Genomic DNA, 288,358 nt, shown 5'->3' on the forward strand with positions numbered 1-288,358 from the left:
AGGAAGTTTCTCACTGTCTCTTTCGCTCTTTTCCTAACACTGTTCTGCCACTCTCAACTGTGTTACACTGCCACTGTGACCGTCTCTTTCTGTCACACTGCCACTGTTTCCTTCGCACCAGTGTGCGATTTGCAGGGGGGGGGGGTGGGGGGGAGAGATTTCCCCCTCGCTGCATCAGACCATCCCCTCCTCTGGTTTTAGTTTATGCATCCCAATCTGCGATGTTTATTTCCCACGCACTGGAGTAAAACTTTACATATAATTTAAATTTGTGGAGCCGAACACTGAAAGTTTTTAATACAGTCTTACTATTAATATGTTTGCTTATTAATTTTGAAAAAGTGTTATCTAGTACTTATTGTTGTTGTCTTCAGCCAAGAGACTGATTTGATGCAGCTCTCCATGCATTTAGTAGTTAAGCCTTTTAAAACGTTTAGAACTAAATCATCATTATCATGTTGTCATTGTTGCTTTCGTCTAAGGTGCGTCATCCGTTTACTTGCGAGGGAAGTAGTGTGTCAGTCATACCGCAGCAGTCGTACCGCAGAGTTGGGTGAGCTGGGGGCTGAAATTCCCACCCCGGGCTCTGACACAGGGTGGTGACCGGCCTGGTACCTGTGCGAACCTTTACTGTTAGGCCACCTTTTGGCAACGGTATGGCGCGAACTAACGCTCCTGGAACAAAAGCACAAAGTAGTACGAAGTGAGCAACGGCACTGGCCAGACGGGATCGGACAGTCTGACCTCTCTAGCCGTGACCCACGTGGGTGGAGCTTAACACAGGCTCCCCAGCATCGCGTGCTCCAAGTTAATTGGTGCCGTTCGTTCGTTGCCTGGCGTCCGCCAAACACACGACGATCCTCACACGTTCCCGCTTCAGTAGCTTCATTAGTGAGTTGAGTGCGTCCGGGCCTGTAAGAACTACGGAATTTCAGGATGTCATTCAAACAAAGCAAAATTTCTGATTTTCTTAAGAGCAGTGCATTACCTGATACGTGTACAAACTCTGACAGTCAGGATACTAACAGTGGTGCTAAAAGAGTTAAAATAGACCGTGAATGTAAAAAAGAAAACGGTAAAGATGGTGCTAATACAGGGGAAGAGACTGAATCTCCGGTGACTAAAAACTGTGACACGTCTCAAGGTAGGAATGGGAGTAACAGTACTCTTGAGATTATAGTAGGAAACTCTGCTGCCTTATCATGTTTTCAAAACTGGCAAAAGACTAAGCCGTGGCTGCCCGTAAATGACAAAACTTACTAATATGCACAGTGTGTTCACAAGTTCGTGAACTTAAGGTGGAAAGCAGTGAACGTGTGCGTATCGATAACGCGTTTTTAGCTGGTGTTTGTGCTAATAACGCCAAAAAACTAAATGATTACATCGGGGATCATGCAAAGTGCAAATCACACATGAAGTGCGTAGAAATCATGAGTATAAAAGAAAAGAAAAGTTTAGAAAAATGCGTCATTGAAGTGCAAAATTGTGGGGAAAGCGGCATCAAGAAAAAGTAATCGCAACTGCTTCGTTGTTCAGATCTTCATATGTGATAGCTAAACAGAAATTGTCATTCAAATCGTATCCTGCAGTAATCGAACTACAAAAGCTTAATGGTTTATCAGTCGGTAATATGCTTCATTCAGACCATGCATGCCGAAATATCATTATGTTTGTAGGAGAAGAAATGAAAAAGAATCTTGCTCACTTCCTTGTAGAATCGGGTACAAACTTAAGTATCATGATGGACGAAAGTACAACGGTTTCCAATAAAACTTGTTTAATAATATATATACGTTTGTGCTTTGAGGGAGTTGCTTGCGATTATTTTTTTGACATTGTTGAATTAGAAAGTGGGACAGGAGAATGCATTTTCAGCACACTGTTAGCAGCTCTTGAAAAGTATGCCATTACAAATGATGAACTAAAAAACCACCTTGTAGGTATCGCAACAGATGGTGGCTCAACAATGCTTGCACCCTACAAAGGCGTAGCCGCTCTACTGCGTAGTCATTTACATAAGGATTTAACTCTCGTTGGCTCAGATGGATAGAGCGTCTGCTATGTAAGCAGGAGATCCTGGGTTCGAGTCCCGGTCGGAGCACACATTTTAATGTCTTTTTCCAAAGTTGTTTCACAGAGGAAGGTTGCACTGTAGTTCCTTCTCTAGATTGTCGCACAGATGACAAAATGGTAGATATCGAAATAGACGACAGAGGGATAGAGAAACAATTAAAATCGCTCAAAAGGGGAAAGGCCTCTGGACCTGATGGGATACCAGTTCAATTTTACACAGAGTACGCGGAGGAACTTGCCCCCCTTCTTGCAGCGGTGTACCGTAGGTCTCTAGAAAAGTGTAGCGTTCCAAAGGATTGGAAAAGGGCACAGGTCATCCCCGTTTTCAAGAAGGGACGTCGAGCAGATGTGCAGAACTATAGACCTATATCTCTAACCTCGATCAGTTGTAGAATTTTGGAACACGTATTGTGTTCGAGTATAATGACTTTTCTGGAGACAAGAAATCTACTCTGTAGGAATCAGCATGGGTTTCGAAAAAGACGGTCATGTGAAACCCAGCTCGCGCTATTCGTCCACGAGACTCAGAGGGCCATAGACACGGGTTCACAGGTAGATGCCGTGTTTCTTGACTTCCGCAAGGCGTTCGATACAGTTCCCCACAGTCGTTTAATGAACAAAGTAAGAGCATATGGACTATCAGACCAATTGTGTGATTGGATTGAGGAGTTCCTAGATAACAGGACGCAGCATGTCATTCTCAATGGAGAGAAGTCTTCCGAAGTAAGAGTGATTTCAGGTGTGCCGCAGGGGAGTGTCATAGGACCGTTGCTATTCACAATATACATAAATGGCCTTGTGGATGACACCGGAAGTTCACTGAGGCTTTTTGCGGATGATGCTATGGTGTATCGAGAGGTTGTAACAATGGAAAATTGTACTGAAATGCAGGAGGATCTGCAGCGAATTGACGCATGGTGCAGGGAATGGCAATTGAATCTCAATGTAGACAAGTGTAATGTGCTGCGAATACACAGAAAGATAGATCCTTTATCATTTAGCTACAAAATAGAAGGTCAGCAACTGGAAGCAGTTAATACCATAAATTATCTGGGAGTACGCATTAGGAGTGATTTAAAATGGAATGATCATATAATGTTGATCGTCGGTAAAGCAGATGCCAGACTGAGATTCATTGGAAGAATCCTAAGGAAATGCAATCCGAAAACAAAGGAAGTAGGTTACAGCACGCTTGTTCGCCCACTGCTTGAATACTGCTCAGCAGTGTGGGATCCGTACCAGATAGGGTTGATAGAAGATATAGAGAAGATCCAACGGAGAGCAGCGCGCTTCGTTACAGGATCATTTAGTAATCGCGAAAGCGTTACGGAGATGATAGATAAACTCCAGTGGAAGACTCTGCAGGAGAGACGCTCAGTAGCTCGGTACGGGCTTTTGTCAAAGTTTCGAGAACATACCTTCACCGAAGAGTCAAGCATTATATTGCTCCCTCCTACGTATATCTCGCGAAGAGACCATGAGGATAAAATCAGAGAGATTAGAGCCCACACAGAGGCATACCGACAATCCTTCTTTCCACGAACAATACGAGACTGGAATAGAAGGGAGAACCGATAGAGGTACTGAAGGTACCCCCCGCCACACACCGTCAGGTGGCTTGCGGAGTATGGATGTAGATGTAGATGTAGATGAACCACAAAATGAAATTAGCTGTCCACGATGTTATGAATGATGTAGCAGATGTATGCCATATACAGGTTTTTTTATATTCCTTATATTCTGTGTTTTCTCCCAAAAATCAGAGACTACTACAAAGTGTTTCAAAAGAGTTATCCTCGCAGCTATTAAAACTAGGCCGTATTTTTCGCGTACGTTGGGTTGCTTCCTCATTTAATGCTGTTCGAGCTTTTCTTGAAAGTCACAGTTCTTTTGTCCATCTTTTTGAAAAACTGAGACATGATGGTTCCTGATCAACTCAGGAGAGATCTAAATTTGAAGGTTTACTAAAACATCTCACAAAGTGGCTTTTCTGATAGTGCATACGCGTGAATAGTGAGTTTCGGCATTAACATTAATTTATAAATAACTGTTTAACCATGGGTAACCCCACGGTCCAAGCTAGTAACATATGTAATTATACTAACCCCCTGAGACATCCCCCCCCCCCCCCCCCCCCCCCCCCCACTGGTAAAAGCACAAATCGCACACTGCTTCGCACTGAAATATACCACAGCCAAAGTCTACTACTTTCCAGTAATTATTACTTTTTAAGGGTTCTGAGGAAGATAGAATGAGGCAGTATCTACCGCACTTTTCTGTCAGAGTCTTTTAAACACGGGCATATTCGCCTTTCTGTGCTCGTAGGAACATTTTTCAGCTGTTTCTCTTCTCCTCCCTGCTACAGCAGAGCATGTCACTAATATGAAAAAAAACTTTATGGGTCAGTAAAATTTTGATAGTTTATTGATGTGAAGTTTAAACAACCCAAAAGTAATTTTACAGCTCAGACTGTATTTTACGTGCACATAAATTTTCCATGTGCTTCAGTTCTACAATATTTTTCGCTGGGTCCCTGTTACAGCAGGTAACGTCACTCATATGGGAAAAACTCTATGTACCTGTAAAATTTTGATAGTTTACTCATATGAAACGGAAATAACCCAAAACTAAGTTTATGCCTCACACCGAACTTAACGTGCATAAATATTTGGCATGTGCTTCAGGACTACAACTGTGGTTTCCAGAACTCTTCTGATGATAACGTAGATACTTTACAGTATATTTCTCCTGCTACGTCACTTTATAAACTACGCTTTGCCTCACATTGGATTTTACTTGCGTATTTTACGTGCGCAAACAGCGTAACTTTGAACCCCTGTATCTGAGAAACTGATAAACATACCAAGAAAATTTTCAAGGTGCTTCGAGATTGGGACCTTAGGAACATATTCTAAAAGTTGTTATGTATAACCTTCATGGAATCGGCGGCTCGGTTTTGATACCAGAAAATCATGTTTTGGCGTGTTTCTCGATAAAGGAAAAAATATTTTTGAAAATGGGAAGATGGAACTTCCAGATAAAAGCGTAGAACATACCGTTAAAATTTGAGCAATTTGCTGCGATTAGTATTTAGATGTCCGTTTCTAATGGGGAGAAAATGGTGAAGAATGCTTTTCTCAGGTAATCTCAGGAACCACCCATGAACTAAATGGCGCCTCCATAAGGCCCTTAAGGCGCACCATAGCTCACATCTGATGCAAACAGCATCAACCGATTTGATCTATTTGCCTAAGCTGCAGAAAGCCTGTTGTAGTGTACAATAGTTACAATAAGAAGATCCTTTTGTTGGGTATACAAATAGTCCATAGCCCAAGGGCAACTTTTCTATCAACAACAGAACCCGAAATATTGAACCCTGGAAAAATTTCGTTCTTATGTGCGGCGTATTGGAACATATTGGTTGCGCATGATGTCGGATGCTTACCAATTTGCGGTCTGCAATAAAACAGAAACGGTGCTTATTATTGCCTGGAGGTTTTGTGTTCCAACATGATACATCAGTGCCCCATATGGCCCTTTGAACAGTCACGTCACCACAGGCCTGATATTTAAGTGCCTTCCACATCCACCACATGTAGCAGACATTTTCTCGAGCGATATTTATATGTTTCTACCGTTCAGTTGGGCAATGCTTTGTAAATGTTCCATTCTGATACGGGGAATCTCCACGCGACGCACGAGTAGTTGCCAAGACAAACAAACGAATAATTTTCTTTGGCATTCAATCACTTTTATTGATACAGATTTACATCGTGCGTGCACAGTAAATACCATTTTTAAAATTATTTATGTGTCTCATACGAAGCCCTTGCATTACGCTAGGTATCGTCCTTCTTCACGAAAAGAAATTTAAAAGACAGTAGTTCGTAAGTTGGATTTATGAAATTCATAATCTCCAATGGTTCTTCATCTAATAATTGTATTACACAAGAGATTGAACTGAGACGTCTTCAGAAAGCCCATTCAACGTGACCACTCACACAGATAAATCGTGGATTTATATGGTTCCACCATGACGGGCTCCCAGATCATTTTCCACCCCCTTATCGGGGAACACGTTGATGAAAGGTTTCGGGATTGATAGACGGATTGTGATAGTCTTGCTAGGTGGTTCACTCGATTACCAGCTATGACGTCGATGAAAAGCTTTTTCTCAGAACATCTAACGATCCTAGTTTGTTGTTTTTCTTGCTGTGGCCTGCGGTCCAAAGACAGGTTTGATGCAGTTCTCCATGTTACTCTATCCTGTGCAAGCTTCTTCATCTCCGAGTATCTAATCCAGCCTACATACTTCTGAATCTGCTTACTCTATTAATGCCTTGGTTTCCCTCTACGATTTTTACCCCTCACGCTTCTCTCCAGTAATAAATTAGTGATCCATTGATGTCTCAAAATATGCCCTACCAGACGATCCCTTATTGTAGTCAGGTTGTGCCACAAATTTCTATTCTTCCCAACTCTATAAAGTACCTCCTCATTAGTTACATGATCTACCCATCTAATCTTCGGCATTCCTCTGTAACACCACATTTCAAAAGCTTATATTCTCTTCCTGTCTAAACTGTTTATCGTCCATATTTCATTTCCATACATGGCTACACTGCAGACAAATACTTTCAGGAACGACTTTCTGACACTTAAATATGTGCTCAATGTTAACAAATTTCTCTTCTTCGGCAATGATTTTCTTGCCATTGCCAGTCTACTTTTTATATCCTCTCTACTTCGACTATCATCAGTTATATTGCCGCCCAAATAGCAAAATTCATCTAATACTTTAAGTGTCTCGTTTTGTAACCAAGTTCCCTCAGCATCAACTGATTTAATTCGACTACATTCCTTTATTCTCGTTTTGTTTTTGTTGATGTTCATCTTATACTTTCCTTTCAAGACACTGTCCATCCCAGTCAGCCATTGCTGTCTCTTACAGAATTACATTATCATCAGCAAAACTCTAAGTTTTTATTTCTTCACCCTGGGCTTTAATTCCTATTCCAAATTTTTCTTTTGTTTTCCTTAGCGCTAGCTCAATATGCAGATTGAATAACATCAGAGATAGTCTACAATCCTGTCTCAGTCCTTTCTCAACCACTGCTTCCCTTTCATGTCTCTCGACTATTATAACTGACATCTGTTTTCCGTGCAAACTGTTAATAGCCTTTCACTCCCTGTATTTTTCCCCAGCCATCTTTAGAAGTAGAAAGAGAGTAGTCCAGTCAACGTTGTCAAAAGCTGTCTCTAAGTCTACATATGCGATAAACGTAGGTTTGTGTTTTCATAACCTGTCTTCTGTGAGAAGTCGTAGGATCAGTATTGTCTCGCATGTTCCTGTATTTCTCTGGAATCCAAACTGATCTTCCCCGAAGTCGGCTTCTACCAGTTGTTGTATTCTTCTGTAAAGAATTCGTGTTAGCATTTTGCAATTGTGACTTATTAAACTAATAGTTCGGTAATTTTCACACCTATGAGCAACTGCTTTCTTTGGAATTGGAATTACTACATTCTTCTTGAAATATGAGGGCATTTCGCCTGTCTCATACATCTTGCACACCAGATGGAGAAGTTTTGTCATGGCTGGCTTTCCAAGACCATCATTAGTTCTGATGGAATATTGCCTCTTCCCGGTGCCTTGTTTTGACTTAGGGCTTTCAGTGTTCTGTCAAATTCTTCACCCAGTATCATACCTCCTACCTCATCTTCATCTACGTCTTCTTCTCTTTCCATAAAATGCTCTCAAGTACATCTCCATTGTATAGACCCTCTATCAAATCCCTTTCTGCTTTCCCTTCTTTGCTTAGGACTGGTTTTCCATTTGAGCTCTTGATATTCATACAGGTGGTTCCCATTTCTTCGAAGGTCTCTTTAAATTTCCTGTAAGCGTCATCTATCTTCCCCTAGTGATATATGCTTCTATATCCTTACATTTGTCCTCTAGCCATTCCTGCTTAGCCATTTTGCGCTTCCTGTCGATCTAATTTTCTAGACATTTGTATTCCCTTTCGCCCACATTTACTCCATTTTTATATTATCTCCTTTCATCAATTAAATTCAATATCTCTTGTATTACTCAGGGATTTTTACTAGCACTTGTCTTTTTACATACTTGATCCTCTGTTTCATCTCTCGAAACTGCCCACTCTTTTTCTACTGTATTCCTTTTCCCTGTTCTTGTCAGTCATTCAGTAATGCTCATTCTGAAACTCTCTACAGCCTTTTCAGTTGATCCAGGTCCCATCTCCTTCAATTACTACCTTTTTGCAGTTTCTTCAGTCTTAATCTAAAGTTCATAACCAGTAAATTGTGGTCAGAGGCCACATATGCCCCTGGAAACGTCTTACAACGTAAAATTTGGTTCCTAAATCTTTGTCTAACCATTATATACCTTACAGTGTCTGCAGGTCTCTACGACGTATACAACCTTATTTCATCATCGTTAAGTGTTAGCTATGATTAGATTATGCTCAGTGCGAAATTCTACCGGGCAGCTTTGTCTTTCATTTCTTTCCCCCAGTTCATATTCACCTACTATTTTTTCTTCATTTCTTTTTCCTGCTATTGAATTCCAGTCCCCCATGAATATTAAATTTTCATCTCCCTTAATTATGTGCATAATTTCTTTTATCCCATCATACATCAGGATGTGATCATTATTTAACCATACAGTAGAGCTGTATGCCTTTGGGAAAAATTACGGCTGTAGTTTCCCGTTGCTTTCAGCCGTTCACAGTATCAGCACAGCAAAGCCGTTTTGGTTGATGTTACGAGGCCAGATTTCTGGCCTTCTGGAGAATGTTGCCCCTGCAACTACTGAACAGACTGCTGCCCCTCTTCAGGAACCACAAGTTCGTCTGGCCTCCCAACAGGTACCCACCCCTCTGTTCTGGTTGCACCTTCGGTATGACTCTCTGTATCGCTGAGGCACGCAACCACCACCAACGGCAAGGTCCTTGGTTCATTGGGGAGGGGGGAGGAGGGGAGGGGTTATGAACTAGTAAATACTTACGAGAACCTATTCCATTAGACATATCTAATGAAGTCGTGCAGTTCGAAACAAGAATGGGACTGTCATTGTTGCTAACGTTTTACCTTCGTAGAAATTTACAGGGTCATGTTGATAATTATTCTTAATCATGTTGCTTGAGAGTTAGAAGGTGTGAGAAAACCAATCGAGTGTCATTTCTGTCATTTTTTATAGTCGCTTCATTGTATGTCTATATACCTTAACTTGCATAATCTAAATGCTATAGCCATGCACAAATCAACATTTTACTCGAGTATTCACCATAACGTACAGCTGGTGAAAAATTCACGAGGCCCGATGCCTTATAGTTATGCTGAACTGCAATGCTTTACTGTCTGTAAGGCAACATACCATTGTAGGGCACAACGTACACAAGTCAAACGTGCGCATAGCGCTCCTTAGAGAAAATAAAAAAATGAGATTCCAACAGGACCGATGTTAGCAGTTAACATAGGACAGGTTTAACAAAAATGTAAGTTTTCTTCAGTCATAAAACGTGGAAGGCAAATAGTCATCCACAAGCAACCGAGCCAGTAGAATAAACGTTCTTCGTGATGCGTGCTGCTTCGTGCGACACGATGCGGAGCTCATAAACAGATATACTAACTGACCAGTAGTTTTACTTTTTCCATAGCGTTTGAAACTCTTCACGACCGACAAAAGTTTTGTGGACTGGCAAGACAGCCAATGCACTAGGACGGGAGGCTGAAGGGCACGCGTTTAAGCTCACGCAGGATGGCGTGAGGTCTGGAACAGGACAAGGTCTTTATAGTAGCAAAAATAGTACGTAGCTTCTGGAATACTTGACTTTAATCCATAATTGGTGAACATCGGTCTGACGGTACATGCATCATAAGATAAATAGCAATTGATAATGGCGCCTTGCTAGGTCGTAGCAAATGACGTAGCTGAAGGCTATGCTAACTATCGTCTCGGCAAATGAGAGCGTAATTTGTCAGTGAACCATCGCTAGCAAAGTCGGCTGTACAACTGGGGCGAGTGCTAGGAAGTCTCTCTAGACCTGCCGTGTGGCGGCGCTCGGTCTGCAATCACTGACAGTGGCGGCACGCGGGTCCGACGTATACTAACGGACCGCGGCCGATTTAAAGGCTACCACCTAGCAAGTGTGGTGTCTGGCGGTGACACCACAATAAGCTTGTCTACATAGCGGTCATCGTAGTTTCAGTGAATGGAGACAGCAATATGACTTAAGATATTGCAGTTCAGACATATTACTTGATATTCCTGGTATTTTGGACTAAAACATTCTATACATCACATGGAATTCCGTGAATTAGATGACGGCCAGCAAGCTATCGACAGCAGCTAATACTTCAAGTTTCTGTCACCTTGACCACACCAAAGTGACTTGAGATACTGCATTTCAGACACATCACCATACATTCCTGATGCATTGGAATAAAACATTCTATGAATGGAATTCTGCGAATTAGGCAACTGACAGCAAACTGTCGGCAGTAGCTAGTATTTCATGTTCCTGTCGCATGGCGGCACCAGAGTGAAGAGATGGATGATCGATGTGTCGCTAAGGTGCAGATAATGATAACTTCAGACAACGAGACAAAAACCGTAAGCAATATTTTGATAGCATTTTGTCTCCTATACTGGAATATTATGTAACAGAGAATAAAGCTTTTCAGTCTAACATACAGAAATGCGAGAGTCCTTGGGAATTATGTTCAAAAATGGCTCTGAGCACTATGGGACTTAACTTCTGAGGTCATCAGTCCCCTAGAACTGATAACTACTTAAACCTAACTAACCTAAGGAGATCACACACATCCATGCCCGAGGCAGGATTCGAACCTGCGACCGTAGCGGTCGTGCGGACCCAGACTGTAGCGCCTAGAACCGCTCTGCCACCCTAACCGGCGGAAATTCTGTCATCGACTGTGCCTGTCATAAACAAGTGGGCGAGTCAGCGTACATCTCTGTTCTAAATAACTGGAAGATACTCGACAGAGAAATATACCAAATATAAAGTTTTTAAGGAAGAATTGTGTCCCATATTCTTTAGGGAAACAGTAGTGACCAAAACTGGAAAGAAGATTTATTAACGTATGTCCCAATTTAATTTGACCAGGAATCTAACGGATTAAGGTCAGGTGGATGGGGAGGCACTGGTACTCTTCTCGAGCAACCAGCCGCTCATTAATCGTTCGTATTAAGTAGCGTCGTATAAAAAATGGGGTAGTGTCCAATGGTGAATAAATCACATTCGTTGTCAACTGCAAGGGTAACATTCTCCAATAGGTCGATTGATTAGTCTAGCAGAAATTGGTGATAAACAGCACCTGTTAATTTGTCAAGTAAAGTGTACATGCGAGCCTGTCAGCCACAATTCCTACCTACATATTCCTACTAAAGTGAACTTGATGCACTTGCTTTCATTATCTACCCGTCATATCACTTGCCCCCCCCTCCCCCCGCCCCATATCCAGTGAGCAAACTGTGCATGTTCTATAGCGATGCATAGTTCTTGTTCAGAATGATTACACATCTACAAATCTCTGGACCAACTTGCTGAACATTTTTTGTTTTTCAAATGAAATGCGGCATTGAGTATGTTCGGCGTACATGGCACTTGCGTGTCGATTGACGCCGTTTTGCAAACCATAGCAGACTAGCATGTCCACCATTCCCCCCTCCACCCCCCCCCCCACACCCTCCCACCGACACTCAACCCCCCCCCCCCCCCCCCGCACAATCTCAAACCGAAACGTATGAGATGTCTGATGTAGGAGACAGTTATCTCTCACAACAGCGTCCCGGTTAGAGAACTAAGTGCATGGACGATTACTACAAAAAGGAAATGAGCAATGAACGTCATCAGAAAGAAACGCTAAACCACTGAGCACTGATCGTTCTTGGTACAATGCAATGGCCCATATCTCGACAAATACTTGTTTTCGGGCTTCGATTTGGAGACTTTTTTCTAGTTTCGACCAGCATCACTCCTGCAAGAATGATGGACAACTTTTTTTATACACCATGAACAATCCTTAGATGATTACTGCGAAGACTGCTTACATATCGAATGCACTGATATGAAATGAGTTGGAACAGCTGGCTGCAAGTGCCGTGTCACAAGATTCTTCAGCGCATGACAATTAGATTCTTATCAGAGTATGTGGAAATGGTCCTCAAGAGAGCAGCAAGTTTCATCACGGGAGTGTGACGAGAGGTTCATCTAGTTTCAATAGTGGACGCTACTAGAGAAGTATTGTGCTTCAAAAATGTTCAAATGTGTGTGAAATGTTATGGGACTTAACTGCTAATGTCATCAGTCCCTGAGCTTACACACTACTTAACCTAAATTGTCCTAAGGACAAACACACACAGCCATGCCCGGGGGAGGACTCGAACCTCCGCCGGGATCAGCCACACAGTCGATGACTGCAGCGCCTCAGACCGCTCGGCTAATCCCGCGCGGCCATTGTACTTCACAGAGAGGTTTACTGTTAAAATTCAAGACGATTAGAGCAGAATATTACTTTCTCCTACGTCACCACTATCGCCACCGTCAATAGCCCTGTTCAACGACTACGTTGGATTGATATCCGTAGCAAACCAACACCCTGTAAGATGTACATGATTCGTATACCAAGGTACCACTCAGTAAGAAAATACTGTATTCGTGCCAGTGTAGTAGTTCAATAATTGTTTTTGGTTGGTTGATCAGTAGTTACGGGGTGTTTATGGGGATGGGAGGGGATTCATTGGAATTTTCACACACCCTTACATTGTGACCCAATAATATTGTTGCTGATAACGTTTAATTAATAGAGAAGGATGACAAGGTAGCACGTTTGCAAACGCGTCAATCTCGTATTAACAAATGACGGCCTGACAATACATAAAATAAATTGACTTGCGATCAAATCTGACTACATTCTGTTAAAAGTCCCAATCAGTCCTAATAACCACCAAGCAGATTCCTCTAATTCAATCGCTAATACTCCACAACTACATGTACATCCACATGGATACTCTGCAAATCACGTTTAAGTGCCTGGCAGAGGGTTCATAGAGCCACCTTCACAGTTCTCTATTATTGCAATCTCGTATAGTGCGCGGAAAGAACGAACACCTATATCTTTCCGTACGAGTTCTAATTTCCCTTATTTTATCATGGTGATCGTTTATCCCTATGTATGTCGGTGTCAACAAAATATTTTCGCATTCGGAGGAGAAAGTTGGTGATTGGAATTTCATTAGAAGATTCCGCCGCAACGAAAAGTGCTTTTGTTTTAATGATGTCCACCCCAAACCCTGTTTCATTTCAGTGACACTCTCTCCCCTATTTCGCGATAATACAAAACGTGCTGCCCTTCTTTGAACTTTTCGATGTACTCCGTCAATCCTATCTGGTAAGGATCCCACACAGCGCAGCAGTATTCTAAAAGAGGGCGGACAGACGTCGTGTAGGCTGTCTCCTTAGTATATCTGTTACATTTTCTAAGTGTCCCGCCAATAAAACGCAGTCTTTGGTTAGCCTTCCTCACAACATTTTCTGTGTGTTCCTTCCAATTTAAGTTGTTCGTAATTGTGATTTCTAGGTTTTATTTCAATTTACGGACTTTAGGTTTGTCTGATTTGTCGTGTAACCGAAGTTTAACGGATTCCTTTTAGCACTCAGGTTATTCACCTCACACTTTTCGTTACTTAGAGTCAATGCCAATTTTCGCACCATACAGATATCTTTTCTAAATCGTTTTGCAATTTGTTTTGATCTTCTGATGACTTTATTAATCGATAAACGACAGTGTCATCTGCAAACAACCTAAGATGGCTGCTCAGATTGTCTCCCAAATCGTTTATATAGATAAGTAACAGCAAAGGGCCTATAACACAACACTTTCCGTCAGTTACTACGATCTGTGACCTTTCTGACAGGAAGTGACAAATCCAATCTCATAACTGAGACGATATTCCATAATAACGCAATTTCACTACAACCTGCTTGTGTGGTATAGTGTCAAAGGCCTTCCGGAAATTCAGAAATACGGAATTAATCTGAACTCCCATGTCAATAGCACTCAACACTTCATGCGAGTAAAGAGCTAGTTGTGTTTCACAAGAACGATATTTTCTAAATCCATGTTGACTGTGTGTCAATAGACCGTTTTCTTCGAGGTAATTCGTAATGTTCGAACAGAATACATGTTCCAAAATCCTACTGCCTATTGACGTTAATGGTATGGGCCTGTAATTTAGTGGATTACTCCTACTACCTTTCTTGAATATTGGTGTGACCTGCGCAATTTTCCAGTCTTTGGGTACGGACCTTTCGTAGAGCGCGGCGTTGCATATGATTGTTAAGTATGGAGCTATTGCATCGGCATACTCTGAAAGGAACACAATTGGTGTACAGTTTGGACCAGAACACTTGCTTTTATTGAGTTAAGTTGCTTCTCTACTCCGAGGATGTCTGCTCCTACGTTACTCATGTTGGCAGTTGTTCTTGATTCGAATTCTGGAATATTTACTTCGTTTTCTTCAGCGAAGACATTTCGGAAGGCTGTGTTTAGTAACTCTGCTTTGGCGCGCTGTCTTCGATAGTATCTCCATTGCTATCGCGCAGAGAGGGCATTGATTGTGTCTTGCCGCAAGCATACTTCACATACGACCAGAATCTCTTTGGATTTTCTGCCAGGTTTCGAGATAAAGTTTCTTTGTGAAAACTATTATAAGCACCTCTCACTGAAGTCCGCGCTAAATTTCGAGCTTCTGTAAAAGATCGCTAATCTTGGGGATTTTGCGTCTGTTTAAATTTGGCATGTTTGTTTCATTGTTTCTGCAACAGTGCTCTGACTCGTTTTTTGTACCAAGAAGGATCAGTTCCGTCGTTTGTTAATTTACGTAGGTTGGTTCTTAAATAGTGGCAACACTGCTGTTGAGACACAGTGTAATGGAATCTACTATTGTCACTGATAGCAAACGTTGTTGACGTACCTACCTTACCTCCGAGCAAATGGACTCGCCCATCCCACGTCACCGGCGTGCGCGCAATCGAGGGAAACAGAGGCACTCGTGAGCGAGCGGTCTAACGTAACGGTGTCACTATGTTTTCGAAACAGGAACAACGGAGCTGTATCAAGATTGAATGTGCCAGAGGTCGTACAGCACAACAGTGTCATCAAGGTCTTCAAGAGGCGTGCGGGGAATCGGCATTGCCGTTCAGAACAGTGGCACGTTGGGTAAAAGCTTTCAACGAAGGTCGGCACACTATGACAGACATGCATCGGGCAGGTCGTCCTAGCGACTCTGAAGAAGAAGTGGATGCTGTTGCCGCGTTAGTGGACAGTGATCGACGCCATACGATTCGTGAGCTCGCCCACGAAACCGGATTAGCGCATACGACTGTGCTTCGCATCCTGAAGGAACGCCTGGGCGTGCGAAAAATTGCATCACGATGGGTTCCGCATGAATTGGCGGAAAAGCAGAAATGGATGCGTTACGATGCTGCTCAGACGCACTTGGAGCGCTATGAGCGCGAAGGAGAGGCTTTCTTACGACGTATCGTAACACTTGATGAGACATGGGCCACATTGTACGAGCCAAAACTGAAACGCCAAACCAACGAATGGCGTCATTATGGGTCGCCGCGCAATTCGAAAGTATTACTGTTCGTTTTTGGAGCATCACCAGCGATCAGCTTTGCGAAAGAAGCGGCGACACTTCCTGCGCAAGCTACCCATCATTTTGCACGACAATGCGCGGACGCATACAGCGCAAGCTGTGGCTGCTCTGTTCGGTCGATTGGACTGGGAAGTACTGTACCATCCACCATACTCCCCGGACTTAAGTCCTTGTGACTTTGATTTGATTCCGAGGATGAAGGAACCATTACGTGGCATTCGCTTCACAACTGTTCCAGAGATTCGACAGGCAGTAGACCGCTCCATTCGCACCATCAACAGAACAGGCTCTGCTAACGGTATACTACGCCTTCCACATCGCTGGCAACGGGTTCTACACAACGCTGGTGACAACTTTGAAGGACGGTAACAGGTGCAAACATATAACTCTCTTGTATCGGTTGTGAATAAATAGTTGCCACTATTTAAGTTCCAACCCTCGTCTTTGGTGTACATCTCTCAATTTTTGCCGATACTATTTCATTGGATTCAAGCCACATCTGGTCTACACTTATATTGTTGATTTGGAATGAGTGGAGATTGTCTCTTAGGAAGACGTCAAGTGAATTTTTGTCTGCTTTTTTGAGCAAGTATATTTTTCGTTTATTTTTGGAGGGTTTGGGAGTTACAATATTCAATCTCGCTACGACAACCCTGTGTCCACTAATCCCTGTATCCGGTTTGATGCTCGTTATTAACTCAGCGTTATTTGTTGCTAAGACATCAAGTGTGTTTTCAAAAAAATGGTTGAAATGGCTCTGAGCACTATGGGACTTAACATCTGAGGTCATCAGTCCCCTAGAACTTAGAAGTACTTAAACCTAACTAACCTAAGGACATCACACACATCCATTCCCGAGGCAGGATTCGAACCTGCGACCGTAGCGGTCGCACGGTTCCAGACTGAAGCGCCTAGAACCGCTCGGCCACACCGGCCGGCAGTGTGTTTTCACAACCGTTTATTATTCGTATGGGCTCATGAACTAACTGCTCGAAATAATTTTCAGAGAATGCGTTTATCACAATTTCGGATGATGTTTTACGCGTACCTCCGGAATTAAACATGTATTTTCGCCAACGTGTCGGGGGTAAATTAAAGTCACCACCAACTAAAATCGTATGCGTCGGGTACGTCTTTGAAATCAAACAAGTTTTCTTAGAACCTTTCAGCAGTTGTAGCATCTGAATTGGGAGGTCGCTAAAAGGATCCAATTGTTATTTTATTCCGGTTGCCAACAATGACCTCTGCCCATACTAACGCGCAGCAACTATACCGGCCGCTATGGCCGAGCGTCTCTAGACGCTTAGTCCGGAACCGCGCTGCTGCTACGGTCGCAGGTTCGAATCGTGCCTCGGGCATGGATGTGTGTGATGTCCTTAAGTTAGTTAGGTTTAAGAAGTAGGGGACTGATGACCTCAGATGTTAAGTCCCTTAGTGCTTAGAGCCATTTGAACCATTTCACTTTGCAGCAACTATCTACTTCAATTTCGCGAGAAGGTACACTACTTCTAACAACAACAAACACGCCACCGCCAACTGTGTTTAGCCTATCTTTCGGAATATCATTAGATTCTTCGCAAAAATTTTGGCTGAGCTTATCTCCGGTTTTGATCAGCTTTCAGTGCCTATAACGATTTGACCATCACTGCTTTCTATTAGCACTTGGAGCTCTGGTACTTTCCTAGCACGGTAACGACAATTTACTCACAAACATAATCAAACTTTCCCCCAAGGTCAGTTTCCAATCGCGGAGGCAAGTAAATCCGACGTTCCAATGTGTGAATCTCATGGCAAGTCTATCACCAAAAAAGTCCGGAAGAACACCCTAAGACAAACGAGCCATCACGAAGGAATTATACGAATGGGACGGAAATAGTTGAGTGTAATGTACATATACAGAAAAAGAAAGATTACAATGTCGGGAAAACTGGATGATTTATTCAAGAGAAAGAGCATCACAAATGGAGTAAGTCGATAACACGTTAAGCCTGTAATCTCACTGACTGGGGTAGAATTGTCTCGAGTGATGATTCGCGCTTTCAACTGAGCCACGATGACCAGCTACGACGTCTCTGGAGACGCCCCAGACAGCAGTGACATGACAATCTGTCATCCGCGGCGCCCTTACAGCGCAGCGGTATGCTGACGATATTCTACGCCTCGATTTGTTGCCCTTCATGGCGTGCCATCCTGGGCTAATATTTTATCAAGATAATGCCCGCTCGCACACGGCGAGAGTATCTACCGCTTGTGTTCGTGCTTGCCAAACCCTACGTCGGTCAGAAAGGTAGCCGGGTCCATCCCCAATTGAGAACGTTTGGAGGGCCCTCAGACCATGTCGGGATTTTGACTGTTCAGCCCGCCAATTGGACAGAATTTGCACGATGTCCCGCATGAGGACATCCAATAACTCTGTCAAAGAATCCCGAGAAGAATAACTGGTTACATACGGGCCAGAGGTGGACCAACGCGTTACCGAATTGCTCAATTTGTGAAGCTCTTTCTCTTAAATAAATAATCCAATTTTTTTGGAAGTGTAATCATTTGGGCCGGCCGGAGTGGCCGAGCGGTTCTAGGCGCTTTAGTCGGGTACCGCGCGACCGCTACGGTCGCAGGTTCGAATCCTGCCTCGGGCATGGATGTGCGTGATGTCCTTAGGTTAGTTAGGTTTAAGTAGTTATCAGTTCTAGGGGACTGATGACCTCAGAAGTTAAGTCCCATAGTGCTCAGAGCCATTTGAACCATTTTCCCCCTATTTAACACGTTATAACACGGAAACTAATTACCGTATGAGTTCTTCTGTACATGCAGACTACGTCTACCGATATCCATCCCATTCGTATAATTCCTTCGTGGTGCGTTGTTTTATTTTTGGTAGAGAGTAGCTTTAAGTTGTCAGTATAATGCCGAAACAACCCCTCACAAAATATTGCGATATTGTGGATTCTTTCGCTCAAAAATCGCTGTCACTCACATGAGTGGCCGAAAAGACCAGACACAAAAAATTGTGCTAAAGGACCTCGTACAAAACACAGATCATGAAAGACCAAGAGCGCGACTGTACCGGTCCTTAACTAGCCTCGGTTGTACACAATCGATTCATAACATGGAGTGTTTTTACTTTAAAATCAAACATGTCCAATTATTTAAAGTTTAAATAGTTGAACTTAAAGCATATGAAAAGAAACACCAGTTGCCTCAGTAATTCTGCAACGTCAACAAATTAACCTATATTCAGTATTCCTGTTGCTACTATCCAAAAACGTGCTTGCTAGCCCTATCCATAGCGTATTAAACAATAAAAACAAGCTGAAAAATTAATGTACAGTTTTATGTGGTATATTTGTGTTATGCGTCTTAATCCGCTCTTTTTTAATGGCACATTCAAACCCTATATTTGCCACTCCAGGTTTGAATTACCTACGATTCTGTTATCCACTATTTTAAATAATCGGTAGTCCGCCCCGTAGCTGCCCAGTCAGCGCGGCACATTGCTCATCGAAGGGGCTCGGTTTCGATTCTCGGGCGGGTCGAGGATTTTTTCCGCTCGGGGACTGCTTGTTGTGTTACCCTTATGTTCGTATCGTCATAACTGTTTTTCCACTGTTGAGATGGATGTATGGGCACGTACCTAAAGCCAATAAACAAAAAAAAGTAGGTGAAATTACTATCAAATACATCTTACACCGGAGAAGGACGATAATACTCTAGGTTTGCACAGTGCGGCCATTATAGCACGTATAAATCTGTTTGTTTATGAATTCCAGTTTAATGATATATCAACTGATGTCAAAATCCGTCCTCTCATAGGAACTGTCATGCTTACAAGAGTTAGACTTGTTGATGTGAATCATCTGACGCTATTAGTTTTTGGTAGCTATATTAGTCAAGTTCAAATTGAACCACGCTGAAATTAACACTGCAGCTCTTCACTGTGAGGAAGTGATTACCTGGAAAGCCTCAGCAAGTCATAACTTCGAGATATTCTTACCTCTTTAAATGTAGTAACGAACTTTCTTGTGCTCTGTATCACAGTTTCGTCATGTTACATGTCCTGCCTACTTCCATTTCAATTTAAATGCTGTCTAACTTACGTGTACTATTCCAGTTTGTCCCATGATTCCTTTGTGTGTTCTTCTGGCTCTCCTACTTATTTCCAACATTAATCTATTCGATTTTCGCATTGTAATCCCATGTACCGACGTCGTAAATCAAAGCAGATAACACATATCGACAGAGTAGTTTCTTTTTGAGAAACAGCAGAATCTTGTTTTCGAAAACGCTATTTACTTTACTATGTACACACCAGGCTTTTTACTGGTTCGTTCTGTTCTTTTGTTGTCCATCTAGCGATTGTCCTAAACTGAGGAACTCGTCAACTGGGTATACGACTTCATTTTTAATTTTCTTTTGCATATATTGCTTACAAATTATGTCAATCTATTTATAATTTATGTTTAGGTCTACATTCAGAATTTCTCTATTAAGATGTTTCATTCATTGGTGAAATTTATCTGCCCTTGAATGAAACTGTAAATTGATGTTTATCATGTGCATAAGAATAAAGAAGAGTCACCTTTTGAAAATGAATTTTTATTGTTGTTTTCACGAAATACATTCCACCTAATATAATTAGCTAGTTACATTAACTTAATGTTTATATTACTTACCGTACGTGAAAATGAAGTTACTAGTGCAGTAAAGTACATCTGCAACCATGTAAGGCGATGTTCTTTTCAAAGATCACTCTTGAGAAAATTTAGAGAACCACCATTTGAAGCTGACTGCAGAATCATCCTGCTGCTGCCAGCGTTTCGCGTAAGGACCACAAAGATAAGAAACGAGAAATTAGGGCTCATATGGAGGAACATAGAGACGTGTTCGTCTCTCGCTCCATCTGCTACTGGAACAGGAAAGGAAACGGCTGGTAGTCGTACAGGATATCCTTCGCCATGCACCGTACGGTGGCTTGTAGAGTATGTATGTACATGTAGATTATCGTTTTGGAAGTATTCGTATGTACTTGGAATTGTACTCTGTTCCTATTTATTCCGACGTCTCCCACTAGCGCTTTAGCCCTACTTGACAGTATGAGGGGCTGTCTTAAACGAACACCCGCCGCATCGGGACCAGGGAATGGTTCAATTCAAAAGCAATCACCACATGCGTTAAGATATTTATCCCACTGGGAAACAAGACGATCAATTCCTGTTTCGTGGAACCAGATCGGTCGCTGATGGATTCACAACCACACCCATTCCTGTACCTCCTCTTGCAGCTGAAAATCGACGTCCATGTACAACTTTCTTCAGGTGGCCGAAGACGTCGACATCACTCGGTGAAAGATCCGGGCTGTGTGGAGGATGTTGCAGTGTTTCCTAAACTAATTACTGATGTGAAGCCTTCGTCCCACTGGCAGTGGGGGTGGGGGGGGGGACGTTATCGTATAGCAGAATGATTCTGTCAGACAGCCCGAGGGCAAACGGAAGAGCCAACAGTGGAAACATCCCACGTCTCACTCGCCAAAACAAATCCAAAGCTGTTTACACAAATTCCTCTAAGCTCATGGTTCAAATGGCTCTGAGCACTATGGGACTTAACATCTTAGGTCATAAGTCCCCTAGAACTTAGAACTACTTAATCCTAACTGACCTAAGGACATCACACACGCCCATGCCCGAGGCAGGATTCGAATCTGCGACCGTAGCAGTCCCGCGGTTCCGGACTGCAGCGCCAGAACCGCACGGCCACCGCGGCCGGCTCTAAGCTCATGGTGAATTACTTCTTTGACTGCAAGGACCCTCAGTAGTAGGGCAAAGTTCGTGTCACCCCACTCTGCATTGTTGCCAAGTTTATTCAAGATGTTGGATCCTAGATGGTGGTTATAGATATGGCTATGTCGTAATGACGTCATGGCGGGAAGTTCAAATTTTGGAGGGAAAATATGTCAATTGGGCTACCTCCACTAACCCAACCCCCTCCCTTCCCCTCCCTACCCCATTCCCCTTCCCCAGAAAATTGCAGGAAGTTCAAATTTTGGCAGGAAAAAGGTCACTTGGGCTACCTCCACTAACCTAAGTCATCTGGCTGCCACCTCTTCCTAGGAATTGGTTGGGAAGGACTCAGCCTGTGTCCAGTTGCTGGAGACAATGGACGTACAGCTTTATTTTGCATGCAATGTTTATTTAAACAATTTGAGGCAGTAGCTCCATCCAGTGTTTTCAACACGAGGTCTGGAGTCCAACTGACCTAGTACACAGTACTGCTGCCAGAGGATGCTATCATCCCATGGCGGTCTGGGGTAATATGGTGGGAAAAGGACTCAGCCTGTGCTGGGCTGCTGGAGAAAGGAAGGAGTGTACTTTATATATTTTGGAACAGTTTATTTAGAGACGGATTTCACATAGTTTATTTATTACACTGATACAAAACACTGACCCTGGCGTGCTTGGGGTCACACTACATAGCCTACAGACCTGGAAACTACTCATAAATTATTGAAATAATGTTGTACACTGACGAACAGACACGCAAAAATCTCATAAGTTACCGAAATAATGCATTGCACACCCTACACACCTGCAAACTACTCGTACATCACCGAATTAATGCCTTATACTAATGTGCAGACACGCAAACAATTTGTAAATTGTCAAAACAATGCATGTAAAAGGCTCTGCAAACAAGCTTGCTAATCGTCAACTGTCGAAATTATGCTTTTCACAGCCTGCACACCTGTTCACAAAATAATGCAACAGACATGAAAGTACTCGTAAAACGTGTGAAGATAATGCACTCTGCAAACAAGCTTGCTAATCGTCAACTGTCGAAATTATGCTTTTCACAGCCTGCACACCTGTTCACAAAATAATGCAACAGACATGAAAGTACTCGTAAAACGTCTGAAGATAATGCATGTGCAACGCTATGCAAACACGCTCACATCGCTTAAACAGCCGTAAATAATACAGTGTACAAACACCCATTGCACGTAAAAAACGCTTTCGAGTTATCGTCAACTGCAATGTATCAACGAACTCTTGCCTACAAAGGTCCCAAGACACGCATGCTGGACAGTGCGCTCGCTCCGGTCCCACACACGAGGTGCCTCTGAACCGCGCACATGTGTTTACCATTGCTGGCGTGATGCCTCTCTACCTGCAGACCAGGTAAGTCCTAATTGCCGAGCGACTGACTATCGTAGACACAGATAAAAGGTTGTGAATGGTATGCTGACGTCACAGGTCTATGTAAATAACAGCTAAGTCTCCCCTCGAACCCGCTATAGTAATATATTGCAATGCTTTCCAGAATAGCACAGGGTGCATTCCCCCAGCGATCCTAACAGGACATGAGAGATGCATCTAGCTGCATATTATTTACTCAGCCACCCATGCATACCTGCCAGTCCAGTGCAAGCCTAATTGCCAAACCCAAGATGTTTGCGTAGTGGCTCACCCGTGCTGGTGCAGCTAAAAGGTTGTCAATGTTATACTGACATCACATGTCTATGGAAATAAGAGCCAAGTCTACCTCTCGGAAATAGTAAAGTGCTCCAGAAATAGTTAACCGTCGCTTTTGTAGCAGCTTTCATAATGCCACAGCTTGTCAAAATTCAAATTCAAGTCCTAACTGTACCTGTTTACGAAAATAGCCCAGAATAACACCGAATCCATTCCTCCTGATGGTTCTGATGTGACACCCCGTCCATGACGTGTTACCCTTAATGGAAATCATGAAGTCCTGCTTTCAACAAACATCTCCGAAACGCAAACGTTCTCGCCACTATGTAGAGGCTCCTATGCCCCAGCACAAAGGATGTCTTGCGAATGAAATTAGCATTCTGATCGGCTCTTACCGAATTTACCCGCCAAATTACTGATGCTGCCGGTGTGGAAGCACTGTCCGCCTTTTTCTTTCTGCAGACAAGACTTTCAGTGGCAAAAATATTCTGTTTAGATCGCCATATTGCACTGACAGTTAACTCCTGCAAAAGTGGCATGCAGATCGTCAAATACGGAAAGACTCTTGCTCAATTACACTGCTCTGCCAACTGAGTATGGAAGCTTAGATATTTCAGCGTGAAACTGATCTCCACGTACCATATAAATGTAGTAATCACACAATTCGTATCCTGCGCCTTACAAAATCACCCCTTTTACATCATGCATATAGCTATCGACCGCCAGACACTCGTACATATACCGCGAAGACAGATAGCATAAGCGCATGCTCCATATATACTCCTCCCGTGAGGTCGGGCTGTCGTCCACCGCAGCTGACGGTCACAGAACCATATGCCTCTAAACTTACATGCAACTGCGTTAAAGGATAACAGAGAGTGGATGTGGTGATCGACTGAGATGGAGCTGTAAAGAGGTATGATTTAATGGCAGATTGATGGTGCATTCTAGATAGGGAGATGTTGCTGCAGGTCATTTGACTATTTTTTCCTTTGTTATTTCAGGATGTACCACTCGCGTCACATAGCCTGCGTTCGACTCTAATACAACCACGTGTTCTGTGTGTTGTGACTCAGAGCACTGTCTACTTGAGATCGATAAGAGCAAATCTCTCGGTTATCAGAACACTTCCATCTCATGTGTAATGAAACATGACCATCCTGTTTTGATACATTCCTCTAAACGAACAAAGATTTATGCAATGTTCTTCATTTCCCTGTCACATCTTGTGTATAAAATGGAGACTTCAGTTTCATACCTATAATGATTCTAAGTTAGCGATAGGTGTTTGTGAGGCACTGCATTTCCCGTGTATACATCTGCTTGACTGATGTGCTGTTTACAGAGTTAGTAGCGGCATGATGTGTAATTTCACAAGTCAATGGCGCTGCTATACGTTTATCTGTTGCCTTGTAAGAGATATTCACCGTTACTAACGATCATTTTATATAGGACTATGTGGGCATAGCGTAGTTGATTTATGTAAAATGTTTCGAACTCCATCCGTCTGGAGCTCCATCATGCGTAAAAACCACCCATTTCTTGTTCTTCTTAATCGTCTACTATTACGACACTTTCAAATCTGTTACTATACACCGATAAGGGGTGCTAACCCCCTTGACATGGGCGCATCTGGAGAAATATTGTGCACTTGGATGGGGTAGGACTCGGCAAGGTCCATTCATTCACGAGCTGCAGAATGTAGCGGTCTACTTCTGGCGAGCTGCAGATTAAATCAGTAACGGTGCTGCAGGGCGGATTGGTTAAAGACAGTGTGAGGGGGTGTTTCAGCCTCTAATTTTATCCTAGTACTGCAAGAATGCTCTGTGACTCCTATCTGCATAGAGATAGATCGTAAATTATTCACTATGCTCAAGGTGCTAGAAATATATAGAGCACTGTCTGGTATACTTTGATGATGTATATGTTTGAGAATCAACAATGAATGGACGTACTGCAGGGTCGTCTATCTACATTCGCAAAGATACGTGCAAAGTAGAGAATGGCTGGTTTAGGGATGATACTGAAACTGGTAAACATGCTGTCGCATCATTGGTCAGTGTTGGAATTACTGTAAAATTGCTAAAATTGTCGCACTATCAACTCTGATTCTTATTATTACAGTACATCGACAGCGTCTTTTCCATCCCATCCATCTACTGGTAGGCTGTTGGTTACCAAATAACGATTGACTGACATCGTTTGAGAAGGAGAAAGAGTTTTGGTGGAGGGGCAACACCTTCTGTGGATGACTAGCACCGAAACAGTGATCGCGTACATTACTGCAATATAAGGAATCAGTCAAAATGGAATGCAAATCCATCAGCTATTCTGTCACTGTGACAGATGAGTTTGAATTTAGAGGTCGTCAGTCACCTTCGGACTGCAGTTTGGAAACGCACCACGAAGCCAAACCCTTCCAGTTTCCTTATGTTGTATCTGCCTTTTATTTAAAATCATCCAGTGTGTGTGGTATGTTACGGTAGCAGCAGTAACAACATGATTTACAATGTGTGGTGTCTAGTTTTCTGTGAAAGGCAATGTATCAGAACGTGTTAATGTCAGGTTCGAACCTGACACAGACCTCGAAATCGTGGCAGAAAAACAAAATGTATGGCAGTGTACAAAAGCGTGTTAGAGTAGAAAAAAAAAACAATATTGCAAACAACGACACAGGGTCAGTCATAGGGAATGTCTCTTGCGATTTGCCGTATAGTCTGTGGGATACGGTCATCCTCTTACAGTACAGGGGATGATACTTTAAACAGGTCTGGGCAGTGGATCAATACCTGTATATTTAGAAGGACTGCCACGTATGTTCGATGCTGTCACGCATACGGTATTTGTTTTCGACATATGGTAGGAGAGAGATGCGGTAAAAATCTTATCGAGTTCTCTATTGGAACTTTCATAGTTCATAATTTTGTCTGTTTGATGGTACAGAGTAATGATGATAGAATGCTGGGGTCTCAGACGTGAAAGGGCCCTGTGGGGCGAAATTGCACTACCTGTATGTAGTTTGGAGAAGCATCACATTGCAGTAGCAAAATCCTCGTTCTAGTTCCACTTCCTGTACTGTCTTTTTATTGCCTCATGTTGCAGGAGCAGGCTTCGTTTGGTGCTGACCTTACACATCATGCATAATTGGCGGAGCTACGACAACATATTCCCATTGCCATCGAATGGTCAAAACACAGTCCTGCCGCACTAACTCAGCTTAGCCTGTTTCTACACGGGTTGCAGAAGGTGGTAGATATAGCTTTCTCCGGCTTCAACTCAGTTCCAACTTTGGAACGATCACATGCGCAAAGCTGCACGGATGGTAGCGCAGAGTCTGAGGGGCAGTTGCAAGATGGAAAGATGCATAGGAGCTACCTAAAACAATGTTGGAACTTTACTGTAGATGATAGGTTCGAGAAAGATTACTCGTTTCGAGATATGAGAGCGCCAGAAATTTGATTCACTAGTAGCTGTAATCATGAAAGGACTTCTCCAAACGAGCCAACTGAGGTATATGGTTGAATGGAAAGACTTGATTCAAAATCCCAGACAGCATTCTATTCGATAGTGTAACACTAGAGATGTGAAAAGCCTGTGTACATTTCTTACAACCTCAATCAGCACACCATCTACTGGTTGTGATCCTTCTCAGTCAACCTTCGCCTGTAACTCAGTGGATACATCGCAGAACCTCTGACATGGCATCAAGACCGAATGCGTTACAATTACTGGAGAAATATCTAGGGGCAGCATGAGGAAGTTGCACGTACTGGTTTCATACCACGTTTCTTAGCTGAATCACTTTCTAAATTCGGTGATTTTATCAGGAGGTTGCATCGTCAGCGACGTGTAATTGCACTGTTGGTCTGATAATATGCACTTCTCCGATCACCATCTATATTCAGTGTCGCAGTATTTATCTGTAAAAACAACTTCATTCTGAGGTAATACCATACCTCGATTTATAAAGCCGGTATAGCTTTTAACATGGATACCTGTGTACATCTGTAGAACCAAGACCAATTGTGACAGTAACATACAGTAGTTGTTGCGATCGTGTTTTTTAACATCTGGTGGTGTGTAAGCGGATTACGCCCAAGACACAGTGGTGCCACTCGCAAGACAAACTTTTGAAACATGCCCACCCATCTCTGATTTTCGATCAGTACTATTTTGTATCGCCACCAATCAGTCAGTGGCAGAGTATTATATATTATACACTCCTGGAAATTGAAATAAGAACACCGTGAATTCATTGTCCCAGGAAGAGGAAACTTTATTGACACATTCCTGGGGTCAGATACATCACATGATCACACTGACAGAACCACAGGCACATAGACACAGGCAACAGAGCATGCACAATGTCGGCACTAGTACAGTGTATATCCACCTTTCGCAGCAATGCAGGCTGCTATTCTCCCATGGAGACGATCGTAGAGATGCTGGATGTAGTCCTGTGGAACGGCTTGCCATGCCATTTCCACCTGGCGCCTCAGTTGGACCAGCGTTCGTGCTGGACGTGCAGACCGCGTGAGACGAGGCTTCATCCAGTCCCAAACATGCTCAATGGGGGACAGATCCGGAGATCTTGCTGGCCAGGGTAGTTGACTTACACCTTCTAGAGCACGTTGGGTGGCACGGGATACATGCGGACGTGCATTGTCCTGTTGGAACAGCAAGTTCCCATGCCGGTCTAGGAATGGTAGAACGATGGGTTCGATGACGGTTTGGATGTACCGTGCACTATTCAGTGTCCCCTCGACGATCACCAGTGGTGTACGGCCAGTGTAGGAGATCGCTCCCCACATCGTGATGCCGGGTGTTGGCCCTGTGTGCCTCGGTCGTATGCAGTCCTGATTGTGGCGCTCACCTGCACGGCGCCAAACACGCATACGACCATCATTGGCACCAAGGCAGAAGCGACTCTCATCGCTGAAGACGACACGTCTCCATTCGTCCCTCCATTCAAGCCTGTCGCGACACCACTGGAGGCGGGCTGCACGATGTTGGGGCGTGAGCGGAAGACGGCCTAACGGTGTGCGGGACCGTAGCCCAGCTTCATGGAGACGGTTGATAATGGTCCTCGCCGATACCCCAGGAGCAACAGTGTCCCTAATTTGCTGGGAAGTGGCGGTGCGGTCCCCTACGGCACTGCGTAGGATCCTACGGTCTTGGCGTGCATCCGTGCGTCGCTGCGATCCGGTCCCAGGTCGACGGGCACGTGCACCTTCCGCCGACCACTGGCGACAACATCGATGTACTGTGGAGACCTCACGCCCCACGTGTTGAGCAATTCGGCGGTACGTCCACCCGGCCTCCCGCATGCCCACTATACGCCCTCGCTCAAAGTCCGTCAACTGCACATACGGTTCACGTCCACGCTGTCGCGGCATGCTACCAGTGTTAAAGACTGCGATGGAGCTCCGTATGCCACGGCAAACTGGCTGACACTGACGGCGGCGGTGCACAAATGCTGCGCAGCTAGCGCCATTCGACGGCCAACACCGCGGTTCCTGGTGTGTCCGCTGTGCCGTGCGTGTGATCATTGCTTGTACAGCCCTCTCGCAGTGTCCGGAGCAAGTATGGTGGGTCTGACACACCGGTGTCAATGTGTTCTTTTTTCCATTTCCAGGAGTGTAGTAGGGGATGTGTGATAGATTCGCCTTGAGCATCAGGATTATCCAGTATGTGTGTGTGTTCGGACATGGGGAGAGAAGATGATTATGTCCAGTCGTAAGGAAGGAATGGATGTGACGTGGACTTCTGTGATAGCAAAGGGAAAAGAATGTGAAGTCATAAGGATGTTACAGATATTTCTATTTCTAGGTCCACAGCCATCAGCAGGGTGTATTTCCGACACTTCGCTCATTGTAGAATGTCGTCCAGTTGAGACCGCAATCGTAATATGTAATTGTTAGTAAAGTGATAAAATATATGTGTTGCTGTTTTCCTAGGATGATTCTGTCTGTGAGTGTGTGGCGCACAGCGCCAGTGGCCTGTGGCGGGGATAGATTCACGTTTCCAGCTAACGGTAGGAGCTGTCCGAATATAGAGGCCTGTTGGGAAGCAGGAATGTAGTTGACTTAACTGTGTCGTCCTCTAGACGGCCGAATAGCGAACTAACACTTAGTATATGTTGGACAGTCTTCGTCATCGAGTGGAAATTTGAGAAGATTCAATATTGACGTGTATTTGCGCTGGACAATTATACCCTCCCATGTAAATTGTCCGGTTGACTGCTTCTGCGTATCTTTTTTTTGGTTGAGAGAACATCTATTGTGGTGTGCCCATCTAGCAGGTGAAATACGGGTGGAACTCACGTTTGCTGGTTCGTAGACATGAGGAACACCTTAGTTGACTTTGTAAGTTAAAAGGATGATTTGGGATCTGTTGTACCACCGACATCGGTATTCGCGAAATATCAGCTTTCTCCACTTTTTTTGAGGTTTCATGTAAAGGTCTTCGCACACGAGATCAGTTTCTAGTTACTCAGTGGTTTACAACAAGCTCCATGTCGCTGAAGTTTCGAGTTTCTAGAGAAATAATTTACTGGCTATATCTTCAGAAGTATACTGGGCAAGCGATACTGCTAAACAAGCGATACTGCTATGTACTTGATATTGAGAAGTAAGGCGAAAATGGTATGATATTCTTGCAAGCCATGTGAAGTTACATATGTTCTTGTAATCCTAGAGACCAGAGATGGGTGCAGAAAGCAAGCAAGCAAGCAGGTCGTTGCCAGAAATAGTAATGCCTTTGTGCCGGGGGGTAACGAATCCGACTTTGTACAACAGTTCAGAGATTGACTTCGGTCCGCTGAGGCCGTTCTGCTCACGCGCTGGGAGCGGATGACATGTGAACGTCGTCTGCCGTGGATCACCGCCAGACTTCGCGGAAAATATCTAGTGGTGTGAGGAGTATATACGGTGCATGTGCTTATGCTGTCTGTCTTTGCGGTATATGTACGAGTGTCTGGCGGTCGATACCTATATGCATGATGGAAAAAGGGCGATTTTGTAAGGCGCAGGATACGAATTACGTGTTTACTACATCGATATGGTACGCAGAGATCGGTTTCACGCTGAAATATCGAAGCTTCCGTACTCAGTGGCAGAGCAGTGTAATTGACCAAAAGTCTTTCCGTTTTTGAAGATCTGTAAGCCATTTTTGCAGAGATTAACTGTCAGTGCAATATGGCGATCTGTACAAAATAGTTTTTCCACTGAATGTCTTGTCTGCAGAAGGAAAAAGGCGGACAGTGCTTCAACACCAGCAGCATCAGTAATTTGAAGGCTAAATTCAGTAATAGGCGTTCAGAATGCTCCATCCATTCGGAAGACATCCTTTGTTCTGGTACATAGGAGCTTCTACTAAGCGGTGTGAACGTTTACGTTTCAGAGATGTTTGTTGAAAGCAGAACTTAACGATTTCCAGGAAGGGTAACAAATGATGGATGGGATGCCACGTTTGGACCATCAGGAGGAATGCATTCAGTGTTATTCTGGACTATTTTTGTAAACAGGTTCAGTTAGGACAATAATTTCCATTCAGACAATCTGAGACACCATGAAAGCTCCTACAAAAGCGACGGTCAACTATTTCTGCAGCACTTTACTATTTCTGAGAAGGGACAGATAAGTAATGACTTGGCTCTTAGTTACATAGAGACGTGACGTCAGTATAACACTGAGAACCTTTTACCTGCACCTGCGTGGGTGAGCCTTTACGCAAACGGTAAACATGTGCACGCGGCCCAGATCCGTCTCTCGTATGGGACTGGCGTGAGTGCACTATCCAGTGTGCATGCCTTGGCACCATCGTAGGGAAGAGTTCACTGATATGTTGCTTTTGACGATAGCTCGAAAGCGTTTTTTACGTGCAATGAGCGTTTGTGCACTGCATTATTTGCGGCTGTTTAAGCGTTGTGAGCGTGTTTGCATGCATTATCTTTTGACAATTCATGAGTTGTTTTCGGGTCTGTTGCATTATTTTGTGAACAGGTGTACAGTCCGTACAGCGCATAATTTCGACAGTTGACGATTAGCAAGCATGTTTCCAGAGCTTTTTACATGCATTATTTTGACAATTTATGATTTGTTTCCGTCTTTGGAGATCTGCCTGCTGCACACCTTTGATCTTCATGTTTCTATTTAGTTGTCTCCACTGTCTCACTACTTTGACCAAACCCACGTTAAATAAAATTGGTGACAGTCCATCCTTTGCCTGACTCCCGTTTTTATTTTGAAACTGTCTGACAGCGTACTGAGATGCCTGATCCTGGCAGTGGTGTCGCTTAACGTTTCCTTTATTATTGCACGTGTTGTAGCATCCAGTCCTCTATCTCCTAACTCATCAAGCAGAGTACTTCTGTCAACTGAATCGTAGGCCTTTTGGAAGTCCACAAATGTCTCCATTATCTTTTTTCCGTTCCTGTGTCTATGTTCTATTATCCTTTTTATTCCAAATATCTGTTCTGTAGAGTTCCTCCCTTTCTAAAAGCCACATTGGTACTCTCCTATTGTTGGCTCCAGTTGTTCTTCAACTCTGTTCAGCAAGATTCTCGACAAAACTTTGTATCCTATGTTTAAGAGGGAGATGCCCCTGTAGTTATCCAGTACTGTCTTGTCCCCTTTCTTGTGTAGTGGTGTTATAATGGCTTCTTTCAAGTCTGCAGGTAATTTCTTATTTCTCCAGATATCCATTATTATATTGTACATACTTCTTTCTATTTCAGGTACACCCCATCTGATCTCTTCAGCACAGATAACATCATTTCCTGATGCCTCGTTGTTTTTGAGGTTTTTAATTGCCTATGCTACTTCTGCCCTAGTGGGTGCACTGTCTAGACTGTCCTGACTTTCGTCCCTAGACCGTGTGTCCACTTTACTGTCGCCGCTTCGGCATTCAGCAGAGCCCTAAAATACTTAGCCATTTCCTCACACATCTCTTTCTCGCCAATTTTTATTGTACTATCTTGTCCCATTACGAAGAGTTATTTTGCCTCGAAGCCATTAATTCTGCTCATCATTTCTCTGAAAAAGACTCGGGATTTGTATTTCTTGAAGACTGTGTTTGCTTCTTCAAGTTTCTCATTATAACTTCTTCTCTTGACATTTTTGATAGTTTTGCTAGCAATTTTTCTCGCATTCTGGAAGTTCCACAAATCTTCTTGCTTTTTACAGGATTGACATTTCATCCATGCTTTCGTCCTGGTCTCGACTGCATTCTCACATTCATCCGTCCACCACTCATGCTTCCTTTTCTTGTTGTCTTCTTCCATCTCTCTCTTACAATCATTCTGAATTACCATTTTCTTTGCGTGCTCTGCTCTGTGTCTTTTCAGAAGATCTAGGTCGATTTTGTGAGTGTTTATGGTCCTACGTTTGCTTGCTCTGTTGGGTATCCATCTGCATTTTAAAAATGGTTCAAATGGCTCTAAGCACTATGGGACTTAACATCTGAGGTCATTAGTCCCCTAGAACTTAGAACTACTTAAACCTAACTAACTAAGGACATCTCACACATCCATGTCCGAGGCAGGACCAGTGACCGTAGCAGTCGCGCGGTTCCGGACTGAAGCGCCTAGAAACTCTCGGCCACCGCGGCCGGCGTCTGCATTTTATTTCGACAAGGTAGTGGTCTGATTCCATCATGCTATTTTTCCTAACTTTCGTGTTCATAATCTCTCTGTGATTCTTGTGACAGATTGCAACATGATCGAGCTTTTTTTCCCCAATCCTGTTTCCAGGGCTGACCCACGTTGTTTTCTGGCATGCCTTAGCGTTGTAATGGGTGGTCATTATTCTCATATTGTGTCTCCTACACAGGACCACTAATCTGACACCATTCTTGTTTGTTCTCTTGTGGGCTGGATAATCTCCCACAGGGCCTCTAAACTTCCTTTCCGTGCCTATTTGCACGTTAAAATCTCCTAGCAAAATAGTGTCATCCCTTTTGTCCACATCTGCCACTAGCTTATTCAAAGTGGACCAAATATGTTCAGCTCCTGCTTTGTCTTTTTTGTTCTTATTATTTGTTGGTGCATGTGAATTTACTATTGTATAGGTTCTGTTTCCTATTTTCATTGTGAGATATGACAGCCTCTCGTTTACGCCCTTCCACGCAGTGATACTACTCAGGTATCTATGATCTACTACAAAGGCTGTGCCAAACATAAAAGGTTGCTTTGGCCCCCCAACACCGGGTTTCCCTCTCAGAATCACATATCCCTCTTATTCCATTGTGCTTTCGTCCCTGAATCTTGTTTCCTGTAGTGTCAGTATGCCAATCCCATGTCCTCTCATACTGTCAAGAACTTTCTTTAGCTTGTCCATCTTCATCATTGTCTGTATGTTTATGGTTCCAATTTTAAAAGTCTGTTTCGGTCTCATTTTGTGTCCGCTGTTTAGACTGGATTTTGAGGTACTGGTAGGTTCGCAGTTTTGTTTCGCACATGATGCAGTCTCCCCAGAATCCGATAGCCTGCTTGCGTTGACCTCGGTCAACTAGGGATTAGCCTGCGTGTTACTGATAGTGTTCAGCAGTTTCAGTTTTTCCATCGTAATCTCAGTTTGTTGCTCCATCTGAGAACATACTCAACGCAGATTACTGTCCTTGAACTTTTCTTCTTAAAAAAACTTGGTCAGACAGTGCGCTTTTGTAACAGTCTAAGCACAACATTTTGGTAATTACGTACGCCTTATTTAAAATTCTTAACTCTTTTAAATATTCTTCATACAGTAACTTTACTTGTACATTGGCAGTAAACCCACCTGTATCAGGCACGCATAAATATTACATCTACAGCTTTCTAAGCACATGTACGGAAATGACTACAAATTCTATTTCCAAAACACTCACTTATTCAATAGCAGAAATACTGAGCTTTAGGAAATTTCGGTACAGTAATCTTAGCATTTGCCAGTACTGCTCAGAGACGAAGTCCAGTCAGTGAACACTACTGTCTTCTTTTCGGCGTAGACACTGCCGTGGCGGTGTCGTTCATTGTCAATGAGCGGCGGATCTCATGTCAGACTTTCGATTAGCTTGAAGGACAGGTGAACTGCGATGGATTGGAGTTCTAACTGTGACTGTGACTGGAGCTCTGTATGGCTCCCGCTGAAACTGTGCAAGAACTATGACGGTTAAACCGCGGAGCGTGAATTATGTCGTGGTGTGTAGTGAAACAAAACTCCACGCTATTTGTTCCACGTAATACTTTACGTGAAACATATGATGGTCATTTAATAATTGAAGAGGCAAAGTGATACAGAAAAAGTGAGACTTTTACTACTCCTCAACGTCATCTCCACCAATATGAATATACTTATCCCAGCGACGAGCTAAGTTTCATTTTATACCTCACGCAAGGAAGTCTTTGTCTTGCTTTTTGAGCCAGTTTCCCACAAATTCTTTGACTTGCTCGTTTTGCTAAAATTTCTCCACGTAATGCCTCCTTGAGCGGACCAAGCAAATGAAATCTCGAAGGAGCCAAACGTGGCCACCGTCCCTTTCATAGCATTCTTTGAAGTCTGTACATACTTTGAGTATTATTTTCTTGTGTTGTTGTGTTAACTATTTCGCTACCCACCTTGCACTTGTTTTTCGGTAGATTAGCTTGTTGCAGATAACGTTATGAACTGTGCCAACACTTATTGGAGCTTTTTTTAAATAAATGTTCAGCTGTAACTCATCGGTCTTCACGAATACTGTCGTCAATGCGGGAGTCAAGCGAAGGATTTTACACTTCAAACGCCAGGCAGGACAGGTTAGAAACTGGGGTGCGACCGTTTTGAACTATTATACCCACTTGCAAAAATACCCGTGGTTCATACAACTCTCACTATTATGTCCGACATAACTGACTCACGGAACCTAAACTGGAAAAATAATTAGCGACAAAACTGTTGGATACACATAGTTCTGAGCCTTTAACTAAACATTAACAACAACACAAAAAATTCTTCTTGAAGTACCGTAAAAAATAATCAGTTAACATTGTAGAATTTAAATAGCACTTCAGAAAATTTACTGTGAGAAGAAGAGCTATTCTTGAACACTGTAGTAATCAACACAGTCTTACAAAACGACAACAATTGGATACAAATAATAAATTCCCTTGCTGGACGATATTACTGGTAGAACAAGAGATGAAGTTCTGACAAGCCACTATGGAGCACAAATATCGTGAACACTAAGTCTGTGCCGAGCACGAGTAATGAAAAAGTTAATGTTACTAGCTTCAATCACTCAAACGATGAAAAAGCCCAGATGCGACGAACGGTAGACCCTGGTCCCTGGGACCGCGACAACTTGATTGAAGAGTGGTTGTGGATGGCAGACTGGACGGCGACAGCGGCGGTGGCTCTGCTGAAGTTAATTGGTAGCTAGCTGCCGATGTCATTGCCTTCTGTTGCCCCAGCGTGAGCTTAAATCCCCGACGTGTGGAATACAATATCTTTCTGATTGGTTGCTTGGCTAGGTTGCAGAAGCAGAACATAGTCTCGATCGGCGCATGCTGATGCTAGCTGCACGTGACGATTGAGATTTTGGCTTTGCCGTCAGTGTCGCCCTCTGATGGTCTAGACTCTGACTTCTTGGCTTCGCTGCGGTTCTAGTGGAGCCATTGCCTTTTGGGTTGTGCGACTAGCAGACATTTGGCCATTGGCAGTCCGCGGTAGGCGTGCCACAGCATCCCTACCTCCCTTAGGGCAGAGGCGTGGAGGTGAAGGCAGGTGGTTGCAGCCTCGCTGATTTCAGAGCCTTCCGATCTCTGGAGGGAGGGGAGGAAGGCCCAGGTGACAGATCGACTTCCATTTATTGGGATGTCCCACGGGGATGGCCGTTGAACTGCCAATGGTTATATGGAGTCCACCCAGGCTGGTACCTGGTCACTGTCATTGCATATACCAGGATTTCTGTAATAAGCAGTTGTGTCAGATTTTCTGCCAGTTGTGATGTTCCCCATCATGGGCAAAGTTGGTTAAGGTGGCACCTGTGCCTGTGCACGAGATTTCTACCGTGGTGTGGATGTTGTAAGAGTAACTTGATAAAAAGAGGGCCCAGCGTTGAAGCATTGAGCGATCTTGGTGGGAAGGGCTGTGGAAGGGCACAGGAAAAGGACAGACTTGTGGTGTCTGAGGACTGTGTACTGCTAGCCATAGATGTAGTCGTGGAATTTCTTTACGCTGAATGCGATGGCAAAGGCCTCCTTCTAGATCTCGCTGTAATTTTTCTGCCCATGGTTCATCGTTTTGGAAACAAAAGCTGTAGGGTGTTCAGTCCATTCATAATATATGAGAGCATTGCCCCCACCCCATAATCAGATGCATCAGCTGCGAGGACCAATGACTTTGCTGAGACATATGCTGTTACGCAGATTTGAGAAAAACCTGCTTCAAACTGTGGAAGGCTCAATCACATTGGTCTATCCATTTCCATGGTATTTTATTACGTAAGAACTGATATACACTACTGGCCATTAAAATTGCTACACAACGAAGATGACGTCCTACAGACGCGAAATTTAGCCGACAGGAAGAAGATGCTGTGATATGAAAATGATTAGCTTTTCAGAGCATTCACACAAGGTTGGCGCCGGTGGCGACACCTACAACGTGCTGACATGAGGAAAGTTTCCAACCGATTTCTCAAATGGCTCTGAGCACTATGGCACTTAACGTCTGAGGTCATCAGTCCCCCAGAACTTAGAACTACTTAAACCTAACGAACCTAAGGACATCACACACATCCATGCCCGCGACAGGATACGAACCTACGACCGGAGCGACCGCGCGGTTCCAGACTGTAGTGCCTAGAACCGCTCCGCCATCCCGGCCGGCCAACCGATTTCTCATACAGAAACGGCAGTTGACCGGCTTTGCCTAGTGAAACGTTGTTGTGATGCCTTTGTAAGGAGGAGAAATGCAAATGCGTACCATCACGTTTCCGACTTTGATAAAGGTCGGATTGTAGCCTATCGCGATTGCGGTTTATCGTATTGCGACATTGCTGCTCGCGTTGGTCGAGATCCAATGACTGTTAGCAGAATATGGAATCGGTGGGTTCGGGAGGGTAATACGGAACGCCGTGCTGGATCCCAACGGCCTCGTATCACTAGTAGTCCAGATGACAGGCATCTTATCCGCATGGCTGTTAACGAATCGTGCATCCACGTCTAGATCCCTGAGTCAAGTGATGGGGACGTTTGCAAGACAACAACCATCTGAACGAACAGTTCGACGACGTTTGCTGCAGCATGGACTGTCAGCTCGAAGACCATGGCTGCGGTTACCCTTGACGCTGCATCACAGACAGGAGCGCCTGCGGTGGTGTACTCAGCGACGAACCTGGGTGCACGAGTGGCAAAACGTCATTTCTTCGGATGAATCCAGGTTCTGTTTACAGCATCATGATAGTCGCATCCGTGTTTGGCGACATCGTGGTGAACTCACACTGGAAGCGTGTATTCGTCATCCCCATACTGGCATATCACCCGGCATGATGGTATGGGGTGCCATTGGTTACACGTCTCGGTAACCTCTTGTTCGCATTGACGGCACTTTGAACAGTGCACGCTACATTTCACATGTGTTACGGCCCGTGGCTCTACCCTTCATTCGATCCCTGCGAAACCCTATATTTCAGCAGGATAATGCACGACCGCATGTTGCAGGTCCTGTACGGGCCTTTCTGGATAAAGAAAATGTTCGACTGATGCCCTGGCCAGCACATTCTCCAGATCTCTCACCAGCTGAAAACGTCTGCTCAATGGTGGCCGAGCAGCTGGCTCGTCACAATACGCCAGTCACTACTCTTGATGAACTGTGGTATCGTGTTGAAGCTGCACGGGCAGCTGTACCTGTACACGCCATCCAAGCTCTGTTTGACTCAATGCCCAGGCGTATGAAGGCCGTTATTACGGCCACAGGTGGTTGTTCTGGGTACTGATTTCTCAGATCTATGCACCCAAATTGGGTGAAAATGTAATCACACGTCGGTTCTAGTATAATATATTTGTCCAATGAATACCCGTTTATCATCTGCATTTCTTCTTGGTGTAGCAATTGTAGTGGCCAGTAGTGTAACAGTTCGATAATGGCTGCCGCTGGGAGGTGACGTGGTGATAGTAATTGATAACTGGTAAACATGCCTTAAACGACGATTCCTTGAGCTTAAGGGGATGGTGTCGCAATGTTTCGCCGGGAGTGTGCACTAAAAACCATGTCTGCAACTACCGTGGAAGCATAAGATTGACGACACTGTCCATTAGTGCACGTGAACTGATAGTCTCTTGACGGTCTCTATAACTGTGCGATCGACTCGTGATATGACACAGAGGCTATCTTTTGACAACTAAAAACCTTATGTCTTACTGCCACGATGTGTAACTGCAGATGTAAATAGTCTGAGAGGCTAGTCTTGATGGTATCATAGGGGAGGGCTTGGGGCTTTACTTCAGTCTTTCACTAATAGGAACACTGAAGGGCTCGGGTGAGCCAAGAGGCAAGCACGGAGCTGCGTGTCTCCTGTCACCTCATAGATGCAGAATTGTTGTTCCAGTTGTACGATGTAGCAGTCCTATGGTGCCGCCTTCTGCTCGAAGGGCAGGAAGGGCGAGGGTGGTTGGCGCATATTCTGCACCAATGAGTGTATCTGTGTGAGTTGGCCTGACTCCAGTGGCGTGGACTGGGATGTAGTCTCCAGTCTCGCCACGAGCCTCTAATTGGTCTGCTGCATCTGCTAGAGTAGTATGCATGCAGGGTGCATGATGTCCACTGTCTGTGGTGGATCTGCCATGGAGAATGAAAACCATCAGGCCACTTTCTGAAACAGCACACATAAAACACAGTTTTTAACTCGTCGCCATTATTATGCCCGTCATAACTGATACTCGGAACCTAAATTGGATAAATATTTATTGACACAGTTATGATGAAAGCACATATTTCTGGATCTTTAGCCAAATATTAAAAACAGCACAAAAAAGTGTTTCTTCGAGTGTGTTCCAAAACTAATCACTTAACACCATAAAAATTAAATACTTCTTCAGAAAATTTACTGTGTCAAGAATAGCTGTTCTTGAACACTAATAAACAACACAGTCTTGCAAAACGTCAATAATTGGAAAACAAATAATTAAGTACCTTGCTGGTCAATAAAACAAAAGTTAAAGTTCGGACAAGCCGTTATGCAACACAGTCATTATAAGCTCTAAGTCAGTGCCGAGCATGAGTTAGTCATGGGAATGTTGTTGTGATAAATCCCATGGACTCCCCAACCGAGTTTTTTGACCTCAGAAAGAAACCACCTCGCAGGTTTTTCCCAGCATATGATTATAATTTGTTGAGACTGAAGTCATACAAGCATAAAACTTGGTATGATATCACACAGTGTATGTGTCGTTCCGTGAAGGTACTACGAAAGGCAATGGGGTTGCTATTGCAATGCGCCACAGAAGCCAGGATGGACATGAAGTCAGCGTATACGACAAAGGGGCATCGCTCCTGGTGGTAAGCGTTCTCAAACTTTCTGTCCTGCGTAGGTATTTCCACACGTACTTGTTCCTGACTTGAGCAGGCAGTGAGATGCCTTTCAAGATATTCTATCTTGGTAAAAGAGTTGAGGTATCAAAAGCAAAAAATGTCTTGTACCACAAATATTTGACAGTTGGCCAGAAAGTAGGCGGGACGTGCTTTTGATCCACACATAGTGTTGCTTGTTGCCCTCAGAGAATAGCAACAAATATACATGGTTTGGGCACTGGGGGCTAATTTTGAAAAGTAGAGGCGTCAAACTACTTAATGCTTTACTTAGATATGCCCATATTCATCTTCTTCTTCTGGCTCGTTATCATCAACATTCAGGGTATATACGTGAATTGAGTAATCAGTGATCAGCCTCTCAAAATTTGTTAGGTCTTGGGGTTTTATGGGGAATGAGATGCCTTTGAAATTGTAATACCTGCAGACATCACATGTTTCATATTTACTTATACACTCGGCATTTTTCCGTTAATTTTTATTGCTAGCCGGAAGTACCATGCAAAGCAATGTTGATCCCTCTCATCTGGGTTCTGAATATTAATACATGTCTGTTTAGCTCCCATATCTGTCGGTAGGGGAATGTAAATGCCCCCCCCCCCCCCTATTAAGTGGATCAAAAACATGAGAGAATACATCAAGGTGGACTGCAAGGCACAGTGCCTTCCTGACGCCCCGTGGTATCAATCCAGTTCTCCCCCAAATTTGGACAAAGTTCTTTTCCTCACCAGCATCACTGTCCTCTTTTGGGGGAGGTGGGGGGGGGGGGGGTTGGATGAGCTCACAGTATAGAGTTGTGTTGCAGTCAATGATGGGATGGCACGGGTGACTGACAATTTCGGTGACCATCCGTTCCAAAATGCCTAGGCAACCACGGAGAAATGTTGTGGGATCTCAATAGCCTGTATTCGTGTTGCCGATGTGGGCTAGTGCGATCCTGTCCCCAAAACTGCCAACAACCACAAGCAGTCCACTGTGGCTACAGGACGTACTTGTTGATTCGTTACAAAGCAGCCAGGGGTGTTGCTGCTGCTAGGCCCAGAATAATGCTGAAGCGAAGTCCGTTGCTGTGAAGATCTATGACGATTGCTGGCAGGTCCACGGTGCGCTGTGACAGAACATGAGCTGATGTCATCAGCCCATACCACACATTGATGACGACGGACCTGTCTGTGATGGTGTTGGCAGGTACAGCGAATACGTTGTAGATGAACTGTGCTGAGGCGACAAACGCACCAGTATCAAGTTAGATCATGGAGTAGTTGCTGCAGGCGCAACCCTGAGTCAACACACGTCCACTACCGGCAGGAGAAGAAGAAGAACAACAACAACAACAAGAAATTAGTCATCATATTGCAGCTATAAGGAACACACACACAAACATGGAAAAAAATCATTTAAACGCATAACTGTTGGAGTCAAACTGGAGGAGCTTATTAGCCCCTGATGAACCACCATAAAAACAATTTCCAATACCGCGTTTCATCTTTGCTGAGTCTATCGGCGCTGTTGATGTTGTTGCAAGCAAGTCTCAGACTGGAATGACTTTTCGCACCCAAACGACTCGTACTTGTGGCTTAAAACCACATTCATTTGCTTATTTCAAGCAAAATGGGCCGAGTATTTTTATCCCTAGTCACGTGGTTTGAGGCACAGCTGGGCATAGTCAACGCTATCTTGCACCACTTCCCCCAGTGTTCTGTAATGTAGGGTTATTTTTCACTGCAGCTGTACACACTGCTCCATCACATGGGCTATGCATCTGGTGATTAGGAAGAAGAATATTTTTTCCAACGCGTTGAGACTTGCTACAATTTGTGGCGCTCTGATTATTGTGCAGCTTGGGTCCACCAACATTAAGTCTGTGGATCTACTAGCAATATGCTCGGACTATTGAGCAATGTGGATCCACTGACATTAAGTCGAAGGTATCGTCCGATGATGGCTCCACTAGTATAAAGCCCAGGATACTGTTCATGGTGGTTCTACCTCCGTCACATCTGTGACAGAGTCCAAAGACATATCAACATGTGTTAACTCTGGGTAGCATCTGAATGTGGATCCATGCTGTAGTAGGTTCTAGATACTGTCTGTAGCTGAGCCACCCATTTATGATATGTGGCAGCGTCTGAAGGTGGAGCCACCACAGTAGACTTGGGGGGAGGACTGAAAGAAGTGCGGTACCTTGTGGGAAACCAACACTCAAAATATCGTAGATGTGTGTTTGTTTATAACAAAATAAAGTCAAAAAATCAACACTCTACGTTACAGCCTTCCATGTATGTGCCTGTGTTTTAGCGTTGGCTTTGGTAGTCGTGTTACGTGGGTAGACACTATAGTTTCTATATTCTGGCTGGGTTGGGACCCTGTATCACAGCTGGATGGTAAAAATGGCAACCAACAACATAGAATATGGAAAAATGTGGGAAACATCGGAAAACATGGCAAAATACGGAAAAACTGCAAAAATGTGGAAAAACTGTAGTCGAAATTTATGACATAAGCACTCAATGAAAGTTTCTGAGGATCTCTTGGATACTTTTCGAGAAAGCAACAAGTCTGTATCAAGGAAGAGATTGTTACAATCACAGAACCATCTACTCCCAGAATGACAGAGATCTGCACTAAAGGTTGAGTGAGCTCGCTGACCCCTTGAGAAAAAATGAATGTGCAGTTTGTCATTTATGTAGAACTCGGGAGAGACAAGATGTCACACATACGCTTAAAAATAAAGAAGCATTATACAGATGGAGTAATCTGAATATGCAATAGAGAATGGCTATATGTCCTTACTGTAACGAATAAATTAAGAGAGGAATTGACACCATATATGCATTAATAGTGGAAAGATTTTGCGTTCAAGAGAGATATGGTGACAAGACGAAACTGTCACACTTCCACTAGTTCTCAGTGCGTGAGGAAACGTTAATGCTATTTATTTGAATTATGAAAGGTATGGTATTCTCCCCAAATAATTGTGAGCTGCAAGCCATATGTATTTGAAATCGTAATATACTTGGATGCAATGTAAAGTGGTATGATTCCATAAACGCGATACACATGAATCACATATTGAGACTACAACAGAATAAATAATAAGAACTTCGATGATGCTTGATAAAAGGGCTCTGTGTACAACACAGGCAGCATACATTTTATGTACACTGTTCAGCCAGAACATTATGACCACCAACCTACTACATCTACATCTACATCTGCGTGATCACTCTGCTATTCACAATAAAGTACCTGGCAGCGGGTTTAATGAACCACCTTCAAGTTGTCTCTGTACCGTTCCACTCTCGAACGGTTCGCGGGAAAAACGACCACTTAAATTTTTCTGTGCGAGCCCTCATTTCTCTTATTTTATCGTGATGATCATTTCTCCCTATGTACGTGGGTGCCAACAGAACGTTTTTGCAATCATAGGAGAAAATTGGTGAATGAAATTTCATGAGAAAATCTCGTCGCAACGAAAAACGCCTTTGTTTCAAAGATTGCCACTCCAATTCACGTATCGCGTCTGTGGCACTATCTCCCCTATTTCGCGATAGTACAGAACGAGCCGCCCTTCTTTCAACTTTTTCGATGTCACCCGTCAGTCCCACCTGATGCGGATCCCACACCGGACAGCAATACTCCAGAATAGGGCGGACAAGCTTGGTGTAAGCAGTCCCTTAAACCCGTCCGGGCGATAGCAGCATCACCTTCCGAGCAATGACTACTAATGACTGCTAGTCAGACACATGCACAATACGTGAAGTATCGGTGAGCATTCTGCCCGTGTGTAGAATGGGGAAGGCGTGTGATCTATTTGAGTTTGACTGAGGGCAGATTGAGATGGGTTGGAGCCTCAGCACAAACATTTCGGAAACTGCACGACTTGCCTAGCGTTCGAGGAGTGCTGTGGTGAATTTCTTCCACAAACACACAGTGCACCGAACACTCTTAACCATGGGACTCTGCAGCGAAGACCCATGCATGTGCCAATGTTAACACCATGACATCAGCAACTATGCCTGAAATGGACACATGACTATCGGCACTGGTCGTTGACTCAGTGCCACAGCGTTGCATGATCTTATGAGTCCCGTTACCTTCATTATGCCGATGGGAGGGCGGGCGCGAATCCTTCATCTTCCAGGGGAACAGCTCCTTGACACCTGTACTGTGCGACGGAAACAAGTCGGTGGCGGCTCCATTATGCTCTGAGGAACATTCACAGCGGTCCAGTGGAGCTCGTCCAACGCACTATGACGGCCAAGGAGTATCGTACACTGGTTACAGACCACGGACATCGCTTCATGACGATCATGTTTCCCAACAGCAGTGACATTTTTCATCAAGATAATATGCCACGTCACAATGCCAGGAGTGTGTGGAGTGGTTTGAGGAACAGAGTGGTGAGCTCCAGATGATGTGTTGGGCCCCCAACTCGCCAGATCTGAACCCGATTGAACAGATCTGGTGTGGGATGCTGCCCTCTCGTGTCTTATAAGGGGCCTAAAAGATGCTGTTTTCTCAGATAGCTATACAACAATTTAAGCAGCTCACAGTAATGGTTTTTATTACAATAAAGTACACTGACAATACTTAACTTTGATTTACAATGGTGTCGCAAGCGATGGGCGACATGCAAATAATCAATGCCTTTATTATATACACACATCAAAAAAAAGTTTTGCGTCACCCCGGTTCCTGCCGGCCAGGGTGGCCGAGCGGTTCTAGGCGCTACAGTCTGGAACCGCGCGACCGCTGCGGTCACAGGTTCGAATCCTGCCTCGGGTATGGACGTGTGTGATGTCCTTAGGTTAGTTAGGTTTAAGTAGTTCTAAGTTCTAGGGGACTGATGACCTCAGAAGTTAAGTCCCATAGTGCTCAGAGCCATTTGAACCATTTGAACCCCGGTTCCTAGAACGCCTGAAGACAGACGTTGACTGTGGATTTTGTATCACAGACACAGTCTCTTTGACTGTTCAGAGGTGTCGCTAAACTCGCCCAAAGATGTAAACAAACATGCATGAGCAGCGCCTATTAGACGGAGGGGGTCCGATAGCCGAGGAGGTACACGGCTCGAGTTGTCTGTAGTTCAACCACGCCTAGACAGTCTATACCGCGGTTCGATCGCGTCCGCATTGTTTCTTTGTGCCAGGAAGGGCTCTCAACAAGGGAAGTGCCCAGGCGTCTCGAAGTGAACCAAAGCGATGTTGTTCAGACATGAAGGAGATACAGAGATACAGGAACTGTCGGTGTCATGCCTCTCTAAGGCCGCCCAAGGGCTACTACTGCAGTGGACGACCGCTACCTACGGATTATGGCTCGGAGGAACCCTGACACCAACACCAACATGCTGAATAATGCTCTTGTTATGACTCAAACTGTGCGTAATAGGCTGCATGATGCGCAACTTCACGTCTGACGTCCATGGCGAGGTTCATCTTTGCAACCACGTCTCCATGCAGCACGTTACAGATGGGCCCACCAACATGACAAATGTACCGCTCAGGATTGGCATCACGTTTTCTTCACCGATGAGTGTCGGATATGCCTTCAACCAGAGAATCGTCGGAGACGTGTTTGGAGGCAACCCAGTCAGACTGAAAGCCTTTGACACACTGTCCAGCGAGTGCAGCAAGGTGGAGGTTCCCTGCTGTTTTGGGGTGGCATTATGTGGTGCCGACGTACGCCGCTGATGGTAATGAAAGGCGCCCTAACGACTGTACGATACGTAAATGCCATCCTTCGACTGATAGTGCAACCATATCGGCACCATACTGGCGAGGCATTAGTCCTCGTGGACGACAGTTCGCGCCGACTTCCTTCAGGATAACGACATCGCACGACTAGAGTGGCCACCATGTTGTCCAGACGTGAACCCTGTCGGACATGCCTGGGATACATTGAAAAGGGCTGTTTATGGATGACGTGATCCACCAACCACTCTGAGGAATCTACGCCGAATCGCCATTGAGAAGTGGGACAATCTGGACCAACAGTTCCCTGATGAACTTGTGGATAGTATGCCACGACATATACAGGCATGCGTCAACGCAAGAGGTCGTCCTACCGGGTATTAGAGGTACCTGTGTGCAGCAATCTGGACCACCACCTTTGAAGGTCTCGCTGTATGGTGGTACAACATGCAATGTGTGGTTTTCATGTGCAACGGCCGGCCGGTGTGGCCGAGTGGTTCTAGGCGCTACAGTCTGGAACCGCGCGACCGCATCGGTCACAGGTTCGAATCCTGCCTCGGGCATGGATGTGTGTGATGTCCTTAGGTTAGTTAGGTTTAAGTAGTTCTAAGTTATAGGGAACTGATGACCTCAGATGTTAAGTCCTATAGTGCTCAGAGCCATTTTGAACCAAAAAGGTCGTGCAAAGTCTATGGGCACACGTTTGAATGGCGATTGCGACTTAGGCCAAGCAGAGAATTTTTGTGGCGGAGCGGACAGATTTTCCACACATCCGTGACACTGTGACGTCATCTGTTCTATTTGGGTGTCCATACCCTGCTAAGTACAGTGTCGACGGGCTAATTGTTTCGTACGAACAATCCCCCAGCGTCCTTGGTGAAGTAACTGCAACACATCTTTTTGCAAAGCTTTAGGGATCTACACGCGCGACTGTCCACTGTCATTTTGAACAAGAATTACACCTTTCTGTACAGTGAAGATGCGCCGACGTGCAAAGTATCGGCACACGACGGAGTTCTTTTGCTATTCAATCAGCGAGGTCGAGATGTACGAATGTATGTTAGCAAAATGTTTGTCAGGATCAAAGTGAACTAAGCATCGATCACTGAGCAATGCACGTTTAAGTTTTTGGAAAGCTAGTTGGCACTAATCTATTCAAGAAAAGGGGAGATTCTTGCGGCGCAAGCGATGCAATGGAGCTGCGATTTGTGCAGCATTCGGTATGAGCCGAATATAATAGCTCATTTTCGCTGAGACTGACTGCAATTCTGTGACATTGCGAGGAACTGGCAAATCGCGTATGGCTAATAAATGCGACTGGAGACGATGCACACCTTGACTGTTTACTACATGACCAAGATAGTGAAACTCAGGTTTAAAGAAAATCACACTTCCCCAGTCTACACTTTAGTCCTGCAGCAGACATCACACGAAACAATGCATGTAAATTTTCAATATTTTCTTGAGATCAGCTTCGACAGTATCGCCAAATAGTTTGAACAGTTCGGCACTTGTGCAGTCAGCTGTTCCAAATACCGTTGGAAAATGGCGTGTGCGGAAGCGCTGCCAAAAGGCAAACGCAAATATTTGAACAAGCCCAAATGAGTAGTCACTACACACGCTTTTTGAGATTTTTCATCGAGCGGTATTTGAAGATACGCATTGCGCAGATCAATTTTTGAAAAGTAACGTCCCGCGCCTAGTTTGTCCATGAGATCCACTGGGCGTGGCAATGTGTAAGTATCAATTACAGTTTGTGGGTTGACTGTAGACTTAAAGTAAACACAGAGGCGAATGCGACCTGAAGGTTTCGGGAGCCGAACCAGCAGAATTGCCCATTGATTAGCTTGTATGGGCGCAACAACTCTGCTATCTTGCAATTCTTTAAGTTCAGCAGCGACTTTGTCCGGTAATGCAACGGGAACAGTTCTGGCCTGTGAACAGTTCTGGTCCGGCAAAATTTCGGCTGAACAATGTCTTTCAGCGTAATATGTGCAACAAAATGGTTAGCTTTGCCTAAACCTTCAGAAAAGAGTTCGGGGAATTATTTTAGCAAGCAAAGCTACACTGTCTTTTGCATGGAATGCAGACACTGACAGCACATATTCCTGAATGTGGTAGCCAAACAAATCAAAAGAATCAAGACCAAATATGTTCTCACACTCACGTGATTGTAGCACTGTAAAAGTCACTGTTCGCAAATGGTAAGCAAAGTACATGTTCCGAGAACGAGAATGTCTTGTCCATTATAAGCCGCCAGACAGGCGTGGGGAGCCTAACAGTTAATATGTGTGACAATTTACCAATGTGACAGAGTCGCCCGTGTCCAACTGAAATTTCACACGTTTTCCACAAAGAAGTAAATGAAGAAAAAGTTTGTTCGACTGGCGTATCACTGAAGAAACTGCTCGCGTGCCAGTTTTGCGAATGCCTGATGAAGGCTTGGAATATACTGCAGTAACGTCATGGGCCTTGGGACTAGATTTTTGTCAGTGGGCCGAATTCGTATGTTGTTCTATTCCAAACATACGGATTGTACATGTCCTTTCCTACCACAAACGTATTACTAGCTTGTCGGGAGGGGAAGTCTTGGCGTTTGTGCCGTGAGTAACACCGAGCCATTCTAGGCGCTCAGTCCGGAACCGCGCGACTGCTACGGTCGCAGGTTCGAATCCTGCCTCGGGCATGAACGTGTGTGATGTCCTTAGGTTAGTTAGGTTTAAGTAGTTCTAAGTTCTAGGGGACTGATGACCACAGATGTTAAGTCCCATAGTGCTCAGAGCCATTTGAACCATTTGAACACCGAGGCAAGACTTAATTCTGTTCGCCTGTGTAGCCGCCTGTTTAGCGAACTCTGCGTACGCGGCGTGGAACGGTGTTTACTCGGCATGGATAGCGCAAGCCGTCGCTGAATGGGCCGATCACAAACAAGGGACTCTACCCAACAAATAGCTGGCTGCTCAAATTTAACGGCCGACAGGGGATCTGAATTGTACTGATCAAGTACTTGCACTACCGGCTGAAATTCTGGATCGGACTGTTTCAAAATCAAATGATAATTAAATCAAGACCCCAAGCTGCCGACATGCGTTGATGTACATCAACGGGGACTGTTGAAAATGTGTGCCCCGGCCGGGACTCGAACCCGTGATCTCTTGCTTACATGGTAGACGCTCTATCCATCTGATCCATCGAGGGCACAGAGGACAGTGCGACTGCAAGGATTTATCCCCTCAGCCGGCACGGTAGCTCAGCGTGATCGTCAGAGGATTAGCTACCCTGTGTAACAAAAAATCTGAGTGAACGGATCAACGAAGAACCTGAACGGGTGCCATCGGACATCCGCCCCGAACAAATTCCACGAACAATATAGAACAAAATGGGATAAACAAAACAAAACAAATAGATGGATAGAGCGTCTGGCATGTAAGCAGGATATCCTGGGTTCGACTCCCAGTCGGGGTACACATTTTCAACTGTCCTCGTTGATGTGTATCAACGCCTGTCGACAGCTTAGGGTCTTTATTTAATTATCATTTCATCCTAGAGAGCTGCATGGTCACCGATGGTCATGTCCGAAAGAACAGATACCATCTTCATACATGTTTCAAAATCTGTTCTCTGAGTTTTACATCAGGTACATTGTACACGATCACATCACGCGACATGACATCTGAATATAAAGCACCGCAAGCACATTTGAATTTCCATTTCCTTGTCATACCCTGCAAATCTGTTACCCAGTCGCTATAAGTTTTTTCTGACCCTTTTTTTTGCAATTAAAGAATTGATACGTAGCTGCTACCACATTCACTTGTTGGTCATAATAGTTAGTTAGCGACTCGACAACTTGTTCATATGTGAGTTCAGTCGGAGAGGCGTTAGGAAAAGTTTGTTGATTAGACGGAACACTGCACTTCCTACCATGGGTAAGAAATGGCTTTTCACAGTACCTGGTACATTGTGAACAAGTATGTGGGCCTCAAATTGGGTCAACCACTCGAGTCATTCCTCTTCTTGGTCACGAAACTGTCGAAAAGGTGGCATAGCAGCTGTAGGACGTGGTGCTTTTTCCGTCGGGCGCGCAGCATTGGCTAGTAGCTGCTGCACCGTGTTGAGCAGGATGGAGATTTGCTGCAACTGGAACTGAAACATCTGCATTAGCTGTGTGGCATCTAACGTTTGCGACTGTGGCGCCTGAGTAGGGGGAGGATAGGCGGGGCGGGCATGTTGGAAGAGACAATTGCAACAGACAAGGCAAGCAAGCAAAACAAGAACAAAAGCAAATAAAATTTGTGCAACGCACACCTGAAAACACTGATTAGTAAAAAGAGACTGTTAAAACAAGTAAACGCCCCTGCAAAGTAAAGACAAGAGAGAATTAAGGCGCCAGCAAAATACAAAAAATTCCGTGGCTGCCAGGCACTGAGTGCGTCGTGTAACATGTCGCCAGTGTGGGGTCCTGCCCTCGTGTGTCTTACAGGGTGCCTAAAGGATGCTGCTTTCTCAGATAGCTATACATCGATTGAAGCAACTCACATTAATGGTTTTTATAACAATAAAGTAGACTGACAACACTTAACTTGGTTTTACAACGGTGTCGCAAGTGATGGGCGACATGCAAATAATCAGTGTCCTTCACAATACACAATGTCGATGCAAGTTTGTCACACAATTCATATGGATCACTAATAACGACTATCGTAGTGCTCTCTTCTAGTCCTCTCTGCCAGTGTCTATATTCTATTGTTCGCTGAGGCTGGCAGGAGCGGCGCTTATACACTACTGGCCATTTAAATTGCTACACCAAGAAGAAATGCAGATGATAAACGAGTATTCATTGGACAAAATATATTATACTAGAACTGACATGTGATTACATTTTCACGCAGCCGGCCAGAGTAGCCGAGCGGTTCTAGGCGCTACAGTCTGCAACCGAGCGACCGCTACGGTCGCAGGTTCGAATCCTTCCCCGGGCATGGATGTCTGTGATGTCCCTAGGTTAGTTAGGTTTTAGTAGTTCTAAATTCTAGGGGACTGATGACCTGACAAGTTAAGTCTCATAGTGCTCAGAGCCGTTTGAACCATTTTCACCCAATTTGGGCGCATAGATCCTGAGAAATCAGTACCCAGAACAATCAACTCTGGCAGTAATAACGGCATTGATACGCCTAGGCATGGAGTAAAACAGACTTGGATGGAGTGTACAGGTACAGCTGCCCATACAGCTTCAATATGATACCACAGTTCATCAAGAGTAGTGACTGGCGTATTGTGACGAGCTAGTTGCTCGGCCACCATTGACCAGACGTTTTCAATTGGTGAGAGATCTGGAGAATGTGCTGACCAGGGCAGCAGTCGAACATTTCCTGTATCCAGAAAGGCCCGTACAGGACCTGCAACATGCGGACATGCATTATCCTGCTGAAATGTAGGGTTTCACAGGGATCGAATGAAGGGTAAGGCCATGGGTCGTAACACAAGTGAAATGTAGCGTGCACTGTTCAAAGTGCCGTCAGTGCGAACAAGAGGTGAACGAGACGTGTAACCAATGGGACCCCATACCATCACGCCGGGTGATACGCCCGTGCGGCGATGACGAATACACGCTTCCAATGTGCGTTCACCGCGATGTCGCCAAACACGGATGCGACAATCATGATGCTGTAAACAGAATCTAGATTCATCCGAAAAAATGACGTTTTGCCATTCGTGCACCCAGGTTCGTCGTTGAGTACAGCATCGCAGGCGCTCCTGTCTGTGATGCAGCGTCAAGGGCAACCGCAGCCATGGTCTCCGAGCTGATAGTCCGTGCTGCTGCAAACGTCGTCGAACTGTTCGTGCAGATGGTTGTTGTCTTGCAAACGTCCCCATCTGTTGACACAGGGATCGAGACGTGGCTGCACGATCCGTTACAGATAAGTGGATAAGATGCCTGTCATCTGGACTGCTAGTGATAGGAGGCCGTTGGGATCCAGCACGGCATTCCGTATTACCCTCCCGAACCCACCGATTCCAGATTCTGCTAACAGTCATTGGATCTTGACCAACGCGAGCAGCAATGTCGCGATACGATAAACCGCAATCGCGATAGGTTACATTCCGACCTTTATCAAAGTCGGAAACGTGATGGTACGCATTTCTCCTCCTTACGCGAGGCATCACAACAACGTTTCACCAGACAACGCAGGTGAACTGCTGATTGTGTATGAGAAATCGGTTGGAAACTTTCCTCATGTCAGCACGTTGTAGGTTTCGCCACCGGCGCGAACCTTGTGTGAATGCTCTGAAAAGCTAATCATGTGCATATCACAGCATCTTCTTCCTGTCGGTTTAATTTCGCGTCTGTAGCACGTCATCTACATGGTGTGGCAATTTTAATGGCCAGTAGTGTATTTTCTTCGGCTACAGGCCGCTCCTGTCGTGGTGTGGTCCCAGTCAGCGAACTATCGGCTGACGTCATCTCACAGCCTTCTCTGCTCTTGCGTTCTTCATCTTCATGCCAGCGCTTTCGTTACGCCGGCACATCTGGGATGTGCTTGTACGTGGCGTCAGAGATCATAGCCCCCCTCTCCGGAATTTACGGGAATTAGGTGGCTTGTGTGTGCAGATGTGGTACCAACTCCCTCCAGCGACCTACCAGTGCCTCATTACTTCCACGCCAAGACTCGTCGCTGCTGTTATCCTTGCCAGATGTAGTCATTCTGGCTATTAGGTAGGTGGCCATATTGTCAGTGTACCGGGTGATCACAAAGTCAGTATAAATTTGAAAACGTAATAAATCACGGATTAATGTAGATAGAGAGGTACAAATTGAGACCCATGTTTGGAATGACATGAGGTTTTATTAGAACCAAAAAACACAAAAGTTCAAAAAATGTGCAACAGATGGCGCTTCATCTGATCAGAATAGCAATAAGCAGCGTAACAAAGTAAGACAAAGCAAAGATGATGTTCTTTACAGGAAATGCTCAATATGTCCACTACCATTCCTCAACAATAGCTGTAGTCAAGGAATAATGTTGTGAACAGCACTGTAAAGCATGCCCGGAGTTATGGTGAGGCATTGGCGTCGGATGTTGTCTTTCAGCATCCCTAGAGATATCGGTCGATCACGATACACTTGCGACTTCAGGTAACCCCAAAGCCAATAATCGCACGGACTGAGGTCTGGGGACCTGGGAGGCCAAGCATGACGAAAGTGGCGGCTGAGCTCACGATCATCACCAAATGACGCGCGCAAGAGATCTTCCCCATTCTGGTAATACAGCTTCACGGAATGCGCCTTTTCAGGTAACGTCAACATGCTGCGACTGCTGGCGCATCTGATTCTCTTTCTTTTTTTTTCTCTCTTTATTCTGATTTTTATCACCTTACACAAGGCGGGCTGTCAGCAGCTGAGTACCCCGCTCTTCAGCCTTGAGATTTACAATAAGTAATAAATAGAGGGGACGCAGAGAATACAATCAAAATGGCGGGCAAAACAATGTAGACACCAAAAAACAAAAAACACGGAGCCGTTCACGCCTGACGAGAAAACATCACTGACACTGGTTGACACGGCGCACAAAACAGGGATGATGGCGATGGTACACGTGAACAGTGGCGGCGTTTCGGCGAACAAACACTAAACACAAACGAAGGCACACACACGAGACACTAATGGCGATGACCTCCGGCGCGCGAATGTTCACTGTGCGTGTACGAGTCCAGGGACCTGCCAAGAGAGGAGGAGGAGGAAGGGGAGTGGGAGAGCGAGAGAGGGGGAGCAGAGATGCCATGGGCAGGGGAGATAGGGAGAGGGGAAGCCCGGGGGAAGAGGGGTGGAGGGACGGGACGGGGGAAAAGGAAAGAGAAGGGAAGGAAAAGGAAAGAGAGGGGAAGGAAAGAGAAGGGAGGGAGGGTGCCTAAGGGAAAGGACACCGGAAGTGGGGGGGCAGGGTCAAAGTTGATAGGAGGGGTAGATGGAGGGGAGGAGGACATCATCAGGGAGGGGGAGCTGGTGGAAGCCACCTTGGGAGAGGGTAAGGAGGGTTGAGAGATGGAGACCGGGTGGGACGTGGGAATACAGGTGCGGCAGCGGGCGGGGGTGGGAGAGGATCGGGGAGACGAGCGGGTGAGGAGGATCGAGTTTACGGGAGGTGTACAGGATCCGTATCCTTTCAAGGAAATGGAGGAGGTGGGGGAAGGGGATGAGATCGTACAGGATCTGCGTGGGGGAGACGGATGCGATAGGCGAGGCGGAGAGCATGACGTTCAAGGATTTGGAGGGATTTATAAAAGGTAGGGGGGGCAGAGATCCAAGCCGGATGGGCATAACAAAGGATAGGGCGGATGAGGGATTTATAGGTGTGGAGGATGGTGGAGGGGTCCAGACCCCACGTACGGCCAGAGAGGAGCTTGAGAAGACTGAGTCGGGAGCGTGCCTTGGCTTGGATTGTCCGGAGGTGGGGAGTCCAGGAGAGGCGACGGTCGAGGGTGACGCCAAGGTACTTAAGGGTGGGAGTGAGGGCGATAGGACGGCCATAGATGGTGAGATAGAAATCAAGGAGGCGGAAGGAAGGGGTGGTTTTGCCTACAATGAACCATAGAAAGATAGAGAAGGTCGAACGAGGGGTGGTGCACTTCGACACGATGATGATGATTATGGTGATGATGAGATGTTGTAATGAGCGCATGACAGCAGGGTCTTTAGCGCGATTGCTCAGTCGGTTCAAGATCGTTATGGAGATTAAAATAACTGCAGTAGCAGAGGCTACAAGAGAGACGTTGTGCATCACGGAGATGTGGAATATAAAGTTGCGTGTCTTCAAGTGGCCAGACAACACAGAAACTGGACAATAGCTGATTACGGTCGTAAAAGTGTGCTCCGAGGAGTAGCAATTTTTCCCATTTTTAAGTGGTGGCAGGGGTAAAATACAGGGAGCGAAAGGCTATTTACAATTTTTACACAAAGCAGATGGCAGTTATAAGAGTTGAGCGACATGAAAGGATAGCTATGGTTGGGAAGGGAGTGAGACAGGGTTTTAGCCTCTCCCCGATGCTATTAAATCTGTATATTGAGCAAGCAGAAAAGGAAACAAAAGAAAAGTTCGGAGTAGGTATTAAAATCCATGGAGAAGAAATAAAAACTTTTAGGTTCGCCAATGACATTGTAATTCTGTCAGAGACGGCAAAGGACTTGGAGGAGCAGTTGAACGGAATGGACAGTGTTTGATAGGAGGGTATAAGATGGACATCAACAAAAGCAAAACGAGGATAATGAAATGTAGTCGAGTCGGGTGATGCTGAGGGAATTAGATTAGGAAACGAGACACATAAAGTAGCAAAGGAGTTTTGCTATTTGTCGAGCAAAATAACTGATGATGGTCGAAGCAGAGAGGATATAAAATGTAGACTGGCAATGGCAAGGAAAGCGTTTCTGAAGAAGAAAAATGTGTTAACATCGAATATAGATTTAAGTGTCAGGAAGTCGTTTCTGAAAGTATTTGTATGGAGTGTAGCCATGTATGGAAGGGAAACATGGACGATAAATAGTTTGGCCAAGAAGAGATTAGAAGCTTTCGAAATGTGGTGCTACAGAAGAATGCTGAAGATTAGATGGGTAGATCACATAAATAATGAGGAGGTATTGAATAGAATTGGGGAGAAGAGGAGCTTGTGGCACAACTTGACTAGAAGAAGGGATCGGTTGGTAGGACATGTTCTGAGGCATAAAGGGATTACCAATTTAGTACTGGAGGGCAGCGTGGAGGGTAAAAATCGTAGAGGGAGACCGAGAGATGAATACACTAAACAGATTCAGAAGGATGTAGGGTGCAGTAGGTGCTGGGAGATGAAGAAGCTTGCACAGAATAGAGTAGCATGAAGAGCTGCATCAAACCAGTCTCAGGACTGAAGAGCACAACAACAACAACAAGACGACGGGTGTACCGAGTCTCCAATAAGGTGTTTAACGTACTGTATTTGGCGGGTGTAGATCAGATCGGAGATGATTCTATGATATTTTTGGGACTCTATCGTACAATGGCTTGAATCCGCTCATTCAGGTTACTGCGAACATGAACGAGGATGTTTATTTCAACATTCTCGGTTGCCTAGTGTTGTCTTTTCTTCTCCATTTTCGTAATCAGTGTACTGTGGACGGTCTTGGCTCCCATGATAACAAAAGCCGTGTTCACAGAGCAAAACTCGTACATCTATGGTTTGACGGACAGTCAGACCATCTATCGCGCTTCGACTGGCCCACTAAATCACCCGATTTGGCCGCCTCGATAGCTGAGTGGTCAGCGCGACAGAATGACATGCAAAGGGACCCGGGTTCGATTCCCGGCTGGGTCGGAGATTTTCTCTGCTGAGGCACTGGGCGTTGTGTTGTCTTCATTATCATCATCTCAACCTCATCGACGCGCAAGTCCCCGAAGTCGCGTCAAATCAAAAGACTTGCACCAGGCGACCTGTCTACCCGACGGGAGGCCCTAGCCACACGACATTTGATTTAATTTCATCCGAACTTAATCAAATAAAACATTTCTGAGACTAAATGGAGCAGCCGGTGAAACGTATCAATGAATATCTCGCAATTTGGTGGCTCTAAGCGATCTAATTGTCAATGTGTGGCTTAGCTACCTGATCAAAATGCTCCATACACCCCGATAAAATGCAAAAAGAAAACTAGGTTTCGCGAGAGGCCTACCAATATTAAAGGAGGCGGGTAGTATTATGTTGCGAGTGGAGAAGCGGTAACAGCAAAATGGGTCGCTCAGAAGAGCTCAGTGCCTTTGTACGTCGACTAGTCATTGGAAGGCACCTGAGTAACAAATCCATCAGGGAAATTTCAGCCTTTCTATGGTTTTCCAAGTTATGCTGGTGATGTGATTATGAAGAGAAAATGCGAAGGGACGAACACAACTAATCCATGACCAGGCAGGACCCATGTAACGACAGAGAAATGCTACCAGCTAATACAGCGACTGCGCGTATGGAGCTAAAATGAAGGGTTCAGTGGGGGAGCAGCTCCTCATAAGCGACACTTTCCGTAGTCGGTGCTAAGCGACGCTCGCGGTGGATTTCAGAGCGATGTCACTTGACAGTGGGTAATTAGAAGAAAGTGATTCGAAATGGAGGCCCAGAGCTGCAGAGGAAATGTTTGGGTTTGTGTGACTGCCTGGAGAACGTTATTTGCCGTCATGTGTAGAGTCAGAACTAAAGTGGAGAGGGGGTGGTATTATGGTGTGAAATTGTTTTAGGTGTTTAGAACCGTCTCCGCTATTTGTGTTTAGGGAAACGCCAAATGCGGAAGTAAACGAGCTCATTTTACACCACTGTGTACTGCGTACATCAGGGGAACAGTTTGGAGATCATGACTGTATAGCATAGCAGTGCATCCTCTCATAAACCAGCCTCTTTACAACAATGGTTTGTGGACAATAACATTCCTGAAATAGACTGCACTGCCAAGAAACCCGACATGAAACCAATGGAACATCTTTGGGATGAGTTAGAACCTAGACGTTTCTGCAGACCCGAGCGTCCTGTACCACTACCTTGTCTGGTTTCGGCTCTTGAGGACGGATGGGCTGCCGCGTCACTACAGACATTCCGTCACCTCACCGAAAGTATTTCCTGCAGAGTTCAAGTCGTCATTAAGAAGTACGGTGGACACACTCTATATTAATGTCCACTAATAGGTGTCGTGCCGTGCGGGGTAGCCGCGGTCTAAGGCGCCTTCCCGCGGTTCGCGTGGCTCCCCCCGTCGGAGGTTCGAGTCCTCTCTCGGGCATGGGTGCGTGTGTTGTCCCTACCGTAAGATAGTTTAAGTCAGATTAAGTAGTGTGTAAGCCTAGGGACCGGACCGATGACCTTAGCAGTTTGGTCCCATAGGAACTTACCACAAATTTTAAAAACTAATAAGTGTCCGGATATTTTTCACCAGCTAGTGTACCTGAAGAAACTTGTGAATCTCTTTCCTCGCAAAACCGTGGTCATTACCAAGACAATATGCGGTATTACACGTGATTAGCGTGGTGCTTCCTGGGAGTGACTAATTTTTTTGTCCGGAGGCGTTATGTAAGATGGCGTGCTTGGGTGATGTGATGGATAAATATAACTGCGCGTTTGTCTTCAGGCCAAAGATCGTTCTTTGAAGAAGGAGACTGGTTTCATAGACATAATGCCGCGTACCGACCTATAAATTTACCAGCAACGCCGGATGGGCCAATCTAAGAGGAATTCGCATTATAATTGCGGCCAGCAGATGACCATGATGAGCCGAGAGTCTACGTGTGTGCGTCCTGTAGCATAGATGATATTCACTTCATAACAAGGATATACGACACCAGTGCTGTTACCGAGTGAGGTGGCGCATTGGTTAGCACAGTGGACTCGGATTTGGGAGGACGACGGGTCAAACCCGCAGCCGGCCATCCAGATTTAATTTTTCCGTGTTTTCCCGAAATCGCTCCAGGCAAATTCGGGGATGGTTCCTTTCAAAGGGCACAGCCGATTTCCTTCCTTGTCACAGTCCGAGCTTGTGCTCCGTTTCTAATGACCTCGATGTCGACGAAACGTTAATCCAAATCTTCCTACATTTCCTTTTTGCCACTGATGTTCCTGCACGACCCGTCTCCAAACGAATACTACGGGGAGAATGAGATGAAATGATGGAATGCCACCACTGGCCAGGAATCCCCGTACGAGGTTGTTCGATCGTCTAGTGCAAGTCTTTCTGTTTGGCGCAATTTGGGGGACTTGCTCGTCGATGATGATGAGATGAAATAACTAGAACAATAAAAACAGCTCAGTTCTAGAGAGGAAAAAAATCTTCAACCCGGCTGGGAATCGACCCCGGAAACACGAGATCTAGAGGAAGCAACGCTAACCACGAGACCTCTTACTGCAAGCACAAAGAGAATTGCATCGTATGGATATTCCGGCCAGAACTGCGCTCTTAAAGCTTTGCTCTTTTGTGTCCTATAAATGGCACCCATACAGTTGGCGATTAGACACAAAAATTGGAGCCGGAAACGTTTCACCTGGTCGGGCGAATGACATTCAGTCTTGTATGGTACACGAATGATGCGCGACGGTATATCTACTATACAGCATTCCATGCGTACTGTACATGTGGGGTAGTAAGAACCAGATGGTGGCTCTTAGATGTCGGTATTTGCATCCTTTTGGTATGGCGACTAACGATAGATTAGCTTTATAAAGTAGCTCTACAACAAGGCTTCTCTGGCTGCTATTGCAACGGAGGCGTGACTTCTCCTGATTTGTCTTTCAGTGCCAAAGCAGTGGCTGCCTGGCTTGAGGAACATTTAGGAGGAATCGCGAATGCTTACTGCATGTGTTGTCGTGCGAGGCTGGGAAGGGCAGAAGAGGTAGCCATTGATATATTGTATATTTCCTACACCTAGAAGCTTATCCATTGACTTCCCTGAACCGCTTAAAGCAACTGATGAAGTGGTTTCTTTAAAGAACATATCAGATTTCCTTCTCTAATCTGTCTCAAAGTCTCTCTCTGTCGGCGAACGGCAAATTGTAATCTCCTCTTCAATCCACGAAGCAACGAACTGCAGCTGCTATCAAAGCTCGTGGAAATGATTGACTTTTTTCCAATAAGTTTATGTTTATGTTTTGCAGTGGATCCACTTATGATTGAAGACATCTATTAGCTTCATCTTTCGAAATGAAACGTTTACAGGACTTACGGGAAGAGGTGATTAAGTTAAGGAGACTGAATTGTAAAACTAAAAATACTAAAAATATATTCACACTCTATCAGTTAGGACATAAAGATTGACAACTGTGCCTGAGTGAGCCTTTGATCCATCATTTGCAGTCGCGCAGGAATGCGAGAAGAACTACGACGGAGTGAAGTACAGCGTCTTCAACAAGCGGCTGTCGTGGCACCAGGCCATGTCCTCCTGCAAGGGGCAGTCCTCAACGCTCGCCACGCCCACCAGCTACCACCACGCAAACTTCCTGGGCATCCATACTACAGGTCAGTGCCACATCTCGCTTACTTTTTAACGCCATCTCTACACAGAGTGTCCGAGAAGTACCCGTACCCCTCTTGACCTTGTACAACTGAAGAAATAAATAAACTACCTAAAAAAAAAGTGAAGCACCCTGAGGACGTGGTTGGATGCCGGTGCAACTTCGCACACATACACACCGTAGGCGGCTGTGTAAATGGTCACAGCTACAATTCTTTGTAACTGGTAGAACGGCCACCAGACTGCATCAGTGTTTGCTCGTGTTTAGTGATCTTACCAGGCGTGATAGGGCATAAAAAGGGCGTGATCAGTGTCAGATGTAGAGTGCTCACTGTGCACGACATGGAGACATCGCGTACTCGTATGCGACATCATTATCATTATCGGCACCCGGCAGAGTTTGACCGATTGTGGGTCTCCATTTGGCTGGCTGGTCAGGTTTACGGGTCATGCACATACGACATTGGCTCGATGTTCGACAGTGTGAGAACGCGAGGGTAGGTATATTCGTTGTACAAGTTCCAGTCGGACACATCTGACCATCACAAGGGAGGGTCGCCGTATTATGCACTAAACGCTTCGTAACCCTTTCACATCTGCACTATCCACCCAAGAACAAGTAATGAACTCCCTGCAACTTTCTATCTCATCCCACACCGTTGGTCGGAGCCTAGCAGCAGCCGCACCATGAAATTACCTTCCCGTGCGTAGTCTGCCGTTAATGCGTTTGAAGTGGTGCCGTGACTGGGAACCACAGACTGCTGACGAATGGCATCACATTGTGACCAGCAATGAATCGCGGTTCTGCGCCATCCTGGATGACCACTGTAGGCGAGTATGGAGAGGACGCGTGGAGAGGTCCCCTGCTTTGATATTTTGGAGAGGTACGTCATAGTGTGGGGAGCCATCTGGTATGGCTTCAGGTCACAGCTGGTAGTTAGTGAGGGAACTCTAACAACACAATGGTACGTCAAGAACATCCTGCATCCTCATGTGTAACATCCGATTTGACAGTATCGTGGTGCCATTTTTCAACGGGACAATACTCGTCTTCAAACGGCAGGTGTCTCTTTGAACTATCTGCGTAATGCTGAGTTACTCCTATAGCCAACGACACCCTCACTTCTCTCCACAATAGAACATGTGTGGGACAAACTCTGTCATCAACTGTTCCAGGGCCAGTATTCCGGGTATCAAGGACCAATTACAACAGTTGTGGGCCAGCTTGCCTGAGGAGAGGATACAACGATTTTATGACACCTTCCCAACCGAATCAATGCATTCATCCAGGCCAGAGGGGTGCGACGTCATACTATGGGCTCATACTGGCAAGTTCTTTGTAAATTTGATTAGATTTTGGCATCTATAAAATAATATCGCATACCCTTTCAACCAATGACCAATGGCGTTTCATTTCGTTTCCTCCTCTCCTTGTGGTTGTTTCAATTTTTTTGTCAGACAGTGTAGTTGTTCTGTTTGTATCTTTGCTTTGAGTTTACGAAGGGCAATGTCGCAGTACTGTATTGTTTTATTTCATTACTGAACTGTTTCATTAGCGAAACCGTGGCTGATGTGACGGGACACAGTTCCATTTTTGAGGAGCGATTAATGATGTGCGTGGGGAGGGGTGTTGTTGGGTGCACAGACGTGCAGACATAGGCTAAATAACGTCAAAGGAAAGAATGCAGTTACAAACTGCTATGACACGGCCCAAACTCGTAAAACAACCTGGGTTGACCGGTAAAACGTGTTTTTTTTCTGGCTGTTTCAAAGACAGGTCGTACAATGGACGTAATAGAGCGTAAAATGGAAAATGTGTTTCCATTTCTCAATCAACGGAACGGTCTCCAATGAAATCCATTCGATATTCAAGCACCGCGATTCAGCACTGCATGACCAAATTAAATAAATATTTGAAAATTAAACGATGTAGACCGTTGTCTGTGAATCTGACTACTACATGACGTAGTATGAGAGACAGACATTGACGAGTTTCTAGATCATCTTAACAGTAACTCAGCATAATATTGCTTTCACTATTGGAATAGAGGAGAACGGTTGTCTCCCTTTCCTGGACATATTAATAAGGAAGAAAGCAGACGGTACCCTAGGCAGTTTAGTGTATTGGAAGAAGACACACCCAGACCTGTACCTGCATGCAAGGAGCTGTCACTATACAGCTCAACGACAGACAGTGCTGGGAAGTATTCTGCGAAACGGGTACAGTGAAGCGCAGATTAGTGGGGCGTTCAAGAAGAGACGAGATGCTAGAAACCGGGAAGAGGAAGAAGAAGACAAGAGATTCGTTTTCCTTTCATACCTGGGATAGCTCTCATTCACAACTGCGCGGCTACTCGAAAAATCCAAATAAAAACCATCTTCCGATCACCGCTGAAGATCTTCCGACCGCAGTAGAAGACGAAAGAGTGACTTGACTCTGTGAAAGACCCACTAAAACTGGACGTACCATGGATATACATCATCGTCTGCCAATGTAGTCAATAGTACATTGGGCAAACGCAGCGCTGTATTTATAAACGCTGCGAGAGGCACATCAGGCATAGGCGACTGAGACAGACACAATAATCAGCGGTAGCAGAGCATAGCGTCAAAGAAGACCACACCTTTGGCTTCCGAATCACTAAGGTGCTTTCCCAAGCGACCGGCTATTGGGACAACATCATAAAGCAGTTGACATCAGTCTTGTCAGCAGAGACGAAGTGTATCAACTTGGAGTACGGCGTTAGCGACAATACGACGAGAGTGCGACCAGCACAGTCCAGCTCGCAAGACGCGGCCAGAATGCCCACATAAAGATGCAGACGGAGCACACTCTATCCACATCACTGTAGACTCACCCGCCTCTCCGCCCGCCGGCAGGACAGTACACGGCCCCTCGTAGCAAGGTGGAGGGGGCATTTCTCTAGTATAAATATCACAGCATCTGCCTATCTCGACACTTCGCCAGAATATGATGAGTATGACACTCGTCTAATAGTAGCGGTATTTTAACACTGCCACCGCGCTTGACCCGAGAGCTTCTTACCAAAAAGACGGGCTTTGTTGGTCACAATTTCCAAATACCATGTCTAGCTCAAGAATGTTATTTTACGAGGAATCTGCGATGCATCGCATTTCACACGGGAAGAATGTGGTTCTTCTCATCCAAGGGAAATGTTCATTATGTGCAACAGTTACAAAGGAAACCTGCTCATGATATGATGTGATATATGTTCCGATTATTTTTTTCAAATCTTCGTGAATAGAAATTCTTATTTGGACATGTTACAAACGTGTTTATTATTCATTTCGAAGGCAAGGGAATAATATGTTATGTATGCCTTCAGCTGGATGGAGCTCCAACACACGTTGTTATTCAGATGCTTGAATATCATGGTGAACAATTTCGAGGCCGCTGGATTCGAGGTGGTTCAGCAACTTATTCAGCTCCACTGAAATGGCCACCACGAATTCAGGACCTTACCACTCCAGAAAACTCATTCTGGGAATTAATCAAATCCCATGTGGCTCAGTATCGGCACAAGACCAAAAAAGAGTCGCGAAAACGTGTTGTGAAAGCTTTACGAAACGTAAGACCTGTGATGATACAAAAGATGTCAAGGAGGACATGGAGAAGCATAGATGTCTGTGTGAGCCTCACTTATTTGTAAGTATTCTAATAGAGCATATACAATATACTGCTTTCAACTAGGGGTATGAGGACTTCTCAGAGACAGTATATAATCAGCAAATCCCTGTAATGTGCTTGACAGTGGATACTTCTACATAAACACAAACGGTTCAAAACAGTTCGGCACCTTCTGCATCTCGGCAAACATGTTTGGGCTTACATTCATGGCTATTGAGAAATTAAAGAATGTACATTACGAAACAAATTATGATAATAAAAACAAAACAGTAACCAAGATGAAGGCATTCTACTTGAAAACCGTCATATCTGGACATAAGTAAAATCAAAATCTGCTGCTAGGTAATATTCAGTACCGTGTTACTCCACCCTGTGTATTGCAACATGCTTAGATCCTCAGTGGAATGTTGTCCAGTAGATGGTCGAGTGGTTGCCGCTCAAATTTCTATTCTGGCTCTCCTTAGGTCACCCCTGATAAGGTCCAAAGCATAAACTCAGTCAGCTTCATATCAGAAGATACTGTTAATCAGTTCCATTCGGTTGATGCCTGCCCCATGGGAGGGGGGGGGGGGGGGTTAAGCGTTGGGTACACTGTGCTCATGAATTATCGTGCTGACATACAAATCCATGGCTAAAATGTTGACATTGCAGCTGGACAGTCGGTTAGAGGTTCCTGGCCAGATACTGCACAGTTCACAGATTACCCTTGGTAGCGACTATACTGGCCCAAAACATGACTGACCCACGACCCTGCTGGATTCGTCGGACTGTATGCCTGAGACGTGGTTTGGTACCTGGCCACCTTCACACTCTTCTTTGAAAATTTTGCATGAGAAACGTCTTGCACTCGTCGTCGAAATGTGAAGACAGTTCCGTACCGCAGCTGTATGTAACGAATTCCTGGAGTCATATGATTATTGGGAAAGAGTTATATAAGGACACCATCAATTGTGAATTTACACTCACAGAAGAGCAATCACAAACAAACGTCCAGCTTAGATAATATATAGTCGATTGCCTCTTGGGTCACCTTTAGGAAATCCTGTGGGTCACCCTCATATGCCCTTAGTGGACATTCCTGCACGATGTATTTAACCGTCTGTCTCTCAGCGCCACAGTCGTAAGCGGCCGAAGGAAGTTTACCCCATCTGTGTAAGGAGTCGGCGCATCTCCTACAGTTGGTTCTGGTGCGATTAAGAGCTGACCAAACTTTGCGAGGGCAATCAAATCCTTTTGGTTTACTAAAGATGCATGGCATACTGTGGCAGTTTACTGCTGTTCTGCTCTCCCATTCCTCTTTCCATCGGTCATTTATTTTAAAGTTGGTTTGGTGCAGCACCTGTGCGGACTTTAATGGAGAATGCCTAGACCGGAGTCGGTTTCCTTGGATGCCGTGAGTATCTTCATGGATTTGTAATTGAGGGTTGGTCATGATTTTTTGAAATTCTCTAACCAGAGCGTGTTCTCGGCGCAGGTTAGGAGGGGCTATGTTTCTAAGAACGGGCAGCCACACTGTAGGAGTTGGCCTGATTGTGCCTGATATAATACGCATTTTTGCATTAAGTTGGCTATCTACCATGTGTGTGTGTTTGCTGTTGAGCCACACTGGGGCACAGTATTCTGCCACTGGATACACCAATCCAAGTGCGGATGTTCTTAAGGTAGATGCTGTGGAGCCCCAAGTGGTGCCACAGAGCTTCTGCAATGTTGTTGCGTGTTTTAAGTTTCGCTGCAGTTTTAGTCAGTGTTCTTTGAATGTTAGTGTCCTATCTAGGGTAACCCTGTTTGGTGTGATTTAGTATTTTCCCGTCTAGATATACATGTAGTTCTCTGTTGGCCATCTTGTTGTTCAAATGGAAGGCAGATACTTCCGTCTTTGTAGCACTAGATTGTAGCCTCCATTTTCTAAAGTACTCGCTGAGAATCCCTAGGTCACTCGTAAGGATGTCTTCGGCAGTTTCTATATTTCTGTGGGCTGTTGCCAGAGCCCAGTCGTCAGCATAACCAAATTTGCGCGATCTGGTTGCAGGCATGTCAGCGATGTAAAGGCTGAAAAGAAGGGGCGCAAGGACAGAGCCTTGTGGGAGTCCATTATTGAGTTTCATCTGTTTACTTCTCTCATTCCCCACTATTACTTGGAAGGTTCTATTTGACAACATATCGTCAATGAGGTTGGTTATATTCTTACAGGGGACGGCACAGATTAATTTGTACATGAGTCCCCGTTTCCAAACTGTATCATAGGCTGCTGTTAGGTCTATGAATGTGGCAGCTACTTTATGTTTCTACTGCAACCCCGCCTCTATATGTGTTAGTGATAGGACTTGATCTGTACAGCAACAATAGGGACGGAATCCTGCTTGTTCGATAGGGATTTTTTTTGGTATAGTTTGACCTATTCTGTTGAGAAGCAGTTTCTCTAGTAATTTATAGACCATACTGAGAAGGGCAATGGGGCGGTAACTCTCTGGTCTATCGCTTGGTTTACCAGGTTTCAGGACTGCGATGATCTTTGCTCGTTTAAGTGAGGGGGAATGTTACCCACTTGGAGAATGTCTGTAAAGAACTTAGCCAGCCATTGTTTTGCGTAGGCTCCGACATGTATGAGGAACTCAGGGTGGATACCATCGAAACCCGGAGCTTTGGCTGGTTTAACCTTCCTCAGGGCATTGGTAACCTCCTCGATACGAATATCTGATGAATATTCTGAGTCCATTGCACGGGTCCTTTTTAATGTTTTTAAATCCTTCTTCACTTTTGTTGTGTGCTTTTTATCTCGTGGGTCTCTAGAAGCAGAAACTATGCAGGATGCAACTTTGATGGGAGATATTTCGTCCTTTCTATGTTCAAGTGGATTTGCGCCTCCAAGTTTATGGAGTAGGTAACAGGCTTGTCGGCTTGACTTTGAAAAGTCCAGATTTTCAACAGTATTCTCCCATTTTTGCCGTCTAATAAAGTCGATGTTATGCAATAGTTCATCCGCTATTTCCCGGCCCCCATTCTTGAGGAACTCCACGCACAGGTTATCGCGTATCCCAGTCCAACCGGGATTGTATTTTTTGCGGTACCCTCTTGGGATCGCTGTTTTCGCAGAGCTAATGACCGCTCCCACAAACCTCTCATAGCTCTTGCTGGTTGGAGGGGTCCAGCTCAAGGTATAATCAAGTTGTTCAGAGAATTTTGTCCATTCAGCTTTTGTAAAATTCCACCTTGGTCGAGGGTAACACCTTATTATCGGGATGGATATACTGATATTAATAAGTACAGGGCGGTGCTGGCTATGAGGGAAGTCCGTCAGGACCCTTCTAGAGGCTGTCAGTGGTTTATCGTTTGTCTCCCTCGAAACAAAGCAAAGATCCGGGTTATAGTCGCAGTCCCACGCGGCTGATCTGAATGTCCATCGGTCCTTGGCATCAAAGACAAAATATGTATTTTGTTCCTCGGACCAATCGACCAGCATGTCTCCATTGCTATCATTCGTACTGTATTTCCACATTTCGTGGTGACTATTATAGTCCCCAACGTATACGCTTGGGTGTGGGTGGATCTTTATCACTTCAGCCGTCCATGTAGTAGCAGCAGGTTTATAGATGTTACTTACTGTACCTTCTCCTATTTTGATGACAACTTCATGGGTATCATTTGCAATGGAGGCTTCCACTAGAAAGGCGTCCTCTGTCTCCATGCACATATGTCGCAACGTCATAGTGTCTGTCCTTCGTGGCTCCAAGTAGATCATATCCCAGTAGCCTTCCTCTAGCTTCAAGTTTGGCTCTATTTTCAGCATGAGTTTCCTGTATGGCTACCAGGTCAATGTCGTTATCGTGTAAAATTCTGTGCAATACTTGACATTTTGCTCTGCTTATGCCCTCAATGTTAAAATGGCAGATTCGGATGCATGGTCCGAGATCCTGAGTCAGTTGGTCCCTAAGAGGACCGTTGTATGTATCTTGCATAGCGCTTTGCTGTCGTTCTGTTTCACTGTGATGCGGGGCAGTAATTCTTCGTTCGGTCTGCCGCCAGTTGTGTTAGTTCATTTAGCGTTACCCAGGGTGCACCACGTGGAGGCGAACTGACTTTACACCCCATACTTTTTATGTATTTCTGTTTATATCAATATACATTTTGGGTTTTCACCCATCCTCAGTTGGTGTAATACATACACTCCTGGAAATTGAAATAAGAACACCGTGAATTCATTGTCCCAGGAAGGGGAAACTTTATTGACACATTCCTAGGGTCAGATACATCACATGATCACACTGACAGAACCACAGGCACATAGACACAGGCAACAGAGCATGCACAATGTCGGCACTAGTACAGTGTATATCCACCTTTCGCAGCAATGCAGGCTGCTATTCTCCCATGGAGACGATCGTAGAGATGCTGGATGTAGTCCTGTGGAACGGCTTGCCATGCCATTTCCACCTAGCGCCTCAGTTGGACCAGCGTTCGTGCTGGACGTGCAGACCGCGTGAGACGACGCTTCATCCAGTCCCAAACATGCTCAATGGGGGACAGATCCGGAGATCTTGCTGGCCAGGGTAGTTGACTTACACCTTCTAGAGCACGTTGGGTGGCACGGGATACATGCGGACGTGCATTGTCCTGTTGGAACAGCAAGTTCCCTTGCCGGTCTAGGAATGGTAGAACGATGGGTTCGATGACGGTTTGGATGTACCGTGCACTATTCAGTGTCCCCTCGACGATTACCAGTGGTGTACGGCCAGTGTAGGAGATCGCTCCCCACACCATGATGCCGGGTGTTGGCCCTGTGTGCCTCGGTCGTATGCAGTCCTGATTGTGGCGCTCACCTGCACGGCGCCAAACACGCATACGACCATCATTGGCACCAAGGCAGAAGCGACTCTCATCGCTGAAGACGACACGTCTCCATTCGTCCCTCCATTCACGCCTGTCGCGACACCACTGGAGGCGGGCTGCACGATGTTGGGGCGTGAGCGGAAGACGGCCTAACGGTGTGCGGGACCGTAGCCCAGCTTCATGGAGACGGTTGCGAATGGTCCTCGCCGATACCCCAGGAGCAACAGTGTCCCTAATTTGCTGGGAAGTGGCGGTGCGGTCCCCTACGGCACTGCGTAGGATCCTACGGTCTTGGCGTGCATCCGTGCGTCGCTGCGGTCCGGTCCCAGGTCGACGGGCACGTGCACCTTCCGCCGACCACTGGCAACAACATCGATGTACTGTGGAGACCTGACGCCCCACGTGTTGAGCAATTCGGCGGTACGTCCACCCGGCCTCCCGCATGCCCACTATACGCCCTCGCTCCAAGTCCGTCAACTGCACATACGGTTCACGTCCACGCTGTCGCGGCATGCTACCAGTGTTAAAGACTGCGATGGAGCTCCGTATGCCACGGCAAACTGGCTGACACTGACGGCGGCGGTGCACAAATGCTGCGCAGCTAGCGCCATTCGACGGCCAACACCGCGGTTCCTGGTGTGTCCGCTGTGCCGTGCGTGTGATCATTGCTTGTACAGCCCTCTCGCAGTGTCCGGAGCAAGTATGGTGGGTCTGACACACCGGTGTCAATGTGTTCTTTTTTCCATTTCCAGGAGTGTATTTAAATCTGCATTTACTCCATCATTAAAAACATCGACTGCAATTTGGATGCAACGCCGGGTGGCAATTTTAGGGGGCGCCAAATTCATATTCTTGCAGAAAAAACCTTGTTTCACAAAGTGCCTAGCATGCAGCGAACGTTGGTTTATCGATTATTCACATGATTTTGAAATGTATCCCTGTTAGTTTTTGAACATTTTTGAACCCATTCTAAGTTGATTTCTGAGCGAATCATAAACTGATTTTTGAATGGGTGCATAGTGTACATGATGTCTCTGCCAAGGCAATCCCGGTCGCATCTAGAAATAAAAAACTTCCCCGCAGACAAAAGTGGACGTTGCTATGCGAGCAGAGCTGACTAAACCCGAACGGGTGAATGCCGATAGCTATTTGTTTATGTGGTTGATTGGGTGTGCCAATGATCAGCGTTGTTATAATTGTTAGCGAATGCATAGATTAATAATGGAAATAAACGACTAACAGGAATAACAGTTAAGAAAGATAACATATTAATCTTCTCGGTGTGCCCAAGAAAATGAAATTTTGACAGAAAATATTTGAGATCGCTAAAATACGAAATACTAATGGCCAGTTGTACAGTCCCTGGTTAGCAGCCACTTAAGTCCTGTTCTCGGAATAGCGCGTAAAACGCGTCGTACGAACACGTAATAACGCCTACTGGGAGAATTGTGGCAGGGAAAGTGAAAATTGCAGAATAACTTTTGACAGTGGCAGGAATAGCTAAAGAATTAGTGATGAGAACATTGCTTCTTAGAACAAGGAAAGAGAAGAAGCGGGGACATACACAAATTATATGGAAGAATAGAATTCCAAATTTATATAAAAATTTCGTACTCCTTCTTTTCGATCTCATGCTTGAGAAACAGCAGCGCATGAATGAAATTTGAAACTATTTTCTAACACGAAACTTTGTGATTGTAGTAGGCCTAATGGGCATTTGATATTGGTACTTCGTTAATTATATTCTGTCGTGTTATTTACGGAAATGAGGTGCATAAAAATGACTGCTGGTGCCAAAACAGTCTCGCCAAATTGGCGTGTGTTACAAGTGCAGCAATATGAGAAAGACCTGTTTCGTCTTATCTAGCAGATAGTAACAAAATATACGCAATCAAATCGAGAAACCACACCAGTCTTGGGTACTATTCGTGTATCAGACAACGACATTTTGATTTTTCATGTAGCAAAACGTTTGACGAACTTTGATGAGGTAATAGATTCTTTCGCAGAAAGGAAAGCACGCCGTGTAAAGCTGTAGCAAGATTAGAGAGAAGAGAAGTCTGGGGCATAAGGATTGGAGAAATGTGTACTGTCTTGCTTGTATTTCTGGTTTTATGTTTCCTAGATTTATCTTTATCTCACACAAAAGAGAAAGTTATTAGCTAATAGGCAATAAAGAGTGCAAGTTTACTGTAGAGTTCTTACCCTCCCAGTTATAAATAATCCCACCCAATGTTATTTGTGAGTTTTTTAAAGGGGGCAGGATGTAGGAGAGGTACCAGGAGTACAGGTCTGATGGCGTCCACTACGAAATATACATTTTTGAATTCCACAGAGCGTCATACAGCGACGTGCTATATAAGAATGCTGTGTGAAGAGGCTGTGGCACTGCACTTTGGCACACTTAAGACCAAATAATGTGTTTTACATTTCCTCAAATACATATGTTTTGTACATCAAACGCTTCAGAAAGATGTGCACTACAAAATGAACATACTTTTAAGAAATCGATTTTTTTAAATTTTTGACGTCCTCGGTGTGGGGGAGGGAGGGGGGGGGGGTGTGCACTAGCAAGTTTTTGCCTCGGTTCGGAAATATCGTAGATCATATCTGCTGAACTGAAGAAAGCTGTGCCGACCAAACAATGCCACAGCTAAATATTTAACGAAATGTCGCGCCGTTCTCACTGCTTCCGAGCAGGGTCGAGAAAAGCCGCACCTTGCCCGTCCACGGCCCGCACACGCTGCACGTGTGAAGTTTGGCACGTCTTGGCCGGCCCAGACCTTGCAGCTACACATCACCAGAAACTGAAGTTACGTTCGTCGTGAGCCTGAGCATAACGGTCCCGTGATTGAAACACTGCAGGGTCGAGGTAGTAAAACAGTCTACGGCACGTGGCTTAACGCGTAACAAAAAGCAAACTGTCTGTGGCATATTGCGTCGCACACCTCATTCTGAATTGCGCGGTGGTCTCTGCCCATTATAATCGCCTGCGTTGGCAGTCTCCGCTAACGTGTAGTGTATCAGCCAAATGCCTCCTTCCATAAACATAATTATGACGACCATATCAGTAGCACTGTATGGCGGGAGCTTGCATGAATGCGAATAAAGCCATATAGATAGCTTAATATATTTCTTTAGTTATAACGATACTACTATCTTTAGATTTGTAATTAAGATTAAAGGAACATAAGAATGAGAGGTGTTTATTATAAATTACCAGGTGACAAAAGATAAAAAGTAAAAAAAAAAAAATTAAAAAGTTAGAAACTTCTCTCCCTAAATCGTAGAACTTGCAAAGAAAGTTCAGTTTAATTGGCATTATAATATGTGCCTAAGCAGTGCGTCAGCTGCATACTCATTTCCAATATTTATAGAAACAGAAGTGCTAGCTGAGAGCTACCGCTAGTGGGTAACACATTGCCTTCATTTCTCGATCATATACATATAAAATTACGGGCAGTCTTTAAAATTACTGATAATCTAAGTTAAATTACAAAACACAATTTAAATACATAGAAGTTCAAAATCACACAATTAGCATTTCAGATGCAAGTATTAAGCACATGCAGAGTTTATTTAAATATCGAGACGTATATTCCGTACATCTACCTAATACCAGGTGGTTACATACATTAACACAAAAAAATGACACACCACGAAGGAATTATTCGAATGGGAAGGAAATCGGTATTTGTGGTGAACATGTACAGATAAACAAATAATCACAATTTCACGAAAATTATGCGATTTATTCGAGAGAAAGAGCTTTACAAATTGAGTAAGTCAATAACGCGTTGGTCAACCCCTGACCCGTATGCAAACAATTATTTGGCTTGGCACTAATTGATGGAGTTTCTGGATGTTCTCCTGAGGGATATCGTGCAAATTCTATCCAATTGGCACGTTAAATAGTGAGAATCCCGAGATGGTAGGAGAGCACTGCTCATAATGCTCCAGACGTTCGTAATTGGGAAGAGATGTGGCGATTTTGCTGGCCAGGGTAGGGTTTGGCGAGCACAAAGACTGTTGTTGTGGTGGTCTTCAGTCCTGAGACTGATCTGATGCAGCTCTCCATGCTAGTCTATCCTGTGCAAGCTTCTTCATCTCCCAGTACCTACTGCAACCTACATCCTTCTGAATCTGTTTAGTGCATTCATCTCTTGGTCTCCCTCTACGATTTTTAACCTCCACGCTGCCCTCCAATACTAAATTGGTGATCCCTTGATGCCTCAGAACATGTCCTACCAACCGATCCCTTCTTTTTGCCAAGTTGTGCCACAAACTTCTCTTCTCCCCAATTCTATTCAATACCTCCTCATTAGTTATATGATCTACCCATCTAATCTTCATCATTCTTCTGTAGCACCACATTTCGAGAGCTTCTATTCTCTTTTTGTCCAAACTATTTATCGTCCATGTTTCACTTCCATACATGGCTACACTCCATACAAATACTTTCAGAAACGACTTCCTGACATTTAAATCTATATTCGATGTTAACACATTTTTCTTCTTCAGAAACGCTTTCCTTGCCATTGCCAGTCTACATTTTATATCCTCTCTACTTCGACCATCATCAGTTATTTTGCTCCACAAATAGCAAAACTCCTTTGCTACTTTAAGTTTCTCATTTCCTAATTTAATTCCCTCAGCATCACCCGACTTAATTCGACTACATTCCATTATCCTCGTTTTGCTTTTGTTGATGTTCATCTTATACCCTCCTCTCATGACACTGTCCATTCCGTTCAACTGCTCTTCCAAGTCCTTTGCTGTCTCTGACAGAATTACAATGTCATCGGCGAACCTTAAGGTTTTTAATTCTTCTTCATGGATTTTAATACCTACTCCGAATTTTTCATTTGTTTCCTTCACTGCTTGCTCAATATACAGATTGAATGACATCAGGGAGAGGCTACAACCCTGTCTCACTCCCTTCCCAACCACTGCTTCCCTTTCATGCTCCTCGACTGTTATAACTGCTATCTGGTTTCTGTACAAATTGTAAATAGCCTTTGGCTCCCTGTATTTTACTCCTGCCACCTTTAGAATTTGAAAGAGATTATTCCAGTCGACATTGTCAAAAGCTTTCTCTAAGTCTACAAATGCTAGAAACGTAGGTTTGCCTTTCCTTAATCTAGCTTCTAAGATAAGTCGTAGGGTCAGTATTGCCTCACGTGTTCCAATATTTCTACGGAATCCAAACTGATCTTCCCAGAGGTCGGCTTCTACCAGTTTTTCCATTCGTCTGTAAAGAATTCGCGTTAGTATTTTGTATCCGTTACTTATTACACTGATAGTTCGGTAATTTTCACATCTGTCAGCACCTGCTTTCTTTGGGATTGGAATTATTATATTCTTCTTGAAGTCTGAGGGTATTTCGCTGTCTCATACATTTTGCTCACCAGATGGTAGAGTTTTTTCAGGACTGGCTCTCCCAAGGCCGTCAGTAGTTCTAATGGAATGTTTTCTACGCCCGGGGCCTTGTTTCGACTTAGGTCTTTCAGTGCTCTGTCAAACTCTTCACGCAGTATCGTATCTCCCATTTCATCTTCATCTACATCCTCTTCCATTTCCATAATATTGTCCTCAAGTACATCGCCCTTGTATAGACCCTCTATATACTCCTTCCATCTTTCTGCTTTCCCTTCTTTGCTTAGAACTCGGTTTCCATCTGAGCTCTTGATATTCATACAAGTGGCTCTCTTTTCTTCAAAGGTCTCTTTAATTTTCCTGTAGGCAGTATCTGTCTTACCCCTAGTGAGATAAGCCTCTACATCCTTACATTTGTCCTCTAGCCATCCCTGCTTAGCACAGCGGTGCTTCGACGATATTCTTCATGGCAAAATGTCTTTGGCTTATATTTCAGCGAGATAACAGCAGTATGCACAAGGCGACAGCTTCTACTACTTGTCTTCGTGCTTTCCGAATTTTACTGTGATCTCTCCCCTGTGGGGAACGTTTGGAACATTACAGGCAGCGCCCTACAATCAGCTCGCCAATCCCGCCAGTGCCAATGTCATCCCTGTTGCATCCCTATAGTGAATGATTCTCAGTGTACTGGCGATGACGAACGTTCACCATACCTGTCGGCGTGGCGTGGTCGACGATCGATACTCAGCGACAGGTACCCCTATCATCTATATCGTCCGTGTCACTGCTCTTGTATAACTCCACAACACTGGCAAAATGTATCGAACAGGTGGGGAGTGGAACTTCCTGGCAGATTAAAACTGTGTGCCCGACCGAGACTCGAACTCGGGACCTTTGCCATTCGCGGGCAAGTGCTCTACCATCTGAGCTACCGAAGCACGACTTACGGCCGGTCTTCACAGCTTCACTTTTGCCAGTATCTCGTCTCCTACTTTCCAATCTTTGCAGAAGCTCTCCTGCGAACCTTGCAGAACTAGCACTCCTGAAAGAAAGGATATTGCGGAGACATGGCTTAGCCACAGCCTGGGGGATCTTTCCAGAATGAAAATCTCATTCAGGTGGGGAGTGAATCGGCGAATAATAACTTTCAAAAGTTTTTTGATAAACCTGAAATTTATTAATTCAAATCAGCATATCTCTGACCAAATTTCCATACATAACCGATTGGCGTGTCTTAACTAATATAAATTCATCAGTCCATTCCATATTTGTAGCAGGAGTAACAATCATAACAGAAGGTAAACAAATTATAAACATCCATGATTCGAAATTAGTACGAGCATTCATACCACAATAAATCTCATTCAAAGCAGTTTTATACTCAGCTGACCAGTAAATGAATAGTTTCTACATTTAGTCAACAAAACATAGTTACACAACAGCATCTGGTACTTGTTCTCAATACCTCTTATGATACTACTTAATAAATCTTAAATAATCTGCGTGAGAGATAACAAATGGATTTGTCACTTTCATAGCGCTATTCAATTTGCAATAATAGTACATTGAATACTGAAACTCATTTGTATAAAGAAACAATGAACAAAACGTAAACATCTTCTCTTAAGATTTACAGTGTACTTGAGAACACTTTTAGAACTACGACGCAACTGGCCGTCGACTCTATCCATAAGTCCGATAGGTAATCATTCGTGTTATTACTATGAAATTTAAGTTCGTTGATGATATGACTTTCTATAACAGTAATTTGGTATACTATATCGAGAACTTGTATAAGTTAGAGATAAAACAAGTTATTAAATAAACTATACACCGCTCTTGTCAAAAGTCGAGAAGCAATTTCTTTTTTTTTTTTTCTCTTGTAGCCGCCACGGACCTCACCTTAGTATCCTGACCTCTTGGTTTCTCTATCATCTGAATGACTACATAATCCGTTTAAAGCACTGTTGTGGGCGGCCTTGCAGCGGACGGACTGTACTAGATCTACTTCACAGTCCGTCTGGGAGTGCACAGTTGCCTAATTGTGCAATCTGGAAACGGAAAAGTAAAAAGTGTGTTTTATTAACTACATGTAAAAAAGTATTTATTAATTGGTCAGGCGTCTAACAAATCTACTTTCAATAGTATGTATGCTGGTATAAATGCCTGTACTAATTTCACATCATGGATATATATATAACTGACGTACCTCCTGCTGTGAATGTTACTACTGCTACAAATATGGAAAGGATTGATGAATTCTCAATTAGTTATGACATATCAAACAGTTATTTATGGAAATTTGGGCAGAGACATGCTGATTTAATGTTTCTTTGGCGTCCAACTATCTACAAGTGTGTTTTAGTTGTGAAGACTGATTACAAAGTGAAGGTTGCTATTGCCAAGGTTATTGATGTTCTGAATGGTCAGAGTTTTTTTCGTGGTGTTGGTTTTGATTTTGCGTTAACTGGTTCGTGGGAGTGTTGACCTCGTTGGCGGCTGTGGAGTGCTCAGCCTATTGCGGTAGCTGCTGGAAGTTGCTGCCGATTGTCCTTGGTGTCGAGGTGTCTGGCACTGGAACAAGCAGATGTGCAAAATTTCCAGTCGGAGGGGTTGGTGTGTTGCAAGTACGCGCCTGTTTGAAGTGTTTGCGGAATCTGGAGCCATCTTGGAGTTGCACTTCGACCACTGCCCAACCTAAATAATGTGTTACAACTGCCGGCATCCAGTGTTGGCTGCCCTTGGAGAAGACAGGTACGCAGATCTCATCCTGTGAGGAGTGTTGTTGGCACCTCGATCGCCAGGAAGGTGGGCGAAGGAGAGTTGGAAGTTGGGTGAATAATCGAGAGCTACAATCGATGCTGCCTGCCATGCAGTTTTTCGGCTGGACTGGACTCATCATGGTGGAAGATTGGTTGGGAGTTGAGAGCAACCAACGTATGGTACTGGTGCAGCAGGGTCATTTCCATCTTGAACATGCATGCAAACCTCTCGACGTAACTGGTGGATGCCAGATGGAGGGGTTCCATGTGCATCTAGGCGATGCCATTTTCTGAACAAATGTACCAAATTCACCAGATGTAAACTGGAGGCCGTATCTGTCACTCTGGTTTCTGGGAGCCCCTCAATGAAAAAAATGCCAGTGCTTGGACTGTTTTCGCCAAGGACATCGAAAACATTCGACCCACATACGGAAACTGGTACCTGCATCAGTGACAATTAACCAAGAGTTTTCCAAGAAAGACCCTGCAAAGTCTAAGTAGAAGTGAGACCATGATGATGTAGTTTTCGGGCAGGGAAAATCTACATCCATACGATTACTCTGCAATTCATAACTAAGTGCCTGGCAGGGGGTTCATCGAATCGACTTCCAGGTATTTCTCTACCATTCTACTCTCGAGCAGCATACAGGAAAAATGAACACTTAAATCTTTCCGTGCGAGTTGTGATTTCTCTTATTTTATTACAATGATCATTTCTCTTTATGTACACGGGCGCCAACAAAATATTTTCACACTCTGGGAAGAAAGTATGTGATTGAAATTTCATGAGAGGATTCTGCCGCAACGAAAAACTCCTTTGTATTAATGATTGCCACCCCAATTCGCATATCATATCCGTGGCACTCTCTTCCCTATTTCGAGGTAATTCGAAAAGAGATGCCCTTTTTGAAGTTTTTCATTCTCCTCCGTCAATCCTTTCTGATGCGGATCTCGCACTGCACAGCAACTCTACAGAACAGGATGGACAAGTGTAGTGTAAGCAGTCTCTTTAATAGTCCTGTTGCATTTCAAAATATTTAGTCAATGAGTCGCAGTCTGTGGATAGCTTTCCCCACCACAATATCTATGTGATCGTTCCAGTTTAACTTCCTCGTAAACGTAATCCCTAAGCATTTACTTGAATTTACAGCCTTTAGCTTTTTGTGATTTATCGTGTAATCGAAATTTAGCAGATTCCTTTTAGTACACATGTGGATGACTTCACACTATTCATTATTCAGAAACAAAATGGCTCTGAGCACTATGGGACTTAACAGCTGTGGTCATCAGTCCCCTAGAACTTAGAACTACTTAAACCTAACTAACCTAAGGACATCACACACATCCATGCCCGAGGCAGGATTCGAACCTGCGACCGTAGCAGTCGCGCGGTTCCGGACTGCGCGTCTAGAACCGCGAGACCACCGCGGCCGGCTATTCAGAATCAATTTTCACTTTTCGCACCATACAAATGTCTTGTCTAAATCATTTTGCAATTGGTTTTGGTCATCTAATGACTTTACAAGACGGTAAACGACAGCATCATCTGCAAACAATCTATGAGAACTGTTCAGATTGTCTCCTAAATCGTTTATGTAGAGCAGAAACAACGGAGGGCTTTCAATACTTCGTTGGGTAACGCCACATATTACTTCTATTTTACCCAATGACTTTCCGTCAATTGTTGCGAACTGTAACCTTTCTGACAGGAAATCACGAATCTAGTCGCACATCTGGCGTGATACTCTGCAAGCATGCAATTCCGTTACAAGTCGCTTGTGAGGAACGATGTCAAATATTGAATCAATTTGACATCCCCTATCGATTGCATTCACTACTTCGTGAGAATGAAGAACTACAGGGCTATTACAAATGATTGAAGCGATTTCATAAATTCACTGTTGCTCCATTCGTTGACATATGGTCACGACACACTACAGATACGTAGAAAAACTCATAAAGTTTTGTTCGGCTGAAGCCGCACTTCAGGTTTCTGCCGCCAGAGCGCCCGAGAGCGCAGTGAGACAAAATGGCGACATGAGCCGAGAAAGCGTAAGTAGTGCTTGAAATGCACTCACATCAGTCAGTCATAACAGTGCAACGACATTTCAGGACGACGTTCAACAAAGATCCACCAACTGCTAACTCCATTTGGCGATGGTATGCGCAGTTTAAAGCTTCTGGATGCCTCTGTAAGGGGAAATCAACGGGTCGGCCTGCAGTGAGCGAAGAAACGGTTGAACGCGTGCGGGCAAGTTTCACGCGTAGCCCGCGGAAGTCGACGAATAAAGCAAGCAGGGAGCTAAACGTACCACAGCCGACGGTTTGCAAAATCTTACGGAAGAGGCTAAAGCAGAAGCCTTACCGTTTACAATTGCTATAAGCCCTGACACCCGATGACAAAGTCAAACGCTTTGAATGTTCGGCGCGGTTGCAACAGCTCATGGAAGAGGATGCGTTCAGTGCGAAACTTGTTTTCAGTGATGAAGCAACATTTTTTCTTTATGGTGAAGTGAACAGACACAATGTGTGAATCTGGGCGGTAGAGAATCCTCACGCATTCGTGCAGCAAAATCGCAGTTCACCAAAAGTTAACGTGTTTTGTGCAATCTCACGGTTTAAACTTTACAGCCCCTTTTTCTTCTGCGGAAAAAACGTTACAGGACACGTGTATCTGGACATGCTGGAAAATTGGCTCATGCCACAACTGGAGACCGACAGCGCCGACTTCATCTTTCAACAGGATGGTGCTCCACTGCACTTCCATCATGATGTTCGGCATTTCTTAAACAGGAGATTGGAAAATCGATGGATCGGTCGTGGAGGAGATCATGATCAGCAATTCATATCATGACCTCCACGCTCTCCCGACTTAACCCCATGCGATTTCTTTCTGTGGGGTTATGTGAAAGATTCAACGTTTAAACCTCCTCTATCAAGAAACGTGCCAGAACTGTGAGCTCGCATCAACGATGCTTTCGAACTCATTGATGGGGACATACTGTGCCGAGTGTGGGAGGAACTTGATTATCGGCTTGATGTCTGCCGAATCACTAAAGGGGCACATATCGAACATTTGTGAATGCCTAAAAAAACTTTTTGAGTTTTTGAATGTGTGTGCAAAGCATTGTGAAAATATATCAAATAATAAAGTTATTGTAGAGCTGTGAAATCGCTTCAATCATTTGTAATAACCCTGTATTTGTGACTCACAAGAACAATATTTTTTGAATCCGTGTTGACATAAATAATTTTCTCCGTGGTAATTCATAATGTTTGAACACAGTATATGTTGAAAATCCCACTGCAAATCGACGTTAGTAATATGGGTCTGTAATTCAGTGGATTATTGCTGTTTCCTTTCTTGGGTACTGGTGTGACTTGTGCAATTTTTCAGGCATTAGGTACGGATCATTCGTAGAGCGAGCTGTCGCATATGATTGCTAAGGATGGAGCATTTGTATCAGCATACTCTGAAAGGAACTTGACTGGTATACAATCTACGTTTATTAAATGAATTTAGGTGCTTCAAGACACCGAGGATATCTACTTCTAATTTACCTATGTTGACGGTAGATATTGATTCGATTACTGGAATATTTACTTCGTCTTCTTTGGTGACGGAATTTCGGAAATCTGTGTTAAGTAACTCTGCTTTGGTGACACTGTCATCAGTAACATCACCATTGTTATTGGACAGCTATGGCGTTTATTGCCTCTTGCCGCTGGTGTGCTTTACATACGCCCTGAATCTCTTTGGATTTTGCCCCAGATTTCGAGACAGAGTTTCGGTGCTGAAACTATTAAAAGTATTTCGCATTGAAGTTCACACTAAATTTCGAGCTTCTGTAAAATTCGCCAATCTGGAGAGTTCACGTTCTTTTAAAATTGGTATGCTACTTTTGTTACTTGTGCAACAGACCTGTTTTGTGTACCATGTGGGATCAGCAGGATCTCTTATTAAATTATTTGGTATATATCTCTCAACTGCCGTCGATACTATTTCTTTGAATTCAGACCACATATGGTCTACGCTTAGATAATCAGATTGAAGGAGAGGAGACTGTCTGTTAGGAAAGCGTGTACCGAGTTTTTGTCTGCTTTCTTTAAATAGTTGTATTCTGCGTTTGATTTTGGTGGGTTTGGATGTTACAGTGTTCAGTCTTGCTATACTGACGTTGTGTTCACTAATTCTTTTAGCGCTCATGATGCTCATATTTGCTCAGTATTATTTATTCGTATGAGGGCATGTATGCTTTCGCAACCATTTACGCTTCCAGAGGACTCCTGAAAAAACTATTCAAAATAATTTCTGAGAAAGTATACTGTACGATTTCAGATGATGTTCTATGCCCACCAACGACTTTAAACATTTATTTTTGCCAACATATCGGGGTAGACTGAAGTCACCACCAGCTATAATTGTATGAATGGAGACCTCTTTGAAATGAGAATCAGGGTTCCTTTGAACTGTTTAGCAACTGTATCATCCGAGTCGAGGGGTCGGTAAAAGGGTTACTAATTTATTTCGGTTGTCAAGTATAAGTTCTATCCATACTAAGTCACAAGATCTATATACTTTAATTTTATTATAAGGTTAGCTACTTCTGACAGCAATAAAGACTCCACCACCAACTGTATTTAATCTATCCTTTCTGAACACAGTTATGTCTTTTGTAAAAGTTTAGTGTGACCTCATTTCCGGCTTTAGCCAGCGTTCTGTCTGTATAACGATTTGAACCTCAGTGCTTTATGTTAGCGCTTGGAGCTCTGATTCTTTCCCAACACAGCTACGACAATTTACAGCTGCAATACTGATTGTTGCTAGGTCTATATTCATCCTATGTTATATACACACTTTCAGAATAACGCCCTTTCTGTACTTTCCCGAGACCATCTAACCTACAGAACCGCCCAGTCCCCTCCATACAGCCCGCGCTATCCAAGTAGCCACTTTCTGTATGTAGTGACCCCTGACCTATTACAGCGAACCTGGAAACCCCCACTCTACGGCGCAAGTCAAGGAATCTGCAGCATACGCGGTCGGCGAACCGTCTAAGCCTCTGATTCTGATCCTCCACTCGACTCTGTATGAAGGACTTACAGTCGGTTCTGTCGTCGACGCTACAAATAATGAGCTCTGACTTCAGTTCACAAGCTAGACTGGCAGTCTTTACCAGGAACCACACCAGTCTTGGGTCGTATTTGTATTAACAGCTTTTTCAGTATTGGACAACGACATTTCGATTTTTCATGTAGGAAAGCGTTTGACGAACTTTGTTGAGGTAACAGATTCTTTCGCAGAAAGGAAAGCACGCCATGTAAAGCTGTAACAAGATTAGAGAGGAAAAAGTTCTAGGAGCTAAGGATTGAAGAAATGTGTACTTTGGTTCAAATGGTTCAAATAGCTCTGAGCACTATGGGACTCAACTGCTGTGGTCATAAGTCCCCTAGAACTTAGAACTACGTAAACCTAACTAACCTAAAGACATCACACACATCCATGCCCGAGGCAGGATTCGAACCTGCGACCGTAGCGATCGTGCGGTTGCAGACTGTAGCGCCTTTAACCGCTCGGCCACTCCGGCCGGATAATGTGTACTTTCTTGCTTGTCTCTTGTCTTTACTGGTTTTATGTATCTTATACTTAATTTTATGTTACACAAAGTAACCAGTTGTTAGCTAATAAGGAATAAAGAGTGCAAATTTTCTGAAGTGGTTTAAAAAAAAAATAGAGGGACAGAATGCAAACCGGCCGACTGTAAGCAGGAGAGGGACTATAGGACATTTTAATTTCCACTGACCTGAATATAGTTTGATGGCATCCATTGCAAAATATACACACTTAAATTCCACAGACCGAAATACAGTGACGTGTGACAGGAGAATGCTGAGTGAAGAGGTGTGGCACTGCACTTTGGCACACTTACGAACAATAACACGTCTTACAGTTCCTCGGACACAATTTTTGACATCCGATATCAAATGCCCGAGGGACGCCACTATCTACTATTGCCCCAGTTCAGAAATATCGTAGCTACAGGGCTGATGCGCAGAGCAGTCTGAGTTATAATAAGGAAGCGGGTAGTCCTCATGTGACCTGTGTTTACATTTAGTGATTTTGCTGTTTCCTCTTTGTCTACTGCACTCACATCAAATGAAAACAAAATTGATTGCTGTGGCCGGGAGCTATCATGTGAATTAAAATACATTCACACAATTATGGAAGACTAAAATACATTATTAGTTCCAGATTTTATTTTATTGTCACCTTTCTGTCAATCAAGTATTAATTGCCATGCAGAAAAATCAAGTTTTTTTATTGGTTTGCTGAAGAAATTTTCTTTTATTAATCTTTGCTGCTGAGGCAGTCAGTATATTTGAAATGAAGTGTTTAATTCCACACTATTGGCTAGTTTCAACTGTTTGATGCATTACGAACATGGCAGAATGTGTACATTTTCATCTTCTAGCACTATGGCATTAAGCCATAGCAAAGAACCAAACATTAGATTACAAAGTACTGGTACTCAAGGACATTTACATCCAAAAACCACATTGAAAAGCTTAATATCAGGTCGAGGCCTACTTCACTGGGAATTTGGACTCATTTAAAAATCAGCTCTTTGATGACGAGCCATTTAGAAGAATTTAGAGCCCAGAAGATCACACATTTATGTCGTTATTAAAAAATTTACTGGCACATTTGTGTGATACATCTTCAAATGTAATACGCGCATAAAAGACCAATATTATATGTGAAAGCTTAGTTTCTCTTGCAGATTATTGCCCTTAGAGACCAAAATTATATGTGAAAGCTTTGCTTTTCTTGTTGCAACATTATATATATTAATTTATACCATTAACTTTTTATTTTCATGTGTTCATGCTACTTAACAGCGATGTTGCTATTGGCTGACGGCACCACATGTTCAAGGCTCCGAATATCTGCTGTCATCGGCTGGCGAGATCATGTGACATGAGCTATGACTTTCTTACAAAAGCGCATCACAATCTCGATTTCAATGATTCGGAAAGTAACATGCAGTTTTTGGTGAAATTCCAATGTATACTATCGTAATACGAAAATATGCAGTGTATATGTTGCTGCAAAACGTGTCTTTATCCCAGATTTTATTTTTCTAAAGCGCTGGGAAATTCTATGCCCATGTATAAAACCATAACCATTCAGAGGATTGATAACTTATACCGTTCTGAGAGAAAATACATTGTCAGTTAACAGGGAAAAACTATGTTTCCACCCAGGATAAAGTGTGTTTTTAACTGGGAAATCTGGGAATTTTTTTTCCTTGTCCTCGTATACACCCTGTAATTAAAAAATACTTCATCCCATTTCCCCCAAGTCGAGACTCATATGTATGAAGGTAATTCTTTGTCCATCAGATCAGTAAAAAACACTTAGTCATCAACATTATGAGAGTTAATCATGTTATGAGTTACTGTCTAATAATTCAAAGGTGAATTATATATCTGAACCACATATACAAGCGCCAAAAAGTATTTTTCCTTACTCAAATGCAGTGTATGGATCTCCTGGAACAGACCAACAATTAGTAAGAATTATTTAGTTGGAGAGGCATTTGTAAGTAGGTTAGAAATATTTAATATTGAAAAACATGAAAATTTTATTGATCTATAATGTTTTATAAATTTATGTAAAAATATTATTATTAAACAAATAAGGGGTAACTTGTCTGCTTAGCTTAGAATGAAAGTTAATTTAAAATTATACTGATATTTTAAGAAACATAATACTGAGCAAATACAACTGTTCACCTTTCAGTAAACAAATCATATATTTAAGTTTTATAAAAGTGAAACAATAAGATTTAATGACAATATTGACACATTTTCAAGGAAAACAATGAGTGTGGTCATTAGACAGACTAATAGAGTTACAATTATTAATTAATAAATATAATCCACTTAGAGGCTGGTCATACACTGATTTAGCAGAGCATAGTAAATAAAACAAGACTCATATAAACGATAAGAATGAAACTAATCAAAAATGGTTTATGTGGTGTATAAAATCATTAATATTTTATAATAAGATAGAATAGCGTCTTCAAAGAGTGAGTAAATATGAAAAATAGGATAACATCTTGATAAAGAAACAGATAAATTTCAGCATACAATGAAAATTTTTGATGTACCTGAAAGTGACAAAGTACGCATATCAATCAATATTTATTCATTTACTGGTAAATGGGTTGTATATCCTTTAATCATTATGAAAGCCTTAAGTGATACATATATTGATCTATTATACATTATAAGTAGGGCAAATGCACATAATTGTTTGAGAAGAAGTTTATTTGGATTAATAACTATTTAACACATTTATATTAAAAAGATAAATTTGTAATTCATGGAACACATGGTTCCAGAAAGGCATCACTTAAAACAAATTAAAATAAAGTTACTTATGAAAGGAAAAAACTATATTTTAAAAATTATAAACATAAAATGAAAATGCAAACTGTTACTTTTCTGATTTTTAAAGTATTCTTAAAAAGTTGATTACGTGTCAACCTAATCAAAAATGATAAAAAATTAATTAATTTGAAAATATGGAGTATTAGCAGTAGATGATAATCATAATGATTTATGTGAGGAGATACTAAAAGAAATACACTCCTGGAAATGGAAAAAAGAACACATTGACACCGGTGTGTCAGACCCACCATACTTGCTCCGGACACTGCGAGAGGGCTGTACAAGCAATGATCACACGCACGGCACAGCGGACACACCAGGAACCGCGGTGTTGGCAGTCAAATGGCGCTAGCTGTGCAGCATTTGTGCACCGCCGCCGTCAGTGTCAGCCAGTTTGCCGTGGCATACGGAGCTCCATCGCAGTCTTTAACACTGGTAGCATGCCGCGACAGCGTGGACGTGAACCGTATGTGCAGTTGACGGACTTTGAGCGAGGGCGTATAGTGGGCATGCGGGAGGCCGGGTGGACGTACCGCCGAATTGCTCAACACGTGGGGCGTGAGGTCTCCACAGTACATCGATGTTGTCGCCAGTGGTCGGCGGAAGGTGCACGTGCCCGTCGACCTGGGACCGGACTGCAGCGACGCACGGATGCACGCCAAGACCGTAGGATCCTACGCAGTGCCGTAGGGGACCGCACCGCCACTTCCCAGCAAATTAGGGACACTGTTGCTCCTGGGGTATCGGCGAGGACCATTCGCAACCGTCTCCATGAAGCTGGGCTACGGTCCCGCACACCGTTAGGCCGTCTTCCGCTCACGCCCCAACATCGTGCAGCCCGCCTCCAGTGGTGTCGCGACAGGCGTGAATGGAGGGACGAATGGAGACGTGTCGTCTTCAGTGATGAGAGTCGCTTCTGCCTTGGTGCCAATGATGGTCGTATGCGTGTTTGGCGCCGTGCAGGTGAGCGCCTCAATCAGGACTGCATACGACCGAGGCACACAGGGCCAACACCCGGCATCATGGTGTGGGGAGCGATCTCCTACACTGGCCGTACACCACTGGTGATCGTCGAGGGGACACTGAATAGTGCACGGTACATCCAAACCGTCATCGAACCCATCGTTCTACCATTCCTAGACCGGCAAGGGAACTTGCTGTTCCAACAGGACAATGCACGTCCACATGTATCCCGTGCCACCCAACGTGCTCTAGAAGGTGTAAGTCAACTACCCTGGCCAGCAAGATCTCCGGATCTGTCCCCCATTGAGCATGTTTGGGAGTGGATGAAGCGGCGTCTCACGCGGTCTGCACGTCCAGCACGAACGCTGGTCCAACTGAGGCGCCAGGTGGAAATGGCATGGCAAGCCGTTCCACAGGACTACATCCAGCATCCCTACGATCGTCTCCATGGGAGAATAGCAGCCTGCATTGCTGCGAAAGGTGGATATACACTGTACTAGTGCCGACATTGTGCATGCTCTGTTGCCTGTGTGTATGTGCCTGTGGTTCTGTCAGTGTGATCATGTGATGTATCTGACCCCAGGAATGTGTCAATAAAGTTTCCCCTTCCTGGGACAATGAATTCACGGTGTTCTTATTTCAATTTCCAGGAGTGTATATAAACTAAGCACTAAAACAATAAATGTAATTGAATTAAAATTAAATGATCAGTCATATATCATGAAGTATCAAAAGCATGAAATATCTGGATGTTATTATTACATAAAATATAGTTATGGTAATTATAAACCACCAGTTGTTTACAAAGATTTTGATGTACATAAAAAATTATAGAAGTAATATAAGATGGAGTTGAAATTATAGATGAAAAATATGACAATTATTGAAGATGAATGTCTTAACAATTGTTTAAATACAACATAAGATGAAACTGAAAGTATATATGATGAACCAATTAAAAATGAAAGATTAAGTACATAAATATTAAACTGAATCGAAATAAGTAGATATCAATAAAACTATAAGAAAAAGAGAAATAAGTGTGTCATCATGAACATTTTTAGGATTATTTAGAGGTGCTGTTCAGAATCACTATAAACTAATTTACCAGTTACCATATTTTGCACCTATATATTTTCATAATATATCTATTTATGATTGCCATTTGTTGATAAAGGAAAGTATGATAGTAATGATTTATTTTATTCCAAGTAACGAAGAGAAGCCTATAAGCTTTAATAGCAAACAAGTGACTTATAAATGAGATTTAGTCATACATTATTTATTTATTTGTCATTATAATTAGACAAATTAGCATCAGATTTATTACAAGTCCAAACGATTAATCTTAAAATGTTTTTACTGAATATCAATCGGAATTTGTTATTAAAAAAGTCATATTCTGATACGACAACATGGATAGCTTCAATAGATTTAAGGGGAGTTGGAACGCCCTATCTTGACAATGTTAAATTTAGTGACTTGGCTTCCCTGTATTTCAGGAACCACTGCAGCTGTTGACATGAAACTTTTACAAGACATTAAATTGTATGTTCTGAGTCTACCAAACTACAATAATTGCATTTCAGGCACTGCTTTCGGAAATAAAATTTCTTAATTACATGATTAAAATTTTGTATACCTTTGTTGTATATTAACTTAAATAATTTTAAATGTACATAACATTATGTTCTTCTTTTAGTCCAGTAGACTCGGATATGTGTGTTATTACTCCCTGAAATTTTGAATACACTACTCAAAGTGGTTTCTGAGATTTAGGGAAAAATGCAACAGAAAATGTAAATTTTCAGGAATGGCTCCTAAAGTTTCAGATGACTGTAACTCACTTAAAATATGTATATTTTTTTTATTTTTAATCCCTCAGAAGCACCCTGCACCATACTGTATATCATACTCTTGATCTTGTTCCAAGATTTTCTTCTTTTCTTCTTGTTGGACTCCTTAGTGGCCAACTGTGCTGCACACTCTGCCTTACTAATGCCAATCTTGTCCATCCATTCAAGTTCTCTGATGCAGTTTGCTCCAGGATTAATTCTCATATGCTCTAGCACTTTCACCCTACCAATGTTGCCATCATTAAAAGCAATAACAGTGTCACTGATACCCCACCTCAGTGTCTTCATTCCAACAAAAACATTTTTTGGTAAGCAATTCCATATAAGATTATTGAACAACTCATTCAGATTTTGAGTCTGACCATGCAGACATTTTTTCAGTAATTCAGGATTTGCCAGGTCTGTGTAACTAGGTTTTATGATATCCATGACTGCTACTGGGATGCATAGTTTATGGTTCTATGAACTGTCTGAGTACTGGGCATTGTGGTATTTGCACCATGAATCAGGTCCAGGAGGGCAAAGGTTGTGTACCGGTTTTCCATTAGTTGACAGTCTGTGGAAGAAGGTAGCCCATACTGCCTGCTTCATTTTCAACAAACTCTCAGTATTATTTCTAATCGTCATCCCATAATACTGCTATAGTTCATCAATCATTTTGTCTGTCAGCCTGCCTCTTGTGGTTTTACCATTAGAAATTTTCTTGTCTCTCAAACTTCCTTTTAACTTCCTCAACCTGGTGCCCATCCTCTTCTGGACATGACCAACACATTCCAGTTTTGTGATAATCTTGCTCCATAAGGCTGAATGGCTACTACACTGTTATATGCTTTTGAGTCTCCATCACCTAAGAACTTAGTGTAACACACTCCCCTTTCATTCAAAGATTGACTAAAAATTTCACCAGCTTCAGAAGCCTCCATACCACCATTTGTTACTTCATAATTTCTGTCACACATATGCCCTTCTCCATTCCCTGACTTACACTTATAACAATGTTTGGTTAAAATCTGGAGTTCTGTTACCTTTCCAGTATCCACATCGGTCACCGTAGCAACAGAATTCTTAGAACAGTAGCCACACTTCTGCCAAATGCCATCAAAAGCTACTAGTACATCATTCATACCATCATTTATTTAAACAGCTTCGTTTGCAGCACCCTTCATTGACTCACATTCAGCAGATTCCACAGCAGCTCCAATAAATCCTGCATACTTGTCGATTTTACAAGGTGGGCGTGGCATATTCCACACAGCAAACATTGTTTCTGCTGCAGTGTGTCCTTTGCCAGTAGTTCTCAATCCATAAAACAACCTAACATTTACTTCAAAATAATTATCTTTACACTTATCAAAATTCGAAAACTGGCACAATTAATGATAAGTTTCCTTCTTGTCTTCATGTAAACTAACTGGCCTTGCACATATTTTACAACACACATTCACCTAACACCCTTGTTAGGATGGGTAAATCTATCAGAATATAACCTAACCTACTGTTTACATCACTTTCGTTTTGAGAAAATTATGATCACAACGTTTTACGAGGGTGACTCAAATGAAAACCTTAAATTTGTAATAACAAATCGAAATTTCGCGCCGTTATCCCGTATGTTAGTAGGCGCGCTACAAACAGCATGCAGAATGGCCTGTAAGTGGCAGCATAGTGCAGATGCACACATACCGTCGCAGTATCAGAATAAAAATGGCCGTCCCACTTGCAACTAGCACCAGGGAAGAACAGCGTTCTGTTATTCGGTTTTTGCGTAGTGAAGGTATGAAACCTATTGAAATTCATCGACGACTGAAGGTTCAGTATGGTAATGCATGTTTGTCACAGCAGCAAGTCTACGAATGGTGTAGGAAGTTCGCAAATGGTGTGACTTCGGTGGAAGATGCTCCTCGTACAGGTCAGGCACAACGAGTTGTGATTCCACAGAACATTGCAGCAGTTGAAGCCATAGTGAAGGAAAACCGCCGAGGGACATTGAATGACATTGCAGCATGTTTACAGATTAGTCATGAGTCAGCACACCACATTGTGTATGATGTGCTAGAGTTTCACACAGTGTCTGCAAGATGAGTGCCACGGCAGCTGACTCCTGAAATGAGAGAACGACGTGTTGATGCTTGTGAAGACCTTTTCAGAGCTTTGAATGAGAATGTGATGGCTTCCTTGGAAGAATCGTTACTGGGGACGAAAGCTGTGTTCACTTCCACCAACCGGAAACGAAGAGAGCGAGCAAGGAATGGCGCCATTCCTCATCACCAAAACCAAAGAAGTTTCGATCAGAACCATCAGCAGGGAAGGTTATGCTGACTCTCTTTTGGGACGAAAAAGGCGTCATTCTGGAGCATTACATGCCTAGAGGGACCACTGTAACCAGTGCATCATACACAGATCTCCTAAAAATTCATCTGCAGCCTGCAATCAAATCTGAGCGACGTGGAGTGCTGTCAGCAGGTGTCCTTTTGCCACATGTCAAAGCAAGGCCCCACACTGCCCTTACAACAGTTGCAACAGTCAGGGACCTGCATTTTGAGTGTCTTCCTCATCCACCATACTCACAAGACCATGCCCAAGTGATTTTCATATGTTTGGACCACCCAAAGACGCAATGGGAGGAAAGATGTTCTGTTCTGATGAAGAGATACGCCACACGGTGCATGAGTGGTTGCACGGACTAACAAAAGAATTTTCTTCTAAAGGAATTTATGCACTTTGTAAGCGCTGGAGGACTTGAACACAATATTTCCCTATATTTGAAAATCTATTACCATGAGACCCATGTTTCTTAAAAACTCTTGGTTTTGCGTGATACTTACTTTTTGAGAGCTTTGCCACTCTATTCATTACTTTTCCTCGGAAAAACGTTAGCACTTCGAGATACAACGCTTGTATATACTATGAAACAATATGATACTGTTTTTGACAGTGCTACCAATACAAACACGTAATTTAACCTTTATATCACAGCAGTCTACAGCCTTCTATATAAAAAAGGTCTCAAAGTAGTGAACATAAAAATTTTAACATTTTCAACTCGTTTATATTATATTTGGAAAAATAAAAAAAAATACTTCTGATGTCAAATGGTAAGTGATATATATATATATATATATATATATATATATATATATATATATATATATATATATATATATATTCAGAAAATTGCAAATTTTGTAATGAGATAAAAATCTGTAAAAGTGGAAAAAAATTTTTCATTCTAAGTCCCCTCAAAGAATGTAAAAATCCAATACAAAAGATTTTTACAGTACTTTATACAATTCTGATATAAGTGATGAAAATTATTAGTGTTGCTAAGTAATATGGAATGAATTCAATATAAAAGATACGATGAATATCATTATTTATATCTTAAAACTAATTTATATCTTAAAACTATTCTTGGCAAATGTATTGAAAAATTTTAGAGATACTTCTGTAAACCGAAATGGACAAGATCTTGCACAGTAATTGTATTGTACCAGGAATATCATTGGATATAATGTTAAAAATAACTACTCAGCCACACAAATATTAAGTGTTAATGATATATTTTTAGTTGTCGAAAAGGAAATAAGAGGTATGAGATATGTTAAAGCAAATAATAAATATTTGAATGATTATGATCCTAATAATAAACCGAATTGTTGTATGTATCTCGATGCCAATAACTTATATGGCTATGCAATATTACAAAGTAACAAAATATTATTTTTGAATGGATAAATTATAAGAATTACAACACAGATATATAACATAAAAATATTATGTTCAGTGATGAGTCACATTCAAGTCACCTATCAGAAATAGATTTCGAAAAACCTAACAAATCTACTTGACGTACATAGGTATTGTCCACTGGTACCTCAAAATTAAAATAACATACAAATGAAACATGATTATTAACTACATTAAATAATAAATATAAATATGTGGATTTAAACAGATATATAAATCTACAGTTAAAATTAACAAAAATCAATAGAGAATTAAAATTTAGTCAATTTAAATTGGTAAAAAATATGTAGATGAAAATACAGAAATGAGATTGAAAACAAATAATGATTTGAAAAACTAATGAATAATGTTATATTTGTTAAAACCATGGAAAATATATGCAAGAGAGCTGAGGTAAGATTAATATATGATCATAAAAATTTTGAACATTTGATAGCTCAATCTAATTTTTGAAATAGAACAATTTTAGGTGAAAACTTAGTATCAATAGATATGATTAAAACTGAAGTTAATTTGTATGACAAGTACATAATGGAATTAGTATTTAACTTATTTCAAAATAGTTAATGTAAAGTTTTCTTTGTGATTATGATATCAATATATATAATAATTTGGAACTTTATTATCAAGATACTGGAAGTTATATATGCAAATAAAATCTGACTATTAAATGGAGATTCAAAGAATTTGTTTAAACATTCTGAAACCAATGAGTATCTGCCTAACACTGAATCTAATACAAGACCAGTCAATGTAGAATTGTTAGGTACATTCAAAGATGAATATAATGGTAAAATAATGACTGTGTCTGTAGGATTACAAGCACAGATATATGCATATTAAAATGAGTTGTAAAAATAATATAACATTTAATGATAATAAAAAATTGTTTATTTAATAACACACAAAAGTATAGAAAAATGGAGTTAATTATAAGTATTAAATATTATATTTATACAATAGAAGTTAATAAAATTGTATTGTGCACATATGTTGATACAAGAGTTGTATCAGAAATTAAAGTTTTTAATTACTGTCTGGGCAATATAAGTTTTAAGTTACATCAGAAAAATTAAATTTAATTAACACAAAAATAAGACTATTGAAAATAAGGTAAAGAAATAAAACCAAGAAAATAAGAAAAATATTATAAACAAAATACAAATAACATTAGAGAGTAAATATGTTAAAAATAAAAATAAATGAAAAATATTATGAACAGTGTAAAAAATTGTCATAAAAATAAATATATTACACCAAAAAAAAGAAAGTTAAGGGAAATCTTTATATGAAGAAATACATTACATAAAAATGTATAGTGCTGTTTGTTCTTGTAATTATAAACTATTATCAGAACAACAAATGAACAACTAGTATTATAACTATAAAATTGCATTGCTGTTATTCACCCATCTATTACATTTACTGACATATCCTAACCGTTTAATTTGTACTTTATAACCTTGTCTTCTTCGAATTTTTTGTACAAGATATGCATCTCAGTAGGTGGAGGAGGAGGATATTAGCGTTTAACGTCCCGTCGACAACGAGGTCATTAGAGACGGAGCGCAAGCTCGGGTTAGGGAAGGATCTGGAAGGAAATCGGCCGTGCCCTTTCAAAGGAACCATCCCGGCATTTGCCTGAAGCGATTTAGGAAAATCACGGAAAACCTAAATCAGGATGGCCGGAGACGGGATTGAACCGTCGTCCTCCCGAATATCTCAGTAGGTCCTATAACTAATGGGGAGGTATTGAATAGAATTAGGGAGAAGAGAAATCTGTGGCACAACTTGACTAGAAGAAGGGATCGTTTGGTGGGACATGATAAGGCATCAAGGGATCACCAATTTAGTAGTGGAGGGCAGAGTGGAGTGTAAAAATCATAGATGGTGACGAAGAAATGAGTACACCAAGCAGATTCAGACGGATGTAGGTTGCAGTAGGTACTGGGAGATGAAGAAGTTTGCACAGGATAGGGTAGTATAGAGAGCCGCATCAAACCAGTCTCTGGACTGAAGATCAAAACATCAACAACAACATGCATCTGGATAATTAGTCTTTTGTAATTCATATTCATAAAGACTGCCCTTTATTTCATCATACATCTTTTGTGTATTATAGGCTCAGAAAGAATCATACATAAATTTCAAATAATTCAGCAGACCATATCCTTTCCCAAATATGCCATTTTCTTTACTAATTCTAACTTTATCACCAATATTTTATTTGTACATGATGGGAGTCAAAGTTTCATAATAAACGTTTTAAAATGGTTTTAACAATACCATTTGATTTTACTTTTATACTTTAATTTACTGAGTTATTGTAGCTAACAACTGATGTTGCAGATATATCTGTCCATTTATAATTACCTTCAAATTGAAATATTTTCTATATTTTTTTCTTCAATTGTCCTAATAAATCTTTAAACAGTGTGTGCTTTTATTTCGTTACACATTGAGTGACGATAAATATTATTTTTCATAAATTATTTAGAAAACATTATTATAAAATAGTTTTCCATTATCAGCCTGCAAACTTTATAGTGATGTAAATTTTTAAATTGTATCAAGTGCCTTTACCATATTATTACCTGGTTTATCTTTAACTGGAATAGAAAATGCATTTTTATACAATACATCAGTAATACTTCATAAATATTTATATCCTTTATTTATTTCTGATTTCCCTTTAATAACCCAGAAAATATTTTAAATAAGCCAGCTTGCTACAAATCGTGTATTCCAAATGTAATAATTCTCTACCATTTAAAATTTTTCTCTCATGGGTTTATGTAATTCATTTATGTCTTATATTTACTCTAACTCTTTTTCAAATTTTATTAGTCTTAGAACTATCACAAATTCCTCGAATTCTATATCTACCATTTTAGTAATTATTATTCGTGGATTGCATCAGCATCGTTTTAGGTTTGGGGCTTGATTATCCATTCATGTGTATAAAAATATACTAAATTTTTATGACCTAAATTTCTTCATTTACTCTACATTAAATGAACTGTTGATATAGTTTATCCCCAACTATGATTTTACATCTACTGGTACAGTTTTAACTCCTTTTTTTTAATTTTATAGTCAGAAAATCTGATTTATCTACTATTATCGAGAGATTATTATTTTTTGTTTCATATGTCTTATCATTAACATTTAATCTATTACGAGGCTTGCCCAGAAAGCAATACCTAGCATTTTTTTTTCTCAGCCGAAAACAATGCTATGAATGTGAAATGTTACATATGTATTATTTGAAGTCTCCTGAGCTAGCGTGTCTAGTTTCCGTCAGCTGCGACAGATGGTGTAGCTGCATAAGAGTTTGAAAATGGCGTCTGTAGATGATGTACGTTACAAGCAACATGCCATCATTGAATTTCTCACTGCAGAGAAAAAAACTGTGGGGAATATTTACAAACGCTTGCACAAAGTCTATGGAACATCTGCTGTTGACAGAAGAACAGTTAGCCACTGGGCTCATTAACAGGCTTATTGGGCGATGATGTTTGATAAAGGACATATGGCAAGGTGTCATTGAAACCAATAAATAACATTTGTTTCTGTGGAAACAGGAAGTATGATGTTTTCCTTGGTTTTTACTTGCTGCCTTCTAGCTGTTATCCTGTTTTCGAGATAAGGGGTGGAAGCTGCTTGCAGGCAGTTGGAAGAGTTGTCTGAACTGTTAGTGTAGGTATTTTTCCAGTTCAATGGTGTCATTAAGTGTATATCTGCCATTTTAAATTTGCTGTTTTCATTGGATTTTTTCTCAAGGAGTATTAAGAGCAGGACACTGGATTTTTTCAGATACATTTACACTGTTTACTAACAGATTGTCATTTTTAAGACTAGTATATTAAAATTAAAATTTTTGAATTTGTTTTAATAATTATCTGTTTTTTGTTCAAATTTTTTAAAATAAGAAAGGTCATAGTTTCCATAGTGTCCTACTTTGGACTCACATAAAAGTATAAAGCTGATCAGTCAGTGAGCAGAATAGTTCATTAATACAAACTTTTCTACGCATTGCTGTGGCTGTGACAACACATGTAGGATTAATGGAGATCGAAATACAAAAGAGCAGCCTAAGTAGTTCACATTATGTTCAACAAAGAAGTGTTGAAAAAGAAAATGCAGTGCATCACTTTCTGGGCAACCCTAGTATTAAAATCATTCAATATTAAATCTGTTTTTATATTTTTAGCAACAGCAGTGATTCTTTTGAGCCTAAAATCAAACTCAGAATTACATATTTTTGCTCTTTTCCAGTCATAAAATTAAATTCAATTTGTTAATCATATTACCTATTTTGTAGTTCATTAAGCCTATCTAAAACATAATTAAAAGTTGTATTACTGTTATTTATCTTTTCATTAATATCATGTAAAGCGCTACTGAAAATTATATTTTGATTATTAAATTGTCACATGGTAAAATAGCTATTGAGTTATGCTAGAATACTTGTATATTTGGCTTTACTAACAATACTATTTAATTCATTTTTACATATCATGTGTTGTCTAAATCACTGCATCAGTAGGATTTTATTTAAAAAGTGTTACTTAATTCATTATTAACTTGGTTAATTATATTTCTGCTTAATTTTTAATTTTTCTGTCCACATAAATTTTAAAATTAGTGACTACAGCTTTTTCAATTTCATTAGCTAATTCATTTTTTATTTTTTATTCTAATGTCAAGGAGAAAATTTTTGTGGTCAGGCTGCCTGGTTGTGGACACACACTGAACAGACAAGCACCATATTTCTGATGGCAGAAACAGTTGGTGGCCAATAGACATGTAGCCATTCATACATGACATCCCCCAAAGGGATAAATGTAATGTCTGCAGAATGTGTTGTCACAATGACAGTGGAATAACACACCAGCAATTCCGATCTTCTGTAGCTGGCCTTAGGACACATTCTACAACGTTGAGCCTATTTTGATGTTTGAAATATGTCTGGAGCACAGTAGTCTGACACCGTGTGTAAACGTTCTCGCCATCCTTGTTAGGCCACTGGAATTACTCTGACTGAGAGCGGATCCTCATTCATAGCTGTCGCAACTTCTTGTGGTCTTAAAGGAAATTCATTGAGAAGCAGATGAGGCATCTTCAAGGCAACCAGTTTTTCACCTGCTTCAATTCCCTTAGTGTACTACATTCGTTGCAGCACATGCTTCAAGCACAGAAAGTAACCTGTATCATACATGGCCAACTGTCCAGTCTGCAGTGGCATGGGAAGGAGGTGTCTATCTGATGGGTACCAGGACATGTGAGAATTTGGGTAAATGAATAGACAAAGCTACAAGGAGGTCTACTCAGAACATAACTTTATACAATGTGCCAGTCCCCTGCAGGCTGTCATTTTCTAGTGAGTTACTGATACATGCAGCTGTGGAAGGAGAAATGGTTAGTAATGAGGGACAATAATCTGTGGTTGGTTAAGCCAACAATCTGGCCATGGCATTCCTCATGGTGGTCACTCCTGCAGGATGAAGTGACCATTACCTGCCTCCTAGCGGGCCCTGTTTCCTAACACGTGGCTTTTTACTCCAGTGAGAGAACCACTTGTCTGTGGAGTGCAAACCATTGTATGCCACGTTTAAACTGAGTGCATTTTATTTTGTGATTAGTGCGCAGCAGCAAATTTATGGGCCTGCTCTCTATTTTATCTGATGACAAGAAGTGTGGTCAAGCTTTCAAAATTTTATGACATATGTGGACTCCACACGATATTGCAGCACCTGTGTTATTTCGGATTAAGGTGTAATATTCCATGAGACATGCACGCTTGTGTGCAGGAACGGGCACTAAGGCGTTTACAGCTGACATGAAATACATCACAGTTGCTAATATGGACTACCATCAGCTAAATAATGGAATGATGACAATGAAAATTCGTGCCAGACTGGGACTCGAACTCGATTTTCCTGCTAATTGCGAGTGGTTGCCTTACCATTTTGGCTATCCGAGCATGACTCATGGCCAGATCCAAACATCCATATGTCGTCAACCATCTGCCTACAGCCTGTACTCTTACGTCCTTTATGTATATTCCCGTATAGGGGAGACATTTTACTTGAAAATAGCTTGTCCAGCGTCGCTTTGCATGCATTCATGTCCGAACGGATATTGCATCATAGTCTGATATAACACAGGCCTGCAGTATCATATTTGTCTGCTGGCACCGGGTAAGCGACGTTCAAGTAAAATGTCTGTCCTGTATGGGAATACACACGATGGATGTGCGAGTACAGGCTGTAGACACATGGTTGGCGGCATATGGAAGTTTGTGTCTGGCCGTAGGGCATGCTCAGATAAGGCGACCGCGAGCGATAAGCGTGAAATCTACATTCGAGTTCCAGTCCAGCACAAATTTTCATTGTTGTCATTCCATTACAAAGCTGACGGTAGTCCATATTCACAACTATGAATACATTTCATGTTTATGGACTTTGGTCTAAACTTCTTTGCTCGAGATTTTAGTGTTTTGCAGAGGAGCTGGCTCATCCCTTTATTCCAGTTATGGGTGTGGGGTTGATCTGCTATTCTGTTATTCTGCACAACGGATTAATCTGAGATGTACCCTCTACCCTGTGGCTCCTGCAAGATGCAATTTCCACCCCCTCACTACTATAGAAGTCAGACAGGCGCTCCTAACGTTCTAAAGAGAAATGCCTGAAAAATTTTCAGCGATAAATATCTTCTGGAGTCATCCGCTGTAAGGAAATGACACAAAAATTCACAAAATTTCTTATGTAACTAGTGGGATACTTGGGTACTGGAGTAGTGCTAGTTAGTGTAAGAAAAACATGAAACTAACGAAAATTGTTATTTATTTTGCAAAAATTCTGAAAAATCACAATGGCACTTTTAGTTATGAATTGAACTAGTTATATCCTGGTTCTTTTCGGAATGTGAAGTTACCTCTCAAGGATAGGATTCGCTATTGAAATTTCTATACAAAGTTTAAGATTGTTACTGACTTGGCAGAATGGCTGAGAGACGTGCCTACTCAACTTAAATAATTATCGTTTAGAATGTTGCTAGGTACGGTTGAGGCTGTCGCGTGTGAAATGCAGTGAAGTGTACTGTTGTGGAGGAAATATGGGGCTCGCAATAGCTGTAGTGCACAATACCATAAGCTGCGATGACTGCTGTCTGTGCCGCTCGCTGCTGACAAATAAGATAACTCTCGTTCTATCTGGATTGACCTTCGCCAATCAAACTCTCCCTACGCCTTGATGAAGTCAAGGATTCCTATTCGCCCCTAGTCTAACTATTGGCGTGGTACACTGGTCAGATAACCAGTCCACTGCGATGCCACTCAAAAATTCGCTCGCAGGCGTTTAACTATAACTCTGTCTGTTCACACTGCACAATAAGTGTGTCAGCCAATACAGTGAAAAGCGCTTAATTGCGAGGACTCAGTATAGAGTCGCACTTCGATTCGCTCTCGACAGAGGTGCTCTCCCAGTGAAGTACTGAGGAGGGACTTGTTCCTCGCTCCAAGAGCGACAACGGAACGGCGCCTCTCCACGCCAGACGTGAAGGGGTATGTCTATCGGTCTCTTCCATTACATTTTAGTATGTGCACTAAAGTCCTTTCTATGACATGTAAAAGCAACCTTCTCATCATCATTATATCCTGAAGCTCCTGGTTCAGCGCAAAAACATTGCCTCCTTCCTGTTGAAGTCGATATTTAGACCTACCTATAATTGTGACATGGTGTCCGCATTTGCATGCTACGAGGTGGGTCTGTAGTGAATGTCGTAGGAATAATTACTCAGAAAAAAGGCCCAACACCGGAAATGGTATTCCAGTCTGTCTGTAAGCTTGGACTAGGAACCAAACCGTGAGATAAGCAGCTTTTAGTCTGTAAGGAGGTGAGAATAATTGCTCTGTGCTCCTGACAAGACGAATGAAACAAGCTGCTCTCAGCCATCAGGATTTCTGTGTGACAGCTCAGCGCCAATGCCATATTGAGCTGTGTCGGTGGCCACATTCACAGGCTACTAGGGGTGAAAATGGCCAAATACACAAAGAAGCAGAGGTTTTGCTTCAATGACTAGGATGCTGGCTGACATGCCTCCAACGGCACGAAAGTTACTCCCTTCTGGCAAAGCTGATTCAATGAATGAGAAAGGTTCTGCAGAAGAAAACATGGACATTTTACTCAATTTATGGTGGCAAGCGACTTCTTCTCAATCTGAGAATAAGTTCTCTGTGCCCCTGACAAGGTCTCAAAGGCAAATAAAACTGGCTGCCCTCGGACAGCAGGATTTCTGTGTGAGAGCACAGCGCCAATGCCATATTGAGATGTGTCGGTGGCCAGATTCAAAGGCTGCTAGGAATGAAAGTGGCCAAACACAGAGCGAAGTAGAGGTTTTAGTTCAATGACTAGGATGCTGGCTGACATGCCTCCAACCACATGAAAGTTACTCCTCCAGATGTTGTATGGAATAAACATCAAATTTACTTTATGCATTGATTGTGTGCTTGAAAAAGGCGCAAAGCCTAACATTACCATTTGGTTTCTGTGTCAAGACCAATGGCTTCATGTAAACAGTGACACCACCCCAAGGTTTTGCCATCATCAAGTTCCATCCTCACTTTATCTCGGACAGTAAACAGCACAGTGTGGGCTCGACAGAACTCATGAACTGCTGACGATTTCAGTGTTATGTGGGCCTGGGAACTGGTGGCTTTGCCCAGGTCCTTATAAAAAAGCTGATCGACTGCAGCAATGTCTCCAAGATCTGAAATGGTACGACCTGAGAGACAAGGTTATCTCTCTTGACTACTTCAAATCCAAAAAGAGTGAAAGCATCAAGTTAGAACATGTTTTCTGCCAACTTTGACCTGACCAGCAGAAGTGTGACCTAGCGGTCCACAATTTTGTATTTGGCCACAACTAATACTTGACTCTGCAAGGCAATTCGCTGGCCACTGTAAGATACTATTTGGCACTGAAAGCGCTGTAAGAGCAGGCACCCCAGCTGGTGATAACCTAAAGCTCGAATAAATCAGACTGGCAGAGGTCACTGTGTCGAAATGAAATTCGCCCAACACTCAGCTATCTCCAAGTCGACTGTGACACCGTGTGACTGTAGGACACCTGACATGCTCGCAGGTTCGATTTTGAGAACTGGAAAGTTTTACTGTAGCGCTGCTCGCTGCCGTTTCGTGCAGATGATTGCTAAATATCCTGGCGTGTGGCAGGTTCGATAAGCTGATCATCTGATCATCACAGTGGCAAGCAGATGAAGAAGTATGTAGCAAAACCTGTCATGCTCTCACGCAAACAATACCTAGGAAACTGAACATTTCTAACAGTGAAAGAGCATCCATAAGGAAACTGAAAGAAAATCTTGATATTGCGGTCTTCCCAGCCGACAAGGGCAACACAACTATAGTCCTATCTCACCAGCATTACGTTCAGAAAATGCGGGGCCTGCTAGAAGATAGTGCATACCAGAAGATAGACACCCTACCAAGAGGGTGGAGAGGATTCTTCTCAAAGAATCTGACTTGCTGAAAGAGTTTGTTAAGAAGCTAAAATAGAGGTCACCAGTTCGTCCAAGATTTTATGGACTGCCGAAGATTTACATGGCTCCGGTGCCCTTAAATCCCGTCATCAGCAACATTGATGCTCCGACATACTCACTGGCTAACTACCTGAAGGATTTGTTTAATCTTTACCGTGGCATGTGCTCACATCACATTCGCAACTCTGTGGATTTTGTGGGACACTTTAACAACTTTAAGCTTAAAGATACCGACGTCCTCGTGAGCTTTGACATTATCTTTCTTTTCACCAGAGTGTCTTTACAAGAATACTTAGAACTTATTGGCCAGATACTTCACACAGAGACGATCAACATTTTTAGGCACGTCTTCACGTCGACATACTTTCTTTTCGACGGTTCCTACTACGAGCAGACGGAAGGAATAGCCGTGAGGAACCAACTTTTATCAGTTGTTGCCAATATCTATATGTAATTTTTCCAGGGGTAAGCTCTGGAATCAGCCTAATCGAAATCTTGCAAATGAAACCTTCGTCATATGACCACAGGGTGGTGTCTTGCTGAATGACTTTATGTATACCTCAGTTCCACACACCGGAACATCAATTTTACCATGAAAGTCGAAGAGGAAGAATGTACTCCTCCTTGTTGATGTCCTGGTTAAAGGAACAGTGGGCAGCAGTTTGGGCCACAGCTTGTATCAGAAGAAGACGCCCACTGACCTATGCTTACATGCGGTCAATTGCCACCTCACGGCTCAGTGGAGCGCCGAACTCAAAACTTTCGTACATAGGGTTCGCACCCTCTCTGTCTGTACAACATGAGGAACCAGAAGAGGATTATTAGGAGGAGGCTGTCGGTGAGTTTATTCCCTTTTGTAGTGCTTCATCCAGGAAGATAGGACGAATTCTCTAGAAACACCAAGTGAAGATGGTCTTCCATCCACCAGCCGTAACATGGTCACTGCCTGGTAGTGTGAAGGACGACATTGGGGTGCAGAAATCCGTGGTCTCTCAGATACCCTGCCAGTGTGGTAAGATATACATAGGTCAGACGGCGTGTACTGTCGAGGGTCGTTTCCTAGAACACGAGCGGTACACCAGATTGCAGCAGCCTAACAAGCTGGCAGTCGCTCACACACAGGTCCAAGTTCTGAGACTGCGTCATTAAGGAAGCTATTGAGATACGAGTAAGGAACCCGCTGATTAATTGTCATAGTAAGGCATGGTATCTGGGAGCGAACATAGGAGGGAACACTGTATCGGCGGGAGGAGTGGGGATAGGAAATATGGGAGCGGCAGACCAGTGGGATAGAGGGAGCAGATAAAAGCGGGGTCTCGGTCCCCCGTCAGTCAGTTCATCAGCGCACCTGATGATGGCAACGTGGTCATTTGCCAAAATATTGTGCCCGTTGGACACCGACATCCGACATTTCACCAGTGAACTATTTCTACAACGTCCTGTTTGTTTACAGATATCTATCTATATTTCTGGTACACATTGAAATCAGAGCGTCATAATACTGTAATGCACCGCCAGAGAAGCTAAACAGAATGATGTAACACACTGATGAAGTGGAGTATCGTCAGGTAATTCGTTTTCTACATTTGATGATGAACAACGCTGCAACAATCCATGATGAGCTGGTGAAAGTATAGACGAACAACGTGCCTCAGATGACACGGTGGATAGGTGGCACACACGCTCCAAATGCGGACAAAAAACTCTGAGGATCGAAGGAACGAAGTGGCAAAAAATCTTCCTGTGTAGAACTGTGAATCGTAAGAGAAGTGGGGGCCCCATTACTCGAAGGCCGGCTATATTAATCGAGGCAGTAACGGATAAAGTGAAAATCAGCGCTGGATTAGTTTTCATCGTTCAGGACAGGACAGAGGTAGCCGACCGAAATGTTGCAGCTGTGTGAGGACAATTCAAACATACTCTTTACCTACCCAAACACTATGGACGAGTGCTAGATGTATGACTATGACTCCGAGGCAAACGTAGCAAAGCAAGCAGTGGAAACATGTGGATTCACCACCACTGAAATAGGCAAAGTCCCGAACACCGTCGGTAAAGGTGATGATAAACGTTTTTTGGATCTGGTGTGGTGTAATGCTAAGAAATTATGCCAAAAATGAGTTAAATGTGATTGGAGGATAATACCAAAATCTCCTTACGAGTTTATGGGCTGCTGTCAAGAGGAAGCGTCGCGGGAAGCTGTCCAAGGGGGCATGACAAACCCCAGCTCATTCCGCACATGACACAGTCACACAAGTTGCTGTTTCCGTCTATTAAATTTTGCCTCAGTCCTGAATATTCTTGACATGGCGTCCAATGCAGGCTTCTTCTTTCCTCAGATCGAGATATCAAACCGCGGGAGACATTTCCATAGCTACGATGAGGTGATTTTGGAGGTAGAACATTTCCTGAACAAGCAAAATGCAGACTTCTATAAGAAAAGTCTCTGCCAAGTCATCCATCAGTGGGTTCAAATGGCTCTGAGCACTATGGGACTCAACATCTGAGGTCATAAGTCCCCTAGAACTTAGAACTACTTAAACCTAACTAACCTAAGGACATCACACACATCCATGCCCGAGGCAGGATTCGAACCTGCGACCGTAGCAGTCCCGCGGTTCCGGACTGCAGCGCCAGAACCGCTAGACCACCGCGGCCGGCATCCATCCATCAGTGGGAAAAATGTGTATCTTTGGAGGGTGGATACGTAGAGGAGGACTACAATTGTCAACTACATTCGTGTTCACAGTTTGTATTTTTCGAGATGATAATTTTGATTATTTTGACGATTTTGATAATTTTGACAATGTTGACTGGAATATTCTCTTTCAAATTCTAAAGGTGGCAGGGGTAAAATACAGGGAGCGAAAGGCTATTTACAATTTGTACAGAAACCAGATGGCAGTTACAAGAGTCGAGGGGCATGAAGGGAAGCAGTGGTTGGGAAGGAAGTGAGACAGGGTTGTAGCCTCTCCCCGATGTTATTCGATTTGTATATTGAGCAAGCAGTAAAGGAAACAAAAGAAAAATTCGGAGTTGGTATTAAAATCCATGGAGAAGGAATAAAAACTTTTAGGTTCGCCGATGACATTGTAATTCTGTTAAAGACAGCAAAGGACTTGGAAGAGCAGTTGAACGGAATGTACAGTGTCTTGAAAGGAGGATATAAGATGAACATCAACAAAAGCAAAACGAGGATAATGGAATGTAGTCGAATTAAGTCGGGTGATGTTTAGGGACTTAGATAAGGAAATGAGACACTTAAAGTAGAAAAGGAGTTTTGCTATTTACGGAGCAAAATAACTGATGATGGTCGAAGTAGAGAAGATATAAAATGTAGACTGGCAATGGCAAGGAAAGTGTTTCTGAAGAAGAGAAATTTGTTAGCATCGAGTATAGATTTAATTGTCAGGAAGTCGTTTCTGAAAGTATTTGTATGGAGTGTAGCCATGTGTGGAAGTGAAACGTGGACGATAAATAGTTTGGACAAGAAGAGAATAGAAGCTTTCGAAATGTGGTGGTACAGAAGAATGCTGAAGATTAGATGGGTAGATCACATAACTAATGAGGAGGTATTGAATAGAATTGGGTAGAAGAGGAGTTTGTGGCACAACTTGACAAGAAGAAGGGACCGGTTGGTAGGACATGTTCTGAGGCATCAGGGGATCACAAATTTAGCATTGGAGGGCAACGTGGAGGGTAAAAATCGTAGAGGGAGACCAAGAGATAAATACACTGAGCAGATTCAGAAGGATGTGGGTTGCCGTAAGTACTGGGAGATGAAGAAGCTTGCACAGGATAGGGTAGCATGGAGAGCTGCATCAAACCAGTCTCAGGACTGAAGACCACAACAACAACAACACAGAACGCAGCATGTCATTCTCAATGGAGAGAAATCATCCGAAGTAAGAGTGATTTCAGGTGTGCCGCAGGGGAGTGTCGTAGGACAGTTGCTATTCACAATATACATAAATGACCTTGTGGATGACATCGGAAGTTCACTGAGGGTTTTTTCGGATGATGCTGTGGTATATCGAGAGGTTGTAACAATGGAAAATTGTACTGAAATGCAGGAGGATCTGCAGCGAATTGACGCATGGTGCAGGGAATGGCAATTGAATCTCAATGTAGGCAAGTGTAATGTGTTGCGAATAAACAGAAAGAAAGATCCCTTATCATTTAGCTATAATATAGCAGGTCAGCAACTGGAAGCAGTTAATTCCATAAATTATTTGGGAGTACGCATTAGGCGTGATTTAAAATGGAATGATCATATAAAGTTGATCGTCGGTAAAGCAGATGCGAGACTGAGATTCATTGGAAGAATCCTAAGGAAATGCAATCCGAAAACAAAGGAAGTAGGTTACAGTACGCTTGTTCGCCCATTGCTTGAATACTGTTCAGCAGTGTGGGATCCGTACCAGATCGGGTTGATAGAAGAGATAGAGAAGATCCAACGGAGAGCAGCGCGCTTTGTTACAGGATCATTTAGTAATCGCGAAAGCGTTACGGAGATGATTGATAAACTCCAGTGGAAGACTCTGCAGGAGAGACGCTCAGTAGCTCGGTACGGGCTTTTGGTGAAGTTTCGAGAACATACCTTCACAGAGGAGTCAAGCAGTATATTGCCTCCTCCTAGGTATATTTCGCTAAGAGACCATGAGGATAAAATCAGAGAGATTATAGCCCACACAGAGGCATACCGACAATCCTTCTTTCCACGAACGATACGAGACTGGAATAGAAGGGAGAACCGATAGAGGTACTCAAGGTAACCTCCGCCACACACCGTCAGGTGGATTGCGGAGTATGGATGTAGATGTAGATGTAGACAACAATGAAAACTCTATAAGTACCCTGTAAACTGAGGATAATAATATTAATGGCTCTGAGCACTATGGGACTTAACATCTGTGGTCATCAGTCCCCTAGAACTTAGAACTACTTAAACCTAACTAACCTAAGGACAACACACACATCCATGCCCGAGGCAGGATTCGAACCTGCGACCGTAGCGATCCCGCGGTTCCGGACTGAGCGCCTGAACCGCTAGACCACCGCGGCCGGCAATAATATTAATAATAACACGTACAATACCCTTATAGTAGCGAATAGTAATGTTTCAATGGCACTTCATTCCGGTATCTGGGTAAACGTAGAGGCAGTCACTGTAGGCTTCGTGCCACTCACGTTGTGGAATTCCCTACATGTATCTGAGTGCCCTTCGAGTCCACGAAAAAGTCACTGGGCAGATCACATCGTGTTTATTTTATTTTTATATTTTATTGATTTTTATTCATCCAACGAGCATTTCACAGTGGTATAGGATTTGCCAAGGTAATACATTTCCAAAATATAACACACAACATACATAACAGGCTTTAAGAGGATAGGACAGGTAGCAGCCTACAGGGATAGGAGATGGTCGGCCGTTGCCTTGATTAAGGTACTATCTTGGCATTCGCCTTAGTCATCTAGGAAAACCACGTGAAACAGAAATCAACATGATCAGGCAGAGCAGCTCCATCCTCCCAAATATGTAGTCAGTGTCCCGACAGCTGCAGTGCCTCATTCGGAAATCCCCTATTGTACACTGTGCAAAGAATTAAAGTATAACTTTTCAGACATCCACTCTGACGTATAAGTGTCAAATTTGGCTCAAAGGTCTGTGTTGTTCTTAACATAAGTTAGTTTAAGTAGTGTGTAAGCCTAGGGACCGATGACCTCAGCAGTTTGGTCCCTTAGGAATTCACACACATTGGAACATTTGAATTTCACCAAGGCATGTTGTGTCGGTTGGGTTGGGTTGTTTGGGGGAAGAATGGTTCAAATGGCTCTGAGCACTATGGGACTTAACATCTGAGGTCATCAGTCCCCTACAACTTAGAACTACTTAAACCTAACTAACCTAAGGACATCACACACATCTATGCCCGAGGCAGGATTCGAACCTGCGACCGTAGCGGTCGCGCGGTTCCAGACTGAAGCGCCTAGAACCGCTCGGCTACAACGGCCGGCTTGGGGGAAGAGACCAAACAGCGAGGTCATCGGTCTCATCGGATTAGGGAAGGAAGTCTGCCGTGCCCTTTCAAAGGAACCATCCCGGCATTTGCCTGGAGCGATTTAGGGAAATCACGGAAAACCTAAATCAGGATGTCCGGAGGCGGGATTGAACCGTCGTCCTCCCGAATGCGAGTCCAGTGTGTTAACCACTGCGCCACCTCGCTCGGTGTGTTGTATCGGTCCTTGGGTACCAGAACTGGTCTGAGCTGCAGTCAGCGTGCGTAACTTTTTCTAAAGCGAAGTCTCTCCAAATTCTGTTGATATTTTGCCAACGATCTTAACAAAATTATGATACAATACTTGTTCATTATTAGCAACTGACGATCAACGTACTTATAAGGGGAGCCTTCGATTGGGATCTTAGCATTCGATATTAGTGAAAAAAAGGATAGGAAACAACCCATTGTAGGTGGCGATTGTCGTAGAGCCTCTCTAAAATTTTTGACGGTTCTTAGAGATTTGTTTACAAATGTGGTCAACTGTTTAAATTTAAAAAGTAGTCGTAGCGTTGCACGTTTTGGTTTCCAGTTAGAATTTATAGAGACGAACAAGAAAATGTAGTAACATTTTATTCTATTATTTATTAAATCGTGTGACTCTCCCATGTTCTGTGTCATTGGCATTAAAGTAGAAAAACGCCGTCGCTATTGTGGTGTGACTAGCGACTTGGATTCCAAGGAAGAAGGAGGAGATTCGCGTTTAGCGTGCCGTCGACACCGCTGTCATTAGAGAGAACCCAAGCTCGGATTACGTAAGAATGGAGAATGAATTCCGCCGTGATCTTTCGAAGGAACCCTCTCTGCAATTGCCTTAAGCGATTTAGGGAATTCACGAAAAACCTAAATGAATGGCTGGACGCGGGTTTGAACCATCGTCCACCTGAACTCTAGTCCAGTGTGCTAACCACTGCGTTACCTCGCTTGGAGGTTTCCAAGCGGAATGTAACATACGGTATTAAACGAGTTAATGTGACGTATCATTCGCAGTACTATATTACCAAAGAAGGAAAACATTTTATAGACGTACTTATACAAGACGACTGTCATTATGAAACTGTTAATGCAAGAATAATATGATCAAACAATGGCGCACTTTCGCCCGTATACAGAAGACCCGTGTATTTTACTCCATTTTGTGGACAATATTTCGAAGACCGACTCAGCTGCCTTGCTGTTCAAATGGCTCTGAGCACTATGGGACTTAACTTCTGAGGTCATCAGTCTCCTAGAACGTAGAACTACTTAAACCTAACTAACCTAAGGACATCACACACATCCATGCCCGAGGCATGATTCGAACCTGCGACCGCAGCGGTCGCTCGGTTCCAGACTGCAGCGCCTAGAGCTGCTCGGCCACTCCGGCCGGCTTGCCTTGCTGTGCAAGCTGTGTTGTTATCACCCGTTGCGCCCTTTAAGGCTGAGTTGTTTCTCAGTCTCTGTACTGTTATTCCTTGAAAGGTATATTCTTTCAGCAATTTCCATCTCCAGTTGATGGGATGGCTAGCGAGATCTTTATGCATTACGAGCTGAATCCCAAGTCTCGTTTAAATCAAAACCTCAGTCACAGTTTATTAATTTTCCGACAAAGTTATTTCGATGGACGCCTTAATAACGGTGTCACAGAAACTTGACGTATGCACCACGAAATCGGCTCGTCGTATCTGCATTATTATATACGAGGCAATGCTCGGCGACAGCCGATTTGCTTAGTTTATTAGTGAAGTGTGTAGCTGATTATCCTTGCACCTCTCCTCGACTGTTGCAGTACTGTAGCCGGCCGGGGTGGCGAGCGGTTCTGGGCTCTACAGTCTGGAACCTCTCGACCGCTACGGTCGCAGGTTCGAATCCTGCCTCGGGCATGGATGTGTGTGATGTCCTTAGGTTAGTTAGGTTTAAGTAGTTCTAAGTTCTAGGGGACTGATGACCTTCTATATTAAGTCCCATAGTGCTCAGAGCCATTTGAACCATTTTTGCAATACTGTAACCCGCGTAAAAAAATGCTGCATTCAAATGGATGACAATAAACACTCGGCTTTCATGGAGATGGATCGTCTTCAGTATTACAAAGAAGGCATTTTTATGTTTGTAGACGGGAAGGAACTACACTGGATATCATGTTTCCGTAGAAATCTACTGATCTCTCCGGAGGTGGGACCAGCATAAGGTAGACGCCATCCAATTTGTTTCCCGCCCATCAACAGAAACATCAAGTCTTCTTTTTTATGTTAAAGAAGATTTGGACTTCTGAAAGCCGTGTTTCTCCTACGTTCCAATCGAATATGGCATGTTTTACATGGGCAGACTATTAGAACAATCGAGGAGAGATGGAAGGAACATCAGCGACACACTCGACAAAAATAACCTGATTGAAACAGGAAAGGTATCCCACTGCAAAGTGAATATGAAATTCAATGTAGCACACATAAACATTCTTCCCTGACGGGAGTTAATCTGCAACAAAGTATCTGCAAATAAGTCTTTTTTTGAATACTGAAGAAACAAAAATAATATTTGAAGCCTGAAGGCACGAAAATGTCACAGTAAATTGAAAGTTCTAAAATTCAATGTCCAGACACTACGTGTGCCACAGTCAAAGTCCAGGAAGGACGCACAAAAGTTTAAGTATTGCGTACTGCCGACGAAAAACAAAGACCAAAATTACAAAGTCAAATTTCTGTTCACGGCGTCAGGGGTTGCGTCTCCCATGTGCGTATGGCGTAGGTCTGTAGATGGTAGCTCCAGGAGGCGAAGGCCAAAAAAGACGCCGGCTTCGTCTTAGTGGCGGCTCTAGAGTGAGAACCTGATTCTGTGAATGCTCACGCAATTGGCACCTCAGTGTGAACTGCTGAGCATAGCCCAGATGCCACACTAAATACTGCCCAAGCGCCAGGATTCTTCAGGTACTGTTTTAAGTCACGAAACCTGCGGAGCAGATACAATCCTCTCATCCAGTGATCTCTGAAGGCGCTGGAGTTATCGCCTGGTGAGCGGTAGAGGGTGTCCGTTCCTTATCTGTCGTCTGAAGAGCTATTCTCTGCGAGGTCAGTGACTGCGTAAATCACCTGTATTGTCGGTTGCTGGCTCAGTAGGTGCAAGGCTTAGATAGACCATTTCTCCCTCCCTCCCCCTCCCCCCCCCCCCAAAAGTGAGAAGAGGTTGTAGCACATCCTGACATCCCAGGAACAGGCTGGGCACCGCTGGTGCCCAGGCCGCTGAGAGCCCTTCCAGGGAACTGGCCACAGTCTGGAGCTGAGACTGGCTGATTGTGTCTGTGATGAGCATTACGGAGGACTCCACCTCTGGAACAAAAGATGATGGCAGACTTACAGATTCAGGTAGGGGCCTCAGCAAGGCTTCAGCTGGTTTATTTGTTTATGGACGAAGCTTTCTGCTAGAAAATTAAAAGCAGGGTGGAAGGGCACAGTATGCATCAATGCTGTGCCAATTGCTTCACAGAAATTTGGAGAATCCCTTGGAAGCAAATTGAGGGCCGTTATCCATGACATTAGCCTCAACTGAAAATATGTGGGGCAGGGTTTGAATGGTCTGCCATGCGGATGTGGAAGACGTAGAGGAAGCCACTGTCAGCACCTATGGCGATTAACCAGGAGTATCATAGGAAAGGTCCCACGAGACCCAGATGTAGCTAGGACCTGGGGCAGAGGTATCTGCCCAAGGGAAAAAATGGTAGAGGGGAGCCCTTCTTGCTCCGGCAGGTTTGACAGGAGGTCACCATGTGGGTAATCATTGTGTCCAAGCCCCACCAGTGGATATGTTGGCAGCCCAGACGCTTGGCAATCACAAATCCCCAGTATCCAATGTGCAAGAGAGACGAAACACGCTGCTGGAGAGCCATTAAGATCATGACCTTGCTGTGACCGTTCTCCCACTGGCGCAGGAGCACATCAGTGAGGGTTTCGAGCTGTACCACTAGGCCTGGACCTATAGGTGTCGCAATGCTTGTGGTCTGGCAGCTAACCACGTTATACCAAACTGAGTACCTCATGGAGCACAAGGTCCTTGGCAGTGTGGCGCAGTTGAGCTTGGCGTCCAATGAAAGTTTGGCCACAGCTATCTCAGTAGCGATGTGCAGGTGGAATCATACTTCGAGATCCGTGTAGAAAGCAGGGTCCTTGACAAGTGGCAGATGTGAGATGACGTCAGCATTATCATGTCGGGTTATTGAACAGTACTGAAAGTCATAATTTTTCCTCGAAAGAAACAGAGTCCACTGCTGAAGGCGACATGCTATTTTTGTCAGAATATTTGTCAACACTTTAAAAAGAAGATTTAAGGCTTCTTTTTCTATCTGACCGTATTTGCGCTGTGCAGTGGAAAGCCGACCAAAACACTGCATGGGAGCCTGGATATTGCAAGGAATTGGTTCAGATGGCTCTGAGCACTATGGGACTTAACTCCTGAGGTCATCAGTCCCCTAGAACTTAGCACTACTTAAACCTAACTAACCTAAGGACATGACACACATCCATGCCCAAGGCAAGATTCGAACCTGCGACCGTTGCGGTCGCGCAGTTCCAGACTGTAGAGCCTAGAACCACTCGTCCACCCCTGCCGGCTGCAAGGAATTCATTCAGTCATGTGACCCGCAGGTGAGAAATAGTCCAGAGGGCCAATAACCTCTGGCAGCGTTTGGTTTGCCGTCTTGTAGCCAGGCGGAGTGCAGCCACCCCTCCTCTGTTGTCTTAACAGTCCCCCACAAGGTCTGTGCATGCATAACCCATCTGTGTTATTGGTTGCTGGCTGATGGAGCGCAAGGCCTTGACAAAGCACAACCAAGCAAATGAGCTGTCTCTGAGGTCTGGTTCCAATATAATCATGAGCCGATATGCAACGAGACCACTATCGTGAGGCAAGCGCCAAGTTTCTGAGGCAGAGTAATGAAAGAGTCCACGGAAACAAAGATGTCGAAAAACCTAATAAACTGGAACAGAGTTTCCAGATTAAACAAAGATTGATGTTCAGCTCTCAATTTGTTAAGAACTCCCCGGCAATCAGATTTATCAGAGCCGAAAAACATTGATAGAATGTGCATTTCATGGAATAACAGTGCATGCAAACTGTAAAGAGCACAGCAAGAATACTACACAAGCTGTTTGGAGTTCAGGCTTAGAGTAAACAAAACAACACAGCTCACATAACTTCAAGAAGATAACTGAAGTGGTCGTCGAAATTTTGTGCATAAAATGGAACCGACATCTCGACTGTATACCCGAAAGCACATCTTTAATGTGTCACGTCGAGAAAACCTGAGAGTTCACATAATACGACCTTGTCATAATCATCTGTTGTTGTCGGATTCGTCTGGATGACTGTTAGGTACTGTGTTACAGTTATTCCCATTGGACCCATTATACAATATCGGCACGTAAAAAATTGTAGGTATTGAGACTATTCACAGGATGTAAAAGAATTTTGTTACATTTATATTTTAGTGTTTTTAACGCCAATGATACAGCGCAGTGGTGATACATACAACTTCATTTATTAAGTAAAATCATCCCTCGAAAAAATATTTTTCCAAAATTTTTGTTCGTATCAATGAAGTAAATCTTCAGACAAAGACTCACATCGCTACGGTCACCTTCCACTTTTCCATTTGAACAAATAATTCCGATTTGCAAATATACGGTTTGTGGAAGAACGTCTTCAGTTTTGCAGACACACTATGTTCATGGGTTTTACACGGCTTTTTTTCCCTTTGCGTATCCCGAAACCTCGGGCTCTACTCGAAGGCTTCATATACCAGGGTTCCAGTTGAGAATCCGTTTTTCAGTGAAAACTGTACGTCCCGTGGCTGGACCCGAAACAGGCGGTGGGAAGCGGTGTGCAGAAGCGATGTGTTTGTAGATTACGATGATTGTAGTGTCCTTGTCAGGGGCTTCAGAGGAAGCCGCCATTTTCATGGGTTCTACACGGCCTTTTTTCTTTTTCTTTGTGTGCCCCGAAACCCCGGTTTCGGAGGCTTCATATGCCAGGGTTCCAGTTGGGAATCCATTTGTCAGTGAAAACTGTGCGTCCCGTGGCTGGACCCGAAACAGACAGTGGGAAGCAGTGTGCAGAAGGCGATGTGTTTTTAGAGTACGATGATTGTAGTGTCCATGTCAGGGGCTTGAGAGGAAGCCGCCAAGCTGCAGAGGGCGGTGTGGGTGGTTGCAGACTTCGGCGAGGTGTGGCTGGGCGCGCGGTCGTTTGGCGACGCGTCGTGGCGCTGGCAGCCAACGGGACTGAAGCTGCCAGCGCAGCCGCAGCCCAACCTCTACCCGCCGTGGTCGGAACCGCCACTTTCGCAGCCGGGTCTCTGCCTGGCGCTGGGGCGCAGCGACGCGGGGCTGCCCGTCTTCGTGCACCGCAACTGCACAGAAGAGCTCGGCTTCGTCTGCCAAGAGCGTAAGTACAGCTAAATTTTACAAAAGGCCGTCGGCGCGCAGCGCTTGTTCGCGGTATAGAGCACGTGCCTGCAATACATTTTCGTGACAAATTAGGGCCAGCCACGTGTGGCAGCTACTGGCGCACACATACGATTTAATCGCGTTTTGTGGACGGCCTCTCCTTCACGTTTTGCTTTTGTAGCGTATTGAGATTTTTATTATTGATATGTACCTATATTTATCAAAAAGTCAGTATAAATTTGAAAACTTAATGAACCACGGAATAATGTAGATAGAGAAGTAAAAATTGACACACATGCTTGGAATGACATGGGGTTTTATTAGAACAAAAAAAATTCACAAAATGTCCGACAGATGGCGCTGGACAGCAAAACGTCAGTGACTGCGCATGACAATCGTGTACAAAAGGAGCTGTAATGAGAGAGAGAATCAGATGCGCCAGCAGTCGCAGCATGTTGACGTTACCTGAAAAGGCGCTTTTAGTGAAGCTGTATTATCAGAATGGGGAATGTGCTAGTTCAGCGTTACGATCCTATCGGCATAGGAAGGATATTCGAACAGGTAACGGTCCGTTGACAAATGCAGCTGTGGCGAGAACGATTTCGAAGTTCGAAGCCACGGGCTGTTTAGACGATAGACCCCGTAGTGGCCGACCGAGCACAAGGCGTAATGCTGCAGATACAGTTCAGGAAGAAATGGAGACTGTAGGGGGTTCGTCTACGCACGGGGAAGTCAGCATTCGTGCAGTCGCACGTCGCACCTGCATTCCATACACTACCGTTTGGTTGGCACTCAGGCGTACTCTCCGATGCTATCCGTACAAGATTCATCGGCATCATGAACTGTTACCTGGCGATTTAGTGAAGCGGAGGGCATTTGCGGTGTGGGCGTTTCAAAAGATGGCGGAAGATGACGATTGGTCGAGTAACCTGTTGTGGACCGACGAAGCTCACTTCACGCTCCGAGGGTCTGTCAACGCCTACAACTGCAGAATTTTGGTCACCGAAAATCCTAGAACTGTCTGTGGAAACTCCATTGCACGACGAGAAAGTCACGGTATGCGTTGGATTTACCACATCTACCGTTATCGGGCCATTTTTCTTCGAGGAAATGAGTGATTCTGGTTTTGTAACGGCTACCGTGACGGGTGAGAGGTACGCCGATGTGTTACAGAATCGCATCATCCCCAGCCTGGCTGATAAACACCTGCTGGAACGTACGATGTTTATGCAGGATGGCGCTCCACCCCTTATTGCTAGACGCGTGAAAGATCTCTTGCGCGCGTCGTATGGTGATGATCGTGTGCTCAGCCACCACTTTCGTCATGCTTGGACTCCCAGGTCCCCAGACCTCAGTCCGTGCGATTATTGGCTTTGGGGTTACCCGCAGTCGCAAGTGTATCGTGATCGACCGACATCTCCAGGGATGCTGAAAGACAACATCCGACGCCAATGCCTCACCATAATTCCGGACATGCTTTACAGTGCTGTTTACAACATTATTCCTCGACTACAGTTATTGTTGAGGAATGATGGTGGACATATTGAGCATTTCCTGTAAAGAACATCATCTTCGCTTTGTCTTACTTTGTTACGCTGCTTATTGCTATTCTGATCAGATGAAGCGCCATCTGTCGGACATTTTTTGAACTTTTGTATTTTTTTTTTTTTTTTTGGTTCTAATAAAACCCCATGTCATTCAAAGCATGTGTATCAATTTGTACCTCTCTATCTACACTATTCCGTGATTTATTCAGTTTTCAAATTTATAATGACTTTTTGATCATCTGGTATATATACTGACCAGCCAAAACATTATGACCATGTGATCGATAGCTTGTTTGTCCGTCATTGGCCGAAATACATCACTGATCTTGCGTATCTGGAATCCGACAGTTTGATAATAGATATGTAGTATTAGATCTCTACGCACAGGTCATGTAATTCGCGTAAACAACGGGTGATTTGCGTATGCGGTGATGGCGCCCGATAGTGACGCAGACGGGTCTCCAAGACATCAACGTGAGTTCGCTGTAATGCTCCTCAAACATCTGTAGAACGGTTCTGGTTCTCAGACCCGGACAATTGTACTGTTGAAAGATGACTTTGCCGTCGGGAAAAACGTCAAGCATGAAGGGATACAGGTGGTTCACAGCTGCCAGTGTTTTCGATTACAACCACAAGTCCCATGCAAGTGCAGGTGAATGCTTTCGATAGCATAATACCGCTCCCAACAGCCTGCACCCGTGCTGCGTTGCTTGTTTGAAGCTGCCGTTTGCCTCGATGACAGCGTTGGAGGAGATGACCGTCGACATGGTGTAGCAAGAAACATGATTCATCCAAAGAACCGACACGTTTCCAATGCTCAACAGTCGAATCCCCATGGTCCCGTGCCCACTGCAGTCGTAATTGTCGATGTCGGTGGGTCAACATGGGGACACGCCGCTGTCGTATGCTGCGGAGTTCCAAGTTCGACAATGAACGATTAACGGTGTGCTCCGAAACACTTGTGCGTGCCCCAGCATTGTGCTCTTTCGACAGAGATACCACATTTCACCATCTATCCTACTTTATCCTACTTTACAGAGCAGACAAGCCTCTGAACTCCCCATCCTGTGAAGAGCCCTGAACGTCTAACCACTTAGTGCCTAGTGGTAGTTTCACTGTTCTTCTACCACTTTCCGAGTAGATGCTCACGAGTGTAGACGTGAACAGTTGATCAACTTCGCCGTTTTGGAGATATTCGTTCACAAGCTCTACGTAATAGTGAGCTGCTCTTTGTTAGAGTCTCTTATCTCAATGGATTTCCTTATTTGCAGTCCATATCTTCGTTAGAGTGATCCCCCACTCGTATCTGTTCCGCTTACATACTTTTATTACCGAGTCACGTGCCCGCAGCGCAGGTGGCATCCAACGTCGCAATGAGCAGTGGTCGTAACGTTTTGGCTATTCAGTTTACATTAGCTGATAAAAAATATCCGGGCATCCCTATGTAATGACGAATCACTAGACGAAGCGAATCAACCAGTATACGAGTACGTAGGGAGTATTATACTACTGGTCATTAAAATTGCTACACCACGAAAATGACATGCTTCAGACGCGAAATTTAACCGACAGGAAGAAGATGCTGTGATATGCAAATGATCAGCTTTTCAGAGCATTCATACAAGGTTGGCGCCGGTGGCAAAACCTACAACGTGATGACATGAGGAGAGTTTCCAACCGATTTCTCATACACAAACAGCAGTTTACCGGTGTTTCCTGGTGAAATGTTGTTGTGATGCCTCGTGTAAGGAGGAGAAATGCGTACCATCACGTTTCCGACTTTGATAAAGGTCGGATTGTAGCCTATCGCGATTGCGGTTTATCGTATCGCGACATTGCTGCTCTCGTTGGTCGAGATCCAATGACTGTTAGCAGACTATGGAAACGGTGGGTTCAGGAGGGTAATACGGAACTCCGTGCTGGGTCCCAACGGCCTCGTATCACTAGCAGTCGAGATGATAGGAATCTTATCAGCATGGCTGTAACGGATCGTGCAGCCACGTCTCGATCCCTGAGTCAACAGATGGGGACGTATGCAAGACAACAACCATCTGCACTAACAGTTCGACGACGTTTGCAGCATCAGGGACTATCAGCTCGGAGACCGTGGCTGCAGTTACCCTTGACGCTGCATCATAGACAGGAGCGCCTGCGATTATGTACTCAACGACGAACCTGGGTGCACGAATGTCAAAACGTCATTTTTTCGGATGAATCCAGGTTCTGTTAACAGCATCATGATGGGCGCATCCGTGTTTGGTGACATCGCGGTGGACGCACATTGGAAGCGTGTATTCGTCATCGCCACACTGGCGTATCACCCGGCGTGATGGTATGGGGTGCCATGGTTACACGTCTCGGTCACCTCTTGTTCGCATTGACGACACTTTGAACAGTGGACGTTACATTTCAGATGTGTTAAGATCCGTGGCTCTACCCTTCATTCGATCCCTGCGAAACCCTACATACAGCAGGATAATGCACGACCACATGTTGCAGGTCCTGTACGGGCCTTTCTTGATACAGAAAATGTTCGACTGCTGCCCTGGCCAGCACATTCTCCAGATCTCTCACCACTTGAAAAGTCTGGTCAATGGTGGCCGAGGAACTGGCTCGTCACAATACGCCAATCACTACTCTTGATGAACTGTGGTATCGTGTTGAATCGGCATGGTCATCTGTACCTGTACACGCCATCCAATCTCTGTTTGACTCAATGCCCAGGCTTATCAAGGCCATTATTTCGGCCAGGGGTGGTTGTTCTGGGTCCTGATTTCTCAGGATCTACGCACCCAAATTGCGTGAAAATGTAATCACTTGTCAGGTCTAGTATAATATATTTGTCCAATGAATACCCGTTTATCAGCTGCATTTCTTCTTGGTGTAGCAATTTTAATGGCCAGTAGTATATGTCGCCAGCAGACAAGCAGTAACAGCAGAATAGGTCGGTGAAGATAGCTCAGTGACTGATCACTGGATGCCATCTCAGTACCAAACCCTGCAGGGACATTTCAGTCCTTCTAAAGCTGCCTAAGTCGACTGTTGGTGACGTGATTGCGAAGTAGAAACACGAAGAACGACCACAGTTAAACCACAACCAAGCAGACTTCATGTACTGACGGACAGGGACCGTCTAGCATTGCGGAGGGTCGATTTAAAAAAATTCGTGAATTGAGGAGAAAGAACCACTTGTAAATTCCAAAGCTCTACCAGCAGTCCACTTAGCAAACCAACTGTGCGTAGGGAGTTAAAAAGAATGGGGTACAATGGTCGAGGAAACACACATTTCTGCAGTCAGTACTGAGCGACGCTTGAGGTGGTATAAAGAGCGACACCTCTGCGCAGTGGATGGCTGGAAATGAGTGACTTGGAGTGGTCAGTCACGTTATACCTTGTGGTAATCTAGTGGAAGGTTTCGATTCGGCAAATGCCTGGAGAACGTTATCTGCCATTATATGTAGTAAGTTTTGTATCCCGCGTGGATAGGCGGCGCGTGGGTCTGCTCCTGAAACTTGAAGGGTAGGCCGAATGTAGGAAGCTAGGAGGATCAGGTGAGGTAGAACACTTGGTACTGCAACTGAAAGTGGTTTTACTATGTACTTATCTTTGGCTGAGATGAGCACGTAGGTGCGAAGCTGTACATCAAGTTACAAAGTTACAAGTAGTGGTTCGCCCACTATGAAATAGAAACAATGTTGCTTGGTCGTCTGCTCGGCATCAAATGGGCTGAATCTGGAGCGCCACACGCGGAGCTGCACAGCGCCGGCTAGAGGGCGCTGTCGTCGGTATCGGTGTCGTAGTGCCAACCTAAGAGCTTGTACCTACGCCGTGGCGTCGTAGCTATCAATACCACAGTAACAGTAACGCACAGTGGAGGTGGTATTAAGGTGTATAGGGATGTTTCTTGTGGTTAGAGTGTGGACTCGTTACTCTGCTTAAAAACGCTAAATGCGGAATGTTACGAACACAATTTACACTATTGTGTACTGTGTACATTGGTGCAAGAATGGAAGGATATACCCCAGCAGCTGCTCAACCACCTGATCCAGAGTATGCCAACCGTTGTGTGGCCTGTGTACGTGTGCATGGTGATCATATCCCAAATTGATGTCGGGGTACATGCCCAGGAAACAGTGGCGTTTTGTAGCACATGTGTTTTGGGACTGTTTTCTCAACTTATCACCAATACTGTGGACTTACAGATCTGAGTCGTGTGTGTTCCCTATGTGCCTATGCTATTAGCGCCAATTTTGTCTAGTGTCACGCTGTGTGGCGCCACATTCTGCAGTTATCCTTAATTTATGAGCATGAGTGTAGACGTAGATGTAGAAGGGAGATTGCGGACTATCCATATGTATTTAATCTGTACACTGTGCAAACTGTGCAGGAAACCGACAAGAAATTTGGAAATGGAACTAAATACGATACTTGCTGGTGACGTCATAGTTTTTCCAGACATGGCAAAGGAGTTGGCAGAGCCGCTGAACGGGATGGTTAGAGTTTTGAAAACAGTTTATAAGATCAATAAAAGTAAAACAAGCTTAAACAAATGTTATTGAGTTAAATCAAGCCATTCTCAGGGAATTACGTAAGAAAATAAAACACTACAATTATTCCCGGCCGTTGTGACCGAGCGATTCTAGGCACTTCAGTCCGGAACCGCGCTGCAATTACGGTCGCAGGTTCGAATCCTGCCTCGAGCATGGATGTGTGTGATGTCCTTAGATTATTTAGGTTTAATTAGTTCTAAGTCTATGACCTCAGACGTCCCATAGTGCTCAGGGCCATATGAACCATTTGAACTAAAATTATTAGTTGAGTTTTTCTATGTTGGCAACAAAATAATCGATTTTGGCTGAAGTAGAGGGAATTAAAAATGTAAATGGGTAAAAAAAAGAAAAAATTTCTGAAAAAGATAAATTTGATGACATCGTATATAAATTTAAGTATTAGGAAGTATCTTCTGCCAGTATTTTTCTGGTATGCTACCTTGTAGAAACGTGAAATGTGGAAGATAAACAGTTCAGACAAGATTTTGAAGTGTGATATTACATAAGAATGGTAACTGTTAGATGGATAGATCGAATGACTAATGAAGCGGTTCTGAACCGAATTGAGAGAATAAAATTTACCGCGCCAACTGACAAAAGGAAGGAATGAGTTGATAGGACATATCTTGAGGTATCAATGAACTGTCAGTTTGGTAATGGAGGCAGGTGTGAGAGATGAAAATTATAGAGGGAGACCAGGGCCTGAATACAGTAAGAAAATTCAAATAGATGTTAGGTACAGCAATTAACAGAAGGCGGAAAATACGATTTGGTGACAGACTGATCTAAGGGGATCTCTTTTCATTGCGAATGTCCCACACCTGCTAATCGTTGGAACATTTATTTTCCTTTTTATTACTGCTCTCAGATACATTGTATCTACACTCATGCCCATAAATTAAGGATAATTGCAGAATCTGGTGCCACACAACGTGATCCTATACAAAACTGGCGCTAATAGCATAGGCACATAGGGAACACACACGACACAGATATCTAAGTCCACGGTATTGGTGATAAGTTGAGAAAACCGTCCCGAAACACGTATGCTACAACACGCCACTGCCCGACATCAATGTGGGATATGATCACCATGCACACGTACACAGGCCGCACAACGAGTTGGCATACTCTGGATCAGGCGGTCGAGCAGCTGCTGAGGTATAGCCTCCCATTCTTGCACCAGTGCCTGTCGGAGCTCTTGAAGTGTCGTAGGGGTTTGAAGACGTGCAGCGATACGTCGACCGAGAGCATCCCAGACGTGCTCGATGGGGTTTAGCTCTGGAGAACAGGCCGGCCACACCATTCACCTGATATCTTCTGCTTCAAGGTACTCCTCCATGACGGCAGCTCGGTGGGGCCGTGCGTTATCATCCATCAGGAGGAAGGTGGGACCCACTGCACCCCTGAAAATGTGGACTTACTGGTGCAAAGTGACGTCCCGATACACACAGGGGTGTACGTGCACCAATCACAATCCCTCCCCACACCATCAAACCACGACCTCCATACAGGTCCCTTTCAAGGATATTAAGGGGTTTGTTTCTGGTTCCTGGCTTACGACAGATGAAAACCCGGCGAGAATCACTGTTCAGACTATACCTGGACTCGTCTGTGAACATTGCCTGGGACCACTGTTCCAATGACCATGTACTGCGTTCTTGACATCAAGCTTTACTGGCTCTCCTGTGACCAGGGGTCAGTGGAATGCACCTTGCAGGTCTCCAGGCGAATAAACCATGTCTGTTAAGACGTGTGTTAAGACGTGTGTCTGGAGACAACTGTTCCAGTGGCTGCGGTAAGGTCCCGAGCAAGGCTACCTGTAGTACTCCTTGGCCGTCTGCGGGCACTGATGGTGAGGTATCGGTCTTCTTGTGGTGTTGTACACTGTGAACGGTCCGTACTGTAGCGCCTGGACACGTTTCCTGTCTTCTGGAATCGTTGCCATAATCTTGAGATCACATTTTGTGGCACACGGAGGGCCCGCGCTAGGACCTGCTGTGTTTGACCAGCTTCCAGTCGACCTAGTATCCTACTTCTCATAACGTCATCAATATGTGCTCTTTGAGCCATTTTCAACACACAGTGACCATTAGCACGTCTGAAAACGTCTGCACACATACTCGCTGCGCCGTACTCTGCATGCACCAACACACCTCTGCGTATGTGGACTGCTGCCAGCGCCACTATGCGACGACCACATGTCAAATGCATCGCATGGTCATACCCCGAGGTGATTTAAACCTGCAAACCGCCCACCAGAGCGTTGTTTCACCACGTATCATCAGCATTATCTGTAATTTATGAGCATGAGTGTTTTTGCAAAATAGACTTCACAAAATGTTTCATAACTTTTTTACATGTTGTACTTGAAAAAGTAATTTTGTAGCATAGAAATAATTATAATGAAATAATATTTGTAAATAAGAGGGATAAGGGCAGATATGAAAGGTTGGATGAAATACCAATACCTTATATACAGGATGTCCCAGAAATGTTGCGATAAAGTTGAACCATTTGTAGAGGACGTCTCCAGGAACAAATCGAGGCTAGGAACCCGTGTCCGGATACGTCATCCATCGACGCTACAGTTTGTCGAGGTTATAGGCACCAGCGCCTGCCACTCGCCCACCTCTTACGCAGCAAACGTGACTTTGTACGATGATGGGACATAGGTGTAACGTCTTGCAATGTTGCTCGTTATCCAGTGATCGCGACTTACTGCCACCATCGCCAGTGGAGAGGATGGAGCTAGCTGCTGCGTAGAGTGATCGTGTTTGCTATGAATGAGAAGCTCTGTTGCCTTGGTGGATGACGGTTTCGAACATGGATTTCGATGTGCAGTTTACTTTTCTCCTGTACACCTAGAAAAAATTGGAGATTTTAGAGGCTTCCAGGAGAAACTTAACTGTGGGTGGAAATTCATGTCTGAAACCATCATCCACGGAGGCAACAGACCATGGCAGTCAAAGGAAACAAGGCTTTTCTAAGCAGCAGTTAACTTTATCTTTTCCACTGGCGATAGTGGCGATCAGTCTCGCCCATTGAATATCATGCAACATTGCAAGACGTTCCGCCTATGGTCCTTCAGCGTACAAAGTCGCATTTAAAACTGAATGTGTGGCCCAGTGGCAAGTACTGGCGCTAATAACTTCGACGCTCTGTAGCATCGGCGAATGACGTTTACAGTCACGGGTTCCCATCCTCGTTTTGTTCCTCAGGACTCTACAAACCCTCGAAATCCGTCGAAACATTCCTAGAACACCCTGTACATACAGTGGCTGTCAAAGAAAGTGAAGCACCCAGAAGATGTGTTTGGTTTCAATGTAACTTCGAATATATACATATCATCGGCGGCTATGTTAATGATTAAAGTTGCAATTCTCTATGACAGGTGCACATGTCACCAGAATGCCTTACTTTTGTTCTTGATTAGTGTTGTTACCATTCTTGGTAGGGTATAAAAGAGGAGTAAATAGCATCACATGTCAAGGACACGAAGATGCCGTGTACGATAGTGAGGGAGTGTTATCAGCAGCTGACAGAGTTCGGAAGGGGTTGCATTGTGGGTCTCCATTTGGCTTACTGGTCGAATCGTGCACTTTCCAGATTTGTGGTGCATTCTGATGCCACAGAAGCCCATGCTGGACTGCATGGGAACGTGAGGGCAAGCATACTCGTCGTCAAGGTTCCAGTCGACCATCACAAGGTAGGATCGCCGTAACCACTTAACATCTCCACCATCCATCCGCGAACAAGTAATGGACTCTCTGCAACGTTCGGTTCGTCCTGCACCGCTGCTCGGAGCCTAGCAGCAGCCAAATAGGGGAGACCGATGACCTCGCTGTTTGGTCTCTTCCCCCCAAACAACCTAACCCCAAATAGGGGAATTACCGTCCCATGAGTGGGCTGCCGTTAACATACAACACGGATGGCTGCGTTCTGAGTGGTGTTGTGGTCGGAAAGTATGGGCTGCTGATGAATCGTGTCGCATTGTGTTCACCGAAGAATAACAGTTCCGCACTACCCAAGATGACTATCATCGACAAGCATGATGGCGACCTGGAGAGAGGTCTCACTCTTGCAGTGTTTTGCAGAGGCACAGGGGAGTTACTCCGGGCCTCATGGTGTGGGGAGCCATTGTGTATCACTTAAGGTAATGGCTGGTAGTGATTGAGGGAACTCTAATCGCACAATGGTCCTAATGTGACACCTTCCATGTGACAGTATTTTGGTGCCATTTCTCAACAGGCCAATGTTCGTCCACACACGTCATGTGTCTCTACGACCTGTCTGCATAATGTTGAGCTAATCCTACTGCCAGCATGGTCCCCAGATCTGTCCTCGACAGAACATGTGTGGCATCAGCTAGGACGTCAACTCTTCCGCAGGGCCAATATGTGGTGGTCAGAAAATGTGTGAAATGCTTGTAGGGATGCTACAGGGCAGGTTCTACTGAGATAAGAATGTTACAAAAAAAATTCGATACGTTGTGCCGTTTCCGAGTTATTTAGCAGCATTTCACACATTTTCTGACCACCCTGTATATATACAGGGTGTTACAAAAAGGTACGGCCAAACTTTCAGGAAACATTCCTCACACACAAATAAAGAAAAGATGTTATGTGGACATGTGTCCGGAAACGCTTAATTTCCATGTTAGAGCTCATTTTAGTTTCGTCAGTATGTACTGTACTTCCTCGATTCACCGCCAGTTGGCCCAATTGAAGGAAGGTAATGTTGACTTCGGTGCTTGTGTTGACATGCGACTCATTGCTCTACAGTACTAGCATCAAGCACATCAGTACGTAGCATCAACAGGTTAGTGTTCATCACGAACGTGGTTTCGCAGTCAGTGCAATGTTTACAAATGCGGAGTTGGCAGATGCCCATTTGATGTATGGATTAGCACGGGGCAATAGCCGTGGTGCGGTACGTTTGTATCGAAACAGATTTCCAGAACGAAGGTGACCCGACAGGAAGACGTTCGAAGCAATTGATCGGCGTCTTAGGGAACACGGAACTTTCCAGCCTATGACTCGCGACTGGGGAAGACCTAGAACGACGAGGACACCTGCAATGGACGAGGCAATTCTTCGTGCAGTTGACGATAACCCTAATGTCAGCGTCAGAGAAGTTGCTGCTGTACAAGGTAACGTTGACCACGTCACTGTATGGAGAGTGCTACGGGAGAACCAGTTGTTTCCGTGCCATGTACAGCGTGTGCAGACACTATCAGCAGCTGATTGGTCTCCACGGGTACACTTCTGCGAGTGGTTCATCGAACAAGGTGTCAATCCTCATTTCAGTGCAAATGTTCTCTTTACGGATGAGGCTTCATTCCAACGTGATCAAATTGTAAATTTTCACAATCAACATGTGTGGGCTGACGAGAATCCGCGTTCAATTGCGCAATCACGTAATCAACACAGATTTTCTGTGAACGTTTGGGCAGGCATTGTTGGTGATGTCTTGATTGGGCCCCATGTTCTTCCACCTACGCTCAATGGAGCACGTTATCATTATTTCATACGGGATACTCTACCGGTGCTGCTAGAACATGTGCCTTTACAAGTACGACACAACATGTGGTTCATGCACGATGGAGCTCCTGCACATTTCAGTCGAAGTGTTCGTATGCTTCTCAACAACAGATTTGGTGACCGATGGATTGGTATAGGCGGGCCAATTCCATGGCCTCCACGCTCTCCTGACCTCAACCCTCTTGACTTTCATCTATGGGGGCATTTGAAAACTCCTGTCTACGCAACCCCGGTACCAAATGCAGAGACTCTTCGTGCTCGTATTGTGGACGACTGAGATACAATACGCCATTCTCCAGGGCTGCATCAGCGCATCAGGGATTCCATGCGACGGAGGGTGGATGCATTTATCCTCGCTAACGGAGGACATTTTGAACATTTCCTGTAACAAAGTGTTTGAAGTCACGCTGGTACGTTCTGTTGCTGTGTGTTTCCATTCCATGATTAATGTGATTTGAACAGAAGTAATAAAATGAGCTCTAACATGGAAAGTAAGCGTTTCCGGACACATGTCCACATAACATATTTTCTTTCTTTGTATGTGAGGAATGTTTCCTGAAAGTTTGGCCGTACCTTTTTGTAACACCCTGTATGTGTTATGTACCTCCCTTCACCGCGTAGCTCCTCCTCCCCGTCGCTAAGACGGAACTGTATATTGTGCCTGCGTAGTGCTGTCGTGGTACTTGCGGGTTATACCTGGACTGACGCCAAATCTTGACCACATTCGCACATCTCAGTCACATCTCGCGCAACACTAAATTCACTCACTAGCACGTCGTAACTGGTGTTTATGCTACTATGAAAACGCTGTACATGGTCGGGGTGACTGTAACAGTCGTACCATGTAATATTTGTCTTTCGTGTCTCTTGTTGCATATAATTCGTGTTCTGTTAAAACTTCGTATAAGGGTTAGTTGGCCTCAATAGGTTCCCGAATTCCGTATATCACTGAATATTTTGTTGATATTGTATAGGTAAACTGAAAATGTTACGTTTCTGTTTAAGTAATACACCGTGCTGTGGCTGCAACTTTTACAAAATGAAATTGCCTGCTTCTCGTTTCGCCGTAATAATTCAGTTAATGTCAAACTGAGGAAATAGGTCGGGTACATTTTATTTCGTGCTTAAGTGGTTGTCGACTTTCATTAATACACACCCCTGGGCGTATAATCGTCGTCAGGTTTTTCCACAACGTTTTGGACGCATGTCCCTTGCCAGGTACACTACGTGACCAAAATTATCCGGACACCCCAAAAACATACGTTTTCATTTTAGGTGCATTTTGCTGCCACTTACTGCCAGATACTCCATATCAGGGACTTCAGTAGTCATTAGACATCGTGAGAGAGCAGAATGGGGCGCTCCGCGGAACTCACGGACTTCGAACGTGGTCAGGTGATTGGGTGTCGCCGGCCGGAGTGCCTGCAAGAGTTGAAGCTGTCATCAAGGCAAAGGGTGGGCGAAAACAATAATGCACTCCACCATTACCGATGGGGGGCGCCAGGAACTTGTAAGTCATTTTCAGCTAGGTTTCCGGATACTTTTGATCAAATAGTGTACTAACTCTCCAAGGTTTCAGCTTAGATTCTTCCCTCTGCCCCCCAGGGAAGATGCTGGTCTGTGTGCCACAGTTCCACATTGCAGAGAAAAGCCCCGTAAAAATCAGGCAAACATATAGGTTCCAGAACCAATCTTTCACTCTACTAAGATGTAGAGCTCAAACTGATTAAAACTGGGTGCTGGATTGATATTCAAACCCGAAGCCTTGCTTTTGCAGGTAATACGGAGTAATAGCTTAGGCATAGCATAGCCCAAGACTAAACTTATTTATTTTCCATACCATTTCTTCCAGGTGTGTTAGTCCAGCAAAGTATACAAGAGAGCTTCATGACGAGAGGTACTGGCAAAGTAGAGCTCCTTAGAGAGGTTCCTGCATAGCTGAGTCGGCGTCGGCAATAGAACATACCACGAAAGGCAAAGTTCCAGCTTCAAGTCATTGCTCGGTATATTATTTTAATCTGCCTCGAAGTTTCCAAATAAGGAGTCATTATCCACCGAAATAATTGTTGCTTGAATCTTGATCAAAACAGCAGGCACGGCCCATTTCGGGTTCTGAGAGAGGTTGCCCAGAAAGTAATACACCGCATTTTGTTCTCAGCTGAAACCAATGCTACGAATGAGAAACGTTACGTATGTACTATTTGAAGTCTTCTGAGTGAGCGCCCCAAGTTTCCGTCACTTCCGACAGATAGTGTAGCTGCAGGACAGTTTGAAAATGGCGTCTTTAGGTGATGTACGTTACAAACAACGTGCCGTCATTGAATTTCTCACTGCAGAGAAAGAAACTGTGGGGTATATTCACAAAGGCTTGTGCTAAGTCTATGGATCACCTGCTGTCAACAGAAGTACAGCTAGTCACTGGGCACAGAAGGTGATGTCAACAGAAGGCGGTTCGGCGGAGGTCCACGATTTGTAGCGGTCGCGGAGACCATCCAAGGCTGTTACACCTGACATGTTGCAGCGAGCTGATGTTGGCATTCACCATTAATGAATGCCATTTGTGAATACATTTTGAGGACGATGAGGAGGTGATTCACACAGTGAAGCACTGGCTCTGCGGGCAGGACAAGGATTGGTACCGACAGGACATACACACCCTTGTTTCGCGTTGGAGGAAGGCCATAGAATGGGTTGGAGATTACGTAGAAAAATACGGTGTGTAGATAAACACCAATCTTCCGTGTGTGTAATTCTCATTATGTTCAGTAAACAATTGTTGAAGAAAAAAATGCTGGGCATTACTTTCTGGGCAACCCTCGTACACTACTGGCCATTAAAATTGCTACACCACGAAGATGACGTGATACAGACAAAAAATTTAACCGACAGGAAGAAGATGCTGTAATATGCAAATGATTTGCTTTACAGAGCATTCACACAGGGTTGGCGCCGGCGTCGACACCTACAACGTGCTGACATGAGGAGAGTTTCCAACCGATTTCTCATACACAAGCAGCAGTTGACCGACGTTGCCTGGTGAAACGTTGTAATGATGCCTCGTGTAAGGAGGAGAAATGCATACCATCACGTTTCCGACTTTGATAAAGGTCGGATTGTAGCCTATCGCGTTTGCGGTTTATCGTATCGGGACAATGCTGCTCGCATTGGTCGAGATCCAGTGACTGTTAGCTGAATATGGAATCAGTGTGTTCAGGGGGGCAATACGGAACTCCGTGCTGGATCTCAACGGCCTAGTATCACTAGCAGTCGAGATGACAGGCATCTTATCTGCATGGCTGTAACGGATCGTGCAGCCACGTCTCGATCCCTGAGTCAACAGATGGGGACGTTTACAAGACTACAACCATCTGCACGAACAGTTCGACGACGTTTGCAGCAGCGTGGACTATCAGCTCGGAGACCATGGCTACGGTTACCCTTGACGCTGCATCACAGACAGGAGCGCCTGCGATGGTGTACTCAACGACGAACCTTGGTGCACGAATGGTAAAACGCCATTTTTCCGGATGAATCCAGGGTCTGTTTACAGAATCGTGTGGCCGCATCCGTGTTTGGCGACATCGCGGTGAACGCACATTGGAATTCGTCATCGCCATACTGGCGTATCACCCGGCGTGATGATATGGGGTGCCATTGGTTACACGACTCGGTCACCTCTTGCTCGAACTGACGGCACTTTGAACAGTGGACGTTACATTTCAGATGTGTTACGACCCGTGACTCTACCCTTCATTCGATCCCTGCGAAACCCTACATTTCAGCAGGATAATACACGACCGCTAGTTGCAGGTCCTGTACGGGCCTTTCTGGATACAGAAAATGTTCGACTGCTGCCATGGCCAGCACATTCTCCAGATCTCTCACCACTTGAAAACGTCTGGTCAATGGTGGCCGAGCAATTGGCTCGTCACAATACGCCAGTCACTACTCTTGATGAACTGTGGTATCGTGTTGAAGCTGCATGGGCAGCTGTAGCTGTGCACGCCATCCAAGCTCTGTTTGACTCAATGCCCAGGCGTATCAAGGCCGTTATTACGGCCAGAGGTGGTTGTTCTGGGTACTTATCTCTCTGGATCTATGTACCCAAATTGCGTCAAAATGTAATCACATGTGTGTTCTAGTATAATATATTTGTCCAATGAATACCCGTTATCATCTGCATTTCTTCTTGGTGTAGCAATTTTAATGGCCAGTAGTGTATCTAACCATTTGCAGGAACCTACAACCCAAATTTCGTTTTACCTATATTAGTCTTATTCGTTTCATGAGGCACTTATCAAAAATTTCATATTACCTATAATTAACATATTCACTTCACGAGACTTCTGTCAACGTTAAGGACTTGCTAGTGGATGTATTCGAGGTCTTAGCCAATTCTGGAAGCTACAGTGGCTCACAGAATGCAACAGGCATAGCGGTGTTCCAACATAGCTGAACAAGCTTCGAGGTACGGGTTTCAGAGAACGTGGTTGCGCAGCGACGTCTGGGCCGCCGGGATGGCGCGAACACTCCGCCGAGCTGGACGGCCGCCTCTACTCCTTCCGGCCGCAGACTGCCTCCTGGACTGACGCCGAGAAGGACTGCCAGGTCAGCGGCGCGACGCTGGTCACCATCACCGACACCAATTCCTCCGCCTTCATCTCCGAGAACGCTCGCTGTAAGTACACAGCCGCGTGCTTTAAATTGTTGGGATTGGACAAAAATGCGGAAATACCTCGAGAAATGCGTGCTTGAACACAAATGACGATTGTAGTCAAGCCTGCGGGTTACACTGTTATGTTGGGATTGGGTTGTTCGGGGGAAGAGACCAAACAGCGAGGTCATCGGTCTCATCGGATTAGGGAAGAAAGTCGGCCGTGCCCTTTCAAAGGAACCATCCCGGAATTTGCCTGGAGCGATTTAGGGAAATCACGGAAAACCTAAATCAGGATGGCCAGACACGGGATTGAACCGTCGTCCTCCCGAATGCGAGTCCAGTGTGCTAGCTACTGCGCCACGTCGCTCGGTCGCTGTTGTGTTTTGCCACGAATGACACCTGTGCAATGTCCTCAATACCTTGCAAGTGTCAGTCGTAGTGAGAACAGTTTTCTGTTCAGTTGTGAGTGCGTTATGTCGGTGCTAAGTGAATTCGAACGTGGGCAAACTGTTGGTGGTCGTATGGTGGGCACTTACCTAACTAAGGGATCCGAAGTGTTTGGTTTTTCCAGAGCCACCTATCGAAGATGTATGTTGCATAGGACGAAAGCGGAAAAATGTCATCGGTTAAGTCACCTGTGATATCAAAGATGTGTGCTGATTGTGCTGGAGAACAAGTGATGGCAGTACTGCTTGAAATAAAGTCTTCAGTCCCTTCCCCCCTGCAAAATCAAAGGACGTGACTTACGTTACTATAAGTGCAGTTTATTATTTGACGCGATTCTGATAGGCTGCCAGTAAAAAAAGGTAAGTGATGGAAAAAGTTCGTATGTGTGATCGATTATGGTGTTGCGATTTGAATTTGTGATAGATTTTTGTTATGGATGTAAGGAAAATGGTTTTCTCGCTGAGAAAATCGGACATCTTGAATAAATAATAAATGATAATAATAAATAGAAGTACAGTTTTCGGAACATTATCGTGTTGGAATTTGGCGCAATTTTCTAGTGGAGGTAGGCCTATAATAATAAATAAAAATTATAATAAATGATAATGAATGATAATAAATGACAATTAATGATAGTGAATGTTAATAAATGATAATGAATAATAAACAAAAGTAAGGTTTTGCAGCCATTATCGTGTTGGAATTTGAATTTGGAGGGAATTTTCTAGTGGAGGTAGGTCAATAATAATAAATAATAATAAATGATAATAAATAATAATAAATGATAATGAATGTTAATAAATGATAATGAATACTATTGGATAATAATAAAGAAAAGTAAGGTTTTGCATGCATCATCCTGTTGGAATTCAAACTTCCCACCATACTTTTCTTCTGGAGGCTTAGGTTAGTGCACGTAGCCCAATTGGTCTATTTTCCCGCAAAAATTCAAACTTCCCGCCATTTTTTCTGGAGGTTAGGTTGGTGGACATAGCACAATTGGCCTATTTTCCCATCAAAATCCGCCATCTTGGATGACGTCATGTGCTGTTGCCAAGTCTACATGCCCCCATCTAGGATGACGTCATCGCCTCCATCTTCAATAAATTTGGCAACAATGCAGCGTCTCGTGCCACGAACCTTGCCCCACTACTCAAGTTTGTCTGGCCTCTCAACAGATACCCCTCCGCTCTGGTTGCACCTACGGTACGGCTATCTGTATCGCTGAGGCACGCAAGGCTCCACACCAACAGCAATGTCTATGGTTCATGGAGGGGGGGAGGGGAGGGGATACAGAGGCTTAACTCCAACAAAATGATTTACTTGGAAATTGCTATGCAAAGAATAAACGTTCTTAAACTATATTTTCAAAATATTCCTCCAGGTGTTTAGATATTATGTGTCCTCTTCCTCTGCGCCCATTCTCCACATTGTGTGCTGTACATTTTGGAGACAGGTGGTCATAGGTCGTCCTCTTCTTCTTCTTCTCCCCTCCTGTTCCCACTCTAGTATCAATTTTGCTATTCTGCCTTCCTCCATTCGTCGTACATGCCCGTACCACAGTAATTTCTTCCTATCCGTTACATCATATATTCTTTCTTTTATTTCCATTCTCCTTATTGTTTCGGTGTTCCTTATCTTCTCTTTCCTGGAGATTCTTGCTGATCTTCTCCATAAGTCCATCTCTAGAGCTTGTAATTTTTTAATGCGCTTCAGGTTAATTGTCCAGGTCTCCGTTCCATACAGAACCACACTCTCTAATACGGATTTGTATATTAGTTTTTTAGTTCCGCTCATTACATTTCTGCTCCATAAGACTGAGTTAAGCATTCCAGTGACCTTCCATCCGTTACTAATTCCTTTATTGAGTTCTGACTCTGATTTTCCCTCGATTTCTAAAATGGATCCCAAATAACAGAAAGTGTTTATCTTTTAGATTTTCTTTCCTTCAATGTATAGCTCATCTGGATCATTAGTCAAGTATTCTATTTTTTGGTAATTAATCTTCAAACCCCAAGTTTTGTATGCTACTGCTAGTTGATTGCACATATTGTTAGCATCCTCCCCATCTTGTGCTACGATTACTTGTTCATCAGCAAACAATAAATGATTTAGGTAAACTACATCTCTTATTTCTAATCATGTGCGAGACCATGTTCTAAGGTTATTATCTATATAGGTTTGAAATAATGATGGGGACATGGGACAGCCCTGTAAAAGGGCTTCGCTTGTTCTAAATTTCTGTGAAAGTTTATTACCAACTTTCACTTGACAAATGTTATCTTTATACATCTGTTGTATTATTTTAATCAAGGAAGGGTTTATGTTTACCATATGTAGTGCTCTCCAAAATAATTTTCTTGGAACAGTATCATACGCTTTTTCTAGATCTACGAAAATTAATCCTATATTTTTTTTATTTTTCCCTATGTTTCTCCAAAATCTGTCGTAATGTGAAAATATGGTCTACACATGATCTCCCAGCCGTGAAACCACAATGTTCTTCTTGGGTTTTAAAATTTTTTTCCAATTTTCTTTTAATTACTTTCTCAAAAATTCTCATTAATGTATTTGTAACACAAATTCCTCGATAGTTTGAACAAATTTTGCGATCCCCTTTCTTAAACATGGTATTAATGTAACCTAGCTTCATCTCGTCGGGTACTGAATCTCCGTGTATCATTTTGTTGAAGAGCTGTGTTATCAGTTTCACAATTTTGTCACCACCGTATTTCTAACACTCCAAATTAATATTGCCTGGTCCCGGTGATTTACCATTCTTTCCTGTTCTCAACGCCTGAAGTACATCACTTTCTAAAATCCGGATCTGATCATCTTCATGTCCATCAGCAAACAAGATAACATGAAGGGAAGAATTTCAGTGAGAGCTGGACGTCCAAAAGCATTCATCAGTGAAGCAGATGCCAATAATAGCAAAAAGGGATGCTGAAGCCGTAAAACCTGGACTATGGAGAAATGGAAGAATTGCATTTGGTTGGATTAGTCTTGTCTCCCACTGTTTCCAACTTCTGTCCAAATTTCGGTCCGAAGTGTGAAATACGTAGGAGATTCGGTGATGGTTCGGGCAGCCATATCGTGGTATTCAATGGGATCCCATAAATTACTCTGAAAGATCCCATTACTACCAATGACTATGTGAACATCTTGTCTGATCGAATGCATCCCATGGGACAATTTTTGTTCCCCCGTGGTGATGTTGTGTTCTGGTACGACAGGGCCAAATTCACATAACCCGCATCGATCGAGTCTGGTTTTGTGAGCCCGAGGACGAATTGTCGCATCTTCCTGGCCATCGCAGGCACTAGATCTTAATATTGTTGAGCCGGTGTTCTCTAATTTGTAGACAAGGTTGCGTCATCGCTACTCACCTTCACCATCGTTACCTGAACTTGTCACTATTTTGCAGGAAAAATTGTATAAGTCTCCCTTGAAAACCATACAGGAAATGTATTTATCCATTCCTAAACGACTGTTTTGAATGCCTACGGCTTATGCTAATGTGTTGTGTTTGTGGTGTTTCCATATCTTTGTCCACCCCTACATTGTATGCCTAAGCCGATTGGAAAATTATATCTTTCTCCTCTCGTTCAACATGCCGATGGAGATGAGAATATAATAACTATTGGTGAAATACACAGTCTCAAATTATTTTACTTTGCACCGAAGATCACGAGTTAGCGAAGGAGGAAGTACTCCATTTGTATCAAGTGAGTGCACTGTTGAGCGAATAAATGTACAGCGCAGCCCGACTCTTCACTGGTATGACTGCTTATTGTTGGTATTCCCGCATTTGTTGGAGGCGGTGCATCTGTAAACTGAGTGATTTACAAAAAATATTTGGGTTTCCTTTGGAAACTATTATTAAGTAAACCTTGTTTTTGTGGAATGCCAAAATATTTCACAGAATACCGAATGCTTCTACAACACTCTCTGCCGGTCGATGATCTATCCACTGTAGAAGCTAGAAGTTTAGGAATGGAGGCTCATCAGAAAAATCATGAATACAAATTTTTTCGAAGAAACCAACGACCCAGTGAAGAGAACTGAGTTCAGCCATGAAAAGAAAAAAGCACTCCGTCTTCAGGCTACAAGTGGCCCATCGGGACCATCCGACCGCCGTGCCATCCTCATTGAGGATGTCGATAGGAGGAGCGTGTGGTCAGCACACCGCTCTCCCGGTCGTTATGATGGCTTTCTTTGACCGGAGCCGCTACTGTTCGGTCGAGTAGCACCTCAATCTTCCCCATGAACCATGGACCTTGCCGTTGGTGAGGAGGCTTGCGTGCCTCAGCGATACAGATGGCCGTACCGTAGGTGCAACCACAACGGAGGGGTATCTGTTGAGAGGCCAGACAAACGTGTGATTCCTGAAGAGGGGCAGCAGCCTTTTCAGTAGTTTCAGGGGCAACAGTCTGGATGATTGACTGACCTGGCCTTGCAACATTAACCAAAACGGCCTTGCTGTGCTGGTACTGCGAACGGCTGAAAGCAAGGGGAAACTACGGCCGTAATTTTTCTCGAGGGCATGCAACTTTAATGTATGGATAAATGATGATGGCGTCCTCTTGGCTAAAATATTCCGGAGGTAAAATAGTCCCCCATTCGGATCTCCGGGCGGGGACTACTCAAGAGGACGTCGTTATCAGGAAAAAGAAAACTGGCGTTCTACGGATCGGAGCGTGGAATGTCAGATCCCTTAACCGGGCAGGTAGATTAGAAAAATTAAAAAGGGAAATGGATATGTTAAAGTTAGATATAGAGGGAATTAGTGAAGTTCGGTGGCAGGAGGAACAAGACTTTTGGTCAGGTGAATACAGGGTTATAAACACAAAATCAAATAGGGGTAATGCAGGAGTAGGTTTAATAACGAATAGGAAAATAGGAATGCGGGTAAGCTACTACAAACAGCATAGCGAACGCATTATTGTGGCCAAGATAGACACGAAGCCCACACCTACTACAGTAGTACAAGTTTATATGCCAACTAGCTCTGCAGATGATGAAGAAATTGAAGACATGTATGACGAGATAAAAGAAATTATTCAGGTAGTGAAGGGAGACGAAAATTTAATAGTCATGGGTGACTGGAATTCGAGAGTAGGAAAAGGGAGAGAAGGAAACATAGTAGGTGAATATGGATTGGGGCTAAGAAATGAAAGAGGAAGCCGCCTGGTAGAGTTTTGCACGGAGCATAACTTAATCATAGTTAACACTTGGTTCAAGAATCATGAAAGAAGGATGTATACATGGAAGAATCCTGGAGATACTAGAAGGTATAAGATAAATTATATAATGGTAAGACAGAGATTTAGGAACCAGGTTTTAAATTGTAAGACATTACCAGGGGCAGATGTGGACTCTGATCACAATCTATTGGTTATTAACTGTAGATTAAATCTGAAGAAACTGCAAAAAGGTGGGATTTTGAGAAGATGGGATCTGGATAAACTGAAAGAACCAGAGGTTGTACAGAGATTCAGGGAGAGAATAAGGGAACAATTGACAGGAATGGGGGAAAGAAGTACAGTAGAAGAAGAATGGGTAGCTTTGAGGGATGAAGTAGTGACGGCAGCAGAGGATCAAGTAGGTAAAAAGACGAGGGCTAGTAGAACTCCTTGGGTAACAGAAGAAATATTGAACTTAATTGACGAAAGGAGAAAATATAAAAATGCAGTAAATGAAGCAGGCAAAAAGGAATACAAACGTCTCAAAAATGAGATCGACAGGAAGTGCAAAATGGCTAAGCAGGGATGGCTAGAGAACAAATGTAAGGATGTAGAGGCTTATCTCACTAGGGGTAAGATAGATACTGCCTACAGGAAAATTAAAGAGACCCGTGGAGAAAAGAGAGCCACTTGTATGAATATCAAGAGCTCAGATGGAAAACCAGACGAATGGAAAAACTGGTAGAAGCTGACCTCGGGGAAGATCAGTTTGGATTCCGTAGAAATATTGGAACACGTGAGGCAATACTGACCTTACGACTTATCTTAGAAGAAAGATTAAGGGAAGGCAAACCTACGTTTCTAGCATTTGTGGACTTAGAGAAAGCTTTTGACAATGTTGACTGGAATACTCTCTTTCAAATTCTAAAGGTGGCAGGGGTAAAATACAGGGAGCCAAAGGCTATTTACAATTTGTACAGAAACCAGATGGCAGTTATAAGAGTCGAGGGGCATGAAAAAGAAGCAGTGGTTGGGAAGGGAGTGAGACAGGGTTGTAGCCCCTCCCCGATGTTATTCAATCTGTATATTGAGCAAGCAGTAAAGGAAACAAAAGAAAAATTCGGAGTAGGTATTAAAATCCATGGAGAAGAAATAAAAACTTTGAGGTTCGCCGATGACATTGTAATTCTATCAGAGACAGCAAATGACTTGGAAGAGCAGTTGAACGGAATGGACAGTGTCTTGAAAGGAGGATATAAGATGAACATCAACAAAAGCAAAACGAGGATAATGGGACGTAGTCGAATTAAGTCGGGTGATGCTGAGGGAATTAGATTAGGAAATGAGACACTTAAAGTAGTAAAGGAGTTTTGCTATTTGGGGAGCAAAATAACTGATGATGGTCGAAGTAGAGAAGATATAAAATGTAGACTGGCAATGGTAAGGAAAGCGTTTCTGAAGAAGAGAAATTTGTTAACATCGAGTATAGATTTAAGTGTCAGGAAGTCGTTTCTGAAAGTATTTGTATGGAGTGTAGCCATGTATGGAAGAGAATCATGGACGATAAATAGTTTGGACAAGAATAGAATAGAAGCTTTCGAAATGTGGTGCTACAGAAGAATGCTGAAGATTAGATGGGTAGATCACATAACTAATGATGAAGTATTGAATGGAATTGGGGAGAAGAGAAGTTTGTGGCACAACTTGACAAAAAGAAGGGACCGGTTTGTAGGACATGTTCTGAGGCATCAAGGGATCACAAATTTAGCATTGGAGGGCTGCGTGGAGGGCAAAAATCATAGAGGGAGACCAAGAGATGAATACACTAAGCAGATTCAGAAGGATGTGGGTTGCAGTAAGTACTGGGAGATGAAGAAGCTTGCACAGGATAGGGTAGCATGGAGAGCTGCATCAAACCAGTCTCAGGACTGAAGACCACAACAACAACACAGCTCCTCAATTGACATCACGAGGCTGAGTGCACCCCGAAAAACGGCAACAGCGCATGGCGGCTGGATTTTCACCCATCCAAGTGCCGGCCACGCCCGACAGCGCTTAACTTCGGTGATCTCACGGGAACCGGTGTATCCACTGCGGCAAGGCCGTTGCCTAACCATGAAAAGAAGGGAGCTATTATTTGTCTGAATATATGAGAATAGATTCACCAGAAAAATATTCTGCTGTTTCTGTAGTAAGAAGTCCACTCCTGTGTAGATGAAGGATGTTTGGAGAATTTCAGAACTTTCCGTTTATTTATGTCCATAACATTATGTTTATTTTTGTTGAGGGTCAGTGGTCAGTCTTCGCACCAGGTATTGATTATCTTCAAGTCTATCGCCATTTCATAGCAAATTTCCTAATGATATTACCTGCTCATACACATCAGTGTCGGCCATGAACACCCTCAGAGAGCTAGAGAAGTTATCTGCAACCGCTGCGGCTCCGTTACACCCCCTTTGTTTCGACTATTGTGTCGGTGCCTCCCCGTCAACAACGAGGTACTGAGTACTTCAATCCAGTCGCATACATTTTAAAACGTTCCGCAGCACGTATTTTGTTTCGTAGGCGATGTGTGGAACTGTATCTAAGGCTTCTTGGAAGCCAAGAGACGTTATACCAACATGAGATCCGCTGTCTGTTGCCTTCTGGATCTCATGAACGCACAGATCAAGCAGGGTACCACTCGATCGTGCTTGCGCAAACCTTGTTGATTCCTGTAGATTAAACTTTCAGTCTCCATAGAAGACATAATACAGGAGAAGGGATTCTCTAACCTGAAAGAACCTCATGTGCAGGCCACACGTAGCCGCTATCTGAATAGCTGCTTTCTGAGTATAATGCGTGCCTGACATATTGATTCATCTGACAGCGTCAGCCAAGAAATATGCTGCATCATAAAAATGAAGTAAACCGAAATTACTGATTGGCGTCATATCATTTCCGACATTTTGTTTCCTAACCATTAGACGAAAACATGACTCTTTTGTTCCTATCCTGTATATGTTACTGCAAAAGATAATAGAAACTATTGTCTAAGTCAACACACAGTTGGTAACAAATACGAATGGTCGAAAAAAACTGATGAATTTCAGTGTTTGCTTTTGTAGTTCGCTTGTTTTGAGAGTACAAGAAGTCAGGAGGCTATGCCAGATCTGGCTCAAAGAGCCCATTGTTCCTCTTATATAAACAAACTGGTCACTTGGGTTCCTGTTTTGTTGATTTAGGGCGTAATTAATGAGCTATACCTGGTATTAAAATTAAAATTATTGGTCCATAACTGTCATTTTAATTACCTTTACTTATGGGCAAGATGGTGGCCGATTGGCACTCTCGCGCTCATGTTTACCCAGGTGTTAGTTAATGGTCAAATCCTATTAGCCGAAAGTGATAACTGTCATCATAAGGAACATAATTTATTACCAAAAATGGCGCCCTCCGTCCCCCATTCGTACAACGTGCTCCTATTGGTCCCCCACCGTGAGACTCCCACCACCGTCTCCCCCCTTATGGTCTCCAGCATCCTGAAAGTGAACTTGGCATTTGTAGTCTGTACCTCGCTCAAGCAACAGCACCACCACGAAGCATCACAGATCATTCACCGCTTCCAAGGAATGTAAAACGAAGAAGACTGTTTCATTCGAATGTAAGTACTAATTCCTCCGTCTCTTTCTCTCATTATTAGTATTATTATTATTATTGTTAGTATTGTTATTTGTCATTTAGTAAAATTTTATTTCTCGTATAGTGCAGTGGACTCCTGATGGTAATGCAGTCGATCCGCCTGATTTATGGGAGCCATTATACTTTCCACAGCACCTATCTAATTTTTCGGACTTAAGATTACAGCCACCTGTTTTGTCTAACTTTGGGCCTCCATTCCAGCAGCAGCAGTGTTCCACTGGCGACACAACGTAAGCCGATATAAAATATTTATTCTGCTATGACCGTGAGTTCCCACAGTCACTGACGTCGGCACCACCAATCATGCAGTTACAGTAGTTTACCTCATCTATTGAAGTGTCTCTATTCACAGTTATGTACACTCTGAATGTGGATGGCAGTAAGCGTGTATTGGGTGCATGGCCTCTGCTAACGATTTCATCACTCTGATGGTGTTTGAAAATCCCAAGTTTATCAGCAATAATGTTGTGTTTTCATCATTTTAGTGGTGGCAGTAACGCGAGAATTTTTCAAAGGTGGAGTTTCCTTTCAACGCTCAGACCCTGTGTTACTGGACTGTCACACAGTGTGTGTATGTGGTGACTGTCCAAAAACAATTAAAATTTAGAACAATGAGGATAGGTTAGAGTACACCCATTTCGACGAAGCAACATTCAGGAATTTGGTGTGTGCTAGCTCTGCCATCCAGTGTGCTGTAAATGACAGTGTCAGGTGATATAACTATGTTTATGGTTTTTTGGCAATCGGTGATATAATCGTTCAAAGCTGACTCATGAGATTTTCGAGAATAATATTGATATATGTTTTTGCCAGTAGGGCCTGCAGCATGAAGTCAGTCGAAATATATTTTATGAGAAGTTAATTCCAATAGCTGAAATGTAATCTTTATTGGCTTGTGTTTGGAGATTTCTGCACAAGCTTGCCTGTTTCGGATTGCAATGCCATTTTCAAGTGCACCTTTGGTTGTTGTGAACAGTGAACCTTATTTACGTCTTATTATGTTCATTAACGTTATTTTTATAATTTACATGTTTACCGATTTCTACGTGAAACTGACGATCATATGGTGTTATGAAATAATATTATTATAATATCATGATTTTTATAACACGAAATTTTTCGTGATAATTGAAAGCTATTTGACTTGATTTCCTTAGTTGCTGTATGTTAACAGATTTTTCATCTTTGTTACTCAGGCATGGTGTGTCAGTTACATAAATATTATTTCGGTAAAATTTTTTGTATGTTATCTGTGATTTCATATGTTTATCCTTTCTTGTGATTGAAAACTTCAATAAAACTTTGTAAGCAGGGCTTGTGTTTTATATCAGGTTTTTCATCGAATAAGTTACTCAGGAAGGTGTGTGTATATTTGATTCTTCCAAAATATTTATACTATATTCTTCAGATATTTTGCGAAAAATTTGTAGTGTTTCCACTGTGTGCTCCTTTGTGGTTCTCATTTTTAAGATGTAGGCAGAAAGTTGACTGACTGCTTTCACATCTCTCGTATTTTCTTAGAATCTAATGTTGTTATTTATTCCCGTTTGTCCGATGTAGAACTTCGTACAGTATGTAAAAGACATTTTGTAGACTCTAGGGTTCGAAAATTCCGCGATTTTGGGTTTTCTTGATCGAATTACATGCTCAAACCAAGATACATAAACCACAAATCTGTATTAAACCAATTACAAAGAGCAAAGATAGCCCAACATATCTTTTAAGTGCCGGCCGGAGTGGCCATGCGGTTTAGGCGCTACAGTCTGGAACCGAGTGACCGCTGCGGTCGCAGGTTCGAATCCTGCCTCGGGCATGGATGTGTGTGATGTCCTTAGGTTAGTTAGGTTTAATTAGTTCTAAATTCTAGGCGACTGATGACCTCAGAATTTAAGTCGCATAGTGCTCAGAACCATTTGAACCATTATCTTTTAAGTAAAAACCTAAATAAATGGTTAACTGGCCCATATACATAAACCACAAATCCGTATTAAACCAATTACAAAGAGCATAGATAGCCCAGCATATCTTTTAAGTGCCGGCCGGAGTGGCCATGCGGTTCTAGGCGCTACAGTCTGGAACCGAGTGACCGCTACAGTCATAGGTTCGAATCCTGCCTCGGGCATGGATGTGCGTGATGTCCTTAGGTTAGTTAGGTTTAATTAGTTCTAAGTTCTAGGCGACTGATGACCTCAGACGTTAAGTCGCATAGTGCTCAGAACCATTTGAACCATTATCTTTTAAGTAAAAACCTAAATAAATGGCTAACAGCCCCATATACATAGAATAAAAAATGCACTGTTAAAAACTCACGAACTTTATTTCATAGTATGAAAGAATACAAATCCCACAAACTGCTAAATTAATCTCATTCTATATTAAAAATGTATACACCAACACACTAGTTGCGGAAACGATAGCTATTAAGACCAACATTCTTCACTACAGATACACATCGATCATAGCAACCCATGAATTCATAGACCTCCTAAAGCTTATGCTCTTATAAAGTTATTTTTAATTTAATGAGAATTTTATACGCAAGCTGTGGAAATGTTGAAACCCAAGAAAGGCACAAAAATATTAATAACTTACACCCAAGAATAAACTTTACCATGGAAACTAAAATCAACGGCTCTATAAATTTCCTTGACCTGAAAATAAGTAAAATAAACATCAAAATAAATATATTCGAAATATACAGAAGAGCAGTCACTGCAGGAAACATTATTAACAAAAAAGTTTCTCTCTGAATGCACATAAATATGCATTTTTCAAATCAACGCTCTTTTGAATTCTAAATTTGCCCCCCAGCATCGCCACACACACACACACACACACACACACACACACACAAACACAAACACACACACACACACACACACACACGCCCGAATGCGCACTCGGGCTTCACAGCGCGACTCCTCACATGCTAGCGATAAAGAAAATGTCTCTCACAAAATTTCGTCTGGCGAGTACATCCATCAGAAAAAGGACGCTAAAGAGTGGCAATCTGGCAACACTGTAACAACATGCGTGGTAACTATCACTGACAGCACGGTTTAACTGCGTTGCACAGTTGGCGCAATGGATAGAGTTTTGGGTTATCATGCAGAAGGTCGAGGGTTCAATCTTGGTTTGGTATGCATTTTTTTTATTTGCTAAATGAACACTAAATTTACAACATTTTGTAACGCTGAACACAACAAATACCTGGTTAGACAAATAAGAAATAGACAGTTGAAACAATTGATGGGACCATGGTGATAACACATACAAACAATAACCGAGTTTGGACATTATTCGCAAAGCACGTTGCTAGTCCAACTGTTAACGTAAGGCACTAACGAAATGTAATGGACCTGAACGAGGCAAGAATAATAGTTGGTAATAATATATGTGACCATTACAGGAGGGTACAAAGAAAACAGGTTTGCCTTCTAGTAGAAGAAATGGTGCGATAAATTCGAGCCCACGACGCAGAAAGGGTATCTTTCAAAACTGACCAATGTTCCATTTCTACGACTGTCGTATGTAAGTGCAAATGTTTTCCAGAAGACCCACTGCAATCGCTGTTGACAACTAAGATGCCAGATACCGTACCACGTGGACTCCATATTACCAAATAAAATACATATGTTTGAACGCAGAATCGAACCTCAACCTCCTGCAAGCTAACCCAAAACTCTATCCTATGCACCAACTGTACAGCACAACTACAATTTGTTGACAGAGGTAGTTACTATAGATGTGGTTACAGTGTTGCCAGATAGCACCCTTTATCGTTCCTTTTTCTGCCGGATGTACTTGCCTGGCGAAATTTTTTTACAGGCATTTTTTTATCGCTGGCATGTGAGGAGTCGCGCTGCGAAACCCGAGTGAGCGAATTTCGCTTCACCCTGTATATATTGATTGTGACTGGGCCAAATATCTCACGAAATAAGCGTCAAACGAAAAAACTACGAACAACGAAACTTGTCTAGCTTGAAGTGGGAATCCAGATGGCGCTATGGTTGCCCCGCTAGATGGCACTGCCATACGTCAAACGGATATCAACTGCGTTTTTTTTAAATAGGAACCTCCATTTTTTATTAAATATTCGTGTAGTACGTAAAGAAATATGAATGTTTTACTTGGACCACTTTTTTCGCTTTGTGATAGATGGCGCTGTAATAGTCACAAACATATGGCTCAAATTTTAGGCGAACAGTTGGTAACAGGTAGGTTTTTTAAATTAAAATACAGAACGTAGATAAGTTTGAACATTTTCTTTCGGTTGATCCAATGTGATACAATTACAGTCTTAGACACAAGAACTGACCGCCGGCCGTGCGCCACAGAGACTAAGTCCGAGTCGTTCACTTAAGGTGGCCAACAAAACTGACCGCCCCTGACAACTCTCTAAGTCCGGCAATCGGCACAATCGGTCTAAAGTTATGAGTCTGACTGAACATCGAAGATAATTCGCTTAACATTCTACCCACCAGCAGTAACAAGTATTCCAGAAACAATTCCACAGGACAGCTCGTGGCTGCGTCGCAATCATAACAGCTTACGCTCGGACGTTTCCTCGCGCTGCAGCGGCTACCGGCCACCGGCCAGACGCCACCCGCCGCCTGAAATCCGGCGCCGCCCATGTGAAGGCGGCGCCACGCTATCAGTGTATGTATCAATGCCATTTTCGAATTTGAAGTTCTAGTTATCATCTTGCAGTTAAACATTGGATTTTGCATACTTGAAAATCATGAACTACAGTTAAGCATTGTAAATTGAGTCGCAAGTGGAAAAAGGTGTAACATCTGCAACACAACGTTTACTTTTATTATAACAGAGGGGTGAATGTAGAGGAGACAGCTAGAGAGATTTGAACTGTGTTTGGAGCGAGTGCTTTTGGGAAAAATACGCCAGAAAAAGATATTCTTGTTCCAACAAAGATCGTTCTGGCATGAATGATTTTCCACATTTAGGAAGTCTCGACTATTGATATATGTGACAGATTACCATTTTTCCATAATGCGACATTTGCATTCAACAGGCAAAGTTCAGAAGTCTGGTGTAGGAGTACTGCATGCTCTAATTCGAAACAACAAAAATCAACGGAGTGACTATTATTGAACGTCATCAGGTCGCTCATTGAGCATTCCTATGAAGTACTGACACTGGTGACGTGTTACGCCGGCCGCGGTGGCCGTGCGGTTCTGGCGCTGCAGTCCGGAACCGCGGGACTGCTACGGTCGCAGGTTCGAATCCTGCCCCAGGCATGGGTGTGTGTGATGTCCTTAGATTAGTTAGGTTTAAGTAGTTCTAAGTTCTAGGGGACTTATGACCTAAGATGTTGAGTCCCCTAGTGCTCAGAGCCATTTGAACCATTTTGACGTGTTATGATGCCTGTATCGTTAACTTCCTAAGAAGAAATGAAAGGCTTAGCCCCACCACCAAAAGACATAGACTAGAGCAAAGAGTAGTGTGAACATAATGTTTTACATCTGATAGCTCCAAAAGTGTGTTTTGGACTACGAGTTCTGCCCCAGGGGGTGTGTGCAACACAGCTGGAATTTGTTGTCAACAACTGAGACACCTTTCGGTCGCAGTGTAAGAAAGTCAAGCAACAAAACTACATCACCTGTGCTACTGCATGATAACTCACTCTGTTGATTTGAGAAAGAAAACTATCCAGGAGAGCCGGCCACGGTGGTCTAGCGGCTCTAGGCGCGCAGTCCGGAACTGCGCGACTGCTACGGTCGCATGTTCGAATCCTGCTTTGGGCATGGATGTGTGTGATGTCCTTAGGTTGGTTAGGTTTAAGTAGTTCTAAGTTCTAGGGGACTGATGACCACAGATGTTAAGTCCCATAGTGCTCAGATCCATTTGAACCATTTTTGAACTATCCAGGAGATTGATAGGAAAGTCGTCTCTGAGAAACTTGTATTGATGGGGAAGTCCTCTCTAAAGCACTTGTCCCTCTCGTCATATATTCGTAAAATATTACCTTTTCCGCTCTTGATCGATCAACCGTCAAGGCAATTCTTTTCTAGACGAAAATACTCTTAAAACTACCATGGCTTAATGACACCGTTAAAACAAGTAGGTTTCTACGGGCGTAGAATTTGTAAACAACTGTAGCATTGTCATATTATTTTAGGTATCGTGAAAGAAACTTCAGCTGTGAATTAATTTCTCTTTGATGATTACTGTTGCGTTTAGTAAACTAATGGAAAATGCAAATAAAATATTCACTGTACTAATACAAATTAAATTCAGCTTACTACAGAAACATCACGACGGCAGTCTATCTTAATAAAGCATTAAGTGTCTGTAAGACGACTGAGCCTATTTTAACACGAATTAGTAGGATATTACCGACTTTTGATTTCGAAAAGATCTGTATTTACTTCATTTCCTGTATCATTCGCAAGTATTATGGAATTGTGGCATTTCATAGATAAAATTATGTATTCACAACAACAAAAAATATGTCGGCAGAAAACAAAAGTGGCATTATAAAATTGGCAGTACCGTAAGGTTTTCGCTCTGACACTAAGGGTTACTGTAAGTAGCAAGTCGAATTTTGCTCGAGCGTTATCTTACGATTGCCTTATTGAGTTTGTATCTGCCTGCTTGTAGCTCAGCTACAAAAGAATTAAAAATCTGGCTTTCAGCGAGCCTCGAAATGCGAACGAAAGCAGCTTGTACCTGGTAGCCAAGCATGTTACCTGGAAACTGGTTTTTTCCTAAAGTGGGAAGACATCCTTTTGTGGTTGAATTGTTGGCAAAAGTCAGTCAGACGTGTGCCGTTGGTCTAAGCGTTTCGGTATGTTGAATTTGTACCAATGGTTTTCTACAGGTTTTTTCTGTTCCAAATAGAGAGTTGAAGTCTCCCATTACTATTTTCACGTCATCTTGGTGAATTTTGCTCATAGTATTTTCGAGTGTGTTCCAGAATTTTTCGACTTTTTTGGTGTTTTTCTTATTTTCGATGTTGGTGGGAGCATGTGCATTGAAGAGTGTATATTTTTTTCTGGGACTCTGAATGAGCGTAGTCATAAGTCGATTGTTGATGGGTGTCATTTCTTTGACAGAGTTGATGATAGATCTGTGTTCGAGAAAAGCAATGCCGAAGATTGGTACGCCTTTCGCTACCTTTTGTTGTATTTTGCTCTTGAAGATGCAATGGTTTGCGTAATGCAAGGTTTCACTGTCAGTTAGTTGTGGTTCGTGAAGAGCAAGGATGATAATTTTTTGTTGGTCGATTTCTTTTGTGAGATTATATAGTTTTCGTGCTTGGATCAATGTATCGATGTTTAGTTATAAAAAAAAAAAGTTCTTATGTGTGTGAAATCTTATGGGACTTAACCGCTAAGGTCATCAGTTCCTAAGCTTACACACTACTTAACCTATATTATCCTAAGGACAAACACGCAGACACCCATGCCCGAGGGAGGACACGAACCTCCGCCGGGACCAGCCGAACAGTCCATGACTGCTGCGCCTCAGACCGCTCGGCTAATCCCGCGCGGCGTATAGTTTTCAAATGCATGTTTTCTGCTTGTAGGGAAATTACAAGAGATCTTCAATATTCTCTGTCGTGCTAACATGGACTCCCCAGAATCCGAAATTCCAACTGCTGCCTGTCGACAGCCGGGTTGTGTACTATCTGGGGTAAACTTGACTTTGGTTGCACAGTTCATGTTTGCTTGTGTTTCATTGGTTTGGCTGGATGATTCCAGGACCGGACAGGACCAGAGGGTGTTGAAGCCTTTGGAAGCAAATATTTTCAGCCGAGCTCATTGAGCTAACAGACGGTGGCCAGAGTAGCGGTGGTTTTCACTCAGACGTGTCTGGTTTTTGATTTCAGCGGATTGACTAGCTGTTCAGGATTGTGTTAGTATTTGGTTCACCCCAAGTATTTGATTTCCTCGGCACCACCCATATGGGGGTGGGTTTCCACTATCGGCCCCACGGGATTTTTATTATTATTATTATTGTCATTATGTCATCAGCAAATTCAAGATAGTGCCTCTTCACACCGCCGAAATAGATGTGCATTGTTCGATTCAGTATTTCCATCACATAAATATGGGTTATAATTACGTTACATTGCTGCTAGTAGATACATTTCTTACTTTTTCTTAGGCAGTTGCTACCTGTTACTCCATCATAGGAATTTATGTGCGCAGTATTGTTGCAATACAGACGTTCAAATTATCTGATTTCTGTAATTTCATTTCGATACCAGATCGTTCTAATCGTATTCAGCAAGTCAGGCTTAATGTGGATATACGAATACGACTCTCATCATTTGATAGACTGGGTAAACCACATTCTTAATCGGACGGTTGAATCTACACTACTGGCCACCGTAAATGCAACACCCTGAAGGAAGCATCCGAATCAAGTGAAATTTACACCATGGGCTTGCAGCGATGAGATATGCAACTGATTAGAATTTCAGCGCATACGCACATCACGCGCGCCTGTGGCGCCACCTCATAGCGCCATTTAAGGCTTGGCGGTTTAGACGAGTGTACGTTCGGCACGTGTGTTTACCTTGTGGTTGTTTCACAAGACGATCAGTTATGCCTCGTAGACAACAGCGAACATCTTTTGACCAAGTATCCGAGTTCGACAGAGGAAGGATAGTGGCTTGCCGAGATTGTGGATTATCATACAGAGAAGTCGCTAGTCGTGTTGGACGAAACCAAACAACTGTAATGCGGATATGTGACCGTTGTATGCAGGAGGGTACGACGGACCGACGTGGTCGATCGCATTCACCTCGGTGCACCACTGCACGTGCTGATAGGCTAATTGTGCGCATGGCCGTGACGGATCGCTCAGTGACATCCCGAACCATAGCACAGCACATTGCGTCTGTAACGCATCATCCAGTCTCTGCGCGTACCATTCGACGCCGTTTACAGCAGAGTGGTCTGTCCGCAAGACGTCCATTGCTTCGTCTACCATTGACGCAGAACCACAGACGTCTCCGTCGCCAATTGTGTGATGACAGACGGATGTGGACGGCAGAATGGAATGACGTTGTCTTTACTGACGGGGCACGCTTCTGTCTGCAGCACCACGATGGTCGGATTCGAGTGTGGAGACACCGTGGAGAGAGGATGCTGGATAGCTGCATTATGCACCGCCACACTGGTCTTGCACCGGGTATTATGGTATGGGGCGGTATTGGATATTACTCTCGCACGCCTCTAGTACGCATAACCGGTACTTTAAATAGCCGGCGCTACATATCCGAGGTGCTGGAGCCAGTTGTCCTTCCTTACCTTTAGGGCTCGGCCACAGCCATATTTCAACAGGATAATGCGCGACCCCACGTGGCACGCATTGTCCAAAGGTTCTTCGTCAATAACCAGATTGAATTGCTTCCCTGGCCGGTTCGCTCTCCGGATCTTTCGCAGATAGAAAACATGTGGTCCATGGTTGCTCAATGAGTGACCCAGATTACATCCCCAGCTGCCACACCAGATGATCTTTGGCAACGTGTGGAAGCTGCTTGGGCTGTTGTACCCCAGGAACACATCCAACGTCTCTTTGACTCAATGCCGAGACGTGTGGCAGCGGTGATCTCCAACAATGGCGGCTACTCTGGCTACTGGTTCTGGCAGGAACCACATGTCACAGACGTCTGTAAACGTAATCATTTGATACTTGGTCAACATGTTATCTACAAAATAAAGCTTGTTGTGCTACCTCTTGTCTTTCTTGGTGTTGCATTTACGGTGGCCAGCAGTGTAGATCACTTATTTATGACAGGGCTTGAATTCTTGAACACTGTGGAAAATAATAATACAATGTGCTTATTACTAATATGTTAATTAAATATAAATATACGAACGAGCGAGATAACAGTTTATTTACAGGAGCAGAGCCCCATCCATCATAGCAGAGCAGTGCGAGATTGGTTTCAGGGCCAAGAGAGGAAATAGCTGATGCCGATTGTTCCACGATCACCGAACATCAATCAGATAGAGAATATGTGGGCAGAGGTAACAAGGTCATTGCCATGTGGACCTACAAATGCAAGCGACCTTTGGACGAATATAGAAAACGTATGTTGGGAAGTAAACCATCACGCTACACTGTCGACGACTTAATGAAATCAATGCCCCATGCCTTCGAGAAATCTTACGTAATGATCGTGGGTGGGTTGGTTACTAAAAGTATACTCGTCCACAAAACCCATGTGGACAATTATCTGATAGTCGGTCAAGCTTTGCTTTGTCGCAGCTCTTTAGATGCAAGTCCATTTACTTTCAGTCTGCTCCTTACAATTCTTGCAATGCAAAGTAATTGAAAAATCTCATCCACTCGACGCCAACTGCGGAATTCACTGGTGCATGTGTTGTTCAACACACAGTAGTTGTCACCCTCACTGGAATCAATGACGGTTTGTGTGTGTGTGTTTTCGTGTTCACGCATAATCTGAATCAATACTATTAACATTAGAGAGACAACCAACAATAAATATTGCATTAAATAAGACTGTAAGGAATTTTAATGCGATGGGAAGTTACAATCTGAATTTTTACCCAACCCACGATCTGCATATTACTTTAAGTATGATGTATTAACTCCATAGTATCGTTAGCAGAGACAGTGTGCTCTTGTTGTCGAGGCTCGCGACAAGTGCAGCGATTAACAGTGTCCAATGCCGCCGCGATTTGTTTAAGTTGGCTGAGCGTGGACACTGCAACAGACGCTTCGCCATAAACAGAAAGAAATCACCTTGGCTCTGACTGCAGTGATCGGATATCACTGCCTGCGTGTTCTTACAGTAACCAACGTGAGACTCTACTCACAGGTGCCATGGAGCAATTGCAACAGGTATCATGTCATTAGTCATCAGAATATTAATCAGTGATGAAATGTCCACTCTATTTGAATCCCAAGAAAATAGGAACCTTCTCACGAAGGAATGTGAGTTCATATCAAAATTCATCCAACATACAAAAATTAACTGCAGGGCTTTCATGTATGCAGTAGTAGCACACAAGGAAATATTATGTCTTGGAAGAGTATATTTTATTTCCTCTTCTCATATTAACGCCCTTGTTTTAGTATGAAGTAAGAAAATAAACACGAAAAACTAAAGTTCCTGACAAGCATATCACTCATTTCCTCTTCTCATATCATAACTTTTGTTTTAGTATGAAGTAAAAAAATAAACAGTTTAAGGTTGTGTAGCATAATATGACACCAGATTCTTATCTTAGACACTATCGGGAACGCAAAAAGCAGGGTTGGATTTGGATGCCGTTGAAGTCCCGTTACACTGATGGCAAGACAAACGTTCGCATACCACCTATATTGCCTCAAAAAACAATTGCATCTTAAATATCGAAGGACCGACGTCCACACTGTCACAGCGCGTTGAAATACAGCTAAGACGGAAGATTAATATTTGTGACCGACTGGGCTTCGAACCTGGACCTCCTGCTTACTAGACAGACATTCTGATCACTACACTATTATTTTTTTAAAACAGTTTGAGAAGACTTTCAGCACTAGGTAGGCGGAGGCAAAGAGGGCAGGGAACGAAGATTCGAGGCCTGGCCTGAATGCCTCCCCCATACCTGTCACTGAGCAGCTGCATTATTCCCATGTATTCCATGTTTGCACCCATATATACCTTTAAATTGTTGAACAAAACTGAAGTAGTAATTAAGGTAAAATGAATTACAGATTGCCGCCTCCAATGGCGTTCGTTCCTTGTAGAACATAACTTATAACAGTGAAGAGGGTGACGGAAAAATACATAACAAACATTCATTCAGAAATATATTCACAGTTTAAGTTATTTTGCACTGGATGCATATGAAGTCTGTAAGGAAGCCATATATTTTTCAACAAATGAAAAGCCGGCCGGTGTGGCCGTGCGGTTCTAAGCGCGTCAGTTTGGAACCGCGTGACCACTACGGTCGCAGGTTCGAATCCTGCCTCGGGTATGGATGTGTGTGATGTCCTTAGGTTAGTTAGGTTTAAGTAGTTCTAAGTTCTAGGGGACTGATGACCTCAGCAGTTAAGTCCCATAGTGCTCAGAGCCATTTGAACCATTTGAACAAATGAAAAAAAATTCGGAGCCGGAGGGGCTTTGCCAAATTAGAACAGTTCTGATTTTAGAACCAACGTAAAAGAATATTCCCGGAACAAAAAAAAGTGAAATAATAGTATTCTGCTTCTGATCAAGAAAACTGTCCACCTCTTCATAGCCCACATAAAGCAAGAGATAAAAAATTTGAAACCATTCCTTATATTTGTTATTCTTTTTCAAAGTAAAATGTTCTTCTGCAATATAAAACATGTACTCTTCTAAGTTTTGTTTGTTACGACGTATAACACAAACTGTCCCAGAAGCCACGAATAACTGTTATTTTTTGCGGACGGGTAACATTTGCAGTCGGGTTGTAAAGCTTCAGTTATCGGTATACGACTTTCTGCGGTTCTGTTGATAGTGCTAATTTCTTCCTAGTCCAGTTCCAAATTCTGATTATATTTTCACATAAGAAGATGAGCGCTGCAGTTTCTACAAGCCGACATTTGTCGCAGTATGGAGATGGTCTCAATTTGATTTTCCATAGTCGTTCCGCTGAGGGTATGGTTTCGTTTACAACGTTGCACGATGCGGCACTGACTCTAGTTGGTAGAATTTTACTGTTGATATTTTTCCAGACGTTCCTCCTGTTTTTTGTAGGTTAATTTACCGGAATTGATTTGTGAAGTCGATGTCTGGTAGTATAATCATAGACGGTTCTAGTGTTGGTTTGTGCTGGTGGAAGTCTTATACAGCTCCAATCGCCATAGTACTTTCGGACGTAATCTAGGCTGGCATGCTACATTAACAAGAGCGTTCCTCTCCCCAGGATCTAACGAGAGGAACAGAAGTTTCGTGATGCCTGTCTTAGTGGCATGTATTAGTTTAAAAGCACGTCTTTAATTCCAAGTCCTCCGTTTTGCCTCTGCAAAGTCGCCATGTGTAGGGATACTTTGAAGATATTTTGTTTCCACACATACCAAGAGGCTACAGCTAATATTTTATGTGCAGTGGCCTGCAGTATCGGTAAGATTGCTGCGACATGATATATTTTGCTAAGTATGTTTGTAGTTATAAAGTGAACTTTCTGCAGTCGGTCTAATAATAGCATGTCATGGTCCTTCAACAAGGTTCCGATGACATTAAGTTTCCGCTCCCAATTGTTCGTGGTCATACGCTTGGGTTCAAAATGGTTCAAATGGCTCTGAGCACTATGGGACTTAACATCTGAGGTCATCAGTCCTCTAGAACTTAGAAGTACTTAAACCTAACTACCCTAAGGACATCACACACATCCATGCCCGAGGCAGGATTCGAACCTGCGACCGTAGCGGTCGCGCGGTTCCAGACTGAAGCGCCTAGAACCGCTCGGCCACACTGGCCGGCCATACGCTTGGGATTCGCCCTTGACCTCAAGCCGACTTGGTGTCTCTCTTCAGTTACATCTAACCAGTGCGCACCTGTTGCACTATTGTAAGAACCGAGATGCAGGTTCATTTGGCTACAAGAATGCGTATGTTCCTCCAGCATGACGGGGTTCCTGCACATTCTAGTCGTCGGGTGACACATTATCCAAACCTAACATTTCCCGGAAGGTGGATCATTAGATATGGGCATTTTTCTTGGCCTTCAAGGTCCTCGGACTTTATCTGTTTGGATTTTTGGCTGCGGGGATGGTTAAAGGCGAAGTCTACAAATAAAAAGTAAACCCAAGAGCCGATTTGATCGTTCGGGTTATGAATAGTGCAGTCCTCATAAAAGAACGCAAAGACGACCTCAGTAGAGCTACACGTGGTGTTATCAAGAGAAGTCAAATGTGCATTGAAGTTGGTTGGTGAATTTTTGAAAATCAACTTTGAATGTCTTCATTTGCCTTTGCTTAGAGTTTGATAGCGTTACGTACTAACAGTTGTATCTCTGTACTCAATAAAAAGAGGACGCATTTATATGGAATTTTTTTCGTCTGTACTACCACCTGCTGAAATATCTACTATTCCTCCTGAAACACCCTGTATATGGACATATGTGTGGTGTCTGTTCTTTCGGACATGTCCGAAAGAAAATGCTTCATGGCATTCTGCAACGACCTTCGATCTAGTTGCAGGGGCTGATACAGATTTCAGAGCTGCTTGGCTGTCTGAATAAAAATAGATGCTACGATTTTTGTAGGGTATACTCTAATTTTCCTCCGTGCACATGCTGACAGAAAAAAAGTGTAATACTGTGACCATCTTCCCTAAAGAGATTCTAGGCAGTACATCATACCTGGTACTTTCGTCTGTTTTCGACCTGTCAGTAAACCACTATATTATGTCTCCTGCACCGTGTTGTGGTTCGTTTTTCCACTGTTCCCTGCTTCCAATTGTTACATGGCAAAGTTTATTGAAACAGCTAGAAGTTATTGTGTAGTTAGTCGGCATTTCCCCAGCTATCGCCTTACTGATTAGGGGTTCCGTATATTATAACTATATCCAGTTATTTCCAATATTTAGCCTTTATGTCCCTGGCGCTGCCTCCATTTTAAGCCACAGGCGTAAGGCGGGCATGTCTAGCATAATATCCATTCCAAAAGTGGATGTCCTGCTAATCCCATCTGTTTGTGAAAGCAGGCCAGTCTCTGCACTTTGTCAGACTCCCTAGCAGCCACCTTCTGTTCGACTTTGTTCATATTATAGGCCAATAAATTATCATTGGTCTTTTTGCAGGGATGTATATCCAGTACGTACTGGGTTTAGACCCCAGTTTACCCTACAGCAGCTTCTAGTGCTTATAAGATTATCTTTCGCAGTGGAAAATATTCTTTATGTGAGGTATTCATAATAGTTTTCCATCCAGGGCTACCTCTAGATACACTACCACCCTCTCTAAAGTTTCATCGAGAAACATAATTTTTCAGTATGTATGCTGGACACGCTTCCCCATAAATTATACTACACCAATTTTCGTGGGGCCTGTCTTAAAATACTTTTTCACAATGTTCAGTGCACATAGGTTTAACAGTACTAGCAAATTTTCTAAGTCTTACTGTGAATAGATCGTCTACTTATTCTTTTCAAGAGTAGTATCCCGCATTCAGCTCATGCACGAGTTCATTCACCACTAGGTTCTTCATCTCTGACCATTTACTCGAAGGCCGTATTCCTCGACATCCAGGAAGATACAGAGAGCATCCAGAAAGGGTAGCGCTTTTTCCACCTTCCCAACAAGTTGGTGAAGTGTTACTTCACATGATTTGCTTCGCAAGTATTATGAAAATGTGGCATTTCATGGATAAAATTATGTATTCACAACAACAAAAAATATGTCGTCAGAAAACAAAAACGTGGCATTATGAATCTGTCAGTACCTCAAGATTTTCGCTTTGACACTAAGGGTTACTAAAAGAAGCAAGACGAATTTTGCTAGAGCATTGTCTTACGATTTCCTCATTAAATTATTATCTTCCTGCTTGTAGCTCTGCTACAAAACAATTAAAAATCTTGATTTCGGCGAGGCTCGAAAGGCAACATGCACGTGACAGGCAAGCATGTTGCCGCGGAGCTAGCGAATAGGCGCGGTGTCTTCTAATTACTTATTGACTCAGTAAGCGCTATGGCAGATAAACCGCAACATAAGAGGCGACAGTAGTTGTATTTCCCATGTGGAACGACTTTCGTGGACTCAAAAGGATTAACTGATATCCTTATGTCACATCTCAAGCGAAAATCACTCAGTATAAAATTGAAATGACACGATAATGAATTTAGCAGGATAGTTCTGTGCCATCAAGGAAGTAACTCGTCGGTCACAGAGTTGCCAAATATATTCTTCGCTGTTGCCAAGTTTCAGTTACACCGCCAGGAAGGATACCAGCTGATGAATTCTGTGAGTGACCTCGGAAGTGACTACAGCTTCGTTTCAAAGTAGCAGGTGGCAAGGGCCGCAAGATTCTCATTATATGTCAATGACTGTTATTTGCATTTCTGTAACTAGGTTTAGGGGCTAGAGTGCAATTACTTGTAATACATCGATGCACTGAATGCAAACTAAATGTCATAAATTAATAATTGCGGCAATTGTTTGTGTTTTACTGACTTAATAGGACCGAAACCTTGAAAGCGTATTCACCAGACGCGATTCACAGTTTTGGAGCTTCTCCAGTGGTTGAGTTGGCAATGTATATTTGCTGTACAATATTGTTATTGAGATCACTGTCATTGGCACATCCACCAGAAGACAGGCATGGCCTGGCTTATTGTTGTCAGCTTTCCTGACGGATATTCTGCCTTTGTTCGAAAAACGTGATGACTTATGGTGAATTCGAACATTCCATATGGCGAAAATTTGATGTTTCTATTCTTCCAGCTCTAACATTCAAACAACTGTTACAATAAGCTGCAGAAAAGCGCCTGTGAATCAACAGTTAATAACGCAATCATAATTAGTGGAATCTGACAAATTCCATCTGTCATCTGATAATTGTGAAAAACTACTTTTTTCATCATCACAGCACCACAGTATGAACTCAAGGGTTTCATAGGATACCTATACTTAATTTCGTACGGGAGGAGCAAAACCATCTGACTTGGAACATACTTTTCCAGTGGGATTTGCATCTTTGGCTACAGTTGCAGTACCACGTCCAGTGAGGTATCATCCAGTGAGGTATCAAGAATGTGAGCAATCACTCATTGCTACAGTATAGGCTAGGGCAGAGAGAAGCAGGTTTCCGACAAAGTAAACGATGAGAGACACTGTCGCTGTCACTTATTAAACAGGAATTGTTCAGAAAATTACAACTATATCTAGTGAAATGAGTAGGTTGATGCAGCTCCAGTCCGGCACTATCACTGAGTTGCCAAACATTTTCCAAATAGCACTTAAGATAAAAATGTGTATGTGTGTGTGTGTGTGTGTGTGTGTGTGTGTGTGTGTGTGTATGTGTGTCTGTTCTTCCGGACATTTCCGAAAGAACAGACACCATAAATCGAAATAGACAGCCTTGTTAATCAATTAAGGATTGAAGGACCGATGTCCAGGCTACCATGCACATTAAAATAGAACAACGGCGCCAGATGAAACTTTGTGCCTGACCAGGTTCGAACCCGGATTCGTAGTGATTTATCTTCCGGACATTACCGAAAGAACAGACACCACACATATATCCATATACAGGGGGTTATATTGCATTTTTCCTGCAATTTGTCTATACCACCACCTCCTACAATATTTACTATTCCTCCTCAAACATCCTCTATAATTATTTGGGTCTCGACGGGTCATCGAAAGTTTTCAGTGCTAGACGCACAACATCGTCTGAATCCTAGCGGGAAGCGGGAATACAGTGTGGCCGCGAGCGAGGGGAATAATGGTCGAGGGGGTCGGGGGAGGGGGGCGGGGGCTGTGGCGGCGATGGTCGCGGGGTGCGGGCAGGGGGCGCGGGGTACGGCGTATGTGGTATGGGGCAAAGATGCAAAGATGGGAATTCGCGTCTGACGAGGAGCATGTGTAGATAGGTGCTGAAGAGAGGTTGGCTGCTGTGTCCCGACAGTGCCCGCCGTCGGAGGTTCGAGTCCTCCCTCCGGCATGGGTGTGTGTGTTGTCCATAGCGTAAGTTTGTTTAAGTTAGATTAAATAGAGTGTAAGCTTATGGACCGATCACCTAAGCAGCTTGGTATCATAAGTTCTTACAACGAATTTACAAAATTTTAAATCCAAAATACTGCATTTCGGTTCTTACAGTAGAGCAATAGGTGCGCACTGTTTAGCTGTAACTGAAGAGAGACTCCAACTCGGATTGTGATTAAGGGCATAATAACTTAAACTGTGAATACATTTCTGGACGAATGTTTGTTATGTATTTTTCCGTCAAGCTTTTCACTGTTATACGTTATGTTCTAAAAGGAACGAACGCCATTGGAGGCGGCAATCTGTAATTTATTTTACCTTAATTACTACTTCAGTTTTCTTTCGCAATTTAAAGGCATATATGGGTGCAAACATGGAATACATGGGAATAATGCAGCTGCTCAGTGACAGGTATGGGGGAGGCATTGAGGCCAGTCCTCGTACCGGCTTGTGTGGCCGTGCGGTTCTAGGCGCTTCAGTCTGGAACCGCGTGACCGCTACGGTCGCAGGTTCGAATTCTGCTTCGGGCATGGATGTGTGTGATGTCCTTAGGTTAATTAGGCTTAAGTAGTTCTAAGTTCTAGGGGACTGATGACCACAGATGTTAAGTCCCATAGTGCTCAGAGCCATTTGAACCATTTGAACCAGGCCTCGCATCTTCGTCCCCCGCCCTCTTTGCCTCCGCCTACCTGGTGCTGAAAGTCTTCTCAAACTGTTTTAAAAAAATAATAGTGCAGTGATCAGCATGTCTGTCTAGTAAGTAGGAGGTCCAGGTTCGAAGCCCAGTCGGTCACAAATATTAATCTTCCGTCTTAGCTGTATTTCAACGCGCTGTGACAGTGTGGACGTCGGTCCTTCGATATTTAAGATGCAATTGTTTTTTGAGGCAATATAGGTGGTATGCGAACACCCAAATCCAACCCTGCTTTTTGCGTTTCGATAGTGCCTACGATAAGAATCTGGTGTCGTATTATGCTTCACAACCTTAAACTGTTTATTTTTTTACTTCATACTATAACAAAAGTTATGATATGAGAAGAGGAAATGAGTGATATGCTTGTCAGGAACTTTAGTTTTTCGTGTTTATTTTCTTACTTCATACTAAAACAAGGGCGTTAATATGAGAAGAGGAAATAAAATATACTCTTCCAAGACATAATATTTCCTTGTGTGCTACTACTACATACATGAAAGCCCTGCAGTTAATTTTTGTATGTTGGATGAATTTTGATATGAACTCACATTCCTTCGTGAGAAGGTTCCTATTTTCTTGGGATTCAAATAGAGTGGACATTTCATCACTGATTAATATTCTGATGACTAATGACATGATACCTGTTGCAATTGCTCCATGGCACCTGTGAGTAGAGTCTCACGTTGGTTACTGTAAGAACACGCAGGCAGTGATATCCGATCACTGCAGTCAGAGCCAAGGTGATTTCTTTCTGTTTATGGCGAAGCGTCTGTTGCAGTGTCCACGCTCAGCCAACTTAAACAAATCGCGGCGGCATTGGACACTGTTAATCGCTGCACTTGTCGCGAGCCTCGACAACAAGAGCACACTGTCTCTGCTAACGATACTAAGGAGTTAATACATCATACTTAAAGTAATATGCAGATCGTGGGTTGGGTAAAAATTCAGATTGTAACTTCCCATCGCATTAAAATTCCTTACAGTCTTATTTAATGCAATATTTATTGTTGGTTGTCTCTCTAATGTTAACAGTATTGATTCAAATTATGCGTGAACACGAAAACACACACACACACACAAACCGTCATTGATTCCAGTGAGGGTGACAACTACTGTGTGTTGAACAACACATGCACCAGTCAATTCCTCAGTTGGCGTCGAATGGATGAGATTTTTCAGTTACCTTGCATTGCAAGAATTGTAAGGAGCAGACTGAAAGTAACTGGACTTGTATCTAAAGAGCTGCGACAAATCAAAGCTTGACCGACTATCAGATAATTGTCCACATGGGTTTTGTGGACGAGTATACTTTTAGTAACCAACCCACACGGCAATGACCTTGTTACCTCTGCCCACATATTCTCTATCTGGTTGATATTCGGTGATCGTGGAACAAACGGCATCAGCTTTTTCCACTCCTGGCCCTGAAACCAATCTCGCACTGCTCTGCTATGATGGATGGGGCTCTGCTCCTGTAAATAAACTGTTATCTCATTCGTTCATGTATTTATATTTAAATAACAAATTAGTAATAAGCACATCCTATTATTATTTTCCACAGTGTTTACGAATTCAGGCCCTGTCATAAATAAGTGATCTAGATTCAACCGTCCAATTACGAATGTGGTTTACCCAGTCTATCAAATGATGAGAGTCGTATTCGTATATCCACATTAAGCCTGACTTGCTGAATACGATTAGAACGATCTGGTATCCAAATGTTAATTACAGAAATCGGATAATTTGAACGTCTGTATTGCAACAATGCTGCGCACATAAATTCCTATGATGGAGTAACAGGTAGCAACTGCCTAAGAAAAAGTAAGAAATGTATCTACTAGCAGCAATGTAACGTAATTATAACCCATTTTTATGTGATGGAAATACTGAATCGAACAATGCACATCTATTTCAGTGGTGGGAAGATGCACTATATCGGATTTGCTGATGACATAATGACAACAATAATAATAATAAAAATCCCGTGGGGCCGATAGGGGTAACCCACCCCCATATGGGTGGTGCCGAGGAAATCAAATACTTGGGGTGAACCAAATACTAACACAATCCTGAACGGCTAGTCAATCCGTTGAACTCGAAAACCAGACACGTCTGAGTGAAAACCACCGCTACTCTGGTCACCGTCTGTTAGCTCAATGAGCTCGGCTGAGAATATTTGCTTCCAAAGGCTTCAACACCCTCTGGTCCTGTCCGGTCCTGGAATCACCCAGCCAAACCAATGAAACACAAGCAAACAGGAACTGTGGAAGCAAAGTCAAGTTTACCCCAGGTGGTGCAAAAATGGTTCAAATGGCTCCGAGCACTATGCGACTTAACTTCTGAGGTAATCAGTCGCCTAGAACTTAGAACTAATTAAACCTAACTAACCTAAGGACATCACACACATCCATGCCCGAGGCAGGATTCGAACCTGCGACCGTAGCGGTCGCTCGGCTACAGACTGTAGCGCCTAGAACCGCACGGCCACTACGGCCGGCCCAGATGGTACACAACCCGGCTGTCGATAGGCGGCAGTTGGAATTTCGGATTCTGGGGTGTCCAGGTTAGTACGACAGAGAATATTGAAAATCTCTTGTAATTTCCCTACAAACAGAAAACATGCATTTGAAAACTACACGCCGCGCTGGATTAGCCGATCGGTCTGAGGCGCAGCAGTCATGGACTGTTCGGCTGGTCCCGGCGGAGGTTCGTGTCCTCCCTCGGGCACGGGTGTCTGTGTGTTTGTCCTTAGGATAATTTAGGTTAAGTAGTGTGCAAGCTTAGGGACTGATGACGTTAGCAGTTAAGTCCCATAAGATTTCACACGCGTAAGAACTTTTTTTTATAACTAAACATCGATACATTGATCCAAGCACGAAAACTATATAATCTCACAAAAGAAATCGACCAACAAAAAATTATCATCCTTGCTCTTCACGAACCACGACTAACTGACAGTGAAACCTTACATTACGCAAACCATTGCATCTTCAAGAGCAAAATACAACAAAAGGTAGCGAAAGGCGTACCAATCTTCGGCATTGCTTTTCTCGAACACAGATCTATCTTCAACTCTGTCAAAGAAATCTCACCCATCAACAATCGACTTATGACTACGCTCATTCAGAGCCCCAGTAAAAAATATACACTCATCAATGCACATGCTCCCACCAACATCGAAAATAAGAAAAACACCAAAAAAGTCGAAAAATTCTGGAACGCACTCGAAAATACTATGAGCAAAATTCACCAAGATGACGTGAAAATACTAATGGGAGACTTCAACTCTCTATTTGGAACAGAAAAAACCTGTAGAAAAGGCATTGGTACAAATTCAACATACCGAAACGCTTAGACCAACGGCACACGTCTCACTGACTTTTGCTAACAATTAGGAAAAAACCAGTTCCCAGGTAACATGCTAGGCTACCAGGTACAAGCTGCTTTCGTTCGCCTTTCGAGGTTCGCTGAAAGCCAGATTTTTAATTCTTTTGTAGCTGAGCTACAAGCAGGCAGATACAAACTCAGTAAGGCAATAGCAAGATAACGCTCCAGCAAAATTCGACTTGCTACTTAAAGTAACCCTTAGTGTCAGAGCGAAAACCTTACGGTACTGCCAATTTTATAATGCCACTTTTTTTTTCTGCCGACATATTTTTTTTTGTTGTGAATACATAACTTTATCTATGAAATGCCACATTTCCATAATACTTGCGAATGATACAGGAAATGAAGTAAATACAGATCTTTTCGAAGTCAAAAGTCGGTAATATCGTACTAATTCGTGTTAAAATAGGCTCAATCGTCTTACAGACACTTAATGCTTTATTAAAATAGACTGCCGTCGTGATGTTTCTGTAGTAAGCTGAATTTAATTTGTATTAGTACAGTGAATATTTTATTTGCATTTTCCATTAGTTTACTAACAGCAACAGTAATCATCAAAGAGAAATTAATCAGCAGCTGAATTTTCTTTCACGATATCTAAAATAATCTGACAATGCTACAGTTGTTTACAAATTCTACGCCCGTAGAAACCTACTTGTTTTAACGATGTCATTAAACCATGGTAGTTTTAAGAGTATTTTCGTCTAGAAATGAATTGCCTTGACTGTTGATCGATCAAGAACGGTAAAGGTAATATTTTCGAATATATGACGAGAGGAACAAGTGCTTTAGAGAGGACTTCCCCATCAATACAAGTGTCTGTGAGACGACTTTCCTATCAATCTCCTGGATAATTTTCTTTCTCAAATCAACAGAGTGAGTTATCATGCAGTAGCACAAGTGATGTAGTTTTGTTGCTCGACTTTCTTACACTGCGACCGAAAGGTGTCTCAGTTGTTGACAACAAATTCCAGCTGTGATGCACACAGCCCCTGAGGCAGAATTCGTAGTCCAAAACACACTTTTGGAGCTATCAGATGTAAAATATTATGTTCACACTACTCTTTGCTCTAGTCTACGTCTTTTGGTGGGGCTCAGCCTTTCATTTCTTGTTAGGAAGGTAACGATGAACGCATCATAACACGTCACAAGTAACAGTACTGCATAGGAATGCTCAATGAGCGACCTGATGACGTTCAATAATAGTCACTCCGTTGATTTTTGTTGTTTCGAATTAGAGTATGCAGCACTCCTACACCAGACATCTGAACTTCGCCTGTTGAATGCAAATGTCGCATGATGGAAAAATGGTAATCTGTCACATATATCAATAGTCGAGACTTCCTTAATGGGGAAAATCATTCATGCCAGAACGATCTTTGTTGAAACAAGACTATATTTTTCTGGCGTATTTTTCCCAAAAGCACCTGCTCCAAACACAGTTCAAATCTCTCTAGCTGCCTCTTCTGCATTCACCCCTCTGTTATAATAAAAGTAAACGTTGTGTTGCAGATGTTACACCTTTTTCCACTTGCGACTCAATTTTACAATGCTTAACTGTAGTTCATGATTTTCAAGTATGCAAAATCCAATGCTTAACTGCAAGATGATAACTAGAACGTCAAATTCGAAAATGGCATTGATACATACACTGATAGCGTGGCGCCGCCTTCACATGGGCGGCGCCGGATTTCAGGCGGCGGGTGGCGTCTGGCCGGTGGCCGGTAGCCGCTGCAGCGCGAGGAAACGCCCGAGCGTAAGCTGTTATGATTGCGACGCAGCCACGAGCTGTCCTGTGGAATTGTTTCTGGAATACTTATTATTGCGGGTGGGTAGAATGTTAAGCGAATTGTCTTCGATGTTCAATCAGACTCATAACTTTAGACCGAAATGTGGTAAAAAAAAAAAAAAAAAGGAAAATAGTTCGTCGCGAACATGCGACTCTAAGTTTAGAAAGCACGGCGATTACCGCAAGACCCCGAGCTCACTTCTTCCATATTATCTAGGGAGTAGACAACACTTCCTCCTAACACATTCGCATCTTACAGTGTTGCCAGATTGTGCAGATGCCGGACTTAGCGTTGTCAGGGGCGGACAGTTTTATTGACCACCTTAAGTGAACGACTCGGACTTAGTCTCTGTGGCGGCCGGCCGGCGGTCAGTTTTTATGTCTGAGACTGTACCTGTGTGAACTTATCATTTCTGAGAACGCATGCTGTTACAGCGTGATTACCTGTAAACACCACATTAATGCAATAAATGCTCAAAATGATGTCCGTCAACCTCAATGCATTTGGCAATACGTGTAACGACATTCCTCTCAACAGCGAGTAGTTCGCCTTCCGTAATGTTCGCACATGCATTGAAAATGCGCTGACGCATATTGTCAGGCGTTGTCGGTGGATCACTATAGCAAATATCCTTCAACTTTCCACACAGAAAGACATCCGGGGACGTCAGATCCGGTGAACGTGCAGGCCATGGTATGATGCTTCGACGACCAATTCACCTGTCATGAAATATGCTATTCAATACCCCTTCATCCGCACGCAAGCTATGTGCCGGACATCCATCATGTTGGAAGTACATCGCCATTCTGTCATGCAGTGAAACATCTTGTAGTAACATCGGTAGAACATTACATAGGAAATCAGCATACATCGCACCATTTAGATTGTCATCGATAAAATGAAGGACAATTATCCTTCCTCCCATAATGCCGCATACATTAACCCGCCAAGGTCACTGATGTTCCATTTGTCGCAGCCATCGTGGATTTTCCGTTGCCCAACAGTGCATATTATGCCGATTTTCGTTACCGCTGTTGGTGAATGACGCCTCGTCGCTAAACAGAAAGCGTGCAAAAAATCTGTCATCGTCCCGTAATTTCTCTTGTGGCCAGTGGCAGGACCATACACGAAATTTAACGTCGTCGCCATGCAATTCCTGGTGCATAGAAATATGATACGGGTGCAATCGATGTTGATGTAGCATTCTCAACACTGACGTTTTTGAGATTTTCGATTCTCGCACAATTTGTCTGCTACTGATATGCAGATTAGCCGCAACAGCAGCTAAAACACCTATTGGGCATCATCATTTGTTGCAGGACGTGGTTGACGTTTCACATGTGGCTGGACACTTCCTGTTTTCTTAAATAACGTAACTATCCGGCGAACGGTCCGGACACTTGGATGATGCTGTCCAGGATACCGAGCAGCATACATAGCACACGCCCGTTGGACATTTTGTTCACAATAGCCATACATCAACACGATATCGACCTTTACCGCAGTTGGTAAACGGTTCATTTTAACACGGGTAATGTATCACGAAGCAAATACCGTCCGCACTGGCGGAATGTTACGTGATACCACGTACTTATACGTTTGTGACTATTACAGTGCCATCTATCACAAAGCGAAAAAAGTGATCCATCTAAAACATTCATATTTCTTTACGTACTACACGAATATGTAAAAGAAATGGGGATTCCTATTTTTAAAAAGGCAGTTGATATTCGTTTGGTCGGTGGCAGCGCCATCTAGCGGGCCAACCATAGCGCCATCTGGTTTCCCCCTTCAAGCTAGACGAGTTTCGTTCTTTGTAGTTTATATCGTGAGATATTTGGCCCGGTCACTATCAGTGGACCACCCTGTATATATACGAGCCAGAATGGCACCAGGTATTTTCAGTGGGGATGCGCAATATATTCCAAATACCTTTGAGACTTGGCAAATGGTATAAGCATTGGGCATAATGGATGGGGGTGCTATTTGCATGTGAGACGTTGAGAATTTTGGTTGGACTGGAAGTGGGTCCAGATGGTCGAGGCAGTTAAGGCAACTGTTCTAGAGAAGTAGAGCATCCAGGTTTGAGTTCTAGCCTAGCAGAAATTTTCAGCCTTCGGCACTGAAGTCCTAATTTCTCGTAATATAATAAATGAAAAAAACCTACAGCTATAACTAAAATACCATAATTGCCAACAAATTAACTAGGCCACATAACGAATAAAGTGATCAAACTATTACACAATACCAACGCATAATTAGCAATTCGTATTACCAATAATCTGAAAACAAAAATTCGATCAGGAAAAGCCAAAGTGCCGGAAACCTTGTGAAAACTGTACGAAATTCTACATCGAGAAACAGGAAAAAACATCAACATTAGATGCAAAGAACGTAGAACTTTCTATCTACATCTTAAAAATGAAAACCACAAAGCAGAACACACTGGAAACAACGTACAATTTTTACACAAAACATTTAAAGAGCGTACTATGAATATTGGAAGATTTAGAGCTATACAAACACAATAAAAGCTTTCCGAATCACTTAATCAATGAAAAAACTGATCTAAAACACAAATCCTATTTAAAATTTTTTTTGGAATTTCCGATCACGAGAAAAGATAAACATATGGAATCTCAGGCAACACATATACAAAAAATTTTAATCAAATAATGTCTACGCGCAAACACACCATAACTGTCTCCCAAAACATCTAATGAACCCAGTTGTCAAACAATTACCACGAAAAATTTCGTATTATAAAATCTACACGATTATAATAATACTATTTCATAACGTAACAGACAGGTAACATTTGGCCCTAGACGCCATACGAGAGTCAACACCAGCTACGCATAACTAAAAATGTAATTTATAAAAATAACGTTACTGATCATAAGTAAGATGTAAGTAAGATCCACTATTCACAATACCCACAGGCGCACTTGAAAATGGCACTGTAAGCCGAAAGGGACAGGCCTGTTGTGCAGAAGTCTCCAAATACAAGCAAATAAAAAATGCATTGCAGCTAATGGAATTTACTTCTTATAAAATGTTTGACATGTTCTTTGATGCTGTATACAGCACCGCTATCTGATGTGGCCAAAGAAATATGTGCATACTAACACGTGAGTCCGCAGCTCGTGGTCGTGCGGTAGCGTTCTCGCTTCCCGCGCCCGGGTTCCCGGGTTCGATTCCCGGCGGGGTCAGGGATTTTCTCTGCCTCGTGATGACTGGGTGTTGTGTGCTGTCCTTAGGTTAGTTAGGTTTAAGTAGTTCTAAGTTCTAGGGGACTGATGACCATAGATGTTAAGTCCCATAGTGCTCAGAGCCATTTGAACCATTTGAACTAACACATGTTCGTATACCACACAACGTTATCCATATCAAATGAGAAAATAAATTAAAGGTAATTTTTTTCTACTTTATTTCCAGGTAAGGTGCAATATATTATAACTTCTGGTTTATACATAGCATTCACTAGAAAACACAGAGAAACATTTTTCTTCGGTATATGCCTTTAATGACTAGAAACTTCTTTACACTACTACTACTACTACTACTACTACCACCACATCTCCCATGACAGCTTATTGTTGCATGGTGTGTCCACATATATTGTTAACATCAAGGTATATAATGAAACTCACATCCTCAGGTGCTATGAACTATCCACCCAATCTTGAGTTGTACCTATGGGCATGCTGGCAAAATCCCCCAAGAATGGTGTATTCGAAAAAGAGCAGCATGTCGCTATCAATCAATAATTCGATGTGGACACGTTCCTGTTCAAAACTACATCTTACAAAAGCCATAGTATGGTGTAATAAAATGTAGGATCCAGAATGTATGTAGTCATGCAGACATTCCAGTATTTGTTGAAAATACCTGCAAGTAGTCGTACATCTGGGTCCATGTATTGCTTTGCATACCTTCCTAAATCATAGATGCTAAATTCCTGCGAAACATTCACAACATACTCATACTCTGAATCGATTACGGCATTTTCTTTAAGTTTACTGGTGAACGTGGCTAGGTTAGGCAACGGAAAGACACCCTTCTTCATCATCAGCTGAAACTTTGCATCATCGGAAATGCAGCACTAGTTACGTGCATCTTCTCCTGACGCATTGTATCAGGAAGTTTCTGAAGCGGGGCTCACATAAATCGAAGCGATAGCAGGGACTGTAAGGTAACGTTTAGAATAATCCACTTGGAGAATGAAATTTATCTCTCTGCACTCTCAGGCTGGACACTAACCTGATCGTTGGGCAAAATGCAATCACCCAAGTGCTCATTGATGAAATGGGCATCATACTCTCTCAAACTGTGGAAGAAAACGGATATGTATAGTAGCACTTGCCAGTTTAAGTTGCGTGCATTGTGCGATGCACTACAGAACTTCTCTGTTAGATGACAAGTGATCTCTGTGACGAATTTTCTATTTTCTGTCTAAAGGCAGACCACAAATATAACATTTGACAGCTTTCTCGTGTAAGGCAAATTTTTCCCAAAATTTGGTCATGGGAATGTTGGTGCCATTAATACAATCAACATGTCTCGCAAGTTGTTAGAGGTCAGACAGCAACTTCTCACACACTTTCTCTGACTTGTGATTTGAAATGATTGTGACTTGAGTAATATGAGTATATAACTTAATATGCCGCCACATACAGTATGTGCTGTTCTGAGAGAGTTATACATAAGGCAGTGGGGTCTCCCTCATAGCATGCCACAACAGGAAACAGGCACTTAAAATCAAAGTATAGCACGAATGGAAATTCTCAATAACTTTGTTTCCTCAGTTGGAATTTCCACACATACAGGTTCCTGGCTAGAGCAATCAATCATATGATTTTCTAGACCCTCTCTCGTAGTAAAAGAGTTGAGTCATCTAGGGAAATAATGATGTTTATCGTTATTTTTACTCTGTTGTGTGGAAAGTAAGTGGGACATGTTCTTGATACATATGTAATGCTTTTTCTGCTCCTTGGAGAAAAACAACAAATCTGCATGTTTCTCATGCTGACCAGCTGCTTTGGAAAGGTAAAATCTGTGCTTCACTTATTTCTTTTCCTGCGTATCATGCTCTTCTGGCTTCCTTTGCTCTTTATTCAAGTTATAGGCATGAATTGAGTACTGTGGGTCCTGCGTCTCAAATTTACGTGTGTCCTGAATTTTAATGGGGAAATCCATGCTGTCAAATTAAAAACTGCACAAGTATTGTCCATTCCATATGTGAATGGATCCTCACCATACTTCATATAATTTTTGAACAAGCCAGTATTGACCAGGTGAACTTGAACATTAATACATGTCACTTTAGTGACTGTATCCCTTGGAAGTTTGATATAGTGAGATCCCCCTTTAATATGTCAAGAACATAGGTGTGGACATCCATGTAGTGTATAAGAATGAGTGTTTTACCAGACGCTCTGTCTTGCATTTCAGAAGGCTTGCCTAGTATGACACTCAAGATGAAATCACAGAACCTGTCAACGACTGAGTCGGCCATCGATATTACGCCAGTTTCCCCCCAAATATAGACAGTGACTTTCTCCTCCACACCACCATCTTGTTTGGCTGCGGGGTGGGAGATACGTTAGTTTGCAGCATAGTACTGTGGTGCACCAAATGGTGGGATACTGCGGATCTTTTATGATTTCAGGGAAAGCTCCTTCCCAGAGTAGGGGTTCATATGTTAATACAAAGCCACACAGTAGAGTTTCTTGCAGGAGATCCACTACCTAAATGTGCCTGCAACCACAGAGTACATCTACATCTACATCTACATTGATACTCCGCAAGCCACCCAACGGTGTGTGGCGGAGGGCACTTTACGTGCCACTGTCATTACCTGCCTTTCCTGTTCCAGTCGCGTATGGTTCGCGGGAAGAACGACTGTCTGAAAGCCTCCGTGCGCGCTCTAATCTCTCTAATTTTTTATTCGTGATCTCCTCGGGAGGTATAAGTAGGGGGAAGCAATATATTCGATACCTCATCCAGAAACGCACCCTCTCGAAACCTGGCGAGCAAGCTACACCGCGATGCAGAGCGCCTCTCTTGCAGAGTCTGCCACTTGAGTTTATTAAACATCTCCGTAACGCTATCACGGTTACCAAATAACCCTGTGACGAAACGCGCCGCTCTTCTTTGGATCTTCTCTATCTCCTCCGTCAGACCGATCTGGTACGGATCCCACACTGATGAGCAATACTCAAGTATAGGTCGAACGAGTGTTTTGTAAGCCACCTCCTTTGTTGATGGACTACATTTTCTAAGCACTCTCCCAATGAATCTCAACCTGGTACCCGCCTTACCAACAATTAATTTTATATGATCATTCCACTTCAAATCGTTCCGCACGCATACTCCCAGATATTTTACAGAAGTAACTGCTACCAGTGTTTGTTCCGCTATCATATAATCATACAATAAAGGATCCTTCTTTCTATGTATTCGCAATACATTACATTTGTCTATGTTAAGTGTCAGTTGCCACTCCCTGCACCAAGTGCCTATCCGCTGCAGATCTTCCTGCATTTCGCTACAATTTTCTAATGCTGCAACTTCTCTGTATACTACAGCATCATCCACGAAAAGCCGCATGGAACTTCCGACACTATCTACTAAGTCATTTATATATATTGTGAAAAGCAATGGTCCCATAACACTCCCCTGTGGCACGCCAGAGGTTACTTTAACGTCTGTAGACGTCTCTCCATTGATAACAACATGCTGTGTTCTGTTTGCTAAAAACTCTTCAATCCAGCCACACAGCTGGTCTGATATTCCGTAGGCTCTTACTTTGTTTATCATGCGACAGTGCGGAACTGTATCGAACGCCTTCCGGAAGTCAAGAAAAATAGCATCTACCTGGGAGCCTGTATCTAATATTTTCTGGGTCTCATGAACAAATAAGGCGAGTTGGGTCTCACACGATCGCTGTTTCCGGAATCCATGTTGATTCCTACATAGTAGATTCTGGGTTTCCAGAAATGACATGATACGCGAGCAAGTGTAGTGTAATGCTGGCATGTAACTCACGTGCTTCTATTCCAGACCAACAGGGTGGGTGAAGAAGCTGCTGCTAGCCAGCTGATGACTACATGTAGACGGCCTTGGGCAAGAAACTGGCGCCATATACAAAGTAGTAGACAGGAAGTGTCACCATGGTGGCACTGTAAACTATCAGCGAGTGCAGCCATGACTGTCCTGTGTGAGGTGACAGTGCAGTAGATGGCCCCCTATATTAGGAGTGCAGTCATGGAGAGCCTAGACATGGTGAAAGCACTATAGACAACCCCACATGTGGGGAGTGGAATCGTGATGGGCCCATACATGGTGACAGCACTTTTCTCATCACCGACAAAATAAGGGGTAGCATTGTTTCTGCTGCTGCTACCCATCGAGCCTGCCTCCAGATGGCTCCCTTAAATATTCTGCAAAAAAATCGACATTGATAAGTATCTCATATGTGTTTTGTAACGATTTCGAAAAAGCGACAAGAGTCATGCGTCAATAGTGACCTCTGGTACTTACCCATACATTTATCTACGTGTGCATCGCTGAATATATAGCTCATATTATCATCTATCTGTGTGAGACTTCGATTCAGAAGCATCTCAACATCATAATTTTTTCTCCCTCTAACCAATGTAGTTACTGAACAAACCTAGAAAAAAAAAAAAAAAAAAAAAAAGAAACAGAATAAGAAATATCTCATAAGCATTGCATGTATGTGTAAAAAATGGTTATTACATAAATACATGCGTATCTGCTCGGCTATAATCAGGTGTACCCATCCCTGCGAGCCCATGAGGGAAAATGGAGTCATGGGCTGAGACAGCTCATTCCACTCGATTTCTACTGGTGTGCCGTTGACCCATTCCCCCATGACTACATCTCCATCGAGAGCACCTAGAAACAAGAAGAACAATGCATGTAAAAAAAAACGTGAATCAATATTATCACAGAATAAGAATAAACTACTACTGTACATGAATGTATCATCTATTATGAGTGGCCATGCCGGTGAGGCAAGGGGATAAACTGGTGTTGTGACCTGGGATGTCTTCTAGAAAGAGGAAGAAGTCGTAAGCAATTCATGCATACGAAGCAGTAATAATAATTGTAGAAGAAGAAGAAATATGTATCACTACATATGTATGCATTCATTGACAATCTGAGTCCAGCCCTGGGAACTAAGAGCCGAAGTCACATCATGGGCTCCACAAAAGAATCTACACAAGGTATTTCTATTAAAGAGAACGGACGGTACCGTATAACTACATGGGAAAGAAAAAATCACACACAGGAGAGGAAGAGGAAAGTTCGCATTAGCGTTTACTACTCGTATGTTTCAGAAACAGCGTACATCCCAGGCGTCAGCGTGTGGAGCGACCATGGCCTAGTAGCGCACATCCAGGACTGGAAGGTTACGTCCATATCCATCCCCGTAACATTACTGAGAAATTCTACAAAGAAGAAGAAATACGCCAGATAATCGTGCTAGTATTCACCCACCCACACACAGAGGTATATATAAGGATGTGTACTTATGGTTCAAATGGCTCTGAGCACTATGGGACTTGACTTCTGAGGTCATCAGTCCCCTAGAACTTAGAACTACTTAAACCTAACCAACCTAAGGACATCACATACATCCATGCCCGAGGCGGGATTCAAACCTGCGACGTAGCGGTCGCGCGGTTCCAGACTGTAGCGCCTAGCACCGCTCGGCCATCCCCGCCGGCGTGAACTTATGGTCACACAAATTTCCTATCAGCGGTTCTTCAGCCATAGGCCCAAACCACTTCGCTCCTCCCTCAGGAGCGCGAGAGAACAGGAAATCGAGCGTGTCGCTTCCCATTAATGGCAGCAGTATACTACTACCATCTGCAACAGCAGGAAAAAATTATCATAACTAAAAGAATAAACAAGTACATGGCACATACCGTGATCAATGCAAGCTCGCTTATCTGTCTAACCATCACGGGAAGAGGAATGTATTATGGCTGAAACGAAACCACCATTCAGAGAACTAGGACGAGCCTGGCGCGTCTCTCAAACATGACCTGATGACACTTAGATATTCGGTTACGCTGATAGTATCGTTATCGTCAAAGGTAGTGAGAACGCGTGTTGGATTAGTACAATATTTAGGAACGCTTGAATTCACTATCATACGACTACTCAGGAATCCGCCAGTTCAAGAACATGACCAGAGAAGAAAAGGAGGAAGGGGAAGGAAGAATCAATGCTATTATTTCTGATTCAACTAATGTGAAACTACCTTTAAGTTAGGTGACCATTGAATGATGCCAAGGCTGTGAAGCAAAATTCCTATTCTGACCTATTGGTCACTCTAAGTGGTTCTGTCAACTGGCTGAGCAGAAATGAAGTGGGGTCCCGTAGCGCAACCTATCATTAGTCCGTTGACAGCCTCTGTGGTGGGATCGGATCCGACCATTTGGGTAGCCCCTCAGCCATACTTTTCAACCAATGAGAGTAGGAAACACTGCCGACGGATTTTTTTTTTTTTTTATCAATAAGAGCAGAGGACGGCAACGCTTCTGCAGGTCAGAATAGGAATTTTGCTTCACAGCCTTGGCATTATTCAATGGTCACCTAACTTAAAGGTAGTTTAACATTAGTTGAATCAGAAATAATAGCATTGGTTCTTCCTTCTCCTTCCTCCTTTTCTTCTCTGGTCATCTTTTGGAACTGGTGGATTCCTGAGTAATCGTATGATAGTGAATTGAAGCGTTCCTAAATATTGTACTCATCCAACACGCGTTCTCACTGCCTTTTACGATAACGATACTATCAGCGTAATCGAATATCTAAGTGTCATCAGCACATGTTTGAAAGACGCGCCAGGCTTGTCCTAGTTCTTTGAATGGTGATTTCGCTTCAGCCATAATATATTCCTCCGAGTTTTACCATATGTAATGGTTTTGAAGTATTTAGGATCCTCAACAGTTGCATAGCATGTCGCTATTACGAGACCAGACATCAGAAAAGCGAGAAATGCCGCTTCCTTAAACATGAACTGCCCAGATTCCTTGTGAAGGTCTTGACTACGTTCGCACTCTAAGATCCCACCGTGAAACACTGCGGATGCCACGAATCAGTCGTAAATTTATGCTACACGTAGCACTATTCCGGTCAGTGGACATTAATTTATCTTCTGATCATGGAGCAACAATGTGTACGAAGCAGTTTCTTTAGTGAAATTGTTCAATGACTCAAATTCTATAGCTACAGTCAGTGACAGAATTAGCGAGACCCTTCACCACGTCGTTAGGAACAGCACACTTTTACTGTCTGTTAATACTCCATAACATGCAAAGCATGTTAACTTGCATATTATCTAGATGTGAAGTCGAAAAACTATTTTTTTCTTATTTTACACGTCTAGTTCCGTGGGAAGAAATTGAGGAGCAAATCTCCATGTTCATGACGTGTCATTACACGAAATTACAAAAGAAAAGTAAAAACAGATAAGATAAAATGTTTATGGAACCTAAAAAGCCGTCAAGCAATAAGTTTATGTTAACGCAATGAGCAATATAACACGGAAATCAGCTTAAATTTTCAAGGAACTTCGACAGAATAGAAGGAGCAACCCATGAGGAAATTCTTCAATTTAGATTCGAAAGCGCGTGGATTACAGATAAGCTTTTTTAATTCTTGTAGTAACTTATTTTAAATGGATTCAGCAGAATACTGCACACCGTTCTACACAAGAGTCAAGGATGTGCAACTGCAGGCTGGATTACTGTCTGGTATTAACTGAGTGAAAGCTATTAATTCTTGGGAATAAGCTGATATTGTTAACAAAAACGACAGTAAAGAATATATACATTGAGAGGTTAATTTCTAAATACCCAGACTAATGAACAGGGTCCCACAAGAGGTTCGTAAACTTACACCACTTATTGCCCGAACTGCCCGCTTCTGAGCCAAAAATAGCCTTTCAGAATGGGAAGAGTTATCCCAAAATATAATACCATGCGTCATAAGCGAATGAAAATAAACAAAGTAGACTACGGGTACTTCTCTTTTCCAACTGTCACTTAGGTGAGATACTGTTCTAATAGTAAAAATGCCAGCATTAAGCCTATAAAAAGAGATCGTGAACATGGGCTTTCCACTAAGTTTACTATCTATCTGAACACCTAGAAATTTGAACTGTTCAGTCTCACTAATCAAATTCCCATTCTGTGTAATTAAAACGTCAGATTTTGAGGAAATGTTTGTTAAAAACTGTAAAAACTGAGTCTTACTGTGATTTAGCGTTAGTTTTTTTCTAGAAGCCATGAACTTTTGTCTTGAACTGTAGTATCTGAAACAGCGCCAACTTTGCACACAATATCCTTTACTACCAACCAAACAGAAATATTTCAGAATCACCTGTAATACTAGAAGGCATATCATTTATATAAATAAGAACCAGGAGTTCACTGATACCTGGGGCATCCTCCAATTTAATCGTCCCCTGCTTGGACCGCACATCATAACCGTTATCAGTACTATGGAGAATGACCTTCTGCTTTCTGTTCGTGAGGTAAGAGGTGAACCAATTGTGAGCTACTCCCCGTATTCCATAGTGGTCCAATATTTTGCGATCAACACAATCAAACGCCTTAGTAAAATCAGAAAAGATGCCTAGCGTTCGAAACTATTTGCTTAATCCATCCAGTACCTCGCAGGGAAAAGAGAATATGGCATTTTCAGTTCTTAAACCACTTCTAAAACCAAACTGTACATTTGACAGCAAATTATATGAAACTAAATGATCAATTACCCTTACACACACAGCCCTTTCATTAACTTAAGCAAACAATGATGGCATAGAAATAGGTTTAAAATTGTCGACATTATTGCTTTCTTCCTTTTTATAATGCGACTTTACTACTGACTACCTTAATCGTTCAGAAAACTAAGCATTCCTAAGGGAAAAATTACAATTAAGTACGGGGCTAACATGTGGATTATAGTACTTTAGGATTCTGAAGATACTCCGTCATATCCACGACAATCCTTAGCCTTCAGTGATTTAATTATTAACTTAATCTCCCCGTTGTCAGTAACACAGGGGAGTATTTCAGATATCAGTCTCTGAACGCCATTTTCCAGGAGAGTTATATGATTCCCTGTAGAAACTAGGTTTTTATTCAATTCATCAATTATGTTCAGACAGTGACTGTTAAATACTGTACATATATCTGTCTCATCAGTAACAGAAAATTTTTTACTGGGTATTGAATTTATATCCTCGACCTTCTGTTGCTGACCAGATACTCGTACTTCCTTCACAACTGACTATAAGGTTTTAATTTTAACGTGTGAGTTAGCTGTTATATTTGCATACCATATACTCTTTGCCTCCTAATAACATTTAAAATACCTTACAGTACTGTTTGTAATGGGCTACTGTAGCTCTATTGTGACTACTTCTAGCATTTTGATATAATTCCCGCTTTGTTCTACATGATATCCTTATCCCTCTAGCCAGCCACCCAGGCTGCCTTTTGCTTCTAGTACCCTGTTTAGAACCTACTAATGGAAAGCAACTTTCAAAGAGCATGAGAAATGCGCTAAGGAAATCATTATATTTGTCATCCAGACGCTACTGGTACCATACTGGACGTCTATATGTCAAGAGCTCATGTCGCCAGAGGTGCAACTTCTGGCTGACTTTGTGGAAGATGTCATCATACCAATTCGAAAAGCTCATGGAGGATCACGTATTATGGACTACCGACCATTACCTTTGTTGAACTGTGATACGAAAACTTCGCACTCCTATTGGCAGCTTAAATTTGGCGAACGACGTCTCATGTCCTATCAATGGCTCAGCACTGATCGGTAAGACGCTAATATCCGTGCTGCCTTGTTACACTACGGGGACCTGATTGCCCTCCCTAAGATGCGTCGTGTGTTGGAAGCGCTAGCTGCGACAGACTTCAACCAAGTCAAGCATTTGATCACATCAGTCATACGTACTTCACAGCTATCCTTCAGAAATGGCGCTACTCAGGTGCTTTCGTCGAGGTGGGGCTCCGCCTCCTACATGGGGCTACATCTAAAGTGCTTGTCAACGGCAGAACGTCGAAAACCCTGGTGATTCGCCGCTCTGTTAGACAAGGATGCCCTTTCTTGACGAAACTGTACGCTGTAGCATGAGAACTGTTGTAGTGTGGTCTGTGTCAGCATCTCACGGGATTGTCTCTCGGTGGGGTCACTGTTAGGTGTACTACGCATAAAAATGAGCTGATGTCAACTCTTCGTGAGCGACATGATGTTCATAGAGCCATGGATTAGTCAGCCACTTACGTTGAAGCTTCGGGGAGCAGTGTAAATGTACATAAATCGGTGGTTTTGAATGTTGACACTGGGATGACACCTGCAGACGTCGCGCCCAACTCAGACTGCTATACAATCCGTTGTCTTGGTATCGACTTTACAGACGACATCTCACGCACGACGATCTCTAATTATCGGAGCTTCTTGCAACATATACGACTGGACTTGTGGATCATCGTCTCCATGCTTTGGACCTTCATTAGCGCACAAAATTTATTAAGGTCGATCAGCCATCAGGAATTCCGCACGTTGCGCAGACGCTACTAATACCTACACATAGCTCAGGATCTCAGCACGGTATTCGGTTCGTCAGTGCTGGGACAATATTTATGATTCGATACGACTCCCTCAGTCATCCTAAAGAACAGGGCGGACTCGGCCTTGTCATGATTAAGCAGCGTCTCTATACGCTGTGAGCACCTCAAGCGCTGCCAGCGTTGCCACACCAGTCTCACGGGCTTTCTCATGGAAGCTTTGGCACCGTCTTCCCTTGACCCTCCGGAGGCACTAACTGAAGTACTGGTGCCATTTTCCTGTTTTGAGAGGTTTTATCTGGAGTATAGCTACCTACGGGACATTATCCCTGTCTCTATCTTACCAATGGCCAGTGATATCACCGAGCGAGGTGGCGCAGTGGTTAGACACTGGACTCGCGTTCGGGAGGACGACGGTTCAATCCCGCGTCCGGCCATCCTGATTTAGGTTTTCCGCGATTTCCCTAAATCGCTTCAGGCAAATGCCGGGATGGTTCCTTTCAAAGGGCACGGACGACTTCCTTCCCTGTCCTTCCCTAATCCGGTGAGACCGATGACCTAGCTGTCTGGTCTCCTTCCCCGAAACAACCAACCAACCTGCCAGTGATATTTATCGCATCTACTTCGTTTCTGGCCCCCTACTGTCGTCGAATTGACATATCCTGCTGTGCACTGGAAGGTTGTATGGCCCACAGTAAACGCCGTAACGTACTATCGACCTGGTACGTGATGGCGAACAAAGAACAGAATACTCGAGAGAGGCTTCATAGGATCCATCTTGTCGATTCACCTTTATTTGTCAACTGCAGCGTTCAGGATACAGACGAATACCAGCTACATTATAGGCCGGCGGAAGAGATCTGGTATTTTGTGCGTCAAATTTTGGCTCTCTTAACGTATATCGCCCGCTTATATCAATTCACGCACTCTCCTTCACCTGGACGCTATTTACTACCCGAGGACGAAACACAACACTGTCACGTGGTGTCATAGGACTCATGGATTTTTGGAACTATTTAAATGATCGTTGTGAAGAAAAGTGGAGCCAAAACTCTTCGAACTTCTTGTGGAGTATCTTCCAAGATCCGCTCAGCAGCTGGATGATTCATGACAGGAGATGAATTTCATACATCCAAACGTAGAAGATTGAACAGATATTGCTACCTATAAAATATTACGAGAAGACATGCCATTCCAGGGGTATCCCATCCGGTCCTGTTCTCTTATTAGATACCCCTTTTCGTATAGGAACCAATACTTCTTCTTCAGTCACCGATTCCAGCAGTTCCTGTGGGAGTTCTGGAGTAACTGTGGCAAGCTTCAAACCAGCGACAGCAGCAATGGCCTCTGGATCAGATCTCCTTTCCATGTACAGGTGAGAATCAGTAAAGAATGCATTGCTTACGTCTCTTTGTGTGATATGATACACGACATCTTCAGTCGTCACCTCATCAATCAAAGTCCTGTGTTTGTGCTTTTGTTCCATGGCTATATGGGACAAGGAAGGCCGTTCGTTGGCGATTCTGATCGTTTGACATGTACAGGCGTGCTCAAAAGTATCTGAACGACCTGAATTGCATTTCCCCTTATTCACAAGCAACCCGCATAACGCAGCTATCTAGCAGGTCCTCTAATCGCTCCTCGGTACAGTCGTTTGACTATTGAAAATGGTTCCAACAAGTCACCACTAGAAAACACTGTTCTGTATCGCTATAAGTCAAGAGGTAAAGTAATACCACGATACTGCAAATATCAGGGAACACCTTATCACAGATAAGACTGTCCTTAAGGCTTGTAAGCTCACATTTATTACAATACATGACATACCTGAAATGTTACCACTCTCATTATTACGTCAGACAGGTAATGCACGTAGTAAGTTCGTCGTATTCACGATTTCCTCTTCAAAGTAACATACCGTAGTTATTATTTAAAACAAAATGACATTAAAAATTTAAGTTATTCACGAGCAGCTAGTTGAGAATATGTATGAACTTCAAATGACACGACGAACCGTCTCGATCTGCATATGGATTCAAACCCAGGTCATGCAGACTAAGCAAACATTTCGTGAATGACGGAAACTAACAGTCATTCTTGACTAGGCATACGGAGAGTGATAGACCTCGATTTTAGACATTATCAGTTAGCCAATGTCAGCTTTAAATTACATAACGTAACCATTTTTAACAGACGCGAATTCCTACCCAGCATCTATCGTCCCTGTTAACGAACTACGAGAGATATTAAATATTGCTTCTTCACAAGTAACTTACTTGAAATGCTGTGAGGTAAAGCTTTGTGTTGGACAGGGATTCGAACCCAGGACCTAATACGATTGACATTGAAGCACAATCAACTGTGACATATCGGATTTCCTCGGCAGTAGCTAGATGTTTTAACAGAAATAACGCGACGAAACATTAATTTTTTCCTTCTCAGGGCTCCAACCTGGCACCTATCGCTGTTTTATTCTAGAGAAAACGAACGTAAATATGGGTTTGTTACACCAGCAGCGACATGTGAGCATGTTTGAACTAGAAATAATATGACGAAGAGTTCAGTGCTGACTGGGAATCGAACCCCACACGTATCGTTGTTGACTACACACAAAGAGACGTCACCTACCGAATTTTCTCCACCAGCAGCTCGGAATAACATTCTTGAACTTACAGTGATCTCGCAAATAGTTCTGTCTCTCACTGGGAGTCAAAAACGTCAGATATCGTTAGTGTTGACAACGAATTAAAACCCATTAAAAATCAGAATTATTATACACCTGCAGATAGGTGTTCTCATGCTAGAGCTTGATAATACATAATGAAAATTTTAATGCCAGGCCAGGATTCGAACACAATCACGCACAATATGTGGAGATGTTGAGGAATCTGCAGCTTTGAACAAACAACAAATTGTAGTCGAGCTCTATAGTCAGAACCAATTTTATCGACCTACAGAAGCTGAAATAAAAGATGGAATAGGTGTCCTATGACCCTACATAGCGTTTGTTTCGTCACTGGAATTAAATAACTAGTATCAGAAAGGTTACTGGTGATAGAGTTTGTACATGTCACTACTCCTGAATTTATTGTGATTCAACATAACATCTACTTGGTAGGGAAGGAATATCATGTTTAATGTGAATTTCAGACCACAATGCCATTATACCTTCTTCCTTTGGCATAGCCAGAAGAGAATATAATCTGTCTCTCCCTATCGAAAATCATCAGCAGAAGTTGGAATCGAACCAGACCATAAGTATATGAACCCAACAGCCATCCAACAGACAAGAGAACTTAAATCTAATGCACTAATCTGTCATATTAGAATCTAGAAATTAATGGTAATTCTGAGTAATTATGTTCTGCAGGTGGATTGTTTTGGAATCATTCTGTTGATTTTCTTATATTAGCCCCAAATATGATTGCTCAGTTTGTAATTATTCTTTCTCATATGATTACAATAAATATAATGATTCCTACAATAGAAATTGTAGATCCAATTCCTTGAAACTACATTAGTGATGTATATGCATCTGGGTAGTCTGAATATCATCGTGGTATTCTTGCTAATAATAAGAAGTGTTGAGGGAAGAATGTCAAGCTTACTGCAATTAATATAATTGTGAACTAAATGTTTAATCAGGAATTATTTATGGTTAACCTAGTGAATAGTGGATATCATTGAATAACACCTCCTATGATTTCAAATACAGCTCCTATAGATAATACATCATGGAAGTGGGCTACTACATAATATTTATCATGTAATACAATGTCATGGGATTCATTTGCTAATACTAATCCTGTTAACCCACCAATTGTGAATAGGAAAATGAACATAATAATGGCGGATTAAACTTGATTTTAGTTCCATAAAATGTGGCCAATCATCTGCATACCATAATTCCTGTATGTATGGCAACAGTTACTGTTACTGATGTAAAGTATGCTTGTGTGTCAACAACCAATCATACTGTAAATATATTATGTGCACATACAATATGTCCTATTAATCCAATTGATAGTATGGCATAGATTGTACCTAGTGTTCTGAATGATTCAATTTTCTCTCTTTCTTGGCATACAATGTGTGAAATAATACAAAATCCTGGTAAAATTAAAATTTAAGCTTCTGGGTACCCAAAGAATCAAAATAGGTGTTGATACAGAATTGGGTCTCCTCCTGCAGGATCAAAGAATGATGTGTTTAGGTTTCGGTTTGTTAGTAATATAGTAATAGCTCGTGCTAAAACAGGAAATGAAAGAAGAAGAAGAAGGGCGGTGATGGCTACAGACCAAACAAATAATGGGGTTTAGTCTAAAGTTATACTTTCTGATGGTATATTAATTGCTGTTGTAATAAAGTTTACTGCACCAAGAATTGATGATACACTTGCTAAGTGCAGTGATAAAATGGCTACATCTACAGATCCACCCCCATGTGCAATAGCTCCTGCTAGAAGGGGGCAGGGGATAAACTGTCCATCCTGAAAGCACCATTATCTACTATAGAAGATGTAAGAAGAGGGGTTAATGAGGGCAGTAGTAATAAAAAACTTACAATATTTATTCATGGGAATGCTATATCTGGTGCACCAATTATTAGTGGTACAAGTGAACTACCAAATCCACCAATTATAATAGTCATTACTATGAAGAAAATTATTACAAATGTGTGGGCTGTAATAATAACATTATAAATTTGCTTGCCTCTAATTAGTTACCTCTGGTTGACCTAATTCAGCATGAATAAGTATTCTTATTGATGTTCCTACTGTTCCTGTTCATGCTCCAAATAAAAAATGTAAAGTACCAATGTCCTTATGTATTGTTGAGAATAATCATTTTTGCAGTAAGGTGGGTGAGTTTTCGGTGGTAGACTGCAAATGTAGTTATGAGATATTTTCTCTCTTACCATAGTTGGATCTTATATTCAGTTATGATTCTAGATTGCAATTCTAGATGTGTAAGGTTTTACTAAGACCTAAAAGATTATTCTTTTAATTATAACTTTAAAGGTTATTAGTTTAATTAACTTAAGTCCTTAGTATAATGAGATTAAAGTTGATGTTGAAATCAATCCTATTGTTGAAATTATTACACTTATAGGAAGAATAATTCTTGATTTTTGAGACTTTATCTTTATTGATCACGAATTTTCGGTATATGATATAACTAGAGCCGAAAATCTAATTCGTTTGTAATAATAATGTGTAATTGTAGTTAGTACAACTATAATTGTTATAATAGTTGCTATGTTGTTTTCTATGAGTGATTGTATAGCAATTCATTCTGGCAGGAATCCAAGGAATGGTGGTAAACCTCCTAGAGATAGTAGAGATAAGAACATTATGAATTTAATTTCAGTTTTTACTGTTTCTGGCTGAATAAATTTGGTTTATGAAGAACAAATTTATTTGCTTGAATAATAAAACTGTTATTAGCCTCAGTAAAGAATAAATAATAAAGTATATTTCTGAAGAGTTTTCTCTAACGGTTAAAGATGTGATTATTCACCCTAAATGTGTAATTGAGGGGTATGCCAGAAGTTGTCGTAATGATATTTGATGTTAACCTCCTATTGCCCCAATGATAATTCTTAAAATGATAATGGTTCAAATAAACGTTCTTAGTTGAATACATTATGATAGTACTATTATTGGGGCAATTTTTTGTCATGTTATTAATGTTAAGCAGTTATTTCAGCTTGAAGAACCTATGACTTCTGGAAATCAGAAATGGAAAGGTGCAGCTCCAATCTTTAATAGTAATCTGGATCTGATTATTATTGAAGGAATAAATTCTCTTTCTCATTGTATTGGATACTTTATCTGAATCAGCAGAATTGAAACTAATAGTATTTCGATGCTATTGTTTGGACAATAAAATATGTAATTGATGATTCATTTATAATTATGTTTTTATTTCTTGTTATAAGTGGAATAAATGAAAGCAAGTTGATCTCAAGTCCTATTCAAACTCCAAATAAGGAATTTGTTGAAATGGACAGGATCGTTCCTATCATTAATTTTGATAGGAAGAGAGTTTTGTAGAGTTGTTGGTCATTAAAAAGGAGAGGATTGATATCTCTATAAATGGACTATTAACCCATTAGCTTTATTGGCTTACCTCTTTACATTAAGGTGTGTGATGCACATTAGTTTTTTATAGTAAAGGAGGTATTTTAATTCTATATCATATAATCTGCCTGATAAAGGTAATTTTATTCACTTGATTGACCCTATCAAGGTAACCCTTTAATCAGGCACTCCATTTGTTTGTATTTAATATATAAAGTAAAAGTTTTTTTTAAAAATTAGGTTGTTTATAGTTTTATTTATTTTGAATTAGTTTGTTGTAATTTGGGCACATATCTTTTTGTCTATCTATCCATTTCTCTCTCTCTCTATCTCTCTCTCACTCTCTCTCTCTCTCTCTCTCTCTCTCTCTCTCTCTATATATATATATATATATATATATATATATATATATATATATATTCATACTTATAGGTATATTTATTTAATTAAATGTAGTATATTAATATATATATATACTACATTTAATTAAATAAATATACCTATATATATATATATATATATATATATATATATATATATATATATATATACCAATGATTATAGCTACTTATGTTTTTAGCTTAAAATATGTTATTATATTATAAATTATATAATAATATGTAAGTAAATATTTTATATTATTATAATGTGATATAATAAATACAATTGATATTATATAATTTAAAAATTTGAGATATCTGTGAACGTTGCTGCATATGACGATTTAAGAAGAAACTAAATTGCTTCAGCTACAACAATGTTTAATGAAATCGTCTTAACGCTACTAAATTGTGTTTGTGAATCGTTTACCAGCCATACTCTGCCGCATTTCGCTGGTTGGAAGGCAGAAAAAGCCCTACTGACAAATTTCACAGAAGGAAAAGGGGGACGAAATGTCTCCCACTGGAAGGTAATGTTGTTTTATTTAAATAATTACAAAATCAAGTAAAACGGACAGTGAGTTTGTCAGTATAAACACATTACTGTTGTCAGTATGATGTTGCACTGCCCAGGGCCTGTAATGATAGGGGGTCCATTTAGGTCAGGCATATTGTATACAGAAGTGGAATAGAGAGCACCACTAAATTCTACAATCTGTATGCATTGCATACACCCAGAAATTACTCTTACAGTGTACTTATGGAGCCCAATGAGTGAACTACGTATTTTCCAGTGAGAAAGAGCACTGTGAAACAGTCTTTGCTACATTAGGTTACTTAAACTGGTGTACTCTGAACTAGGATTTATGGTCAGCGACTAAGTGTAAGGTCAATGAGTCGGATGTGGGTTTTGCAACTATGACTTTCCTACATTGTAGAAGTGAATATTAAATTTGAACTAATATTGCGGAAATTTTGAACTTGGACAGCTTAGAATGAAAATCTTTCTTTTTATGGCAAAGGAAAACAACTTATTTTCTGAAACATTCTCTGTCATACACAACTTGAAACAGGTCACATCGACCAAATCATATGGAAGAACTGACAGTGACATATATTGGAAGACAGTAAGATCCCTTGGCTTTTGGTTTGACAGTATGCGACAGCCATTTCAAGGTGCAAGTAAATGAAACAGGCAGCTCGTTTTTGTTATTAAGTAACGTCTACATCTATTACTTTACTTTTAATGTAATCTAAGAGTACTTGCTGATGTTTGATATTAACATGAAGAGGATTCCATAGACAGGGAAAGAACCTGTTATGGGGAATTTACTTCTATGAGGACCAAAAGGCATTAAATGATCTTCAAGCACATGTTTTCCAGCAGCGATACGAAGAAAATGATAGTACGGTAATAATCAAATTATCCGGTATCTTCACACTTCACAGTGGATTTTCTCCAACTGAGAAATTTGCTGAATTAGTGAAAATTTCAAAATGGTTTCACATCAAGACTATGGTGCCTATAAGAGTCCTTACATCCTGCTGACATGAGAATAGCAAAATCTGCATGTCAGAAGTTTCCTTCTACTTAACCGTTTAACAGACTCGCATTTTTCCACCGTCACTAATTTTGTAAGCTAAGCACATCAACCATTACAACACACATCTGGGGATGGGAAATGTGGCTACAATGGTCTGGTGGAAGGAACTATCACAAGTACAATGCGTGGGTTCAGGCATTTACTTTTAAGAGGCACAAACAGATTTACTTTACGTATGGTAATCTCAAGAGAAAGATGTTATAATCAAGAATCCGCATTAAGCATCACATTCCTTCATTCCCATCTGGGTGCAGCCAGTTTACATTGGGAAATGACATAGGTGGAAGTTATGGTAAATTAATGTGATATATTATTAATACAAAATTAAATTTATATTAAATTAATTTAAGTATTAAATAATTGAATAATTTTATTATTACCAATAGATTCATTATATTATTATAACTGAAATATACAATTTTCTTAAAATAATAATATTAACAATCAATTGTATTTATTGCATCTCATTATATTAATATAAAATATTTAATTACATATTATTATACAATTTATAGTATAAAAACCTATTTTAATGTAAGTAGCTATAATCCTAGGTAAATATATGCATTAAAATAATCTGTAAAATTAATAAATAAATTTATAGGAGTACATATACAATTAAAAGTAATATATTAATATAAATTATTTAATATATATATATATATATATATATATATATATATATGTGTGTGTGTGTGTGTGTGTGTGTGTGTGTGTGTGTGTGTGTGTGTGTGTGTGTGTGTGTGAGTAATGTGCCCAAATTACAACAAATTAATTCAAAGTAAACAAAACTATAAACAACCTAATATCTAAAAAAACTTTTAATTTATATGTTAAATACACACATTAAAGACAAACTATTTTAAGCTAAAGACATAAGTAGGTATAATCCAAGGGAAATATATGTATTAAAACAATCATTAAAATTAATAAAATAAACTTATAGGTATATGTATGTATTTCAATGTAATATATTAATATAAGCTTGACATTCTTCCCTCAACACTTCTTATTATTAGCAGGAATACCACGATGATATTCAGACTACCCAGATGCATATACATCACTAATGTAGTTTCAAGGAATTGGATCTACAATTTCTATTGTAGGAATCATTATATTTATTGTAATCAAATGAGAAAGAATAATTACAAACTGAGCAATCATATTTGGGGCTAATAAGAAAATCAACAGAATGATTACAAAACAATCCACCTGCAGAACATAATTACTCAGAATTACCATTAAATCTAGATTCTAATATGGCAGATCAGTGCAGTCGCTTTGAGCTCTACAAACGAAGGTTTGACCTTTTATTAGAAACCCAATAATGGTAGCATGATCAAATTAATCACTTCAAGATAGAGCTTCACCATTAATGGAGGAACTATCATTCTTCCATGCCCATAGTGTGATCATATCATTATTAACTACAGTAATTGTAGTCTACACCATAAGATGCATACTATTTATTGCCTATACAAACTGGAATATACTTCATAGGCATTTAATTGAAACTTTTGAACAGCATTACCAGCAATTACCTTAATTTTTACTGCACTCCAATCACTACAACTATTATATTTACTTGATGATTCAGTTGAAGGATTAATTACAATCAAAACAATTGGGCTACAATGATACTGAAAATATGAGTATTCACACTTTATAGACACAGAATTTGATACCTACACAACAACAGAGCAGGATTTAGATAACGATGGTTTTCGACATCTAAATGTAGACAAACGAACAATTCTTCCAATAAATACAGAAGTATGAGTATTAACAAGAGCCTCAGATGTTCTTCACTCATGAGCAGTGCCTGCTCTAGGGGCTAAAACTGATGCCACACCAGGTTGACTAAATCAAGGAACATTCACAATAAACCAACCTGGACTATTCTTTCGCCAATGTTCAGAAATTTGTCTAGCAAATCACAGATTCATACCAATTGTAATTGAAAGAACTTCAGTAAATTTATTCATCAAGTGATTATCTAAGATAATTTAAGGAGTTAGTTAAAATATATAACATTAGAGAGTCAATCTAACATAAATAAAGAATTAGTACACCTTGAAACATCAGACGACTGAAAGTAAGTAATTGTCTCAGAAACCAAACAATAGTAAATTAACGACTACTTCTGAAGGGGAAGTTTAAATCCAAATACCTGAAATATCTCCTCTGATATGATTCTCTCTATTCATTATATTTTAGCCACTTTGATTCTGTTCAGTCAAATAAACATTTTCTCATTTAAACCTAATCTTATTAAAAGAGCAGAAAAAGAACAATTGAGATAAAGAATCTAACCTGAAAATGTTAACAAACTTATTATCAACATTTTATCCTACAACTAATATTGTCAATTTATCATCAAATTTAACTAGAACATTTCTAGGATTACTACTAATATCACAAAAATATTTTGACTTACACCATCACGAATTAATATTATCTGGAATAAACTAAACTTAACGCTACATAATGCTTTTAAAACATTATTAAGACCAAAATGATTTAATAGATTAATGTTCATTTTTATCTCAATTTTCATTATAATATCATTCAATAATTTCATAGGGTTATTCCCTTACATTTTTACTAGAACAAGCCACTTAGCATTAACATTTGCAATTGCTCTACCTATATGATTAAGATTTATATTATTTGGATGAATCGATCACACTAATCACATATTTACACACCTTGTACCCCAAGGAACACCACCTGCATTAATATCATATATAGTATTAATTGAAACAGTTAGAAATTGTATGTGACCAGGAACATTAGCAGTGCCACTAGCAACAAATATAATCGTTGGACACCTATTATTATCCTTATTAGGAAATACAGGACCATCTATCACAATAAATTTAATTTTGTTAATAATTATCAGACAAATACTCCTACTAACCATAGAATCAGCAGTAGCTATAATTCAGGCTAATGTTTTTTTTCAATTTTAAGAACTTTATATTATAGAGAAGTATAATATACTTATGTTAACAACTTACTCAAACCACCCAATGCACTTGGTGGATTATAGATCTCGACCATTAACAGGAGCAATTGGAGCAATAGTTGTAGTGTCAGGATCAGCAAAATGATTTCACCTATTTAACATTAACTTAATCATAATTTAATTTGGAATTACCTTATTATCTATAATTCAATGATGATGAGATTTAATACAGGAAGGAACATATCAAGGATTACTTACAGGATTTGTATCAATTGGATTACAATGAGGAATAATTTTATTTATTGCACCAGAAGTCTTATTCTTTGTGTCATTCTTCTGAGCCTTCGTTAGCAGAAGGCTAGCACCAACAATTGAACTAGAAATATTGTGACCTCCAATAGGAATTCAACATTTCAATCCTATACAAATTCCATTACTTAATACAGCTATTTTTTTAGCATCATTAGTAACCATAACATGAGCACACCACAGTCTTATAGAATCTAATCACACTCAACCACTACAAGGCCTATTCTTCACAGTACTATTAGGATTATATTTCACAATACTTCAAGCATACGAATATTGAAAAGCACCTTTCACTATCACAAACGCACTATATGGATCAACATTCCACATTGCAACAGGTTTCCATGGACTCCATGTAATTGTTGGAACAATCGTCTTAACAACATGCTTACTTCCACACTCAATAAATCAGTTCTTACAAAGACATCACTTTGGATTTGAAGAAGCAGCATGATATTGACACTTCCAGATGAAGTACGATTATTCCTATATATCTCAATTTATTAATGAGATAGATAATTGTTTTTCTAATATAAATAGTACATTTGATTTCCAATCAGAAAGATTGACATAAATCAAGAAAAACAATCCTAGTTCTATCTACAAGAGTTTTCATTAGATTTATTATCCGAATAATCGTTATAATCCTTGCAACAGCACTATCCAAAAAATTAATTAATGACCGGGAAAAAAGGTCACCATTTGAATGCAGGTTCAGTCCAAAAAGATCGGCATGAATACCACTCTCCCTTCGATTCCTCTTAATTGCGGTAATCTCTCTAATCTCTGACGTAGAAATCACACTAATCCTAGCAATCGTAATTATTTTTAAAACGTCAGGCATTATCATCTGAACAGTATCAGTAATACTCTTCATTCTAGTCCTATTAGGTGGACTGTATCATGAATTAAATCAAGGAGTCTTACAGTGAACAGAATATAGGGTTGTAGTTAACTATAACAACTGGGTTACATTCAGAAAGTACCGATATAATCAATCAACCTTAAATAGAATAAGAAGCGAAACACTAGAATCAGTTTCAACCTGAAAGATTGGCAAATAATATATACCCTTATTCTTATTAATTAATTGAAGCCAAATAGAGACATATTACTGTTAATAATATAATTGCACTATAAAGTTCCAATTAAGGAAATGTAAAGCCAATATGAAAGCTGCTAACTTTTTATGTTAGCAGTTAAACTCCATCTTAACAGCCTTCAAAATTGTTGAACACCCCGTTCTTGTCAGCAGAGTAATGGCACAATTCGTTACGTGCATGTAAATCACAATATGAGTCGAGTTAGTATGCATTATACCTGTTCTTCCTTGTAAATGTGGCCCAGTGAGTCCTTGATTCTCCTGCAACATTATTTACATTTCTACATTGTGTAATCCTCATAAACACTACACAGAATCTTGGGATGCCGAATTTTTAACGAATTTAGGTGTAACTGTAGTTGCAAGTTGAATGGTACAGCTACAGGCTTTTTTTTTAATTCATGAACAATAAAAGGCATTACTGTATAGCATTAAATAAACCTGATAGCGACAAATTCCATGAGCCTACTTCGTCTTTTCATCTCCTGAAGTTGCTGTTCCACACTCTGTACATTCTTCACGAACTGCACTATAGCCGCAGGGCCTCTGGCGAAAGAGCCAATAGCTGATAAGCCGGCCATGGCAGGAATTGAAAATGGGATAATAAATTGCAACCGTTGTCTTGGATATTGGTAGAACCCTACATATCTTAACCTGTCTTCTCCTTCATACTCCATTTCACTTCAGAATTCTTTTAGCCGCGGAAAACGATGACTGGAGGCATTTTTTAAACATCCCACCGGTTTCTTTGTCTGTTTGTTTATTTGGCGGTGAGATGAGTTCATAACCTGTCTGAAATTTACCCCTAGAGCCAAGTTAAAGTGTGTCACACATTGCTTTCTCAACTGTGAACGCGTTGGCCTATGCCTATACCCCTTCTTTCATGTATCTGCTTGACTTTATAGGCTATAATTCGATCTGCAATGTGAATTTCAAATAAACCTTTATTTTAAGTGTAAGCTAAATCATATTGCTTGCAGGCATCATCCAGCAGATTAACCCCTTATCACAATGCACCAGTCACATTTGCAGCTTTGTTCCAGGTACACAATAATTGTACCTGGTTATGTGTAACTCGCCATGTATGGAAGTGAAATGTGGACGACAAACAGTTTAGGTAAAAAGAGAATAGAAGCTTTCGAAATTCAGTGTTACAGAAGAATCCTGAAGATTAGTTGGGTTGATCACGTAACTGATGAGGAGGTACAGAATAGAATTTGGGAGACAAGGAATTTGTGGCAAACTTGACGAAAGGAAGGGTCTGGTTGATAGGACGCATTCTGAGACATCAATGGATCACCAATTTATTACTGGAGGGAAGTGTGGGTGCTAAAAATCATAGAAGTAGATCAAGAGATGAATACAGTAAGCAGATTTAGAAAGGTGTAGGTTGCAGTAGTTCTCCAGAGATGAAGGGGGTCACACAAAATAGAATAGCATGGAGAGCTGCATCAAACCATTCTTCAGACTGAAGTCCACCACAACAACAACATTTTTAATTCATGGCAAACTGTCGAGAATACTGTCATTATAGTCCACGATGCACATCCTACAAGCCACACTATGCTACTACATACTTGAAGGTTTTGCATGCATTATTATATACCATGACTCATCCACTCAGCTGCTGTGTGAGGATAGAAATCAGAGCCATTTAACTAAAGCCTAGCTCCCTCGATGTCTTATGACAGACTCTATGAGAAACACATCGAGTTCAGAGAGACTCTGTAATTCCTGTATGTAGAAATTACCAGAAATCTCTTCACCTTCAGGATTCTTTACAGTGTATATTCTTGGGACTGTTTGTCACACATTGGAAACGGTAAATATCTCTGTAGGCCAGTTTGGCAGGTAACATTTTTCAAATGCTGTCTTGCATTTTGAAATTCGCACAAAATCACCTACATTAAATTTCTGCATTTACAGATTAATGTGTCTGCATACTGTATTTAGAAGGTCTTATTTTTATAGTATGATGTCCAGAGTGCTTGGACTGCAGTATAATTTGCGGGAGAATATCGAGCAAATGGTATGATCGTGGAAGATTAAACTACGTCCACACATAGTTTTTATTGTTCTATTCAAATGCGTCACGATAATCGTTTTCATGTGGCAGAATGCCGAGCGGTGGTGTATTCCATACAGCTCCTTTATTGTCCTGAAATACCGATTGTAGAATTTGCCTTCATGATCGGTTTGAATGTTGTCTGGGCAGCGATTCATCCCTGTCCCAGCAACTGCTCAAACACTGGTGCAACTTTGCTACCAATCTTCACCTCAAAGTAGGGCCACTTCAGTGTCATTTATTATATTGGTTAGCCTTGTAATGGTTCTAGTGATTTTTCGCCATGCATTTCTTTCCTCAGTATTTACAGGAGCATTTTTTTTTACATCTTCTAATTTTTTTTTTCAATTTCATGGACCTTTACAGTTACCACTTTAAGGGCATCTCCTAACGGTTGCCACTCTGCATTAAGGCGTTTAGCAGTTTTTCTTCCTGGAATCAGCATATTGCAGGACAAGTTACTGCAAAGTTCTTTTAATGGGAATGTTTAGTTAACTCAGCCCTGATGATAACTAAAAGCTTACATCAGCATGCAGGGGATTTTTATAGCTATCACATTGTCGGCTGCGTCGGAGATTTTCTCCACTCAGGGACTGGGTGTTGTTTTGTGGTGCCTTCATCATCATCCTCACTGACACGCAAGTCGCCGAAGTGACGTCACCTAAAAACACTTGCTCCAGGCGACCCTCACCACATTACATTTTATTTCATTTCATTTCAAATGTTCTTTGCTTTATAAATTTTTACATATGTGAGGGTAAATGCACACGCTTAATTATGCTTGTAATCCAACATGGATGATTCATACATATTTACACATATCGACACATCATATAGAATGCATCGTCCAGTTGAGCAATGATTTCTTCAGACAGATTATGACTTTGGCACGCCAACTCCATCAAATTGGTCCACATTTTCTCACAGGAGCTGTACACCTATGTTCGTAAGCTTATCCGCCTGTCTAGAGCATAATGGATTGCATAAATGCCATAAGTTAGGTCTTTAAATGTCTGCTCCTGTAGATGAGTGTACTAATTTTCGTTACAAATTTTAATCGTGCCTGGGTAGTCCCCTAAGGCAACCATAAGATCACCTAGAACGACTGAGGAAGCGTTACCAATTTCAGTGAACATAGCAGAAATATGCATTGAAGTTTCACATAGGCAAATTCGCTCATCTAAGGATAATATGACATTTGTATAACTATCAAGGATTTTCGAAAGTCTCCATGGGATAGAATTTGCGATCTCAGATCATCCCCAGACTAGCAGATTTGCTGTCACTGATGTTTAAACTGTATGTGGTATTATATAACATTGTTGGCGGCTGCTGCGATGACTTCGCCTGAGCTGCAGGAAGTAGAAGAAATGTATGGTCACATCCTTGTTCTTTTTCTACTAACACCACCACCACTAATACTTCATTTCCGCCTGCATTAGGGGGGAGACAAACCGTGACGCATGGTTCGACATCTTCACCCTTTAAGAATTCTTATGCATCTGATATAGCGCTAATTTGAACTGCTATTAATACAAAACATTTGTAGGATGTACGCAACCTTTAAAGAAGGAGAAAGGGTTATGTATATGTCTAACATTTTTGGTTTCAGGTACCGATACAAAGAAGCACGAAGAGAGCTCCACAGGCAAGTCATTGCATGACACAATGAATAAGGATATAATACTGGGTGTTATTGCGATAAGAAAGAGGGAGAAAGTATTAGTCGTTAATTTCCACATGCAGGCTACAATTGTATACTACAAGTTCTCAGCACTGAAGCATCTTTCATTTCTCTGAAGTTGCCCATTAATACGCTGTTAACAGAGAATGACGATTGCAGGACATTGGTGTGTTCAAGGAATATCGTAAGTCTGACAGTTCTAAACTTCCTGGAGAAAATTCTACTGGAATATGTGGTGATGGTACAGCTAGAAGACTGTGGATTCGACAAGATGGAGAGTGTTGACACATATTACATATTCAAGTGGCTTAAACCTAAAGAAGAATGTAGTGTGATTCTTGAAATTTTAAAAAAACTAATGGAGGAATGTTATAATTTTAATTCAATATATTAGTATACGTTTCCTACAGAACTGATGCCTACCTTGTGCAATATTACACAGATTGCACAAGCATCACTAGTGTTTCAGAGCAATACGTTAATTTTTGAAAGTATGACTGTTGTGATAAACATTTTCAGTTGATTGGATATAGCGAGGTTGATGGTCCACTTCCCATTAAACTTCTTTGTGATGGTTGTAAAAAATGGAGTGGCTAAAACAAATGTTATTTAATACTTCTTCTTTTTTCACATAAAATGCATGACTAATTTAGCTCAGCCAGTTTTTAATGAGGCCACTTCCTTTTTGGAGTAGAAGTACAATACTCACTGTGCTGGACAAGCAGCATGTCTTTAAGCACTATGAATTAGATCCACATCATACAGAGAGAGAAGCAGCCTGCTGCTACAAGAGAGCGAACTGATGTGTGTTTAATCAGTGCATGAGGAGGAGGTGTAGTGCATGAGGTGACTGCCCACAGTTAGTAGTCCACCTGCCTGCATTAGCCACTGCCGCTACTCAGTCTGGTAGCTGTCAGCCACACGGAGTGGAGTTGCCCCCTACCACCCCTACTCCCTGATGGGCCCTCGCCATGTACAGCGCTGGTATGTGTAAAAGATATTTGTTTATTTATTTACATGTCAAGTTCCATAGGACCAAGTTGACCAGCAAATCTACAAGGTCATGGGACATGTCAGTACATGAAATTACAACGTAAAAGTAATAACAGATAAGAAAAAAGTTTATAAAAATAAAAAGAGTCAAGCCATAAGTTTAAGTAAAGGCAGCCAACAACAAAACAAGAATCAGCTTAATTTTTCAAGGAACTCCTTGACAAAATAGAAGGAGTGACCCATGAGGAAACTGTTCAGTTTCGATTTGAAAGCGCATGGATCACTGCTAAGATTTTTGAATTCTGGTGGTATCTTATTGAAAACAGATGCAGCAGTTCACTGCACACCATTCCGCACAAGAGTTAAGGAAGTCTGATCCTAATTCAGGATTGATTTCTGCCGAGTATTAATTGAGTGAGAGATGCTTATTCTTGGGAGTAAGATAAGATTGTTAACAAGAAATGACAGTAAGGGATAAATAAATAAATATATATGTGTATATATACACTCCTGGAAATGGAAAAAAGAACACATTGACACCGGTGTGTCAGACCCACCATACTTGCTCTGGACACTGCGAAAGGGCTGTACAAGCAATGATCACACGCACAGCACAGCGGACACACCAGGAACCGCGGTGTTGGCCGTCGAATGGCGCTAGCTGCGCAGCATTTGTGCACCGCCGCCGTCAGTGTCAGCCAGTTTGCCGTGGCATACGGAGCTCCATCGCAGTCTTTAACACTGGTAGCATGCCGCGACAGCGTGGACGTGAACCGTATGTGCAGTTGACGGACTTTGAGCGAGGGCGTATAGTGGGCATGCGGGAGGCCGGGTGGACATACCGCCGAATTGCTCAACACGTGGGGCGTGAGGTCTCCACAGTACATCGATGTTGTCGCCAGTGGTCGGCGGAAGGTGCACGTGCCCGTCGACCTGGGACCGGACCGCAGCGACGCACGGATGCACGCCAAGACCGTAGGATCCAACGCAGTGCCGTAGGGGACTGCACCGCCACTTCCCAGCAAATTAGGGACACTGTTGCTCCTGGGGTATCGGCGAGGACCATTCGCAACCGTCTCCATGAAGCTGGGCTACGGTCCCGCACACCGTTAGGCCGTCTTCTGCTCACGCCCCAACATCGTGCAGCCCGCCTCCAGTGGTGTCGCGACAGGCGTGAATGGAGGGACGAATGGAGACGTGTCGTCTTCAGCAATGAGAGTCGCTTCTGCCTTGGTGCCAATGATGGTCGTATGCGTGTTTGGCGCCGTGCAGGTGAGCGCCACAATCAGGACTGCATACGACCGAGGCACACAGGGCCAACACCCGGCATCATGGTGTGGGGAGCGATCTCCAACACTGGCCGTACACCACTGGTGATCGTCGAGGGGACACTGAATAGTGCACGGTACATCCAAACCGTCATCGAACCCATCGTTCTACCATTCCTAGACCGGCAAGGGAACTTGCTGTTCCAACAGGACAATGCACGTCCGCATGTATCCTGTGCCACCCAACGTGCTCTAGAAGGTGTACGTCAACTACCCTGGCCAGCAAGATCTCCGGATCTGTCCCCCATTGAGCATGTTTGGGACTGGATGAAGCGTCGTCTCACGCGGTCTGCACGTCCAGCACGAACGCTGGTCCAACTGAGGCGCCAGATGGAAATGGCATGGCAAGCCGTTCCACAGGGCTACATCCAGCATCTATACTATCGTCTCCATGGGAGAATAGCAGCCTGCATTGCTGCGAAAGGTGGATATACACTGTACTAGTGCCGACATTGTGCATGCTCTGTTGCCTGTGTCTATGTGCCTGTGGTTCTGTCAGTGTGATCATGTGATGTATCTGACCCCAGGAATGTGTCAATAAAGTTTCTCCTTCCTGGGACAATGAATTCACGGTGTTCTTATTTCAATTTCCAGGAGTGTATATATACACTCCTGGAAATGGAAAAAAGAACACATTGACACCGGTGTTTCAGACCCACCATACTTGCTCCGGACACCGCGAGAGGGCTGTACAAGCAACGATCACACGCACGGCACAGCGGACACACCAGGAACCGCGGTGTTGGCCGTCGAATGGCGCTAGCTGCGCAGCATTTGTGCGCCGCCGCCGTCAGTGTCAGCCAGTTTGCCGTGGCATACGGAGCTCCATCGCAGTCTTTAACACTGGTAGCATGCTGCGACAGCGTGGACGTGAACCGTATGTGCAGTTGACGGACTTTGAGCGAGGGCGTATAGTGGGCATGCGGGAGGCCGGGTGGACGTACCGCCGAATTGCTCAACACGTGGGGCGTGAGGTCTCCACAGTACATCGATGTTGTCGCCAGTGGTCGGCGGAAGGTGCACGTGCCCGTCGACCTGGGACCAGACCGCAGCGACGCACGGATGCACGCCAAGACCGCAGGATCCTACGCAGTGCCGTAGGGGACCGCACCGCCACTTCCCAGCAAATTAGGGACACTGTTGCTCCTGGGGTATCGGCGAGGACCATTCGCAACCGTCTCCATGAAGCTGGGCTACGGTCCCGCACACCGTTAGGCCGTCTTCCGCTCACGCCCCAACATCGTCCAGCCCGCCTCCAGTGGTGTCGCGACAGGCGTGAATGGAGGGACGAATGGAGACGTGTCGTCTTCAGCGATGAGAGTCGCTTCTGCCTTGGTGCCAATGATGGTCGTATACGTGTTTGGCGCCGTGCAGGTGAGCGCCACAATCAGGACTGCATACGACCGAGGCACACAGGGCCAACACCCGGCATCATGGTGTGGGGAGCGATCTCCTACACTGGCCGTACACCACTGGTGATCGTCGAGGGGACACTGAATAGTGCACGGTACATCCAAACCGTCATCGAACCCATCGTTCTACCATTCCTAGACCGGCAAGGGAACTTGCTGTTCCAACAGGACAATGCACGTCCGCATGTATCCCGTGCCACCCAACGTGCTCTAGAAGGTGTAAGTCAACTACCCTGGCCAGCAAGATCTCCGGATCTGTCCCCCATTGAGCATGTTTGGGACTGGATGAAGCGTCGTCTCACGCGGTCTGCACGTCCAGCACGAACGCTGGTCCAACTGAGGCGCCAGGTGGAAATGGCATGGCAAGCCGTTCCACAGGACTACATCCAGCATCTCTACGATCGTCTCCATGGGAGAATAGCAGCCTGCATTGCTGCGAAAGGTGGATATACACTGTACTAGTGCCGACATTGTGCATGCTCTGTTGCCTGTGTCTATGTGCCTGTGGTTCTGTCAGTGTGATCATGTGATGTATCTGACCCCAGAAATGTGTCAATAAAGTTTCCCCTTCCTGGGACAATGAATTCACGGTGTTCTTATTTCAATTTCCAGGATTGTATATATATATATATATATATATATATATATATATATATATATATATATATATATAGAGGCCCATGTCAGAATACCCAGACTCGTGAACAGGGGTCGACAAGAGGTTCGTGAAGTTACACCACTTATTGCCCGTTTCTGAGCCAAAAATATCCTTTTAAAATGGGAAGAATTACTCCAAAATATAATACTATACAACATAAGCGAATGAAAATAAGCAAAGTAGACAAATATTCGTGTCGAACGATCACTCACTTCAGATACAGTTCGAATAATAAGAATGGTAGCATCAAATGTTTGTAAAAAATCCTTAAAGTGGGATTTCGATGACAGTTTACTATCTATCTGAACATCCAGAAATTTGAACTGTTCAGTTTCACTAATCATATGAACATTCTGTGAAATTAAAACGTCAGGTTTAGTTCAATTGTGTGTTACAAACTCTAAAGAAAATATTTTAGAGTTACCCATAATACTAGAGGGAATATCATTTATATATCATTTATATCCGTGGGACACCCCCACTTGACTGTACCACACTCAGACCCTACATCACAGCCGTTCTGTTAACTCTGAATAATGACCTTTTGCTGTCTGTTGCTAAGGTGAGAGATGAACCAATTTTCAGCTATTATTCGTATTCTGTAATGGTTCAACTTCTGGAACAATATTCTGTAATCAACGCAATTAAATGCCTTAGTTAAATAAAAAAATATCCCTAGCGTTCGAATCCTTTTGTTTAATGTATCCATTACCCCACAGAGAAAACGGAATATAGCATTTTCAGTTATTAAACGGCTTGTAAAGCCGAACTGTCCTTTTGATAGCAAATCATGTGATATAAAATGACAAATATTATCCATCCATACACAGCCTTTTCAATAACTTCTGCAAACACTGATGGTGTAGAAATAGGTCTTAAATTGTCTACATTATCCTTTTCTCCCTTTTTAGAAAGCGACTTTACTACTGAGTACTTCAATCTGTTCAGGAAACTGCCCATTCCTAAAGGAAAAATTACAAATATGGCTAAATACAAGGCTAACATGTGCAGCACAGAACATAAATATCATTTCCATGAGAGTCCTTAGTTTTCAATGATTTAATTATTGACTCAATCTCCCCCTTGTCTGTATCACAGAGGAGTATTTCAGACATCAGTCTTGTAAACAAATTTGCCAAGGGAGTTATATGATTCCCTGTAGAAACTAAATTTTTATTTAATTCATCAGCAATGCTCAGAAAATGATTGTTGAATGCTGTACATATATCTGATTTATCAGCAAAAGCAATATTTTTGCTACAAACTGACTTTATGATGTCGACTTTGTTCTGATGACCAGACACTTCCTTCACAACTGACCATATAGTTTTAATTTTATCTTGTGAATTAGCTATTCTAGTTGCGTACCACATGCTCTTTGTCTTCCTAATCACATTTTTAAGCATCTTACGGTAGTGTTTGTAATGGGCTACTGTAGGTTGATTGTGAGTACTTCTGACTTTTTGATCTAATTCCCACTTTGTTCTATTTGATATCCTTATCCCTCTAGTCACCCACCCACGTTGCCTTTTCTACTAGTACCCCGTTTAAAGCATTGTACTGGAAAGGAACTCTCAAAGAGCATGAGAAATATGTTAAGGACAGCATTACATATATCATCTATGTTATCAGCACTATAAACATCTAGCCACTGTTATTTCTTGATACTGCATTAACTTTCCTACATAGTTTGTAATTATATGTAATATTTGTTTGAGTACAAAAGCCTTTTAGTGTTAAAATTTGTGCATCACAGTCTGAAAGGCCATTCACCCTGTTACTAACAAGGGAACCTCCCCATCGCAACCCCCTCAGATTTAGTTATAACTTGGCACAGTGGATAGGCCTTGATAAACTGATCACAGATCAATTGAGAAAACAGGAAGAAGTTGTGTGGAACTGTGAAAAAATAAGCAAAATATACAAACTGTGTAGTCCATGGGCCACATAGGCAACATCAAGGAGAACATGAGCTCAGGAGCGCCGTGGTCCCGTGGTAGCGTGAGCAGCTGCAGAACAAGAGATTCTTCGTTCAAGTCTTCCCTCAAGTGAAAATTTTACTTTCTTCATTTTTGCATTGTTATTATCCATCCGTTCGTTCATTGACGTCTCTGTTCACTGTAATAAGTTTAGTGTCTGTGTTTTGCGACCGCATCGCAAAACCGTGCGATTAGTAGACGAAAGGACGTGCCTCTCCAATCGGAACCGAAAACATTTGATCGCAAGGTCATAGGTCAACCGATTCCTCCACAGGAAAACACGTCTGATATATTCTATAAGACACTGGTGACGGCATGTGCGTCACATGACAGGAATATGTTGTCGACCCACCTAACTTGTACACTTGGCGAATGGGTAAAAAGATTCTTCTACTTTGCCCGATTTAGGTTTTCTTGTGGATGTGATAAGCACTCCCAAAAAAGTGATGAAAACATAAGAGTCTGTCACATAAACTGAAAATAAAAAATGAAAGTTTTCACTTGGTGAAGATTTGAACCAAGGACCTTTCGTTCCGCAGCTGCTCACGTTACCACGAGACCACGACGCTCCTTCGGGCCCAGTGTCCTTGATGTTACCTATGTTCCCATGAACTACTCAGTTTGTATATTTTGCTTATTTTTTCACAGTTCCACACAACTTCGTCCTGTTTTCTCAATTGATCTGTGTTCAGTTTTTCAAGGCCTATCCACTGTGCCGACTTATAACTAAATCTGAGGGGGGTGCGATGGGGAGGTTCCCTTGTAAGTAAAGCATGCAGCTAATCTATACCAGTGATGTTTAGTATAATATTACCATGTCAAAGTAGTAGTAGCAAGAGTGTATTTTTGGTGAAGTATGTCATTACGTATCAAATATTTACACATTATTGCAGGTTATACACTATAGAGTTAGTGGTTGAAAGTGTATGCGCACCTGCATGTTATGCACTGTGGAGTTAGTTGCTACGTCCTGTATTCTTGTATGGAAATGTTATGTACTACAATATCATAGTGTAAAAGCAACAAGAGTGTATTTATGGAGCACTTTCACATTAGTTAGTAGACATTTACAGCATTTTCTGGTTATTCACTGTGGCATTAGTTGTCATTAAGCTCATATTTACACCTCCATTCTTTAACAAATCGAAAATGTCATTGGATAGAATACCCTGCTGGAAGTTAGCAACATTTCATGGTGTTTCTTGAGCGAGGTACAAGCTATAAATGACAAATGCCCCTCAGAATGCTGGACAACCTAAAGGGGTGAGGTGGGTGGAGGGCTCATAGTGTGGGAGCATCTTGCTCAAAAATTGTGTTAATTACAATGACAGTTATGGACCATTAATTGTAATTATAACGACAATTGTAGCTCATTGATTACATCGTTAATAAACAAAATAAGAGCCCAAGTGAGCAGTTTGATTACATTAGGATGCCAGTGCAAGTGGCCAGTTTATTTACATACGGAGCCTCTCTGCAGCTTAATCAGCATACCTGTGCAGCAATTCGAATTTGCATTTCCAGGATACAAGAAAGTGTTACGATGAATAACTCATTTTGTTTGGGTAAGATAAAATGTTCACTATAGATATTACAATCTTATCAAAGTTACAAAACATTCATAAAATATAACATTTAGGCAACCATTTACTTGATATTAATATACAGGGTGATTCAAAAAGAATACCACAACTTTAGGAATTTAAAACTCTGCAACGACAAAAGGCAGAGCTAAGCACTATCTGTCGGCGAATTAAGGAAGCTATAAAGCTTCATTTAGTTGTACATTTGTTCGCTTGAGGCGCTGTTGACTAGGCGTCAGCGTCAGTTGATGCTAAGATGGCGACCGCTCAACAGAAAGCTTTTTCTGTTATTGAGTACGGCAGAAGTGAATTGACGACAGTTGTTCAGCATGCATTTCGAACGAAGTATTGTGTTAAACCTCCTGATAGGTGGTGTATTAAACGTTGGTATAAACAGTTTACAGAGAATGGGTGTTTGTGCAAAGGGAAAAGTTCTGGATGGCCGAGAACGAGTGATGAAAATGTAGCACGCATCCAGCAAGCATTTGTTCGGAGCCCAGGAAAATCGACTCGCAGAGCTAGCAGAGAGCTGTAAATTCCACAATCAACTGTATGGAGAGTCCTACGAAAAAGGTTAGTTATGAAACCTTATCATCTGAAATTGGTTCAAGCACTGTCTGCAGCTGATAAGATTAAAAGAATCGATTTCTGTAATTTTATCCTTGCTCAAATGGAAACAGATGAATCTTTCGTTTCAAAGATTGTGTTTAGTGATGAAGCAACTTTCCATACTAACGGGAAAGTCAACCGTCACAATGTCTGTATATGGGGCACTGAGAATTCGCGGGAAACAACTCAGTATGAACGTGACTCGCCTAAGGTGAACGTTTTCTGTGCCATTTCAGCCAATAAAGTTTTTGGTCCCTTTTTCTTCAAAGGTGCTACTGTAACTGGACTACAGTATCTGGAGATGTTAGAGAATTGGCTGTTCCCTCAGCTCGAACAAGAAGCACAACAATTTATATTTCAGCAGGATGGAGCGCCACCACATTGGCACTTATCTGTCCGTAACTACCTGAATGTCAACTACCCGAGGCGATGGATCGGCCGCCAGGCAGCCCGTGACAGAGCACTTCACCTTGGAGGCTCCAAGAAGCCCTGATCTTACCCCCTGCCATTTTTTCTTATGGGGGTATGTTAAGGATATGGTGTTTCGGCCACATCTCCCAGCCACCATTGATGATTTGAAACGAGAAATAACAGCAGCTATCCAAACAGTTACGCCTGATATGCCACAGAGAGTGTGGAACGAGTTGGAGTATCGGGTTGATATTGCTCGTGTGTCTGGAGGGGGCCATATTGAACATCTCTGAACTTGTTTTTGAGTGAAATAAAACCTTTTTAAATACTCTTTGTAATGATGTATAACAGAAGGTTATATTATGTTTCTTTCATTAAATACACATTTTTAAAGTTGTGGTATTCTTTTTGAATCACCCTGTATATTTTATCAACTTATATAGGTGGCTATGAATACAGCTGACACATTTGTGTGAAAAACTACCTCAATGCAATAACTTCTTCCATGTATACTCCACAAGCCACCCACTAGTGTGCGGTGTAAGGTGCTCCAGGTACTAATATCACTGCTGCACTTCCCCGTTCCAGTCACAAACGATGCATGCAAGGAATGACTGTTTATAAGCGCCTATATTAGTGCAGAATGGTGGACGTTTTCCTTCTAGTTGGCATGAATGTATGCATTTTGCCGCTGACCACTTCCAAGTCAATAGATATAAATGGGTTTACCAGCATATATTTAATGAGCAGCCCCATTTTATGTCGACAATCAACCGTTTTCCAAATCAGAATCAAGTACACTATATTTATTTCCACAAAATTAAAATAAATAACTCCATTGCACAAATGAACATAAACAAAAACCAATAAAAATTTTTAACTGAATATAAAATAAAAAATCAGAAAGATGTAAGTTTTAACTGAATATGAATCAGTTAAATATAAATTTTTAACTAGGTAAAAAATCATAAATATTAAAAACATTAAAATAATTTGAGGATACATTGTAACATATTTTTCGTTTTGCTTTTTTCTAGTAAAGATTTATTATATTTGATATTTCATTCCTTATCTTCTGATTAATTTTAACTTATAAATTATAACAAATAAAAATATGATGAGTCTCAATTGGACGCCAGATTTTTAATAAACCAAGAGAGAAAAAATTACTATTTATAGGACATTTGTAATGTAAAAAACATATGATACTGACTATAGGAAAGAATGTGGCTATGAATTTATTTTGACCTGTAAAGAAAATATAATAGATTTTTGGGAAGAAGTCGAAACCATATACTCTCTTTCTTCTAATTTAAGAAAATAGTGAACTATCAAATAATAATCATAATTTGTTACTACATCCTTATTGTGGTAATTATGACTTACACAAATATATTGTGATTACTATATCTTCATAAATACAATAAAATATTATAAAGAAATTACATACTATTTTTAGAAGTTACTCAAAAAATAAATATTGAAGGTAATGTTAATTTTAAAAAGATCTCAATTGATATTGTACTTTGAATATCATAAATTATAATTTTTCTGCAGTAAAAAATATGTAAGCTGAAGTGTTATTAGGAATTGTCTTAAAAAGGAACACACGATATTGTAGTTGTTTTTTGTATTGCCATAATGTTTTTTTCTTTGGGTCATATTTAAAAAATAAATAGTATATTATGTAATAAAATTATAAAGAATTACTTCATTATCTCCTTTTAATTGTGTTACTAGTTAAAAATCATGAAATGAATAATGAGTTTTTAAAACTTATTTGGCACATATGAATTCCACATTTCTTCAGCGAAAAATTTATTTCATTAATTTTTTAAATAAATGTTCTGTAATTGGACATTATCAAATAGTGAAGAAACAAAAAAATCTGTTTTTTTCATTTTTGTTTGAAGAACAACAAAAAGAAAATAATTCATATCAAACTCTGGTGAATTATAATGATTCGTCATATCTATCTCTAAATTATTTTTATTATTTAATACAGCGATTTCTTACTATGTAATTCAAAAAAGATATTGCTATTTTAGGGTATTTTATCTTTCTTGTTATAATTATAGTTCTAAACCATGATTGCATTTATCAATAGAATGCGTCAGCTTCCATATTTTCGATAACAGATTTTCCTTCATTTGGTAAGTATCTTTTGTTTTGACTCCAGCATTAATTTCAATATACCAAAATAACATCTCCAGCAGTATAACTTGAAGTAAAAATAACAGTTAAATCTCCTTCGCACATTACTACTTTATAGTAATTTAAAAAACCACCAATTATTTGTAAAGGATGAAGTACTTTATTTTCTTTACTATTTATGTTACCATTATTGAGTGTATGTCCTTCTGTATAAATTCTATGAGAAAGAATTGAACTTAAATGTAATGAAACTGACAAGGAAATAAAATATAATTTACTTTTTCTGTAGTTACAAAATAAATGAATTTGTCAAAATAGTTACCAATGATTTTCTGTTATATGCATGGTAATCTGATCTATCAGTTAGAACGACTCTAATTTCATAAACAGCCAAACATGATTAAGTTGAACCCAAACACAGTAAATAATAATTTCCACATCTTTATTACAAATATTTAAATTGTTTTTACATTTACCATTGACTGGAAAAGAATAAAATTGATAGCTTTCTATTTCATTCGTTATAAAGATTAATATATTTATTAAAAGTAACATTGTCACATTATTTTTAGATGCTCAGCTATTATGCGAATTATCAAAACAAAGCCATTTAACGAAAACCTAATCATCTTTATTGTATTATAAGTTTTCCTATCAGATAAATATCAGGATATTTTGCTTTTGTGGTCCATGTTCACAAAAATTTCCTTTAACTTCCTTTACGCTGACATCTCTTAATTTATATGTGACTGAATTAGAACAGATGAGTTACTCAATTTCGAAAATTTCTATTTACCAATTAGCTCTACAGCCCCTTTCAAAAATTCCTCTTAAGATACTTATTCTTACTTCTTCGCCAATTTTATATACAGGTTTTGTATCTTCTAGCAATAAAACGTTTTTCATTTTATTTGCCTACATCTTCTGGATTCATTTTTATTTTTGAATGTGTTGTCTTATTATATAAATCAAAAAGTACTAAACAGGTTCATTTATAATTCCCTTTTAAGTCAAATTTTTTCCACTATTTTTCTTTTAATGTTCTGTTGAATCTTCCAAAAAGCGACGTTTTTAATTCAGTAACAGTTGAATAATGAGTAATATTTATTTCTTGACAAGTCTTTCAAAATATTTATTATAAAATTCTTTACTATTATCTCTTGGTAAATTTCTTGGAGATTTTTGCTTCAAAACTTTTTCAAACGTTTCTGAGGTATTTTTACTACAGTTATCTTTGATTAGAATAGCCCAAGCTAATTTTGACAATGAAACGATTTTACTTTAAAACATGTCTTTCCTTCTAGAATTTTTGAAATTCCTTTAAATTTAAAAGAATCCATTTTTACTTAATCCACTTGACATACATCATTTGAAGTTAAAATGTACTTGAATATTTCTGGTATCTCAACTGCCGATTTTTCAGCGCTCTTTTAACTTTAGGAAATCTATCTCAGAAAGAACAAAAATAGACTTGTACCACTATTGAAATAAGCCCTTCAGCTATGCCAAAATTTGAAATATTTTCTAATTTTTTTATGTTATGGATTAATTCTTCTTCACAAATATTACTATGTTGTAAACCATTAACTACAAATCGTTTTAACAAATCTGCTATTCTTCCTTTTACAAATTGAACAAATACCTTCAGTTATTCATCTTTCATTTTTATTGTAGTTCTACTTGATGGTGATTTTCAGTAGTTTTTTTTCATTTAGACTTCAAATATGATTGTCTGATAGGTGATTAAGGATAATCACATCTAATTTCACTGAATAAACTTTTTTTTTCAAATCTACTGGAACACTTTTAACCTTAGCTTTAACTTTCGCACATACAATTTTTGATTTACGAAATATCTTTATTTATAGTACATACTAAAAAAATATGTATTTATCATTTCTGGTTCCGTATGGAAATTCAATTAATCTTTTTTCTTACACCACATTTATAATCCTCAAATCTATGTAAGTATGATAAGTTTGAAAATGGTATAATTAATCTTTGATAATCCTCTATAGTGCTATAGCGATGTATTTCCTTTTTTAGCTTTTCAATGTATGTAAATCGATTTTTCTATTACTCTTTTGTTCTTATCATCTATTTTTTTTATTTATCTTTGATCCTGAGAACCTCATATATTATTTTTGTTTTGATTCGAAAAATGTCCATTTATTATCTTTAAATTGCGTTGAAATTTACAATTTTCTCTTAATAATGAATAACACAAACTAATTTAAATGACCACAAAAGAATTCCTCAGACTTTTATATTCTTTAACCATATAGTATAAATTATTTTACACAAATATTTAATTCATATACCATCAATGAATCATTAATTGCAATATTTGTTTTACAATAAGAAAGCCAGTGAGTTTCGTTATTATCACAAATATCCAAACTCACTGTACAAAACTCAATTTTTTTAATTTATTTTTTAATTTTTTAACCCATTTCCACTCTTTCCCTTTGCTAAGTTATGCCTTTTTTGTTCTCAAGGTTCATGTCGTTTAATGTTCTTGCCACTGTACCATCTACCACATTTGCTGCAACGAAATATGATAATGCACCCAATAATAATGGTAAAAAACCTCGTTCAAGTGCTGTTAATGCAGAATGTTCTTGCTTCTTTCATAAGATTCCAGTAATTTTTTTAGGGTTGCAATGCCTGCTGTTATAAGTAAATTTCCACCAGCTTTTAACTCCTTTTTCCTTTTGTTCATCAGTTAAAAATTTTCAATAACATTTAATTGCTCATTATTTAGTTTTAGTTCAACTGCTTTTAGTTTAGTTTTACTACTCAGCAGCAAAGTACAATAAACTATAAGGTTATTCATTCATTTACACTGATATTTAATAAAAATTGGATTGAAATTTTATTAAAAGAAGTCTAAAAACATAAAAGCTGCTTTATTTAGATTAAAGATTTAGAAGACTTCGCTTAACACATTTTATTTGCTTTAAAATATTATAGAAATTGCTGAAAATTTTAAAAAACCAAATTATTTTAATTTAAAAACTTATCCAAAAACATTGTACTTAGATTAAAATTATATTAAATAAGCATTATAATTTATTACAATTTTACAAAATTTTCTTTAAAACTACAGATACATTGTTTTGAAAATAATTAGAAAATTTATAATTCCCAACGATTGTCATTGAGAACCATAGCAAGTTTTTGTTTTCTGTACATTATTCCTCCCACTCTTTTTGTTGCTGATTTATGGCCAAATGAAGCATCTTTGCTAGACATCTTCTTTCTTCCCATTAATCGAAGTTATTCATCTCCTTCTTTTTTTCTAAATCTTTATTATTTGTATATGGATATTCATGGTCTTTACAACTTTTGTCTAATAGATTTATTCCTTTATAGTCTGTAGCTAAACTTATTTCTGTTTTGTTCTTAGACCACAATAATTATTACCAGGAAGATGCATTTCAACAGGTAATTTATTAATTAAACTATTAACTTATCCTTGTCCACAATTTTCTGATTCCCTAAATGTGTCATGTGAATTATAAAAAAATCTAATTAAATAAAGGACATTTTGGATTATTAATAACAAAATCACTATATCTATTTGTTAACTTTGTTGTTATGACAACTTCTTCCTTACAATACTTTTACTTCCAGCTAAATTATCCTTGCTGATTTATTGATTAATTAATTCGTCCAAATGTATGTCACTGTTTTTTATGTAAATTTTTTAATAAAACTTGACCAGTCTCAATTCTAACTTTCAACCTGAACTTAAACCGGTCATAATTTTTTTAAAAAATGGACATTGCAGATTTCTTTCATTAAATATTGATTTTTATTATATCTCCTTGATTTTATTTTAACTGGATAGATATCAAAGTATTATGCACCTAAATGAAATAAAATATATGCGTAATCTGGTTAATCATCAGCATTAAATCTATACAGAGTTGTTTGTTTTTTAGTTTGACTGAGTAATCGAATTGTTCCTTTATACATTCTATCACTATAAAATTCTACTGGCAATTTACCAACTATTTTAAGTGTACTCACAGATATTTATCCAAAAATAGTATCTTCACAATTATTGATAAAATCTACCATACTTTCAGTGCCATTTATTTTTTAAAAAATTATTTGGTGCTTGTTTATTATATTTTATTTTTTATGTATAACATCTTTTTCATATTTATTGAATAAAACTTGAATTTCTGATTAGCTTAATGTATAATCTCAGTCATACTTTTTGGTTTATTAGTATATCATTAGATTATTCTAAGGAATGTTGTTGCTGATGACAAGGAACAATTTGTTCTACAACTTCATTTTTCAGCAGTTGCTTTTACGACTTTATCATCTAATCTTTGCTTGTATGAGTAACAGGTTGATCTGCTTTTTTGTGTTTTTCGTAATGGTTTTCTTCCATTTTTTAAATTTCTCTCTAAATTTTCTTTTTTAACTTTTTTAACAACCTCTATATCACAATTTTTTAAACATTGAACCACAGCAAAATCATTAATGATTAATTCTTTCATGATTAAAAAAATTCTTATACAGAGTTATATCTATTTTCTTAAAAAGGTGATTTAACCATTATGTTGATTTAAATAATCTTTAATATTTCTATGGTAAAAAATCTTTTATTTGGTGTCTATATTTTCCTTCATACTTTCCTTTTCTAGTCACATCTACTTGCATAAAATCCAAAATTATTATTATTTCTTACATATTTCCTTAAAATGATCAAATTATAAATCGCTGCCAATCAACTGAAGAAACATGTGATTTAAATTTGTATCATACTGTCTAAAAATATCGTAGAAATTGCAATTACTCTAAATAATTGTTTTTTCTATTTTTCAATATGTTTGAGCAATATAAAGCTGTATGTTCCTTTATGTGAAGTATAAAACAATCGTATTTTACTAGTGAATTATCTCCACATACATCTAATGGAAAATTTACATTATTGTATTCAATAAACGTAGGAGTTTTTTTATTTTTCTATTATAAGTTTTTTCGTATTTCTTTATAAATATTGAGTATTTAGGTTGATCCAAACTTATAGAGTAAATATAAAAATGATTAATTTTATTCCAGTTTAACCTTCTAAGAGATAAACTATAAGTAACAATCATTCATGTCTTTTTTCCACAGCCACTTGAGTTACTGCACACTGAATGCAAGTCAGGAAAAGTTTACCAGTTATGTTTTGTATTTTTTCTCGTATTCTTATTTTTGGTTCCCAATCAGTATACATTTCATGAAAATAATTTTTTATTTACGTTAAATGAGATGCCTATTTCTGTTAAAAAAGTCATCTGTTTTTAAAAAAGATTATCTGTTCTTATAAGAGATAGTTGTATAAATGTTGCAGGTGTAAACTTTTATAACACCTTCCTAACTCCAAATATTACTTCAAAAAATAATAAATCATTCTGTGATAGAGAAACTATGCTAATTCCTAGTGACTATCATATGAGGGCGAGTCAAAAGCAAAACTTAAATTTGTAATAACAAATCGAAATTTCGCGCCGTTATCCTGTAAGTTGGTAAGTGTGGTACAAACAGTGTGGAGAATAGCCTGTAGGTGGCATCATAGTGCAGATTCACACTCACCATCACAGTTTCAGTTTAAAGATGGCCACCCGACTTGCAAGTTGCACCAGGGAAGAACAGTGTTCTGTTATTCGGTTTTTGTGTAGTGAAGGTGTGAAACCTATTAATATTCATCAAAGAATGAAGACTCACTACGGTGATGCATGTTTGTCAAAGCAAGAGGTCTACAAATGGAGTAGGAAGTTCGCAAATGGTGTGACTTCAGTGGAAGATGCTTCTCATCCAGGTCAGGCACAACGAGCTGTGACTCCACAGAACATTGCAGCAGTTGAAGCCATAGTGCAGGAAAACCGCCGAGTGACACTGAATGACATTACAGCATATTTAAGAATTAGTCATGTTTCGGCACACCACATTGAGCATGATATGCTCCAGTTTCACAAAGTGTCTGCAAGATGGGTGCCACAGCAGCTGACTCCTGAAATTAAAGAACGATGTGATGATGCTTGTGAATAACTTATTCAATGCGTTCAACGAGAAGGGGATGGCTTCCTTGCAAGAATCGTTACTTGGGACGAAATCTGGGTTCACATCCACCAACTGGAAACGAAGAGAGCGAGCAAGAAATGGCGCCATTCCTCATTATCATAGGCAAAGACGTTTTGAACGGAACCATTACCAGGGAAGGTTATGCTGACTCTCTTTTGGGTAGAAAAAGGCGTCATTTTGGAGCATTACATGCCTAGAGGGACCAATGTCACCACCACATCATACACACATCTCCTAAAAAATCATCTGCGGCCTGCAATCAAATCAAAGCTACGTGGATTGCTGTCAGCAGGTGTCCCTTTGCAACATGACAATGCAAGGCCCCACACCGCCTGTACAACAGTTGTAACAATCACAGACCTGCATATTGAGTGTCTTCCTCATTCACCATACTCACCAGACCTTGCCACAAGTGATTTCCATATGTTTGGAGCACTCAAAGACACAATGGGAGGAACGAAGTTCCATTCTGATGTAGAGGTAGGGCACGAGTTGCATGAGTGGTTGCACAGACTACCAAAAGAATTTTTCCTAAAGCAATTTATGCACTTTGTAAGCCTTGGACGACTTGTATTGAGCGTGGGGTAGATTATGTTGAAAAGTGACACTGCTTTGTACCACTTCTGCACAATAAATAATATTTAAAATAATATTTAAGGTTTTCATTTGACTCACCCTCATACTTAAAAAGGTTCAGAAATTTTTTTCCTACAAGAAAATCAAGTATACACACTGAAAAGATATAAAATTAAATAAGGTTTATTATTGAGAGTGTTTTTAAAATATATGGATATAAAAGGTAGTACTGGAAAGATTTTATGCTTCAATGATCAAATTATTGAAGCTAAACAATAAACTAGTATCAATATTTTTTTATAAGAAGATATACCAGGACTGTTTCTAGAACAAGTAACATTATTGCTTCCTTTAATACTAATTTCGAATTTGCTTTAGCTTCAATTTATGAACCAAAATATGCTTTATTCTTCAAAGTGATACTAAACTAATTCATCATTTAGAGATATATATGACTGATGAATGTAATGATTTGAAAGATTTTTAAAGGTGTTACTGCAACAGTTAATTTAGAAATAAATTAATTACATTATTGAAATAGTGAAGATAATTTTCTGTGTATAAATGGAATCATTTAATATGAAGGCCAACATGAAAACTTTTTTTTTTAAATTGGTGACATAAACTGAAATTTTCTTTAATATTACTGGCTGTGAATATTAAAATACTAGATATAGAGAAAAATGTGTTTAGAAGTCAGTTATAAATCTTACATTATTTTTCTGATAGATATAATAAATTAATTGATGTATATGCTTTTGTTGCTTTGTAAATTGATATATTATACTAAAATATAAAGGAATGGAGAATATAAAAATAATGAGGAATATGACCTTAAATTTTATACAGAAAAAGCTCACTATTTTAATATTATAAATGAATTTTACCACATCTTATTTTTCCATTTTTAAATAAAGTTTTTTTTCGGAAAATAATAATTTTTTCCATTATAAATGTGTATTGCTATACAAAGCGATTCTAATTCATTTTCTAACATTAATGAGCTAAAATTAAATTTTTATATTATGTCAATAACTGAGAACGTATAAATACTTAATATGGTAGAAGACTTTGTTGGAAACTCAGTAATAATTTTAAAATTATTTTGCAAAAAGATATAACAGTCGACTTGATGAATATTTGTTTCAGTTTCTTGATGAAGAGATTAATAAACTAAGATAAGAGGAATTAAAAATAATATTTCCAAAGTAGAATTCACTAATGTTCCATAGCAACTGAAGTTAATTAATAGAGTTTTTATAATACTTACAATTAAACACTAAATAAGAAAAACATTGAGAATCCATTACCTTTTTCTGATAGTGAAAGTAATAATAATGAGATTATTAAAAAATAAGTCATCTAGAACAACAGTTAATTATTATTTAATGGAAATAGCAATAACAGAAAGAGCAAAGTCCGAAATTCTGAAAGTAGTTAATGAAAGATCCAAAATTAGTTAAAGGTTTAAATATAAATTTTAAATTGTCTTCTGAATACGAAATGCGAATCAATAATGATGTTAAGGAATATCCCAAATTATACATTTACTAGAGAAAAAGATATGTTTAAAATTTTAAGAAATTTAATTAAACATTAATAGAGTACACTTATAATACTTATGTTCCATTAAGAAGCTCATCTTACATCAAATAACCAGAAAAAATAATAGAACAAAAAGTTGGATCAATGTTAAAAATATTGTCAAAAATCAAGTTAATCTCCATTAGGAAAGTGGGTGCACTCTGCGAGTGTTATGTAATTTATAAATAATGGAGGACAGTAATCAGTTGTCCTTTTCTGCAGGTTTTATTATGCAAATCCAGATTTTAGCTGGTGCCTATCCACTGTCAATGCACTATTTTTAATATTGATGCAAAGAACTGTGACAGGGAATTAACATGCACAGAGATTAAAAAATAGTGGGCTGACAATCGCTAGGCACTAGCCGAAATCTGGAGTTGCATAATAAAACCTGCAAAAAAAGGACGACTGATTGCTGCACTCTATCATATATAAATGATCAATAATGTTTTCTATAAGTTATAAAACATATGAAATAAATGAAAATCCGCAAAAGAGTTATTATATATAAAATCGTAGGTCTTGATACTGACTAAAAAATTAAAGTTTTTGAACTACCCTTTAAAATTGACAGTATTTCGAAAATTGAGACAAAAGACATGTATCGATTCATGTTTCTTCTTTTGATAAAAAAAATGTGAAGTATATCCCTTATATACAATAGAATTTAAAAAAGAAGATAGAAAACATACTAAATGATTGTATTTTGAAGAGGAAATAATACATAGTATTGTTGGATAAAAGATTTATCTCAGCTTGTTTCACTTCGCCGGCAGGAGTGGCCGAGTGGTTCTAGGCACTACAGTCTGGAACCGCGCGACTGCTATGGTCGCAGGTTCAAATCCTGCCTCAGGCATGGATGTGTGTGATGTCCTTAGGTTAGTTAGGTTTAAGTAGTTTTAATTTCTAGGGGACTGATGACCTCAGATGTTAAGTCCCATAGTGCTCAGAGCCATTTGAACCATTTGTGGTGGTGGTGGTGGTTAGTGTTTAACGTCCCGTCGACAACGAGGTCATTAGATATGGAGCGCAAGCTCGGGTTAGGGAAGGATTGGGAAGGAAATCGGCCATGCCCTTTCAAAGGAACCATCCCGGTATTTGCCTGAAACGATTTAGGGAAATCACGGAAAACCTAAATCAGGATGGCCGGAGACGGGATTGAACCGTCGTCCTCCCGAATGCGAGTCCAGTGTGCTAACCACTGCGCCACCTCGCTCGGTGAACCATTTGTTTCACTTCAAATCTCGAAATGTAAAGAGTAGAAATTTATATCAGATATACGTATATTACATTTTAATAATAAAAGAAAGTTAGATGAATATATAAATAGTTGTTTAATTAATATGCTAGTTCAGGTAGAATGACTGCAAGTAGTAAATATATAGAATTTAAAAATTACAATTACACAAAAAGATTGCTTTTCTTATTTATGGAGGTGTCGACTATTTGATATTAAAAATATATAACTGTAAATCAAATCTGGAAATGACAAAAAGAATTAAATTAATTCAAAAAATTCGTTATTAACAAAGAATGATCTTAATAATGATTTATATAAAGAAATAGCAAAAGGAAAATATAAACTTTCTAAGGAAAAAAATGTTGTTTGCTGTTATTTTGGGAAATTTTAGGGAAACTTTTTAACTATTTTAAATTTCTATCTAGCTTGGTATTATGGAACACCTAGTTTATCTTTTGATACTATGTTAAAAATAACTAAACAACCAATTCAATTATTGCACTATTATAATATAATTTTAATGGTTGGAAAAGGATTATGAAGCAGTGTAATCCAATGCTGTAAAAGACATGTTAAAGAAAATAGTAAACACATAAAAACTTCAATAAAAATATTGTGTCGAATTATTTAGCATATGTAGACGAAAATAATTTATATGATAACAGTAGGTGTCAATATTTACCATATGGAGATTTTGAATGGGATAAACCAAAAAATTTCGATTCTAAAATAATAAGTAAAATGATGAACACTTATAAAAATGGCTATATTTTTGAAGTAGATTTCGAATACCCAAAAAATTTACGTATTTTCCAAAACATTTTAGTATTAGTCATCAAAAACAAAATTGTGCTTGGAATTAATGAAAACAGTTATCATGTACTTAAGATATGAAATATAATTATGTTGTCCATTATGGAAATGTAAAGAGAATCAGTCTCTAGGAAGGAAAAAAAAGAAATTTTGAAATTTAAACAAACACTTTGTTTAAAAACTGATCTAGATTTAAATACAGGGATGACAATGACAGCAAAAAATGACACTGAAAAATTTCTATAAACAGATGAACAATGCAGTATTAGGAAAAATAATGGAAAATATGATAATTCAGAGTAGATACAAAATTAATCTTCAGTGCTGAAAAAATAATAAATTATTAGCTAAACATAATTTTAAAAATACAACAGTACGTAATAAAAATTTAGTTGCTGTCCATATAAATAAATCTAAAATTCTGCTTAGTAATCCTAATTCTGTTGTATAGTTGTACTTGATATCGAATAAAATAGTTTTCACTGTAATGCTATGAAAGCAAAATATGGAGAAAATATTGAACTTTGTTATCAAGATACTGACAGGTACATCCATAATATAAAAACCGAAGATTTTTATGAAGATAGATAGTCAGTGGCTGAGTATTTTGATACAATTGCCTATCTATACAATAATATTTATGATATTTCTCCGATAATAACAAGTATTCAGAAAATGATCAATGAATATAAAGGAAAAACAAATATTGGAAAAATTTTGTGGTTTATGACTTAAAACATATGTATATGAAGTTGATGAAAAGGAATAGTAAAAAATCGAAAGAAGGAATGAAATGTGTTGTTAAAATTACAATATGTTTACTAGAGTATAAAGATTGTTTATTTAACAATAAAGAACAACATAGAACTATGAATTCAATGCAAAACTGTAAATGTAATACTTATTCCATCGAAAATAATAAAAGAATCATTAACTTCTCACAATAATAAAAGATATATTTTAGAAAATAAAATAGATACATTGATGCATATACATTAATTACTTGTATAATTTTTAATTTTTTTAAAATTATATCTTCTGTATTTATGTTTTCTATTAAAAAGGAAATCACTTTTATGTTTTGGCTTCCAAAGCTGTGTTCCAACCACAATAGTCTTCTTTTGAATGGATAATTTATCATAATTCTCAACAGGATGAATAACATTGTCGTTGATTTATCAAATAACACGTTTTATATTTCTTTTCAAATATATTTAATGTTTTCATTGTCTAACTCTCATAAAACATTAAAGAGACCCAGTTTATATAGAATTAATTTTTTATTCTTAATGTATTCTAGAATTCATTTTTTACATTTAATTGAATAGTGCACTTAGATCTTTGATTTTTATAAATAAAATTTAAAGCTTTAATTTCTTTACATTTTATTCGTTTTTTGAATTTATGTGAGTTAAAAATTGTCATCTTTTTTCGTTTCTACTGATAATATCATTCAATGTTCTTCACTTGTAATTCGTTTTAAATATACATATAATCTTCAGCATGCTTCTGTAGCACCACAACACGGAAATTTCTGTTCTCTTCTTGTCTGAACTGTTTATCGTTCATGTTTCATTTCCATTGAAGGCTACTCTCCAACAAATACCTTTAGAAAATACTTCCTAATAATTACATTTATACTTGATGTAAGAAATTTCTAAACTTCATAAATGCTTTTGTGGACATTACCCCTCTGCATTCAATGTAGTTTCTACTTCAGCTATCGTAAATTATTTTACCGCCCACATAGCAAAATTCATCTACTCCTTTTGGTGTCTCATTTCCTAATCTGATTCCCCCACACATTGCCTGGTTTTATTCAGTCTTATTCCATTACCTTTATTTTGCTTTCCTTGATGTTCATCTTATATCCTCCTTTCAGGACACTGTCCATTTGTTGCAACTGTTTTCCCAAGTTAAAACTCAGACAGTCGTTATGAGAGTTTTAATCGTAGTTCCTAATAAAATAATAATAATTTCGGTAGGGTCACTGGCCTAGTGCAAGTCTTTCAAATCAACGCCACTTCGGCCACTTGTGTTTCCCAAACGTACCTCAGTTATTCAATTGGGGAAAGGGGACCTACACTTAAATGTGGAATCCGAACCACGTGTCGTTTCTGGCGACTCATGATAAATATCTGAGAAGTAAAGCCAAGGTCCCCACACCTTTTGGTTGTATGAAGCACTTTACCACTAGGCCGCTAGGCCCGACTCATAGCTCCTACGAGACAAATGGAACTGGTAGACTAAGTTGGGAGTCTGCTATAGTCGAAGTCATATACCAGGCGACGGTCGGGCTACTGACTGTGTACTGGAGTCAGTTAACAGCATGTCCTGGTGGCGGCATAGATGCGGCAGACGATTCGTGTCTTTCAGCAGAAGCCAGAAGCAGTTGTCTGGTGTTAGTAGCAGCAACATTCAGAAGACAAGTCTCTTCAAGGGCGTCATAGTTGTCCCTACTCTCGCGTCTCCGAGTGAAATATCAACTTTCGCTACTTGAACCAGTGTAGACGGAAAACTATAGACCGTATGGGTGCCCAACTTTATAGGACCATGCGCTGCTGGCTTTGCGTTATTAATAGTGTTAGTGTCTTGACTTGCCACTAGGTGCCGGAACTGGTACGGCGATGTAGGGTTTAAACACAAGCATTAGTGTGCATTACAGTTGCAGTCAGTTAAAATGGGTCTGGATAAGGCAAACAGGGCTTTACTCTAAAGCTGTTTTATCGAAACAACAAGTGCTTTTCGCGAGTATAGGCACATTAAAGGATTACAGAGAGGCCTCTTTCCGCACGGGGAGTGAAGAACATGATTCGGAAGTTCGAATTAACTGTCAATTTGGGAACTGATCCTAGAAGAGGCCGACGGCCTAATGTGCTATAAATTGTTCAAGAAGTTACTGTTACCATGGCTGAGAACGCTGAACGTAATGTGCGATCTTCAAGCAGTGCACGAGCTGTGTTAGGAGAGCTAAACATTCCATGGTCCATCGGTTGATATCTGCTGTGAAAAATTGTGAAATGGTACCTGAAAAAACATCCAGGTGGTCTTCACACTGAGTGACGTTTGTAGCGTGGAGTGTTCCATGATACGCGATTAAGAAATGTTATCCTCTCATGTAGAAATTAAAATGTGTTTCTTTTAACGATTTATTCGTTATTTCTCTTCTGCTAGTCTTTACATATGTTTCCACAAAGTTTCATTGTCCTAAGACCACTCATTTTCCATGGGGGGGTCTCTCAAGTGGCGAAAGTTTAACTACAATCATTCTGTACTAGCGACTCTCTCCGGGAAGAACCTCTATCATAGTTTCGACATCATGTCTCCCACACCAGGATGACATTTCCCCTAGAATTCTGCAGAGGTTTCTCTGTGAGTGTGATCATGCACCCAGCTGGCAAGCTCATGTTCTTCTTCCAGCTGATCAAATTATTTTGCAACATGCTTCTTAATTGTTGCACACCGCCTGTAATTCCCACGGTAGAAAGACCACGCAGAACCGCCAGTGAAGTTATTCCTAGAAGCCATTTCTTTACTTGGCGAGTTACGTCTCGCCCAGTAATTGTTGACGTTCCCTGTCCTGTGTTCATCTACGATTGCCATCGCTGTCTTCTAAAAGCTTCTATCTGCAAATGTCTACTTTCACTCCAGCTTTGTATTACAAGCCCATTAAAAGCATTTGCTGCAGCGCTGCGCCCATGTGACATGCTTTCCGTGTCTCTGCTGGTGTGCTCTCTCCTGTGTCGTAACTCCCCCGAGCTGCTATTGATATCATCTGCTGCCGATGATATTAAATCCTTCCTCACGTTGCATTGAACTTTTACCAGAGCTCTTAGATTGTGTCACGATTTTAAAGTAGTATAATTCACCCTAACCGCATTACATAAGAAAAACTAAATGAAATTTGCAGAAGGAAGTAGATAATTTCTCGTCATGTCACAAATATGGCGCTACTATCAATGAAATTCTTCCTAATTTTGAAGTTGGTACATTTTATGCATAAACATGAGGTAAGAGTCAATTCTGACAGCGCAATGTTTCATTATACCACTTTTTTGGAATTATTGTGCTGTATGTGTTTCATTTAAAAGGAAAAATTGAAATAGAGTCCCTTCATAATACACTTTGTTTTGGGAAATTTTTACCACCGAAATTCATCCAAACTTTGTCGATGCTTGTAAATAATCTATTTCTTCTTTTGCACTTTTAATTGTAAGGTAGCCTAATTCATACGTGGCTGCACTTCTCGCGAGAGAAGGACGCTCCAAAATTGTAACCACTGATCAAAACATTCAAAAAGTTCGCAGTATCGTGTTGAATGATCAGCAGTTAAAGAGGTATGATGTATCAGGAATCATAGTCATATCAGAAGAAACAATACGATATATTTCACACAAAGAAACAAGTTAGTGGTACATTTCTTGTACATTTAATGATTACAATAGTTAAGTACGTGGAAGGAATGGTCCGGTTCAGAAGCAGTTCTGTGCACAAATGCTATAGACAGGTATGTAAATGACGATGACAGTGTTGTTGACTCTGATAAGGTTTATAATGGACGTGCAATGTGTCAAATGGATAGTGAGCATTGAGAGTGCCCTGTGCTCACTTGACAGTACGTTACCAACTTTTAACAAGATTTGAAAGTGGCGTCGTTGTGCACCTGCATGTAGTTGCCTGGTAGAACCGTGCAATATCTAGACACTTGGATCTGACAGTGGCCTGATATTGGACTGAGCGGGAACGCTATGGGAACCACACATGTTGTCTAGGATCCGGTTGACCAGACTTGAGCACACTAAGGGAAGATTGCCCCATTACGCACCAAACACATTTTAACCCCTTCAAATCACCATCTGCCGACAGACCCATGTCATCCCACACTACTGACTGGAGACCAGCAGAATCGAGCGAAATGAACCGTCGTTCAAAAAGTAGGCCGCGGTTAACAAGCAACACAGATAGCTGCCATTGGAATGATGTTTTACTTGAGAAACATAGATTGCTAACGAGTGGCGCCGCATCATTTTAGTGATGATGCTCTACTCTGCACTATTTATTATGACCATTGTCGATAGCGACCGTAGGAGACGAGGAATCTTACCAATGTTTGGAGACATAGACAGGTGACCTAGCATGATGGTATGGAGAAACATCAGGTACAGGTGTGACTAGAATCACTTCTGGTAGTGATTCAAGGCACTCTGACGCCACAATGGTACATCACAGACATGCTGCATACTGATGTGTTACCTCTCGTGAGGCAGTATCCTAGTAATACCTTTCTTTTGTATCTGTACCTGATACGAGCCTGCAGTCCGAAAAAAAAATGTAGTGACATAACAGGAGGTTACGTCCTAAATGAAATTCATTTTTTGACTAAGAAACCACCGTTTTTCACTGGCCCGCCGATAAACTGTTCCCTTGGCCTCTTAATGTAATTGAGAACCTATTATAAGAGAACCAGTTACCGATTGGTCTATACACACACCAAAAAAAGTTTTGCATCACCACGGTTCCGAGAGTGTAGGAACCTGTACAGAAAAATGGAACAGAGATCAACATAAACGTCATTTCCACCCTTTTTGTTGCTCATGAAAACCACACATTGCATGTTGTACAACCATACAGCGACACCTTCAGAGGTGGTGGTGGAAATTGCTGTACACATCGATACTTCTAATACCCAGTAACACGTCCTCTTGCATTGATGCATGCCTGTATTCGTCGTTGCATACTATCCACAAGTTCATCAAGGCACTATTGGTCCAGATTGTACCACTCCTCAACGGCAATTAGGTGTAGATCCGTCAGAGTGGTTGGTGGGTCACGTCATCCATAAACAGCCCTTTTCAATCTATCCCAGGCATTTTCGTTAGGGTTCATTTCTGGAGAACATGCTGAGGTCTCTAATCGAACGATGTCGTTATCTTGAAGGAAGTCATTCAAAAGATGTGCACGATGGGGGAGCGAATTGTCGTCCATGAAGACGAATGCCTCTCCAATATGCTGCCGATACGGTTGCACTATCGGTCGGAGGATGGCATTCACGTATCGTACAGCCGTTACGTCGCCTTCCATGACCACCAGCGGCGTACTTCGGCCCCACATAATGCCACCCAAAACATCTGGGAACCTTCGCCTTGCTGCACTCGCTGGACAGTGTGTCAAAGGCGTTCAGCCTGACCGGGTTGCCTCCAAACATGTCTCCGACGATTGTATGATTGAAGGCATATGCGACACTCATCAGTGAAAAGAACATGATGCCAATACTGAGCGCTCCATTCGGCATGTTGTTGGGTCCATCTGTACCGCGCTGCATGGTGTCGTGGTTGCAAAGATGGACCTCGCCATGGACGTCGGGAGTGAAGTTGCGCATCATGCAGAATATTGCGCACAGTTTGAGTCGTAACACGACGTCCTGTGGTTGCACGAAAAGCGTTATTCAACATGGTGGCGTTGCTGTCAGGATTCCTCCGAGCCATAATCCATAGGACTGGCATCCACTGCAGTAGTAGCCCTTGGGCGGTTTGAGCGAGACATGTCATCGACAGTTCCTGTCTCTCTGTATCTCCTGCATGTCCGAACAACATCAATCAGAATCACTCCGAAACGCCTGGACACTTCCCTTGTTGAGAGCCCTTCCTGGCACAAAGTAACAATGCGGACGTGATCGAACCGTGGTATTGACCCTCTATGCATGGTTGAACTACAGACAAGACGAGCCGTGTACCTCCTTTCTGGTGGAATAACTGGAACTGATCGGCTGTCGGACCCCCTCCGTGTATGGTTGTTTACATTTTGAACAATCAAAGGAACTGTGTCTGTGATACAATATCCACAGTCAACGTCTATCTGCAGGAGTTCGGGGAAGTGGGGTGATGCAAAACTTTTTTTTTTGGTGCGTCTAGTTCAGTTTCTATGAATCGCATGCAAATCGACGCACTGGGTGTCGATGAAGTGTGAGAGTGGTGTTAGTGTTCGATGCTTGACTGGTGGCGTGTTCCCTGACAGATGTGCCGCTGATGTGGCTGGGGGCGCGGCTCTCCGATCACGGCTGGGAGTGGACCAGCTCGCTGGAGAGCGTGCCGCCGGAACGGAAGGGCAGGCCGTTCCCACTCTGGATGCACGCAGACAAGCGACAGCTTCCCGGGCACGACTGCCTCGCCGTAGACCTCAGGAATCCGCAGATGCCCATGTTCGTGCCTCGCCCGTGCACCGATGTCCTTCACTTCGCTTGCGAAAGAGGTGAGTACAAGTATCTGGTACTTTCAAGTACGTTGTTCAGTAACTTTGGGGAAGAAGGGCAATGCTCGTCTCTTGACTATATCGCTACTAATGGATTACAGATTATTAGGTAGTTTTACAAACATTTGTTTTTACCAAACCTCGAGGCAAATACGGTATCTTCTCAAAAGTATACGGACACTGCTATGTAATGCGGAATCGATCACTGGGTGGCACGAGAGGCGGACACGTCAGCATCATACAAGAAGAGGATAGTGTTGTGTTGTCAGCAAGAGGCAGTAAGAGCGGAATGCATTGGTCAGGAGAGCCCAATGATTTCGAATGTGGACTAGTCATTGGATGTCACCTTGGTAAGAAATACATCGAAGACATTTCAGCCCTTCTAGGGCTGCCCAAGCCCACTGTCGGTGGTGTGACTGTGAAGTGGAAACGCGGAGAAGCAACCACAGCTTTACGGAGACCAGACATACGTCATGTGCTGCCGAACAGAAACTGTCGAGCATTGCGGAGATTGGTTGTACAAAATGGTATGAGATCAGCGGAAGGAATCACTCGTAAACTCCAAAGTCCTACCAGGAATACAACTAGCACAATAACTGTGCGTAGGGAATTAAAAATAATGGTGTACAATGGTCGAGCAGCTCCTCATATGCAACCCATTTCTGTAGTCAGTGCTACGCGTTGTTTGAGTTGGCGTAAGTAGCGACGCCACTGGACGGTGGTTGATTGAGAACGAGTGACCTGGAGTGATGAGTTACGCTGTACCCTGTGGCAATCCGATGGAAGGATTTGGGTTTGGCTAATTCCTAAAGAATGTTACCTGTCATTGTGCGTAGTGCCAACAGTGAAGTACAGAGGAGGTAGTATTACGGTATGGGTGTGTTTTTTGTGGTATGTTGTGGTCCCATTATGGAGCTTATGAAAACGTTAATTGTGGAAGGGTATGAACACATTTTATAACAATGTGTACTGCGTACAGTAGAGAAGAAGTTCGGAGACGAGACCGATTGGATCAGCGCGACAGTGCACCTGTCATAAAGTAACACTTTTGAGCTAATGGTCTGCGGACAACAACAGTCCTGAAATGGACTAGCCTACCCAGTGTCCCAACCTGAACGCAATGGAACACCTTTAGGATTAGCCAGAACGTCAACTTTCCTCCAGACCCCAGAATCCAACATCACTACCTTCTCTCATTTGGGCTCTTTGGGAAGAATTGGCTGTCTTCCCTCTACAGACATTGAGCCACATCATTGAAAGTGTCATCAGCACAGTTCAAGCCATCATAAAGGTGAAGGATGGACACACACCCCACATTAATGTCTGCTGATAGGTGTTCAGATACTTTTAACCGGATTTTGTATGTGATGTTATCGTTATCTAAAAGAGAGACGTTGGAAGCTGCGCCGCCGAAATTTGATTCCATGTACCCTGCAGGATAACATGCGATAAGTTAATGTTACTCTTTATTGTTGTTGTTATTGTAGAATATAACGACTTTATAAAAAGGTTGAATATCTTTATCATTTTTTTCCCTAATGGGCATATTCGATGAGTTTGGCAGTGTTTATTGCTGAATGCACATTTATTCTTAACTACTTTTTTATTATCTAACCCATGTTTGTAATTAGGTAGACCCTTGTGTTTGAGGCTATGTCATAAGCTGTTCTTCATCGTATTTCCCTTTCTTCCTTTTCTAATCAAAATTCTTTTCATCTAAATCTCAGTAACTGCTAAGTAATGAAATTAAGTGTTGGGTTTTGGGGTTATACAGCTATGTATGCATAAAATAAGAGGAAAGCGTTAGTAATGTTTTGTGCATCTTTAAAAAGTGATAACGGTGAAATAAGGCCTACAGCAGATTTGAAGGTGGAGGTTATGTGTAAAAATAGCAACCAATAAAAATAATCGACTGCACCGGTTTAAAAACCTTTTAAAGTGGACGCAGTCGAAATCGGCCCAGCATTGGCAAGTAATTGCACGCTCATCTATTAACAGACAACAGCGTTGCCGCAGTGGCAACACCGGTGCCCGTCAGATTAGCGAAGTTAGGCGTTGTCGGGCGGGACAAATGCTTGGCTGGGTGACCGTCCGAAGCTGAGCGGAGTATCGCACACTGGACTCGCATTAGGGAGGGCGACGGTTCAAACCCGCGTGAAACCAGCCCGATTCAGGTTTTCCGTAATTTCTCTAAATCGCCTAAGGGAAATGTCGAGATGATTCCTTCGAGAGGGGACGGCCTTTTTCTTCTGATTCCTTCCCTAATCCGAGCTTGTGTTCCGTCTCTAATGACCTCAATGTCGACGGAACGTTAAACAGTAATCTCCTCCTACAGTTCCTACGTTCCAGGTCTGCCGCCGCTGTCGCCAAGCGTCATCCACTCAGCCCTTGTGAGGCCAGTTGGGAGCTACTTGACTAAGAAATTGCGGGTCCGGTCACGGCCGCTGCCAACAGCCGGGCGAGCGGTGTGCCAACCACTGCCCCTCCTTATCTGCATCTAGTGACGCCTACCGACAGACGATGACGCGGCGATCGGTCGGAACCGTTGAGCCTTCCGAGACCTGTTCGGACGGAGTTTACTTTAGTTTCTAATCAATAAATATTATGAAAATGAAAGACGAATACGCCTATTAAAAATTAATGGCCTGCGGAATCCATAATGGAAAACAATTGTTGTACAGTTCTTTTCATTCCATCACATGCATAGCGGCTGGCAACAGACGTATCCGCGTTCTTCTGTGTACCTCTACTTTTTTTAACTAAGAGGTTCTTAAAGACAATACAATAAAAGGTCAAAATATCTCGGTGTTGTTGATAAGGTGATTCAGCGCAAAGCTGATAAATAATTATCAGCTTCTGGCGAAAGTAAATGGTTAGATTACTAGCTTCGTTGGAACCTAAGTAATGTGGATATCAAGAGCTTGATGTGAGTCCTACGGGATGGGGAATAGATTTTACGGAGTTGGATATGTCACAAAATATTTTCTGTCTACGGCTATTTTGTCTAAAACTGGCATGCTGAGACCGTGGCTGTGTACAGTTAATGTAGGTTAATTCTTACAAAGAAGAAGACAGCAACCAGTCACTATTAATGCTGCTATTTATTTAGGTAAATAGCGCCGTAACGGTTTCGAACTGGCAAGTTCATCATCAGACGGCTGTTCACATGATTTGCAAGATACACTTCTCATAATCGTCAGTTTTCGATTTTTATTCTTTCACTGTGGCGAAATATTCTTGGCGTTTTGGTGCCGTCGTGTATTCGTAAATCTGCAGTCTTTGTGATAACTTCACATGTGGCAAATCTGCAATCTTTGTTATAACTTCACATGTGGCAAATTCTTTTTGGTGTGTGTGTGTGTGTGTGTGTGTGTGTGTGTGTGTGTGTGTGTGTGTGTGTGTGTGGTGCTTTGCACAATATGATGATGTACAAATTACATAAGTGCAGGATATATATTGGAATATTCGAAAAATACAATCCTGCAACTTCGCAACAAAATCGCAAGGAATTTTCGACGGCACCAACACACCAAGAATATTTCACCACAGTAAAAGAATAAAAATAGAAAACTGACGGTTATGTGAAGTGTATCTTGCAAATCATGTGAACAGCCGTCTGATGGTGAACTTGCCAGTTCGAAACCGTTTACGGCGCTATTTACCTAAATAAATAGCAGTATTAGTGGTGGCTGGTTGCTGCCTTCTTCTTTGTAAGAATTAACCTACATTATTTCCTGTCTGTTTTGGTAAACTGCAAAGTATGGCCATTTGAAACTTCACAGGAGGTGGTAACCCTTTGGTTCTTATTTATTTATTTTTTTGTCGAGATATAACGGGTAACTAGCATTTCCTAAGGACGGGACGACAGTTAAGTGACATCTTTTGAGTTTCTCTTGGCGCCTTGAAATTCTAGACTACATTCTGGAATCAGAGACTCTGAAGAGAAACCTTGGAACTCAGACTTTGCGGTTCTTGGTGAGTCACCAAGATGAACACGGATAGCTGACGTCGTTGACCGTGTTGGAAGAAGCTATTCACCATTATGTGTGATGAGGTAACTACTGAAATCCTCATCAGTAATGTACAAAGTTTCGTGTCTCCTCTGACGGCTGTTATCATCACCGATGGTCATCGCAGTGAACATTTGTAATCACAGTTGCATTTTTTTAAGTGAAGGAAGGAAGATTTAGAGGTAGAGAGGTCGGGAGAAATGTAAAATTCGAAGTATTGTTCACAAAGAACTATCACACACGAAGACGGACGTGAGAAAGGAGACGCTGTGGTCTTAAAGAACCAACATGGTGTCCACTTGTACAAATTTAACCATATAAAACTAACTCGGAACTGAAAGAGCGAAATTTACATTTTTCCTACCGAACACGAGCCCAATGTCTTAACCAACGTGGCTGTTTCCGTTTATTTAATTTTAGTGTTTGACATCGTTTCGCAATTATAAATAAAGAAATAAACAGTTCTGATACAGCAACAACAACAAAAGGAAAATACAGATAATAAAAGAATGGAATTGATGAGGTTTTCCTTGGTACCAGCCTAATGCAGTTATTTCAAGGATCTGTCGGTAGCACGCAAGTAACACTCCTGTACTATATGTGGCACCATCAGCGTTAACTCGTTACAGTTAAAGTATCTAGTGTCTCGCCATCCACTGTTTTCAAGTATAGCGATAGTCATTCTTGTGCCACATGCCTGTGTACTATTTTGTGCTGCATGTTGTGAATTGCACTGCACTAATATAGTGACTGCTGGCAGGAAAATTTTACTATTTTGGCAATTTTTTTCACTGGTAAAATGAAAACTCATTTATTTCTATGAAAAGACAGCATGCTAATGACAATATTTTTCCATACTTTCTATGTCCATTTTTTCGCTTCTCCTATTACCTGCTAATCTCCTAGTATATTCATGTATATCCTTCTCGTACAACGCCTAGTCCGTTGTCTTGCAAGACAGGGAATGAGACAGACCCAAACCGAATAAACCGCCAGAAACAATTCAAAGCAAGTCATAAAAATTCTCAACATAATCGAAATTGAAGTTTTCCATCCAGCTATATTAAGGTCGGTATATGTGTGATCTAGGTTCAATCACTGTCACAACAAATTTTTACAATAAAGGTGAATATTTCACGAGTATTTCCGTGAAGTGTTGAATACATAAAAATGGGGAAAAAATTGGTAGCTCTCGACACTCGTAATCGGTGGTTCGAGTCTCGTTTCGGTCATTATTTTTTCTTTTTTTTCTATTCAGTTCGAATACCAACATCATTTAAATAAAAAATTCGTTAAATATGTGCCAACTGACATATCTAATTGTCATTTTTATGAAAAATGAGAGTCTTCCTATGTTCCGTTACATATCGCACACAAAAATCCAGCTTTCATTGTAAACATAAATATTTAACTGCCGATATTTTATAAAAGATTATTTATCAAGCTTCTTCGATCAAAAAACATCAGCCTTTAATCTTTTCACCTCCGCTTCACTGAAATGTTCATAGAATATCGGCCTTCGTTTAAAAATTCGATGCCGCTTGGAATCGAACCCAGTCCCCCCCCCCTCTCCCCCCCCCCCCCTCCCTCCGTGTCAGACGAGCACTCTACCATTTTTTTTTGTTCTCATTTTAGTTAGGACACCCGTTCAAGTTAAGTGTTGAGCCTTTGACTCAGTTTTTTATTACAGGGGGTAGCTAGCCCTCTGACCTAACACGCTGAGCTACCGTGCCGGCATATCAGAGACCCACAGTACCTGGGGGAAACAAGTGCCCTTATTTCATCATACTAAGCATGACTGGGAAAGTTCAAAGTCGATTTCCTCTTGAACTTTCGGGATTTGCAGCGAACTGTTATGGGTCTTTCGTATTTGAGTTCTGAACCTCGTGTACCACTAATACAAAAAAAATACAAAAATCTGCTGCCCGAGTGGTCTCATTGTTTGATGATTGTGAGTTCGTGACGTCGACAAACAAAACCAAGTGCATAAGCGAAAACTTATACAGTGGGGACCCTGTAGAATGAACAATCGTTAGGTGTATCACATTAGAGCATGCGTTGACTTCCCAACATTTTTACCCTCGCATTGAGATATAATTGCTTATAAATTATATGTTATTTTTGTGGCACATTGTAGTCATGAAAATCAACTTGTACCACATGGCATTAAGCAACATCCATAGATTGTTCAACTAGTAGCCACTTTTGTAAATATCACACACTATCAACGTAAACTCTGCAGCTCACCTTCACAACAGCTACAGCGTCTACTAAAAACTTTTTAATGTTACTGCCCTGAACTGCAGTACGTATCACTATTGTGAGTAGCGTGCTTGTAAGTTCATTTCTTGTAGACAAGTCTTAGTGTAACACTGGAACCCATGTATAGTGAAAATAAATTAGAGGGCGTAACAGTAATGCTACCTAATGGAATAATAACGTGTAGCAGATCTTAAGTCAATTAGAAATATACGCTTTTGTCCACAGCTGACAGGGAGTGTCAACATTACATCAAGACGATCCACCTCCCCGATCGTAAAATAATGTTAATCGAAGAAAGGAAATCCTTCGACGAAGCAGTGCAGTCCTGCGCGCAATATGAGGGCGTCCTCGCGACGCTGAACAAGCCACATTTATTAAAAAGACTTCAACCACACAGCAAAAGTAAGTACCTTCTACAGATCATCCCTTAATTCATATAATTAGTTATAGCTCTTCCGAAAACTACCCTTACAGTCATGTATGTAATGTGTATGGCAGTCTGAATCGCAACAACATTTTCGTGTACTGCAATGCAAGAAGCGGAATAGTATAACTCACGGCTTAGTACCGCCACAGTTTACAACAAGTTACTCGGTAAATGGCTTACTTAAATACATACTAGAAAGCAGAGCACAGATAATAAAATTAGCATATCAGCCTTTCTAAAATTGAGTAAGGTCTATCGGTTTGTTAACAAACATTCAAAAGAGTACAAAATTATTGCTTTCGGCTCGTTAATATAATTCCCTCCACCCCTCTCACCCCCCGTTCTAGTCTGATTAAATACATACAAACATATCTGTATCAGCTGAATTAGTTTTTCTCATTTTTAGCTATAGGATTTCAATTCCTATGTCTTAGTGTTCAAAAGAAATTAACAGCATATAAGTTTGTTAAAGATTTCATTTTTGGAAATACTCCTGTCAATGTCTTCAAGTGACATTAACACTGATTTTCAGGCGGTGGCTATAATTATGGACAGAATTCGCGAGACTCCTCGCCTCTTCGGCAATGTCATTTGCAAAGCTTTACCGTCTGTTGCACAACATAACAGGCTAGGAGAAACAGTGCTACCATAATACTGTCGACCCACAGTGTCCAAGTTTTCGTCACAGGAATCAGATAGTGATAGGCCAACTGGACACACTTTAGGAGTTAATAAAAACGACTTTTACACAAAAACAGTTTTAAAAAAGTTTTCTTTTATTGTGGTAAATTTTCCCACGGCGTTGTAAGCTCTTCACGACTGATACATTCTTTTCTATAACCCTGCCATTGTTAAGTCCAGATAGCAATGAGAGTTGAGATGCTGCAGGTCACATTCATCAGTCAGATATTTCTGGCACATTGGAATGAAACAGTGCCTATATCGCAGTGGAATCCATGAATCAGATGAAGGGAAGCAAACCGTCGACAGTCCTAGTGATGCACATTTCTGTCACCTTCATCACACCAGATACAGGATACGGACGTTCCATTGGTCGCTAAGCTACCGATGACGATATATTCAGATAAAGATGAGACATTCCTTTATCACTATTAACATGATTATATGTCTATACACGAACCGAGTTATGTCCAACAGTCGTTCCCATAGTTGTGCTAGGATCCAAATAAATTGTTCCTGTTGCCCCCCATCGTGAACCGTGAACTAAACCAATAGTCACCAACTAGCCCAAAGTTGGACTGGATGTATTTGAGGACACCTCTAGAACCCACACTGGGGCTGGCTGACGTATCCGAATCGAACGAGCTGGCCTCTATCCGAGACGACTTTCGCCTATCCACTCGGACGGACCGGTACCTTAGCCCATCCACGCAGCTACTCCGGTACGTGTCCGTGGCCGCGGTTCTCGATTATCGAAGTGTGGTAACACACAGCGTCCACCACAGCAAATTTATGCATCGACCCCATTTAGCAAAAAGGAGCCAGTTAACTAGAAGGCCAGTGAATAAGTTCGTAGCGCTATACACATAACAGACACTTTAGTTGTCACTAACATATTCTCTTTCACTTTCTACGTCTGCCAACTATGGGATATTGTGTGTGTGTATTGTGTGTGTTTGTGTATTAAACCGGAGGCTTCGTCCCGCCGTAGCCCTCAGTAGTTCACAACCCCACAACAGGCCACAGCAAATCACCCCACCCCACTGCAGGCCCACACCGAACCCAGGGTTATTGTGCGGTTCTGCCCCCACTGGACCCCCTGGGAACGTCTCATACCAGACGAGTGAAACCCCAAATGTTTGCATGGTAGAGTAATTATGGTGTACGCGTCCGTGGAGAAAGTGTTTCCGCAGAAATCGCCGACATAGTGTAACTGAGGAATAAGAGGAATCAGCCCGCATTCGCCGAGGTAGATGGAAAATCGCCTTAAAAACCATCCAGAGGCTGACCTGCTCACCGGACATCGACACTAACCCGCAGGGCGGATTCGTGCCAGCAACCAGCACGCCTTCCCACTCGAGAAACAGTGCGTCTGACCGCACGGCTAGCCGGGCGGGCTAACACTGGGGTAACTTTTCGATTCCACGACTGTAGAATTCACATAATTTTGAGGCGAAGAACTCGTCGAGCCATATTCAGAGTGCATTTTCATAAGGAAAGGAAGTTCCTTGAAGACTGTTCGACAGAACAGACAAGGTGAACATCTGAGGGCCTAAGATCAGGTGAATAAAGCTTGGTGCAGAATGAGCCTCCGACCCAGTTCCTGTATAGTATTTTTTGTCAGTGTAGCAGAATGCTGACAGACGTTATCGTGGAGTACGATCACTTCGCGCAGTCTCCCTGGTCGATGTTTTTGGGTTGTTGTTTTTGGGGAAGGAGACCAGACAGCGAGGACATCGGTCGCATCGGATTGGGGAAGGATGGGGAAGGAAGTCGGCCGTGCCCTTTGAAGGGAACCATCCCGGCATTTGCCTGGAGCGATTTAGGGAAATCACGGAAAACCTAAATCAGGATTGCCGGACGCGGGATTGAACCGTCGTCCTCCCGAATGCGAGTCCAGTGTCTAACCACTGCGCCACCTAGCTCGGTAAAAAATGGCTCTGAGCACTATGGGACTCAACTGCTGAGGTCATTAGTCCCCTAGAACTTAGAACTAGTTAAACCTAACTAACCTAAGGACATCACAAACATCCATGCCCGAGGCAGGATTCGAACCTGCGACCGTAGCGGTCCTGCGGTTCCAGACTGCAGTACCTTTAACCGCACGGCCACTTCGGCCGGCTCGATGTTTTTGGATTGCGTCTGTAAGACGTGTCAGTGGCTGACAATAAATATCACCAGTGATGGTTACATCTCGGGGAAGCAATTTGTAGTACAACACCTCGTCGCTGTTCCACCAAATGCATAACATTATATTTTCTGGATGCGCGCAAGTTTTTGTGCGGGGTGCTGCCACTTTGTTTGGGCACAACCATTCCTTTCCTTTCCTTACGTTAGCATAAAGACAGCATTTCATGGCACCAGTAACGGTACAGCAAAGGAATGGTCGTTGTTGTCCATGAGCCAATTGATGATGAGCAACCAGAGTGCACATGTGGCCACCCACCGATTTTTGTCATTCTGACTTACAGCATGCAGTATCCATACACAACATATTTGAACCTTCTCCACCGCATGCAAATGCCGCACGATGGTGGAATGATCACAGTTCATCAATCTTGCCCGTTCTCGAGTACACTGACGTGAGTCATTGTGGATTAATGCGCTTAAACCATCTTCATCAAACCCCGAAGGTCTTCCCGAACGTGGAGACTCACTGTTGTCAAAACGATCCTCCTTGAAACGAGAAAACCATTTTCTTGCTGTGCTTTTTCCCAAGGCATTGTCTGCACACGTGGCGCAAATGCTTCGGACTGCCTCCGCTGCCGTCACCCCTCTCTTGAACTCAAACAGAAGAATATTTCGGAAATGTTCCGATTTCTCAACTCGGCACTCAGCATCCACAGCTCCATCACTATCTCCAAATAACGAAATGACAACGTTTACTCATAAACTCAAATAACAACAGATAACTATAAACAAAAAATGACTACTGATAAATAAACCCAAAGCAGCCGGAATACCAATATGCAAAACAAAAACATTGCGAACTTGTTCACTAACCCACTAATTTGTACTACACAATCACGCATGCTGGACCCGTACTGAGAGTAATTACTCGTTAGCGGAATCGGCATCCTCTGTTACGAATCGTTTGAGGCCACGTTGCCGCACAGCATTCGGATGGCCCACCAGCTCTCTCAGATGACAAGACATTACAAATGTAGGGCTGGGTGGAACGCCGGTGGTTTTCTCGAAACTGAAGATTCCATTCTAAACGTCGTCTACACTAGTTTTAACACTTGCAGTGAATGTAGAAAGTTAACTATTACTTTAAATGTACATCAAATATAAATAGCTGTGGTGCAGCCAATGATAACGTCCATTGTTGTTGTTGTGGTCTTCAGTCTGAAGACTGTTTGCTGCAGCTCACCACGCTACTCCATCCTGTGCAAACCTCTTCATCTCCAAATAACAACTGCAACCTACATCCTTCTGAATCCGCTTACTGCATTCACCTCTTGGTGCCCCTCTATGATTTCCTTCCCCACCCCCCTCCAAACACACACACTTCCCTCCAGTACTAACTTGGCAATTCCTTGATGTCTCAGAATGGGCCCTATCAACTGATTCCTTCATTTCTTCATGTTGTGCCACAAATTTCTTGACTCCCTAATTCTATTCAGTGCCTCCTCATTAGTTACGTGATCTGCCAATCTAATGTTCAGCATTCGTCTATAGCACCACATTTCAAAAGCTTCTATTCGCTTCTCGTCTAAGCCGTTTATCGTCCATCTTTCACTTCCATGAAGGAGGAGGAGGATGATCTTATGGGGGTACACCCCATACACATACTTTCAGAGAAGCTTCCTAACACATAAATCTATATTCAATGTTAACAAACTTCTCTTCTTCAGAAACGTAGTTCTTGCCGTCGCCACTCTACATTTTATATCCCTCCTGCTTCGACCATCGTCAGTTATTTTCCTACCCAATCAGCAAAGCTCATCTACTACTTTAAGTGTCTCATTTCCTAATGTAATTCCTTCAGTACCATCTGATTTCATCGGACTACATTCCATTATTCTCGTTTTGCTTCTGTTGATGTTCATATTAAATCCTCCTTTCAAGACACTGTTCGTTCCGTTCAACTGCTCTTCCAAGTCCTTTGCAGTCTCTGACAGAATTATAATGTAGTCGGCAAACCTCGAAAGTTTTATTTATTCTCCCTGAATTTAATTCTTACGCCAAATTTGTTTTTGGTTTGCTTTACTGCTTGCTCAATGTACAAAGAATAACATTGGTGATAGGCTATAATCATGCCTCACTCCGTTCTCAGCCACTGCTTCCCTTTCATGCCCCTCAACCCTTATAACCCCACCTGGTTTCTGTACAAGTGCTGAATAGCGTTTCACTCTTTGTGTTTTACCTGTGCTACCTTGAGAATTTCAAAGAGAGTGTGCCAGTCAACACTGTCAAAAGAATCCTCTAAGTCTACAAATGCTGTAAACGTAGATTTGCCTTTCCGTAACCTGTTATCTAAGATAAGTCGTAGTGTCAGTATTGCCTCGCATGTTCCTACATTTCTTTGGAATTCAAACTAGTGTTGCCCAAGGTCAGTTTCTACCATTTTTTCCATTCTTCTATAAAGAATTCGTTTTAGTATTTTGCATCCATGGCTTAGTACATTGACAGTTCGGTAATATTCACACTTGTCACACCTACTTTCTTTGGAATTGGAATTATTACATTCTTCTTGAAGTCTGACGGTATTTCGCCTGTCTCATACATCTTGCACACCATATGGAAGAGCTGTTTCATGGCTGGCTTTCCCAAGGCTATAAGTCCTTCTGACGGAATGTCGTCTACTCCCAGGGCTTCGTTCTGACTTAGGCCTTTCAATGTCCTGTCAAATTCCTCACACAGTATTATATCTCCCATCTCATGTTCATCTACATCCTCTTCCATATCTATGACATAGACTTCAAGTTCATCTACACTGCTGGCCACCGTAAATGCAACACCCTGAAGGAAGCTTCCGAATCAAGTGAAATTTACATCATGGGTTTGCAGCGATGAGATATGCAACTGATTAGAATTTCAGCGCAGACGCACATCACGCGCGCCTGTGGCGCCACCTCATAGCGCCATTTAAGGCTTGGCGATTTCGACGAGTGTACGTTCGGCACGTGTGTTTACCTTGTGGTTGTTTCACAAGACGATCAGTTATGCCTCGTAGACAACAGCGAACATCGTTTGATCAAGTATCCGAGTTCGACAGAGGAAGGATAGTGGCTTACCGAGATTGTGGATTATCATACACAGAAATCGCTAGTCGTGTTGGACGAAACCAAACAACTGAAATGCGGATATGTGACCGTTGGATGCAGGAGGGTACGACGGACCGACGTGGTCGATCGCATTCACCTCGGTGCACCACTGCACGTGCTGATAGGCAAATTGTGCGCATGGCCGTGACGGATCGCTCAGAGACATCCCGAACCATAGCACAGCACATTGCGTCTGTAACGCATCATCCAGTGTCTGCGCGTACCATTCGACGCCGTTTACAGCAGAGTGGTCTGTCCGCAAGACGTCCATTGCTTCGTCTACCATTGACGCAGAACCACAGACGTCTCCGTCGCCAATGGTGTGATGACAGACGGATGTGGCCGGCAGAATGGAATGACGTTGTCTTTACTGACGAGGCACGCTTCTGTCTGCAGCACCACGATGGTCGGATTCGAGTGTGGAGACACCGTGGAGAGAGGATGCTGGACAGCTGCATTATGCACCGCCACACCGGTCTTGCACCGGGTATTATGGTATGGGGCGGTATTGGATATTACTCTCCCACGCCTCTAGTACGCATTACCGGTACTTTAAATAGCCGGCGCTACATATCCGAGGTGCTGGACCCAGTTGTCCTTCCTTACCTTCAGGGCTCGGCCACAGCCATATTTCAACAGGATAATGCGCGACCCCACGTGGCACGCATTGTCCAAAGGTTCTTCGTCAATAACCAGATTGAATTGCTTCCCTGGCCGGTTCGCTCTACGGATCTTTCGCCGATAGAAAACATGTGGTCCATGGTTGCTCAACGAGTGACCCAGATTACATCCCCAGCTGCCACACCAGATGATCTTTGGCGACGTGTGGAAGCTGCTTGGGCTGCTGTACACCAGGAATACATCCGACGTCTCTTTGACTCAATGCCGAGACGTGTGGCAGCGGTGATCTCCAACAATGGCGGCTACTCTGGCTACTGATTCTGGCAGGAACCACATGTCACAGACGTCTGTAAACGTAATCATTTGATACTTGGTCAACATGTTATCTACAAAATAAATTTTGTTGTGCTACCTCTTGTCTTTGTTGGTGTTGCATTTACGGTGGCCAGCAGTGTATATAGAACCTATATATGTATCATCTACCTTTCAGCTTTTCCTTCTTTGCTTAGGACTGATTTTCCATCGAGTTCTTGATATCCATATAGCTGCTTCCCTTTTCTACAAAGGCCTCATTAATTTTCCGGAAGGGGGTATTTATCATTCCTCTAGAGAAACATGTTTGTAAATTTTTCATTTGCCCTCCGTCCTTTCCTGCTTAGCCATTTTGCACTTCCTGTCAATCTCATTTTTTAAAAGTTTGTAATCCCTTTCGCCTGCATCAATTGCTCCATTTTTGTATCTTCTCCTTTCATCGATTAAATTCAATTTCTCTTGTGCTATCCAAAGTGATTCTACTATGCTTTGTCTTTTTACCTATTTGATCCTGTTCTGCCTTTACTATTTCATCTCTTAAAGCTACCCATTCGTCTTCTACTGTATTCCTGTCCGCTGTTTTAGTCAGCCGTTAGCTAATGTTCCCTCTGAAACTCTCTACAACCTCTGGTTCTTTCAATTTATCGAGGTCCCATCCCCTTAATTTCCTACCTTTTAGCAATTTCTTTAGTTTTACTCTACAGTTCATAAAAATTAATTGTGGTGAGAGTCAATATCTGCGCTGGAAATATCTTACAATTTAAAAACTGGATCCGAAACCTGTGTTGCATCACTATGTAATTAGTTTAAAGCATTTTATTGTCTCCAGGTCTCTTCCACTATACAACCTTCTTTCATGGTTCTTAATCCAAGTGTTAGAGATGATTAAATTATGCTCCGAGCAAAATTCTACCAAGCGGCTTCCTCTTTCATTCTTTTGCCCCAGTCCATATTCACCTACTATTTTTCCTTCATTTTCTTTTTCTACTACTGAATTCCAGTCTCACATTACTATTAAATTTTAGTCTCCCTTAACTATCTGAATAATTTCTTTTATCTCATCATAAATTTCTTCAATCTCTTCGTCACCTGCGGAACTAGTTGGCATGTAAACTTATACTACTGCTGTAGATGTGGGCTTCGTGACTATCTTGGCTACGATAGAGCGTTCGCTGTGCTATTCATAGTAACTTACCTGCATTCCTGTTTTCTTGTTCATTATTAAATCCACTCCTGCATTACCCCTGTTTGATTTTGTATTTATAACCTTGTATAAATTCAGTTCCTCCTGCCGCCGAACTTTACTAACTTTCACTATGTCTGACTTCAATCTATTCCTTTCCCTTTTTAAAGTTTCTAACCTCCCTGACCGATTACGAGGTCTAACATTCCACTTTCCGAGCCGTAGTACGTCAGTTCTGTTTCTCCTGATGACATGCTCCTGAGTAGTTCCCGCCTGGAGATCGGAATGGGGGACTATTTCATCTCAAGAATATTTTATCCAAGAGGATGCCATCATCAGACACCCGGATAGAGCTGCATGACCTCGGGAAAAATTATGGCTGTAGTTTCCCATTGCTTTCTGCCATCACAGAATGTTCAATTTGGTTGATGTTACAAGGCCAGATCAGTCAATCATCAAAACTGTTGCCCCTGCAACAACTCAAAAACTGTTGCCTCTATTCAGGAACCACAAGTTTGTCTGGCCTCTCAATAGGTACAATGACCAAGGTGCCACAATGTTTAGCACACTTGATTTGCATTCGGCATGCAGATTTAGGTTTTCCGTTATTTCCTTAATTCTCTTAAGGCAAATGCCCGCATGGTTCAACATCAACATCATTTCCGCCCTTTTAATTGCTCATGAAAACCAAACATTGCATGTTGTACCACCATACAGTGAGACCTTCAGAGGTGGTGGTCCAGATTGCTGTACACACCGGTACTTCTGATACCCAGTAGCACGTCCTCTTGCATTGACGCATGCCTGTATTCGTCAAGGCATACTATCCACAAGTTCATCAAGGCACTGTTGGTGCAGATTGTCCCACTCCTCAACGGCGATTCGGCATAGATCCCTCAGATTGGTTGGTGGATCACGTCGTCCATAAACAGTCCTTTTCAATCTATGCCACGCATGTTCGATAGAGTTCATGTCTGGAGAACATGTTGGCCACTCTAGTCGAGCGATGTCGTTATCCTGAAGGAAGGCATTCACAAGATGTGCACGATGGGGGCGTGAATTGTCGACCATGAAGACGAATGTCTCGCCAATATGCTGCCGATATGGTTGCACTATCGGTCGGAGGATGTCATTCAGGTGTCGTACAGCCGTTACGGCGCCTTCCATGACCACCAGCGAAGTACGGCGGCCTCACATAATGCCACCCCAAAACAGCAGGGAACCTCCACCTTGCTCCACTCGATGGACAGTGTGTCTAAGGCGTTCAGCCTGGCCGGGTTGCCTCCATACACGTCTCCGACAATTGTCTGGTTGAAGACATTTGCGACACTCATCAGTGAAGAGAACGGGATGCCGGTCCATCCGGCATCTTGTTGGGCCCATCTGCACCGCGCTGCATGGTAACGTGGTTGCAAACATGGACCTCGCCATGGACGTCGGGAGTGAAGTTGCGCATGATGCAGCGTATTGCGCACAGTTTGAGTCGTAGCACGACGTCCTGTGGCTGCACGAAAAGCATTATTCAACATGGTGGCGTTGCTGTCAGGTTTCCTCCGAGCTATAATCCGTAGGTAGCGATCATCCACTGCAGTAGTGGCCCTTGGGTGGCCTGTGCGAGGCATGTCATCGACAGTTCCCCTTTCTCTGTATCTCCTCCATGTCCGAATAACATCACTTTGGTTCACTCCGCCTGGACAGTTCCCTTGTTGAGAGCCCTTCCTGGCACAAAGTAACAATGTGGACGTGATCGAACAGCGGTATTGACCGTCTAGGGATGGATGAACTACAGACGACACGAGCCGTGTACCTCCTTCCTGGTGGAATGACTGGAACTAATCGGCTGTCGGACCCTGTCCGTCTAATAGTCGTTACTCATGCATGGTTGCTTACATCTTTGGGCCGGCTTAGTGACATCTCTGAACAGTCAAAGGGACTTTGTCTGTGATACAATGTCCACAGTCAACGTCTACCTTCAGGAGTTCTGGGAACCGGGGTGATCCAAAACTTTTTTTTATGTGTGTAGATACGTAATTAATGTAATAACCTAATGTGCATCGTAGATCAGTGTCGAAACAGTATTTCTAACCGTACCGAAACAAAAAATAAACCTTTCAGTTGCTTGGTGCAGTGGTTATTAGTTTTATTCATAACGATTGTAGTGTGCACTCGTAACAGGGAAATAAATATTGTAATTCCTGAAATGAGAGTGACAAACTTTAGGCGGATTTTTTTTATTTTATTGCCATATGTTAGTACTATACTATACAACTATAAATGTTAACAATCGATTGGCAACCTTTAAAGCCGTATCCTACCGGCGCAAAATCTGTTTTTCATTTATTAAAACAATTAATGAGAATCATAGTATAGCTTATTGGGGACTAATACTAGCGTACACTATTGTATGAAATGAAAATTCAGACACCAGATTTGTTAAAAATGTAAGCTTATTTATAAAGGCATACTAGCTGACATATAGCTGGTCAATAAACATAAAAATTGGTCGCTCCTGTCCTCTCCATTTCTTGCATTGCTTTTTTCTTCTGAGTAAGTCTCCTGTCATCGCAAAGATAAAACGCATATATATTTTTAACAATACTGAAGGACTGCAAACATTATGACTAAATTAATGCAATCATTTACAGCCCTATTAAGTAACCTCGAAAAAATCTGGATGATAAGAAAGAAAATAAATATATACAACAAAAAACTGTGTAGAATCAAATGAATTTCGCTAACACATATTTTTTTTTTTTTTTAGCTTGCGTCTTTGAGTATTGACACAAAAACTAAGTTTTGCGGTTAAGTAAGATACAGAGCTACCGTTTACCTCTGTCATCGTATACCCTAAATCAGCTTCACCCTAGTCGATAGCAAGGGAACATAATCGATTTTAACGTGATTTCCGAACACTGGTGGAGCCTGACGTTCTTCAATTGACATTGCGAAAGATGGAGGAGGTCTTTTGGTAAGTTTGCCATCGAGCATAGACCTCTAACATAGGAAACCAGAACCAGTCCACCCGACCAGACGCCTTTTGTCTAAAACTATGTGTCTGAGTAAAATTAAATCTGAATGGCCATACGGGAATTTGAACTAATGCACAAAAAGTCGGATGTAGGAATACTGTATGTATCAATTTTTGCTTGGACGTGACTTTAATAGTGACAAGATGTGGTGCATTTATATCAACTTTAGAAAAAGTTTAATGTTGACCCTAACAAAAATATATCTAAAGCAAGGGTTTCTGCAAGTCTTCAGAAGGAATGTTGCACATCTCATGACACAAAGAAGGTGATGCGCACACCAAGCTGCTTCCCAGCGTTTGTTCATCGCTGCTGGCATTCGTTATCAAAAATTCACACCCCTTTCTGTCACTATATAAGTAAAGAAACGAGAAGACAGCAGCAAATGCTTCTAGCGTGATATCGCCCGCCATCAGTTTGCAGATTTATAAAAAGAAGCTTCTCAAGCCTTGGTTGGGAAACAGTTCCTCACCACACTTACTCTTCTGATCTTATGCTCTGAAATGTCCCCCTTTTACGATTGCTATCGGATAACCATCAAGAAAATCCTTTTCTGGGTGAAAATGCTCATTAACGGTTGGTTAACAACATATTTAATTCTGAATCAATAGTTTTCATAAACGTGGCAACAATAAACTGTCTTAGCAATGTCAGACTGTTTTAGATCATGTGAGGTGTCATATACTTGGTGATTAATTTCACTCTTACATTTATTTTTTGTGTTCAATTAACTAACGAAATATGCGATAAAACATACACTGTGCTGATAGGAATTAATTACTACTTATCATGAAACCTTGTAACGAAAGAATATTTTAATAAAACATAATGCATCCATAATATGAGCGCGCTCAAACCGCCACGAATTAGTAAGATGTTCCACAATTTTAAACTAAAAGTCCTGTGCCATACGCAAGTAGCATTGCAGTACTTCCACAAAAATACGGAAATGTGGCAGAGACAGTACACATTGTAAAACATAGTTAAGAAATAATTGTGACGCAATGTCATCAGTAAAATTTTATCTTCTCAAAAAAGTAAAAATGACCTTGGCAGGAGCAGAAAAATGCTGACCAGTGTGCAGTTCTGCAAGATAACAAGTTTTAAACCCTCAATTGGGCTCTTACTCTAGGTTGTGAGATAACTTATGATTCATAATTTTTCTTAATATTTCCTTACTGATTTTATCTACCTGATCATAGTTACGTGACAGAAGAAGTAAAACTCTTGTCGCCAGTGAGATTCAAACAAAAAGACAATTCAGCGTCTGTGTTACGGGTGCAACCAGGGCAGAAACCGTAACTAAAAAGACGGAATTATTTGCACAGGTAGAGAAGAGTAAAACTGGGCTGGAAATAATCACTCACCTTAAGATATGCAACCCAACTTACACTATCTACTGCAGGGTGTGGAGCTTGTGAGTTGTGTCGCACATCATAAGTTGTATAAAATATACTCAAAGCTGGATTTATTTTGTTCAGCCTACAGTTTCCTAGACTTAGAAACCTAAAATTACTAAGTCATTGTCACACCTTAAGAGGGAATAAATCGGAATAATTAGTGGATATGACAAGAAAATATCAATTCTGAGCCACTCCAGAAGGTAATACGACGGTAACAGAGTTGCCAACCATATTCTTGAAGGTCGTCACATACAATTACATTAGCGGTAGGGGTAATATTTTTCCACAGCCAGACTTTCTTGAGGTGTACAGTTTATGCATCAATGAAGCTGCAGAGGCAGTACTGTCGCCTTAAAGCGAAAACACCAAACGAAGAGACCAGTGAGTTTTATTCCCATTTCTGTAACCTGGAATTGGGTTAAAGCACAGTTACGAATAATATTCAGATCCACCAACTGCAAGCTGAACGCCATAAATTAAGAGCAGGGGGATTATTTAATATTTGCTTTCTCTTTTTATTTTTTTATATCTCTAGTGATTGTCTACAATTATTATGAGTAGATAACTTTCTCTGGCCTTTTAGCATCAGAAACTTAAAAACTGTTTTTCTTGGGAATACTTTAATCATAACTATCCCAAAACCAATGAATAACATAAGGTATCAGCTCAATAAAGTGAAATTTGTGGGTAAATCATGTGTAAATACACTCAAGTGTGCTCAAAAACCCATGAAGACGTGAAACTAGCCAACGTGTGCAGTGAAAATTCTATTCCAGGCTCTGCTAATACGATGGGAGAAACAACTGTCATCCGAAATGTAGAAAAGGACACCAAAACCTGACAGTATTGTCTAGAATACGTCATCCATACGTGAAACTGCCTCTCAGTCTATAATAATCAAAAGAATGAAAATCGTCATGATCTCGTAAAGATAACAATACCACCGCTGCCGTTCCTTTGTAACACAGAACTGTTTCTCGTGAATGGGCTCGTCCACCGTCTGTAAGCTTAATACAAAGAGAAATCAAGATAACAATAAGAGGTCCATCAAGCTGAGCGTGAGCTGAAGTTTCTACGCAGTGCCTCACAGTTGGCGATGTTTGCTCTTAATTTAATCCCTGCTGATTTTATGCTAACGAAGCCTCAAGGCTATCAGCATATTCATATGAGAATTTTCATGGTGTAATAGTGGGTACAGTCTGTTAAATTTAGTTGTACTCCACTTGTGGCTGAACATGACTCAGTCGGTGACGCATCAGCTAATAGCATTCAGGAAAAATTCCGAACTGCCCTGACTGTTGTGTTACCTGCTTCATGAAAGTCACCAGAACAATGCCTTGTTGGCTGGCAGTCAGAACTGGTTACAGAAACGAGCAAAACTCTTCATTTTCGTGGGCTGTTATCTCTTCTTAACAGCATATTGCTCACCACAATAACTCGTAAAATATTTAAGAGTTCATTTTGCTGAAGGACTGAATGACAGCTAGACCATAGGTAGAAAATATAAACAAAGGGAGCAACATTTACACACAGAGTCCCACAATAACTGAATACCACGGTGGAGACGGGCCAACGGTGCTGGAAAGGGAGGGGAACATCCATATTCTCCTGAGCCATAAAGCAAAACTGCAATCAATATATAAAGGCGGACACTGGATGCGTCACTGTAAACGTGACTAAATTTGTATCAGGCAAAAAATTGCTCAACTGAGTGTGAATACCACCTACACCTATGCGCCCCACACTTTACATCGATACCCCTTCTTGGCTGTTTAATATTTTATTGGATTCAGTTTAATGTTTTGAACCTTTCAGCGTATTTTGACTTTTGAAAGCGAATGTCGTGACTGAGCACGGAAGTTCACGGCTCTATGGCAGCAGCCTCCGACAGTGATAGCTGATCGGCTGTTTTGTTTTTTAAAGTAGAGTGTGTAGAACATACAATCTGATGTTATTAATCAAAGGCAGCTTCACGGAGTAAATCTACATCTACATTTATACTCTGAAAACCACTGTGAAGTTCATGGCAGAGGGTACTTCGTATTGTACTACTTCTTTCGTCATTTTGGGATAAATGAACACTGGGAGACTTTTGAAAGCAATGAATTTGTTCGTTCCCGAAATGTTTAGTTTGTTCCACTCTTGTTTAATTTAAAACTGTTGCTTCACCATTTATATACATCTTAAAGAATTTTTCAAATTTTCAAAATTATCAGTGGTATTGTCAACGTTTGCTAGTCTTCATGTCTATCTGTAGTTCTCTTTTTAATTGTAATTCTCTCATTCAGTTAAACATATTCTTCTGAGCAGCAGAATCAAGAGAAAAGTCGATGTACCCAAGAGTTATCACGAATTAGTTACTAATACATTACAGCAGCCTCCCTGTCTTTTCACCGGATTTTGATATATTGGACTCTCCAAATTTGAGATCAAACCACTTTGTTTCTCTATGACTAAAGCTGCTACAAGCGTTAAGTCTGCATTTTGCTTAACCACAAAATTAAATTTTTGTATCATCATTGAAAAACAAAAAATAAAAGAAATTATTAAGAGTTTGCGAAATTCATTTTGTTCTACACTGTTTCTTGTTGCATACATTTCATTTCTTATCATCCATATTTTTTCAATCTTACAGAACGTGGCTGTGAATGATACTGTTAAACTAGTCATAATCTTTGCCTCCTTCATCGTTATAGTGAGAGATGTGTGTTCTTCTTTGTGATGACAAAAATATATTAAGGAGAATACAGAAATGTAAGTGATAGAGACGACACGAACGTCCATTGTTTGTGTTTGTTAAGTAATCGTACGTCAACTGGTCTGACTTTATAAATAAGTTCATTTTTAACAAATCTCTATTTTGAGTTTTCATTCCATGCGATCGTATATGTTAGTATTAGGCTCCAATATATAATCGTCAGTTTGTCATTAATTGTTTCAATAAAAAACAGATTTTCCATCGGGTGGATACGGCCGCAAAAACTGACAATCGATTGTTGTCATTTATAGTTGTGGGTACTAATGTATACCTGTAAAATAAAAAGAGCGGCCTAAAGTTTGCTGCTCTCGTTTCAGATTACAAAATTAATATCCCTATCACATTTGCACAATAGAATCACTATAATAAAACTAATGACCACTGCACCATGGAACTGAAGTTTATTTTTGTTTCAATACAGTTAGATGCACGGTAGGTTATTATATCAAATATATATCTATAAAGGATGCTGTTACCAATTACATCACAACTAACTTACACTTAAATTAGTATTTAACTTGCTACATCCGCTGCAAGTGATAAAACTGGTGTAGGCTACAATTGTAATGAAATATTCACTTTGGTTGAAAATAACCGGCGTCCCGCCAAGCCGTACAGTTGTAATGTCCTGGTACCACACAGAGATGGTGGGCCATCCGAACATTGTGGGTCTCCATGGCCTCTAACGATTCGTAACAGGGGATGCAAAGCAAGAGCCCACTTGTCTGTTCCACTAACGAATAAGTGATTCTAGTATGTTCTTGTGTTAAATTCTTATTTTACCCATTGTAATATGTGACAGAGCCATAATTCCTATATTTCCGGTCTTTAATGTGCGATTAGCTGTTGAAGACGCATAGGTTAGCTGCTATAGTAGAAGAACAAGGGGAAACGGTGTCGGTTTGACAACGAAAAACTGTTTTTTTAGGTTCAAAATACGCATATTTTACCGTTTTAGTCCAATATACTTTGTGTAATAATTTTCAGTGTGTAGATTACAAGCCCGAAACGCGATTCAGTAGAGCTCCGCAAAATAACCATGTGCATCTGTCATAGCATCTTTGTTTTCCCAACCAAATGTTTCCTTATGTATAACAGGTGTAATTCAGATGGTGCAAAATCTGGCCAATACGATGGATGTTCCCACATCTTGCTTTTTAAATCCCTTTGTATGCTGGTGTGTTGTCCTGATGTAAGAAGACATTTTCTGTTGCATATTTTAACAGTTCCTTGTGTCAGAAGAGTTGTATAGTATTCGCCGATTAATTTTTACCCTTTGCAAGGGTAGTGTTGCTTCTAAATTTGAAGAATCGCCTTTTCCTTTGACGCCTCAACACATTTCCGTTACGGTGGTATTTCTCCTACTTGTCCTATCAAATTATGTATTTCACGGCGGCCAAAGCACTATTCCAATTTCAACACGATATTAGGGCCTAATCTATCTGTAAGATGAACTGCAGTTCGCTGTTCTACCAAAATATTTTCCTAACTTTACTGTTACCTTGGGACATTCGCACTTTTCTAGACCTGTAGTAAATAATCTGAGAATACTACCCAGAGTCTCAGACAACTTTCTTGTCTAAGTTGTGAACTAAGTGACTTGCAGAAATATGTTGTTGATCTGAAGGAAACTCACAATCAATTGCTAACCTACACAGTTATACCTCCCACGAAATTCTGGTCCATTCACATATGCTACAAGATATGCGTTATTGTACTTTTGTTATCAAGTGCCATTGTGGGACCGAAAATCTCTCCGTGAATATTTGCAGAGATCGCACTAGAGTTTGCTGAGCATTTTCCTGACACTCTCGCACTCACTAAGCGAAGCCTTCACGGATCGATCCGCTCCTGTTTGGAAGGAAGGAAGGAAGATCAGGGCTTAACATCCCATCGATGACAAGTTATTAGAGACGGAGTACACACCCTGATGGAGGAATGATACGGATGAAAATCGGCTGAGTCGTTTTCAAATGAGCACTTTCCTCCAGCGATCTATGGAAACCATGGAAAAAGTAAGTCTAGACTCTGGACGGGGATTTCATGAGCCGCACCCCCTATGCGAATCTAGTGCATTGCGCAACGTAGTTCAGTTCTTCTTTAGATCTCCTCTATTCGTGTATAAGAAACGAGCAGAAAATTTCCGTTCGAGGGCCGTATAATCCAGAATCGGTATGCCAATCAGGCAAAATCACCGTGAGTATTGGTGTAATCGTCCTACGGACGCACCAAATTGAAGATACCCATTAGGTAGTACACCGCGTCCGGCTACGTGAAGAAGTCCGTAACTGTCAGCTGTATACCTTCGTACGACTGGAATACTCGACTCTTCAAAACCCATTATTAAGAGACCGAAAGCGTGATAATCGAACGCAGAGAGGTAAGAACTATAGGGCGGGTTCTCGATTGTCTCAAACTTGATTTGGTGTAACTTCTGCGTTACGCCATTTGTGATATTGGGACCAGCGTTGTCATAAAGCAACAGTACACCGTGTCACAGTTTTCCCGACGCTCCATTCCACAACGGTGATTTTCGACAAACATGCTGGCCTACACATATTTTTCATTCTCCGATGGATGTCTACCGGTGTTTGTCCGTCGGCAGCCGAGAAAAGAACAACAAACAGCTGGTCCTGTCTGGATGCATTTGGTAATAAAATCGCCATAGTTCACATTTCTACATTCACGGCATGCACGTTGGAAACACACGAATGCCACACTAATCCATTTCCTGCATATAGGTGTTTACATACCCGCATTTCAGTAGCGCTACGTTGCATACGCGCTGCCGCAACGCTCTCAAACGGACAATATTTGATAGCCCCTTATTTTACACTGAAGCGCCAAAGAAACTGATATAGGCATGTGTATTCTAATACAGAGATATGAAAACAGGCAGACTACGGCACTGTGGTCGGCAACGCCTATATAAGACAAAAAGTGTATGGCGCAATTGTTATATCGGTTACTGCTGCTACAATCGCAGGTTATCAAAATTTAAGTGAGTTTGAACGCAGTGTCATAGTAGATGCACGAGCGATGGGACACAGCATCTCCCAAGTAGCGAAGTAGCGATGAAGTGAGGATTTTCCCGTACGATCATTTCACGAATGTACCGTGAATATCAGGAATCCGGGAAAACATCAAATCTCCGACATCGCTGCTGCCGGAAAAAGATCCTGCAAGAACGGGACCAATGACGACTGAAGAGAATCGTTCAACGCGACAGAAGTGCAACTCTCCCTCAAATTGCTGCAGATTTCAATGCTGGGCCATCAACATTCAACGAAACATCATCGATATGGGCTTTCGGAGCCGAACGCTCACTCGTGTACCCTTGATGACTGCATGACACACAGCTTTACGCCTCGCCTGAGCCCGTCAACACCGACACTGGACTGTAGATGACTGGAAACTTGTTGCCTGGTTGGAAGAGTCTCGTTTCGAATTGTATCGAGCGGATGGAGGTGTACGCCTATGGAGATAACCTCATGAAGCCATGGACCCTGCATGTCAGCAGGGTGGAGGCTCTGTAATGGTGTGGGACGTGCGCAGTTGAAGTGATATGGGACCCCTGATACGTCTAGATACGACTCTGACAGGTGACACTTACGTAAGCGTCCTGTCTGATCACCTGCATCCATTCATGTCCATTGTGCATTCCGACGGACTTCGGCAATTCCAGCAGGACAATGAGACACCCCACACGTCCAGAATTTCTACAGAGTGGCTCCAGGAACACTCTTCTGAGTTTAAACACTTCCACTGGTCACCAAACTCCCCAGATATGAACATTATTGAGAACCTCTGGGATGTCTTCCGACGTTCTGTTCAGAAGAGATCTCCACCCCCTCATACTCTTACGGATTTATGGACAGCCCTGCAGTATTCATTGTGTCAATTGCCTCTTGCACTACTTCAGACATTAGTCGAGTCCATGTGAGGTCGTCTTGCGGCATTTCTGGATGCTCGCGGGGGCCCTACACGATATTAGGGAGGTGTAACAGTTTTTTTGCTTTTCAGTGTATGTCTGCCTGGCTTCCAGACTGACAAGTAACTCTAAATAATCGGTCGAATGAAGGTTATTTAAGTTATCTCACTGATGAATGAATTTTAAAGGGTGTATCATAATTAATAGCGTAAACGCATACAGTTGGAAGTACACGATATTAGAAGCAAAAAAGCATCAGTGAACGTAGCGTCGAAAATGCATACCTTAAGAGCTACGAGTAATTTTTCGTCTTCGATACTGTGAAGCATATCTGTTCTACTGCAAGCTCTTTGCTTTCCACATTTTGGGAAGTAGTAGTATGGGCCAAAAAAAAAATGTCCAGTAAACATTTCCTCTAAAATTCATACATTAAGAGCTATGAGCACGTGCTCATCTTCGCTACTTGGAAACACAACTCTTCTAATGAACAATTGCTCATAACTTTTAAGGTATGCATTTTAGAGGAAATGTTTACTGGACATTTTTTCTTGTTTTGGTCAATACTACTACTTCCCCAAATGTGGAAAGCAAAGAGCTTGCAGTAGAAGAGATTTGCTTCACAGTATCGAAGATGAAAAATTGCTCGTAGCTCTTAAGGTATGTATTTTCGACCCTATATTTACTGAGACTTTTTGCTTCTAGTATCGTGTACTTTCAACTGTATGCGTTTACCCCATTAATTATGATACACCCTGTATTTCCTTAGTAAATCTTAGTCTTGCATTTCCTTTTCGTACAATAGCTCAACTTTAGGTGGCGCTGAACGTACAACCCCGTATATTTCACGCTATTCGGTCGCCAATCATATAATCGAACAATAACGGGACTATCGGATTATTTATATGCTATACATTAGAGTAATTTATGCTTAAGGCCAATTCCTTTCCGGAAACGCATATTTTCTGACATCTGAGTATTTGTTCATTGGAGGGGCTCAGCATAACGTCCATTCATGATATGTTTTCATATGTCATGCCCATCCATGGTACTGCACCCCTCTATCTTTCGGCGTAAAAAAGCACTCCGTCGTCAGGCCACGAGTGGCCTACCGGGACCATCCGACCGCCGTGTCATCCTCAGCGGAGGATGCAGACAGGAGGGGCATGAGGTCAGCACACCGCTCTCCCGGTCGTTATGATGGTATTCTTGACCGAAGCCGCTACTATTCGGTCGAGTAGCTCCACAATTGGCATAACGAGGCTGAGAGCACCCCGAAAAACGGCAACAGCGCATGGCGGCTGGATGGTCACCCATCCAAGTGCCGGCCACGCCCAACAACGCTTAACTTCGGTGATCTCCCGAGAACCGGTGTACCCACTGCGGCAAAGCCGTTCCCACATCTTTCGGCCTAAAGAATCACGCATTCTTTAATGTTAACCAGTTTTTGTTGTACGCGCTGACGCGCATTACGATGCAATCCTGTAGTACAGGCACATCGTTGACTGGAGTGGCGGTGTCCTTCAAGTACTATCGTAACCAAAAGACCAAGAAACTGAGATCTGGGGTACGAACAGGCTGGGGTAACTTACCTTTCTGACCATTCCTGAAATGTAAGTGTTAAATGTTGACACTACACGTATGGCCCTATTAATCTGTCGCCAAGAAGAGTTGTATGCATTGAGGAATGGCGCCGCTGGCTATTTAGTGCATTTGCATAGGGATTATCACCAGCCCACACATGCTGATTTTGATCTCTCATAACACTACCTCTCGTGAACTTCGCCTCGTTATTGAATACACTTCTGGACATTAAAATTGCAACATGAATGAGGGAACCTCCAGACGTCAAATTACACTGATCAGCCAAAACATTATGACCACTGCCGACCGCGATGTTGGATGTCGCCTGGTGGCGTTGCGGGTACGTGACGCAGTACATGCAAAAGCATATAAACGGAGCAGACACGAACGGGGGATCACCCTAGCGAAGATATGAGGAAATTCATTGAGGTAACCAACTTTGACAAAGGACAGATTATTATTACGTAACGTCTGTAAACGAATATGTCGGAAACGGCGAAGCCGATCGAATGTTCATGTGCTACTACTGTCATGGGCGTCTACGGAAAGAAGTAGATGGACAGTGAAACTACCATTACGCGCTAAATGGTTGGACGTCCAAGACTCTTGACAAAATGTGGGGTTCGGAGGCTTGTCTGCTCTGTGATCTGTGGCATCTCTGTCGAAAGAATACAATACTGGTGCACGCACAAATGTTTCGGAGCACACAGTTCGTCGTACTTTGTTGAACACGGAGATTCTCAGCAGACCACTCCTACGTGTTCACATGTTGACCCAACGACGTCGTCAGTTACGATTGCGCTATGCATGGGACCATCGGGATTCGACCGTCGATCAATGGAAACGTGTCAGCTCTTTAGTTGAATCACAGTTTTGCTGCACTATGTCGAAGGTCGTCTCCACAAACGCAGCCATCGAGGTGAATGGCGGCTCGGAAGATGGATGCAGCGCGCCAGAGACGTAGGCTGGTGGGAGCAATATTATGCTATGGGAGACATTACCCTGCGCTTGCATGTGAACTGTGGCAATAATCGAAGACACGCTAACAGCTGCGGACCACCTGCAGCCCTTCATGTTTGATGTCTTCACTGACGGCGATGTCATATTTCAGCAGTATAATAGTCAATTTCTCGGAGCCAGAACCGTGGTTCAACTCACGTCGATGTCTCGGCGACCAAATTCTCATTATGTAAATCTTACGGAACCCATCCGGATCACCATCGGGCGCTACCACCGCGTACACAAATCAGCGGCCCATTATTTACGAGAATTACACGGCATGTGCGTAGACATCTAACGCCACATTCCTTCACAAATCTACCAACAAACTTTCGGATGCCTGATGCGCAGAATCAGTGATTTATTTCGTTCCTAAAACGGACAAAGAAGGTATTAAGCAGGTGGTCATCAGAGTATCATGAAATGTACTACATGTTTCGATATTCAAATGTTTATCATTTCACTGCAACCGCACAAAGTATGTAAGAGTGATGTCATTTATACTCTGTTAAGAAAGAAAGATTGCAGAGCGGATTTCTCATTCAAAAATTTCATCTGAATCTTCGCTGTTTGTGATACGATTCTGTTATACCTTATGTAAAAAGGAGAAAAGTCTATCAGAACGCATCGGAGCTCGACACTAGCAGGATCGTGCCTATCAACTGTAGTTTATCGATCCGTGATACAGCTGTCGAGATGGTGCTCGTAGGAGCCCACTACTATCAAGCTAATACCGAATCGATTTGTCCAGGAGAGCCATCCATACACAACACCATGCAGGATTTCAGGGGGACTATCACAAGAGAGTACAGACATTTCCAGAAAGAATGTTCACTCTGCAGGTGGTGTGCGATGATTTGAAACTTTCTGGCAAACAAAAATTGTGAGCCAGACCGTTACTCGAACCGTGAACTTTGCCTTTTGGGGGCAAGTACTTTACTGGCAGAGCTATCCGAGCACCACTCAGCACCCCCACTGACAACTCACGTCCACCGGTACATCTTCTCCTACCTGCCAAACTTCGCCAGAAGTTCTTCTGATACTCTGTGGGACTAGCACTCCTGGAAGCAAGGGTATTGTGGAAAAATGGCTATGCCACAGCCTTGGGGATTGATTCCATTAGAGGTAGTTTCACAAGGTATACCGGAAAACTGTGAAGTTTGGAAGGTAGGAGAAGAGGTACTAGAGGAACTAGAGTTGTGAGGGGCAGTTGTGAGCCATGCATGGATACCTCAGACAGTAGAGCTCTTGACCGCCGAAGGAAAAACCCCACGTTCGAGTATCAGTTCAAAACATACACTCCTGGAAATGGAAAAAAGAACACATTGACACCGGTGTGTCAGACCCACCATACTTGCTCCGGACACTGCGAGAGGGCTGTACAAGCAATGATCACACGCACGGCACAGCGGACACACCAGGAACCGCGGTGTTGGCCGTCGAATGGCGCTAGCTGCGCAGCATTTGTGCACCGCCGCCGTCAGTGTCAGCCAGTTTGCCGTGGCACACGGAGCTCCATCGCAGTCTTTAACACTGGTAGCATGCCGCGACAGCGTGGACGTGAACCGTATGTGCAGTTGACGGACTTTGAGCGAGGGCGTATAGTGGGCATGCGGGAGGCCGGGTGGACGTACCGCCGAATTGCTCAACACGTGGGGCGTGAGGTCTCCACAGTACATCGATGTTGTCGCCAGTGGTCGGCGGAAGGTGCACGTGCCCGTCGACCTGGGACCGGACCGCAGCGACGCACGGATGCACGCCAAGACCGTAGGATCCTACGCAGTGCCGTAGGGGACCGCACCGCCACTTCCCAGCAAATTAGGGACACTGTTGCTCCTGGGGTATCGGCGAGGACCATTCGCAACCGTCTCCATGAAGCTGGGCTACGGTCCCGCACACCATTAGGCCGTCTTCCGCTCACGCCCCAACATCGTGCAGCCCGCCTCCAGTGGTGTCGCGACAGGCGTGAATGGAGGGACGAATGGAGACGTGTCGTCTTCAGCGATGAGAGTCGCTTCTGCCTTGGTGCCAATGATGGTCGTATGCGTGTTTGGCGCCGTGCAGGTGAGCGCCACAATCAGGACTGCATACGACCGAGGCACACAGGGCCAACACCCGGCATCATGGTGTGGGGAGCGATCTCCTACACTGGCCGTACACCACTGGTGATCGTCGAGGGGACACTGAATAGTGCACGGTACATCCAAACCGTCATCGAACCCATCGTTCTACCATTCCTAGACCGGCAAGGGAACTTGCTGTTCCAACAGGACAATGCACGTCCGCATGTATCCCGTGCCACCCAACGTGCTCTAGAAGGTGTAAGTCAACTACCCTGGCCAGCAAGATCTCCGGATCTGTCCCCCATTGAGCATGTTTGGGACTGGATGAAGCGTCGTCTCACGCGGTGTGCACGTCCAGCACGAACGCTGGTCCAACTGAGGCGCCAGGTGGAAATGGCATGGCAAGCCGTTGCACAGGACTACATCCAGCATCTCTACGATCGTCTCCGTGGGAGAATAGCAGCCTGCATTGCTGCGAAAGGTGGATATACACTGTACTAGTGCCGACATTGTGCATGCTCTGTTGCCTGTGTCTATGTGCCTGTGGTTCTGTCAGTGTGATCATGTGATGTATCTGACCCCAGGAATGTGTCAATAAAGTTTCCCCTTCCTGGGACAATGAATTCACGGTGTTCTTATTTCAATTTCCAGGAGTGTAGTTTTAATCTGCCAAGACAGTCATTGTTCGCCCAGCACTGAGGATCACACAGCCACATCAGGTACCCCGAGTGAGGGAATGGTCTTGTTTGCAGCATTACAAGTATCCACACAGACACTGGAACTACGTCTGGAGCACTGCGGACTGTCAACACAGCAAACATTGCCGTGGTTTTCTTGGCACGGCAGGAGAGAGATTAGTGCCCGACACTGGTGCATTCAACAACCGTGGATACGGCACTAGCACCACATTGTCCTTACAGACGACACCCAGTCCTGCCTGCAGCATCACGATGGACATAGCCCTCAGAGGGACTCAGAGGAGAATGAAAGTTGCTAGACTGCACTCGTCATCACCACGTGGGCGTTTGGTATGATACTGTGGGATGTTGTTGGGTGCACAACACGACCAATACCAGCTCGTATAGCCAGTTATTTGGATTGCAGCAGTTACGTTTCCGACATGGTAAGGTCGGTTGCAGTATCTTAACTTCAAGCTTTCAGTGACGTTATCTCTGAGCAAGTTAAAGAAGTCTGCATGTTGCTGTTGCAGTCTTGACCTGAAGCAGAGAGCATTCAACTGCGCCACACTGGTCAGCACCTCCTCCAGATATATCACCAAGAGAAAACATCTGTTCACTGACGAGAGACAAGCATGCATCTCTTGCCAATAGAGAACCTCCACCGTTTCTGGATTAGACAAAGGCTTTTCCCCCTCCCCTCTCCTCTAGTCATCCAATGTAAAAGTCAAGGTCACCCTCACCCCATCCTCCACTCGCAGAGAATTCTGATACAGACAAAGGATTTCCCACTCCCTCTTCCACCTCCAGTCCACGACTGCTGACAACCCAATATTTTGGAACAAGCCCAGTTGTCTTAAGTTAAAATGGTGGTAAGTTACAAAAATCCAAGATGCTAAACTAGCACCATTGTGTTATGTTCAAAATAGCGGTAAATTAAAAAAATCGAAGATGACCCAATCTTCTTAGGTTACACTGGCGAAAACTTAAAAAAAAAATCAAGATACCACTTCTGTGTGCAGGTTTTATGTTTAACTTGATTTTAATCAATGTAGTGCAATAAGCCAACCATATTTTATTGTTATAGTTAGTAACTGTCCTCTCCCAGGAGTGTGTGTTTTGTTTACAACACTATGTCAGAGCGGTTTTCTGTTTATTGCTGAAGCAGGAACATTTGACGTAGATAAACATGGAGCAGCGACATTTTGTTTATGTAAACGTCATAACATTGTTCAAATGTTCAAATGTGTGTGAATTCCTAAGGAACCAAACTGCTGAGGTCATCGTTCCCTAGACTTACACACTACTTAAACTAACTTATGCTAGGAACAACATACACACCCATGCCCGAGGGAGGACTCGAACCTCCAGCGGGAGCGGCCGCGCAATCCGTGACATGGCGCCTCAACCGGAGCAGTCAGTATTCGCGGCTCATAGCATTGAAATGGGGATACTTGGCATGTTTATTTAAACATTTTATTGTTTATACAAGCACATCAATTGAAGAGTTCCTAGATAACAGAACGCAGCATGTCATTCTCAATGGAGAGAAGTCTTCCGAAGTAGGAGTGATTTCAGGTGTGCCGCAGGTGAGTGTCGTAGGAGCGTTGCTATTCACAATATACATAAATGACCTTGTGGATGACACCGGAAGTTCACTGAGGCTTTTTGCGGATGATGCTGTGGTATATCGAGAGGTTGTAACAATGGAAAATTGTTCTGAAATGCAGGAGAATCTGCAGCGAATTGACGCATGGTGCAGGGAATGGCAATTGAATCTCGATGTAGACAAGTGTAATGTGCTGCGAATACATAGAAAGAAAGATCCCTTATCATTTAGCTACAATATAGCAGGTCAGCAACTGGAAGCAGTTTATTCCATAAATTATCTGGGCGTACGCATTAGGAGTGATTTAAAATGGAATGATCATATAAAGTTGATCGTCGGTAAAGCAGATGCCAGACTGAGATTCATTGGAAGAATCCTAAGGAAATGCAATCCGAACACAAAGGTAGTAGGTTACAGTACGAATGTTCGCCCACTGCTTGAATACTGCTCAGCAGTGTGGGATCCGTACCAGATAGGGTTGATAGAAGAGATAGAGAAGATCCAACGGAGAGCAGCGCGCTTCGTTACAGGATCATTTAGTAATCGCGAAAGCGTTTCGGAGATGATAGATAAACTCCAGTAGAATACTCTGCAGGAGAGACGCGCAGTAGCTCGGTACGGGCTGTTCGAGAACATACCTTCACCGAGGAGTCAAGCAGTATATTGCTCCCTCCTACGTATATCTCGCGAAGAGACCATGAGGATAAAATCAGAGAGATTAGAGCCCACACAGAGGCATACCGACAATCCTTCTTTCCACGAACAATACGAGACTGGAATAGAAGGGAGAACCGATAGAGATACTCAAGGTACCCTCCGCCACACACCGTCAGGTCGCTTGCGGAGTATGGATGTAGATGTAGATCATTTATACTGCACCATACCGCTTGGCTGTTGGCTTCGTCCAAATGCGTCTGGCTCGACAGCTGCATGGGGAGCTACTTCCGCTTCTATTCAGAGGAATAGAGCAAGGTGCACCTGCTCATTTTGCCAATATAAGGACAGACAAAACATGTTTCTCTCGCTTTAGTCACCGTCATCATAACTGTTCCTTCTGACGCAGCCTCCCAGCCCCACACTCAGCGGGTGAATACTACTTATTACGTTTCTCATTTATTAAATGCTTCTGAAAAGAACCTTCAAAATTCAGTTTCCCAGTTTGTAGCAACGAGAAATATATCATAAATCTCCCACCCAATATTAAGAAGTTGTCGAAGTTCAGAAAATAGTGCGTATAAAAAGTGAAATGAAATCAGTACGCAACATTAAGTATAATTTTACATCTGATGCATTTTTAGGTCATATGAAACATAGAAAACATATCGAAAGTGTATTAAAAGTTGAGAGCAGTATAATATCTATATCTGCCCTGAGAGATATGTCTCGCCCAGGGGTCGCATGCACTGCACCCAGTTCTGTGCAAGTGAAATGTGAATCACTTATTCGTATCAACTATCACATTTCATAAACACTTCAAGATATCGAAACGAGGTTTTTTGAAAATGATAGCATGTCAAGAGGCATATATTTTGCCATATGATTAATACTCTAAACTAACTTATCTTTTGAGATATGGAAGGAACTATAGTTGTTCCGCTGTACTTCCTTTAATAGCATTTAATGTCTTGTCAAAGAAGAATACCGGGGCATGGCACACGTTAATATTTACAATATTCTATGCGGCTTGCTGTTCTTTAATGGAAACCTACTTGTCATTATTTCACAAGATGTGACTGCTAACTAACTATATGTTTTAATTATTTCAGTGTACCTCTAGATCTTCTGTTTATTTACAACCTTCAGGATGCTTTCTAGCTACATGTAATGACATTAGCTTGTCAACTAAGCTTTCCAGCGTCACTATTCAAATGGTCTTTTACCGAAAAATCACACTCCCTTATGCCACCAAACTATGATACCAAATACTTAGTACAAGACTAAGCTGCCTGTCATCATCTTCAGACTCTATAAATCCTGAATCCTGTGGCTGAAACATGTAAAGTGGAACAATCTGACGTCAAAATGGCTAATGTGATGGAATAATTGCAACAATGCAGCAGCATCAGTAGACAACTATTGCCTTATGGACTGGACATAACAGAAAATTTTTCTAGGGTTTATAACAAAACATGGAGATGTGTGATTACCTAACATCAAAGCAAGATTTTTGTGAGCGAGAAGAAAACCAGTAGTGTGATTGTGAACAGCGATAATACTGTTGAAATATACGGCTTGATGTGGATGAGCTCAAACTGTACAATAAAGGTAACTACCACAAGAAATAACCAATGTTCGATCACAACTACAGTAGCTTGTTGTCCGTGATCCATTATATTTCGTCCCAGGTACCCTATCGTGCGTGACATTAAGTCACAATTTTAAAACCTCTACAATTATTGGTCTCCTGTGGGAGAAGGAGTGAAAATTTTCATTGTGACCGGAGATCGCATGTCAAGACAAGTATTGTAAGATATACATGGTGAACATTAGTAACTTCAGGGACGGATTCCTGACAGGAAATGGAAGAAAAAAGGCCCTATGAACATGCGTCCGGAAATGCATCGTTGCCCTGGTAGATGGCGCCGACGAATGGAAGTTCCTCTGACTATGCGCCGTGTTTTCCTTGTGTGTCACAGGCTGTGTGACAGACGCAGCGTACTGTAAGGAGCAGAATGGTCCGGTATTCATGTCGGGAACAAAACGAGATTGTGTCTGTGTACGGCGAAGCAGAGGGAAAAGGCCGAGAGGCGGCACAGCTATACCAAAACAAGTACCTACACAGACAACAAGCACATGACACAAAATTTCAAGCCCTTTTTGGGCTATTGTGTGATCATGGGTCGTTTCAGACAGATGAACGTGCAGGAAGGCTACGGACTGTGTGTACACCAGATTTGGAAGTCCGGGTTCTACAGGATATTGAGATGAACCGCAGTACAAGCTGCAAGCAAGTGGTCCGGCAATATGGTGTAAGCCAGAGAGCGATTATGTGTATCTTGCATGAAAACCGCTACTATCCCTATCACCCAGAAAGAGTGCAAGGATTATTAGTAGCGGATTTCCCTCTACGGGAAGGAGTTTGTCGATGGTTTTAGCACCAGACCATCACATTTATGGGATTTCTGTCATCAGTCAGGTCGAAGACGCTCCGTAGCGTGGCCTGCTATATCACCCGACTTAAACCTCCTGGATTTTTACCTCTGGGAGCATCTGGAAAGCGTTGTGTAGCGTACACAGACAGCGAGTCTCCGACAATAAAGGTCACTCTTCCTAAGCCTTCTCTACACCGTTTGCCTCGATACAACACGTCCAGCGGATGCTGCGAGGTCAGATGCCAGTTGCCGTGCACTGCTAAGGCGGAACCATCGTGCCCCTATAGCCAAATAACGATTCTCTCTTTCTGATGTTACACGTGGTCGGCCCCGCCATGGTCTTCGGGATACAGTTTCGATCTCTTATAAACTGTTGCCACATCCGAAAAACAACAGAACGTTCTATGAAGTTTCGGGATTGCAGCCGGATCACGCTGGCAACCGTCCGGTCCTATTCAGGTGAATATCCGCCACTGAAGCGGTGGCGGACACTCACCTGAAGGTGGCTGGACGGTTGCCAGCCGAAATATTGTGTCAAAATGTCAACATGAGCCGGCTGCAATCTCGAAACTTCATAGAATATTCAGTACGCCGGGAAACGTCAAGAACCGCGACAGAAGAATGCTGCACATTAAGCCATCGGGCCACATCAGTTTGCGAATGTCCTGCTTCCATTCTTCACATGGCCCTTCACCGCACAGAGCCTGGTAGGCGTCTTCTCTGTACCATACTGCACCATCTGTGGATGTGGGACTACCTAGCAAACACTATCCCGTTTGATAGTTACCCTGATGTCATCATTGGTGTGGTTGTCCGTCGACCAGAATGCCATCTTATGTGCAGGACGCGATCTTTGACAGTTTGTATGACTATATAGTGAATTAGACACACGACGAGGAAATAGTGTTCGTTGCTTTAATTTTGGACACCACTGTATTATGTCAGGACCGCATTATTATTTCGTGTTGACTGATTTTTCCATGTTGAGCGTTTTTTCACCACATCCTTATCTGTCATCTAACAAAATAATGTAAACTATCCACAATAAATTTTTAATAGCAATCATAAAGTTGCAGGAAAATCGAATTGAAAGTTCCGTCTGCAATCGATGGATACATTGAGTACTACACCTTCGGATGGTCACCAAAGTTACGCAAGCAGAAGCACACTTCCATCATAATAGTGGGTTTTCGCCACACAGGTTGTGTGGCACGAATCGGGAACAAGTTTTCAGCTTACCTGAACCTTTCTTGGTTTGTAACAGTAAAACTGCCCACGATTAACCCCATTTTTTCCAAAATCAACAACAGTTGCCTTAGCTGATTTTATGTCAGTACCTGCCGTTCATTTGTGATGTCCAAATTACTTCTGCATTTCATCTAAATCGCTGATATATTACTTTGTTTTCTCTGACGGTGATGTATTATGATTAGAAAATGTATATAAAGGTTTCCCTTGCCAACTTTACTGTATTTTACTTATTGTCAGCAAATAGCTTTGTCGGTCACTCTATAGTTACCTGCAACATCACCCATACGACACTCCAAACTCTGTGGCATGTTCCCATCATCGATTCCTTCCTGTACCGACAACTGGCTACTGCTTATGTATTGCCAATGACTCTAGAATGCACTGAGAGTTCTCAAGCAGTGTACGAGTCATTGCTGGCAAACTATAGTTATTCAGTGTTTTACAAATGTTGACATACGTATCTGTGCAGATGTACTTTTCTCCTGACTCCAAATGTCATGCAACCATGCGCAGGCCGATCAAAGTGCCCAGTAACATCGGTAGTACGGACGCTACCCCAGGCTGCATTGTTGCCAAATTTATTCAAGATGGCGGATCCAAGATGGCGGTGATAGATGTGGCAATGTTGCAATGACGTCATGGCGGGAAGTTCAAATTTTGATGGGAAAATAGGTCAATAGGGCTACCTCCACTAACATAACCCCACGCCCCCTTCTGACCCTCCCTCCCTCCACCCCCAAGATAATGGCGGCAAGTTCAAAATTTGGGGTAAAAAGGTCACTTGGGCTACCCCCACTAACCTAAGAAAGTGGCGGGAAAAAAGGTCACTTGGGCTACCTCCACTAACCTAAGTCATTCAACCACCACTTCTTCCTTGAATAGGCAGGAAAAGAACTCAGCCTGTGCTAGGCTGCTGGATAGGATGGATGTAAGTATTTTGCATGCAGTGTTTATTTGAACAATTTAAGTTGTCATAGGCAGTAGCTACACCCAGTGTGTTCACCATGAATTCTGCAGTCCAACTGACCTAACACACAGTACAGCCACCAGAGGGCGCTGTTATTCCTCCTGTAACGTAATCCAAGATGGCGGTCTGGGAAAAAAATGGTTGGAACCAATAGGAACTCCTAATCCAGTCACATGTTAGACTTCAGCCAGTAAGATGGCGGTATCTGGTAACTTCATTGAAGGGGGTATAGGGCAGGCTCAGTAGCCCTGGGACCTCAGTCTCGCTCAGTCAGCCAGCAGCAGAAGAAGAAGAAGAACCATGAAGCATCAACAACTGTCGCAACCAACACAGCCCTGCAGAGCAGGAAGAAACCGAAAAGTGAGTACCCCCTATCACATCTTTGTGTGTGGTTAGCGCTATTATTATTATTGGTTGTTTTCACATCTTGGTCGATATGTAATGCTTCCTCATGTTTGTTCAGCAGTAGCCCTCGACGCATCCCAGACCGCAGGGTCGACTGGCAACATGTCGACCTGTAGCAACCTCGGCTGCCATCTTGTCAAGACCTGCACTGACCTCTGGACCTGCAGCAGCAACAACCTCCACCATGTTTGAACCTGTAGCGACCATGTGAGATCCTGTAGCGCAAATAGCCCACTTGCTAGAGCAGGACAAGGAGCTGTTGTTTGTCCCACTCATCGATTTATGTAATGAGGACACGCAGTCTGCTCCCAACACATCAACCACTGCTGGTGGTCCTAAACAACAGCAAGGTGGAAGACAGTACTGGTCACCAGCATACAACCTATCCCAGCAGAACATCCCTGTGTTAGTGCAGTCACAAAGTGCAGATGCTGTGGATAAGAAGGCATCAAGTGTACCCATGATTTTCAGTTCTACATGCAATTTAACACCCAGTGGAAAGAAATGAGTAAACATTGGTATAGAAGCACATCATGACTGGGGCTTCCATGCGAGAATAGAAATTGGAAATGCATCAAAGGGAGTTAAAGCGACAATTTCTGAGTTCGACTGGGACAAAATATGTCGTGCAGAGCGCTACATCAGTCAGCAGATGACTACAGATTATTATCCAGTTCGTACTCCACAGACATTTGCCTTACTTTTGTTACGCTATCTATTACAACAGTGTATGATGACTCTGCACTATTTGTGAAAGCGAGTGACAAGTGAGTTTATCTACAGCACGCCTCAGCTATGAACATGTACGATCTGGATACTGTGCTATGCCTTGCATTGGAGATATTGAATCATTGGTTGCCGAGCGTAGACTCTGCATACAGTGATGTTGTAAACTTCCTACATGTGCAAAATGTGCATGTTGATGATTTGGAGCAGTACCTTTGTTTGCACATGAACGCTGAACCAATACAGAAACAGATTAAATGTGCGTGTGAAAAACCCGAGTACTGTGAGGCCTGAGGGAGATACGTGTGGAATTTATCGCATATTAAAAAGCTTTGTTTGTGAAATACTGTACAGGCGCGAAGAAGGAGATAAATAAAAAGTCTGATGATTTTTTTGAAATGTCGATATACGATATTTAAATAAATAATGTATGTATATCTAATCTGAAACTGTGTTCGTGTTTTATTTCATACCTCTCTCATTATAGTCCAAGCACTACGCTTATTAATATCTCTATCTGTCAATGCTACAACTATATTGATGCAGCAGCAGCAGACAATTACCTCAGACGTCTCCTCACCAGTTACTGAGAAAGCGAATGATGAAATTCTTCATGGGTAAAATATATATAGCCGATTTCTCTGTGTAGCCAATATAGCTCAGTTGGCTGAGTGATGGAGTTATAATGGCTACACATACTATTACCGTCCTTGCAAGTGTACCTTTCTATATATGCCAACTACTTGCCAGTATCTGGCGTCGTTAGTATCATGGCAGGGTGGGTGAAAACACACTCATCACGAGGACTTTGTTGTCAGTGCCTGGTCATATAAAGATGCAAAAGAAGACCTGAAGAAGAAAAAGAAGAAGAAGAAGAAAGGAATTCTCCTTCCTGATAATATAGAGCAATTATTGGTAGGCCCATCCAATTGTGGCAAGACTAATGTCCTCTGGCGCTGCTAACGCATGTAGATAGAGTCCGATTTGAACATGTTTGTGTATTCTCAAAAACACCAAGTATCAGCTGTTACAGGAGATATTGCGCGGTATAAAGGGTGTTACATACACGACATTCAGTGAAAGTGGTGATGTCCCCTCACCTGAAAATGCAAAGCCAAACACCGTCTTCGTATTTGACGATGTTGCTGTGGAAAACCAAGACCAAATTCGGAAATATTTTTGTTTCGGTCGTCATATGGGTGCTGATGTATTTTATCTAAGCCAAACATATTCCAAGGCCCGAAACAGTTGGCTAGGTATAATGCAAACCTCATCACATCCTTTAAACAACACAATCTTAATTTAAAACACATTTACCAGGCACATGTAGGAACTAAAATGTCGTTTAATGATTTTGTAAAGATATGTGCTGATTGCTGGAATCATTCACAGAGTGGATTTCTCGTTATTGATAAAACAAGACAACTGAATGCTGGTAGGTACAGGCGAAACTTTCAATAGTGTCTGTATATATAGCCTGGTAAGAGAGGCTAGTAAATCAGTATACGCTGCACTATGGACAAATTCGCGCGCATGTCTATCTCTCAACCCGAGAGAATGGGTGTATACAGACAGAACATTTGCCTGTACATGGATGCAAAACTTCAGGCTATTGTGCATGGAGTTGGAGGTATGCGCAGGGAACTAGAGACGGATTGCCAGACTCTTCTGAGAATGGTCAATGCATTAAATGAGTTAGTTAATGAAATCGGTAGGAAAGTAACCGACTTAACTGGAAAGGTCGAGGCTATTGAGGTAAAAACAGATGTAGAGTTCAAATGGCTCTGAGCACTATGCGACCTAACTTCTGAGGTCATCAGTCGCCTAGAACTTAGAACTAATTAAACCTAACTAACCTAAGAATATCACACACATCCATGCCCGAGGCAGGATTCGAACCTGCGACAGTAGCGGCCGCTCGGCTCCAGACTGTGGCGCCTAGAACCACGCTGCCACTCCGGCCGGCAGATGTAGAGTTCCTTGTTGTTGAGAAGGGGGAGCAGGCGCATAGCAAGAAGAAGAAGAGCGAATATACAAAGCCTCACGCTGCGGAGACGTCTGATTAGTATACACAGAGATGTCAATGAAGTAGAAAATCATTCAAGCGCAGAAAGCGGTTCGAGATAAATTACGGTTGCTAAAGTTAGGGCATATGGATCGACAGCAAACACTAAGAGAGACCTTTAAGCCAGTTACTGAATCTCTCAGGCAGCTCTCAGAAAAAAACAAAACTACACGATAAAAATGATGTTGGCATTGGCAAATTCATTAGCCGTCACGCCTTGGTCAGATAGAGAGAACATTCGGCGTTAGCAGGGGAGACCATACATGTTAGGCAAGCATCCTGTAAATGTAACTGATGACACAATACAGCCTGGTGAGAGACGGTTTGAGGTAACACCTGGCTTAATGTAACTTATTTTCCTAAGACCTACCAAAAAACCTATAAATTATTCAGCTAATGACTGGGAAATGTACTGTGAAATTCTGCATTTGACTGATGTACATAAGATCGCAAAAAGCCTGAGCAAGAAGAAATATAAAACCATTATAAAACTAATATTTGATGGCGAAAACAACAACAGCAGCAACGGCGGCGGTGGTATTGACCTTGAACATTCAGTGAACAATCGAATCCCACAGTATATATATTATGACAACCCCAACGAGCTAATAAATCGACTGCGGCTGCTCATGGCATCAGCTGCTGCAGGTAATACATCTCAGTGGAATGAGGCTATTTAATAACCTCTGAGCTTAGAGAGAGGGGTATCATAGAATAAGTATGCAGACAATAGTTCGAGAATTGCACAAACCAGCACGCAAAACATACTCTCGTAGGCGTGTTATGATTAAAGATTTGGACGACTTATTGCAGGCTGATCATGTAGATATGAGGGAATATTCAGATGAGAATAATGGTTTCAAATATATTTTAATGGTTGTTGATATGTACTCCAAATTTGTCTGGACATTACCTGTTAAAAAAAAAGGAGGTATGTCGCGGATGTGTTTGAGCATTTGCTACAGACAGGGACGAATCGATGCCCAGGCAACCTTCAAACCGATCACGGTGGAGAGTTTTACAATAGGTACTTCAAGATCGTGTGCAGCGGTATGGAATACATCACTACTCAACATTTACTCACCTGAAGGCAAGTATCGTGGAGCGTCTGAACAGAACAATATAAAGTCGAATGTGGATGCGTTTAACCTTCGCAGCTCACACAAATGGACAGATATCCTCCCAGAACTAATTGCGCAGTATAATAAAACCAAACATAGCACAATAAAAATGAGACTAATCGCAGTTCATGATAATGGACTCATGAATACGATGTACTATCGCATTAAAATGCTCGATCCACGCAGGCAGAAATTTAATGTAGGTCATTTGGTACATATCTCAAAAATCAAGATAGCATTTGAGAAATCATACCTACCGAACTGGTCAACAGAGATATTTACAGTTTCAAAGGTGCAATGAACAAATCCTACAACTTATATATTTGAGAATAGTCGGCATCTTACAGTTGGTCTGTCTCGCCTACAAAAATAACAACAAATAAGATATATGAGTATAAACTGAGAAAACAAGTATGAAATAAGAAAATTTTGAATCGCTACTATAGAAGAACAAATTAGAATGAAAATTCTACTCACACGGAAATCCTGGCTTTGAGCCCACCACAAGATGCTGGACTTTTGAGAGTCTGTCATGGTCCAGCCCCCTCCCATCCCTCCTTACACTCCAAGATAAAATCCTGGAGTTGCACTGTAACAAGGAGACAGAATTAATAAGGAGAATTTAATATACACACGAAAATTGCCGCTCAGAATACAAATTCTTTATTCACTTAGTATTAATGTCTCCAAAACTCTACGCCTCTTGCCGCTACACTCTGAAACATTGCTGCTGCTACCTCTCTTCATCTTGGGGAGGAAAAAACACGCACACACAAAGATGAAGGCACACACAACAAGGCGGACAGCAGCGGACTGAGGACAATGGAGGTTTATATATAGACCAAAGTGACAAATGAGAGACCTTCATTTGAATGGACGGTCAATGGGAAGCTTTTATGGAACGTCACTATTTCTGGAAGGGCCAGATGCGACCATCGTCTCTCTTTCCAAATAACAAGAATGTTTTTATGATTAATGGTGTTTTCGCAAGCATGCACAGACGTGATGAAGGCTTTTAGCGGTGAGAATTTTACCGTTTCTGAAACGCATTTTGAAAAAATGGCTCTGAGCACTATGGGACTTAACATCTGAGGTCATCAGTCCCCTACAACTTAGAACTACTTAAACCTAACTAACCTAAGGATATCACACAACACCTAGTCATCACGAGGCAGAAAAAATCCCTGACCCCGCCGGAAATCGAACCCGGGAACTCGGGCGCATTTTGAAAGCAGGACATTGGGATTTCTGGAAGGGTAACACATGATGGTCGGAGTGCATCATTAGGACCATCAAGGAGAATGCAATTGGTGTTACTCTGGGCTATTTTCGTGAACATGTCCTGTTAGGATAAGAATTTCCGTGCAGACAAGCTGAGACATCACGAAAGCTGCTCCTACAACAACAAAACGACCGTTAACTGGTACTGTGCACTTTAAGAATTCCGAGACAGGACTGATAAGTAATGGATAGGCTGTCCTGTTAGGATCGCTAGGAAGAATGCATCTTGTGTTATGCTGGGAAGCATTGCAAAACATTTCTATAGCGCGTACAGAGGCTGATCTGGCTGTTATTTACATAGACATGTCACATCAGTATAACACTGACAACCTTTCAGCTGCACCTGCAAGGGTGTGCCACTATGCAAACATCGCTCGTTCGGCGCTGGACCCGCAGCTCTGTGTCAGCCATGGTGGCCAAGTACTCATGTGTTTCGACAGGAATTTCTCAGGTGTCAAGTATGAAAGGGATGCCAGCGCCTCATGCTTACGGGACCCTAACAGACACCTGCGTGTGGTCTGGCAGCTGATGGCTGCGTCGTCGCTGTGCAGGGTGGGGTGCGCAGGGTGTGCAGGTCTGCACTGGTGTGTGCGCACGTAGGGGCCTCTGTAGGGAACAGTTTGCTGATACGTCACAGTCTAATTTCTTACCAAAAGTTCAAAAGCATTTTTTATGTGCAATGAATGTTTGTACCCTGCATTATTTTCGTCTGTTTAAGCGTTTTGAGCATGTTTTCATAGTGTTATATATGCATTTTTTGACAATTTTGCACATAGTGGATGTATCTGTTGCATCATTTTGTGAACAGGACTGTAGGCTTTGAAATGCATTATTTCGACAGTTTACAATTAGTGAGCGTGTTTGTAGAGCGTTTTAAAGGCATTATTTTGACAATTTACGAGTTGTTTGCGTGTCTGTATGTCAGTGTACTGCATTATTTTGTGAACAGATCTGTAGGCTGTGCAGTGCATTATTTCTACAGTTTATAATTAATGGGCGTGTTTGCAAGGAGTTTTACAGACATTATTTTGACAATTTACGAGTTGTTTTAGTGTCTGTATATCAGTGCACTGCATTATTTTGGTGATGTACGAGTAGTTTGCATGTCTGTAGGCCAGGGCGAGTGTTATGTATCAGTGTAATAAATAAACCATGTGAAATCCATCCCTAAATAAATTGTTCCAACTTCCCACTGAAAATAAATACACTCCCTCCTTTCCAACAGCTAGACACAGACTGAGTCCTTTTCCCTCCAGTTCCAAGTGGTGGTCAGATGACTTAGGTTAGAGGAGGTAGCACAGGAGACCTACTTTCCCACCAAAATTTGAACTTCTCGCCATGATATTGTGAAATTGCCACATGTATTGCCGCCATCTTGGATCCGTCATCTTGAATAAATTTGGCAACAATGCTACCTTCGGTGACGTCCTTGTTGCCCTACTACTAATATTATACGAATCGATTTTTAATTGTTACCTATATCAGGCATGTTGATAACACACTGTGCAACAAAGTAAAAGGCTCATTTTTTCAAAAACCCATTATTGCCTCCCATTGCTATCTATAAGTTTGAACTTTGTTTCAAAGTGCCTACAACCTTCCTCTGTAATGATGCAAAAGCGTAGCTTCCTGTGACATCACACTCGGGCTTGGCGACGCTTCAAACAGCAAGGTGTCGACACATGCGAAAAAAGGGATACAGCTCGGAGGTACATGTGAGCTGTAAGGTGGGTTAAAGATGTCACATTAGCACTGTTTAGGGAAATCCTCATAACAAGCAGACAGACAATTCTGTTTAAGAAAATAAAAAATTATCATCCCGAAACCATCAAAATCTGGCAACAATCCCGAAGATTATAGACCTATTGCATTTCTAAGTGTGTGCAATAAACTGCTGGAGAGAGTGCTCTACAACAGCATAGCACGAACTATCTTGAAACTCATTCCTTTAGAACAGGCTGGCTTTTGACCAGACTGCAGCTGCAACAATCAAGCTGCAACAATCAAGTGCTAGCATTGTCAATTTACATAGAGAAATGCTTCAAAGATCAGAAGAAAATGATGATCATGTTTATTGACTTAACGTTAGAATATGATACAGTGTGGTGGAAAGTTATGGTTCTAAAGTTCTTAAGAACAATTCCATGTAAAAGGGGTTGCACAACTTCTCAGTGACCTGCTGTCCAACAGGAAATTCCATGTTCAGCAAAATGGTCAAGTAAGCAAGGTGTACAATTTACATGACGGATTACCACAAGGATACGTATTGGCCCCACTACTTTTCAATTTATGTGTTGCCGATGTACTAAAACCGAAAGCAAGAACATTTACCTATGCTGATTACATAGCCTTGCTGACACAGTATAATGATTTTACAACTTCAGAAATGACTCTCACTCAGGATCTATGAACTCTAGATGAGTTTCTTTGACTCATAGTAAATGGAAACAAAACTGAACCTTCCACCTTCCCTCTGAGTAACAGGTATGCTAGCTATAAACGCAAATTACATTCAGAAATCAGTAGCTGTCATATTTCCCATTCTCAGAATATCTTGGCGTGACCCAGGTTCGCTCCCTAACATACAGAAAAGACCTAACTGAAACAGCTTCAGAAGTGAGAACCAAAAACAACATATTACACATAATCTCTGGAACAAGTTGGGGAGCTAAGATGCCAGTTATGAAAAAAATTGTCCTCTCACTTGTGTATTCTGTTAGTGAATATCGCTACCCAGTATGTCTGAATAGTGCTCATACAGACATGGTTGACACACAGCCGAAAGTAGCCATGGGAAGCATGGCTGGCACTGCAAAGCCCACACTCACTGAGTGGCTACCTGTTCTGTGTAATATCGAACCACCGAATATACGACGTCAACCTGCGTCGGAAAGAGATTTGGAAAATGTTCCAGAAATCTCTACCTAAGACAGCACGATGACTTTGATACCACTCAAAGTCTAGGTAGCCCTCCTGGAGACTTGGGAAAAGCTCATTTCTGATGGATTCCAGCCAGAAACAGCATGGCGAGGAGAGTGGCTCGCAGTGAGTCCTGAGTGTCGATCCTACATGAGACCGTCCTGGATTCCACCTACTGAGGAAGTTGTGGACCATCCTAAATCGCATGGAAGATGCCAGGACTTGCAGTACAAGTGGGGAATCGCTGAAAATGCCAAGTCTGACTGCGGACGCCAGTGAAAACAATACACCACGTAGTCACAGAATGTCCTCCAGGAGAGAATGCTGGAAGTCTGTCCAGCATACATGAAGTTTCTGAGGTGGCAGTCTCCTGGATGGAAAATTTAGATATCCAACTATAACAAACAGTTTGCAGATATTTGAAGAACTTTCCTATATATTACAATCTTAAACTTAGAATATCTATTCTGTTTATAAATATTACCTTTTTTTCTTTTATGTGCAATTCACCCAAGAGTTATTTTTAATTTTTTCTATTCACATGGATAATATTGTCATACCGACTTCATCTAAGACATTCCTAATCAAGATTGAATGTAACTTATTGTATCTGCATTTTGTGTATATTGTATTACCATTAACACCATTGTTGTTCAATCTAAGTAATGCATCCTTGATGGCATAATAAATAAAAAAACAATGTTTTCTACTTGGCTCAACCTCTGTGACTGTTGCTGATACTGGTGTGCTATCCAGCTCTTCCTAGTGCTGAGCTGGAGCATTTCTGACCACCAATTTGTAGGAATCGCCCATTGCCGGACTCGAAACCCCTTCTGTTTTGTCAGGACGGAGACTGAGGACCTGTGTGGCGTGATTAGACGCAATAAAGCAGTATTCAAAGTTATTCCATTTATTACTCAGAATTCAACTCGTCGTCGTGTCTTCTGCGACGGCTGGTGGCTACGTAATCCAGAGAGGAATTCCTTGAATCCAACAGCGGACTCAAGGATGCCGAGGACGCTGCATCAGCTTGGAGTTGAAGTCGATAACACGTTGATGCCGCTGTTTGCCGACAGCTGACGGGATAGGCACACCCCAAGGGGTAACTCTGCTTTTAGATGGCGGTGAGTGCTACGTGTGTGTTTGATTCACATGCAGTTTCAATTGATTCATGCACAGGGAGTACTCAGCCCCTACTAGATCACTGTCTCCGTTGTCCCATCTGATGGACCACGATGTGGGATGCCTTGATGTCGTGCTGAATACTGAACCTGGCTCGCCAGTACGGTAGGCCGTGAAACTCGTGTGACGCTGGAGATTTAGGACAGCTTCTGCCCTGGACCAGACCAGCATCGGTATACTCCTGGACTACCCATCACTGCTGGCTACTGTGGTGACTTCAGTACTGGATGCTAGATTTCATCATCCGTGGCTACAGAATGCTGACCTTCTCGTAAGGCAGCAAGTGTAAGACAAGCACTAGAACAATCTCACACACAAGATGCTACCACATCATTACCAGAGGAGCGAGTGTAAGATAACCACTAGAACAATCTCACACACAAGTTGTTACCACACCACTACCAGAGAAGCGACTGTGAACGACATGAATGACATTGATCCTACTGATCGAGTGGTCTAGGAGGTTTGCGGTGGAGTATTCATGTCATCGAAGAGATGCTCCGCTCTACAACATAATTCGTAGTGATCGAATCGGTTCTGCTCTTCTCGAGTCGTCAGCGGTCTTCAATTCTGCTGCTTTTGCTTAACGAATTCCTTACAGTGTCTTTACTACTTAGTCAAACCGCTGCTAGGCGCTCTTGCGTCCTACCTAGTGTCTCTTACATAAAGTTACGAAGGCAGTTCGATCTACACTCTTATATCGACTTTCTGCTGGCTTCACTCACAATCTTGCTGAAGAGTGTCAGGTTGCTGCCTTCCTGACCAAGTAGGGTGTTGAAATATTTACGCTTCCAGCCTGGCGACTGCTGATACGTCCAATTCACTGAGTAATCCGGCTGTTCGAACTTGCTCTCCAGTTTCCTTACTAGTCTGTCGCGTAACAATTCTTTCTAATATGATAACGCAGATATAGAGGACAGAACCAACAGTAATCGCACCAATGACTTACTTCTACTAGTAGTCATCTCATGTTTATACTTATTTATGCAATACTGGCCATTAAAATTGCTACACCACGAAGATGTGCTACAGACGCGAAATTTAACCGACAGGAAGAAGATGCTGCGATATGAAAATGATTAGCTTTTCAGAGCATTCACACAAGGTTGGCGCCGGGGCGACACCTACAACGTGCTGACATAAGGAAAGTTTCCAATCGATTTCTCATACAAAAACAGCAGTTCACCGGCGTTGCCTGGTGAAACGTTGTTGTGATGCCTCGTGTAAGGAGGAGAAATGCTTACCATCACGTTTCCGACTTTGGTAAGGGTCGGATTGTAGCCTATCGCGATTTCGGTTTGTCGTATCGCGACATTGCTGCTCGCGTTGGTCGAGATCCAGTGACTGTTAGCGTAATATGGAATCGGTGGGTTCAGGAGGGTAATACGGAACTCCGTGCTGGATCCCAACGGCCTCGTATCACTAGCAGTCGAGATGATAGGAATCTTATCAGCATGGCTGTAACGGATCGTGCAGCCACATCTCGATCCCTGAGTCAACAGATGGGGACGTTTGCAAGACAACAACCATCTGCACTAACAGTTCGACGACGTTTGCAGCATCAGAGACTGTCAGCTCGAAGACCGTGGCTGCAGTTACCCTTGACGCTGCATCATAGACAGGAGCGCCTGCAATGGTGCACTCAATGACGAACCTGAGTGCACGAATGTCGAAACGTCATTTTTTCGGATGAATCCAGGTTCTGTTAACAGCATCATGATGGGCGCATCCGTGTTTGGTGACATCGCGGTGAACACACATTGGAAGCGTGTATTCGTCATCGCCATACTGGCGCATCACCCGGCGTGATGGTGTGGGGTGCCATTGGTTACATGTCTCGGTCACCTCTTGTCCGCATCGACGGCACTTTGAGCAGTGGACGTTACATTTCAGATGTGTTACGACCCGTGGCTCTACCCTTTATTCCACCCCTGCGATACCCTACATTTCAGCAGGATAATGCACGATCGCATGTTGCAGGCACTGTACAGGCCTTTTTGGATGCAGAAAATGTTCGACTGCTGCCCTGGCCAGCACATTCTCCAGATCTATCACCAATTGAAAACGTCTGGTCAATGGTGGGCGAGCAACTGGCTCGTCACAATACACCAGTCACTACTCTTGATAAACAGTGGTATCGTGTTGAAGCCGCATGGGCAGCTGTACCTGTACACGCCATCCAAGCTCTGTTTTACTCAATACCCAGGCGTTGAAGGCCGTTATTACGGCCAGAGGTGGTTGTTCTGGGTACTGATTTCTCAGGATGTATGCACCCAAATTGCGTGAAAATATAATCACATCTCAGTTCTAGTATAATATATTTGTCCAATGAATACCCATTTATCATCCATATTTCTTCTTGGTGTAGCAATTTTAATGGCCAGTAGTGTACTTACATCTCCAAGAACGTTATGTGTCACCTACTTGGCAAAAATGCATTTGTGCTTTTCTCAGGACAAGCTGAGTATTGCAGAAACGCATAGCTGGCGAATTGAGATTTTCTGACGACTATATGGTCTCCACCACCATTAATCACCAGTTACATACGTTTTCTTACACTTTTAAGAACAACAGCAGTCGTGAACTTTCAACCACGCCTACGCATACACACACACACACACACACACACACACACACACACACACACACACACACCCGGGCGCGCGCGCGCGCATGCATCTACTAGTCTCTCACCTTCTGTGATGACTGACTCTACAATTCCGCCTGTATTTTCAATTCGAATATGGCCGTTCACCATCCTTTCCCAAGATCCAATGCGCGCTGTTTAATATGCGAAATCCCACAGAATAATTACTTGAACAGTTTCTGAATTGGCGACATACACCTTTCGTGGAGCTCTTTCAACTGATAAAATGTTCTCAAATGCAACTTACAGGCTTTCATTTTATTTTATGTACTTCATGTGATAATTAATGCTTCTCAAAATTCCTCTTGGACAGCTAGTATTTCACTATCATGTGCATTATTTCCCACTGCATTCTAAGCTTGGAAGGAAACTTATCACTCTATCAATTCAGTTGGGTCAATATGTGCTGGCGATTTGATGATGACAGTATTCCAGTCATGAACATTATCCTCTTCTTCTTCTTCTTCTTCTTCTTCTTCTTCCTCATCATAATCATCATCTTCCTCATCGTAATTATCCTCTTCTTCTCCTCAAACTTCTTCTTTCATAAATACTCGTACATTGACTTTAATGACTTCGTCTTGGTCTGTCTTCTTCTTTTTAGAATAGTTGTCCGAATGTCTGAGAAACAGGTCTGATGGGAAGTTGAAATGCACACTTCTTGAATCGCATCTCCTCCTCTGACAAAATCTGTCGAGATTTTTTCATGAGTTAGGTAGGCACAGTGTGATTAGGGTCTGAAAGTGAGACTGATATAATATCTCCATTAAGTGATGTAAGAGACTGTATAAATACTGCATTTAACATATTGATTCACTGCGTTTTTTGTGGAAGATTGAAAATTAATTCACGTTGAAATATTCGTTCAATTACTTACATAAAATATTCTAAGTATTACCAACAGAATCAGTTTTCATTTCTCAACAGAAAGTACGTAGTATCATGAAATTTATGCCATATTTATTAGCAGTTTTTCTCCGTGATTAAACAGCCACTGTTTCTTTTGTTTTTTTACTTACTGGGTTGGTCAGTCAAACCGCGGTTGGTCTTTGACCTTGCCAGTCATCTTCCTCCATCTTCCTTAGTCCATGTATTCTTCTACAGCTAGTCTCGTAGTATTCACATCCTCTCAGCTGTGGTCTTCCCCTTAGTCTGTTGCTTCTGACGTCTTCTTCTACCACCTGCCTGGTGATCTGGCCCTCTGATGCAGTCTCCTCTCTTTAATCACAGTTACAATGTCGAGAGATTTGTACAATTCCTGTAATTCGTGGTTTTTTCAAGTCGTATCCATCCTTCACAAATCAAAAAATGGTTCAAATGGCTCTGAGCACCATGGGACTTAACTTCCAAGGTCATCAGTCCCCTAAAACTTAGAACTACTTAAACCTAACTAACCTAAGGACATCACACACATCCATACCCGAGACAGTATTCGAATCTGCGACCGCAGCAGTCGCGCGGTTCCAGACTGTAGGGCCTAGAACCGCTCGGCCACTCCGGTCGGCTCACAAATCAAAAAGGCAGTCTCAGAACAGTATTATTTTGCTGATTTGTTATATGTTTTTATGGTGTTGTGCCTCTGTTTTTCTCCTTTTTGTAATTTTCCATGTTTCCTTTAAAAGGAAAATCAGGTTGCTATACAACAATAAATCGCAGCAGCCTGTAAATAATGACCCATATATTTTGTCTCTCTTTTTACAAAGTAAACTCAACATCCCAAATACGAGTAACGTGAGAAAAAGAAATTAATCACTGGGGGTAGCAAGGAGATGTACTTCGGGCCTGGAGCTATGGATTGAACATTATTCTCTTACATAGTTTTCTGGAGAAAGTGTGAGAACCTGTATTTTTAAGTGCTTGTGGAGTTCTGCACTTCTTCGTAATGATGTGAATTGTCACGTGCCTTGTATTTTTTCCGTCTTTAAGACTGTTATTTGTAGCTCCCGCCAGTGATAAGGTATCACACAGAGGAAATATGAGAGTTATTAATATTCGCTCTTAATAAAACATTGTTGCAGATCTGTGTTTAATTCACAAGAGTGTTTAGTTCCAACATACAAAGTCATTAGATTTGGTTCCTGCGGAATCGGCCGACATCCGGTCGGCTGTCCTTTCGAACATCCACGCCGCCAATTACGCCGCGGCGTTTCCTCCAGCCGCCACTGCGGCGCGAGTGCGTTACCATGAGCGATTACGCAGCTGCCAATGACATGCCAGTATTCCTTTCCAGAGCTCCAGCGGCGGGCGTACTTAAATTCGAACATTCATGCATTGACCCATTTTGTGTGCTTTTCAGTTGAATGACATTTACATACTTTCTTAGTGGCCAGGGCTTGACATTTTCCGAATAGGCATTACATTTAAGGCTGATGGATTTATAAATCTTTTGTACCCGTCTATACTTCTACATTCAGATATACTGTTAGCAACTGACGCTGCCACTACAGCAACAAAGTTACGTATTACTTTTACTATGTGACATTAAATGTAGAATAAATTAATATCTGCCGGACGGCGTGGCCGAGCGGTTCTAGGCGCTTCAATCTGGAACCGCGCGACCGCTACGGTCGCAGGTTCGAATCCTGCCTCGGGCGTGGATGTGTGTGGTGTAGTTCTAAGTTCTAGGAGACTGATGACCTCAGATGTTAAGTCCCATAGTGCTCAGAGCCATTTGAACCATTTTAAATTAATATCTGAATTTTCTGTTCATGGGCATCATCTGTTCGCTCCGCATCCACTAAAGAAGCACACAGTTTGCACGGAAGACATAACAGTTGCTATCTACAGTTTCTTCAGACGTGAGTGTGAAACTAACACTTGGGCTTCAGAGTGGGTGCTTTACAGATTTCTTTTGAATGTTACAAGAATGAATGTATTTATTATAATGTGATTCTGTTTCAACATAATAAACTGATTGACTGACACATTAACGATATATTTCTCATCTTATATGCAGCTGCTCATGTGATACAATGCAGTGTTTTTTGGATTTCTTTAAAGCAGCTACAGCTGTCAATACTCGGTTAGCTGCCGCAGATATCTCAGTTTACTCATATTGTAACGACCTACTGATTGCAATAGCCAACGGTCTTATCATAATGGTAACACAGTTTCCCATCAAATCACAGAAGTGCTGTAGGGCTTGGCTAGCAGTTAGATTAATGACCGTCCGAGTTTGTGGAGCACTGTTGGCACGTATGGTGCCCTCACCTCTTGTGTGGCTAATTGAGGAGCTACTTGATTGAGAAGTATCAGCTCTGGTTACAAAAACTGATAAGGGCCGCGAGAGCGGTGTGTTGATCACATGCCCTTCCATACCCAGGCCCAGTGACGCCCTCCAGTAAAAGATGGCACAGTAGTCGGTCGATACCATTCGAACATACGAGGTCTGTTCAGATAGAGTTATTTGGTCAATTACTTAGTTACCGTTTACAATAGATGATATTCTGAAAAGTGGTGAAAGTGAATTAGAAAGTCCGTTAAATTCACATGTTTCTAATGTGTATGATGACAAAAAGTGAATCAGTTTCAATGTATCAAACAAGCTGTAAGGCTACAAGTGTTGTGGTGTGAAAAATAATGTAAAAAACATTGTGCAGTTGAAACTGTGACTATTCCTTGTTGTATGTAAGTATGCAAAGTCATCCAAGTGTGCATCCAACTTTCCTTGGAATTTAATATTTTTTTTATACTCGTAATACATTTTTTACCAAGACAATTTTTTTGTTTGAGTCTTTACCTCTTCCCCATTTCATCTATATCACACTGATGATGAGGTAGTACAGTGTTTAACATAAACATTAGATGTTAGAGGAGTATGCAATCAGAGACAGATGGAATTTACTGCTAAGACGGTAGAGTATTTCAGTATGAAAATGAGTAAAGCTTAAAACGATTAAATTTACTGCTGAGACTATATTATATGACATAGCCTTTGTGTGTGTGTGAGGGGGGCGGGGGCACATTTCTTACGAACTATCGTTATTTTGCATTAACTACTTCACTGGGACTGGTTGGAGAGGAAGATGGAAAGGTATAGCAAAAGGGCCTGATTTGGTTTTCCTCAATTTACGTACTTGAAAAATTGATCTAAGTCCAGTATCTTGGATTCTTGATTGGAGGGTGAGGTGGGGGAGGGGAGACAGGAAGGGGGTTGGGCTTGATGACATCATAGATAAGGCGGTGTGGCTTATGACATCACCATAAAGCGAGCAATGACCTAGGTCAAGATCAGTAAGGTAGGTTACAAATGTAAATAAAGTCAGCCTAGCCATACTGGTTTTCATGCAGATGTAAAGCATTCTTAAGGTGGTAAATAAATAAAACGTTTCAATGTAAACTGAAATAACTGAAACATTTAGTTACATAGCAATTATATTTTGTGACATAACAACAAGTAGATTTCCATTAAAGCAAAGTATCCCACATAGAATACTAGTGTATGCCATGCCATTGCATTAATCTTTGACGAGACATCAAATGGTGTTAAGCAAAGCACATGGACACATAGAAGAAAATATCATTACTTTCATATCTCTATGGATAAAATAGTTTAGGGTATTTTTAGTACGTCAAAACACGTGCCTTTTTAATGCTATCATTTGCAAAAAACTTCATTTTGATTGTTTGAGCTGTTTATGAAATGTGACAGTTACTGCAACTAGGTGATTCACGTTCCCCTTGCACAGAACTGTGTGCGATACACACGACCGTCCTGGAAGATGTCTAAACTAATATCTCTAGAATGGAGATTGATATCGTTCTGCTCTCAACATTTAATACAGTTATGATATGTTTGCTATAATTCATATGAAGCGTTCTGTGCCTAAAAGATGCATCAGATGTAAACTGAGCCTTAATGTTATATACAAATTTCATTTCGCTTTTTATACACTGTTTCCTGAACTTCAACAACTTCTTAATATTGGGTGGCAATTTTGTGTTACACTCTAGCTGCTATAAATCGAGAACCTGGATTTTGAGGTCTTTTTTCAGAAGCATTTCTCAGATAAGGAATAGTGTCAAATATGGTAAAATTCGCCGTCTGAGTGTGGTGCTGCGATGTGGTAAGAGGAACAATGGCAGTGATAACGGCGGCTAAGGCGACAGAAACATGTAACGTCTCTCCTCATCTTGGCCGAATGAGCAGGTGCACCCTCCGCTACTCCTCTGTAGAGGAGCGAATCATTCTTCTCGACCACTGATGCGGCTATGAGGAGGAAGGGAAGGAAAAGGGGCAACAGCATGATCTCAGCCAAGCGACTACTGGGCCACATGAAATGGCAGTCAGCTACTAGCAGCTGAGTGTCATACTCAGTTGTGCTGCACTGTCTGTGAGATGTCCCCATGTAGTAGCCGAGTCAGATTCGTTTTGACTTTACAGTGTGCAGGCGGCGCAGAACAACGCAACCTGCAGACACTGCCATGCTTGTTTAATCGCTAAATTTGTTAAACAAACATACCTGTCGACTGTACTTCACCTTTATAAAGTTAAAAAAAAATTTCTTGCTCCAAGTCTAATAATATCAGGCGTTCCTACTTCAGTAATAAATTTAAAAAAACCTCTCTGCCATACTGTTTAAAACATTATACAAACGCCTGCAATTGCAGTAATTGTTTTTAATGATAAAACATGGTAGAAAAATCGTGGTACATGTTTATTAAAAAAATTAAAAATAAAACCTTCACACACAAGTGGGTGCCTTTGATTTTTTTTAAATTTCCCTCCATTTTAAACTTAGGAAAGTGGGCTCATTCCACCATCCCGGAATGCCAGCGTGTTAGGGTCATAGTGGAGGAGGAGAGGGCGATATCCTTTGATTGTGTCACAACTGTCTTGAGGATAGGGAAGGTGGTGGAGTGACCTTGATCTTAACTTTGGGTGGAAGTGGGAGGGTGGATATCCTTTGTCTGTTCCAGAAATGGTGGAGATCCCCTACTCACGCCGGCCGCTACGATTGATGAACTGTGGCATATAGCTGAAGCAGCGTGGAATGACGCACTGATATCTGTCGTCTGATGTCAGTTTGACTCGATGCACAGTTAAGTGTGAGCTGTTGTTGCTACCAAAGGTGGCAGCTCTGTGTACTCAATTTTCCACCATATATAATCTCTAATCAGGTAGATGTTAATCAGATATTTTTCTTACTATATAGACACAATAAGTAAAATTTCATTATATTCTTTTCTTCTTGAATTTGTAAGTTTTATGACCACCAGTGTGAAATCTTGGATTCAAGCACTCGATCTGCGCTATATTTCTGCAAGAGCTGTTGCAATAACTACAATCAGCCACGTTGCTTTTGTGGCTCTAAGATCTCAGCGCACTGAAGATGATGTGGACACAGTAATTGTTCGTGAAATCCTACTCAGAAAGGGGACATCTCGTGCCTTCATCACATGTTTGTTCCATTAGATGTTTCACATATTTCTCCATCTCAGGCGTGGGAAGTGAGTGAAACCTTTCACTGCTCACATACTGAGTGTTAGACAAACTGTGAGTAGAGAGACAGGGCCAGTATGAGCCCGGATAATGGCCCCTTAGCTCAAATTCACGGGTAAGATAAGACTTCTGAGGTAACATGTTACACCTGACACAGTTGTGGTTTTTACACTATGTGATCAAAAGTGTCCGGACACCTGGTTGAAAATGACTTATAAGTTCGTGGCCCATCCCCGGATTGGTCTTCAACAGTGAGAAGCAAGAAGGTGCTTAAAACATCAGTGCATGCCTGTGCTGTGATAGTACCACAAAAAACAACAAGGGGTGCAAGCCCCCCCCCCCCCATGAAAAACACCATAACACCATCACCTCCGAATTTTACTGTTGGCACCACACACTCTGGCAGATGACATTCATCGGGCATTCGCCAGACCCACACCCTGCCATTGGATCGGCACATTGTGTACCGTGATTCGTCACTCCACACAACTTTTCTCCACTGTTCAACCGTCCAATGTTTACGCTCCTTACACCAAGCGAGGCGTCGTTTGGTATTCACCAGCGTGATTTATGGCTTATGAGCAGCCGCTCGACCATAAAATCCAAGTTTTCTCACCTCCACCTAACTGTCATAGTACGTGCAGTGGAACCTGATGCAGTTTGGAATTCCTGTGTGATGGTCTGGATGGATGTCTGGCTATTACACATTACGACCCTCTTCAACAGTCGGTGGTCTCTGTCAGTCAACAGATGAGGTCGACCTGTATGCTTTTGTGCTGTATGTGTCCCTTCACGTTTCCACTTCACTATCACATCGGAAATAGTGGACCTAGGGATGTTTAGGAGTGTGGAAATGTTACGTACAGACGTATGACATAGGTGACACACCATCACCAAACCACCTTCGAAGTCCGTGAGTTCCACGGAGCGCCCCACTCTGCTCTCTCATGATGTCTAATGACTACTGAGGTCGCTGTTATGAAACACGTGTCAGTAGGTGGCAGCACAATGCACCTAATATGAAAAAGTATGTTTTTAGTGGTGTCCGGATACTTTTGATCACATAGTGTATGTAATCTCCCTCTTCACTGGGAACCCCCCAAACTGCTCACACATCTGTGTCAATTGTATTTGATGCATTCAAGGTTCTCCTCCTCTGCTCTATCTTTGGAACTATAGTAATCAAATTACCCCTCTCCTTTGTCATACTTTTATCACTAGAGCAAATGTATGGGTCTCATTCTTCTTGCTCAGGTGCCATAGTGAGAGGATCATTCCCAAAAAAGTTATCCTACATAAAAAAGTGACTGCAAATATTCCAATAATTTTCAAGGTAAGACACTTTCATGTTACAGTGTGTTATAAATTAATGGCATCAGGGCATATACTACAAAAATGGCGGAATATATTAGTGCTCTAGGCGAATTGTTTGACATGGTGTTAGCCTACTTAAAAATGGCAGCCAATATTCCTGTAACTGACAGTCTAAATGACCACCTTCATATAGGTACAAAACAAGGGTCAAGATGCTTCCTGCTATCTAGTCTCAACTACTTCTCCAAGTCGCCCAACAACTGCCCACATTGAAACACCCCCAATAAAATTTTGGTAATGTTAGCACTCAAATAATGTAGCAGGCTAACCTTTTTACTTAAATGACTATGACCTAATAAGTAAGCGCTAATCGGTTTTGACCACCACAGGAGTCGTTTCAGACGGATTGTCGCTGTACAATAATGCTATATTCAAATAATAGTGGTTTTGCATTAATCAGGGTCATAAAACTTGGTACTCAGTAGAGTTACATATTCTCATTAAACACGAATGGAGACGGTCACTACCATAGTAATAAATTTCTATCCATGGTTAAGTTTGGCATAGGTCAGAAATATTGAAATATCGAAACACACTGTTATGATAATCGGCACATGTTATCCCCACTGCAGTTCATTGGCGGCCACGGTAGACCTCAATGTGTAATATCAGTAGTCCTGCATCTATAATCACTTTTCGGTAAAAGCATTTCATCATCAGCCAGTATAATTCAGTTTGCTGGGGGTCAACCCACATCTATGGGGCCACACACTCAGCCAGTGCAATATGCGTCCTCCCACTATGCCATTACGACAACTTTCTCACTGCTCAACACAACTGCCTGTCTTAACAATATCACTTGCTGGGCGCTCTCGGCACTTACCAATAGATTCTTTGCCTACCCTCGACCTGTATAAGTAAAATATACTTACTTTTGAGTAAGAGACCATTGATCCCTTACAAGTTACCCTCACCTAAAAGACACTTTGGGATTTTTGATTGGTTAGAAAATAAGAAAACAATATTATTTCTGCACATAAGCTTTTTAATTTTTACATAATATTTACCCACGGAAAAAAACCTTCCTTCATTCTTATTTGGTGCGTTTTAGTAGCATACATCTTAGCTTTTTACTTATGATTTCAATCTAGATTGTTGTTGTCGTTGTGGCCTTCAGTCCAGAGACTGGTTTTATGCAGCTCTCCATGCTACTCTATGCTGTGCAAGTTTCTTCATCTCCCAGTACCTACTGCAACCTACATCCTTCTGAATCTCCTTAGTGTATTCATCTCTTGGTCTCCCTCTACGATTTTTACCAGCCACGCTGCCCTCCAATACTAAACTGGTGATCCCTTGATGCCTCAGAACACGTCCTACCAAGCGATCCCTTCTGCTAGTCAAGTTGTGGCACACATTTCTCTTCTCCTCAACTCTATTCATTAGTTACGTGGTCTACCCAACTAATCTTCAGCATTCTTCTGTAGTACCACATTTTGAAAGCTTCTATTCTCTTCTTGTCTAAACTATTTATTGTCCATGTTTCACTACCATACATGGCTACACTCCACACAAACATTTTCAGAAACGACTTCCTGACATTTAAATCTATACTCGATGTTAACAAATTTATCTTCTTCAGAAACGCTCTCCTTGCCATTACCAGTCAACATTTTATATCCTCTCTATCTTCGACCATCATCTGTTATTTTGCTCCCCAAATAGCAAAACTCTTCTACTACTTTCAGTGTATCATTTCCTAATCTAATTTCCTCAGTATTAACTGATATAATTCGATTATATTCCATTATCTTCGTTTTGCTTTTGTTGATGTTCATCATATATCCTCCTTTCAAGACACTGTCCATTCCATTCAACTGCTCTTCCAGGTCCTATGCTGTCTCTGACAGAATTCCAATGTCATCGGTAAACCTCGAAATTTTTATTTCTTCTCCATGGATTTTAATTTCTACTCCGAATTTTTCTTTTGTTTCCTTTACTGCTTGCACGATATACAGATTGAATAACATCGGGGATAGGCTACAACCCTGTCTCACTTCCCTCCCAACCACTGCTTCCCCTTCGTGCCCCTCGACTCTTATAACTGCCATCTGGTTTCTGTACAAATTGTAAATAGCCTTCCGCTACCTGTACTGGACCCCTGCCACCTTCAGAATTTGAAAGAGAGTATTCCAGTCAACACTGTCAAAAGCTTTCTCTAAGTCTACAAATGCTAGAAACGTAGGTTTGCCTTTCCTTAATCGAGCTTCTAACATAGGGTCAGTATTGCCTCACGTGTTCCAACATTTCTACGGAATCCAAACTGTTCTTCCCCGAGGTCGGCTTCTACCAGTTTTTTCCATTCGTCTGTAAAGAATTCGTGTTAGTATTTTGCAGCTGTGACTTATTAAACTGATATTTCGGTAATTTTCACATCTGTCAACATCTGCTTTCTTTGGGATTGGAATTATAATATTCTTCTTGAAGTCTGAGGGTATTTCGCCTGTCTCATACATCTTGCTTACCAGATGGTAGAGTTTTGTCAGGGCTGACCCTCCCAAAGGTATCAGTAGTTCTAATGGAATGTTGTCTACTCCCAGGTCCTTGTTTCGACTTAGATCTTTCAGTGCTCTGTCAAACTCTTCACGCAGTATCATATCTCCTATTTCATCTTCAACTACATGCTCTTCCATTTCCGTAATATTGTCGTCAAGTACATCGCCCTTGTATATACCTCTCTATACAGTCCTTCCACCTATCTGCTCTCCCTTCTTTGCTTAGAACTGGAACAAAGGTTCTCTTTTCTCCAAATGTGTCTTTAATTTTCCTGTAGGCAGTATCTATCTTACCCCTAGTGGTATATGCCTCTACACCCTTACATTTGTCCTCGAGCCATCCATGCTTAGCCATTTTGCACTTTCGGTCGATCTCATTTTTGAGACGTTTGTATTTCTCTTTGCCAGCTTCATTTACTGCATTTTTATATTTTCTCCTTTTATCAGCTACATTCAATATATCTTCTGTTCCCCCAGGATTTCTACTAGCCCTCGTCTTTTTACCTACTTGATCCTCTGCTACCGTCACTATTTCATCTCTCAAAGCTACCCATTCTTCTTCTACTGTATTTCTTTCCCGTATTCTTGTCAATCGTTCCCTAATGCTCTCCCTGAAACTCTCTACAACCTCTGGTTCTGTCAGTTTATCCAGGTCCCATCTCCTTAAATTTCCATCTTTTTGCAAAATGGTTCAAATGGCTCTGAGCACTATGGGACTTAACATCTGTGGACATGAGTCCCCTAGAACTTAGAACTACTTAAACCTAACTAACGTAAGGACATCACACACATCCATGCCCGAGACAGGATTCGAACCTGCGACCGTAGCAGTCGCGCGGTTCCGGACTGAGCGCCTAGAACCGCCTGACCACCGCGGCCGGCCATCTTTTTGCAGTTTCTTCAGTTTTAATCTACAGTTTATAACCAATAGATTGTGTTTAGAGTCCACATATGCCCCTGGAAATGTCTTACAATTTAAAACCTGGTTCCTACATCTCTGTCTTACCATTATATAATATATCTGAAACCTTTTAGTATCTCCAGGCCTCTTCCATGCATACAACATTATTTCATGATTCTTGAACCAAGTGTTAGCTATGATTAAGTTATGCTCTGTGCAAAATTCTACCAGGCGGCTTCCTCTTTCCTTCCTTACCCCCATTCCATATTCACCTACTAAGTTTCCTTCTCTGCCTTTTCCTACTACCGAATTCAAGTCACCCATGACTATTAAATTTTCGTCTCCCTTCACTATCTGAATAATTTCTTTTATCTCATCATACATTTCATCAATCTCTTCGTCATCTGCGGAGTTAGTTGGCATGTAAACTTGTATTACTGTGGTAGGCGTGGGCTTCGTGTCTATCTTGGCCACAATAATGCGCCGTTTGTAGCAGCTTACCCGCACTCCTATTTTTTTATTCATTATTAAACCTACTCCTGCATTACTCCTATTTGATTTTGTATCTATAACCCTGTAGTCATCTGGCCAGAAGTCTTGTTCCTCCTGCCACCGAACTTCACTAATTCCCACTATATCTAACTTTAACCTATCCATTTCCCTTTTTAAATTTTCTAACCTACCTGCCCCATTAAGGGATCTGACATTCCACGCTCAGATCCATAGAACGCCAGTTTTCTTTCTCCTGATACCGACGTCCTCCGGAGTAGTCGCCGCCCGGAGATCCGAATGGGGGACTATTTTACCTCCGGAATATTTTACCCAAGAGGACGCCATCATCATTTAACCATACAGTAAATCTGCATGCCCTCGGAAAAAAGTATGGCTGTAGTTTCCCCTTGCTTTCAGCCGTTCGCAGTACCAACACAGCAAGTCCGTTTTGGTTAGTGTTACAAGGCAAGATCAGTCAATCAGCCAGACTGTTGCCCCTGCAACTACTGAAAATGCTGCTGCCCCTCTTCAGGAACCACACGTTTGTCTGGCCTCTCAACAGATACCCCTCCGCTATGGTTGCACCTACGGTATCTGTATCGCTGAGGCACGCAAGCCTCGCCACCAACAGCAAGGTCCATGGTTCACGGGGGAGGGATACATTATAATCTACATTACAATCTAAATTAAAATCAATAATTCTCTATCCAGACAGAAAAATGACAAATACAAAACTCCATCGCTTCTTACAATTCTTCTAGCTGAGAGTATCTGGAAATATTAACTTTGCCTCTTATTTCTTGGATAACACTATTGTTAAAGCATTCCCTATCTACATCAATGTACGTTGGAAACACTAGTCCTACAAATTCTTTCGGTATTTCCATATACAACTTTAAGTATACGACTTCTGCAAATGAGTGCAGTTACTCTGTTAGTTTTAAACTATGCAAACAGCTCTTCTGTCGCTAGATGGACAACATCCGGTTCTCCACATTTAGATACAACGGAACCATTGTCTTTAAGCGGACCCAAATGGTAATGGAGATTTATAAACAGATTCTTCATGCGTCTTTTAATGTAGTAATCATGCTTGTAATTACGACTTACCTTATTTGTTAGCCCAGTTACTTTCGTTTCTGTGCAAATATCGTCACAAGAATGAAAAAGACTGTAATATGAAATCATTAAAACGTAATATGCATCTGATTTCCCCTACAACTCTGGGTACAGATGCAAAAGGACTGTGATGTGGTAGTCGCCTGTGTGGGAACAGCTCAGCAAAGGCATCGTCGTTGTGCCGCTCTTCCACTGCATTCACTGAAACCATACACGATGTGTGAGTCTCTCACTCTTCATCAGTAAACCTAAGCACAACACTGTGTGTCACTGTTAACGTACAGCCATCATCGCTGGGAAAATAAACCTAAGACACAACATGAAATGTATTCACAGTTGCGAATACTAACATTCATCAGTCGTATAATGGAATAACAACAATGAAAATTTGTTTCAAACCCTGGTTTCCTGCTTATTGCGAGCGGTCCCCTTACCATTAGGCTATCCGTGCACGCTTCACAGACAGAACCAAACTTCCATATGTCTTCAACCATATGCCTGCAACCTTCATGCGTACATGCATTACGTATATTCCCGTTCGGGGGGGGGGGGGGGGGGGGGGAGGGGGACACTTTGATTGCAAGTCGTTTGCCCACTGTCGGAGGATAAATGCGATATTTCAGTGCAATTGTTCAGAAGTACGATGCAGTGTTCCTAAAGACATGCATACATGCCCATAGCAACAGTGCATCGTACTATTGAACAACACGGGCACTGCAATATCGTAAATATCATATAAGACACGACAGTTCAACACTAAACACAAACTCTAATGCAAAGAGTGAAGTGGGCTTTATTGTTTTCAATAGGAAATTCTGCGAGTGAACGGAATAAATTCGTTTCCAAACAAAACACACAACGCATTCTGTTGACATAGGTACCTGGGTCAAGAAATCAAATGAAATCCAATAATTCAATAACTAGCTGACGTATCTCATACTCCTATACCAAAATACTCAGGAAGTATCTCTGAACAACCGCTGAATCATTGTCGATGGAGTCCTGCTTCATGTTGTACATCGACATCCATAATCATCTACCCAAGAAAGCTCATAGCTTGTTCAGCCAATTGTCTCCATATTTCTAAAAGGGGCAGTCAAATGAAAACGAAACAGATGGAAAAAAGTAAGTAAACTATTTATTGTCCGCAGCCCGTGGTCTCGCGGTAGCGCTCTCGCTTCCCGATCACGGAGTCCCGTGTTCGATTCTCGGCGGCGTCAGAGATTTTCGCCTGCGTGCTGTTGTGTCGTCTTCATCATCATCATTCATTCCCATTATGATCGGAGTAAGGCAACGGCGGGTCTCCCGCACCATTTCCCTACGTTCTGACAAGAAGCATGGTACCAGAATGAGATTTTCACTCCGCAGCGGATTGTGCGCTGATATGAAACTTCCTGGCAGATTAAAACTGTGTGCCCGACCGAGACTCGAACTCGGGACCTTTCCCTTTCGCGGGCAAGTGCTCTACCATCTGAGCTACCGAAGCGCGACTCACGGCCGGCCCTCACAGCTTTACTTCTGCCAGGATCTCGTCTCCTACCTTCCAAACTTTACAGAAGCTCTCCTGCGAACCTTGCAGAACTAGCACTCCTGAAAGAAAGGATACTGCGGAGACATGGCTTAGCAACAGGCTGGGGGATGTTTCCAGAATGAGATTTTCACTCTGCAGCGGAGTGTGCGCTGATATGAAACTTCCTGGCAGATTAAAACTGTGTGCCCGACCGAGACTCGAACTCGGGACCTTTGCCTTTCGCGGGCAAGTGCTCTACCATCTGAGCTACCGAGTGAAAATCTCATTCTGGAAACATCCTCCAGGCTGTGGCTAAGCCATGTCTCCGCAGTATCCTTTCTTTCAGGAGTGCTAGTTCTGCAAGGTTCGCAGGAGAGCTTCTGTAAAGTTTGGAAGGTAGGAGACGAGATACTGGCAGAAGTACAGCTGTGAGGGCCGGGCGTGAGTCGTGCTTCGGTAGCTCAGATGGTAGAGCACGTGCCCGCGAAAGGCAAAGGTCCCGAGTTCGAGTCTCGGTCGGGCACAAAGCTTTAATCTGCCAGGAAGTTTCAAGAAGCGTGGTACTTCATTTCCATTTCCAATCTGTTTATTATTTCAAAAATAATCGCCATAACTGTTAGCACAATTATCCCACTGTCAGACATGACGGCTAACGCCTTCATGACAAAATATTGGCGGTTACCTAATTAACGATGATTGTACCCAGGCGAGAATCTCTTTGTCCGAAGCAAATCTATGGCCACCAGTGCCTTTCTTCTGGGCCCCAAAATTATGTAAACTGCACCGAAATATATCGGGACTGTATGGAGGATGTGTGAGGGCTTATCAGTTAAACTTCTGTAGGGTAGTCGAATAACCTTGGCCACACGTGGACGTCCCCACGTCGCTCCCTCTTTCTGTGTTAATTACATGTAATCGATTTTTTCAAACGCAAGAATTCCCATTCATTATTTACGTCAATAGTGTAGAGTCACATGACCATCTGGTATTAGATCTACAGCTTTTACAGAGCCCCAAATCGATCAGTGTGAACTTTTAAAGCAATAAACAATATTTTGTCCAGTGATCTAATTTGACATCTTTCCGTACTTCTCAGTGATCCACCAACTTCAAGGTAGGTAGGATCCAGTAGATCAGCTTCGATTTCCAGTCTTCCCGGAAGTAAAAGGATGGAAAACCTTTATCCTATTGGTATGCTGCCGGCCGCTGTGGCCGAGCGGTTCTAAGCTCTTCAGTCTGGAACCGCGCGACCGCTACGGTCGCAGGTTCGAATCCTGCCTCGGGCATGGATGTGTGTGATATCCTTAGGTTAGTTAGGTTTAAGTAGTTCTACGTTCTATGGGACTGATGACCTCAGATGTTGAGTGCCATAGTGCTCAGAGGCATTTGAATCATTTTTTATTGGTGTGATATGAATACAGCGAGGGGAGGGGGAAGAAGGGGGTAGGAGTAGGGAGTTGAACGACACCCCTACGAAAGGTGGGTGTCTAGGTCTGATTCCCTATATAGAATACTGTTTTAATTTGTCAGCTTTCAGCTACCTTTTGATTAACTCCATATGTTAGGTTATTACGAAAGTAGTCACAGCCAGGCCCGACGAGAAGGCGTGGTTGGGGGGGGGGGGTGGGGGGTGGGGGGGGGGGCAAAATCACTGGGTCCCTAACCTCATGGGGGTCCCAAGTCACTCACGGTTCGGATCCCCCAGTGTGCTCGGTTCGCAAATACCAGACTTCTGTCGTAAAATAAATTTTGTATCATATTGGGTTTTAGATCACGTCCAAAGGTGCCAACACGCATCAGTCGCCGGTTCATGATTCTCAAGTCAGTACTATCATAGTTACACCTCCACAAACGTAAGCTTGCGTGTGGTAGGTCACCTTTATGTTTGATGTTATACGATTGCGTCTTATAATAAGATCATCTAAATAAATGGACGCCACAAGGCGAGAACCACGTTGTTAGTTCAATAATGCTGAAGTCCTTCTAGTGTCATGTGACTGATGCACAGGATTGTAATTAAAAGAGCACAGCTTGCTTTATTTTGTTTTTAATAACCCAGTATTTAAACCAATCGAAATTTTGCCTATAGAAACGTTTTATTTAGAAACTGCAAATTTTAGCACCACTGATAACGCGAGTTGAATTTTCGCCTGTTTTATTTGCCCAGTTAGTTATCAGCTCTTTTTTAAAAAGCGGTTATAACTGAGACAGCTTTTTCCCGTCCCTGTTTCTCATTTCTGTTGGCATCAGCGACAGACAGCATCCTTTGATGCTGAAGTAAACGATTTCTGTAATTACGCCGTCTCCTGGATTCATCCTGTTACTCCTCAAAAAATCCTTCCTTTCCTCAAGAGATCATCTTCGCGAACACCTGTTACCCGTCAGCTCCACCCACAACAGAAGAGCTACCGGACAGTAGTAATATTGTAAGGAATACTGTTTCGTAAATAACGATACCAAGAGCTGACCATAGTGCACCTCCACCTCGTCTCGAGACCTTTGAGTTTGCAACACCGACAGGGAATTGTTTTACAAACTTTTTACAGTTATTAGTTTGAAGAGTAGGCGAGCGAGGGGCTTCTTGTAACGGTTTTCGTGAAAACTAATATATCTTGAGATCCATTGATGAAATTCCTACTAAATAAAGACGGATGGATGCGGTAACTCTTCCTCTACCAAATAAAGTAAAAATAATACCATAACTGTTGGTCATTATTTTACAATCAATTATTTGCTAGAAGAAGTGCGGTGTTACAACATACCT

The sequence above is a fragment of the Schistocerca americana genome, chromosome X, assembly GCF_021461395.2.
Source record: "Schistocerca americana isolate TAMUIC-IGC-003095 chromosome X, iqSchAmer2.1, whole genome shotgun sequence".
Classification (NCBI taxonomy): domain Eukaryota; kingdom Metazoa; phylum Arthropoda; class Insecta; order Orthoptera; family Acrididae; genus Schistocerca; species Schistocerca americana.